The sequence below is a fragment of the Pogona vitticeps genome, chromosome 6 (assembly GCF_051106095.1).
Source record: "Pogona vitticeps strain Pit_001003342236 chromosome 6, PviZW2.1, whole genome shotgun sequence".
NCBI classification, from domain to species: domain Eukaryota; kingdom Metazoa; phylum Chordata; class Lepidosauria; order Squamata; family Agamidae; genus Pogona; species Pogona vitticeps.
Window position 1 is genome coordinate 17969928 of NC_135788.1, and position 288358 is coordinate 18258285.

Here is a 288358-nt window from a genome sequence, read left to right on the forward strand (position 1 = left end):
TTTTTATTCTACAGTGACTTCTATTGCATCTGACTTTTGTTTATCTGCCAGAATGATGACAACTCAAATTTCACAGAGCTACTAGCGTAAATGGGATAAAATTAAACACTGGAGATGAATTTGTATCTGTTCTAACTTGTATTTGTCAACCTAACGTCTCCATTTGCCCAAGTAGAAATAAACAGCACCACAAAGTGGAAACAACAACAAAGACATGTGTGTTGTTCTTTACACAGTTCAAATGTAGAAGAGATGATACCTTTATTTAGAATACTAAAATTCAATTTAAAAAACTAGAAACAGTTTTTCTGGATTTCAAACTAGTATGAAACTCAGCTTCACTTCTCTTTATTTTTAAAAACAAAATTTAGGACAGAAATTCAGTGTAAAGTTTGTCAGATCATCTTCATTTTCAATAATCTACCCCTCAACATTACATTCATTTAGCCAGAAAAGAAGAATGGCATAGAAAAATATGCAGTTCCCAAGAAAAAGCAGTGTTAGGAATAACTGCTCATAGTTATATACTGTACCATGTTTCCCTGAAAATAAGACAGGGTCTTATATTAATTTTTGCTTCAAAAATGCATCATTTATTTTATTTTATTTATTTATTTTATTGCATTTATATGCCGCCCATCTAGACGTAGTCTACTCCGGGCTTATTATTTTCAGGGGATGTTTTATTTTACAGTCATGTCATCTTCTGGTTGCTGCACAATGCTGCACCATGGTGGAGGGTGGGGTTTCACTTAACTAGAGGTTATTTTTTGGGTAGGGCTTATATTTCGAGCATCCTGAAAAAATCATACTTGGGTTTATTTTCAGGTTAGGTCTTATTTTCGGGGTAGAAGAACTCCACTTTCATTGTGTTCTATAATGCACTTTTATATCAGTACAATCTAGAGATGGCCCCGGACCACTGGTTCAGTGGTTTATACTGGTAAAGCAGACAGTTGAGCAGGTGTTCTGTGGTTCTATGTTCTGCCCCCTCTGGTGGGCAACCACTCTGAAAAGGGTTGCCATAAGCAGGGCGCTGAATCACTAAACACCTGTTTGGCTGTCTGCTGAAATAGCAGTTCATGTCCATCTCTAGTACAATCATAAGACACATATAGAATGCAGGTGTGGAATGCTGGGCAATTATACACACCAAATAGTACACCCTTTCTCAAACATCTTGCACTTCTGATTCAGTGCTATAGTACACATGTATGAATGCTGGAAATGAGCAGGTTCCTGTTCTCCAGAGGAACCATACAAACTAGTGCTACTGGAGCATGCTGCACATCTGGACTAGAGAAAATATTCAAAAAGTGAGCCACCTTTTTCATGCAAACTAAGACAAGCATAATGAATTTGCTGCAGAATTTGTTCCTGTTATTGTGAGTTCTTGGTAAGGTAAAGGTTCCCCTTGACATTTAGTCCAGTTGTGTCCGACTCTAGGGTGCGGGGCTCTTCCCCGTTTCCAAGCTATAGAACCAGCATTTGTTCGAAGACAGTTTCCGTGGTCACATGGCCAATGCAACTAGACACAGAACGCTGTTACCTTCCCACTGTTGTGGTACCTATTTATCTACTCGCATTTTTTAACATGCTTTCAAACTGCTAGGTTGGCAGGAGCTGGGACAAGTGACAGGAGCTCACTCTGTTGTGTGGATTCAATCTTACGACTGCAGGTCTTCTGACCTTGCAGTAAAGAGGCTTCTGCGGTTTAACCCGCAGCGCCACTCCATGTCCCCTTGGAGTTCTTGGTACCTAACAGCTATTCAGCTCTGAAAGCCCCTAATTAATCAGTCACAAGGAAATGGCAGCTAACTTCTTTCTGGTAATGTTCACTGCTGACTAATCTGGAAATATGCAACTAGGGTTTTGTAATACATTTGCTAATTTGTTCTCAGGCCACAAGTGCAGTTTGTGACTTTTCACTCTATAATAAAATATAATCTGTACCGCATATAAAAGGCATCTGGAAATAACTGTTCTTTGGAGGTCTTCAAAAAAAATGCCAAGTTGTTAATAATCCAAATACTATATCTACAACACTTGTGACTTGCCGAGTATGATATTTCAGAATGCCGCCTTGAGTTCCGTTATTGGGAGGAAGGTGACCTATAAATAAGACCAATAAATAAACACCCATTTTATATCTACTTAGCTGAAAGAACAGGCCAGGGATGGGGAGATAACCTTTCTATCTGAAACACTTTACAGTACATGAGAGTTCACCATTTCTGACCCACACACTGAATATCATTGGTAGACTAGTATTGTGGTTTGTTACCTGCTCCCCATCCTCCCCCCCCTACTCTTCTAACACAACCACTGTTTCCCTGTATAGTGGAAAGTATAACACCAGATGCAAAGTTAAGCACCAGCTGTACGCACCATAATACAGGACTTTAGCATTATGGAGTTGACCAAGCAAATGGTATGAAATTGAACCTCTGAATCACTTCTTCTTCTTCTTTTCTTCTTCTTCTTCTTCTTCTTCTTCTTCTTCTTCTTCTTCTTCTTCTTCTTCTTCTTCTCCTCCTCCTCCTCCTCCTCCTCCTCTCTCTCTCTCTCTTTTTTTAAAGGAAACAATGTGACAGCAGATCACGTGGAAGATCTGTGCCGAAGGCCCTGGAGAGCTGCTTCCAAGAATTGACAATCCTAGGCTACATGGACAACCAATCTGGTCTAGCAAATTCCTCTATTATTTCTTCCAAGTACCAGTTCAGGAAACCTTTATGCAGATCTCCCCATTAGCTTGATTCCAAAGAACCATAATGAGATTACAGTGATCAGGCCTCAAAATGTGACAGGATCATGTATACGGCTTCAGATTCTCCAGAAGCATTGCAATGATCTGGAGTACTCCGAAGCTGGCACAGGATCCTGTGGCAATGGAGTTAGCCTAATAAAGGAATTATATGGATTTTAGAATTTTTATTTTGCTCAACAGAGGCACCTTTGCTTTTTCTTTTTTTTGGGGGGGGGGATGCCTTCTAGTTGAGTGTGTTTCTATGCCATTAGGGCAGCCTTTTAAAAAATACCGCTTTACAATACTAATACCGACAACTTTTTTACACAGCTTTTAAAAATGCAGTGTCGGTTCTTCTCCCATATTGTGAAAGAGCTGCTGCGGTGGCTCCTGCTAGCTTTTGCAAATTCTGTGGCAGGATGTTTTGCAAGCCTGGCAAAACCACTCACAAAGAAGTGAGCGTACCAAAAAATCTTTTCAGAACGGCAAAAGGAGAGGATTGTTTTTCTCTCTCCATACATTGCCGCCTACACCACTTTCTAGTCAGATTCTTGGAGGAAGATTATAAAATATATTTATAAAGCAAGAGATACCGAAACCCAAACTATCCGCAAGCCGAGTTCATGAAAAGTGGGTTGCCAGCAAGCAGAAGCTGTGTAAGCATAGAGCATGCAGCATAGTTCTAGAAATTCTTTGTTTAAAACATTTTACATACTACTGTTGTGCTGCCCTGCTGTTAAACAAAACCATTTGCGACAGGTTCCAAATCAGTTAACGAAATTAGAGAACCCATTAAAAATAAACAGCAGAAGCAACAAGGCAAATAGTGGGGAAGGGGGCGGGGTTGCCCTTCATCATCATTATCTGTTAAGTCAATTCGGACTTATGGCAACCCTTTTCAGGGTTTTCCAAGTAGCAGAAGGTATTTTGAAGCGGTTTACCATTCCCTCCTTCTGAGGGGAGCCCTGGGGCTGTGAGGTTACCCAAGGCCACCGCAGGCTGGCTTACTGAGCTATCCAGCCAGCCCCTCATAAAATAAGATTTTTTTTTCCTTCCCCGTTTCTTCCTTTCCTCATTTCTCTTCCCTAGCCTTATATCCCGTGAGATACAGGGAGCAGAAGAAATGGTTCCCAAAAGCCGAGTTCTGCAGGTGAGTGCTGGAGGGTCCTTTGCCCAAACCCACCACTTTTTGCCACGTGTCTAGAAGAGTTTATGCCGCCTTTAAATTCTCCGCCACCCAAAACGGATCCCTCCCCATTTCCACTCACAGGTACATAGTTCCGTCCCCCACAAATACTGTCAGGCGCTCATTCCCCTCAGCCACCTGCCTGCCCCGAGGAGCCGGGACGCACGCGCGCCCAGCCCCGGGCTTACCTTGCCGGCTGGGCTCCGCCGGGCTCCGGGAGAGGCGGAGGCGCGGCGGCAGGCCGAGAGGGATCCGGGAGCGCGCACTCGCTGGCTGGCTGGCCGACGGCCCGGCTCGTGCCGCAGGCGGGCCAGGAAGCACCCGGGAGGCCTGAGGGTGTGAACGGGGCGGAGGCACGCCCCGCCGCTCGGAGCGAGGGTTTCCTTTCTCTGGGAGGAAGTGAAGGGTTGGCTTGGCCAGGAGAGGGGGAGATCTATGGCCCGTTAACGGCGCTGCTGAGGGCTTGCACGCAACTCTTTTATTTTTTAAAAACAATTATTTAAAAATTAAGCAAAACACACCGCGAAAACAGGCTCACGCTACTAAACAACCCATAGCATACGAGGCAAAATAGAACAATCAAGAATTAATAAACAGTATTTTTTTAAAAAAACATAATATTCATAATAAATCTGATTACCTAAAATAAAACTTCGTGCACGCCTCCACTGGGAGCAATAGGGACATTTCCAATATGATTTTTTATTCCTCAGCCTCTTATTCTCTCCAAAATTGCAATGCTTCTTGTGTAGGTAGTTGACCTCTCCCTTTTATTAATACACATTCTATAAAATCTGCCCCTATGTCCTTGGAATGTTCTTATTCAGCAACCCTTTCTTTATCTTAATCTGGGGGAGTGTTAGCCCGCAGCTCTCATGTCATGGAAATGCCCCAAAAAGTCTTGTAGCCCCTGGAAGGTTAACAAGATAGGCTTGATGCAAGTTTTCATGGCCTGCTGCATCCTTCATTAGATGGTAACCATCTACCAATACCTATAAAAAGTTAGAGACTTTTACAGTGTCCCGGGGACTGGTCTGGCAGCTTATTTTTGATCTATTTTGTTCTGGGTGTTTTCATCCAAAAAAAAGAATGTTTTCTAGCTCTGTATGAAACTGAATTAAAGGTTATAGTTAGGTAACAAACGTTGTGATGTTCTCCCTCATTGAGTAACCAGCAGGGTGTAATTGACAAAATACTTCATCTAAAAATAATCATGCTTGAACTGACAGTGGATGGCAACCAATGCACATAAAAACAGAATGTTCTTAGGCCATGAACTGACTGTCCACGTGCAAGTAATTTTGGTTAAGTGTGATATCCGTCTCAAATAGTCACATAGTGGAAAAGCCATAAATGGCTCCAGTGGCACCTTTAAGACTAAGAAACAATGTGTGCTCATTAACTGTAGCCCACTTCATAACATCTGATGAAATGATTTATGGTTCACAAAAGCAGGTGCCGAAGAAACATATCAGCTTTTAAGGTGCGTCAGTTTTCTTTGTTGTGTTTGTTACAAAAGGCTGATGGACAGGCAGCAGTTAATTTCTGAAAAGAGAAGTAGGGCACAACTTCAAGCTTGTCTGAAAACTCACATGCAAGTGAGAACCGGCTGTGGTTACACCAGGGTGAGAGGAAATATACTGTGACATACTCAAAGGAACACCCTCCTATATCACATATTCTTGATCTGAGCCATAGCGGATTTCAGACTTTATAAGGCCTTGCTTAGACCATGTTAAATCCAGTTTTTAACACGAGAGTAGATTACTCCAGACCCTACTCATTAAACAGCTTGACAATAAGATGCATGCAGGTAGATGTGTGCAGAAAGCGATAAGCGAAATACGTTCTAAGTTTGTGAAGAGAAAATCTTTTCAAAAAGAGATCGGAGCAGTAAGAAAATGTTGTTTTCCCTGTTACTATCAGCAGTAAATAACTTGTCCTTGTTCTGAATACCCTCATTTTCATTTCTTCCCCAGAAAGCTAAAAGTCTTCAAAGGAAGAATAATTAAAGGGAAGGGAAAAACCCACCCACACATTGAAGTAACAATTTTATATTCATGGTACATTTGTGGTTAAAGTCGTGTTTCTTTTCAAGTCTAATAACTTTTCTTATCAACAAAAATATACAAAAGGGAAAAAAGTGAGGGAATTTGTCAAATTATCTTATAAATTGATTTAGATTTATAGAATTATTTTCCCCATGTGTATCTAAAACTTCCTTTGGCATTTTCAGAATGAAATGTATTTTAGTTCTTACCTTAACAGTAATGGGCTCTCCAACTTTTAAGAGAGTACTGAAGACCGTACTTGTCCAAGAAGCATTTAAGGACACCCTCTCTTAAGTTAATTTCTACTTCTGTTCCCTGATTCTGACATCATTTCAGTTTTCATTTACTCTTGTTTGTTCTGTTTTCGGGGGTCAGTGTTGATTTTATGCTGGATGGATGTGTTATCTCTTTACTGTAAACCACCTAGATTAGTGGCTCGCACTAGTTTGGTGATATATAAATAAATAGCTACCTCACCAGAAACTCACAATGAAATAGCTTGGTATGTAATTCTATGTGCAGAAACCATGAGCTGTGATGTTGTCAGCAAGTACTGAGTTGCACAAGGCCACCTAAGTGAATATTATGGTTGCCCATGTATTTGGTACTGGGTGTAATCCAAAATCAATACTATCTTCTGCTCCACATTAGCCTCCCCCACAAGGCTTGGTTTCACTTAGCAGTTTGGAATCTCACAAGTCCTAAAAAGTAATTATTATACCACTTTCCAATGCACTAAAAGAACAAAAACTTGTATTCGATTCAATTTGTTCTTCCCCCACACAACAAATTTCTGAGTAATATAGCAAAGTGACATGTACAAGAATAGTTATAGTCTACTACTATACAGTGGTTCCCAACCATTTTTTATTGCACCCCATAACCTCTGACGAACACCCCACAATATTTCCATAAAAAGGCATTTTTAATGGGATAAAACCATCCTTTCTCAGAAAGTAGTCTTTTTTTCTCCCCTAAAGAGCCTGTGTCTCCTACATACACAGACACACTTAATCATAGGCATCCTTCAGTCTCGAGAGACTATGGTATCGTGCTCTGCATGGAGGACTTGGAACAGCGTCTAGTGTGGCTGAGAAGGCCAATTTGAGAGTGACAATCCCTTCCACACTTATGACAAATACAATCTGACACACTTAATATCCTGCTCTAAAAGGTCAAGGAAGAAATTATTTAACAAGGCTTGCAGTACATAAAACACTTTGCGACCCCCAGGTTGGGAAACACTGGTCTTGTGAAGGAGTTTTACCTCTGCTTCCCATCAGTCTTTGGGGGAAATACAGGCCTGTTTCATCTTAGCTTCCTAAGAATTATTCATCTTCGCTGTGCCTCCATCTCTGTTCCCCTTTTTATTCTCAAGAATAATGGAGTAAGACACCAATTCACTCCAAGTAGTTCATACAAAAGAAATAATCATTCTGCAGAATTAAGGTGCAGAAAACTGTGGTGGGTTTTTTCCCCTATGGCGCTCTTTACAAAATATTTTTCAGGTAGATTCTCCCCACACACGTGACTGTAAATAGAAAACATCACCCAATCCAGGAGTACAAAATTGCACTTACCAGAAGTGTCTGTCTGTACTGACAGATATATATGACGTCAAAAATACTGACCTGCTCACAAATAATGCAATAGAGTTCTGCATGTATTATAAATGCATTTCTAAAGCTATACATAGAAGTTTATATATATATATATATGTATATACATACAGTACTACAATGGCATGCGATGAGGAACACAAGCAGCAATTTGTTAACTAGTGACAACTCACTCCTGTGATTTATGCCATTGCACTTACATCAGTGTAAATAACCATTAGGAATCCAGGCATTGTTTTTCATTAAGCAGATGAGGATGTACATATATTTTCTGCCCCTTTAGATTGCGATTGAGTTTTGTGTATCTCTTACTTGGAATCAATATGTGACCAGAATCATATGAGTGTTTGCATAAGGTTTACATATCTTGCTACTGTATGGCTAATTGTAACTAATTGACAGTGTGTGTCACCAGGCACATGACTAAGATACAGTATGTCCTTAGCTGAAATTAGACACAGGAAATTACGCAAATGAACAGTAACTTGTGACATGACATACTGTATGGGGGAACTCAGTTTGCAATATAGCTGCGTAACACATCATTTGGAAATAAAAGAGTGTTTGTGAAACATAAAAATAGAATTGCAGCAAATTCTTGATATAATTGCTATTGTTTCTTAAACATTTTCATATATATAGGTGGATGTCCAATAAATGTGGTTATTCCAGCAGCTATTATTATAAAACTTAAATCAGTTGCCTAGAAACACAATAGATGATCATCATGGGTTCGTAGTCTTCAGAGGACTTTGGAAATGGAGGAATGGCAAGTCTTAATTGTCTTGACATGCATCTTTCTTGAACTGATTGACAGGGTTTTCAACATGTGACCCTATACATTACAAACCGAGTTCCCCTACATGTCATGTCACATGTTACTGTTCATTTGCAGAACTTGCTGATCCAGCTTGCTCCAGTTTGGCCATTTAGTACTCTCAGTTAATGCAGATTAAATAATTTACTACAGTTTTAGCAATGTTTTTCTTATTTGTTTGCAGACTGGATTCTTCAGTCATTTCCAATTCCATCCTGGCTTTGACATCAATGCTGAGAATACTGCTAGAAGACTGCAACATTTAACCAAAAAGAGATTATATTAATTGGGTACAACAAAGGATGGGCAGGGGGAGGAGAATGTGTGAGGAAGGCCTTACTAGCCCTGAGAACAGGTATGATTCCACCTACATTTTTAAAAAAGCACAGTAGCCCTACCAGTGACCCCAAAGGTGCAGGTAGGCATGCATCAGGGATAGGCAGATGTGCAATGACACGTACGTGGTCTACTCGCCAGGAAAAGGAGCGAACCAACCTGTCCCCAGACTGGGCCCAACAACAACACAAATCCCCACCTAGTCGCACCCTGAATTAACTGGATTATGCAAACAAATAATGTAAATATATATTTGGGGGCATAGTCTATCTGTCTATCTGTCTATCTATCCATTCATCCATCCATCCAGCCAGCCAGCCAGCTAGCTAGCTACCTAGCTATCTACCTACCTAGCTATCTGAATGATTGATTGAATGATTGATTGATTGATTGATTGATTGTGGGGACTCAGTGTTTGAAGTGGAAGTAATAACAATATACTTTGCAAGAGATGGATAAATTTCCCCTATTGTAAAATAGTTCCTGCCAGCCTATTCTGTCTTCTGTCTTCAGAGTCCAAAACAACGTCTTTGGATCATCTAATGAAAATCACTCTTGAAGATAAGAGCTTTTAGAAATGTTATAGACAGCATCTGGCTCATTTGCAGTGAACTCTCTCCCCCCTTCTTTCTATCTCCGTCTGTCTATCTATCTACACAACATGTTAGGCTTTGTAAAATAAATATATCACTGAACATAAATTATTTAAATTTTAATTTGTTTTTAGCATGGATAGAATAATGTCTGGAGTGCCAGTCTAGAAAGAAAACCACACGGAGGACATAAAGCTCCTGCCCCATAAATACCACACAGCTTGAAGCAAATACTGTATCAGTTTACAGAATGTGTTTGAGAGCTCTGCAGATTTTAAACATACAGAACCTTACTGTCTAATACAGGAGAATAGCCAGAGAGTCAGGGCTGATCCTCTTATTAGACTGAGTGAGATGTGGCCTTTTGGAAATTGGTATCTGGGGGTGGAGGAAGTATCCAAGCTTCACTTTCCCTCTGTGTGTGAAAAATTGGCTTAGGAAAGATAATGTAGATCCGAACAATAAATAAAACAGACTCAATCGATTGTGAGGGATTCACCTCAGGAGCCTCCAGCAGGCCATCTAGTCCTGCCCCTCAGGTCCAGGGGAGCCTGAGAGAGAGAGAGAGACTCTTCTGGGTTTGTAGCTGATGGAGATGCACTCCCACAGGTGGGGGGCATGGCTGTTGCCTGATATGGGGCAGCTGGGCAAAGATGTGAGAGCTGCAGACGTTGCAGGGCTCAGGGCTGTTATCATCAACCACACTAGAGGAAGGGGAGACATTGGAGGAGGCAGCTGAGCATTGGGACCTTATCTTCTGCACCTACATGAGGGTGCAAACAGGGACAGAGGACAAGGGGAACCACCTCCCAGCCTGTTTGGCTAGGGAAGAAGTTGGGGACCTGAGGCTCTGGCAATGCATCCCCCAGCTTTAGCATCTTCACCATCCAGCAGAGCCTACACCCCCCACCCCCAGCTCTGGTGCTGGAGATGCAAGCAGAAATGGGTGCAGCCAAGGAGGCTCCAGGAAAAGCAACACCAGGGAGACCGGTCCCTATCACTCATCTTGACCAGTCTTCTCTAAAAGGATTGCACTTTGAATTAGGACTTATATACTTCCTGCTCACTTCTCCAGACTTGGACTTTCAGGGACCCCAGTGAAGTCAATTGGGGGCCCCAGTTGGACTGATTGTGCCCAACCCCCTGGGAATGGGGGGGGGGGGTAACAGAAGCTGATTCTGTGCCTTTAATAAAAACTGCCATCAGTGACCAAACCAGGCTGGTGCCTGTGGAATTTTGGCCTGGGGGCTCCTCGGCTGCTGAACCCCCTGGGAGAAGGGACTGGTGGGATCCACATCCACCCCAACCAGTTAGGATTGATGCTGCTTTTTAAACAACATAGAAGAGAGGTGGGGGGAAGCATCTCTCAGTGTATAGTATGATTAGCCTTATCAGCAGATAGGGACGAAAATTCCAACTCCTGTTTAAAATAAATCTACATTAGTGTCACAACAACACATTCGCTTTGTGTATGTGAGATCTAAGATCAGATTCCTCTCCTCTAGATGATATCTACCATGAAAAGATATCTGGTATCTGAGTCCAGATTATGTAATAACAGCTGAAAAAAATGAGAGGTTCTTCAGCAACTTTTGCATCTAAAAGATCTGTAAACCCCTAATGGTGAATCCATACTACCTGTGTTTATGCAAGAGAATATGTGCCTGATAAAATTCTGCAAACAGTTCCAGTGACCATCATGCAGAAGCATATCCCTCTGGAGCATATGAAATATGAAATGTCAGGATTTCCACATGGAAAGGACCCAAAGGACACCAAAACAGAGGGAGTGCTATTTTGAGAGAGAGAGAGAAAAAAAATGTGTGCGGTGAGGTGCAGAATTCTTGCCCAATTGGAAAACACTGTAATCCTTTCAAACACATCTTATAATGTGTTTTAAACCCAACTCCAGGGTTTTATTATCCATCTCTTGGATCCTTTGTTGTTGTTGTTGTTGCTTGCTTTTGTTATTTTCCTGTTAACTTTGTATGTAATAAAAAGTTTCTGATTGGGAAAACTAACCATCCAATGAACTTACACCCAGCTCTAATTTGGCTGCTTGTATATGTGTGTGTGTGTGTGTGTGTGTGTGTGTGTGTGTGTGTGTGTGTGTGTGTGTGTGTGTGTGTGTGTGTGTGTGTGTGTGTGTGTGTGTGTTTACCCCACTTTTCTCTTTAACAGGACTCAAAGCAGCTTACATCCTTAAAAATACCATAGTTAAAAGCTAAAAACAATATATACAAATATTTTAAAAAGAATTAAACAAGTATGATATTAAAAACAGGAAAAATCAATACTAAAAACATATTTAACAGCAACAGAGCACAACATCCAAATAGAAAAACTTGGATTGTAACAGCAATATCTTGAACTGTTTTTGTTTGCTTTTCATTTTGTTTTTAATTTATGAATAAGCAGTTGCTCACTAGGAAGAGTCCTGGAGATGTTTGGTGTTTTTGTTTGTTTGTTTGTTGTGCACTTTAAATATAGACTTCGAAGCCTTCCAAGCAGGAAGCTGCCATATCTGTAAATCCTGCCCCCATAGCAAGCTGGGACAAAAAGAACCATGCTCCACAGTGAGACATTTTGCCATGGAAAGCCTTCGTTCGTGTCAAGAGTTTGTCACTGATTCACACTAGTTCAAGCCTGACATTGTCTGGACAGCAGGGGAAAAACAACACAGGAACTTAGGAAAAAACTCAGGTACAATTTGTGAAACAAATGCACCATCTAGAGGAGCCTTCTCTTCTTATCTAGTGCAGTGGTCCCCAACTTTGGGTCTCCAGAAGCCTTCAACACCACGTCTGCCAGCCAGGATTTCTGGGAGCTGAAGTCCAAGAACATCTGGACGCTCAAGGTTGGGGACTACTGATCTAGTGGACCCTTTCCCTTTCTGGATGCAAGGGACAGGGGATTCACATATTGACGCACAGGTTTACTATAGTATCTGGTTTGAACCTCTGTGTCTGTGTGGTAGAGATAGAGATAGGTTGCTATATAAAAATCCCAAGAAACAATAAGCATTTCAGATGTATGCAGATAGTCCATCAGAAGAACTATACATGTTCTGCTTCACCACCATACATTTCTACTTTATAATGGTGAGTTTATCCAAACCAATCTAAGGCCACCTGGGCCTTGATCCTCCTTTACATATTTTAAGATAATAACCAAAGAGCTGATGTCATTATACTCTATGTGTGTTGTGGCTGTCGCCATCTGTTTAGAAGTTCTGAGTTAACTGAAGGGGAATGATGGACTACATTTCTGACATTAACTTGAATATATTGGCTACCTGTTGGAATGACCTAGGAATGAAGCATATTTACCTGTTTAAAGAACTGAAACCCTATGGCATTTTCTCTGCATTCTGTATTTTTTTTCCTAGTCAAAGAAACCAGATTGTCCATATACTGTATTGCTTCAGAACTGTCAAGTTTTTTTTTTGATAAACTGAGAGCTTAGTCCAGAGTCTGTAACTCACATGGAGTCAATATATTTCCATGTATTTGGGACTAAGTTCAAAAATGATTCTTTTATGTGTAGGAAAATGATTTCACAAAGCCATATGGGGACAAGATGAGCAGCAAAATGTACAGAGGGGAGAAAAGTCTACAGAGATTTCTGCCATTTCATCCAGAAGGAAGATATCTGCATTCCGATGTCCAGGACATCAAGGAATATTTAACCATAGCTTGAATCCTGTAGGATTCTTGCTGGGTGTGTACATGTGAGCATGCTGGCATCCGCGAATGTGTTCCAAAGGTAACAGTGATATTAGAATGGATCCAATATGTATCAGAGACATCTCGTGTTCTTGGCTGGGATTTAAGAGGTTACACACTTCTTAAATATAATTGAGGTGTGTAACCATCTCGAGGCAAATATTATACCAGCCTGTGGAAAGACACAGCCCCTTCAAGGAAGGGAGCCTGTCTTCATGCAGGTACTGAGTGATGATGCCTGGTTAGTCACAGCATTCACTCCCTTTTAAGGCAATGCAGGAAGCTGCTTTCTACTACATCAGACCATTTCTCCATTCAAGCCTAGTTTTGCCATGTGAGATGGTCATTGCCTTGCCAAGGCCTCCAGCACAGAAAACCCTCTTCAGACTATACTCCTGAAAGTACAAAGGGCAGAAATCAAGAGTGTTTCTGAGCATGCCACTTCCTCACCAGCCATTCAGCCTTCATACTTCCAGGTATAATACCTGAAGAAAGCTATGGTCTTTTCCATAAGCGACCCCTCGAAGGTCTGAGAAGCAGAGCGGGTTGGGTTGGAAGAAGAGAGCTCTTTCCCTTCAAATATGGAGCGTTTGGGTGGTCTCTTTAAGACCTTTTGTACACAGAACATGTACACTGTTCCAGCAAGCTCAGCTTTATCACAGGGCACTGTGAGGTGACAACCTCAAGCATCATAAAAGTCAGCAAATTATTACTGAACGTGTTGCTGTTTTGCTTTGCCTCAGGCAGCAAAAGATCTTGGACCACCCTGGGTCTCAGTAAGAAGCACTTGAAACACTGGTTCTTATTAGTGTTGTTGCCTTGTGCTTTTAGGTTGCTTCCGATGTATGGCCACCTTGTGAACTACTGGCTTCCAAAAGGTCTACTCATGAACAGCTCAGCTCTCCCAAACCCACAGCCCCGAGTTCCTTAAACGAGCCAATCCATCTCAGATTCGGTCTTCCTCATTTCTTTCTTTCTTCCCCAAGCTGTTAGGGTTGAACTTTTTGAGTCCAGCTTTGGCCTTCGCGCGTTGGCGAGCGTGCCCGACTCTCTCTGAGCCAGGAGATTTCAGCTGTGCTCGGGAAAAGCCCTTAGGTGTCCTTCCCCCCCCCCCTTTTCAGGATCGTGGAGCCTGCATGGCCATTATTGGGATCCTGGGATCCGCAGCCCCATAAAAGTAACTTCCCCAAACTTTGCGGATCCGTTCTCTCCTGGCAACTCCTCCCCTGAAGGATCTTTTAGCTGCTGCTTCTTTTTAACCCTTTGGCTGCCTTTTGCCTCTGCGGGAGTTTCAAGCGTTGAAAAGAGGTGCTTGGGAAATCGGATACCAAGGATGGCTCCAGAGAAGCTCCACGTTCATATTCCCGGCCAGGTTTTCAGAAGAGGCGCCGGCAAAGGCGATCCGTTCCCGGCTGGAGGGCCAGCCCTTCCCCTGCCCCGCTTCTCCGCCCCCTCTCCATTCTTTGATTCATCCGGCGACTAACCCCCGGATCCAAGACGCGATAGATCTTCTATTTTTTGTTTTGTGTTGTTTTCCCCCTCCCCAGCTTCATCGGCACCTTATCTTTAGGTAAGGCGCTCGGTGGCTTCCTTAAGACTTGGCCGCTTTTTGCTTTTGTTCATTTTAAATGTGGTTTGAAAGTAAAAGTTTGTGGTGGGGCAAGACCGCACCTTCCGGGGGGGGGGGGGGAGACGGACGGAGCCAGATCGCTTATAAACTCCACTGACAAAAGAAGAGACAAAGGATTATTTGAATCCGAATATATATTTGACAGTTGTGTGTTTTTTAAATGACTTTTGACTTAATACCTAGATAACTACCAAAGGGGTATTTATTTGTCTTCTGATGTCTTTTCAGAAAGTGGGTGCTGGGTGGGCCAGATCAATAGTCTAGAATAACAGCCTCAATCAAGATTAGGTGTGTATACAGTACGTGTAAACTGGCTATATCTTATTCAGGTGACACGCCAGTGTAAAAAATATCTGTGCGTTGGGTCTCCCGAGTATCTAGCAGTTCCAACCGTGGGGTGGTCTCCAGTTTGTTGAATCTGACCTTATCTGTCCTAATAAGGGTGAATGAAGAAAATATTTGTGGCAAAAAAGAGAGATTTTTTTTTTTTTAGGAAGGGTTGCTTTCAAATCTTGTTTTCACTCCAACAGGCCAGTCCTACCAAGCATTTAAAAGTGAATTCTCATGAAATCGATGGACTGCTTTTCCAAAGAGCACGGTTTTGGAGAAAGAAGTTGTTACTTCTTAGTCGCCATGAGGAAATGTTGTTGAAGCATGTCACTATTTACTGTTCTGTATGTTGGCTGTATTACTTTCTATCTGTTAGTTCCCTAAACAATCAAACAGGCATGCTTCACAATCCAAAAGGTAGTTGCTATAATGTGCTATGAAGTTGCTTCTGACTTGTAGTGTACCTAAAAGGGTTTTTGATGTATGAGAGGTTTTTAAAATCCCATATATGAGCAGGGTCAAAAAAATTCTCTTTCACTGGCTTGCTGACTCCTGAGCTTTCTCTTTCCTTTTCCATCCTCTTCCCTTTCTCTTTGTCTGTCTTGTCTTTTTAAATTCTAAACCCAAGGGGTGGCGAGTGTCATGTCTTGATTTCACTGATAAACTGTAGAGAGAGCGTAAGAATGGAGGCATAAACACCATTCATTCATTCATTCATTCATTCATTCATTCATTCATTCATTCATTCATTCATTCATTCATTCATTCATATTTATGCCATCTTGATAATGTATTGTTCAGAATTAATCGCTATAATTGTATCCTTTAGGATTTTATATACTGTATGTTATATTGATGTGTTTTTATCTATGTAAGCCGCCCCAAGTAGACATTGTCTAGAGGGGCGGGGTAAAAATCTAATAAATAAACAAACAAATAGATAAATAAATAAATAAATAACTTCATTCATTCATTCATTCATTCATTCATTCTTGCAGCTGTGACTTGAGATGCTGGTGAGACCGCCCTACTGGACTTGCTCTTGCTGGCTAGGAGTTTGTTTCTGGCTTCTGACAGGCGAAGGAGGATGTGTTAGCGCTCAGCTCTGCAGAAGCCCCCCGTGCAGCAGGAACAGCAACAATGAGCATCCGCCCAGCAAACAGCAGTGCCAGGGGCCTCACTGCTCAGGCAGGGTTGGGCATACATCCCGTGCCTTTCTTCACCCCACCAGCCCTGTGCAAGGGCAGACACAGAGCAAGCAGCCGCCACCACCACCTCTCTTTTCCCTCCAGCAACAGCAGAGGCAGCGGCAGCAACAGCAACCCTTTGTGGGTGGAAGACTTGAACACAGCTCTCTGTCCACAAGGCACACAGCAGAGAGTTGCTTTGGAGGAGGAGGAGGAGGAGACTGTGCCATTAGGGCTCCCAATGGTACCCTACGGAACTGCAAAGGCATCGAGTGTCGGTTGCCCCCACGTCTTCGCCAGAAGCCGAGGCTAGCTATCCAGGCTGTCCCTTGTCCCCCAAACCAGGAGGGAAGCTGTCCTGAGCCCTCCCTGGTCAGAGAAACTGAGAGGGCAGCCCAGTTTGTTGGAGAAGATCTTGCCTACACAGCTTCTGAAATTGGGAGTGCCACTCTGGGCGTCCAACTGACTTGCGATGTTAAGCCAGGTAGGTGCTAAGCCAGGTATGAAAGGCTGTGGGAAGGTTCTGTGCTCCTGAGGTGCTTTTCTCATGGCTTCCAGCAGGGTTGACACGTGGGCAGAGGAAAGCCCTATTCAGATGTTTCTTGCCACGTACAAGAGAAATGCAAGAAGGGGGAGCATATGAGTGACAGTGAAGGTTCACCATGCGATGCTCAACCTTGATTTCTGAGGGTTGCAACTTCAGTGGGAGATCCCCAACAGAGAGCAGAAACTCTCTGCAACTCCAACTCATCACTCTTGATGCCTAAGAAGGTGTCATAAGTGGGGGAGTTAATGAGGGACACTGTACTCCTTCTTTCCACATGCTTATTTTACACTAAAAGGAATTTATTTAAAATATTTTTATCCTGCCTTTCTCCTCAAAAGGACCCAAGGCAGCTTAAATCATAAAAAGGACAATATTTAAAAGCTAAAAACAGTTAAGTATGCAAATACTAAAAAAGAATTAAACAAGCATTTTATTAAAAATGGGAAAAAATCAATACTAAAAACACATTTAAAAGCAACAAAGCACAACAATCCAATTTGGAAATAACTGAGTAGCCCTTAGGTCTCAACTAACTGGATGTCCTGTTTAAAAAAGTGTGCACACTGACACACAAATACCCAATAAGCCAATTAAAAAAAATTGGGTCCAAGATTAGGAACCCATGATTTCAAGAGTATGATACCATCCAGAGATGGGGATCTGTTTTGGGGGAGGCAGGTGTGCCATGCAGTGCTCCCAGGGCCAAATAAAGGATGCAGCCATATTTAGTGGTGTCATCCTGGTCATGCCAGCAGGCCAATTAAGAGTGTAGTTGCAGGGCCCACCCTTTCCCTAAATGGTTTGAAGCCTTCTCAGCTGTTATTTTTCAATGTTTACTGAGGGCTCTGGTTTCACTTTTGTTGCCCCATTTCTATGTAGGGAATAGGATTAAAATGAGGAAAGCACATTATCCAGTAAATTCTTCAAAGCTCCACCTGAGAGTGACAAAGAGAATCGCCGTTATCTCCAGTCACTGATCAGAGACAGAAAAGTTTTCTTTACATATCCAAGACTGAGAACAGTTTTTAGAGAGGCAGATCAGAGGTTCTCCACTTCATTGTAAACAATTATTGTATATTCAAATATCATATCATATATCTCATCTCCTATTTATTTATCTATCTCTCTGTCTGTCATGTTGCAATTTGTATTTAAGGGGAAAATGAAGTCCCATCTGAAGATGCCCTTGTACTCCAGCTTCAGCTCATGAAAGGACAAGAGAAGTTTGTTGAAGCTCTCAAAAGCCAGCAGACCTTAATCATGGATTTACAGCAAAAGTTGGCAGAGCAACAGAATACATTGGTTACCCAGCAGCGAGAAATTATTGAGCAACAGAGGAAAATGTATGAACAGATGGATCTGATAAAAGTCCAGTATGGCATGCTTTTTGACACTGTGAAGCAGATGTCATTGAAGGGTTTGCAAGAGGATCTCCAGCACTATTTTGAAGGCAATCTACAAGGCCTTCGGAACCAACTCAGGAGCCACCTTCAGAAGTCCTACTCTGGCCATAAAATTGAGTTTGATGCCAAAGTGATTGGGGAGCCTCTGATGGGCTGTGGCCTTTGTGAAAGTGGTGAATTTTGCAATTTCCAGAAGACACCCTCTCGGTGTGAAAGATGCACTTTGTGCCCTGCCGGCTTTTTCCAGCTGTCTGAATGTTCTGCAAATGCCGATCGGATCTGCCAGGTGATGCTATCCTCCTGCTCTAAACTTTAAGAGTTTTCATTTAATGTCTTGATATCAGGGGAGGCCAAAGTTTGCCACACAGGTTACATGCAGCCTCCAGGAGCATGTTTGCGGCCCTCAGAGCTACGCCTGAGCCCTGATTTATTTTCGACTCTCCTTTTTTGGCCAAAATAGATCTGTTTTGGCCAAAAAAAAAAGTGTCTACAAATGTCCTCCCCCCCCCCCCGGATCTTGGAGGTTCCCCCAAGACTTCCAGCCAAAAGATTCTAGAAGTGGTTGACCACTTCCTATTTGATTATTTTGAAGTGGCCATTGGGGGGGGGGGCACTTTTGGGCCTGTGCCATCTGCATTGGGCAACAAGCCCCCAGAATTTGCCCACTCTGACATTATACAACGAAATGCTCCAAAAAGATTAAAATACAAACAAAACCTTCATCGTGTTTTGATGCTATATGCTTTTGGATGTCATTAAATGTTGATATAGGCATATGCAGTTGGGTCAGCAAAGTGGATTTCCTTGTGCTAGTTGAAGGGAAACTCTGAAAACTGGGCCAAGATGCTGTGTGCGTTGTCTTGGGAACGGAACCTCTGTGCTTCTCTTTCACTAAGTGTGTATCAGCGTTTCAGAACAAGTGTGAGACATCCCCTCTAGATATCTTTGGACTGCAGCTACCATAACCTCTCATCATTGGCTGTGCTAAGTAGGACTGATGGGAGTTGTAAGCAAAAATACACATAAAAATCTATAGGCCACACATTCCTCACCAATGCTATAGGGATAAAAGCTGATGGCATGTGCTCTTCTTTTCTGTCTGTCATTTTCTTTAAACATCTCACACTGCAAGATCAATAAAACAGGAGACAATCATGCTTACTAGATCATATTTCTTCTAGGTCAGGGATATCCTTTGTTTCTGGCTTATAAATCTCATCAGCCATAGCCAGCAGAGCTAACATTGAGAGACTGTAGAAGATGCAACCTCAGTTGCTCATACTTGATCAAAGCAACATTTCTGAGTATTTGAAATGTTGAATGACAGTCAAATAGTAGCAGGGTGGTTGGTTCATAAATGGTTAGAACAGCAAAGATTGAAAACAAATACAGCTTCTACAGCTGTTGAGGCCATAGACTAGTGATTCTCAACCATGAGTCTCCAGATGTTCTTGGTCTGCAACTTCCAGAAATCCTGGCCAGCACAGCTAGTGGGGAAGTCTTCTGAGAGTTTAGACCCAAGGTTGGGAACCACTGTCCTAGAGGCTCCCATGTGAATGCAGTGTATGAGCAGGGCAGAGGGGAATGCCTCTCCCCAAAATTTGGGGGTGAGGTACACTCTTTCCAGGTACCCATGCTGTCCGTGGTTCCAGCGATCTCCTGGGTTTGTTGCTATCTAATATATCTGTATATCAAGGCTGGAAATGTCTGGTCCTCACATTGAACTGCAATTCCCATCCGCCCTAAGCCAGCATAGTCAATGCTGGGAGATGATGGGAACTGTAGTCCAATAATAGGTGGTGGGCCACACATTACTGATTCTTTTCTATACTTTTGTAGTCAAAGAATAGAACAGGATTTGGAGTATTCCTTCTGGATAAAGGCAGTTAATTACTATTTCAGTATAAAGTAGGAACCCCTTATCTGTGGGATCAGAATCCACTGATTCACTTATCCACAGTCTGAAAATATAAAAAATATTAAAAGAAACATTCCACAATTCCAGTATATATATATATATATTTTTAACGATGACGTTACCAGAACTGGCTACTAGAGGGAACCAGAGACCATGCTATGTATAGCATTAATTATTAAAATAACATTCTGCATTTTTCAGCATCCTTGGGTGGGGGCTTGGAACTGATCCACTGAAGATATGGGGGTCAAATGGTATAACTTTGGGCAAAAATGCTTATCAAAAAGGAAATCTTCCCCAAATGTATGATTTCTGAACAGGTAAGTTTAGAGCTGAAGAAAAATGGCAGAAGTTTTTTTGTGTATGTGTGTGTTTTGAAAATGGTATGTTTCAGTGGCATAGCCACTGGCTGAAATCCAGTAGTAAGTTGCAACTAGAGTAGGCCCATTGAATCAGTGGAACTCCTCTAAGTTTTATTGATTCAATGAGCCTACTCTAGTTGAGACTTACTGTGGATAAATACTATTTCAGTATTTTCTGAAATCTGGTATTCAAGTCTGTGTAACTGGTGTACTAATTTCTAGTTGGGGATATAACAATTTCCTTAGGAAACAATGAGTTTTGTTTGAACATGCCTTTGTTGTTTTTTAGGATAGAGATGAATGCGTTGAGTCACCAAGCATCTGTGGGGAAAGAATAAAATGCCTAAACACTCCAGGTAAATGACTGCCTTGCTGGGAATAACAAAAAATGGTACTATTTGCTCACAGCACAGTGCGAAGCACCTAAAATTATGTTAGGTTGGATCCCGATGAAGCAGTTGTTCTTGAGTCCCTTTGAAGGCAAAGGGAAGAAACGAGCTTATCATGTTAGCCTGTTTGCACATAATGTTAGAAACACATAAACCTTCCCCAACTTGGTAACCTCCAGAAGTGTTTGACTACTAATTTCATTGTCCCTACTTGATGGGGATGATGTATGTTGTAGTCAAAACATATGTATGTGTAATTGATTGTTCTATCTGCTGAGCTCAACTAATAGTTTAATTAGTAGATTTCTGCAGCAGGTGACATCTACTTTGGAAGTACATATTGATGCTATGGTTTAAAATTTTTACCACAAGTCTTCCAAAATATTATGCTCTAAACCCTAAGTTGGTGGTTTAGTCATTCATGGATCTATTATTTTGTGGCTAAAATACAGGAGTTAGTCACAATCAGACGAATAAATTGAATTTAGAAATTTACTCATGAAATCCATACTGATTCAATGAGCCTACTCTAGTTGCAACTTGGTACTGGATTGCAACCAGTGCCTCTGCTCCCTGGGCAACTGTGTCACTCTGCCTGATGGTAGGGTTGGCTCTGTTGGGGTATGGAAAGACAGGATATAAACGCTGTAACAAAGGACTAAAATATGGGCCTGTAACAGAAAATGTCTTTTCCTCCTATGAACAGGAGGTTTCCGATGTCTGGGTGTTGCTGAAAAAGAGGCTGCATTGCGATTGTGTGGAGAGGAATATTTCTTCAACAAAGAGGTGCTGGAGTGCCAAGCTTGCCTGACGTGTGAAGACGGGGTAGTTGCTTTCCCCTGTACTCTTGTTAGTGATACCATTTGTTCAACCGCCAGTGAAAACAAGCTTTCGGAGTCATGGGCGGCACACCTTGTTTTCCCTTTGGCAACGTCTAGCGCTTCTCAAGTTTATCCAGGCTTTGACTTGACGATAAAGGGAGAAGAGGAGTGCAATATAGTGACGGTGGAGGGCAACAGGGTGCTGTTCAAACAGCATGGCTTAATGTGGGCTGACTTCAATTTTGCGGTGAAACACAACTGTAGGAATTTCCTCCACCTTTCTTTGAAATTCAACAACAGTGAAGAAGACTACGAGTTGAGCGGAGTTCGTGTTGAACAGCCAGAAGGCAAAATTTTGCAGAGCGTAACTCTGAGTAGCGCTACGGAGGTAGAACCAGGCCATGTTCTTTCTGTTTTTTTGAAAAGCCCTAATCAATTCTGCAACCAAAGCAAAGACTTAAACATTTATGACCTCCATGCACCTCTCAGTTTGTTTTGGTTGTCCCATGACACCGGGGCAGTGGCGATGACAGCCCAAACATCAACTGCTGTGCACTACCAAACTAACTATCGGCCAGCCTTTAAATTGGTTTCTCTTTCCGACCCTTACATGCTGGCTTTGTCCCACGATGGCAGAGCCATCAGGTTTACTGAAACGGGTGTTGTGAAGTTTGTTTTCCACCAAGCATTATACTCCATGGGTCATACCTGCATTCGCGAAGGGTTTTCCCTGGCGTCTTACCTCAACAGAAATGGCACCAATACAGAACTAATGACTGTGCATAAGTCTGGTGTCAATTACAGAGACACAACAATATCTGCCTCTGGGGCCACCAGAGTTGAAGCTGGGGATCTGCTCAGCTTTGAAATCCTGTCCCCAGCACAATGCAGTGTTCGTTATTTTGGAGACAGTTCTGGGATTAGCATGCTTAGCCTCATCTGGATCCCATCCGCGGTTTCCACCGAACTTTCAGCCTTGGTCTCCATAAGGGGGCTGCCAACAGGTGCTGTCAGAAACAGATTATTGGATTTTACTCAGGTCTCACCAAGTGAAGAACAAATCCATCTCATTTCTGCTGGACAATATGCTCACAAATATTTTGTATTCAACGAAAGGGGAGTTGCTAGTGTTGCATTTACCTTAAAGTTGATTCATTCCTGTAATATGCTCCAAGTGACTCTGAATCAGCTTATCAGTGATCGTGGACAACCTAAAGCAGTTGCACAGCAGGTCGGTGGTCAAATGCCAGAAGGAGCCATTTGGACCAGTGTTAGCCTGCGTTCTTCTTTCAAAGTTCATAATGGTACGATGATTTCTATTTCTCTCAACTGTGTACGTGGTAGGGTCAACCACATTGCTCATGAACGTGGAACTAGCTTATCTATCTTATGGATTTCATCATAGCTATCCTGGAACAAAACAAAAATGTAACCAAAGTAACAGAGGAAATGAGTAAAGATGATATCTAGCATCCATTAGTATTTTACTTTTCTCGCTTTGCATTGGAGTGGTGCAGAAATTACCACCGAGAAAACAGACAAAGCTGAACAAAAGGGTATGATGGTTATATAAAATGGAAGTTGACATATTCATGACTAATTGCCCTAAGATGGAGTCAACTCATTGATTTTCAGTAGGATTTTGTTCTCTAATGGTGATGTTGGCACTGAGGATGATGGGAGTTCTGATCCAACACACCTGGCAGACATGAGGTCAGGGTTGACTGGTGTGGTTTTTCAAGGAGAATAGAGTTTTCACTTTTTACGAGAGGACAATATTCTAGATGTCAGTCCTGACAAAAGATTCAAAGCATACTTTTGGATTTAAAAAATAGATTCAAGAAAGAAAGAAAAGGAACCTTTTAAGATCGTGGTAGTTTTAAGCTGAGTCTGCTTTTCAAGGCCAGTATGAATGGCGGGAGGACAACTTGTTCAGGTCTGAAGAAGTTGCCATGGAAAACCTTTGCCTGGAGGTCTGGTAATAATGACCTTCAACCCCAAAAGGACAGAGTAGTAATGAAAATATTTGTTCATGGGTATTTGTACTTCCAAAAGCAAAAGTTAGAAGTCTAATCCTATTAAAACAAACTGGTATTCAGTGGTAGACCCACCATTAAAGGCATCAAAGGAACTTTAAAGTACTTAACCAAAATCGTGCCTTATAATTTCAGTACATACAGTATTGCATCAACCTCACTTCTGTAATTCCTTCAAAATACTATATATTTATCACCTTTGTAAAGAATATTTATTGGGAAAAGATAGCCTCATAAGGTGAGGTTCAAACAATTGTGTGCAAAGTTTCTAAGCTCCCACCTGACCCCCTGAAATAATTCCTCTTTAAAAGCAGATTATGTGAAACAGAAGTTTTCCTGTTTTTTCCAGAAGAGGTTTAGTTTATATAATCAGCTGCTATTTTATAAAAGGCTAAATATTAATCTTCAATGTGTTCTAAACATCTGTTATTTTTCAACAGAAATTGTCTGGAGATATTTCATTCTATCAAATTCTGTGTATTTTCAAATGTGTACAGAGATGGGAAAGAAAGTAAGACTCTAGGGCTAAATTCATTTACCTGGAATTATTTCTCGCTGAACTCAGTGGGGCTTTCTTCACTCCAGCATGAATAGAACTCCAGTGTATAGGCATTTATAGGATTATACTGTAAGTATGTTCACTTAAATTACACAAATTGTTGTTGATGTTGTGGCTTCTGCTGGTGTTTATGCAGAATACAATGCATTATGAAAACTATATTAGTTTATACTATTTTTTATCTCTAAATATCATTGTACTCTTTCTAATGTGCACTGCATCAGGACAGTTGAACATGAATAAAAATATTTAATTTACCTGCCACCTGATGGTTTAACATGGCAGTTTGTACAAAGTTGCTCCATAAAATTGGAGTGATTTTACATTGATGTGTTAATTTTTTAAGTGATGGTTGTGGTAAGATCTGAACTTGTGGCAGGATAACACTATGTAGAAGATCAACAAATGATTGTCCTTGGTGGGAAGACCTTATTGTAGTTGAATGCTAATGCGCATCATGATAGTCCATACGCTCATGACTACAAGGATGGTCCCAACATGTAGGCGGTTTTGCTGATCCTTACATTTTTTTTATCTTGTTCATTGTTATTTTTATTCTGGAGAACCTCTGTAGTGTAGTAGGTAGAGGTTCGACTAGGACTCAGGAGACCTGGGTTTGAATCCCTGGTTGGCCATGGGGGTTGGCTTTGGTAAAATCACTTGTTGCATGTCTTAGGGGTCACCATGAGTCAAAAATGACTTGATGGAACATCACACACATTTTTACTTTTGGAATGTTTTCTTAATCTTGATGTTTGTTTTAAGATGATTGTATTCTACCTTTGTATAAGCTCTTGCTACCACCACAGTTTGGAGCTTAGAACAATTAACGTTTTGGCAATCCTGTCAGCTGTAGCTGGCAGGTCTTTGTTTGTCCAGAAGTGGGCTTACTTCAAACATTGAGAACGCCTATACATTTGCATATGAGGAAACACAGAAAAGACGCATTTTAATGCACATTTAAAAAAAATCTATATCCTGCCATATGTACAACATGCAAGGCAGTTAAAAAACAAAAAAATACAAATATATTCAAAACACTCATTTAAAACACACTCTTTTTTAAAAAAGAAAGCATCAATAATAAAAACAGACAAGCAGCTGTTAACTTAAAAATAAGAAGAGTTCTTAAAAACAGCCAAACAGACCTTGCTAAAAAAGAAAATCATGAATATGTACCCCAGTGTTTCCCTCACTGTTGTGCACCAGAGAAGAGCCAAAGGATTATATGGTCCTGATCCTTCCTTTCGCCTGCTAGCTTTGTTCTTTCTAACTGGCCTTGGTAATGATACTGCTTGACACCAGGAAGAGGAGCTTTCATCTTATCACTTCAAAGCAAATGTGACCTAAGGAGTTATTTAAACTGATAATCGCATCTGAATTGCATGACTAGGGCCCTCCCTTGGTTGAGAAAAACATAGGAGACTTCTAAGAACATTCTTAGATGGAAAACAGGTGGCTTTAGAAGAGGGCCACAGATGCTTTTCATCAGCCACCAATAAGCTCATGTTAGTTTTGGAAGGCCAAAACAGAACAAAGATCTAGTATACAGTGCAAAATATTTTATTTGGTCAAGGAAAGGGTTTTTCTTGTTTTGTTTTGTTTTTGTTTTGTTTATTAAGAAAGCAGCAAAGACGTTTATCTTGGTCCAAGTGGATAAAAGGTACCTGAAGCAACGTGTTTTATTTTCATGCTTGGGAAAGCATTTCCAACTTCCTAGGAGGCCTTTTGATTCAGACTTCTGAATCATTTAATTCAGAGGATTTTGCTTATTATGCAGTGCCAATGTTTTAATATTTGTGCAAAAGCAATTACGTTTATATAAGGCTAGAAGGCAAAAATTAAAGGGCATAAGAGCATGTTATGACACCATTAAGCTGAGAATAAAAAACATTAACCAAGGTTGCCAATCAATAGTTTATTTTCAACATTTGTTTATGCCACTGTGTTCAGCCCATGAACTACAGAGCAAGCCCGCTGAATAACTAAGACTAGAGATGGGCATGTTCCATTTTTCACCACTGCAACAGGTGCGTGGCAGTTCAGCGCCACGCCCCCTCCAGTGAGCATCCACTCAGAAGTGGTGTCCTGGCTTCTCTGCTCCGCCTCCTCCAGGTGCTGCTTCTGAGTGGGTGCCCCTTGGAGGGGGTGGGACACTGAACAGCCAAATAGCTGTTGTGACAGTAAACAAACTGGGATGAATCGCCAAAATGGTGGTTCGTACCCATTTCTAACTAGGGCTTAATTCTGAGAAAACAAGCAGGAAATCACACTGTAAGGGTGTGATCACATGGCCATATAGCTCACATTTTGGACTGCTTGTGGTGTGGTCTAGTTTAAGCTATTTCCTGGCCATCATGCAAGATGTGCACAATAGTGCTCCAACTGTTTCCTGGAGATGATCGTTTGCAAGGGTGCCATGTGGAAGCAAAGTGGTGCCTCGCTTGACGACGTTAATTCGTTCCAGCAAAATCGCTGTAGAGTGAAAACGTAAAGCGAAATAAAAAAGCCCATTGAAACACATTGAAAACCATTCAATGCGTTCCAATGGGCTGAAAAAACTCAACATCCAGCGAAGATCCTCCATAGGGATGGCCCTTTTCGGTGCCTGTAGAGCGAGGAATCCATCCAAAAACAGCGGGGAGCCATTTTGAGCACCCAGCGGCCATTTTGAAAACCCGACGATCAGCTGTTTTGATCGCCGTAATGCGAAGAATCAGTTCCCAAAGCAAGAAACGATCTTCGTAAGCAAAAAACAAAAAAACACAAAAACCCATATAAAACATCATTTTGCGATCGCAGTTGTGATCGCAAAAACATCATCGTGAAGCGAATTCATTGTTATACGGGTAATCGTTAAGCGGGGCACGACTGTACATGGAATTTGTAATAAGAATGGACAGTGGGTGGTCAGCTCAGACAACAGGTTTTGGAGGCCATGAAAGTGCAGGAAAATGTTAGCTACTTGATTTTTTTACTGGGTTTCCCCCCCACTGCCAGGGTTGGATGGAAGTTCTTGTGCTGATTTCTCTGCCACATGTACTAAAACAACTACAGTATGTTGGATTTGGGTGTTGTACCTACTGGCGTAGGTAACGGAAGGGCATCATTTGCTGCTTTAGCTTAGGCAGCACCTCTTGGCCTAATCCAAACTGTCTTAACAGAGCAAGTCTGAGGTCCCCTGGCCCTTTGCTGCATTTACTTCTAATCAATGAACAATCATAAATTTATTTCTTGCTAATCTGCAGCTTCTTTCTGGCTGGTACTAAAATGTGGTATTAGGGGAAAGCACATGTTTATTTCCCTCGTCTGTCCTTAGGAAAATCACAACAACATGAATTCCTCCACCAACTGTTTGCTCTGCCATCTGTTCCTGCCAGCTGGTGGACATGATAGTCTTCTGATCTCCGCCCCGGGAGCACTGGATGACACTGCTTTTATGCTCATAAAAGTATGTCTGCTTCTTTCAACAAGACCGTATTGTTTAGCGTAATATTACAATGGCAGAAATTGTTGGCATTTTCCTACTCGAAAGGAGTAGCATAGGAATGAGATTCCATTGCTTTGACACCAACCTTAGAGTGTTTCTGCAAGAAGTACCATTAGAGAGGATAGAAATACTCTTACACTATGCACACACTGGCCAGAATCCTACTGGAGTTCGCACAAGGTTTGCATAACCTGCTGCAGCTAATTGTGGCTAATTGAGGGTCTCACTTGTGCAATCAGGCACATGAACAGGTTGTCTGTTATTCCGGTTTGAAACCCATGAAACAGTGGGATTTGCACATGTATATTTCTGCTATTCTTGGCTGCCACAAATTCTGCTTTGCTCTGTTCAGATGTTAAACATTTGCAAACATCTCCCAGCACTAGAAGAATTGCTGATGCTTGGCCCAAAATCTATGGTCTGGAGATATGGCTTGGTCTCTCACAGATGTTGCATTTGAAAAATTTACCAAGGCCAGCCCATCTTTTCAATACATGCCAACAACATTAGTGCTAACGGCAGCGTTAATGTACCTGAGGGTACTTAATGGTACATTATTGGGGGAAGCTGGAATAGTGCATCATGCCATTTCTGTGGAGAGGTCACTATTGCCCACCTTTTACTGTACCTAAATACTTTTATGTTCCATTGGGCAACGATTTAGTGGGATTAAATCACATATTTTCGAAGCTTTCACTTCTGTGTGTCCCAGCAGACTTGAGGAGGCTGAATGAATAGGAACCAATTTATTTGCTCTGCTAGAAGACTACATTCTTTGCCTTTATCAAAGATGGGATCTTCTACAGTTTCTTGAGCTTTCTGTAGTAGTCGGATGAGTAATACAATTAAGGTCAACGTCTAGAGATTGGGGTCAGTTCTTCAAATGTCATGTATTGGCTGTTTTGAGCTTGTTTGGAGTTTTTTTTTGGCAGCATCCAAAGCTTCAGCTGCATTCTGACCAAGACCATTCTATTTATCAAAATTCAGAACTCCTGTGGCTGTTCTTAACAGAGGACCTCTCAATCTGAGACTTTTTAAAAACCCTCTATGCTATAGAATTCCCACTGTTTAGGTGTTGAGAAATGGTGGTGGCAGAAGATGAGAACTTCCTTGCAGATCCTTGTCTCTTCCTGTATCTAAACAGAGGAGAATAAATGGTGCAAAATAAGTAATGCAAAATTAACATATTCATATAATTGTTCCTTTTTGTGCATTCTGGTCCCTGATGCACCTGGATCAGGGATGAGCATTGCGAATGTACATTTGCAGCCACGTTGGAAAAAGAGCATGGGGAAACTACTTTTTGAGATGATACCTCCCAGAGAATCCTAGCCACCCTGTGATCCATCTTCTCTTGGCAGATTAGGGTGAGGCATTTTCTCTTCTTAGTATAGACATTCATGTTTTGGATGCTAGACAGGATCAGTACAAAGTACGGCATGGCTTAAAATGCAGCTTTGCTTACAATGGAATTTCAAAGGACATCCAACAGACCAGTGGTTCCCAACCTTGGGTCCCCAGACATGTTTGGACAATGACTGCCAGAAATCTTGGGCAGCACAGCAAATGGTGAAGGCTTCTGGGAACTGCAGTCCAAGAACATCTGAGGACCCAAAGTTTGGAAACACTGCAAAGCATGATGCTTATATACCGGCCCATAGTGCTTAAATAACTCTCTGGGTGCTTTACAAGTTAACTATGCAGGCTACACATTGCCCCCCCAACAAGTTGGGTATTCATTTTATTGACCTCGGAAGGATGGAAGGCTGAGTTAACCTTGAGCCGGCTACCTGGGATTGAACCCTGGGTCGTGAGCACAATTTTGGCTGCAGCACAGCAGTTTAACCACTGCGCCATGAGGCTCAGTAGACATAGACCTTTGTAGAAAGAAAAAATTGAGCAGATCCTGGAAAAGTGACTTTTTAAACTACAAACCTCCAGAATCTTCCAGCCAGCATGATCATTGTCCAAAAGTAACTTTTCCAGACATTGCACAGATATTTTCCTCCCTATTGGTCAGTGAGAGAACCCCATTATCTTTGGAAAAGCTTAACATTGGACTGGAAATAATAATTCTTTTTTTTTTAAAAAGTGTCTAGTTTAGTGCTGATTTAATAGGACAGCTACCAAAAACTAGTTAGTAGAGAATTATAAAGAACAAACACCCCCTTACCTCTTATGACTAGGAGGAATAGCATTAAAAGCCTATTAGTTCATTCTCATTAAATGTAGCAGGTTTATTAGAATGGCTGTGGCAGGCTTCACACAGGATGACTGGCAACTGCAGCTAGCAGATGGGTTTCTGCAAGGAATGTTAAAATGGCCCTTCTTAAGAGAGTTGACCTAGCTTGGGAGGTCAGATCAGCTAATTTAGAGGAAAGAAAAGCCAAGACTTGCTGAGCTCAACAGAATCTTCTCCGTCTTTGTATCTCGGAGTGACATTCCGGATAGACCGTTCCTCTCACAAATCACCTAAAGGCATTGGGCAGCTCTTCTTTCTTTTGCTTCCTTAATGGATTTTTTATGGTGTGAAAAAAGAAGAGTCTGGAAGAGTTAATCACTTGGATTACCAATCCCAGAATCCACTGGGGACTGTAGGAGTCGTAATCTAAACAAAGCATGCTTTCAGACTCTGGAAAAAGATGGCAGAATGATGGGAAAACACATTTTTGTCTTTTTAAAGTCTCTAAAAAAATTAATTGTTTAAATTGGTTATTATTTAATTTAAATTTAGATGTCTATTCCTATGATATGGATTAATTTGATTATTATTGTATTTTTGTTTCTATTAATTTGTAATTTTCTTTTTTTTTTTCCTATTTCTTTTCCTTTCTTATTTTTTCTTTGTTTGACATGGAGTGGAGGGCCTGCCTCCCCAGCGGGGGTCCTTTGAAAATCCAAGTGTAGAGGAAGATATCGCGATGGCACAGTTCCTGCTCATTGCAGAAGAACAGTGAACAGATGTTTGAAGGCTGCTCACTGTTCTGGCACTGTGACCAACTGTTAGACTCAAGGTAGTCAGACCAGCCATCCCTCCACTCTAAATCTGGTGCTGTTGAATGCCAGGTCTGCACCCAACAAATCCTAGATTATCCGAGACCTTATCCTGGAGGAGGATGCAGACCTGGCATGCATAACCAAAACTTGGATGGGCAGGGAAGGGGTATGTTCCCTTGACTTTTGCCTGCCCTCCAGGTTATGCAATCCAACACCAGGGTAGACTGGAGGGGTGGGGGTGGGGAGTAGCCATTGTGTATGAAAACACTCTAGAGGTTGTTATGCGCTCCGTGGTGGTGACGCCTGGTCTTGAGGCCCTACATGTGGCAATTGGGGCCAGGGATGGTATTGGGATCTTGCTGGGTTACCGCACTCCCTGCAATCCAGCCATTTCCTTACCAGAGCTGGCAGAGTTTGTCTCCACAGCATTGTTGGAATCTCCAAGGCTTTTAGTCTTGGGTGATTTCAACATCCATGCGGAAGCAGAGGTTTCTGGTCCGGCTCTCAAGTTATTGGAAACCATGGTTTCCTTGGACATGCCCTAACATGTCAACGGCCCCACCCACATGGGCGGTCACATGTTAGACCTGTGTTTTCCTCCAAGTGGAATGAGTGTGGCCTGATGGTGACTGACCTTGTGTCAGTCCCTTTGTCATGGTCGGATCACCACCTAATTAAATGGAACCTCTCAGTGGCTCTCCCCCTCTGCAAGGAGCAAGGACCTATTTTAATGGTCCACCCTTGAAGGTTACTGGATCCTATAGGATTCCAGGACTCCATGAGAGGGATTCTGGCTGATCTGACTGGTGCTCCTGTTGAGGCTCTGGTTGATGGCTGGTTCGCCACAGCTACCAGGGCTGTTGACACCATCGCTCCTAAACACCCTCTCTGTTGCAGAGCTCGTTCAGCACCCTGGTTTAACCAGCAACTGCAAGCTATGAAGCAGAATAGGAGAAGGCTAGAGTGCAATTGGAGATGAAACCTGAAAGACTATAATTGGAAAGCTGTTAGGATCGTGACTAACCTTTACCTTATCAGGGTAAGGGCTGCCAGTCGAGCTTACTTCACTGTCCAGATAAGTGAAGCTTCAAATCAGCAGGCAGAACCTTTCCATATAGTTCGTGATCTATCTGGAATTGGTCTCAGTGATAGGCCTCCTACTAGTATCTCACCTGACCAATTTTGCAGCATTTTTAAAATCTGAAGTGGAGGCCATCCGCTGGGATCTTTCTCCAACCAATGCCCTGGATCCATTTCAGTTGGGCTTCAGGCTGCGCCACAGTATGGAAACGGCATTGGTTGATGACATGTTGAGGGAGGTTGATGACCTGTTGATGACCTGTTGAGGGAGGACGACAGGGGCGAAATGTCTCTGTTGGTCCTCCTTGATATCTCAGCAGCATTTGATACCGTCGACCACAGCGTCTGCCTGGGGAGGCTCTCCGAGTTGGGAATTGGTGGTCTGGTGCTTGCCTGGCTCCGATCCCTCTTGGAGGACTGTCCCCAGAGAGTACAGCTTGGGGACAGTGTATCAGCTCTGTGGAATCTCAATTGTGAGGTTCCACAGGGCTCAATTAACTCCCCAATCCTGTTTAATATCTACATGAGGCCGTTGGATCAGGTTATAGGGGGTGTGGGCCTTCATGTCACCAGTATGCTGATGACACCCAGCTCTACATCTCCTTTTCCCCAACAACAGTGGATGCCGTTTCGTCCCTTCAGCGCTGTCTGGAGGCTGTATTGCAGTGGGTGCAGGTGAATGGTCCGAGGCTGAACCCGGACAAGATGGAGATCTTGAGGGTGGGTGGCCCCTCCATTTTTGGGGGCGGTGACTCTCACCATGAATAGTGAGGTTTGCAGCTTGGGGTCTATTTGGGTATGGCGCTTACTGTGGAAACCCAGGTAGCATCAGTAGTCCACACCACCTACTTCCATCTTTGGTGGATTGCCCAGCTGCATTCCTATCATGATGTCAGGGCGCTCACCGCTCTGGTTCATGCACTTGTAGTCTTGAGATTAGACTACTGTAATGTGCTCTACATGGGGCTACCTCTGAGATTGGTGTGGAAGCTTCAAATGGTGCAGAATGCGGTGGCCAGACTTCTTACTGGGGTGAGAAAACATCATACTCTTTCCCCCACTCTGGCTGCCCTGCATTAGCTGCCCGTTCGTTTCCACATTGATTTCAAAGTGTTAATGACGACATATAAAGCCCTAAATGGTTTAGGATCTCAATATCTAGCAGAACACCTCCTCCCACCTAGATCTACCCGAACCACGCGCTCTAGCCAGGAGGGGCGGCTGAGGGCCTAACGCCGAGGGAGACCCGGAGAGAAAGAACAAGAAACCAGGCCTTCTTGGCAGTGGCCCCTCGCCTTTGGAACAATCTTCCCCCGGAAATTCACCTGGCCCCCTCGCTGGTGTTTTTAAGAGCAAACTTAAGACCTGGATCTTTAAGCAGGCCTTTCCTCCTTTCAATACCTAACTTACTTCATTGCCATCTCTTGTATTATCGTTGTTGTTTTATTTGATATTGTCATTAGTTGTTAGCCGCCCAGAGTAGACATCAGTCTAGATGGGCAGGGTATAAGTTAAATAAATAAATACAGTAATTAAATAAATACAGTAAATAAATAAATAAATAAATAAATAAATAAATAAATAAAGAAAGAAAGAAAGAAAGAAAGAAAGAAAGAAAGAAAGAAAGAAAGAAAGAAAGAAAGATGGTTACAAATGGGGTATACCATTGTCTTGATGCCACTTCACCTGTTGAGCTCACATGTCTGTGTATCATGTTGTGCTTATGTGTATTCCCTCCCCCCTTTAAAAAACATCTGCTGGCATTTAGTAGTTATGTTGTTAGTGCTGTTTGAATGTAGCCTGCAGGAGTTTGCTAGAAGCAGGGCCTGTTGTTATAAGTAGTCATTTTTGTACAGTATGCTGTTTTTGATCTGTTCAGCTGTGAGTAATGATGAGTAAAATAGGCATGGTCTACTCTGAGGAGATTTGAGGCTAATTCTGCTGCTGCATCCCAGCACCTCTGCTGTGCAACTAGAGATTTTTAGCCAAAATTCAGAACTCTGCAACATAATGTACCTAGTAATAATTTGGAAAGCCAGCTTTAATATATGTTTCATTTATTTTGTTTCATTTATTTTGTCAAGCCAATTACTTGCATAAAATAACTTGCTTCTGTATGTGCCAATTTCATTTTCTTGTATTTTCCTTTTGCAGCATGTTTGGAACACAGATTAATGCGGTCAGTGTCAGAAACTGTGGGAGGAGTCATGAATCAAAGGAGAATTTTCTTCCAGCTGCTCCCCAACCTTGTCTCTGGCAGGAAGAAACATTAAGAGACATAAGGACTGGAGACATACATTAATGGATGTTAATAGCTTTGGTGGAGTTGTAAATGGCTTTTAACAGGGCTTTACAGTGTCTGCACTGAACACTGTTATATGCTCTAGAGCAGTGATTCTCAATCTGGGGTCCCCAGAAGCCTTCACCACTTGCTCTGCTGGCCAGGATTTCTGGGAGTTGCAGTCCAAGAACATCTGGGGGCTCCAGTTTGAGAACTATTGTTCTAGAGCAGCCATTCTTAACAGGGTCCATATAGCCCCCTGAGGGCCCCTAGCATATTTGAAGGGGGCGCCACAGACTGAAAAATGTGAGAAATTTGGTATATGTTTCTCTAGTATCCTTGATTGGCAGAGGATTGTGGGATTTGAGAAGAGCTCCTTAAAAGGGCCGTGGCCAAAAATATGTTGAGAATGACTGCAGTAGAACATTTACATTTATTCTATATGAAGTTAACATCTGTCTCTTACCATCTCTCCTGTACTCTTCACCCTGGACTACATTTCCCATTAGCCCCCTCCAGAACAAGTAAAAGTTATGTGAGGTCCAGCCCACACCCGGATGGCCATTGGTTCCCTGCCCAACCTCTGCACCCTGAATTAGCTCGCACACAAGTCAAAGACAAAAAGAGATGCTTGCTCCAGCATTTAGATACACAGTGAGAGGGAAACATCACGGGCTGGAGTTTCGCTTGTGATTTATTTGTTACTGCTACAGAAACCCTGACAGTGTAAAGCAGCAAACTGACAGTGAAGTAGAAATTTCCAAGGAGGTCGGCACATTAGTGGCAGGGAAAATAACAAAACATTTGGTAGCAACTTTCGGGCCAACAAGTTCTATTTGGCATTAGGTTTTTCTGAAGTATAACCCCACTTCTTCAGATGCAACTGAACAAGTGGTTTACAGCCTGCAAAAGATTATGCCAAAGAAAGCTTGTTAGTCTGAAAGGCACCGTAAGACTTTTTTTTTTTTTTTTTTTTTGGTTTAGGAATAAAACAGGAGGCATCTAAGCCAGAGCATATACGTAGCTTGCGTACTTCTGTCACAAAATGTGCCATTCAAAGACGGGGGAAAGCCCTCTCAGGAATTCATCGCCTCATTATAATGGGAAACTGAACACTCTCCAGAGACATGGGGGGGGGGAAGGCTCAAACAAATAGTAAATGCCACTAAAGAAGTGGTAGAGTGATTAATTATCCTTTCTAATGCTTTATCTTCAAGTTTTTCATAAAATGGGGTGAGTGTGAAACAATTCTTCTTCTGACAGCTTATCTCCTCAGATGTAATCTGAGAGAAAGGGGGGACGTATGCCAACTGTGGGTAGGGCCAAATTCAGCAACAGCTGGAGCCAAAATCAAAATATATGGGGCACCTTCTCCCTCTCCCCCTATTTTCTAACCACTTTGCTCTCTCAGGATGCCACAACACAATTAAATACTACAGGATAGCATCTGATTATAAAACAGATGAATTAAACATACACACACAACACAAACACAAGTTCAAATCAGACTTCCCATATCCCCCCCCCCAAAATGTGGACCTTTTCCTGTGCTACTGGGGGTTTTTCAAGCCAGAATGATTTAAACATGTGATCAGTTGTTTCTTTCTGCAAAAGGATGGGGGAACATGTCTGTGGGTGGTGTTGTGGTGATGCAGGCAGTTGGGGCATGTTGTTTAGAAATTGTGGGAATACTCACCCTTGCGATTTGTCCTGAGTGTCCATGGATTTTTAGTTTAAAAAAAAAACAAATGAGGCTAATTCTGCTAGATCGCCTCTGCACAAGAAAAAAAATGCTTTGAAAGATTGGTAGAGGTGGGAAGGAAGAAAGGGACAGAGGAGTTCTGTGGGCTGAAATGCAGATCACATGGAAGAGCTGGTATGGACACCGACTCTGAATCAATTCATGGTCCCTGTGTGATCACTAAAAGCAATTTGAACCATAAGATAGATTGCAAATCAAACCACTGGCAAGAACCTTGTCCATGTAGTCACAGCTTCAGCATCAGCCTCACCCCAGCTTCTCTCAGCTGACTGTCAGGAGAAGGATGACCTGCTGTCTCTATAGGTTTAAAATAATTGCTTGCAGAGGACTTTTGATATTAGGCTGAAGATTAGACAGGTTGACCATCCTTGTCTTAGCAGCCCTTTTAACTGCTGGCAAGCAACCTGGAAAGAAACAGGTAAAGGCGGTATCCTGTTGCATAGCTCCTAGCGAGAATGACAACGGTGGCAAATTGGCACTAATCTAAGAGTTCACTTCAGTTAATGGCAATCAGCTGCTGGAGCACAGGCAGGGCTCTGAAAAGGACGACACCTAAACATTGCTGAACAATGGACGACACCTAAAGAGTAAAATGCTTATTCTTCACCACTGCCTGAGATGCCGTACAAGGACAGAGTGAGACATGGAAGTCACTTGCCACGTTTCATAAGTGCTATGATTTATTATCTACCTGTCAGGCAATAATTTGTGAGGCTGTTTAGCTCTTATATGCGCCAGACTCATCCCATCAATCAATAAATCTATCCATTCACTTCCCGTTCAGTGGCATCTCCCATTCAAAATTATTGTGAAAACTATCAGCAACATCGTCGTTCTCTCTTAATCGTTTTGTGCTATTTCATTTCTGAAATTCATGTAACGGTTAAGGAAGGATGGAGAGGGATGTTTTAAATTCTGTGTTGCTGGGAGCAGGGAAGGTTTTTCCTTACCAGATGGCCTTGGAAGTTGTTGTTGTTTTACACTTTCTAGCTAAACATTATGGGATGGTGTACAAAACGCACAGAGAATGTACCCCTAAATAGCCTCTGTTGCAGCTAACAATCTGAAGCTTCTTGTCCTACTTCAAGGGTGACCTAAAGCATTTTAGTTACTGAGGGAGAAGATACAAAAGATACAAAAGGTTGACAATTGAAACTTATTTCAGTGTTAATGATGGGACAACGATCCAGGGACAGTTTGTATGGGATACAAAACCCTTTCTTTCAACAGAAAGAAATGGTCCTGCTGGACTTGGGGGAATTTTGGGAGTTGTGGTTTAGAAAAAGTAGCTTTTTCCAAGATCTGGCTTTGATCAGACTTTTCCAGCTAAACCTTTCCTGGAATGCTTTGAAGATCTGTGATTCATCCATATTGATATTATCTCCACAGAGGCAGATTTCAACACTGTTCCATAACAGTGTTGTAACTGTGGCAGCCAATTCTTTGCCCAATGTTTGTCTTTAAGTTGGTTCATTGTCAGCAAGCATGTTGTCCACCATTGGATCTGTATTGAAAAGTCCCTGGTTTGGTAAAATATGCCAGAGTTTGTGAATATTAGAAATATTAGGGTCACTTTTGGGGTTGCCAGGTCAGTAGCATTCCATTTTCTGAGATTTTAGGATCAAAGCCTAAGACAGGGATAGGCCCTTATGATGTCATGGGGTGAACTCTTTAGCAACAATTGCAACATGTTGTATGTCTGACAAACTATCTAGTTTCTATGATGAATTCACAGGCTGATGTGTAAATTCCAGCACCAGCAGCAGCTCCAGTGTATGCAATATAATGAAAAAGAAAGGGGTACCTCTGAGCATGTCTAAAGGATGTGTCCTGAAGCCATAAGAACAAACCCAAAATTCCTTTTGCTGAGATTCTAGGTACAAAACGTGAATGGACCTGAAAAAGTGGGTCTTGGGTCCAAAATCTTGAGATCTGACAACCCTAGACGCCTACATGACAGCAGCGATTGGAATGAGTAGCAAAAGAGCCAGCTAAAATACCATAGCGCAAATATAGCCAAAATGGTGAAGCCCTGTTTAGAAGAGATTCAACAGGCGGCTCCATCTGCTCTGTTAGCCTTCTTTCTGCCTTTTTTGGTCAATGTCATTTTGTTTTCTTTCCTCTTCATTGTATTCGGCAGCTGGAGAATTTTGAGAGAAAGGAGAGTAAACAGATGGCAATACCAAATGCTATGAGATATTGCTCAGTTCAGTTGTGTACTTCTCAAGCTCCCCTCCCTTCATAGCCACTTCAAAGCAGCTGTAATGTTTCCTACCAATTTGTGCTGAAAGGTGCTAATTAAAGCTGGGCACTGGCTTTTAGATAATAGCACTGGAACTGGCTAAATTTGTACCCAGGCTCCAAACCTTTCCATCTGTTTAAGAAGTCAGCACAGGCAATTGCTAGTAAGGTGGGGGCAGTTGGCATTCAAGTATTGCAATACTTGAATGCCAACTGCCCCCACCTTACTAGCAATTGCCCAGCCATGTACTTTATACCCACAGCATCCTGGAAAGTCAAAGCAGCTAACAGTCAATGCAGCTTGGCAAAGCTATTTAACACAGAAAGGGCAATCAATTTACTGATAACTCAGTGATTTGGCTATCTGGTTGCAGAGCAGGAGTTTTGATTCTTCACCATATCTGCCGGGATAATATTTTAATTTATTTTTATTTATTTATTATTAGATTTCTATCCTGCCCTTTTAGACAAAGTCTACTCCGGGCGGATTCCATTAAACGTTGTAAACTAAAACAGTTAAAAACAATTCAAAACAATAGTGGTTAGTAATGCTTAGTAATGCTCAAGATGGAAAAACAGAAAATTATAATAAAAATAAAGCCAAGTATTGACAGGAGGGAAGGCCTACCTAAAGAGCCAAGTTTTTAATTGGCTCTTAAAAACACCCAGCGAGGGGGCCAGGCGGATCACTGATGGGAGGTTATTCCAGAGCTGAGGGGCCACTGCCGAGAAGGCCTGGTTTCTTGTTCTTTCTTTCCGGGCCTCTCTCGGCATTAGGTCCCTCAACTGTCCCTCCTGGCTATGGCGAGTGATTCAGGTAGATCTAGGTGGGAGAAGGCGATCTGCCAGGTATCGAGGTCCTAAACCATCTAGGGCTTTATATGTCATCATCAAAACTTTGAAGTCAATGTGGAAGCGAATGGGCAGCCAGTGCAAGGCAGCCAGAGTGGGAGAGATATGCTGGTATTTTCTCACCCCACTAAGTAGTCTGGCTGATGCATTCTGCACCATTTGAAGCTTCCACATCAATCTCAAAGTGAATAAATAAATAAATAAATAAATAAATAAATAAATAAATAAATAAATAAAGAAAGAAAGAAAGAAAGAAAGAAAGAAAGAAAGAAAGAAAGAAAGAAAGAAAGAAAGAAAGAAAGAAAGAAAGAAAGAAAGAATAGCTAGCTGGTGGGGTCTAAGGCAATCTGCACAGTCCCAAAGCATCCTCAAAAGAAAGGAACGGTAAGCCACTTCCGAGTATAGTGTACCTAGAAAACTATGGAAAGGGTAGCCCTAAATCAGAATCAGCTTGACAATATGTAATCATTATGATACTTGCATTTGCTAAGGAGTTAGAGGCAGCCTTGGATTATAGAGGGTTCCAGGATGTTATCTTGTTCACTTTTCTTAACAATTTTCCAAGCTCTGGTTAAAGGAGGAATAGGAGGGTATTCTATCATCGCAACAACCCTGAAACGTAGAGATTGGTCAAAGAAGAGAAAAGAAACTGGGCAAGTCATGCCATGAAGGCTTATAGAAGACTAAAATTAAGATTATTCCAGTCCAATTTCAGAGTATACATAATATTTAGAGAAAGGACCACAACTCCTCACAAGCTTAGTTAGCATAGCTAATAGTAAGAGATGGTGGAATGATTCAGTGTGGTACCATTTATTCTAAAAGGACAGAAGTTGCCTCCTCCTGCGATATGAGATTTTTCTGCTGTATTTGAATCTGAGCCCTGTCAGTGCAGAGACTTTAGTGGAAGGACTGGACCTGGGTTGATTTGAGAAACTAGGCCAGTGGCACAGCCTATGCTTTCCACATTGAAGGTCTCAAGTGCTGGAGAAAAACTCTGCCCCAGGAACCTGCTGAGCTGCTGTCGTTCAGAGGAGACAAGAAGGGCCGAGTGGCTACACAACCTGACCAGGCAGTTTTTTTTATGTATCATTTAGCACAGTAGAACAATAGCTGTGGAACTGCAGGTTTTAGCATTATACCTCCTGTCCTTGATGACCACAGAACAGGGTCATGGCCTGCAGAGAAGTATTTCCACATTTGTGGAACGGCAGCACTACAGGTTCATTCATTGATCGGATGTCCAACCGTATCAGATACTTTTTAGTGAAAGATACATCAATGTGGCAAATTGTCTGGAAAGCTCAGTACTGTAGTTTAGATACCTGCTTGCAGATCCAGAGGTTCCCTACTGTGCCTCCTATGAGTAGAGCCAGGTTGTGGGCCCTTGGGTAAGCTGCGCAGCCCCAGGAAGCCCCCAGAAGGGAATGATAGACCACTTCTGAGTATTCTCCACCTGGAAAATCCTGAAAAGGGTCACCATAAGTCAGAACTGACTTGGTGGCACATGATTATTATCATATCAGTGTAGCAGGGAGATATGGAGGACAGAAAAGACAGAACTTGAAAAGTTACTTTGGGACTAGAGTCTCCTGGTCAAGATGGTCATGGCCAAGCTCTTGGTGGCAGTAAAGGAAGTCACAAATAAGAGAAAATGTCTTTTTGTAAAGCAGAGGCAAACGGCTGAAAAGTAAAATGTAGATTTACTTTGGAAAATGGTCAGACACAGAAAAAGCTCGACACTTTATATGTGTATAAGAAGGGCTTCATGAGGCTGTAACAGTAGAATGCCATTGTGTGCTTCTCGCATATAATAGAGGATGCCTTATCAATGTGAGTGCCAAAGCAAGAACATGACATCTGTGACAGCTGGAATAGAATTCTTAGTCTTCATGACCTTTGTGAAAGATGGTATAACATATGTTCCTGGTGGTTGTGACCTTTCAGGCCAGAAATGGGAAAGGGGGCAGAAGATGTGTATTAGGAGGCTCTGCAAAGACACAACAAATCACATTTCACACTTTTATTGGGGTTCTGAGTGACACCACAGATAAAATATTTAATCAAATACAAGAAGAACAGGTTGCCATTTAGTTCTTTTCCCTAGATGCAACATAGTTAACATAGTTAACATGGAAAAAAGAATGCCCAGCTGGTGTTTATCCACATGACAACACCAGGTGGAGATCTTGGATTGGCACACAGAAGTAAGCTTTATTAATTTTAAAAAAATCTCATGCAAGATGGAACCCATACCTATAGATCACCATTGCTATTTTCACAGCACTGCCCTCCCCCCTGTGGCAACAGGGACATTTGGGCTGCATATGAGCCATTTTATAGCCATATTTATCTCCAGTACACAATTTTCCATTCATTTCAATGGAGATTGTGTTATCACCACTTGAGTGGAGATTGGAGACATGCAATGTTTGGTGGATGGTACTTAAACATCCTAATCCACTGAGATATTATGACCATCCTTATACTGCAAGCACAGAACTCTTCTCCACTGCCATTAAAGTGAATGGGGAAAGTTCTATGTAGGAAGCTCTGCATTGCCTGCTGATTTATGGGCAGGCACCGCAGCTTAGATTAAGCCGCTTTAAACCTAATTGGCATTGCTGTCAAGCTTTCTGGCACTTACATTTCAAAGTGAAGAATTAAACATTGCGCATGGGAGTCAGCTGTGGGAAAGTTCTGTGATCTAGAGCAGTGAGCAATAGAGAAAATAGAATGGAAGCGGTTCTTACAATATCAACATTCAATACTGCTACCACACAGATAAAGACATCTCAGCAATAATATTGTACAAGCTTATATAGCAATATGTGTCAACTGGCAACACTGTACAGATTTTAAAATCTAAAGTGCACAGCCCTCAGTCTGAGGTGACAAAAAAACCCATACTATTAATATAATTAAAAGGCAACACAATTACAGACACATTTTTATCTCCTTATTCCAACTTTGCAATGTCACAATGAGCTGGTACCCAAACTTAAGTATTTTCAAATCAAATTGTTACGACACTTGTTTGCTTCAAGTATTGGAGAGACTGTAAAACAATATTGTTTTACAAACCCAGGTGGCTGTGTTCATCCAAGTTAAAGCTAAAACCCAAAACTTAGCCAGGCTTGTAAGTGGAGACAACTCAAAGATAAGAGAGTGGAGAGTGACCACTTTCCCTTACCCTGAAAAAGACTTCTGCAACCTAGTGGCGTTCTGATGTTTTAGGTTACAATTTCTGGAGTTGTGTTTGTGAGACTGCTCCATTCTGCATCTATATAGCATAGGCTCAGGTTGAGGAGCATGTGGTCCTCCAGAGGTTGGGGAATCACCTTCTAGTAGACTTTGCAAGCATATAGCCCATGGTTTGAAAGCCAATGGGAGTTACGGCCCAACAACATCCAGAGGCCCTCATTGTCCCTATCCCTTGTCTAGGTGGATTTTCAGCCATAACAATATTCCTGCTAATGAGAAAAGGGCTTCCATAAGAAAGATGCAGAAACAGTTGTTACCTGTCCTAATAACGAATCAGCATTTATACAGCACTTCTAATTACCCTACCTTGTAATTATTGCAACATCCTTCTAATCAACATTATCATCTCATGTTAGACATAGAAGCTAAGCCTGAGAGACAGTAGTTTCAGCTAACCAGTAAGCACACAGCTGAAGATAGAGCCTAACCAGGGATTTCCTGATTTGTAATTATGCCATGACAGCACTGACACCCAAGAGAGAAGAAAATAGTGGCTAGGGCCTGGGTGCTTGGATGTGGGAAATCAGGATCAAATACAGTGTTTCCCCCCAAATAGGACAGGGTCTTATATTAATTTTTGCTCCAAAAAACCCGCATTAGAGCTTATTTTCAGGGGATGCTTTACTTTTTTCATGTACACCATCAACGTTTATTCAAATACAGTCATGTCTTCTTCTTCTGGTTGCTGCACAAGGGTGAAGGGCGGGGTTTCACTTAACTGGGACTTATTTTTTGGGGTAGGGCTTATATTACAAGCATCCTGAAAAATCATACTAGGGCTTATTTTCAGGTTAGGTCTTATTTTCAGGGAAACAAGGTACCACTTGAGCCACAATACCTCAGGTATGAGAAAAGTTACTTTTTTTGGCCTTCTGTTCACAGAATGGATCAGCCAGCAGAGCCACGGGCTGCAAAGCTTCTTTCCAGCTTTGGGCATGGCTTTCTCTCTTTGGCTGGGGAGAAGGGGGGGAAAACCATCCCGTGCTTCTGGAAGAAGTCATATTAAAGGGAGTAAGAGAGAAGATACAAATATCAAACTGCAACCCAAGACTGGTGTCCAAAAAGCATGTGGACCATCTACTGAGACCTGTGCTACAACTAGAGTAGAGCAACTTGGAGATTTGCCCAGGGCACTAGAATTTACAGAGCACCAAAATCTGGAGGTACCATATATTCCAAGTTATATCCTATATAGTAGACATCCATCAGCCCTCTCTTTCTACATAAGTTTAGTCAGTGGTTTGTAAAAGGAAAGTGAACAGTGAACCTGTGGCCCTCCAGATTCTGTGACATTCCAATTCCCGTCTGCCCCATCCAACTGGACCACTGGTGATGGATCAAGGAGATAGCAGTTCTTCAACATCTGAAGGGCCACAGCTTTTCTAGCCCTGGCTAAGAAAAATGAAGCTTGGGTGATAGCTTAACAGGGTGATTCAACAACTCAAGCACCCTCGAATGAGTCTATGCTTTGGCATTAGCATTCCTTGGATTGGGAGCATCAGGAAGCCAGGAAGATTCTACATGGAAGGCTTCAAGAGGTTTCCTGGTGCTATCAACCAGAACTCAGTGTGCAGGTCTTTCATCTTTTGCCTTGTAGCTGATCAACTATTCATTGATTGAGAAAAGCAAAACACTCAGAAGGAGTGGCAGGAAAACCCAGGATGGTTGCAAGTGGAAGACAACAACTTCTGGACCCCTCTGTATAATACTATGGAAAAGGCATGACAATTGTGTAAAGAAAGCCTTCTCTAAAAGCACCCAAGGACTTGTGGCTGGCTCCTATGGCAGATGTGCTGGTAAACTTTGGTTCTACCAATCCAGTACATGTGGCTCTGTCTCCCCAACCCCCAGTTTTAAGGTGGTTTTCCCAGCAAATTTATTAGTCAGTGATAAGGCTGGTTGTTGTGGGTTTTTTGGGCTTCTTGGCCGTGTTCTGAAAGTGGTTCTTCCTAACGTTTCGCCAGTCTCAGTCTCTTCAGATGCCGGCCACAGAGACTGGCGAAACGTTAGGAAGAACCACTTTCAGAACACGGCCAAGAAGCCCGAAAAACCCACAACAACCTTTAGATCCCGGCCGTGAAAGCCTTCGCAAATACACAGATAAGGCTGGTTGATCAATTTGTTTAGAAGCTGCTACACTAAAACATTTCTGGTTCTTCTCAAGTGGAGCTCAAATAGACAGTTGTAGCACAAGCAATTAATCCCACGTTTCACCTTTTTGGGACAAGCCTCCACATACAACTCTTAAGTTTTGGCTTGGGTAGCACTGTGTTATGCTTGTGCGTCTGCTTAGCTAAGCCACACGGGAAGGATATTTCGGAATAATACCAGCAATTTGTAATATCCTTACCATTGGTTTGTTTGCTTGCACTGCAGTAATCTTTTAAAGTTTTACTATACTGTACTAAACTCTGAAGAAATAAGAGATAAAGTCACATGTTGAACTGAGAGAGATTTCTTGCTAAGAACTGATGTGGGGTTTTAGAGTCAAAACAAGCACTGTTAAATATTGATCCATCTCTTCTAGAAGAAAATTAAGGATCTTATTTCTTTTTCTATAATTTTTGTATTATTATTATTTGCCCCTGCAGTCTTTATAACCCATATAAAATAAAAAAATCTATATTTTACAAAATAGGATCTTTTTAATATATATATATATATTTATATATTTCTTTTGTAAAATTATATGTATTTAAATACATCTGTAATGTCTGCATGTAAATTAGAAATTCTGTTCTAATAGACTAAGAACAAAAAGGCAAAGTTTCTTCATTTAAAGCATATTTTTGTGTTACACTGTACATTGCCCCTCATTTTATTGTGTAATTATCTGGGAGCAAGTCTATTTTATTTGACTACTTTTAGCATAAACTATCACATTTTACTAACTGTACTAAATTTGGAGAGTGACTCTGTGAACATGTCTTTTTCTGATTCATATGAATGCAGCCTTTTGTATATTACCTTCATGGGAAAGAGGTATTCACAAACTCAAGGGAAGGAAAAGACTTTGGAAGAGGAGCAACATTCTCCCTTTTAAATTGCACTCTACTTTGACGCCACAATATAGAAATAGATTCACTTTGGAACAAACTACAAATACATTCACCACAGTTTGTGACAACTTAATTGTCTACCTAGAGACATTTCAGAAGGGTCTGGCAGACCACATGACTATAAATCTTGCCCAAGGCGCTCTATTTCCTCAATCAGAAAATCGATGTCTTGGTGAGCTGCTGCTGGATTGGAGATAACCATGCGGAAGAAGTTAACCTTGTCTCCCAGGGGCTGATAGCTGACCATAGTGCTACCGCACTCCATCATCCGGGCTTTAATTACAGGGGCCACCTTCACAGAGTATGAAAAGCAAATAAACATTGTACTGTCTCTTCTCAGATAATTCTTTAAGACAAAGTAAACAAGTAACCAATGATGTCACTAGGGTAAGACTTCTGGACAAACATTTCAGGACTTCACTCGCCATGATGGGCAGAAACACCCTCAAGCTTAGCAGGGCTGGCAGATTTACTGCATTTGGAAGAAAATGAAGTCATACCAAGGTAAATCTGGAGGTGCAGCTGCCCATCATGATAGTCCCATGTTCAGATCAAGAGTTAATGGCTCTTAATTGCTGGGTCAGGAACAAAGCATGCTCCAATATGTTGCATTAAAACTAGGATAGCTTGCAATAAGACACTGTTCCCAGGAAAATCGATTCTTCTCTCAGTTATTGTGAATAACAACAACAACAACAACAACAACAACAACATTCATAACAAATTATTATTAGTATTAGTATTAGTATTTTATACTCTATACCAAAGTGCATTCCAAAAGTCAAAAACAGTTAAAATACAACCATAAATATAATTACAATGATAAAAACATACAGTAAGCAATTATCATTCAATAAGGTAATAAACAATCAAAATAGCTATAATAACAATATAATAATTTAAGTACAGTAATTCTATCCCAATAATTGCCTATTTTAGTCTCTTGGGGGGGTGTCATTAAATGCTATGTACATTATTCAGAGTTTGAAAGGGTTGCTTCTACGAATGACAGCTCCCTGAAACCCTAGAGGTTGTGGCTAAGTTGAGAGCACAGGGAAGATTTAAGTGAGGAGACAAAGGGTGCCAGCCCTTCCAGCCTCAGCTCCATTGCACCACTGGGCATAGCGGAGCTTGGAAAAGGTACTTTGGATTAGAGTTCTCAGAACTCCCCAGCCAACGTGAGCAGAAACCATGTCGTGTAGGGTTTCAAGGAGTTGTCATTCATAGAAGCAACCCTTTCAAACTCTGAATAATGTACGTAGCATTTAATGACACCCCCCAAGAGACTAAAATTAAGCCGATCTAAAATTTCCTACAACCCTTTCATACTTTCTAGAAGGTTTTAGCCTTGTCCTGGGGTCATAATATTATATGGTTCTGCCCTCCCACTCCATATAATTGACTGCCACTGAAGGCAGAAATCAGCAACCAACCCAGTTCTCATAATCTGTGTAGGCTTGTAAAACAAATGGGCAGACCTACCCTCCAGTTTCAAGGATGGATACTGAGGATCATCAAAGCAAAGGCACCTTTTTATTACCGGTACTTATTCGTATTAGAAATGGGCATATCTGCTACTCTCTGTCTTCTTCTCTTTTAAGTTTTACCTTTGAGAGGCGATTCATTCTTTCTTCATTATCCTCCATAATCCGTAAACTGGGTGGCACGTACCAAAAGCAAACATTTGTGTGCTGAGGCTAATAAAAGAAGAAAAACAACATATATTTTATTGTATGATTCTATGATATAAGGGCAGCTCAAACTGTAATAAAATGCAAAACAAAAAAAGTGTACTGCTCAACTAATAAAGAGAGACATGACAGTTCAGTGATAGATTACCTGCATAGATTAAATGGTCTAGAAGAAGAAAAAGAAGACTAAACTGAGTTGATACGTTGATACGTATGGATACGTTGGACGCATGAAGAGAAGGCAAGACTGCCCATCCACAGTCAACACATAAACAACAGACAAAGCAGGCCTCTTGGCCAGCTGATCCTAGTCCTCCCCATTATGGGAAGAAATATTGTATTTCTATGTAAATTGGAGTAATCATTTTCATATGTGTATATATTCACATAAATTAGGAAACGGAAACATACGAAGACTTGTGTTACATTTACGTATCTCCTTTTGGGGCAAAAGGATGATTACACCTTTTTGATGAGGTGTAAAAGATCATTCAGATTGGACTAAATGGGCAAAAGTTATAAGATAATTTCCCATGTTCCAGTTCATGTTTGGATAAGCTGATTTGTTAGATTACTTCTCCCAGAATCATCAATCCACCTGTCCTTGTTGGCTGGTAGTTTATAAGACCTGTAGTCTAGAAAGCAGCTTCCCAAAGCATTGGATTCTTCCTGCATGATGGGCAGCAGAACTAGCTAAAGAAACAATCTTTTGGTACCAAAGCTGACTTCATTATTAATAAACTCCAAGGGTGGTCAATGGTTACTCATATAGTTCTTTAGCAATTAAATCCTGTGCATGTTAATCAGAAGGAAGCTTTTCTCCATTCAATGGTGCTTTTCCTTTAAGGCAACTGTGCCTATGACATAAGCTTGAGCTGCTACCTCCTATTCAAAGCTAAAACAATGACCTACCTTTCCATCAAACACCATTTCAAAGCCTTCTCGGTTCTTTATTTTATTATACAAGTACTCGGCAAGTTCCAAACACTTGTCGATGTGTGCTTCAAATCCTATAGTGCCCTTTGGAACAAGAAAAAAAAAAGAGATGGACTGGAGTAAATAGAAGCGAAAAAAACCAAACAAACAAATGCAAAATACATCTATACCTCAAAGCAATCATTCTGAAGGAGAGAAAAGGAAATACTTCCTTGTTTTGGAACAATGGATGAAACATCAGTCACTGAAGGGTCACAGATTTTTTTGGCCTGTTACTGTACATAGCTTCACAGGCACAGTGGGAGTGACATCAGCTGCAATAGCAGACTGCTGATTAAGAGATCCTGCTTCCATTGTGGGTTGTGCATGACTCGTGTACAATGAGACTAAAAGTCACAATCTAAAATAGAAGCAGGAAATTTTTTATTTAGCAACCATCTGCTCATAGCATCACTTCCACTGCACCAACAGAGTGAAATCCGAGATGATTTGGGGCACTATTTTGAAGACCAAATTGCACAGTCATGGTAAGAATGGAATTATACTCTCTCTCTCTCTCGCTCTCTCTCGCTCTCTCTGTGTGTGTGAGAGTTTGTTTGTATACACACACACAGAGAGAGATCCATTACATAGAAGATGATGTGTATATTTAATGGTTCACACAAAGAACAGAGGTTTAACCATTTCCTCCCTTCCTGTAGTTATAATTACATGGCATCATTAGCCCCAGGAACATTTCACCTGCATCATTAGATGTATTCACCTTCCAGGAACTAATACCAACTCTCTCTCTCTTTTTCTGTGAGAATTTCATCCAGATTGCAGTGGAGAGAAAAAAATCTAATTTATCTCCCTGCCTGCTATTCATTATTTAAGAATTTAAAAGGTTTTTAAAAAAACAAAAAACAACAACAATACTTCCAACCAAAAAAAGCCCAATTAAGTGACGACACAAGGATTGATAAGTATTAATTAACTGGATGATTCTATGGGGATTCACAATAAATCATTGGAAAGGGTTGAAAAAAACTATATATAAGTTTTCAATGGTGTTATTTTACAAAGGGCCACGCCTAATTGATGTCATTCCATTTCTGTTTCCCATTTTTCCCTGGGGTGATTTTGGGCATAGGATTCTGGGAGCTGTCATCCAAAAATAAATTTCCTAAGTGTTGATCCTGTCCAGGTTTGCTTTAAAGATGGGAAACTATGAAAAACAAGTGGGGAAATTGACCAACAACACTGAACTGCAGCACATGTTAACCTGGTCACAGCCTTCTCCTTGATGGTGTATTGTTTTGTATATCTGTTGTGTGGCAAATTGTATGGAAATCTGTGTCCCTTTGTTGGAGATACTCCTCTTCCTGTTTTGGTTTTTACTCTTCTTCTTTAATGTGAAAGAAGATGACTTACCAACAGTGTTTTCTGGGCTGCCAGGTTGTCTGATAACACCCCCCAAAACACCCATCTAGTTGCACAATAAAGACTCATAAAGACTCCGATTTAGGCCTCCCTATGCATTTGATGGGCTGCATTTGACGGTGTGGATCAAAAGTCAGACATAAAATAGGGGCAATCTGATTCAAGGTTACCAGTAGGATGATAATGCTAATAAAGATAATGAAAATAAAATGAAACATGGACTGTGTTTTTTTAAGGCTGTTTTAATATGCATGGTTCCATGCATTGCTAAAGAGATTCTGGAAGAGAAATATAAAATCATTAAGCAGGAAGCATTTATTTGGCTAAGGTCCTCAATTGCAGCTAACCTAGTCCTTTGAGATTCCTGACAAATATGCTCAGAAAGGAACAGATTTTTAATTAGTTTACCCACATCAATAATATGCCTCTTTCTAATTGCTGCATAAAATGCACACAGGTGCTCTAGTCACAGTTTTGCCCTGTCTAGTTTTAAGAATTCCTACAACGAAATCCTCTTGTGTTTCTTGAAAGCTTTTAGCCTGATCACGTTAAATCGTGACAGTTAAGCTGCCAAATTGGCTTGAGCTGAAGTGCAGTGATTGTTCCATGAGATTATAGGACCTCAGCTCAAAAGAAACAACCAATTTCTTACACATAAAAATGTGGCCTGGCTATGTTTTTATCTGTGTGACACACAGAAAGCTTGCATTAGAGTGGCTTTCTCCTTATAGGCCTGTAGCAGCCATCAGCAGCTGTTGCCTAGCAACTGATTTATGACTCTTCCTCCTTCAGAGCCTAGTATAATGGCTGGATTGAGGTTGGAGTATTATTATTGACTTAAATGAGGCATGGGCAAGTAGCAGAGGCTGGTGGCACTTTGCTATCTCCTGACCTAGATCCAGTTTTGCCCTTGAAAAGGGACTTGACTCTTGAAACATGTCGCATGGGGATAACACATTTTGTTTGAGAGGGAGGCACCAGGGAGTGCTACAGTACTTGGTTCCCAAGCAAGGTAGCATATAACTTTGCATATAACTTAGAACAGTTACTTTTCTAAAACCGACAGTGGAGCTTTTTCTTGCCATTGCTGCACTGCGGCATACCAAAATTCAGTGGTGGAGTGGCTGGAACAACAAGCGTGATTTCTTGGGGTCCTGCGGTGAGCGCTGCAAAATTACAAGGGTGTGTGTGTTGAGTTTATGTAAACACCTCCACTTGCTTTCTTGGAGGCAGAAAGGAGAGGGGCAGAACCTGCTGCAAACAGGACCTGCATGTACTTATGCTTTCACCCATGGAGTGTCCATCATCACAGTGGTGACTGGTGCCCACTGGTAGGATGGAACTGAGTGGGTAGGGCAAAACAGTGCATTTATACATGTATGTATACACACAGGGAGAGGCAGGCAACCAAACAACCACATATACTGTATAGTAGGAAGGGAATCCTGGTGGAACCCTGACCTTCCACCGCTGATAAAGAGGTAGGTAGGAATGAGCTGGCTGGGGAGAACCTCAGCCTCAGGGTCGGGTAGTGCACTCTTCATTCTAATGGAACTGGCCTCCTCACTACATCATTACCTCTTCCCACCTTTCCCTTGCCCTCCCCAAAACCTAGCTTAGGATAGGGACTGTTGTGGTCAGAGAAAGAACAAGAAGTTCATTCTTTTGGTGAGGATTCTGGAGGCCAAGAGGGACAGGGGTGAATTCTGCAGCACAACTTATCAAAATGGCAGCCCCCCCCCATAGCCGGACACCCAAGGAGAACCCATAGGAGCAGGTAGCTGGTTCCAGCAGCTTTCAGCTCTTATCAGGAGCAGGTCTCATATAAAGCTTTCTATTCAAGGCCAAACCACCATAATCTCTTTGCATTACATTCACCATGACTCACATAAGTACATTGCTCCTGGGAAAATCACTTTTCTCCCCCTACTCTGAGGACTGCATGTAAGCTCAGCAGGAAAAAAAATAACCCGAGAGTGCTTGGGAGATGCTAACACCAGTTCTGTTAATCAAAATCCCGGTGGTATTTCAAACCTTCAAGAGCTGGCTCCTATATGACACTGCTGGGGAAAGCTAAGAAGGAGTTTGGGTCTATAGGTGTTCAGCCTTAGGATCCTGGGAGAAAATAGTTTTGGTTGGACTCCCCATACTTATAACTTCCAGTGGGAGTGGAGAGATGAAAAAGCAGCAGAATTCCTTTTTTTTTCACTGCAGCTCCCAGAATCACTCAGCCAGCATCAGTTGCCATACTGACTAGGGGATATTGGGAAATGCAGTTTAAAAAAAATCATTTCTAGGCTCTGAAGAGGAGGAGAAGGTTGCATTGTCAGGGGCTCATGCTTTTGAGTGGAACAGCATGGCAGTCAACCATGCCTGCTTGAGCAAGCAAAGGAGGTAAATGAAGACTACCACCATGAAATTGAAATAGTCTAGCTTTAATCCCAAAGTTCAGTATTCTTCTTATGTTTTTGAATTAAAAAAGATTACTCACTTTGGTGAGGTTTACATCCCCTACACATCATGTAAAGGCTTACCTTTGCCCTCCACATCAGCCATAGTTTGAAGACATCAACGTGGCGGCCGCATTGCAAGGCCTTGTCTCCAGTGTCATACGACAGGTCGTAGTGCTTGTCTTGTTGAAAGAGGTAGGAAGCATGCATTTGATTGCAGCTTTGCATCAGTCCCTTTAAGAGAAACGGACATACTATAAAGGGCGGATGGAACACTGCACCACTTTACTGCGACAAGAACCATGTGTGCTTGGCAACTCCCCATCCTTGACTGAGGTATGTGTGGCAGCCAAGACCCATGATCTTGAAAGATTGCCTAAGACATGGAACTTGGAAAATGTACTGTTTTGGACTGAAGCTCCCAGAAACAGTAGCTTTTGTGAGTTCTGTTAAGGACAGGATATAGATTCAAGTGCTGGCATAAGCAGCAAGAGCAGTACCTTTGAACTACATTATGAATTTGTGCCATGGCTATCACTAACATACATTCTGACCTACATAGCTATCGATCCGTTACCACAAATCCTCCAAATATTACATGAAAATGCACAATTACCAGCAGCATCTCCTCCCAAAAAACTTTGCAATCTCCAGCTAATTGTAAAGGTGGGAGTGCCTAGCAGCAGACATGTTCTTCTAACATGAACTGTTGGTGAAATATGGTGCAGAAATATACAAATGTGTCACACTAGTTGCATGTCAATAGCTAAGCTCCTTCCAGGGTTTTTCTTTATTTAGGGCATAGGTAGACAAATTCAGAGGGCTGCATTTTTGCAGTCACTCTAACCTGGGATAGAAACACATCCTTCTTTCCCAGGAAATAGTTACTACTGACATTTCTCTGATCTGCGGACTACAGATTCATTTTTTTGTTTCATTTATATATGAACTGGGTAACAAGTACACTTGTCAAGTCAGCAAGTATCCATACCTTGATATTCTCCAATCTTGATACACAAAGGTATAGCCTTTTTAGTATCACAGAGGTAGACCCTTGAGATATTTCAGGCAGCAGATCCTTGTTTAACAATTGCAAAATTATTTGTGTCTGACTAACAGACAATGTAGAGATCGTATGATGAATTTAAAGGCCAGTGTGTAAATACTACCGGAAGCAGATCTAGAGTATATAAGGTAACGAAAAAATCAAGGATATTTAAGAGCAGCCATTCTCAATAGGGGGCCCTATGGCCCCCAGTGGGCTCCTGGTATACTTGAAGGGGGCCACAAATGGAAAACCTTTCTATCCTATTTTTCTGTTCATATTGTAGCCTTGTTTGACAGTGAGCCCTAGAACCTGAGAAGAGCTCCTAAAAAGGTTGTGGCCAAAAAAGGTTGGGAATGGCTAGTTTGGAGTGTCTTTAATTGAGTAGACCCCATAGTCTAGGGACTTTGGATGGCAACATTCCATTCCCTGACATTCTGAGTCCAAAACCTGAGAATGGATTGCTTATTCAGAGTCTCAGGGACAAAGCCTTAGAGGAGGTGATCCTAGCCAGAATTACGACAAAGTATTCAGGCAAGTGGCGAGAGTCAAACTGATGGAAACATACCTCTTCTCGAACAAGCAACGCAGAGCATTGCAGAGGGACCCCCATCATCTTATGTGGATTCCATGTCACAGAATTGGCCCTAGAAAAGCAGCCAGACTTTAAAAGGAGACATTACAATGTGGGACTGCAAAGGCAGGAAATGCAAATGGCAAAATAAAATAAAAATGAGGTTTTGTAAGGTTAAAGCAGTAAGGCTGAAAATAAGTTGTGTGTGAGAGAGGTGGAGCCCCACCCAGAGGGACTGAAAATTAGAGGGTACATTGGTAGCAAGTCTTAAGTTTGCATATTCTTCTTTCTTCCTCTTTTGTACCTGTGAGGAAGAGGTCAGAAGCATTTACTTCTGATGTTAAGCAAAGCAAAGACCCCTGTGATTTACTTCCAGACTTCAGCACCATGACATCTAAACTCCACCTAGTGAAAAACAATTCAGGGTCTGGAAGCATGGCTTGGCTAGGATAGTTTGTTTTAGCTTGTCCAATATAAGAAGCCACAGTTACCTGAATATCAATATTATAGGAAACCGTGGTTATTTTAAAACTAGAAAGTGATGCCTCTGATCTCCTTCTCTAGCATGTGAGACAGGAGAATGTATGAGCTGCTAGTGCATGAAACCAAGGCTCATGGTAGCTTCTTACAAAACCATCGCTTCTCTTTATGTCTCAACTAGTTAACCTTATTGAAAACACTAACGAGCATCAGAGAAGGAAGAAATACTGGACAATGATTATTAACCTTTACTATCTGTGCAAGTAGCTTTATGATATATCTTGTTAGTGTAAACCTTTCCACAGTAATATATGTGTACAATGCTATTAAAATTATTTCACTGTAACATAATAACTGCATCCTCCCAGAGGAGTCCCAGAATGAATAATGAAAATAGCAACAATGGCTGCCGCAGCACAACAGTATAAAATAATCAATTCACAAGAAAGGTTTAAGCAGCAATCCTATAAATGCTTAATTGCAATTAGTCATTACAGGCACGTGTCTAATTGTGTTTTGCAGCAACATGCACATAAATTGTTCTTTACTCAAATTGTAAAATAAAAGAATTCTCAAGCAGCTTTAAAACCAATAACAAACTAAAATAAGAAAATGGGAGGAGGGGATATTTACACTATATAAATATGGCAATGATGGTTTGTATCTGATGTCAATGAATACAGGTATTTGCTTCACAGTTCACAGTCTATTGGCTCATCCAGACAGGACATTTATTCCCCTACATATACAGGATTGTGTTGGCAAGATCAGGTTTTTTTCCTGCTGCCTAGATGATGGAAGGCTTAAATTAGTATCACAAGTGACCAAGCCTCAAAGATTTCTAGGTTTGTTTGTTTGTTTGTTTTTTTGGTAAAACTCCTGTAGGTATTATTTTCTTTTGTTTCACTTTGTACCTGGGGCAGATTCCAGACAGCAAAAGCTTCTCCAGTTGAAAGCTGTCAATTTAGTTTACTAAAACAACAACAGCAATCCAGCAGAGAAGATCATTTCTCAACAGTTTCCTCAAGGTTTTTGAAACAGATATTTTTTAAAGAGATCAGACCTCTGAAGTAAATGAGCAGCAGATATTCCCTGCCAAGGACAAATATTGGAGGCTTTTACTTCAGTGTTAATAAACTAAAATGACAACAACCAAAAATCCAGCAGAGAATATAACTTTTAAAGCATTTGTTCAGTAGTCTTCAGTTCAATTACTGAGATATTTTTGATATTTGATAGGGGCTGATTTTCCTAGAAAGAAAAGAAGTAGAATTGTAAGAATTTTTTTTTCTAGCTGGCAAGATCAGTGTTCACTAAGCTCTACATGACCTAACAAATTTGTCTAGGTCTATGTCTTTCTCTATGACTATGTGGTTTGCATTTAACTTTGAAATGCAGGTTTTTAATATGAGTTGCGACTTAGATCTTAGTTAATTAATCTTTTATTTTGCTTTCATTTCTATAAATAAGGAGACACGGCTACATCATGTGTAATACCAAATGGTAGTAAAAAGCACTGATAGGGAAGACCATCGGACTGTCAATGCTAACAGTGAATACTCAAAACTACATCCAGAAGGCTCTCATTTTGACTTCTAGGTGTGCAGCTTTGGTACAGCTGATTTCCACAATGAAAACATGCATTTTAATCAGCTCATGTTAATCCTGTGAGTCCACATCACTGAAAGAAACTGAAGCAGAACCAAAACAATCTGTTCAGCCCATATGAACAGATTTCCATGGAAACTGCAAGGATGGGATTCTTTCCTTAGCAAAATCTAGAATTAACATTGCTACTATCCAAGTACAGTATGGATTTGCTCCTTTCCTGTATTCCCTATCACTGCCCTTTCAAAACACTACTTGTAATTAAAAAAATACACAAACATAAATAAATCATGTAGTTCCTTCAGGTTTTTCTGATAAAGGGTGATAAGAAGATGCACTGAAACACTAACATAGATAAGATAAAAGGAACTGTACCAGATTCTGTCCTAGATGAAGAAATAGCCAATTATTTCAGAACAGATCAGAATTTGAAAGTAGTTGCTAGTGATACATTTGATAGCAACATACTGATTTATTTTAATTGATTTTAATTTTCAGGAATTTAGGTGACAGTGGACAGGGTCTAGCAGTGGACTTCCACTGATGAAATTCTGGAGTCCAGCAAGGACAGGAAGTGGTATAGCTCTCCTCCACACTATGTCCCCTACCACCCACCCCAAAGTAGCTCTGGTGATCTGTGAAATCCTTCAGAGCCAGCTTCTGAACTGCACATAAGGCTATAGAAGGAGGGAAAGGGGAAGAAAATGTCATCACAATTTGCTAGTGCAATTGCAATTAGCTCAGCCACTGAAGTACGTAGTAATAAGTAATACTTCTGTAAGCCCTACCTTTCAACACCATTTAATTTCCATCTATGTTTCCTTGACATCAGGAGCCCACCGCCCCATGCTCCCTGGAAAAGAAGACAATAATCATTCACTATGCTAATGCATATTGATGCGTGGGGAGTGTGTGAATGGCTTCTGGGTCTCTAATTTGTGTCACTGAAGGAGCAACTAAAATGTGGGAAATTGTAGGACGCAGAAGTTGATGGATCAGCAGCCAAACTCCAACTGGAGGAAAGCTATGCACATAACTGCTTCTCCTTCCAGCTTGCTGTACAGTTGGTTATGTGGACTGGTCATGCCCTTGGTTTGCAAAATGTTATGTGCAAAGAGGATCCTGAGGGGGGAAGAGCAAATGTGATCATGCTTATGTGATAGCACAAGCAAACAGAAACCAATCACATATGTGGAGTTTGTGACCATGAGACATGTGCTAACCTGGGTGGCTTTAAAAGAAATACTTAAAAAAAAAAGCTTTATCAAGGCAAAGAAATGTCTTTTTGTACTTGGTAAGGCAACCTCCATGTGGCTGGATGGTGCTATATAAATAGGCAAATGCATGCAGGATTGGCCTTTAGATTGTGATTAACCAATACATGACAATTAAATGAAACCTGAAAGTATGGGGTAGTGCACATCTGAATGCTGGGAACAAAGAAAAGGGGGCATTCTTTCACTTTTCTATCCTCTTTGCCCTTCTTCTCAACCATTCTTGACAGATCCTTAAAGTCTTCCAGCAATAAATCTGCATGCACCTGAAGAAGTAGGCTGTCACTTGTGAAAGTTTAAGCCCCATAAAGGTTGCCACAAGAAATTTTGTTGCTTTTCCTGTAGGATATTAACACAGCTTAGGTCTTAGAATCTTCCATAAACTCTGCCAGAAAGCTTATTTTCGTATTAAACAGTATGCTTGGAGTAATGCTGGCTTCTTGTTAGAATGTTATAATTAGATAATCTGGTATTAATGACTCAGAGCTTAAAGACAGCAATTTCATACTTACATCAACATGCATCCAGATTTTGTACTTTTTGCAGATATCGGCAATGGCTATCAGTGGATCAAATGCCCCATATACTGTGGTTCCTGCTGTGGCACTTACTAGGAAAGGAACAAATCCCTAAGGAGTGGGGTGGGTGGGAAGAAATTAAATGTTAGAATGGAGATAATATCCTTTAGACATAAAGCCTGTTGTCTACCATCACCACTCACCCTTCAAGTCCCCTTGGAAAGTAGCCTATAGCATAGAAACTTCACATAATTAGTTCATGGTACACTAATGAGAACAGAACGATCCTACAACTATCAACAGATGAACTTTGCTACTGTGTCTCAGGAGTGGGCAATGTATGGCCTGTAGGCCACATAACTATCACCCCTGGCCATTCTAGACCCCCTAACTTCCCAAACACAGTGAAATATTGGGTTGTTTGTCGTTTGCCATTTTTATGTAATTTTCCCCAGACCTATTTTAGACCACCAAAAAAGCCTTTAAAAAGAAATAGAAATGTCATTGAGGTTATGAACATGTTGGACTGGTGCCTGAAATGGTAATAGACTGGGTGGGTGGGGGTGTCAATAAATTAAATGCGAAATCCTGGCAAGAAAGAGGTTCTGCAGGTAGGCAGAATTAAGTGTTCAACAACCTATTTTGGGTAGAGCTGCTTTCCTTATGAAAGTGTGTGTGTGTGTAGCTTTGGAATGCTCCAAGACTTCAGGTCTGGAATTAAGATTAGTATTAAATATGTATTAGATTAACAATTTGTCTAATCCATGTCTTGGGAGAAATTCTTAAATCTGAGATTTGTCATTGGTGTTCAGATGATCTCAATCTCAGTGGTACAGAGTACTTTCTGCTAGCTTCAAGCTGTTTCACTAATCATGGTCATTCCTGAGCAGGGATAGGGCTACCCTTGAGGATGAACTGGGAAATTCAATTGGTAAACAACACTGCTGCCAACATTTTAATTAGTACAACTAGGTTGGATCATGTCAGTAGTTTAGGAACTGTATCTGGGTTCAGAGATAGAAGTTGGAATTCCCCACTATGCCTTCTTGACAAGGGCTAGACTCAATAACCCATAGGGTTCCTTCCAGCTTTGAACTTCTAAGATGATGATAATGCTTTTACATTGATTGTGAAGAATTACATTGGTTATTTATTCACTTTTAAGACCAATTCAATATGTCAGGCTTTAGAGCCTTAACCTTCTCATATGATCTGATTTATATCTTTTCCCCTCAAAAAACTGAGACTCAAAGAATCTCACAGCAATATTTGCCCCCCAAAAGATATATATATAAGAAAACATTTATAGATTTGTATACATGTATAGATTTTTTATTATTACTGTATTATTATTATTTAAAATCATTCCTAGGTTATGATAAGGTAGCTATTTGGCCTTCCAGACCATTATCCCCTGTTTGAAGGCATCATCTTCAAAAAGCTGTCCAGAGATAAAGAACCATGTAGAAATATTGCTTCTGCTACTTAAATTATGGAAATTATTGCTATTTTTATATAAATCACATAATGCAAATATTTTGCAAATAGGTGGAAATTGTTGCTTTTTTTGTATAAACCAGGTAAAGCAAATATTTTGCAAATAGATGTCCCTTGTTGGTGCTGCATGTGGTCACTTTATAATATCAAGCAGGATATTTTATTCTCATTCTAGCTTTATAGGACTTGATATTGCTACTTGTTTACTTCCTGTCTTTACCCTTTCATTTGCCAGCATTATTAGAGTTTTTACCTGTAGATGGCAGCAAACTGCCAAAGGCAAAAAAGACCAAATCAATGGAATTAAGAGCTTAGCTCTTATAAATGCAATTGTATACAAAAATATAATTTTTTTTGCACTATCTATGAAGGGCTGGTGAAGTGGGATTTTATCCATGGAAGCTTACAATTAGTTCGATTTTAGTGGATCAATAAAAGTATCACCCTACTCTTGTATTTGTGTAAACTTGAACTATGTGAACTTCCCTAATTCTTTCTAGGTCGTATAAAGCTCTTCTGGTTGATGCACAATAAAACAGCCACCTAAAAAAATAATGTTTGCTTTTCCATTGTGATCTCTGCTGAATGAGTAATCTATTGATGTTATTATGATGGCTTTAATTGGATAAGGGAAGAATCAATTAGTGGAAACCAAGTAATTATTTACATATAGTTACTTGCATCAATTTCCTTCTGAGGGATAGATGAGTAACATTATGATTATAATAACAAGAAGCTTCACTCTTTTTATGGTATAACAAGTTTTTTTAATTTTTTAGTTACAGGGTTGCATCTTTACTAAATGGTGGAAGAGGAATATTGCATGGCTCAAGGGTTGGGTTATGGAATGTCTCATGAGGTTGTCTTCTGGTCTGCTACAGGTATTGAGGTGACCATCAGATAGATGTCAGGGACACTGTTTTGCACTGCAGGCTAGCTGCTGCACTATTCAGATTATCTAGACACAGTCTAAAAATAACTGTTTTAAGCCAAGACAAATACTGTACAGTTCAAAAACAAGAAAAATCTGAACAATGCTAAAATGTTAACAAATGTACAAATTTAAAATCTCAGAAAGGACTTAGAGAACCAGCATTAACATACATATGATGGGCACAAAAATATCTTACCTTCTTTCTCTGTGACAACCTTCCAGATGTGTTGAGTGATAACACCCATTGTCAACAGCTGGATAGCATGTTGGATGGGGATGATGAGTATAGTAGACCAACACATCTGGAAGGCACCAAGTTTGGAAGAGTTGCCCTAAGAATGGAAACTGTAGGCAAGAATCTACTTGCCTTCTGCTTTGCCTCAATGATTCTCCTTTCAAGATCAGATGGGATCATTTTCCCTCTGGAATACAAAAATCAAAATATGGCAGATATCAGTTGGCACCAGCCCTTTCCAAGCCATTTGATAAGATATTGGGTTAGATAATATACTATTATAGAAGAAATTCTGTTTGCCACTTAGGAGCTATTAGAAATATAAACTCAAAAATGATGTGCTGTGCATTGCTATATATGTAACCTGCCTACCTAGGTAAATAACTATATAACTTATCTACCTACCTGGGTGAGTGAGTAGGTGATAACAGATGAATTGCTTAAAAGCATATAGCTAATTGGTTAAACCAATTTGTAAGCGGTGGACAGTCTCTGGTTGGTCCTCCAAGGTTTTCTCCACTGCAGATAATGTGGTCTTATAACAATAATTGTGTGTCATCAAGCCAGTTCTAATTCATAATAACCCTCCCATAGTTTTCTAGTTATAAATTAAATGATTTTCATGTTCTTCCTTTCGATGGTGCTCTGGGGCTGTGTAACCCCAAGTATTGCACAGATGGCATGTAACCTCATCAGCCATGCATGCTCCAAGTGATCTCGGCTGGCCCCTCTCCTAGGAGGTGCAGTGGGGATTCGAATTCCAGGCTCCTGGCTTTCCATTCCAACTCACTGAACTGTACAACAAGGTACTGATACAACAATGAGTTCTGTCCTTCTTGAATGAGTCTGGTTTATGATTTATTTCAATGTTCTATTTACAACCAATGCTGTCAATTTTTTTTGTAAAGCACTTGTTTCATATCACAGCCCACTGATGTTGCCCATGAAGTGACTGATCCCCTACTCACACCATCACAATTCAAAGACTGGTCAAGAATCTTGCAGACCATAAAACATATAGTATAAGATTGACTGAACAAGCCTTGCAACACAGGAACTGCCTGTTCTGGTGTGTATGTGGGAGAGAAAATTTAGAATGCAATGGCAAGTATCATGTTGCATACCTACAGTGACATAGTGCGAATGCCATGAATTAAAGAGTCCCTTCTCAGTTTCTGGTTGCGTGCAACTCACACATAATAAGACAAAAACCACATGCAACCTGAAATTGAAGCAGTCAGTCTCTCACTGCTGGTAACATCATTCTTGCTGTGCTGGGGTAACTATGCTACAGGATTTTCATTTCTGAGTTGTAAAGTCAGAAGAATCACAGTGTGCAGCCTTCCTGGGACTGTACCATTCATATTGGGGGTGGCGAATCACATAATGGAATGATCCTACTGCCTCTGGAAAATTAGCATATCAAGAAGCACATAGTCTTGAATCCTTGTGTGCCAGAGGCTAGCATCCGGTATTCAGGAATTTGCATCATGGAGCAACATTCTATCAAGAGTTTTGCATTCAATCAAGAGATTTGTTCCCCTGTAGGCTGTAATGATATAGCCCTAGGAGGAACATACACATTATTCTACTTAATATGTATAACAGTCTCAAGGCTAAACTCCATGGTTTGCTTAGACTAGTAATGTTGTTCCATCATCTAATTCAGATAGTGTTCCACCCAAGCTTGGAGATTGTACAATTTTAAACATCTGTGTATCAGCTTGAGAAGTAATTTAGAACTGAACCTTAGCTTTATGTGAGCATTGTTTAGTGGCCACCTTCTTGCTGTCATTAGCTTTTATAATGGAACACAATACTTTTATGTCAGTAACATTCTTTTTTAATCCAATGATCACCCACATAAAACACAGATTTGAAAGTTCTTCAGTGAGATCTGCTGAAAACAAGACTTAAAACCATTCCATACAAGCTCTTTCTCCATTTTTTCCCTCCCCCCTTGCTTTTATAGATTAATTCTTCCCATGGTGATAAAGGATTGGCTTACCTTTCATCACACCTGATTAAAATCACACTGTCAGTACCAATTCCTAAGGCTGCTGCTCCTTTCTTCACAGAAAAATGACTCTGAAAAAGCACATTGAAAGTACAAACATAATGGCTATTATGCTGTTAACAAGGGCTGGTTCCAAGACATCCTGATCAGGATAGAGTGCAATGAAATGTAAAACCAGGCTTATCCAATTCCATGTCTTTTTGGTCTCACCATTTCCATTTTCCACCCTTCCCCACCACCATAGAAACAGATATCATAGATAACCCATCATTACAGCTAAAAGCACATCAGATTTCAAAAGAACCCTGTGCTTAAGGACTGTCCTTCCCCAAAAATTTGCCACCTCCTGAGGAAGAGATAGCTCTTGCTATAACACTCCTATAGAATCAGCTCCTAAGGATTTTCTCCTATTATTAGGGGTTATCCACAAGAACTATTTCCACCCTATGTGTATACACACATACGGCACAAAATAACACTTCATGCAAATATTAAAGTGGAAATCTTATGTTTTAATAAGTCTTTGAAGTACCAAGTAAGACTCAGGCTGGGGCCCGGGATACATACTTAATCACTGCTCTTACTTATTTTTCCCCATCCTGTTGATCTGATTGTGTTACTGTTTTTCAAACGATGAGATGACATTTAATATTTTCTGAATGGAAGAAGAGAAAATACTACTATGAACTGGTAGCAAAACCCTTAAAAGCTATGTGAACCAAGAAGTCTTAGAGCGTTTTTCTGTACTGCATAAGTTAAGGAAAGGATATTGAATACTATTTTAACTGTTGTAGCTCCATCTTACAGAACCTTGGAATTATAGTTTTGTCAGGTACTTAGAATTATTTGCTAGAAAACTCTAGAACTATAAGGCAAAAGAATGTGCCAAGGCAATTGTAAGTACTTCACAAAACTGTAAATCCCTGACACTTGGAGTGATATTAAACTGCTGTAACTATATAGCGTAGACAAACTGTTATGTTCAAATGTCATATTTCATGTGACTAAATCAGATGCCTTTTAGAAGCAACTTCTATTATGCCCGAAACCCATATCTGCAATACTCAGCTATAATACCAAACTACCTTACAGATCTATTCAGTCTAAAATTCTAAGTATTGTTCTGATGGTCTGATGTTATGGGATTGCCAATTTTACTGGAATTAAATTGACATTGGATTTAGATTTGTGGTCCAAATCCCCATTAGACCACAAAGCTCACTGGGCTATCCTTATTCAGGCACTATCTCTCAGTCTAACCTATCTTGGATTTTTGCAGCAAGGATAAAGCATGATGTGGGGATGGGAAAAACAATGGACACTGAGGTACGGATAGGAAGGCAGAGGTATCCCAGGAGGAAGCAGAATTAATATCTCTTAACTAGTGCTGGGAAACACAGCTGATCACAAACTACTTTGGTCCTCTTTCCCCTTTCCTTTGTGGAGAAGGTGATCTTCATAATTAGTGATAGGAGACTGCAAAGATTCCCTTCAATGTGAGAATAATAGAACGCCTTAAAGGAGGGACAGGAGTTGCCTGCATGAACAACCTCCACTGGGAAGTTTAGGCCAATGGGCCAGAAGTTCTTCTCCCCTGATGTACACTGTCCTACACTCCTTGGAGGAAGGGCAGGATAAATATATTAACAATAAAAACCTGCAAAGATTACCAAAAGTTTGAAATACATACATGAATCAGCAAGGAAGTTTGTCCGATACTGGAAAAAAAGTGACTTTATATTCCCCCTAAATGGAAACCTTATTAGTTAACAAAAATTGAGAGAATAATCATAACAAGAGGAACACCTACATGCTCCGATGTGAAGGCAACCAGTCTTGGAATAGCTGCCATTCCTTTCTCCTTAACTTCTGGGAACATCTTGAAACGTGCAATCAACATAGCATACATGTTAGATATGGCACCACCTGGAGTCCACAGTAACACACTGTTACTTCTTCTGTTCACAATTGCATTGCTTTAAGTACAAATAACATTTGTCATACTTTCTTTGCAAGATGGGTTTTTCTTTTTTATTTAGAAGACACTGTCTAATCTTTGAGGAAGAAAGTCCTTCTTGCATTAATAGTAATGATTGTGTGCTGTCAAGTCAATTCTGACTTATGGTGACCCTTTCCAGGGTTTTTAAGGTAGAGAATACATAGAAATGGTTTACAATTCCCTTCTTCTGGGGGTATCCGGGAACTGTGCAGCTTGCCCATGGCCACATAGGCTGGCTCTGTTCCAGCCAACATCTTGCATTATTACAGTGGTTTAGGTATTTGGCTGCAAAGCTAGAGGTTGGGAGTTTGAGTCCCCATTGTGCATCCTGGAAAAGTCAGCCTGTGTGGCCTTGGGCAAGCTGCACAGTCAAAGGGCAACCCCAGAAGAAGGGAATGGTAAACCGCTTCTAAGTAGTCTACCTGGAAAACCTGGGAAAGGATTGCCACATAGTAAATCCGAATTGACTGATGGCACATAATTATATTATCCTGCATTATTACCCCACTCATAATTGAATGTATGTTCCCAATGAATGTTTTCACGTTAAAAAACATCAACAGTTTAGACATGTCAGAAATGGGAAGATTCTGTTGCATCAGCCATTCCTTCCTCTCCTTTTTAAATCTCACAATTCTCTTTGTTTTAGATATTCCCCTCCTGAATTATGCTGTTAGCATCCTTAACCTGCAGTAAGTGAGGCACAGATTTCTACTTATAAACATGGACCATCCCACTGTGTATTCAAATCTTTCTCAAAGAGAAGCCCTCAAGATGTGTTGAGCTAGAACTCTCATTATTTTAGCATGACCATACCTTCTGGAGGTCACCAGAATGGGGAGTCTAGAATAGAGTACTGTATGGGAAACTATGGTCTTCCAGATGCATTTGGTCTACAACTTCCAGTAGTCTTCACAATTGTCTACGCAAGCTAGGTCTGATGGCTACTGTAGGCCAAATACACCTGGAAGGTCACAATTTGCAAACCCTGCTTAATATTTATGCCTGATCACCGAATTTTCAGGTTCTAATACAAAATTAACCTGAGTTTTGTACACTTACACATGATTTTCTCCTTCTAATAATCTCTCTTCTTATTTGCTGGGCTGATTAAATAAGACAGCAGCTTCACAAACAGAAGCTGATAAAAAGTTACTCTATTATTCAGTGCTGCTGTGTTTATGCTATCCATATGCAAACAAAACTTGTTGTCTACTGCCCAGTGATGAATTAAAGAAGAAGGATATACTCTTTTCCTTGATATTTTCAGTCCTCTCCCCATTTTGCAAGGTTCCTTTATTAAACAGATTTCTTCATTTCATACAATTCTACTGAGCAAACCTAAAGGGCAAATGACTCTTCTGATTACATTTTCTCAGCCTGTCACTTTGGCTTGTTATAAGCAGTACAATTTGCTTGAAGGAAGCAGGGGCAGACATTAATGTCTTTAATAATCATGTATCTGGACAGTCATAAATATGCAACATTTCAACATCCAAGAGGTTAGCTGCATAATTAGGAGCAAGCACCCAATTGAACATGTATGTTGCTTTTCTCCCATTAGAACAGCTACAACAGACATCAGGTGTAAATATGTAAAGAAATATCACGCACCAGGAGAAAATATTCCATCGCCAGCACCCCCTGGCCAGCCAACAATTTCCCTCATTTTTCTTAATGTGACATACTCCAAAAGTACAAACACTGGAGCAATTTCATAGGTGAACCTGGAACAAAGCAATATACACATTTTATTGAAGAAATTAAATCACGGATGGAATTTCCCAGTTCTTGCCTTCCACCTTTAAAGGTTCCACATATGTGACAAGTTGGTAAAAAAAAAAAAAAAAAACAGTGGCCAGAAACCTGTTCACCTATTTCACACACACACACAACCATTTGTTCTGTAGGTAGCCGAGCTTTTCTGATCTGGTGAAAAGAGACATCTAGTAACTCTTTTGCACAAACATATGCTGCATTGCCTGCCCTGCAAGGTAACTCCAGCTTGCCAGAAATCTTGTGGAACACTCATCTGTTGGCAATTCATACAGAATACTAAGCCATTTTTTAGTGTATACCTGTGGTTATTGTATGAGCTTGGAATCTGGATTGATTTTAGACCAGTTGGTCCAACAAAAAGTATGATTTCAAATAACTGCTCCTCATGGAGTGGGCAGCTTTGAGTCAGGGCCAGAATGGACCCTCTGGAAATCATGTGTGTTGGGGGGCAGGGTTTACACTGATGCCAGCATAAAAACTTCTTAGCAGCTGTGGTTTCTCCCTGTGTTACATAAAGGTTCCAAAGAGCCTTCTGACACCATAGAGCTTTGCCAGTGTGGATAGCAGAATGTCTCCTTTCCTTTCCAAGACATAAGCAAATGGAGAATATGATGCCTGTTTTTGTTTCTGAGTCGCTCCATCAGTTTGTGGTGGTGTGGCTTGGTATGCATGAGGTGGTGTGGCAGCATATGGGAGGGCCAGCAGGGTCCATGATCTGTTCTATTCCCTTCTTCTGCTCATAAGGGAGAGAACATATCTCAGAATTGGAGCATCTGCCTATAGGCAGAAGGTCCCAGGTTCAGCCCTCAGTTGAAGAATCTTAGTTGACAGGGCTGAGAAAGATCAGCCCTGAACTTGGAAGGCTATTGCTAGTTAAAGTTGACAGTATTGACCTACATGCCATGGCAAAGTACAAGGTAGATTCCTATTTGTTAAAGGCAGAAACCTTCTCAGCACAGATTCCAAATCTTGATGTAAATGTAATGGGCTTGATCCAGAGTCCAAAATCCAATACAATACCTGCAGTAGTGTTGAGAGGTTTCCAAAGGATTTTCCAGCCTCTGGAAACCAACATAACACTGATGGCAGCAACAGAGGGTTTTCCAAGTGCCTGGAGCAGGATTTGGGGTTACTTAGCACGTTGCAGATGTGGTGGCGCTGCGGGCTAAACCGCAGAAGCCTTTGCGTGCTGCAGGGTCAGAAGACCAGCAGTCGTAAGATCGAATCCACGTGATGGAGTGAGCTCCCGTCGCTTTATCCCAGCTCCTCGCCAACCTAGCAGTTCGAAAGCATGTAAATACGAGTAGATAAATAGGTACCACCTCGGTGGGAAGGTAAAACGGCGTTCCCTAGTCACGCTGGCCATCTGACAATGGAAACTGTCTTCGGACAAGCGCTGGCTCTATGGCTTGAAAACGGGATGAGCACTGTGCCCTAAAGTCAGACATGACTGGACTAAAAATGTCAAGGGGAACCTTTACCTTTACCTTAGCACATTGCAGAAGGGTGGAAGGGCTGTGTCTTCCATTATGTGCAAATATAAGCCAGAGATTGCATGGTGTGCTAAGACCAGAGGACATCATGCTCTGTATTTCCTAATAGGATTTTGTCCAACCAGTGGGGCTAACAGTTGGACATGATGGATGTGTCTCATTGGTTTCAGTGCATCTGCTGTAAGCAAGGACTAGGTTTGGATGCAACCCAGAAATTAAACTTATACAGGTTAAAACAAATAAATATACAGCACACAACAAAGGAGAAGATCATCTCAAATTTAGATTCAAATTAAAACATTTTCTACTTCCTTTTTGAGGAGGTCTTGCATGGTTGTTACTTTGCAGTTGTATTTATTCTGAATGTGAAGCAGCATGAAAAACTCTCAAAAGGAGCTCTGTTTTAAAGGACTGTTTAGGGTAGCCTTAATACTCCGTTACCCAATGTGGAGTAGTGGATAGGATGATGGACTAGGACTCTGGAGAACAGGGTTTGAATCCTTACTTTGCCATGGAAACACACTTGGGGAATGGAAATATCTTACATACCTTGAAACTATAAATCCGTTCTGACTTGACAGCATATAACTAATATTGGGTTAACTAAACTTAAAGGTACCCACTCAAAATGATAAGCAAATTTATTTACTTACATGTTAGTGTTGGCTGTAGAAGTTAGCCAGTCTGCAGCTAATCCAACCATATCCAATCCAGTTGATAGTTGATTGAAATACCTGGGATGTCCTGCATAATATTAAAAATGTTTATTCAAAAATCATTGGGTTTTAGTCTCACATAAGGGCCAGCAGAAGATTTCATGTCATCATACCTATCATATGTCAACATTCTGTTAGTACCAAACAAAATCCTATTGTAATTAGAACTTGAATAAGACATGTTGTCTAGGGAAACTGCTGCCTGGATCTCCCCCTAAGAGTCCTACAGACCTTTATAAATCTCTATTGGGGGGGGGGGAGGGAAACCAGTAGCATGTGTTTGTCACAGTCAGCATTTATCCCAATTAAGGGTTAATTCCAGAATGAAACCAGACAATCATTTCTAATCTTATCAAAATTCATCTGAGTATCAAGATATAAGCCTTTCAAATGATTCCAAGCAACATCAGCTTGGCTAATTTTATAAGCTTTATTTATCTACATTGCTTCTACATTTCATAAGCACAAAAATACTTCACAGTTGTTGAAAAAATACAAAAGTTTTACAGCTATGGACAGCACAAATACTTGAAAAATACATAAAAACTAAACTTACTCAATCCAAAACACAGCAGGGTAAAAAGTAAAAAATGTTTTAGTTACATTCTAAAAATGCAGAAGCTTATATCCTAAAAAGCCACATTTTTTAAAAAAAGGCAGATAATAATATCTTAAAATATGAACATTTTTTAGAATAAAAAATTTATAGAAAATTACCTCGCCTCTAAGCATATTAAGAACACACAAAATAATTGTAAGTGTTCATCCAACAAGGCCAGTTTTAATCTATGGAGGAAAATCCATGTTGATTGTGTTGTTGTCTTCTGGAAATGAAACCTACTGCTATGCTGCTACACAACAATTGTCGGTGTCCGGTGTGTGTGTGGCATAGCGTGAAGGGTTGCCTTGTTAGGACAAGATGCTCATCCCTGTCTGAGCACAAAGGACCACATACAAAAGCCGACTGACTTGTTAGTGGAAAGCTACTTCAACACTGGTGATGAGACAATGTCCTTTGAATCTGAGGGCAGCACCCTTGCTTAGAGGGCTTTGGACAGTATATGTCCTCCAGGAAAAAAACAAAAACAACTTGTGTAGTGGGACTCAAGAGGAATAGCCCAGATACTCTGCCACCTAAAGCAGCTACCAAAATTTGCCTGATGCTGGAGCTGGCCCTGGTATGTCCATAGAAGGGCAGAGAACTATATCTGATATTAAAGAAACACTGACCTAATGGATACTAAAAAAGGCAGGTATCTGAGACTCCTGTGTCCACTTGGACCAACCAGACATAAATTCCCTGAGTAGAGCTGCAACATCTTCCTAACACTCCATGTTATATATACTGAGTCACATGATAATTGTGTTAACCGGTAGTTTTGGACCAGCTAGAAGCCCAATGAGCTTATGTTCTTGGAGTCCTGATGAAAAAAAAAAATCACTGTGCCTTAAAACATTTGTTGTACAGCTAGTTATTATGTACAGCATTATAGAATATAGCAAAAAGAAACTGCAGTTCCTGTTGCATGCTAAGTAGTGTCACCTGCCCTGAATCCAGACGGATTTGGTCCCTATTGAAGTGTGGTGCAGCACAAATGACCAGTCTTCCCTCCTATATCAGAGGAGCTAAAATGACCTCTACACACCAAAGAGATATTTTATCCCCTAGCCTCCCTAGATTAAAATGGGAAGAGAAGATTTACTGTTGTCACAAGGTAGGACTAGTAATGTTTTTGTTCCAACCATGATTTGAGATACAGTCCTAGCCATGTTGCTGGTCTATCAAAGTATTAAAACAATAACCAATCTGACATAATAGATCCATCCATTCTGGAACCTGACTCAACCTCCTCAGTAGGAGTAGCCTAATTTTTGGTCTGAGATAGTCAAAATGTTTCTCCCCTCTGATATTGTATATTCAGACATGAACTGGAGAGTTGTCTCAGATTTACCATTAAAAACAAGGCAGTGGTTTCTACCAGGACCATTCAGGGGCACATGAAAGTCTGTGTAGCACACCCAGCTCAGAGCTTGGAGAAATTATTTCTTTGAATGAACATTTCCAGAATCTCCAAGTCAGAGAATTGTTGTTAAAAAAAAACTTTTCCAAGCTCATTGTTCTTACTCCAGACAAATCCAGACAAAGTCCTGGAAATCATTTACTCATCATGAAAGAAGAAATCACATCTTAGGCATCATTTGCTGTAGTGTTTTAAACTGTCGCAGCATGAACATCGGCTGCTTGTCTAAGTATTTCTAGCACTAGAATCATGTGCAGTAACTCCTTGTCTTATCCTGGCTGGAGGATTCTGAGAGTTGTCATCCAACATATTTGGAGGGTACCAGATTAGGGAAGGCTAATTCCTACTGTTCCAGATGCTTACATTTAATGAGTAACTGTATGTGAACCAGCTTCTCCATGGCCTTATGTGTTACTAAAGGAGAGAGCTTGTTCTCTCGCACTTGGTGGCCTGGCTAACGATGAATTGTAACAGTGTAAGTTGATCTTTAGATTGCTGCATTGCTTTTCTCACAGTACGTGACATACATGTTCTTTCTTGCTTCCCTGAACAACAAAACAACAGTGATGACAACAAAACCAACTGTGTATACCCTGCTGGCAGATAACAAACAATTCACATTTCCATGCTTGTGTTTCTAATCAAACAAATGGTTGATGATGCTGTGTTGGAAGAATTATATGCTGGTATTAAATATCTACCTTGGAAATATCCCTTGATCTTCTGTGGGCTACAGCTGAATTACTGGAAATAGCATGCTGTTTTGCTATATAAAGTGATATGCCCTTAGGTCTTGTCATTAATGAAGAATGTTAATTGGTCAGTTAGGCTGGTCTTTTGTACAAGACACTTTCCAAGGTAGTTGAAAAACAAATATCGGAATTTATAACCAGAATTTATAACCCAGAAAATAGGGGTGGGAGGGGAAAAGGAGAGAGGGAGGGAGAAGAGGAAGAGGAAGAACTGACTGATGTCGCTATAAAACATAAATTGCCCGTGCTTGTATTTGCATCCATAAAACATCTGTTGGTTCTGTACAATTGTGTACAGACCAATTGCTGCAAAACTTTGGTCAGTACCCTATTATCAAAATGCAGAATGGAAGGACAATTGTGTAGGTGTTCCCCCTGTTCCAGCGTATTTTCCATTGCACAATCTGTTGTGTGACCAGTCTTGCAACTAGTCCAAGAACTAGCCCATGACTGAGACGTGCCGGAATGGTGGTGGCAAAGCTTACCTGATTGCCCTTCCATTCTTTAGACAACAGAATACTAACCCTTATGTGCACAATCCACAGGAAGTTAGCAACAATTTTCTTACTAATCATTGGAACTTGATCCTAACTAATTTCTGCTGCCTTAGCACTTACAAGTTCTCAGGATGTCCTCCTATAATTAACATTTTTAAACAGAGCTGATGAATGTCTGACCCACAGGAGGCTATTGAACCACAACTCCCACCATCCTTTGCTGCCGACTATGTTTGCTAGGGCTGGTAGGAATTCCAATAACATCTGGAGGGCCACCCATTTGCCAGTGTTATTGCAAAGGTCCCGTCCCCCCTCCCCCCCGTGGCTCAGGAAAAGACAAAGTGTGCAAAGCTTGAGGGGTTTAACAAAGGGAAATGGCAAGTTACACAATATAAAAATGTGTCTTATTACCAGAAGTGAGTCTACAGTTGTGGTGCTTCAAACAGGAGGCACAACTGTCTTGGGATTCAGGTCTATTGGGCAATGGTTAATCCAGACCTGCACAAGGACTGTATAGCTCAATGGCTTAGATACCTGGCTGTGGAGTCAGAGGTTAAGAGTTTGATTCCCCACTCTGCCTCCTTGTCAAGGGCTGGATTTGATGATCCAGAGGGACCCTTCCAGCTCTGCAATCCTAAGATTATTATTTCTAGGGAAAGTTTTCTGTTTAATTGCAGCCTAAGGAAACTGAAATAATGAAACAACATATTGTTTCCAACTGCATTTTCTCCTTCCCTTTAAAATGAAGTCAGTGGTGCCTTTTAGCAGCAGCTCTTTGAAGCTCTTTGTTCACATGCCACATGTTGTCAATAAATGCTATATTTCAAAGCCAGAAGCGGGCGTACCAGCTGAGAAGCTTGCCGTGGCTTGTAATAACCTCCATGATGAATAGCTAAAGATTATAAGCGACAGGATGAAATGAGGAAATGGAACCCTTTGCAGACCGCTTTGCAGAAGAGTCAGAGAGTGAGAATTGCCCGGGCGTCAGAAATACATATCATTTCTCCATTGTCAGGACATGTCCAATTAGAAATAGCTGAATTTCCTGGTAATTGTGATTTTAAATAAGCTTGATTGAAGTCAACGTCATTGTTGTGTCAAAATGATTCATGAGGAAATATTCTATGGACTGATTAGTCCATTTACATTGAGTGTGGGTTGCAAAGTGTGGGTTGCCAGATGTGGTTGCTGGACTGCTACTCTCATCAGCCCTTGCCAGGATAGCCAACTGTGAGGAATGCTGGGATATGAAGTTCAACAACATCTGGAAGGCTGCTGTTTGCCCACCCTAGACTGATGGGGTCAGTTTTATTGCCTTCTGGGCTGTTTCAGAACCTTTTTGAAAATTTGCTTCTGAAATGGTTTCTGAAGCTATTAGAACAATCATGAAACATGAAAAACTGCATACAAAGTCACTTCTGATACCAATAAGGAGAAAGATAAGTGACTGATTTAGATGCATTTATTAAAAAAAACCAAAAAAAGAAAGAAACCAGCTTTAACTTAGGGATTTTGAACATGACTACCTGCAAGAGAAGTAGGACACATGGCAGTGCTATTAAGAAAAGACATGCAAAAACATAAAGAGAAATTATCATCCTCTAAGAATCTTACATGAGTCATACAGGCACACACACACGCACAGTAACAGTAAATTCATTACTGAATATTAAAATCTGTTTTCCAAGTACAATGTACAAATAATAAGCTCTAAGTATATTGTGTGGGTGAAGCTAATGAACAGGACAGGGTATGGCAATAAACCCCATTATTCTTTTATAAATGAAGTCAAAACCTAACCCTTCTACCTTTCCTACTTTACCCAAAGTTATATTGATTGTTCTGGATATAGGCTCTTTGTAATAGTCAGAGAAGCTAAAGAAATAAAAATATACACATCTTCCTTTCCAGTATCAGGCAGGACTTCCCTTAGTTCTCCTACCTGATCTTCCTTTGTTTTGAATTCATCCTGTCCTTCCGCTACAGTGCTCAAGGTGACCTAAAATAGTTTGTCACCCATGTGTTTTACCCCCAGATAAAGAAGACAGAAAGGTAGATTAGGCTAAGTGATGGAGAGTAGCTGGTGGTCACTGAGTGGGCTTTGAGGCTGAGTGATGTCCAAGTTCAAAGCTGGGTCCTAGTTCAACATTTTACTCAGAGATGGGGGAGGCTTTTTCATCTGAAGGGCCTACATTCTCTTGCTGGTAAGCTTCAAAGGACTATGGGATAGTGGTGACCAAGGCCAATTTTAAAAAAAAGGACAGGGCTAATGCTGCTCTAGACGCACTCATCCATTCACACACTGTCTACTTTATACTGTATTGACTTCCTCTCTAATCAAATGTATTGAGATAGGATTTCATTTGGATGGCATGCATGCACATTAGTTGTTCTTCCCTTCCTCACTTCCACCTACTTTTCAAGGTAGACTAACCCCCTGCTTTCTAAGGCTTGACAAGACCAATCAGGAAGTCAAAGGATTGGCTTCCACATGTTACAGAGGAGAAGTGAGACAATACCATATAGAAGATATGTAAGCGGCAGGACAGTTCAAAGAAACAAATACGTCAAGTTGTGCAGTAGTAAATGAGGAGACGGGATGTTCATTATGACAGTTCTCATAGCCAGAGGCTAAAAGTGCAGGCAGCTGCATCAGTGCACATCAACACATAAGGAACAGGTCTTTTGTAAAGTGAATGGTTCGTAATTGCCCATTTAGAGCTAATTACTCTCCGATACTTTGCATCATAACAGGGGTAGTTTGCAAGAATATACTATTCTATTTTTCTCGCATCTCCGGTGAGAACTGCAGGTAAGATCAAGGGCAACAGGGAAGTCTGGAAGAGATTACTGTATATCATAGTATTTCTACTCAGAAAGTCCAAGTTTTGACCCTGCAAGCCTTGGCTCCAAGCAAACCACTGAATATGAATGTCTCAGGGACAAGCCAGGTGTTAAAGGAAATATATGTTCCCTAAATATATGTTCCCTACAGCCAACCTCTCTTTCCTCTTTGGCCATAATTTCCTGGAATTTACATGCTCTGCCAATCAGACTTGCAAATTAAGCCTGTGTTTATTTTCTAGTGATCACACTAAATGCAAGATACATAAGTAATGAAAAATCATGTTCTATAATAAGCAAGTATTCTTTACCACTTGGGAGAGCTCATCTGAAGAAAACATAGTACATTTATCCCCAGGTTGACCCTTAAGTGTCTCAAGCCCAGAAAAGACTTGTTTTTGAATTGTACCCAATCCCACAGAGAGTGCGGCCAATCCATGCTGCCTGTGGGATTCTGGAAGATGAAGCTCGCACCTCCCGGATTTCCTAGATCTGGTCAGGCCCCGTGTATGTCCATGTTTTCAATAGAAATACAGCCTATTCTCAAGCAAAAACCAAAGAGGAACACAGTATACAAAGAAAACTGTTGCTATTAAGGCACACTCTGCACCAAGTTTGTGGGGCCCTCCACCAAGTGAGCCCACGGATTCCTCAAACTTGAGATCCTACTGGGTGTTTCCCCAGACGGCAAAGTCACTGGAATTTCCCAAGTACCATCTCATTGGGGCATGTTAGAACACTCAACATCATGGTGCTTTATGTGGGTGGATAGAGAGGAGATGTTATATTTTCCCACAATGTCCAGGTGCAATGCTACATAGAAGGTTACAGGAAATTTAGTTTGCTTCCAGGTAACACCCCACAGCCCATGGGTGCTCCCCAAATACTCGGTGCCAGTGATGGTCCTACTTAGAAAGGATGTGCATGTGCCTAAGCCTCACAGACCTTTGCTAATAACAGGATGAGGGAGGTTACTTTGGGGGACTACCCAGAATCCCACGGCCAGACCAGCTGAGGGATTCTGGGAGTTTTAGTTTCCCCAGCTTTCAGATAAGCCACACTACAACAACCTCTAGAAGCTATAGATTCTCTGCCTCTGCAAGAGCTGAACAGGACATGTGCTTTCCCCCATCCAATGACGGTCAAATAGGCCATCCCTGACATCATCGGGACTAGAGTGGTGGGAATGTTTCACAGGCTGCTTGGCGCAATGGAACGCAAGCTGCAGGAAAGGGACAAGAGGAAGCCTTTGAAAGAATGAGTGCAGGAGAAGGTCAATGGGAAACACTGGAAGTGGTGAATGACCAATGACATGATGGGGTGCTGCGGAAATAAATAATAAAACAGAGAAACCATTATTTTCAACCATTTCAAGCCCTGTGGCCAGAGGGAGCTCAAAAACTCTAAAGCAAACAGCAAAACTGGTATTTAAGATAATAACACAAGAAGATCAATAAATGGCATTTCTGTTTCTGCCACCTACTGCAGTGCCTCTAGGAATGTTTTCCTAGCTTTTCTACAGCTCTCATTGATGTCAATGGGCCCAGTCATTCAAACTACAATGTACAGCTCCCATTACTTCAGTTGCCTCCCCCTCCAATAGACAGCTTTCTTTGCTTTTGTTTTATGTGAATTCTCCCATGAGATCCCACCGTCCATTGGAAGTTGAACTTCTCTAGGTTTCTAACACATATTCCAGTGGTTCTTGGAAATAAAGCGCAAAAAAGGCCTTAACCCTAGAGGTACCTCCCCCTGAGTAAAAGCCCCACCGAACCCAGTAAGACTCGCTTTTCAATACAAGCTCAAAAGGTTGAGTAGAGCACCACCCCATGTGTGCCTAGTGAGTCTGGCCGAAGGGCCTTAGGGGCAGCATTGCAGTTTCGTCAAAAAGAAACCGCTGAACTGAAACACTTGTCCTTAAACAGACCGACTGAACACAACGGGGCTTACATCGGAGTAGACAGAGAAGGCCTCGAACTGCCGCGCTCACAGATGCGGGCATCTAAATCCCCCGATTTCATATTTATTGTCTGTCCTTTCATAAATCCTGTGATGAAGGAGCTTCAAGCTTCTCCTCCAGAAAATCTGGAACAAAGCAACTATTGGTTTCCATCAATTGGGCAAACAGCAGACCTGGAAGTTTTCCCCACTGAAATCGATGGGTCTTGTATTGTCTCCTGTCCAGCGGGCTGTTGTCCTGCCCTTTAATACCCGTAGGCGGACTGCGATCCTATTTATACTTACTCCGAATTCCCAGCCTGTAAATTTTATAGTGAAGAATAGTCAAGTGTGCTGATATCACCCTTGAGTGATTGTATTAAACACGACTAGAATTTTAATCCCAAATAAATAGCCCTTATACTATTACAATGGAGTAATATATTTGGGCTCAAATCAATCAGAGTCCAAATAAGCAAATATGAAGTCAACTGAATTCCAACTAATCCGTGATAAAGAATGCAGTCCAGCATATCATAGCAGTATATCCTGTTTCCCGGCGTCCTGGTTTTGGGGATTTACTCCATTTCTCAACCTTTCCAGACTGATTTCAAGAACCTAGCTGCTCATAAACCAGAAAAAGGTCAGACACGCCTCGATTCTAAGCAAAATAAAGAGGTGCTTTCAGTCGATTTAAGCACACTTAATTTCTCAGAGTTTGGTAAAGTCATTTTGGACTACAAGTCTCGGAATCCCCAACCAATGAGATTGGAAGCCATGCTAGTTGGGGATTATGGAAGTTATAGTCCAAACTGGGAATTTTTGAGTGTGCTACTTCCTACGGAGGGTTTCTTGTAAGCGCTTTCCCCCTAAACGCAAAATAACAACCTTTAGGATTCAGCAAAAGAGAAAGACGAAGCAGAGTTCTTCCCCTAGTTGGCTACATCTTTTGCAAGATGTTTATACGAGGCAGATTTTTTTAAAAAAAAATGGTCCTGAGTGGTGTAGAGCGGTGTAATCCGGAATGCGACTCAGTACTCGAACCTTGTACGGTGCAAAATGACAGTCAGCCAGCCACGCACGCGCCTTATGCTGGGCGCGCGCCCAGGCGCGCCCCCGCCCCCACATGCAACAAGCAGAGCATGCTTATCCGCGCCAACCCGTCTCCATCCTCCTCTGGCGGAGGCCTCGGCTGCAGCCAGGCCATGCATCCTCCCTTCCCGTGCCTCATTGCCCAACAACATCATTACACAGGACGATTGACTCCAGGGATTGTTGGGCGACAGCCGAGAAGTCCTGGCACAGAGAGCGCCCTCCAGGTTTCCACAGCTCGCGGAGGCCTTTGCCATTCGTCTTGCTTTCCTCCCCGGGCACCTTCTCCAACATCGCCCTCCTTCTCTGCTTCCCCCCCTCGCGCCCCCGCTCCGCGTCTCAGCCCCTGCGCTCCCCAGAATAACAAGTCTCCGCCGAAATGCTCCCCGCAGGTGCGGTCCGGCTGCACGAAAGGAGAGAGAATCGTTGGCTCTAAGCGGGATCCTAAATGGAATAGCCCTTTTGGGAGCGACGGGGAAAACACCCGGGAAAGGAAATGGCCCAACTGGATAACACCCCAGGGTGCTTTTGCCCGCGTCCCTCCTTTTTGCCTCTCCCCCCCCCCCAGTCGGTTAAGGAGTGTGTTGTCACAACGATTCATAAGGTCGCCGTCACTCGGAAGCGAGTTGTTGGCACACATAAAAGCGACACATTCCCAAACTGCGCACCTGTAATGGTGAACGATCTGCAGTCGTGGTTAAATCAGACTATCGGAATTTGCAAAATTGAGATGAGGGCAACAGCGAAGGAGAAAGAAGGCAGGGCCACCACCATCCAATTCTCCCTCCCTCTGTCTGCGCAACCCTGTCTGCGTAATCCAGATCGGCCTCCTCCTAACTGATTGCAGTGAAACCTGAGCCCCCCCCCCACCTCGCCTAAAGGGTGCTCTGTCTGGACCCACTGTGGCTGGAAACACAGCACACAGCAGCCTTCTCAGATATTAGAAAGACATGGCAGCCCCTTTCAATGGCAACCAATTCTAGACCAGTGGTTCTTGAACCCCTTTTGGGTTACCATTCTCTACGAGGATTCGTCTAGGAGCATCTGACCAAAGCTATCTCCCACTCTTCAGAAAAACAGGTATCAATACATACACAGCTGGGGTTTTTATCTCCTTTTTCCTTTTGCTCCCTGCTCTCGGGTCCCTGAAGCTACAGGTTACCACTGGTTAAGAACCGCTCTTCAAGACTTACGGCTGTGCCTGTTTGGGAAGGCGAACCCCTGGGTTTCGAAGAGGAACTGGGAAGCTTAGGACTGGAGTGTTTCGCTCTTTATCAATGTGGCTGATAGAGAACATTTGAACAGACGAGGCTTCATTGTGGCCAGAAGGACACAGACATTGGGTCTCTTAAAGTATTCACATCATAAATAAATGTTCCTAAATTGTAAAAATTCGTAATTTTTTTTAAACAGCCGGATCTTCTACATGTTTATTCCTAAGAAACGCCCATTGCTTCAAACCCAACGGATTTCATCGCGCGTGTTTAGGATATTCGTCCAAGCCAGTTAAAGCACGAGGCTGAAATAAACATCCGTCTCTCTGCAGTCACGGTCTCTATATTTTTGGTACTGAAGGAGTGCGCAACAGGTTTATCACTGCTAAAGGACACAGACAACTGCAAAAAACACAGTCTGGTTTTAGGGCGGGGAACATTCACGATTAACTGTGTAACCATTGGCCATAAAAACCTTCCAGAAGCAACAGCTACTACTGAAAATAATTTAATATTTCATATTTTAAAATGAGAAATGTGTAAATCTACGAATCCAGTGAAAGTGTGTGTGTGTTGTTTGTGTTTATTCATGAGAGAGAAAATACACAAATACAGGAATGGACTAAATCCTGTCCATAAAAAATGCTATATCTATATGCTATTATGAGAAAGCATTATATATGGGTGCAAATTTAATCCTTTTATTATTATGATAATGCTAATAATAATAAGAATTAAATTTGCACCTATAAATAGTGCTTTCTTATAGATAATATATATCATGCCAGATATAAAATGTTTTACAGGAAGAATTTCTGTCATTTGGTACAGTAGTAATCTGGAAAAGGAGGGATCCTCCTGCCGAAATACACCTTTGGGAAGGATTTTTACGGGCTTAAGGAATCGAAACAATATAAGGAAGGCGTAATGGAAACGTTCCGTAACGTCTAACAAATCATTTTGATAGCGAGGAATCAGCTCTAATTCGTTACAATCCCTACAGACGGGTGGAGGTGGGAGGGGGGGGGGCGTTGAAAGATTTCTCGGGCATGTTGCGTCCTTATGATCCACTCGGGGGCCGGATCGCTATAAATGACACTAATTTTTGTTGGCAGGGCGCAACGGCTCTTTCTTCCTAGTACGGCTTGGTTATTAGAGTGTGAACACTAATGTCCCGCCTCGTTCCCATCGCTGCCCTGCTCGGGCGACCGCTCGGGCCGGCTCTTTCATTAGGTATTCTGCAGCTAGAACTGTAACTGCGTCAGTCTCTGTCTGCCGTCCCTAAAAACCACACACCTTTCGGTTTGCTCACGTTGTTACATCCATTATTTGCATTTCTCTTCGCTGTAACCCACCCCCCTAAAACCACAGTAACACAGTCCTAGCGGTGGGACACATTTCCTGCAACGGAGGTTCGGGGCCCCTTCTTGAATGCTTTCATCGCCCTAACTCGGAGGAAGGAAGGAAGATTTACATTAAATCTTTAGGCTTCCAGACTCTGCGTATGTCTGCCTTTCTGGCTAGATCTCCCAAACCGTTCATAAGCGAAAGCCCTAATGGCTCTCTTTTCAAACAGCACCCCCCCCCAAGTATATATCGGAAGCCGATGATCAAGATACACGCTAATTCGACCCTAGACACGTCTACTCAAAGGGAATTCTACTGAGCGCTACGATGCTTTATGCTAGAAAAACACACAGAGGATTGCAGCCTTAGAGAATATACCTCTATTCAGAAGCCAGTGCTCCTGGTTTTAAGGAGACTTACTCCAAAGAAAGTGGAGCACAGAAATGTAGGTTATTCCCCCCCCCCTTTTTTTCTCTCCAGTGGCTGGAAAACTGAAAGCAATTCCCCTATATCCGCTTTGGATGTCAGTCCTATAGGAACCAGTGATATTGTTTTCCAGCAGGAACGTGGTTAGGATCGGGTTGTAAAAGACGAAGCACCACTTCCTTGAAATCAGCCTCACATGGTGAGCCGCTGCTTTTTTATCTGGACCGCGTCCAAAATGAGGTATTATGGGCCATTCGATAAATTCATCCTGTGATAGATTGCCCGGTCGTAAATCAGCACGTCGAAACAATAAGGCAACCAATCCTGGCCTTTGTATCGGGACTTGAAAGGGATATTCTTAAAAGCCAGCCAGTCTAACAAAACAAGGGAAGGAAGGAAGGAAGGAAGGAAGGAAGGAAGGAAGGAAGGAAGGAAGGAAGGAAGGAAGCCGAACATCGAACCGAACATGGAACAAGAAACAGAAATAAGACCAAGAAGGAAACTCCCCAAAGCAAAATCGTCGCCAAGCACAAATTAAAATACATCTTTGACCCCCCTAACATCTTAACTGTTATTAGTTTATCATTTTTTGTAGTTTAGATAGCAGCAAAATTATTATTATTATTATTATTATTATTATTATTATTATTATTATTATTATTATTATTATTATTATTATTATTATTATTATTATTATTATTATTATTATTAATAATAATAATAATAATAATAATAATAATAATAATAATAATAATAATAATAATAATAATAATAATAATAATAATAATAATAATAATAATAATAATAATAATAATAATAATAATAATAATAATAATAGGATTTAGGCTGCAAAGCCGTTAACACGTATTACCTAGGGAAATACGTGTTGAACTTCTTTCATAGAACTTACTTCCAAAGAAATAACACGCACTGTAAGACTGAAATCCAAATGGCAATTCTAGGTAGAAAGAACTATCCTATTATAGTTACAGAATGTAGAAAGAAATGCATGTGTTCACTTGGAAATGCTCCTTTTGAGCTCAGTGGGGCTTACTCCCGTGTAAACATGGGTAGAAACAAAGCCTATGGCTTCGTATCATTTCATTAGGCAGAAAACAAATTGTATGTACTGTAATCCCTTTGCTCTCACATGGAAATGATTTTTGCTGTTTGCATTTTTTTTTTTGCATTGCACAGAAAATATTTCTTGAAACTTGGGCAGCCAAGCAAAATTTAAAGGCAATTTGCCTTTTAATTCCTCTCCGTGCCCTTCATTTGGCACCCACCATAGCGCTGGGCTTTTGAGTCCCTAGAAAGAAACGAGGAAGGATCTGTTTTTATATCTCCAGATTTGCCTTCAGGAATCCAAAATTCGAAATCCGAAGCCAGAGGGATTCTTTGCTCTTATAACGGGTCTAAGACGGTGGTGGAGGTGGGTGGGGGGAAGGGCAGGACAAATCTTCAAGCTCCAGAGCTCACTTTATGGGTTGTTCCTTGCACCACTGCTTCTACTCCACCCCCAAAGCTGCCTTCCCGCCCCCAACGACCCTCGCAGTGCCTCCCATTGCTGGAGAAGACTCAAAGTCATTTCTATGCAAATCATTGCTCCTTATGGTCAAAGACTCCAGTTCCGAGCGTGCCAATTCGATTTGCCTCCGGATTTGCCTCCGGATACACCTGCTATGCACTGAGGGAGTTCTAGGATATTCTGTGGTGTAGGGAAGCAGAATCAGGACCTCCGTTACGGGAACAGATGTAGGTATACAGAGTGCTCTCGACATCGATTTATATATACGCGAATTCTATCTACAGAAAAGAAACAACCACCTAGTCTGGTAGCGACGTGGGCAAGAAACCAATTCCTTCATTTCAAAATAGGCGGTACTTTCTCCATATAATGCAGCCTGCATATTCTATGCTACGGACGTGTATATTCAATTAAGGAAAATGCGTAGGTTTCAATGATTACGACCGCCACAAGCCATTACAACATGAACCTATGAAATAAATAGTTATCCTAACCTGCCCACATATTTTAAATCCGAGAAACCAAGAGCTTTTCTCTCTTTCACATCGGGAATTACTGCTGTTTGCTCCAGACGTCAGACCCTGCGACGTTACTTCAGTACCAAACAATAAATTCAAAAAACCAGCCCGGTTTTCTTTCTGAGTCTGCAAAGCACAAAGAGGTCCCGCAGGTGCGCGTGCGCGCCCACCGGCGCGACTTTATCTAGCTTTTCACTCAGCCCCGAAGATGGGTGAGCTCCCTTACCTGTTTTAATGGCGTATTTTAACGCGGTCCTGCAATGTAGGAGAATTTCTTCCATAGTCTGGGGTTGATCAGACAATTCCCAGTTATATTCCTGAAGAAGCTCGTTTGGATAATGGAAATCAATCACTTTGGTTGAGCGATCAAAATTTGTCACCAGGTACTGGAGCAAAATGTCCACAACATCTTGTAGGAAAGACAACGTAGCTGCTTCTCCCTCAGAGTTTGGCAGGAGATCTGGAAGGAGGGAGAGAGGAATGAAATATGACATTGGTTTTGGAAAGTGTAAAAAACAACAAACCGCTGCGATGTAAAAGCGAAATCTGTTGTGTGTCTCCCCTTTTAAATGTTCTTCATTCAGGTTTGGGAAGAATTCACTGGAGTTGAAAGATTTATATCCCATAAACAAAATAGCCCCCCAGGAAATATAAAATCCATGTTTCCCATGGAAATGTAAAATCGTTCTTTCTGTTATTAAATGAATCTCTAATAATAATTTAATCTGTGTTGCTGGAAAATATACTCACGCTGTATATCTGAAGGTTTTTTAAACTAGTTTTTCCACAAAAAGAGGAAATGTGAAATGTTATAAAACCATTATCATCATGATAATGCCTTGTGTCTGTAATAATGTGAGATTCCCCTTAACATAATCTTGACACTTATGTCGTCTATTGACAATATGCCTGTCCGCAGATTTAAATCACTCTTGTCTGCTGTCCCTCCTTGTGGTGCTGAAACCAGGACGACTTTGAGAATGAACCTAGAGTACTATCCTTCAGCGTTGGTAGCTGGCACCGTGGGCCAGAAGGCCATTTGTTGGTTATTGCCATTCACGGCTGAAGGTTTGGGAGGGATTTACTGGAGTAGAATGATTTATATGCCATAAACATACTTGTTGGTAAGAACCTATCGAATTAATAGTCTGATTCCGATTCCTGCAAAACAAAGAAAACCAAACACGCTTCTTAAAAGGTCTTTTGTGCATATCACTCCTTCCTCAAGGACAGCTATAGCGGGATTTCAGATGTTCAATCTGGAAGGTTCCTAAAATAAATGACTATTTTTTTAAAAAAATAATTGTGTCCAAAGGGTCAGAGCAAGGCACAGATTTCATGTAGGACCTCCGTGTACTTCCCTTGCACGGCGTCACGATTATTAAAAAAAAAAAAAAAACACCTCCATTCTTCCAAATGGATGCAAGATTGAAATATCATCGCCTATATAGTTTCAGCGTATATGTATGTCTATATGTGTTGTCTCCAACCCTTTCCAGAGGGATACCAGGGGGTTTCAGGCAGACCTGCTTACCCTGAAAAGAATTGTGCATCCCTTTCAAGGAAGTCAAGGGAAATGTTGCAGCTGACTTTAATGAACCAGGTGCAGAGCCTGGAAATGTTGTACTTTGGAAGCTCTGTGCTGGTGGGGGATTCTGGGAGTTGTAGTCCAAAAAAGTAACATTTCCTAGCTCTAACCACGGCTGTTTTGCATTCCACTGCAAGAGTTTACTTGCAGAGTAGGAGGGATGTGTGTGCTTGGACAAATGGGTCGTTTGGAAAACATATACTCAGCTTGACCCTCGCCTTCCCACCCCGACTCCATCTAGACGGCTGTTACCTGAGGCGTGTAAAAAAGCATAATTAATGTCTTCTTTCTGGCAGCCGCAAGGCTTTTTATTGCAGCTGCAAGCCGCCTTTCTCAACGTCGGTTCCTCCTTAGTAGCTCCGGTTTCCATGGGTTTGTCCCCATCTCCGTACAGCAGCGCTAACAAAGACACAAAGGGCGAAGCCTAAATTGCCCAGCGGAGGTTAAAAGAGGCTCACAGTTATACACACGCACGCACACACAGACAGAGCGCCTTCTCCATTCCGAGCAGCTTTGAGTTCTGACACTCAAAGATAAACCGAATCATCTTTCAATTTACTTTGACAATCCTTGGATTCTTACGAATTTTTGCGGCCAGATAGTTGTTTTCCTGATTAAACACCCGTTCCGATTTTTAATGATAATACGTGATTTGGAGAACCCGAGGTGTTCTTCTCGCTTACCACAGAGTTTGGTAGAAATGCCTCCTGTAAACTTCTGGGCAGCCTGACACCAAGCTTTTGCTGAAGGATGAGGGCGGGAAGAAAAAAAACAACAACACAAAAATATAGGATCAGAAGCGTCACGTTTTGAGCGGCATCTAGCAGAGCTGTGCTTCTCCCCCGCCTCTGCCCCTCTCCAACCCCGAGAAAGTCATTCTAGAGCAGACAGATGCTTTGTTCTCTGGCTCTCTCTACTGTCCGAGCTTTGCTTAGGATTTGGCGCATATGTTCGTGTTCTACCGTAATTGCCATTCAATTGAAATCCTATGGTCGCTGAGATTGGAATAAGTCCCCTCGAAATCGGGGGGGGGGGGTTATTCCCAACTCAACACGTTTAGGATTGCATCTGCGCGCGTGTGGCTATAAGTACGCACAGTCTTTTGCATCCAAAAGGATCAATCAGTCTCCAGTCCAGGAGGAAAGGCAAACAATATCCTAAATCCTCGGATGGGGTGGGAGAAGGATTGTTTTTCCTTTTCGGACCCTGTGTCCGCGCTTTCCTCCCGCCTCTTGCTACCCTCCCTAAAGCCCTCTGTGTTTTGGCGCCGCTCTTCCTTTTCCCAGCCAGGGTCGGATCCAGTTAGCCATTAAAAACCTCCCACTGAACTGCCTTGCCCTAAGTGGCCCTCCCGCCCTCCCTTCCCCTCCTCGGCCGCCGCCACCCGCCGTGGCGCGCAAGTGAAGCCGGCCGTCTGCGCCTCCCGAAGGTCGTGCCCAGGCGGGTCCTCTTGGCTGCCTCTCCGAGGGATCCGTGCCGAAGGGACGCCGTCTCCGGAGGAGGAGGAGGAACAGGTAGCAGCGGCTCCCTCGTCCTTTCCAGGGCGGACAAAAGGTCGGCGCTGCCGGGCGAGGTGGCCACGGAAGAAGCCCGCCAAGTCCGCTCCGGCGGAGGTGACCCGGTCTTGGGGGAAGCGGCGGGGAACTTGGCGGAGGCAGAGACGTCGTCGCCGTCCTCCTCGTCCTCCTTCTCGGTGCCGGGCGGAGTGGCGGGAAGCGGAGGAGGGGGGAGCGCCCTACCTGGACCGGGGTTGTCCGGGTCTCCGGAACCCTCTTCGGACCCGAAGGACCAAAAGCCCGCGCCGGGAGCTGCCATCTGCCGAGCTGGTTGAGGGGCTGGGGAAGTGCAGCGAGCGCGCCTCAGACCGACCGAGCCCGGGTGAGTGAGCGCACGCGTGTGTGAGTGAGTGTGAGTGTACGTGTGTGACAGAGGCGGCGCGTGTGCGAAAGTGCGGGAGCCAGCCAGCCAGGGAAGGGGAGGAGGGGGAGGAGGAAGGAGGAGGAGGGCGCGGGCGAGAGGAGCGCGGGTCCCGAAGTGCGTGCGTGCGTGCGCGTGTGAATGCAAGTGTGACCGGGCTGCGGCTGGCTGGGCGAAGCCGAGGACGAAGCAGCCGAGCGTGGCTGGACGCGCCAGACACACCGGAGCGGGCGAGGGCGGGAAAGGGCAGGAGAGAGGGAGGAAAGGCTCTCAGCGCACCTCAGGGTGTCGGCCAGCTCCCTTTTCCCTCCTCCGAGTCCACAGGACTGAGGCGAGGGCGCTGGAAGTGGAGACGCGGGGACAGGGCTTGACCCCTCGGGGACCTCAGGCGCGCAGTGGGGGCGGGGCGCGCTCCTGCCACTGGGTCTGGAGAGCCACGACTCCCCCGGAGGCGGCCAAGGCTGTCCTCCACAGGAGCCGTCGTGGGGGCCCTGGCGAGGACCTCGGAGGAGCCCTTGAACCCACGCGGGGGTGGGTGGGGGTGGGGAGCGGAGGGCGGGAAAATTGCCTTCAGGGGACAGAGCGCGCCCGTGCGTGAGGCGACGTGGAGGGAAAAAGAGGCCGGGGAGAAGCCTGGTGTCGTCAGACCTGTTGGCACGTAAGAAAAGAGAGGGGTCTTCCAGGGTCGGTTGGGAGCCAGAAGGCTCCTTTTTGCATTTCTCAGGCATTTACGAATCTGTCAAGTGACCTTGTCCACCAGGAGAAATAGTATGGTCGATTCCACAAGTGAATGAAGGTCTCTAGCCATCCTGACTGGTCGCGACAGCTCTTTCCACAAGAAAAACACACATATCCAACTTATTTGCAGGTTCATAAGGTACTACTGTTAAATCTGCTCAGGAGAAGTTAGGAACTCAGGTTTAACAATCCACAAGGAAAGGCAGCTGTCAAAAGGTGGAGATAAGGGACTACATTCAAAGGGCTTTAAAAAAAACCTGCAGCACAAGAATATGCCACTGGCCTTTAGGGAATATAAATGGACAGGTGTATCTGATGCTATAGCTTCTGAAATGTAAAAGAAGGAGCAACACCCCTGCCCAACTATAGATTGTCTGTGCAGGAAGCAAATTTGAGTGGTCCAGACTGGATGCTTCAATGGTTTAGGTGTGGCTGCAGAGCCAGGGGCTGGGAGTTTGATTCCACACTGTGCTTCTGGGAGAAGAGCCAGCCTGTGTGGCCTTGGGCAAGCTGCACAGTCCCAGGGCACCCTCCCAGAAGAAGGGAATGTTGAACTACTGAATATTCCCCAGCTGGAAAACCCTGGAAAGGATCGCCATAAGTCAGAATCGACTTGACATCACACAACTATTATTATTATTATTATTATTATTATTATTATTATTATTATTATTATTATTATTATTATTATTATTATTATTATTATTATTATTATTATTATTATTCAGAAACACCAGGCACAGTCAACATTATAAAAACATTGACTGGTATTAAATGACAGATACAAGTTTTAACCAAAAACCTAAGTATGTGTTAAATGTCGGCACGGTATTATACTGTTCCTAATATTGCCGTTTTTTGTAACTCTGATGGTGCGATTTCTGAGATCTGCAACTGCTTATAGGACTGGGTGAAGTTTCTTGATTTTGTTCCCACAGCCCCAATGACAATCATCATAATCATCACCATCATCATCTCTGAAGTCAAAGGCAGTGTCACAACCTTTCAGCCCCTTTCAAGGCTTGTTGGCATAAATGATCGGTATAACTCTGTGCATCCCGGTGATCACTGTGGTGACCGTTGCCACTATGGAATGTAGGAAACAGCCTTGTACCTTGTCAGGCCATGGGCCATCTGAGTCAATATTGTCTATATTTTGAGGCAAGTAAAGAGCGTAACCTTTCCCTGCTGTGCCTAGAGATGCTGATGATTGAACTTGGGACATTCTACATAGAAAACATGTGCTCCACCCTTCTACCCTACTCCTTAAAACCATTTTGCTTTCAGAGAACAGGTGTGGTTCTCAAGGACAAAGGGACAGGCCTCTCTCTGAGTTAAATGTTAACCTAGATTTGAAAATATGTTTATAAAAAATACTAGCCTTGGCCCCCACTGCAGTAAACCTTTCTGTATAATGATGTTTTACCTGCTGGAAGAACACATGCCATGAGTTCCTGTCAGAAAAAGTGTGGAGCAGTTCATCACAAAGACTGACCTTCCAGTTAGATAAGAGTCTTTTCCTTTGCAGATTGCTGATAAACTACTTCCAGGAGAATCTAGTGGTGATGTTGTAACAAGTTCGCACTGCCCTGGGAGCAGTCTGTGTAGAGAGACACATTATGAGACATTTGCTGCTTCCTGTGTGCAGAATGACTCACATATTATTTGGGAAACAGCAGTGTTAGGGGGGTGAGCGGTGGAAATATATCACGACACCAGTGGTTTTCAACCTTGGGTCCCCAGGACAACTCCCCAAAATCCTGGCCAGCACAGCTACTGGCAAATGCTTCTAGGAGTTTTAGTCCAGGACCATCTGGAGACCCAAGGTTAGGAACCACTGCCCTACATTACTGCTGCCATGAAGAGACTCCATAAGGAGGAAGGTTTCATGTAAAACCATATGGGTGGCTTTCAACATGTAGACTAATATTTAAAACTCCCGACTCCTAATTCAGGTTTGGAGACGTTGTGGCTCTCCAAATGTTTCTGTAGTGCAAGTTGCTTCAGCTCTTGCCAGCATAGCCAGTAGTAAGAATATGGAAGATGCAGTCCAATAACACTTAGGGGATTGCATATTCCCCATCACCATCTTAATCCATGCAAGATCTCTGGTTCATCCCCGTATAATACAGAAACAGGAAGCACTGTCTTAGATTGCAAGCACCCCAGACCATCCAGTTGTTTCTTGACTGCAGCATCAACTATTCCACCCCATTGGCTATGATGACTAGAGCTGATATAAACTGCAGTCCAGCCATATCTGAAAGGCCATGGATTCTCAAATTGGTGAAAGCTGAGGAACCTTTACCTTCTGGTCTGCTGCTTTCTTTCTACTCTGTTCAAAAAGCAGCTTCAGGGCTGGCTCATCATGTCAGTAAACAGGTGGTAGAACAGGAGACCTCAGTTGGCTGGTTGAAGAACACATTTGTGAGTTAATGAACTGCAGAGACAAATGTATTAGTCTCTCCATCAAGCAGTGATGGAAGCATTAAGGGCCAACTCTGGAGTGACTAGAAACCAGAAAAATACTTGCAGCAGACTTAAGCGTTCCTAGATCTCAGGTATTCTTCTTTTAGATTCTCAGAGTTGAATGGAAGGGTGGGATATGTTTTGCCATACTATTTTTAAAAATGACAGAATCATGTGTTCTACAGAATTAATGGCTATTTAAGGTATGAGCTTATTCTTTTAAAATTAAGGGTTGTCCTAACTGGACCTCCCCACAGCCCTACACAGAACAGATAGTGGTTGAAAATACTGGGAGGTGCAGTCCACAATGTAAGGACCATGAACTGCCTACCCCTGCTCTAATGGTTAGCAACTTATTTTCTCCTTATTTTCACTGGGAGAGCAATGTGTAGGGCAGGAAAATCATCCCGCTCTCTCTAGCTGGGATCCTAATGAAAATAATTGCTCATGTGCCCAGGCTAATTGCAGAACACTCTCTTGTGTGCATTATATCAGGAGAGAGAAGGGTTAAATCTTCCAGTGACAATCTGCCCCCTCCATTTTAAATGGAAAAAAATAAACCAAGAGGTGCTTGCTAAGCACACAGTTAACAGGAAGGTCTAGTTTTACTCTCACACATCTCAAGAGTTGGTGGCTTCATAGTGAAGAGTTTTTGTATAATGTCCTTACGGAAGTCATGGGGATTACATGTGGGTTATCATAGGAAGTCAAAATAGATACAGAAAGAGAGTATGAATGAAATAGAGGCACTTATTCAAGGCTCCAGAATGAATGGATGCTAAGGTTTAATCACAGCAGGCCAGTCTGGCTGGGGATTTGAGGAGCTGTAGTCCAAAGAAGTGGTATTCTCAAACTTTGATCTTGACTGCATCTGAACATGAAACAAACAAAACAAACTGTTGGTTGTGTATATGAAACAGAAGAGGTTCCTCCCCTATTCCTGCCTACCATGGGACAGGTTATATTTTCTGTGAAAGATATCAAACTGCAAATGTTCACCTTTTGTTCTTGGACGGCACATCTAGTTCTTTGAACAGCATCAATAGCCCACATTCAACCTGTGTGTATCCCGCAGCTACTTCACATCTTGAGTTCATTAGGCAGTCCCTTGCTCTCCTTTTAAAATTGTAAAATTGAAGGGAAAACAAGACTCTTTTCATGAAAGGGCACGACTGGCTTTGGATTGGCTTCTAGCACACAGTTGACAAGCATATAAAAGTAAAATTGGAGCATGTGTTCAGTGCAAAAGAATCTTAGACATTCTGTTCTCACCAACAAAGTTTATCCATAACTGGGATGAAATTAAAAATGTTCTACATGTGCCCACCTCCTCTTCATTTACCCATCATTTCTATAGTGCTTCTAGTACTACAATGTGCTTTCATCTCACTCCCACAATAAGCCTGTAATCTAGAGAGACCATTAATCACATCCCCATTTTAGAGATACGGGCTGAGAGAGATGGGCCCAAACTATACATTACAGAGAACCTAGCACTGAAAGAAGGGATTCTTTCTATGCTGAAATTATAGAACTTTTCACATATCTCATACTTTGCCAATTAGTTTGCTTTGTTTTTAAAAGTAGTAGCTTCCCAACTCTGAAATTTGTCTCCATCTATGGTCCTGTTTTTCTCTATTATCTCAATTTTTCAATTAAAAAGGCAGAAAGTATGCTAATAAAAGCCAAAGGTGGTAAGTATCTTTCAATTTCAGTTGCATGAAACGCCTCTAAACATTCACGGTACGTTGGGATGTGTGTAGCTCTCAGTTATGGAGAGCATACTAAGAGATTCTTTCAAAACTGTGTATTTTCTCTTTCTGCCACTCATTAAAAAATGATGTGCTGTAGAATATTTCACTAGTCATTTCAGCTGGCAGCTGAGGGGCACCTGGTTTGAAAATGGGAGGAAATCTCTCTTCCCTGCTGTGCAGAGAACCTACCAGTCAATTATAAATCGCTCATGCAGAAACTGGAATGTTAGCAACATTCAGTATCTCCATTTGTTTCAGAAAATGGGAAATTATTGAAGAATTTATTTGTTTCCGTTCTCCTCAGTGAAACTGGGGGGAGGGGGAACAAACTAATCCATATATTCTTAACCATGGTGTACCCTTAAGGAAATGAAACAGTTAATAAGATGGGGATCCAAATACACAATGATATGATCGTTAAGTTCTAAGGGAGGAAACCCACCTCTAGCTACAAAGGATGTAAATTATTGCTGATGCGAAATATCCATTCCTTTTCCCCAAGAACTTCCACAGGATTTTAGTACTGCTCTTTTCAAAATGGATGGTAGTTGTGTATTGTTCCAAAAAAAATATAAATCTGATAGAATTTATCGTGTTTCTCTGAAAATAAGACAGGGTCTTCTATTAATTTTTGCTCCAGAAAACGCAGGAGGGGTTTATTTTCAGGGAATGTTTTACTTTTTCCATGTACAACTACAGTGGTGCCTGGCTTGATGAGGATAATTCGTTTTGTTCAAATTGCCGTTAAGCCAAATCCTCATCAAGCGAAATGAAAAAGCCCATTGAAATGCATTGAAACCAGTTCAATGCGTTCCAATGAGCTAAATACCTCAGTATCTAGCAAAGATCCTCCATAGGGGTGGCCATTTTCGGTGCCTGTAAAGCGAGGAATCCATCCTAAATCACAGCAGGGAGCCATTTTGCACAGCGGGTGGCCATTTTAGAGCTGCCGATCAGCTGTTTTAAAATTGTTGTCTAGCGAAAAATTGGTTCCTGAAGCAGGGAGCCGATCATCATTAAGCAATTTTTCCCTATTAGAACATTGTTTTGTGATTGCAAAAACTTCATCGTCAAGCGGTTTCGTCATTTAAAGAGGTAATCGTTAAGCCAGGCACCACTGTATCTACATTTGTTCAAATAAAGTCATGCCATCTTTTTCTGGTTGCTGCACAATGGTGGAGGACGGGGTTTCACTTAACTAGGACTTATTTGGGGGGTTGGGCTTATATTACGAGCATCCTAAAAAATCTTAGGTCATTTTCAGAGAAACAGGGTACTACTCGTATCACACATTAAAGATCTGTGTTGGTTTTTCCCCCCTTTCTCTCTTTTCTGTACATACTGGGTAATCAGTGTGCCAAACATTGATTCAAAACACAGTTCCTTATTAAACTGTATAATCTGCCTCAATACAATTTCCAGATGTTTCCATTTTGTTGTTTATTTGTTTACATTAATCTTGTGCATGGAGGTTTCATAGGTCAAAGCAGACTGGAAAACAAACTGACACAAAACAAAGACCCATTTTAGAAATCAAATTTGCTGGGAAAGTATAGAAAAATGGGGAGACAAGGAGAAAACGGATTTGTTTCTTCACATTATCTAGGCTTTTAATAAGTTATTGCATACTAAGAAAATAATTTGCACATGTGTGTCCATTTTCTTTAAAAACAACAAATTGCTATTTAAATCATGACATATTTCCCTGCAAGTCTCTTCTATAGTAATTGTATGTTGAAATGTCATATGCAAAACCACACAGTTGAATTAAAATGCTGAAGAGAGAATGACAAAGAGACACATTAAAAAGAGAAAGACACAGTACAAAACCATATAAAAAAGGAGAGATTACGCTGGAGAAAGCCAAACAGCAGCAGTAGCTAATGCTGTTGGATAAGGCGCCGGCGTTGTGAGGTTTTCCGTAGCAGTTTTCGGTAGTCATAAGGATTCTCTTTGCTTTTGTTCTCTTCCACTGGGTTCACTGTGACTCTTGGCCTAGGGATTAAAGTACAAGAGAAACCAGAGGTTGAACATACTTACTTTGGTAAGTATTGCTGATGAACTGCTTAAGCCCTGTCCTCAGCAAAAAGCAAAACAAAAGTAAGTCAGCTGTTTCACTCCACTCCCCATCATCTTGTAACAACAGGTGGAGAGAAGCAGATGAGAGAGACACATCAATTCAGCATTCTCTGAATTCTCTGCTTAAGAGGCATGCATTTGGAAACTAAGAGGAGATAATAAACATGTTGGGTTGATAGGAAAGGACTCTTTACATACTGCCCAGTCACTGAGCTTCAGAAAGGGAGTGAGTACACAGCGAGGGAAATGCGAAATGACTTGCATTCTCTTGCTGTGAAGTCACATTGGGGGGGATTCAGTTATCTTAAGTGGCCACATAGGCAAAGGAGTAAAAAGCCTTCTAATTGCAGTTCTATTGTACTTCTATGGAAGCACCTACAGGTGGTGTGGTTCAAAGGAACTGCCTTAAGAAGGCTTTTCCTGCCTGGATTACTATTTATTTATTTGGCTTCTAGACCCCCGACTTAGTAAAGTACTACTCAGGGCGGTTTACATAATTTCCTCATCTTTCCAACTGGATATCTTGTTAAACTGTACACAAACAAACAAACAAACATAGCTCAGGAGAAACACTTTAAAAAGTGTCTTGGGAAAGAGGCTTTGCAGAGAAAGGTGAAAGCTCGTTCTGATTGTGTGTACATGCATGTGTACATGTGCGTCTGCACTCTCCTTGTGCTCCTTTGTGAGGATCACATGCTTTTGAACCAAAGCAAAAGGATTCAACTTGCTAAAAAGTAGAAAGGTCTCTGGCGAGGGGGAAATGCGAACCAGCCTGCCTCAAACATCCTACATTTGTTTCTGTAGTCACATTTTGTTAAAATGCAAACTCAAGGCTGGATAAGCATCCTCCAGGAATATTTGAGAAATAACAATAACAATAACAACAACAGCTGACAAGTTGATTTCAGTTATGGCAACCCTTTCCAGGGTTTTCTAGTTACAGAGTAGTGAGAAATGGTTTACTATTGCTCCCTTCTGGGGGCACTCTGGGATTCTGCAGCTTATCCAAGACTACCCTATTTTAGAACAGGGGGTCAAACTAAATGTCTTCATAACCCTATATGCTGTCTAAATGAAAAAGAAAGATGGAATGCTGTTGCACAAAAGAATTTACATCTCGAGATTTAAACCTCCTGAACATTTGGTTGGATCTCATTGGAAAGTATATTTGGGATGATAAGCATGTTTTGATGTCTATATCATCACAGTTATCAGTGAGGCATTCTCGCTTTGAGGTTGGCTCATTGATTATGAGAAGCTGGACTTTTTCATGTAATACTTCCATGAAGATGCATTTATATTCTTTTCATTGACGAGTTCCAAACAAAGAGTGTAAGACCTGTTACTTGACCTGTTACTTTACAAAGGCTATTGAACAGGCTGGAAATCTTAATTAGTGGTGTGAACCTGGTGGTTTTGGACTGCAATTCCCATTAGTCCTAACCAGCAGTAGCAAATAGTGAGCAATGATAGGAACTGTAGTTTAGCAGCATCCAAGAGCCACACTTTCCCTATCCCTGATTTATGGCCTGTGCCACTGTGAGCTCCGATTATGCCATCTGATCCTATGCATGTTCACTTGGAAGCAAGACTCACTCTGTTGAAACTGTGTATAGGCATGCAGCCTTAGGGTCAAGCTAGATATTAAAGGAAAAGTTTTCCCTCCCTATTAATTCACTCCCTTCCCCTGCTGTAGCAATGGAATTTCCCGAATGTTATGCTGTCTAGGTGATTGTGCTTGAAATATAACTTTACTTGTATTAGATTTTTACCCACCCCCCTAGACAAGGTACATGTTTACATTCCAGTATTTGGCTGGATAGCTCAGTGAGTTGGTATCTGGCTGCAGAGCCAAAGGTTGGGAGTTTGATTTCCCCACGGTGATTCCTGGGAGTCGAGCCAGATTCTGTAGCCTCGGGCAACCTGCACCAGAAGAAGGAAATGGCAAACCACCTCCGAGTACTCTATCTAGAAGCCCTGGAAAGAGTTGCCGTAAGTCAGAATTTACTTGACCTCTCTCTCTCTCTCTCTCTCACACACACACACACACCCCATCCTAAATATAGGATGTGTCTTTCATATCTTAAGGGTGCACCTCTTCTAAAAATACATGCTAAGTGTACTGTCTGACTTTAAGTCTGTTTTCTACTGCCCTTTTTATTGGGGTGGTGCTCGAATGAACTTGGTTTTCATTGAAATCAATGGGACTAGTCAGTCCTAGTGATATCAATGGGAACTACAGTGGTGCCTCGCTTAGCGAGTGCTTCACTATGCGATGAATTCGCATAGCGAGGGGGTCCGGGCCATCGCTGGAGCGTTCGCTCAGCGATGGCCTATGGCGATTTTTTGCTTTGCGATGATCGCTAAGCGATTCGCTTAGCAATCTTCGCAAAACGAAGCGGGGGAGAACAGCTGATTGGCGGTTCCAAAATGGCCGCCGGAAGGTCCGCGCCGCATTTTCGCGCCCTGCCCTCGCTTACCGAGGGCGCGAAAATGGCGGCGCTATGGAGAAACATCGCTTAACGGTGAGTTTTCAAGCCATAGGAACGCATTGAACAAAGTTCAATGCGTTTCTATGGCTTTTTTAGTCCCATTTAGCGATGTTTTCGCATAGCGAAGGTTAATCCGGAATGGATTAACCTCGCTATGCGAGGCACCACTGTATTTCACGGCAGACAACAGAACCTAGTTCCAACTCTAAGTGGTTCTGAATTGCAGTTTCATGAGTGAGCATCATGCCCCTATTGTGCAAAATGGCAGCAGAAACCTGTGTAAACAAACTCTAACATTCATAAATGTAGCTGGTTATAATTTTGCCTTCTTGATAAATTTCATCATTCAGCTGTTAAGTAGCCAGCTTCTGATTTTAGAGGAAGAGTTCAGGATCGGTACAATATTCTTCCATTTAATTCAGCGGAACATTAAAACACCAGTTTGATATTACTCACCCTTCACTGATCCTTAATGTTACTGTTCTAGGCTCTTGTGGAGGTTTCTTTTGCCTTGTGGTGGCGTTATTATCATTTGAGATGAAATTAGTGGAGGAAAATTCTTGGTAATATACATCTTCTACATCCAGTATCTTACCCAGACTATCAAAAAAACAAAACAAAACAAAACAAAAAACAAACAAAAACACAAGACAATCTTACCTGCCTTAAAAGATTCAGAATTACATGTTGTACCTTTATTAGAACATTGCAATACAAGTGTGTGGCCACAAAGATACACAATGGAAGATGTGAGAAAAAAGCATGCGGATTGGGAACCAAGTCTCAAACTCCTCCCCAAAGTGTGGCCCACTCCTATGCATGTTTACTGAGAACTCAGGAATTGCAACAAGGACTAGAAACATGTAGCATTACAGATGTTGTTGAGTGGGAGCTCCAGTAATCTCTCATCATCAGTCATGCTGGCTAAGAGCCATAGTCCAACAATACCGGTAGCCCCATGTATTATCCACACCTGCTTAAAGTTATCCTTATCATTTTTACTCAGACGTAACACCCCTCTGAATGCAACAGAGATCCTTTTCAAGGCAATGGGGACAGGACGATAGTTTTACTTGCATCTTAAAAAGAACCAAGATGTGCCAATGACTAATAGGAATGGCAGAGAATTCAGAGTGAGCTACAACAGCCAGCAACATGTCTGCGAGACGTCCAAGACATTTTGTTGCCTGAGGCAAAGCAACACGCAATGACTCCATCATTCTAAATCAAGCTGTATGGCATCCAAGACCAGCCGAGTTATTTTGGTGCATAAGGTAGACAATGCTCAAGGTGCTTCTCCCCATCTGTGGCAGTAAAAATACGATTACAAAGTAAATAACAATCTGTTGGCCTTTCTTAAGCTCCCAGATCTGTTGCCTAAGGTAGAGGCCTCATTCTGGCAAAAGAAGAGCTGGCTCCTAATGTGTCATACAAACAAAAGATCCATCTGTTTGTTCCAAAGATCTATCTCATTTTAAACTCATATGCCTTGAGGAAGCCCTGTAGTAGAGTGTGCAAAACAGTCTTCCCCATTATTATCTCCCAACATCTGGTGGCACACTCTTTTAAAATGTGGAGGTTCTACATGGGCTGTATACGGCTTGATTGGTTAAAACGGGATCATGTTAATATACTTGCTCTTTATGAGTCCCAATTTTCTGAGACCAACCACAGCAACAGGCTATGAAAAGGTGCTGTATTTTAAGGATCATAACTGGAAAGTACTCTAAATATTTTATCAGTCTCTGAAAACATTGTCCTTGAGTGTCCCACACATGAGGAGGTGCACAAGCTTGAATAGAAGCTATGTAGCCTCAAGTCTTATTCCTGGAAAAGAAAGCAAAACACTAATGTTCTGAAATGTCCCTTACAGTTCCCAGTGATGAACCTTTTGGAAACTGTACAGCAAAACGTGCACCCGTTGTACTTCAGAGCTGCGCCAAGCCTGAAAGACTTTAAAATTGCAGGGCAATTTCCACCAAACCATTCTTACTTATATAATTAGAACAGTATTAGGACTCCCTTCATAAGCCCCTGTTTATGCATTTAACACCAATACACATTTTATATGGCGGTTTTGTATGGATTAAACAAGGTTTCTGTTAAAACCACAGCTGCAAGACATTTACATTCAGACTCCAGTGTTTTGCGATATCACTGAAAATGTGACATTATCAGGGTATGTCAGGCTTCAAAATGAATGAATGGCTTAGTCTGATCAATAAGGAACAAAGAGATAACTGCCATCTGCATGCTTAACTGTTTTGGTGCTGGAGTAGAGACCAGTTAACAAAAGAAATGGGAACTGGTTGCAATAACGTGCTATCCATAACCTACAGCCCCGATGTTTCTGTTCTATAGACTATTAGGAGAGATCAGAGAAGGAAGGTGTGCCGGGGCTGGTATAAGGAGGCTTAAGCCTGCAATGGGTTCATTCGAAGGGATGCAACTTCCAGCAGCAAGCTGATTGAAGAACAGAATTGTATAAATCCAACTGTTAGCTCCAACCTGAATAGACTCCCTGAACACACAGGACTGGTTACATCAATACTTATGTCAGTTCCATCGACACAGTGGATCTACTGTAGCTGAAACTTAATGACTGGATTTAGCTTAGTGTCTTTATATTACGCAGTGCATTAAATCTGAACCACGGGAACTCCAAACATAACTTTATTTGTCAAAAAGCAGCTACCAGTGAGGGTGTCAGGGATGTGGTATAGGGAGGGAAGAAAGGTAGAAGGCCCAACACTTTTCTCTGCATCAGCATTGTGTTCCAACCCAGCTATGCTATATGCCATGCAAGAGATACGTACAACTGATGCTTATTTTCTCTGAAGTGGAAATATAAGGCTCACTGTTGTTTTTGACTGAGTTTACTTATTTATTTGCTTGTTTTATTGATAGGCTGCCTTTCTCCTGATAAGGCGACCCAATATTATTTAATTAAAAAAAGAGTATGAGCCATAAAAAAGATTATTGATATGTATGTGATGCAACTAAGAACCCTGATGTAAGAATAAACTGACAGTTCAGGACTCAGCAATAAGTCCCTGTCTTTCAAAAGAACAACCCATTTTACCTTGCATACAGTGGTGCCCCGCTTGACGATTACCCCATTTTATGATGAAATCGCTTGACGATGAGGTTTTCGCGATCACTATAGCAATCGCAAAATGATGATTCAGTGGGTTTTTCCCATTTTACGACGATCGGTTCCCTGCTTTGGGAACCGGTTTTTCGCATTACGATGATTAAAAACAGCTGATCGTCGGGTTTTCAAAATAGCCGCCCGCTGTTTTCCGGACCTATTTCCGGAAGACAGCGATGCAAAATGGCTTCCCCTATGGAGGATCTTCGCTGGACGAGCAGGTATTTCCCCCATTGGAACGCATTGACCGGTTTTCAGTGCATTTCAGTGGGGTTTTTTTTTCCGCTTGATGAATATTTCGCTTAACAGCAATTTGCCTGGAATGCATTATAGTCATCAAGCGGGGCACCAGTGTATATTGCTTTCCAGTAACGACAGAGCAACAATACTAATTTCCTTAAATATATGTGAACAGCATACAGTATCACATTTCACCTTACTTTAAGGCAAAGAAAATACTGCTGGATAGCCCAGTGGTTTAGGTATCTGGCTGTGGAGCTACAGGTTGGGAATTTGATTCCCCACTATGCCTCCTTGACATGGGTTGACTCTATGATCCCTTCCAGTTCTGCACTTCTAAAATGATGATGATGATGATGATTACCTGCTTTTTCTTGGTTTCCGCTTTTCATCTTGAACTGATTTCTGAAAGCATAATTTTTGGAGTGGTTACAATTGTGGCCAACACAGTACACATTCCTTATAAATGTTAGTTTACAATCCTTTCCTATGATGCACAGATAAGGGATGGATGGATCTGTTACCTGTGTATCGCAGAAAAGAACGCAGCCCATTTCGGTTTCACACATGATTTGGATACACATCTATTTAGTTCTGTTTCCAAATTATTTAATTATTTCAATAATTCTAATCATTCAATGAAAAACACAGGAAAATCCACAAATACTTAGATCCACGGGCCAAGCTTGTATGCCCCAATCAGCAATTTTTTCCTCTTTGGTAGTTCCCTGTGCACCATAACAAATCACCTGTTTTAGAGAAACCCTCTCCTGCAGTTTTTTGGCGATACCTTTTACACATTGGTCCTCAAAACCAGAATCTGGCCATTCTCACACACCCCTGCCACAGATGTGCATCAAATCAAGGTCTGATTACCTTCCTTTCTTGACACAAAAGTGAGCAGAGTTTTCCACCCAACGAAATGGCTGAAATGTGCAGCTCTATATGATCAAGAACCTTGTTTCATTGTCAGCGCAAGTGACTTGACAGTACATAATAATTCAGTATTCCATTTTCTGTACTATTTATTTCAAAGATGCCATTTCCCCCCTTTCTTCTCAACCTTAACCTCCACAGAATGAAACTATGCACCCTACATATGCAAACTGATCTTAAAGATGACATACATCATAAAACAATCCTTAGACAGTTCTATTGCTTTCTTATCTCCAATGACGTTTTCAATTTCTCCATATAAAGCAATGCTGGACTTTCGGAAATTATATTTCAGAGCATTAAATGGGTTTGATCTGCATCTGTGTTGCATCAATTTGAGCCACAAGTTCACTTCATTAAAACCTGGTTTTTAAACCAGTTTATACTGGACAAAGTAACAATTGTGCATGCAATCTAAGATTGAGTTTTAGTGGGAAGGGGACTACACAGCCTATTATAACTACACCTTGCCACTAACCTATTTGTAAAGTCCCTTTTCCTGGGCTTCAAGTAACTCCCACTCTCCCCAGGCTATGGAACATTCTCCCTCGGGAGATCAGGATGGCTCCTTCCCTTTTATCCTTCCAAAAAATGCTAAAGACCTATCTCTACAGGGAGGCTTTTAGCAATTACAACTGAATCCCTGAACCCCATTTTAATCTTTTCCATGTTTTAATCTTTTAATTTTATTTTAAATCATATACTGTATTGTTATTTTGTCTTTTAATATTTGACTTATTGTGTTTTTAATTGAGTGAATTTTAATGTTCTGAGCCGCTTTGGGTCCCTTGTTGGAAGAAATGCAGCATATAAATAAAGCTAACAAAAATAATAATACTAATAATAAAACTAAAAGTACTACTACTATACACTTTTTCTGATCCTGACCTTTGGCCAGCATGGTGGATTTCAGTCTCCCAAGGTGGTTGAAACTGTAACATCTTTATTTCTTTTAGTCTTCTGATTGTAACTGAAGTTCCAAAACTGTAAGTAAAGATGCTTTTCTTTTCTGCTTATGCTACTTGTAGAGCGATTTTTATATACAAAGGGCTAATCACAGGGTAGAAGCTGTGACTTTTAGCTATTATCCTGTGCTGCAGTTTTTTCTTTTTCTTTTTCTTACTTTATGTTCTGCCAACTAAAAGGAATCTACCAATAATTCCTCAAATGCTGTGGGAGTATGAAAACAACTTGCTGGATTATACAGCAGATTGGCCGACGTGCATCCCAAGCTCATTTTTATTGTCCCTATTTTCCTGCTCTATAGCTGTACCACTGACAAAATGGTGCTACCCATCCTCAGAAACAGGAAGAAAAGAAAGAAAAAGAACGAAGAAGTCAAAATCCAAGGTTTTTTGCTTTCTCTTTCGCAAGGCAAGGACAGAGCTCTTGGCATTTTTGTGGCAATAGGAGTGATGGCAGAAGATCTGGCAGTTGCGTTACCAGTGCAGCCCTCTGATCTTAGGAAATTCCAGACTCCCCTTCCTGCCACACAGTGCAAAAATATAGGACAGAGACCAAGATGGACACTGCAGATTGCAGTGGCTAAGAAGAATTTTGTGCCCAGTAGCCCAATGATTCATTTTCCAGTAAGCTGTGGCACTAACCAGCATAACAGACACTTCAGTCAAAAAACATCTGAAGGGCCACATGTTCCCCAACCTAGCTCTTGATTATGACCCACTTGATGTGCTGGTAGAACGATAGGGGACAGAATGAATTGAAGGGTGGAGTATAAGGAGCATGTGGGCTGCATGAACTCATCTACTGGCCTGACAAAAGGCCCAGATACTGTCTAAAAGTGCAGGTTACAATTTACCAACCTCGGAAAGGTGAAAGGCTGAGTGAATCTTAAGCTAGCTATCTGGGATTGAACCCAGATTGTGAGCAGAGTTTTGGCTGCAGCACTGCAGTTTAACCACTGTGCCAGGAGGCTCATATGAAGTCCAAATGCAAAAGAAAGTGAAACTGGCAAATATTCCCATCCCTTTCTATGGCCAGTCCTGAATAGCTCAATAATCTGGGGGCAGTGGCTAAAGAGTGAAGGGTTGGGGGTGGCTCCTGGGAGAAGAGCTAGCCTTGGGGGAGTTACATGGTCAAAGAGCAGTCCTAGAAAAATGGAAAAACCACTTATTAGTACAGTGGTGCCCAGCATAGTGATGATAATCCGTTCCAAAAAATTTGTTGCTATGTGGATTTGTCGCTATGCGGGGGAAAAAAGCCCATAAGAACGCATTAAAACACATTTAATGCGTTCTTATGGGGACAAAACTCACCGCTATGCGGAAATCCTCCATGCGGCCACCATTTTCGCTGCCCGGTAAGCAAGGAATCCAGGCAGAAATACAGCGGGCGGCCATTTTCTTTACCCGGCGGCCATTTTGGAACCGCCTATCAGCTGTTAAAAAAAACATCGCAATGCGAAAATCGGTAAGCGAAATGCTTACCAATCCTCGCAATGTGATGTTTTACCATTAAAAACATCGCAATGTGATTGCATTAGCAATCGCAAAAACGTCGCTATGCGGATTCGTCGTTAAACAGTGCGCTCATTAAGCGAGGCACCACTGTATATTATAGCTACTTATGAGTATATTATAGCTAGGAACCCCTGGAAAGGGTCATGACTGGAATCAACTGGACTGCATGCAATTATTCCTATTATATCTATGACCAGTGACAGTTCCACAGATTATTATGCACCTCTCTGCACATTTAAATCTGCAATTCTGCTTTAACCTCCTTAGCATTTAGGGCAAACAATACAGTGTGACCTGCCTGGGCATGCCAAACAGCATGGAAAAGAGGAGCCTATTTAGATGATCAGGCACATTTGGAGGGAGCTGAAGATTTTCATGTGGACTTCATTCACCACACTAGCACCCGTTACATCAAGGTAGTACTTGGGATTAGAAAAGGCATTGCAGCGTGATCATGGTGTTTCTCTATTGCTTTTGCTCTTGGACACTCTATTACAGCACAAGATACTGTGTGACATCACAGTGGGAAAGGGGAACATACAATGTAAAGATGGTACATCATATTTATTGCAGCAGAGGTTGCAAAAAACAAGAAGCGAAAATACCTGAAATGGCTGCTGGTTCATGTCTGTTAGTTGAGGGGCCCAATTCTGCTCTCCCCCTCTCCTTTAAATCCTTTGCTATAATTTTGTTTGAGTGCCAGCAGTCTGACTAAGCAAATGCATTCTGTCACCTGCTGCTAAGTAGGTCAATAGTATGCAAATGCCTCTAGCAAGTGGGCTTAATTGCTCTTAAGAGGAACCTAGGGAAACAGCTTCTTCAATTTCCTTTTGACACAGCAGATCACACTTTCCCCTCCTTTTAGCAGCACTGGGTGCCAGATTCAAAATGCTGTTTGACCTTGGAACCAGGGATGACTTTGATGGGTGAGAACTTTCATTTCTTCCTTGCAGTTTTTTCTGAATACTAACAAAGGATGCTGCAGAATACAGCTTTTGCTCAGATGCTCAAAAAGAATGGGATTCTAGTTCAGGAACTGGAATACATTTGAGCACAGATCAGATTCATTGAAAGCAACAGCTCTGCTTTATTGATTTCAGGGAATACAGTCATGCCCTGCTTGACGATTACCCCATTTTACGATGAATCCGCGTCATGATTATGTTTTTGCGATTGCAAAATGATGTTTTAATGGGTTTTTTTCGCTTAGCGATGATCGGTTCCCTGCTTTGGGAACAGATTTTTCGCTAAACGATGTTTTTTCAACAGCTGATCGGCGGTTTTCAAAATGGCAGCCAGCTCTCAAAATGTCCCCCCGCTGTTTTTAGGAGGCATTTTTCGCAAGACAGGCACTGGAAAATGGCCACCCTATGGAGGATCTTCGCTTTATGATGAGGTATTTTGCCCATTAGAACGCATTAGCCGGTTTCTAATGCATTCTAATGGGCTTTTTAATTTCGCTTGACGAGGATTTCGCTTAACAGTGACTTCAACGGCACGGATTATCCTCGTCAAGCGAGGCACCACTGTATATATATAGCATCAAAAGCCAAGATCATCTTTACCTAGGCGCAAATGCAGTAGACCTGAATAAGAAGTGCCTGCTATAAATTAAGAAAGTAAAGTGGTGCCTCGCTTAGCGAGCGCTCCGTTTAGCGACGAAATCGTTTTGCGATGAACTTTTTGCGATCACAAAAGCAATTGCTTTGCGATGTTCCCTACGGGGGAATTTTGCTTTGCAATGATCGGTTCCCTGCTTTGGGAACCGATCATCGCAAAGCGACCATTTTCGCACAGCTGATTGGCAGTTTCAAAATGGCCGCCGGGTAAACAAAATGGCCGCCCACCGTTTTCTGGGATGGATTCCTCGCTTAAAAGGCACCGAAAATGGCCGTGCTATGGAGGATCTTCCCTGAACGGTGAGTTTTAAGCTCCTAGGAATGCATTAGGTTTTAATGCATTTCTATGGGCTTTTTAATATCGCATAGCGACGTTTTCGTTGAACAGTGATTTTTGCAGAACAAATTAACATCGCAATGCGAGGCACCACTGTACATTAAAGTGACTAAGTAACACTAGCTAAGGTTTGGCATGGAATGAGTTGTGCTCTGCAGCCTGCCCCAAGGAATTCTTTTCCATCTGACAAACAAATGCACTGAAATTTACTCTGGGCCAGAGATGCATGGAACAGAGCTGTTACTGTTATTCTTGAAAGCTGTCACACAGGGCCTTACAGCCAAACAGACATTCACAAAACTAAGTGGTGCTCTGCATGCAAGGTGAGAAAACGGGTGAGAATCACCTGTGGCCCAATCTACTTTACTTTGGTCTCATCCTGTGCCTCAGTCTTGGCCAGGGTCCCAAATATATTTCAGAGGTCCCTATGCCTGACTTACATGTATAAGACTGTAATATGTAGAATCCTCGGGATTGTTTAGTGTCTTGGGTTTCTGAGGTCTCCTTGGGCTTCTCTGTGCGGGATGACTGTCCTCTGTTTTGGAGGCAGCTGCAAAAAAATATTAACAGACAAGCAAGGATTGTTAATAGAGGCAGCATTTCCTTTACACAAGAGACACACTTTGACATACAATACGTCTGTTGGAAAAAAATAACTGCATATCCAGTTCCAAGATCTAAAGTGCCATCAAAACCTTCGATTCTCTGGATCTATAAAGACACATGTATAATGGGGATGTGGAGGAATCCCCAAGAGATTGCAAAGTAATTGGCTGGTAATAAACATTACTTTAAAACTCTTCTCAGTTCTCCTGTAGCAAAGCCAACCTCCATCACAGCTCATGTATGCCATAATACTACCTACAGCCAGATACCTGTCTGGCTACTGCAAGGTAAACACGAATTGCTGGTGAGGTTGTGAAGACGGAAGACTGCTCCATAGACTTTTATCAATAGCAGGGAATGTGAAAACATCTGTCATGGTACCATAATAATTGATGGGCCCTCCTTGATCTGACTGTGGCTACTGTAAAATGTCTTTGCAAGATTTACATTTCTAAATTAAAAATCTAAAGGGTGTCTTTTTAGCTGGCCTATGAGCTTTCCTTAAAGTTTGTTGTGTTTTATGAGCTGAGTTTATACCGTCAAGAGGAAGTGCAATTAAGCTTAATGAGGCTTACTCCCAGGTAAGTACCTCTAAGAACGCACTCATGTTCTGCAGACCTGACTGTGAGAATTTGTTAGTGGTCAGCTTATTCTGAATGCCCATGTAGGAATACAGTTTTTAGCCAAAACATCAGTCCTCTTAAGTACAGTATATATAATACATATTAATCTGAAGTGTTTTGACTCCTGTGTGTATTTTTTTTTAATATTTTCACTTGTAAAGTGCCCTGAGAACATTGGCAAAAAGATGGCATATCAATGTTATCAAGTGATAATTCAGAAAATACTTGGGGAAATATGTTTAAAAAGGATTTCTCTCATTCAGTCTTCCAGTGCTAATTGCAGACTGACAGATCAGTCTACTTGTGTTATATATCAGTTTCACAAGTGTTCATTCATAAGTTCAGACCTTCCTGTCTCTGCAGATATATGTGAATTATTATTTTTTTAAAATACAGAAAAAGTTGAATATATTTCTTCATACAGTATTTCTATGCATATTTTATCCTTAAAACAACACATTTTGAAGCATAGCGGTACATTTCTAGCCAAGAATTATGTTGCAGTATTTGGAAAAGTGTGAAAATGGAAGGTTAACGGTGATCCAGTGCACATATTAGTCTGGAAAATGTGAATCAAGTTGGATCTCTTAAAGATGCAGATTGAACCAAGTCTCAAGAATCCCTAGCCCTACTTCACATTCTAATACATTTATTAATCATTCTGTCTGTAAGTATGCTGTGGTTTTAGCCACCACAGGACCTTATAATCCAAATGGCACTGCAGAGAAACAATACGGATACGTTCTTTAATTATATATGCCCATGTCTAGGACATGTTACCAGTTCTGCCCTATACTTTGATAGTACTGTAGATGATTTAAAAAGGAATATTTGAGCTTTTCAGAAATTTCTTCAAAAAATGTAATAGGTGAGAGAAATAAAAAGAATGGATTTAAACCTAACTGCTATTCCCAAATGGAGCAGTCTAAGAGAAGAATAATAATTGTTTGCGGTCAAGTCAATTTTGACTTAGGGCAACCCATTTTCGGGGTTTTCCAGGTAGAGAATACTCCAAAATGGCTTATCATTCTCTTCTTCTGGGGGTTTCCTAGGACTCTGCAGCTTTTCTAAAGTGCCATAGTCTGGCTCTACTTGCAGGAGGCACAGTGGGGAATTGAACTCCCAACCTCCAGCTCCGCGGCCAGATACCTAAACCACTGAGCTACAAATACATAAATCCTATTGATTTAATAGACCTACTCTAGTTGGAATTAAGAATTAAATTTATACTACTAAACTGAATGGATGCCTAAGAAGTACAGTGGTGCCTTGACTTATGAACGTCCCAACATACGACCATTTCGAGTTACGACCAGCTCGGTCTACGAAATTTTGCTTCAACTTGCGAATGGAGCTTCGAGTTAAAGGCAGGGAAAAAGGCAGGGAAAAAAGGTGGGGAATTCAAATTGCTAACAGTTGGTGGCGAAGAGGCTGCTTCTTTGTAGCTCTTTCACCCTAGCAGTCAGAGTGTGCAATTGGAGGAGGCTTCGGACTGCGTGGCAAGATGCTGCTTTCTACTTTTTAAAAACTGTTCTGGGTGGGTTTTGCAGCATGGTTTTGGGCTGGGTGGTGGGATTATGTTTCTGTGCTGTGATGGGTCTTGCAGGGTTTGTTTTTCCCCCCATTTCCGATGGGTGTTGCAGGGTTTGTTCCCCCCCCCCGATTTCCAATGGGCCTTGCAGGGTTTGTTTGCTTTTTGCTTTGCTTTTTTTTTTTTTGCATTTCCGAAGGGTCTTGCACGGTTTGTTTGCTTTCTGCTTTGCTTTTTTGCATTTCCAAAGGGCCTTGCATGATTTGTTTGCTTTTCTTTTTCCCCCCCCTTCAGCCGGAATGGATTAATCGCATTTCTAATGGGTCTTCCAGTGGTTTTGTGGTGGGTTTTTCTGGTGATTTTTTCCCCCTTCGGCCGGAACAGATTAATTGCATTTCAATGCATTCCTATGGCAAATGGTGCTTCGACTTACGACCATTTCAAGTTACGACCGGAGTTCCGGAACCAATTAAGTTTGTAAGTCAAGGCACTACTGTACAACAGGGAACATCTGAAAGGGATAAGACGTTTATTGATATAAGAAGTATGGTCCAAAAACCTGGCTTGCTTCGGGTCCTCAGTTAAGAACCTGAAAAACAGGATTTTTTTGCTACAACTCCCAGGTTCCCAGTCAACACGGCCAGCAGTTATGCTTGTTTGGGGATTCTGGGAGGTGTAGTCAAAAATAAAATTTAAAAGCTCTTTGCCAATCAGATATCTGAAGCAGTGTTCATCACAGTTTTTCAATAGCGGGGAAGTCTTTTTCTGCTGGCCAACGAGAAACTCCAGTGATGTCATTCCACTGGTCTACCCAAATAAAGCATCCTGGAGGTCTGATGTTTAGCTTTTTACTTACCATCTTAAGAATGAAATTACATACTGTAATATGAAAATAAAACATTACAGAAATCAGCATCATTTTAAAATGACAAATATAAAGCTGTGGGGTGAGTCTCTGTTTGCACTATGCAATGCACCCAGGACCAAAACATTCCTACACACACAACATACACAACACCCCCCCCCCCGACAAAACAACTACAGAAGGATGAAGGAAACTGGACCAGGACTTTGCACCTCCAACTCTAGTTTTCTGTACAGACACACAAAGAACAGTTTTACAGAGAAATATCAATCCATTCAAGCACAGCATTTGAAGTTTTGTAGGTCATTTGGTCTATCCCTCTGAGCCATTTTAAGCTCTGCAGTGCAAAATGCAATTGTGGCATCCCTGAAAGGTAAGCTGTCCAACCTCCACCAATGAAGCACCCATCACTTCCTGTAGCAGTCTGTTCCTATGTCCAACAGCTTTGACTGTTGGGTGGTTTCTCCTAATGTTCAGCCACAACCTGTTTCCCATCAATCACCATCCATCAGTTCCAGCCTCGCTCTCTGCAGCAACAGGAAACTAGTTTGCACCAACTTCTGTGGGACACCCCTCCAGATATCTGAAGAAGGCACTCATATTTCTCCTTAATCTTCCCTTCTCTAGTCTAAACCTAGGTAAAGGTAAAGGTTCCCCTTGACAATTTTTGTCCAGTCGTGTTCGACTCTAGGGGGTGGTGCTCATCCCCATTTCCAAGCCATAGAGCCAGCGTTTGTCCGAAGACAATCTTCCGTGGTCACATGGCCAGTGCGACTTAGACACGGAACGCTGTTACCTTCCCACCGAGGTGGCCCCTATTTATCTACTTGCATTTGCATGCTTTCGAACTGCTAGGTTGGCGGGAGCTGGGACAAGCGACGGGAGCTCACTCCATTGCGTGGATTTGATCTTACGATTGCTTGGTCTTCTGACCCTGCAGCACAGGCTTCTGCGGTTTAGCCCACAGCGCCACCGCATCCCAAGAGTCTAAACCTACCCGGGTTTTAAAACCATTATTCCCAGGACAATTTGTGGCAGGGAACCTCCACCTGTAACCTAAAAGCAGGCAGCTGTGATATGACTGATGCAAAACTTAGAATGATTACTTTTTAGGACAAAAATTCCAAGGCTTTACCAATGAGTCAGTGGTGGTGGTGACTAGTGACAAACTCCCTCTCTGAAGTTCTTTTTGTGCTCTGTCTGGGTTGCACCTGGGATAAGTGGTGCCTTTGTCCAATTCATTTCACTACTAACAAGTTGCTACATGTTAAAGAACCTGATAGTTGGAAGGGACTCTTCCATCCACCAGATATTCACTGCATTCACCTTGACACGACCTATAATAGGAAAAGAAAATTTGCTCTCAGATGTCTCAAAAAGCTTGTTATCCCTGGTGGTAAAGGAAAATGCTATTCTGCCACCCTCATAATACCATTTTAATTAAGAAAGTGGCACAAGCATTTATAATCAGAAACAATCAGCAATACATCAGCGTAAGTACCAGCACAATTAGCTGTGTAACTTTTGCTTTGTTATACGTGATAAATAATGCTTTGGAAAGGTCACTGATATATTGGAGGACAAGAAATAATCTTAATTTATAATATAGCTAAATAATGAATAGATTTATTGTTCTAGTTTCTTATCTGGAATGCAGATGGGTCCTAATTTAATGAATGGGCAATTATCTTTCACCATTTTGTATTTTGAAGAACAATGGTGCTTTTTCTTATGCAAGGGGCAGTCAATTTGCTAGAGACAATGAAATTTCAGTGCACTTAATTTATTTTACCATACCGAAAGCAAATATGAACCAGAGTCTTTCACTTAAAAGCAGATATGCAGAACAAGATTATAATGTCATTTAACACTGTTTCACTGTGTTAAAACTATATACATACTCTCTAACTCGCTCTTATAGGAACTGATGTAGTGTAATGGCTCACATTACATTCAGAAACCATGGTTTGTCCTGATATGAGCAAGTTGTGGTTCAGTGGTTTAACTCTTTCCTCCTCCTCCTCCCTTACTTGAGGGAACAGCATAAGAAGCTTCAATTCATGGTTCCAAAACCACGCCCCACTGTTTCCTCTGTCATATTAATATGTGAAACTGAGAGTTGAATAAACCATGGTCAGTTAATAAACCAGGATATTATCATATGTTTTAATAACCTGGCATATTAACTATGGTTTATTGAGATCAGTTTTCTTATACTGAGATGCAATGAAAAACCATGGCTTGTTCCAAAGTGCAAATGGAAGTTTTAGAAGGTGGGGTCTTAAGTCACTAGGAAAAAATAAGTTTACATACAAAATCAGAATTCTTCAAACTAAATTCATGTGCTGAGAGAGATATAACTGACTATAGCAGATAGAAGGATAGCACCCTAAGCCTTCCTTGTCTTTAAGATGGCTATTTAAAAGATCGGACTCTTGGTCATAACACATCATCCTGTTTTTCTGCTGTTCTTTCACCTTGGGTGGCCAACAAAAATAATCCAGAAGAAATATAGCTAGAATCAAAAGCTAACTGCTAGAAGCACTGTGGCCTGTCAAAAAATGAATAATGTTGGTCTATTCATAGCTAAAGGCAGCCATGCATGCCTGTTTGGCATACAAAGTACTATTTTTGGATTCCTGTACCACAGCTGTAAGATGAGACATTGAACAAGTTAAAGGAAACATGTACTATTATCATTTGAACTATTACAGTAATTATGGACATCAAAATACCAATGAATTTAAAGGGAAACAAAAGATCTGTAATCGTAGCCCCTGAAAACAGGGACTCCAGGGAAGCGAGTGAGTAGGAAATGTTCTCTCACAAAACATTCTTTCCTAACGGAAAGGTAAAAGATGTGCACAATTAAAATTAACACACTACTTTGAGACCTATCTTTACCTCTGATACATGGCTGCCTGAAAAAGCAGAAATATTTCTGGGGGTGTGCTATTTTTCAAAAAGCTTTATTAACGAAGAAAAGCAAACAATGTCTTTATATTTACTTATAGTTTAAAATCAATGCTTCTCACTGATATGTTAAATCCATCACTAAGCAGGATCGCAACACTAACAGGCACACATCCAAATATGCAAAGATACACTTGTGTCCAGCTGCTACATGTTACGATGTTTCATATGCAACCTTTGGGAATTATTACATTTGTGCCAATATCCTATTCAGATTACTCATGTGCAAGGGAAAACATTGAAGCAGTGGTAGCTCTGTGGCAATGCCTGGCTATGTTCTTTGTGGCACAGCTGGACCTCCTCATCACACAGCCACAGCTGTCCTTGCAATGGCTTTGGCATGCATTGTACTGTAATTTGAAAAGGATACTGGTCCGGATATATTATTAGATGGGAATCCTTTGAACCTCTGAACTGCAGAGCTGGAAGGAATCCTATTGATCATCGAGTCCAGCCTCTCTTAAGGAGGCACCGTGGGGAACTGAACTCCCAACCTCTAGCTCTGCAGTCAGGGATCTCAGACATTGAGCTATCCAGCAGTGTCATGACGACAATAAAAAAGTTAAGCACTTTGGAAGACATGTAAGGTTTTGTTGATGAGCAGCATGCCTACCTATGCCCTGTCCAGTTGCTCCCCTCTGATGCCTCCTATAAATGACAAGGTCAGCACTGCTATTAGGCTTGTTTAGGCCCTTGCTCGAGGGAGCAGGGGGATAGGGGCAGAAAGCCTGCCACCCCCACCCCCAGACTCTGGCGGCTCTCTACAGCAGAGTAGATACAGCAGGTGAGCTATCACTGCCATCTGCCTTCAGCCTCTGTGCCACCTCTCTTGGCATGAGCCCCACAGGGTGGTCTCATCTTCTGCCTCCTCCTTTATACACAGAAATAACAGAGGGTGCAGACACTGCATTTAGCTGTGGATGTCTTTCTTTTGTGGGCAGAGGTTAGCAGAGGGCATTGTCACATCCGTTGTTTTTTTCTTCTTCTTCTTTGGATAGCGATCATCCTGTCTTTCTCTCTTATAATAATAATTATGTGTGATCAAATTAATTCTGACTCACAGTGACCCTTTTCAGGGTTTTCCAGTTACAGAAGACTCAGAAGTGGTTTGCCATTCTCTTCTTCCAGGGGTGCTCTGGGATTGTGCAGTTTGCCCAAGGGCACACAGGCTGGCTCTACCCACAAGAGGCACCGTGTGGAACCGAACTCCCAACCTCTGGCTTCACAGCTGGATACCTAAACCACAGAGCTATCTAGTCAGCTCACAAATGAAGAATGTAAGCGCTCTTATGATTACTCGGCTGCTGCCTCTTCCTCTTCTGTGTGGCAAGACGACGGGCACCAAGGACTGATGGGGTGGGCATAATTTTCCCTCAAATAAGAGGAGAACTTGGGAACACTTGGTTAGAGGGAATGACTGAACAATCCACAGACATTCTGTTCATGGTTTTTAAAAATCATTATGTGGGAACCGGTAACTCTGGGCTCTCTCTCTCCTAAGACACAAGCTAAACACAGGTTAATCAAACTTCTTTCAAAAATGTATGTAGCTTCTTAAAGGGGCATCCATAGCAATTGACTGTGCCTATGATTATCAGCTTCTATGGGCTTTTATGCTGTTTTTGTTTGCTAAGGAGTGGATGTTTGAAAGGTATTATTACGAATTATATTGTCATTGTTGTTTCTGGTCCCACTCCAAAAAAAAAAATATATATATAAATGTTCTTTGTTCTGATAAAGAATGTTTTATAAATATATATATAATTATCACTTATAATGGCTACCCCTGAGATGCATAAAGAAAATTAAAAGATTGAATTTCATAAAGTTAAATACAAGTAAATAACAATGCTGTCTTGGGAAAAGTGCTTTAAAAAGGGCATCTAGATCTTATAATTGCTACAGGAGAATTTCTCCTAATTTCCTTTAAATTACTTATGGATCTTTAGTTACTTGTCATATTGTTTACATGTACTTTGGAATGGGATGAGGAGAACAAGTTTTATTCACCACACGTTCACTATAATTTATGCTTATTGTATAGCTTGTGGGTTTATTTTCCACGCATTGAAATGTCAGATGTGTTTGTTTGTTTTTTTGCTGGGGGGGGCGAGGAGGAGGGTGTGCCAATACATAGGGTGGAGATATTTATCCTTTCACTATGCCCCCAACTACAAAAGCTCTCCCTGGATGAAGTAGATAATATTAGCCAAAAATATTAGCCACAAAATATTAGACACTGCCTATTAATGTTCTGGGCCATGTGGTTCCCCCAGATTGGAGATACAGGTGCAGATGGGTGGTGAAGGAATAAATCCACCCTACCCATGCACTTTACTCTAGCTCCCATCATTCTCCCATATCTGTAATTACATTTAAAAAAAAAGACACACTGGTAGATGTATGCTACTATGTTAAATGTAACCAGAGCTTGGAGGTAAGTATTACTAGTAACAATGTTGCACATAATCTGTCAGTTTTTGCTTCAGTGCTGGCTTAACGTCAACATAATCAGTCACCACTATTTAAATAAAGTAACGACTCTTAATGCAGTTTTAAAAGGTAATTTATTTGTAAGTCTTAAAATGGGAAGTCATTGAGGGAATTTTGATCCATTTTTGTAATTATTACTTTTATTGTATTTTTTAAAAAACTAAAATTTACATTTTAAATAGCAAGTAATGCATATCACCAATTAGTAAAAATAATGAGAATTTCTAAAAATTTGGGGGAGGAGGCAATACATTACCGTATTTATTCGCGTATAAAATGACAATTTTTACTTAAATAATTAGACAAGAAATTGAGGGTCGTTTCGTACACGGAAGGCAGCCGTTTTTCCCTGCCTCGCGGGTCTTAGGAAATAGGTAACGCAGCCGTGAAAGGGCAACACGCTTGCACCCCTCTGATCCTGGCACCCTTTCACGGCTGCTTCAGGATCAAAGGGGTGCGTGTGTGCCACCTTTTCACAGCTGTGTTACCCATTTCCTACGCCCCGCGGGGCATAGGAAATGGGTAACGCAGCCGTGAAAGGGCGCCAGGATCAAAGGGGTGCAATCGTGCAAATTTGGGGGTTAGAAAAGGGGAGTCATCTTATACATTGGGTCATCTTATAAACAGAAAAATACGGTACATTTTTCTTTAAAAAAATTAAAAGGCTAAGCTCTGAGTGTGTTTTGGTTTTCAGGCTGAGTCAGAAGTCACACAGGTCAAGCTGGTTAAAGGGGATAAATCTTATTCTTTCTTATATGCCTTCGCAGTTCCAAGAATTTAAATCTCACTGAATGCAATGGAACTTACTTTCTAGTCAGTAGGTTTACCTCCGAAGGCCAAGGCTTCAGTCATAAACCCACTTAGCAGGAAGGACACTCCAATGAATTCTGTAGATTGAAAGGTTATAATCCAAGCCAACATGAGCATGGGGTCATGAAGGGAGCTTATTGAATCATCAGTACACCTGCTTTAGCTGTAATCTAGATTGATACTTTGAAAAAGTTGCCTTGGACATGCAGAGCACTTTAATGTATGCGTTTATTTATTAGATTTACATCTTATCTCTCTCCCCCCCTCAGCACTCACAGTGACTATAATAATACAATTAGAGATGGGGATATTCATATTTGTAAATGAATATGAATATCCCCGTCCCAGCTGGACCTAATGAGGGTCCAAACTCCGGGACTGGACTCTTCACTTACACATCCCAGCACCGTGAAAGTCCCGCTCTTCCCGCCAATGGTGCCTGGAGCACCACTGTCTTCCTGCTCGGCTGGCCACTCCAGGCAGAGGGCGGGAGGGTGAATCTCCCTGCACAGCCGCTGAGTAGCCAGCCAAGCAGGAAGATAGCAGAGCGCCGGGCACCATTGATTAGCAGAACCTTCATGGCACTGAGATGCATGAGTGGATGGTCCAGTCCTGGAGGGGTGGACCTTAACTGGGCCAACTGGGACAGGGATATTTGTGTTCATTTACAAATACGAATATCCCCATCTCTAAATAGAGTCAAATCAATCTATATTTGGGTGATATGATTCACATACTTACAATACTCTGAAGAAGAAATAGACATCAATGAATGCATCAAATTTAAAATATTTCATATAAAATATTTAAAAATCAGCATTTCGTTACATTCAGTATTTTATTAATTTTTAAGAATGCATGAACTGATGGCCATTTGTTGCTTAGAATAAAATTGCATCAAAGAAGCATAATTAAAACAGAAAAAAAGGTTTACTTAAAACATAAGATAGATTGAAATGTAATGTAATTAAGAACCTCCAACTGGTTAAAAGCAGCACCCAGTTTAATTGCCAAACACTCATACAGTATGAGTAAAAATATATTTGTCTGCTGGCATTCAAGTATCAGAGAATAAACCCATCCTACCCAGTCTCTCCTGATTGGAAGTTGTATGGCCTGAAAACTCCAATCAAGATGGCTCTATCTTGAGCTCCTATCAAATGTGTCTCTAAGAGTCATGGAACTGAGAAAAATTCCTCCCTTTTTAATCAATATTTGAAAGTGAGCGATGGAATTGGACAAAGAAAGAACTGATCGGAAAGCTAGTAACAGTGGCTAAACTAATCATAGCAAAGAATTAGAAAGTTAAATGTGATCTCCAATTAAATGAACGGTATAAAGAAGTATGGAATACAGCTATTAATGATAAATTGACATGCAATGTTAAAGTAAGAAAAGGGGTGACAAATAAGAATATGTTTATATTAAATTATATATATATAATTTTTATTTATATCCCACCTATCTAGCCGGTTAAGACCACTCTATATGAGGAGAATGTATTGATTTTGTACTAACAAATGTATTCCTGGAAAGGGAATGGGGCTTTGTAAAAAGGGAAGGAAATAGAGTATCTCCAGTGGTCTTGGTGGAAGGAGCACATTGAGTTGTACATGTTGTGTTTCTTTAGTAAGGCACAACCATCTTGTCTCACTCACACGTGTTCAGAGAAGACAGGTGTTTGCTACTTTCCAAAATCATCTTTGAGTGCTTAATCCATCTCAGCTAAGAGTCATTACTCATGCTGTCAGGCCTCACTTAAACTTATACCGAAATCCAACCTAAGGTTTTTGTCTTATTAACATGAGCAAGTGAGAAGACTAAAGTGAAGGGTCCTGTCAAAATAACAGAGGCATGCTTTCCATCCATTATTTTCTCTCAGGGATTTTGCTTTCAGAAACCCAGAGCTGAAGGGAGTCGTTAAGAGGAAACACACATAAAGTACTAGCGAAGTCTGTTGATATTCTCCACTAGAGTCTGTAATGTTTCAGTGTGTCACCTAAGCTTGTAAAAGTTACTGTTTGAAATGCAACACCCAGAATCTCTTTGCCAAAATCACCCTGACTGCCTTCGCAGAGGGAATCTGGGAGCTTTTATTCCAAATCATTTTATTTTATTTATATACCGCCAGAAGTGGTGTGTGTGTACACCCCCCCCCAGACACACCCACCCACTTTGGGTGGCATATAAATAATAAAATAAAATAAAATTTTAAAAAACCAGTGGCACCCACAAATTATCACAGAAAAGTGGCAAGTTTTACAAGTTCTGATCCTTATTACAATTTCTATTACTTCTGAACCTAAATGAATTTTAATACCACTGTATTTATTATATTTATCTGTTCTCAGCTCCTGATTTTTTCATGCAGCAATGTGTTTGTTCTGACCGTTCTCCATTATTGTACCTCTGGGTAGAGTGGGTGCATATAAATTCAATAAATAAATAAATAAATAAATTCAATAAATAAATGTTTTAATGTTATTGAAAGTGGCCCAGACAGCAGTGCTTCATTGACTGAATTTCTTCACAGTCATAAAAAATTGGTCCTCTATCCAGGTGGCCCCATTTTACTTGATAATTCTTTCATCTTCCTAATAGGGCAGCATATGGGTACATGATTGCCTCAACAAAACTATCAACTTGTATTTTCTTCCATTTTTTCAAGATTTGAAGTATAACATATAACACCAATTTTTCTTCCTACTGTCTGAGTAGGTTCTGATCTTTTGGCTCTAACATAATTTTTGTGGCATTACCAATGCCAATGTATATGCATTAGAGATGGGGGTATTCATATTCGTATATGAATATCCCCCCACAGGTGCAGATAACGAGGGTTAACCAATCACTCACAATTCTGCCGCTGCTGTGAGCTCCACACGCCGTTCCTATCGTTCCGGAGCTCGCGATGGATTAGACAGTCCAGGTAGTAGGCGAGATGACGAGCCTCTCTGTCAGGTCAAAGAGTGGCTAATCCATCGCGAGCAACGGAGAGATACATAGGAAGGGACTGCGAAGGTCATGGCAGCGGCGGAATTGTGGGTGGACGGTCTGGCCCCAGGGGGCCGGACCCTTGTTATCTGCACCTGTGGGGGGAAATTCATATTCGTGTACACTATATTTCTTCTCCTTAAAAATAATAAATCCAGGGGAAAAAAAGGGAAAAATTAAAGTGCCACTGATGCAACCCATCTTGTGTGCTCCCAACCCACATGCTGAATGAAAAATGATTTATTATTTTATTTCCTTCCGTCATTCAGAGCTTAAGTTACTTTAAAAAAAAAAATAATTAGGTATATTTCTAAAGCTCCTTGATGATGAGTTTCAGCCATAACTCCAAAAGCTGGGAAGTAAATGTTCCCTTTCTTTTATTACAGTTGTAACTTTAAATGGTACTTATTAAAAAATACAAATCTTGGATTGCCACCAGCTCCTGGCCTGTGGCAGAAAAAGTAGTGAGGCCATGCCCCCATTACTATCAAACTAAAATCAGTTACTAATTACACTTCAAAAAGTGACATTATCCCTTTATTATGTTACTGTAATATCACTTAGCTATGTCTCAGGTATAAAGAAGAAAACTTATTTCTAATGTATTATTCCCAAGCTGTAGCAAATGTTTCCTTTGGTTAAAATGTAATAGAAACAATTCTATTGGCAAAATGACAGAGGATGAGGCTGGGCAGGAAGAAGTTGCCACGAAGATCCAGTTAACTTCCTGTAGTAACTAGAGTTTACTTATGAAACTGCTAGAGTCATCTGAGGTTATTTGCGTGGCAGATATTCAGCTGTGCAGTTCACCTACCTCCCAAGGTGCACTAAGGTCTATGTTTTATATAAGGGGGAAATAAGGTGGAGGAAAATCCTGCCTTCTGAATAAAGAGTCTGGACTAGGTGGTTTTTTGGATTCCTTTCATGCTAATGATTTTTTGATCCACAGCTGTATTGATTCAAAAATATAGGGGCCTGCTTGCTCTTTCAGGTATGGAATTCTCTGCCTATTAATCCTGTGGTACAATCCTGTACCACAGAACTGGGCAATTTTAGCTGTCCACATCACAGGACTGCAACTCCCATTAGCCCTACCAGCAAAGCAAAGAGCAAGTGATGATGGGATATGTAGTCTAACAATATCTAAAGGACACAAGCTGTCATCTCATGCTGTACAACGTTTATTGTCAAGGCAGCTGTGGTTGCCCAGCATTGCATTAAATTAATTTTCAAAGTGCCTTCAAATAATAATTTTTTTTTACCAGGCTGACACACACGGGGAGAAAGGTGGCCATTTGTCTGTCTGTCTTTGGAGAGCATCACAGGTCTCAGCTGATGTGAGAGAATCATTTCATTCAATTTCTGCTGGAGCACCAAATAGTCTTCTGATAATTTTGAGATCTAGAGTCAAGATAATACAAGAAAAACACATGTCAAGGCCAATCAAGGGGGAAAGGGAAGGTAAATAGAGAATGGGACCCCCTTCCCCTTGTTACAGAGAATTTTCATAGGTATACAGAAAAAAAAATCATACTGAACCATAGAACACTTACTGAACCATAGAAGTAATAAAAAAGAGTCTTAACACTGTTGGAAGAATATTCTGGAACACTACCTTTCATGCACCTATCCCCACAGGTGCCCAACAGGGTCATTCTGGAAGTGAGAGTAAGCTGTACCTGTCCTTTTCATTGGTGGTCTTTCGCTGTCCTACTCACCCCCTGAAGAAATAAAGATTACCCATATTCTGTTTCCTTACCCTTAGTCCTTTCAAATTTGCAAGCAGTTAACATCTGTTTTTTGAGGGTGGCCTACACTTCCCTTCCCTGGGCTATGCGCTCAGGCTTTGGATCATGGTCCTCTATCTAGTTAGGATAGGTTTTTAAGTCAAATGTGTTTTCTAAACAAAGTGAGTAACTTTTGTTTTTAAGTGCAACCTCTGCCTTACAGCTCCAGATCAATAAGGTAGGTTTAAAGGCTCATAAGAACTCTGTTGCTGTTTATTCTCCTAATAAAGTTCTCCCAAATAGATTTAATAATCTGCATTAAAATTTACAACAAAGGCTAACCAATATGCTGAGCCCAGTATAGTATCTAGTGGGTAAGTGATGGAAATGAATATTATTGTTGTTGCTGTTATGGTTGTCTCCTAAAACCACATTCGTTTTCAGCAAGTGACTGTTCAATGTGAATTTTGCATCTGCTCTAAGCCAGCCTTTGCCAACTTAGATATTCTCTAGCTGGGTGGACCATAACCTTCATCTTCCCCTCCCAGTCAGCTGCAGTAGCAGAGATGATGACAGTTGTAGTTTAGTACAAATGGAGATGAGCCGATGTGGAATGGGCTGCTCTAAGCACCTTACCTGTCTGGAGAAAGCTGCCAAGTCCGACTTTTCTTTCACTGGGCCATCTTTTAGAATGTCCTTTGAGCCCTCAGCTTGAGCACCAGAACTCTGCCTCTCTTTTGTTGCATTAGAAATGAGATTTTGACTGGGCCCACCACCTTTCAGCTCACTGTGGGCTTTTGCTTGGTGTTCACAAGGCAATTTCCCTTCTTTTCTGAGCTGTCCCCGTCTCCGGTACCCTCGGTAATTACTCTGAATGACTAGCGCTGCTTTTTCTTTGTCTCCTGAGGCCAGCTTGCTAGATTCAATATGTTTCAGAGAGCCTCTTAGGGAGCCTTTCCTTAGATTCGCTTTGTGTTCACAGGGAATTGGCTGGCCTTGTTTCAGAGACTCTTTTTCCTGGTGACTATCACAGAGAATGGCAGGACTTTTATTTTTCTCATTTGCAGTACCTCTTTCCTGAGGACCCTGCCGGCTAGCTTCGCTTGCCTTTTTGATAGATCCTCTCTTAGAGGAGCGACTGGAGCTGGTCTGTTTTTTCCCTTCCTCTGGAGGCTTTTGTTGTGCTGAAGGGCCTCCTCCTCTAAGAAGCATCTCTTTGTTCCCATCTGGTGCCTTCTGATCCAAGTAGGAGATGCTCCGAGTAAGTGCAGTAGCTGTATCTTTTTGGTCCATTCCAGCTTCTGTTTCCAGTGCCGTATTTTGAACTGTTTTTTCATCCCGTTTGAAACTTTGTTTTGAAGAGGGCCCTCTCTCTACCATTTTCTGTTCCTTGATCCTTTTACGTTCTTTGTAGCCCCGGTAGGTATTCTGAAGGATAATGGCAGCTTCCTCTTCAGTTTGAGGAGAGGACTTTTGTACAATTGCAACACCACCCACAAACTGTGGAGATAAGTTGTGCTTCTCTTCTGAACATCCCATCTTCTTGTGCTGGTCTTTGAACTTCTTACGTTCTCGGTAACCCCGGTAGCTACTCTGAAGGATTACAGCAGCTTCCTCTTCAGTATGAGAAGAATTCTGTCTAACATCTGCGCCATCCTCTGAAAGCAAACTCTGTGCAACTTCTGAAGCTCCTTTTTTCTCAAGCTGCTCCTTGAATTTTTTACGTTCCAGGTAACCCCGATAGTTACTCTGTAGGATAACAGCAGCTTCCTCTTCAGTACGAGGAGCAGAGTTTTGCACAATAGCTGTCCTATCCTCAGACTCTGGAGTTTGTTCACCTTCTCCTTTTTCAACTGGCTTAGCTGTCATGTCAGCCTGGTCTTTCCTGAGAAGTGATTCCCTGAAACAGACATACTATATTTAGGAGATATTAAGGAAACTAATTCCATAATCTTACAAACCTCCTCAGGGCAGCATATATGCATTCAAATGTCAATACGACAAATGTTAAAATATGAAATGTTGTTGTTGCTGCTGCTTAGAGCAGGAAATAGGATCTAAAAAACAGAATTTTGAAAAGCAGTGTTTTTAGTATCTCAAATACCAGCAACTTTATATATTTCATAAGGTAGTTATCATCATTCATAAATTGCTAAAGATAGCACAGCTCCTGTTGAAGTCAAGAAGGTTCACTAACATATATGCTACTATGATAATAATAATAATAATATATTACCATTATTGATCACTGTGAGATCTAAGAGTCAAATGACAATCACTGCGCCAGTGAAATTTGCAGCACTCACTCAGCGTCCACTTTTGCATTTCAAAGCCACCACACTAGTTGGATCCTGCTTTTACTCTGTATGGGTTCATAAGCTAAGCAGAACCTGGCCCAGTTAATACTTAATACAAAAGGTTCAGGCTCAACTCACAGCATCTTTAACGCACAAAGAGAAAAGAATCCTGTATAAAAGTTAATACTTCATACAAAAGGTTCAGGCTCAACTCACAGCATCCTTAAGGCACAAAGAGAAAAGAATCTTGTATAAAAGCCTGGAGAACCACTGCCAATGAATGTCGACAATATCAGGCTAGATAGACCAAAGGTCTGAGTAAATATGAGGTGGTTTCCCCATGTTCGTATGTTCTTCAACCCAATAAAGAAAAAAATGGACAGCTTCATAAACATGTATAGGTCTGGACCCCATTGGATGCAGGTTCTATTTTCTAGGTCATGGGCAGGAATCAAGTAGGACAGGCTGTATGCAGTGCCTCTGGACCCTGGAAGGTCTCCCCAGAGACCAAGTTTCAACATGCTAACAACAACAACAACAACAACAACAACAACAACAACAACAACAACAACAATGATAATGATAATGATAGTGATGGTGATGGTGATGGTGATGAGAGAGAGAGAGCTATTTTTGCTCCTGGAAGCCTCTAGCACTTTTCACTTTGCGATCCCTGAATGCTTCTCCTGAAGCCCCCCCCCCAATAAAAAACAAAACAAAACTGGAAGTATGCCTGAATTTTCATTTCCTGTTTACATGTTTTCTGGAGGGAGGCTGCCATTTTGGCCCCTAGTGGGGGCAAAGGATGAGTCACCAGCCCCCCCCCAGAAGATTACCCACTTCTGCTATAGATAGCAGCAGTAGCAGCTTTCCTACAACAATTTAAGAACTGGTTCTGGTAAACTTCAGTCCAGATTGCTTGCCAGCTATTTTCTTTACTTCAGGCAAAATGTACTTAGCTCTATATCAAATATTGAATTCTTTGATTCCATATTTGATTATATTCCTGATCTGGTTCCAACATACAGACACAGAGGCAAGAAAGCTCTTTCCAAATCAAACAATAGTGAAATGCTATTTCCACCCATTATTTTAAGTGGAAATTGTACACACTTTTATCAAATGTAGAATGAAAACAAAATATAAGATCCTTCTCACTCTCGCTGCTTGGAAGATTGCAGTTTGTCATGATGTACAATATACTGCTGCTTTCTTGCTTCTTTTTTTAATTCACAGAAAAAGATGGCATTTAATGGAACCATGATACAGTATTAATACAAACAATACCTTTTCCTTCTGAAACTCTTTCGCTCCCTGTATCCCTTGTAGTGAGATTGAATTGTTGTTGCCGCTTTATTATTTGCATCCTTTTGCTCTTTAATCTTCTTCCTGATTAAGTATCCTCTTGCAGCTGGCGTAAATGACAGTAAGAACAAAACTTTCTTTTAAAAACAGTAACCTAGAGGTATGAAGTGCGCTGCTTATATAAATAGCCATACTATAGACTGAGGATGAGTAGCCTGTTTCCAAATGGGTGTGCTGTAGATACACTGGGAGACAAACCAGCACATGCAATTGCTGAGATAGAACCAAAATGGAGCATGTGGCTTTGAATTTTACCTTGTGATTTGAATTTCCCAATATAGTTAAGTGGCTGAAAATAAAAAAAACAGCTTAGCCACATCATAATATTGGGAAATTAAACATTGTTTCTACTCCTGTTCTTTTTAAAAACTTACTAGGACAGCACTGATGGTCCATTCCACTTAGATTTTTTTTAAAATGAAAACTTTCAGAAGGAGGAGGAGAGAAGAGGGGGGCAAGGGGGTGATTTTTCCCCCTTAAGTGAGGCAGGCCAAGAAGAGTCACTTGACATTTGGATGCAAAGACCCTATTTAGCTGCTTCAGCCCGCTCCAACTGAGCCATGTAGACAAGCCCATATGACTGGACATGAAGGAAGCATGCTGGCTTAAGAGGCACAGGATAAGGTGATAATGGTTTGCTTCTCCAACTCTTTGCCTTCACTCCCTGTCCCTCAATGTTCTGCTGCCAAAGCTGGCTGCCACACCCTGCCTAACATCAAGACCACTCCTGTTTCTAGAAATGGAGTACAATTTTTTTTCTGAGATCCTTGCACACAGTCCCCTCACCCCAACAAATCTATTCTGCCTTTCCCCTCCAGGTTTGAATAGTTCATCTCCGCCAGTGTCACCTTGCCTTCAAAGAAGCAAAATGAAACAGAAGAATCCCGAAGTGGTTGATTGGAATGTACTACTTCAGACTGCACATGGGGGGGGGATGCCGTTTTTTTTTTTTAGTGCTCCCCTTTATAAATACTTCCTGTGAATAAACAGCTCATTTGGCGGAGATGATGATGATGATGTGCTGCCAGCCCATCCCCTGACATGCTTATTAAAAACTTGCAGGAAAACTTTTCATATCGGAGCATTCAAAAAGCGGCCCGCTCCCAAGTCTGAAATGATACGGTCCATTCCTACGCTTGTCACCTTCTTTTGAAGTATCTGCTGACATCATCAAACTCCCAAAGAAGAAAGAAAATGGCCGGGATGGACTGGAGTCAGAACGTTCTGCTCACTGTGTAGTGGTGCCCCTTGTGGCGAACCACTGGGACTACAGGTTGAAGCCTTTCTTTGACAGTGAAGGGTTTCTGGGTATGAGAGTGGCCTTGCCCATTTACATTCACCATTGCTTCTCCTCCATAAGAATTTTTCCTGAGCAACATTAGTCTATTTTCTGACTCTAGACTTCTGGGTCCAATATGACTCACAGATGCAGCTACAGCTCAACTGTTACCTATGGCTTAGCTCTAATGGAAGCGGCATTAAGCAAAAACAGAAGGTGCAGATGCTTCCTTTCTTATCCAGAGAGGTAGGTATGCATACTGATTGCATCAACCTGCCTTTGGTAACAGTGGAAGGAATCAAAACATTAATTCTCACCTGCCTGAAGCCTGGTAATGCACATTTCCATTTTGTATGCATTCCTTACACTTGTATATTCTTTACGAGCAATATATCCCCTGTAAGCTAAAGACAGATGGTAAGAATTTTGTAAGTATGGAGTTACAATACTTTTGCTAAACTACAGCTTGCGTGTGTGTGTGTGAAAAAAATGGGGAATGTCTTGTTTGCAAGTAAATTCATGTCCCTAAAAGAACTCTCAAAGTTCAAAACTAAAAGGGAAGAAAGTGCACAGGAATGATCAACCTTGTTTAAAGGAAAACTAACATTTTTGGCTCCAGCCGATTCAACAGCTCCCCCCCCTCTCTGTGAGAGGTCTGAGAGGTGACAAAGCAGGTTCTCAACCCCTGGGAATTTGATTAATCTGTACTTTAACACAAAATATGTAAATGAGATATTCTGTAGGGTTTCCAATCACATGGAGCAAATAGCGAATTAGGTGCAAAGAGAAATGAAAGGCTGGATTTCTCCAACTATAAATTCAAGGCCAAACTACTGAAATTACTGCACTGGAAGAAGCCCTAGTCAGCTGCACAGGGATCAAATCTGAAGCATCATTATGGGATAGACCTGGGATTCACTGTATTAAAAATATGTGCTTCGTATGTTGAGCAGAACATAGATTGTCATTCTTCATCATCATCATAGGCATCCTTCAGTCTCGAGAGAATATGGTAACATGCTCTGTATCGAGAAGTGTCCTCTCCAGATCATGTAGCCTCAGTAAAGTAATATGGAGGATAGGCTGTTACCCAAGCAGCAAATCCCCCCTCTCCACGTTGCTGAAATGGTCCAGTGGAAAAGCAAGAGCCAATACAACTGGTTCCAGCAATGTCGCAGGAGTTGGCAGAATGACACAAACTGCCTTCGGGACTCCAGATCCGGATTTTGCCTCTAGGTCAACTCCTGAAGCCTTTTCCATGAATGGATATAGCCACAAGGCTTTCCCACTATGTAATCCTAATTCAATCTTGTAAATAATGCCACAAAATCTACTGGACTGCTTTAAAAAATCAAATAAAAAAAGACTAGCCCACTAAGAGTGTAGAAGACAACTCAATGTATGAGTGTATTTTTTTGTTTTTTGTTTTTTTGGTTTCTTGGCTAAATAAATGAGCTTGATCACTTTGGACCTTTCATGTTTTACATTTTATTGATCTGTTTTGCCTGACAGCAGGGGATCTCTCCTAGAAGAAAGAATGCAGTATTCAACTGTTATATTTTAGCAGGAAAAATTCTGCCTTCAGTCATGGTGAACTCAAATATCTTTGATTTCATTCCATCTATTTGAATTATGACTAAATCAAGATTAAAGTCATTTTATTTACATATTGTTACCCATGCTATTATTTATATTCCATATTTCTAGGCAAAATGTTCACTGATGCTAGCTTGCAGTATCATAAAATAACACAACGAGATAAAATATAATGAACCAAATAAAAAGCCAATGATAAGCACAGCAAAAAGTCTGATATATGATGCCTGGATTACATACTCCACCAATCCTGCCAAAAATCACATTTTCAAAGTTGCAAGCCAAATCAAACTTGTACCTGATTGTATTTTAACTGCATTTTCTTCCCTTTTCTCCTTTAGTTTTCTGTATCTCTTTGAACCAAGCCATCCCCTAACATAAGCTTGAATCAAAACAATCCTGTTGATCATCTCCTTCCGCATTAGGTTTAGCTGCTCAACATGGTAGTATTTGAGAAACACCTAAAAAGAAAACAAAACAGGTTGGAGATGCCTCTACATTATAAATTTTCTTTTACAGGAGATATCTATAATATTATGCCCTCTGCAATTACAAAGGAAAAGAAGATGAAGACCTGGCACTGTAACAAGTATTCAGCACCTCTTTCCTATCTTTTGGTGACTGTGGACTACTGATTAGGAGCGGGGACCATGCAGGATCTGTCCTTGATTATCCCAGAATGCAGGACACCTAATAATGACCTAAATCTGTAGGAAGCCAGATTTAGGATGAGTATCAGGAAAAAACCTCTTAGCTGTTAGAGCAGTATGGCAATGGAACCAACTACTTAGGGAGGTGGTGAGCGCTCCAACACTGGAGGCATTCAAGAGAAAATTAGACAACCATCTGTCAGACCTGTTTTGATTTGGATTCCTGTGTTGAGCAGGGAGATAGATTCAATGGCCTTATTATTCTATGAAACTACCAGGTTTTATAAGAATTTTAATTCCAAGGAGACTGAATTGCAGACTATTGGAAGCTGGTATTCTTTTCTCAGTAATATATATAAAGTATACTATCATTTTTGGATCTGACTAGAAGGGTACAGCAAGCAGCGGTTGTGCACAAATGGCCAAAATTCTCTAGAATTCTGGTTTATCCTGAATGAGCTAACTACTAGTGTGTTTATTTAAGAGTATTTTTATCCTGTTTTTCATTTAAACATTCAGTACCCTGGCCCCTACTTCTCATACTGGTTCTCCCCATTCCAACAACTGCTAAGCAAACTAGGATTGTGCGTGCGTGTAAGCAAAGTCTAAACTGGATTTTCACTGGGATATGAGCTGGAGCTGATCCTTGTGTACGAAATTGTTACCTTAGTTTTCCCAAGTATCCAGTTATCGAGCTGGGCTTTTTCCAAGATGGCAGCACAAGTTTCGGGACTTACAGGGGGGTTGTCATTTGATTTGTAACAAAGGAGATAATATCTAAGAGAGAGTGAAAACAAAACCCTTGATCTTTAAGTATCTCAATTGCAGAAGACATTTTAGACTCATCATTTCATGTTTATCTGATTTTTTTTGTACAAACAGATGTGTAATACTGTCACAGCCACTCTGAATTTGTATGCATGACATTTAAACACCAAGCTAAAAGGCTAACCACAGGCATATCTGTGTACATAAGCAGCTGAAATTTTGAAAATGCCACAACACATCAAAACTTTTAATTTATGTTTGATTTCATTTATTTATATTAACCTACACAATCAGAAAAAAATATTTGGAACTGTTCCATTCTCCTTGGGACCATACCACTTCAAAACGTAGATGAACAACATGTCTAGATGCTTCTGAGGCCCAAATCAAACAACAGCTTTTTGTTTAGTTTTGTTTATTATTTACTTTATTGCTGTATAATTTGTATTTATTATATTTGTTTGTTAACTGCCCAGTATAGTGATTTGCACTAATTGGGAAGTAAAAAAAATGGAATAAATAACAGCATACAAAGAAAACTAAATATACCCACAGAGACAACAAATCAGATAGTAGTTTTGCGCTGGAAGGAAATTTTCAGTGTAGGAGCACATTCAAACATGTAATGCTCCTGCTGTTTTCTTGAGTGATACTGAGTGTGTACACTATTTCTGAATTATTTATTAGACCTGTACTCCACCTTTCTCCCGCACAAAAAATGGGGTTAATAATGAATTCAATTACAAATAATTTATTGTCATTGTAAGTATATACATGGTATACTCAAATGGAATACTAAAAATTAAATGCAAAACAGATTAATTAAAATACATCAATTAAAATCAATTAAAGCATGTCAATAAGGGATTCCCTATTCACCCTCTATATCCCCTGTATTCTGAAGGCCTGCCACAATCAATTTATCTTTGCTCATCAGCTGGAAGACAATTAGGAGGGGGGGTAACTTAAATCAACAAAATCCTGTGACAAGTTAGAATCTGACAAGTTTTATTTCACATAAGCTTTCATGGCAGTCCAGAAATAATATGCTCAACAAAATATCTTAAGGCACCAAAATACCTTTTGGTGTTTCTGCTGCAACAGGCTAATGCAGCTGTTCTTCTGGAATTTCTTTGGTCGGGAGCTTCCACAGCTTGGGACCAGCTACTGAGAATGTCCTTCAACTGAGGAGACTGAATCTTATCTCTAACAGATGTGTTGTGCAGGCAGTGACACTGAGCAAGGACTCTGATGACCTCCATGAAGAAAACCCATCTTCCAACATGATCTTGTGCTATTATTGCACAGGAATTCAATAGGCCTACATAGGGTATAGGATGCTGCATTGATGCCTCTGATAGCAGAGAGTGGGCACCATACTGTGGTGAAGACTCTTGCTATATATAGAAGGTAGAAGGGGGAAGCGCCAAAGTGGGCATTCTTTTGGCAAGACAGGAGACAAGCCATCACTGGATCTGCTGGATTCAAAGTCACTCTATTCCTTCACCTGGACCTGATTCCAGGTGATCCACCCTAATTTTCTTCCCCACTTTTTCTCTGGGCTCATCACCTACTGCTGTAAGTAGGACAATATGTACATAGTTTTATTGGCCTGCAAAATCCGCTCCCAAGGCCTTCTATTTCTGTGCCCATGAATTCTGCATGAAGGTTCCTGAATCAAGACCTCATGTGGGTCTGAGGGTTTCCATGCATTAGCAAATCCAGAAAGATTTCCAAGCTCAAGGGATAATTCTCACATGCAGGACAACTCCCTGATGACTTCAATGTCAAGTAAGGATGTGCATGTTTGGATGGGCCCTCAGAGTTCTAGCATCAACAGGCATCGCATCTCTCCCTCACTTTACATCACCCGAAGAGGAGTACAGTACTTTTCAATGGAATTAATTTAAACATTGAGCTGGGAGTGGTCAAAGGGACACTAATCCAGTGCAGGGAAAATAAGCATTGCATATGCTTGTGTGGATCAGAGTATTTTGGTGACACAATGAGAACGGAGAGAAACATATCTTAAAGCAGTGGTTCCTGACCTTAGGTAAACCAGGTGTTCTTGGACTGCAACTCCCAGAAACCCCAGTCAGCACAACTAGTGGAGAAGGCTTCTGGAAGTTGCAGTCCAAAAACATATGGGGACCCAAGGTTGGGAACCAGTATGGCCTACGCAAAACAACAATGGTAGAAGGCGTACCGCTTTATGAAGTTAGCAAACAGAATACGATGAGAGTAACCCTGCCTCCGAATCCGTGCTGTTTCCAGAATTCCAGTGTAGCGTAGCTGTACCAATACTTTTTCCTTGTCGTACTTGTTTGCCTGCCGATCATTGTTTGGCTTAATGCAGCGAACAAAGTGAGGCTGGCCAACCACCATTTTAGACAATAAATCCATTAGTGAATACTGAAAAGAAACATGAGAATAAATGTCCGGCATTCTCTCACATACTAATTAATTTGTCAGTAAGAGGTTTTTTTTTTCAAATGTAAATTATTTAAAAGCTATATTTCTTGCACTGATCTAATGGGATCTTGGATCTGCCGACAACTATTACAAAAGAATTCCACAGCCTGTGAGGGGCGTGCATATGTGATCACACAGAAATGTAGCTCGTAGTTTGCACCGCCTGTAGCACAGTCTGATGCAAGCTATTTCCTGGTGATTGCGTAATGTAAATGAAATAACATTCCAGCCCAAACCTGATCCCTGTCCATGCTGGACTGTTTTTGGTCAAAATGTAGGGCTACTATGTTTTGGGCCAGTCTGGAACAATTCCCCTAGATGGAACAGCCACTTTATGGAAGATCACTTACAACAAAGTTGAACCTTTCAGCTGTTCACTTTTCTTGCCATCTTGTTGCATCCTCAAAGTATGTGCCCAGGTCTCATTTACAACATACCTGTAGTGTTCTCACACTGTAAACAGTTATCTTTACTGAATCTATCAGGCAGAAGAGCATTTAATTGCCAGATAATAACACTTTAGTGCTGCAACAGTGGGACAATACTCACATTACATCAAATCAGACGGCTGGAGTTGTGAAAGTAAATTGTTTTAGAAATTTCTCAATGTTTACATAAAATATGTCCTGTAGATTACAGCTTTGATATTTTATGGGTATGTGTATCATTTTCTGGTTACTTTGCAAAATGTCACTTTCAATATAATTTTTTTTAACCACACTCTTATGATCAAAATTGTATATATCATGCTATGGCTTTTAATACCCAGCAGAGTTGACAATATTTTATCACAGTCTATGGCTTAACATAACACATGGGAAAAGGTGCCTACTGTATGCCCTCTGCCAATTCTGCACCCTTTATGAGCAGATGGAGACGTAATTGCCCTGTTGGCATAAAACTGTTAATGGCAACAGTAGTATAAAACAATGCGCTGATAGGACCACTACAGAGTGTCTCTAAAGCAGATTCTTATTCAGAACAGAGATGCTAATTGTGCCAGCATCAGGGTGACTCAAAGGAAAATAACAGCAATAATGTAACATCATTTGATGGTGCATTATTCAAATGTAAATTCAAAAAGCATCTTCAGGCGCTCCTTGAATGTCCAATTACAATTTCACAGGGTACCACAGAACAAAGACTATCAGTGACAATAATGAGACCCAACTAGCTTGGATGAAGTGACTGATAAATCATTTGGAGGGAACCCTTTAAGAACCCTTAAACGTTAATATCAAAAAATTGCTTGACTCTCTCTCTAACTGGTATTCCCTCTACACAGATGTCTGAAAATCATAAAAAGAAGGGTCGGTTTCTGCTTCACTCTATTTTGCTTGCAGCCCCCAGGCCTCTGATTTCCAATTCACTAAACTGGTACAGTGGCACAGCATGTTGCGTTACTCAGAATTCAAAACGATTTTCAGTCTTGTTTCTGTGTGTTGAAGGGAAAGTTGTCAATTTAGAAGCAACTGAAACCTCACAATGTGGCACAGTAGGCATGGGAAGAGAGGCTAAAGACTGCCTATGGATTCTGTCCTTGGCTAGACAAAAATTAATTTCACATTTCAAACACAGGAATTGCTGCAACTGACAACACAAAGAAAAGCTGCCACAGTTCAGTGGGGCCTGCCAGAGGGTCCCCAGTTCAGTTCTTGGAAATGCTAGTTTGTACATTAATTTTGACTCCGTTTATTCAACTTTCCCCCCTACCTCTTCGAAGGACAAACAAAACAACATAAAGAATAAGAGGAAACAGAACAAAGCAAAAAAGAAAGAAAATGGAAAAGACAAAGTTATAGAACACACTCATGTTTTGCCCTTTAAAAAACAATTCTCAGGTACTTGCTTTGGCTCACAATAATTTAGACTACTTAAAGTACATCTGGGAGGAAGGTCATCTTTCACACATCTCAGAGATCCTGCGCTATCAAACCTAGTGCTATCAAACTAGTTCTGTATGGACAGGCCTGACTCTTCACGTGAGGCCTAGTGAGGCAGCTAATTCAGGCAGCAGAGCATAGACAGGTAGGACCACCAATGGCTCCCTGCAGCTAGCTAGCATCACTGCGGGGCCTGTGTAGCATCGCCAGTTTCCCTGGCCAGCCCTTGGCTCTGAGGTCCCTGCAAGAGACCTCAAAGCTGAACTGGCCTCAGAAGAACAGTGTGCCACCTCCCCCTCCTCTTCTGGCAGTGTGCTGCCAGCTCCTTTCCCACAAACCTTTATCCACTCATAGGAGAGAGAGAGAGAGAGGCCAGGGGATGCATGTGGGCCAATGATCTAGGGGCTTTGGCCTCATGCGTTGTCTTGGGCTGCCGTTCAGCTCCCTGCTTCAAGCAGTGGGAGACTTTGGGCTGCCTGTGCCAAGGAACCAATAGTGTGGCTCCATGTTGTGCTATGAGCAGTGGCTTCTTTTTTGTTCACATGCTGAACAGGACAAGGTACGTCCAGACCAGTTGCATTACTGTCTGCTTGCAGTGTCTTCTACCTCCGCCAGGGCCAACCACATCTCCAGCCCTTGGCAGTGTCTGCTGTGAGGCCAGGGATTCCAAAATTAAAGGTACTGGGACTTTTGGAAAAGCATCTGCTAACTCTACTCAGGCTTTCCTGAGACTTACCTACATTCCTCACTGTGTCTGCCAAACAACGAATGGATTTCCACAGCAACTATAGTATTCTTGTAAGTTACAGTATATGGTGATATTAAGTGTTTGGGTGATAGCCTGGTTTTTAAAAGCAATTAAGGTCCTTTAGCTTTACAAAAGACCTGTTCCTGGTAGAGTAAAACTACTTATGTAGCCTGAAGTATTGACTTTCCACAATCTATAAAATCTTTAGGTCTCCTACCTAAAGGATCTCTGAATGTTTTAAGTGAAATGGCCTTTTCCTAAGAAGCAACAGAAGAAGAGAGTCTGGAGGGAGGAGTCAGGAGTTAACACCTAATGCATAAATAAAATACATGAAAACATGAAGAAGAGTGAAGGTCTTACTCTGAAATATGAAGCTACTGTTTGCGTTTTCATACTGGTTGTTTCTCTTGGATGATGCATGGAATCTTCTGGCTCACTCTATATGTATGAAGAAAGAAAAGGGCATTTCTTATGTGTACAGTGTTTGAAGCTCACTACACCTGCTCAATAAAATGACACTTTAAAGCATACTATTTATGAACAGAACATTCCCATTCTAAGCTGCAGATGCTACTAAGTAATTGCTAAGGAAGCCAGAAATCATTACGCCAGCTACATTACATTATCACATCGTACATATATGAAGACAAACACATACTGAACAGTTTGTGATATGTCACAAATAATATTGCAAAAATGTTTATCTAGATTTCTCTTTCCCCCTCATTTAAAAATCATGACTAAATAATAATAATAATAATAATAATAATAATAATAATAATAATAATAATAATAATAATAATAATAATAATAATAATAATAATAATAATAATAATAATAATAATAATAATAATAATAATGAAATGGCACGAAAGTGCCATTTCACCCAAAAATTTATAGGATTTTACTTGTAATGTTTAGACTTGACACTTTAGTTTGCCCACAGGCACCAGCAATGATGAGAAACTATTAATTAATTAAAATAATAATAGTAATAATAACAAAAACTGCAGCCCAGTTGTTATGTTTTCAAATAACAGAGCTTGTCACAGCAGTTCCACATTTGAAGTATTGTATTCTTTCCTATTCAAGCTGAGATACCAATCCAGAACATATTTACTTGGAAGTAAGACTCTTTGAATTCGCCAAAACATACTTACAAGTAAGCATGCTTAGGGGATGAGAATTAAGGACAGTGACAGTCGAGAGTGAAGTTTATTTTGCCTGAAATAGTTATAAAACTACAGTCAGAAAGAAGGGAAATGTAGGTGTTTTTTTACCTCACGGAAGGAATACGTATTGCACAACACAAAGATATCCAGCTAAACAGAAAAGAAAATAGGAGAGAGGGAGAGAAACCAAGGAAGGGGTTACTTGCTTACTTTTCAGTAGCAACAACAATATTGCCTTTGTCTACTTTAACAGGTGGTGGGGTTGGCAGCTGCCGTTTAGGTCCTTACCTTACTTTGGCTGATTGATTTCTGTGGAGTCCACGTCTGATAGTTGATGGCAGTCTTACTTTTAGAGTGTGCCAAATTACCTAAGGAAAAGAGAAGAACAGCATCCTGCTAAAAATATTGGGCAAGACGGTTCTTTAAAGCAGTGGTCCCCAACCTTTTTGGGACCGCGGACTGGTTGGGGGTGGTGGGCTCTGTTCGTGGGGGGGCATGTTGCACTTGTGCACATGTGACCCCTCCCCGCGAGAGCGTGACACGCCCACCGCGGGGGGGGGAGATCCGTCTCTGTGGCCCAGTTTTGGGAAGCCCACAGACAAGCACCGGGCCACAGACCAGGGGTTGTGGACCCTTGCTTTAAAAGACCGTGACACCAAATGTAAAGTACAAAAATTACTGCAGCTGATTATGAGTGTACTTATATGTAAATGTCGCCCAGAAATGGCCCAAGACAGTTTCTTGTCTGAAGCGGAACAACAAATAAAGTAAAGAATACTCAGAAATGATTTCCCATTCCCTGGGACTGTGCAATTTGCCCAAGACTACACAGGCTGGCCCTACTTGCAGGATAGAAAGTGGGGAATCCAACTCCCAACCTCTAGATACCTAAATCATTGAGCCCCCCAAGCCAGTTACATTTTTAAGTTTACACTAATAAATCTTAGCTTTACTGAGCTCCCTCATTCGAGAAGTATGATTCTCGAAGCTGTTTCTCCGTTGTATTGCAAGCAGTTTCTAAAACATATTTCAGGTTGCTGTTTATTGCAGCTACCATTTACAGCTTATTGAAACAGAGTGAAATGGATTCTTATTGTATTGTTTCCCTGTTCATCACTGAATTTTTTTAAACAGAGGGCTGTTCTAGATGTAGAATTTGTTCTGTGTTGTTTTGCTTCCTTTTCTACTGCTTGATATTCAATTGGATTAGCATCCTACCTCTTAGCTATCTAGCACTAAAGCACTTCCAGCATATCACTACCACCTCATTCCATCTTCTGCATCAAAGATTATAATATATAAGAATTATTTTTACTATGATTGTGGTGGTAAGGGTATCTCCTCACTACAACAGAAGAAAAGTGTGAGGGGACGCCTGACAAAAGGGCAGCACCGGCGAGGAACCACTTCAAGGAGCATGTGTGTGTTTGTGTGCCTGTTCTTGTGTAATGCTGATTTTGAGGCTGAAGAGATGAAATTGTAAGGAACGTTTGCCTGAAGTATGGATTTCAGAGAGGCAATAACCTGAAATTGCAGAGGAGCCTAGGACTTCCTTAATTCAGTGCTAAAATGTCTTAGTGTCATAGCGCTTAATGGCACTTACCCAAAACAAAGAAACACAAAAAATAAAGAGAGGAAAAAAATATTCTACGAACTCAAGAAAATTGAGATAGGACAAATATCTGGGCATGAAGAAAATTCTGGTAAATGCTGTGTAGAACCTGGTATATACGCAGAACAAATATTGCATCTGGAAGTCTCTGAGTGAAAGACATTTGAAAATCTTTGACACAGTGCATGCTTCTGGAGAAGTATCACATACCAGATCCAGTGCTGCATTTCTGTTATTCTTCTATGTTGGCTAATAATACTGTAGGTGAGACTTCACTGTAATTCCCCAGTAAGTTTTTGGATGGAAGAGAACACAAACCCCACTTTCATAGAGATGAAAGCCAGCACAAAATAGTGGACTGTACAAGTGTAGCAGGAAAAAAAATGTAAAACCATTACCTGTTTTTGTAAGAGGGTGGATTACTAGCTGTCTAGTTAAGTAGTTTTCGGAGGATCGCAGGAGCAGTATAATATCAGCTGGTAAGGTATCCCTGTTTTTGGCTAAGAATCCACTTGCATTATAAAGAACCTGTTTTAAAAACCAAGAACAGACAGACAAACAAAACCCAAGGACAGTAACGGTTACACAACATTTATTCTCATGTTTATTAAAGCCTATACCTTCAGCTCTCAAGAAACTTATTAGTGGGAGATCAAGCCCAATGATTCTTTGTAATGCGGAATAAACAAGGGAGCAAAGAAGCTGGTGCTTAACTGGTTAATTCGATTAATGGTTCACTTGGAAAATACCTGGAGGAAGCCTGATTACTGGCTTGCCATTCAGCGACCACTCTAGCATGAACTCTAGGGTTCCCCTCACATGCCTAAAGGCATACAGCAGCACATAATATAGAGCTTGCCTTCAGACTGGAAAACCCAGATTGGTCCCATGTTTCCAACAGCAATAAGAAGCATCATTCAGTTCTTTTACCTTCCCTGCATAATGGTAAATCCCAAATGTTAAATCGATTCTTTTTGGTCTCCAGAAATATTTTGACTTCAGGTTGTCTTCAAATTTTTCTGTGAAGTAAAGACACAAGTTTACTTACAAAGTGAATAAGCCACATAGACACACTGGCCTTTGTCTAAAACAGGTCTGCATTCTTTATGCCAGTGGTCCCCAACCTTGGGCCTCCAGATGTTCTTGGACTTCCACTCCCAGAAATCCTGGCCAACAGAGATGGTGGTGAAGGCTTCTGGGAGATGTAGTCCAAGAACATGTGGAGGCCCAAGGTTGGGGACCACTGCTTTATGCCAACCACCGCTTCTTCCCACTTCTTGCCTCCAAATGTGCAAAATCATACAGATGCTTCTGTAAAAGCTTTAAAATTTGTATAAGCTTTTGGTGCTCTGATGGTAAATGGCTCTAGAAAAGGTGTCCTAAATTCCCTATTGCTTTTAATTAAGGAGAGCATGACAGATCCATCTCCTGTGGACTACCTGATCTTGTTTAATTATTTTCTACAGGTAGCACTTCAAGATATTCTAATGGCCAAGACATTTTACTGACTGACACAGAGCAGTAAATAGTACCCATCTAGTAAAATTACATCATCATAAAAACAGCTAAATTATTTTGACCCATAAGACAGAAAACCCCGAAAGCAACTCTTCCCTATTTCTTGGCAATAAAAACAAAAACAAAATCCTAATTAAATAACTAAAAAAAACTACTGCTGATTCATTATACCCACAAATCTAACTGAGTTGGCTGCTTTTCTCTGTCTAGAAATAAATATGGCCCCGATATATTGAAGATATCAGCTAGAATCCTACTAGATTTTTTACATTGTCATAAATGTTAATGGTGAACTGCCACAAGCTAAGAAGTTAGTACAGTATGTGGATCGAGAACTCCTGGAAATACAAGCTGGATTTCAAAGGGGCAGAGGAACTAGAGACCAAATTGCTAACATTCATTGGATTATGGAGAAAGCCAGAGAGTTCCAGAAAAACATCTATAGTGGTGCCTTGCTTAATGATTTTAATTGGTTAAAAAAAAAACATCGCTATGGGAAAATATCGCTAAGTGAAACACGTTTTCCCATAAAGATGCATGGAAAACCGGATAATCTGTTCCAATAGGAACGGATTGCTGTCCTTAAGCGAAAATCGCCATAGGAAACATCGCTAAACGATACAATGATTCCCCCATTGGAATGCATTGAAGCCTATTCAATGCATTTCAATGGTTTTGCGATGTCCGTTTTCGCTATTTTTAAAGTGTCTTAAAATGTTCAAAAACTGTTTTAAATGCTTGGAATCGTTAGTGCACCTTCTAAAATGTGTGCAAACTTAATTTGGCTTTGTTCTGACTCTTCGTTAATTTTTGGTGAATTCCCCCCCCCCACTGAAATGCATTGAACCCAAGTTTGACAGCTGTCAAACGGGCACTTCAATGCATTCCAATGGGGGAGAAAAAAATTCACCAAAAATTAATGAAGACTCAAAAAATGTTTTAAATGCTTGGATTTGTTAGAGCACCTTGTAAAATGTGTGTGAATTTTTTTCTCCTCCATTGGAATGCATTGAAGTGCCCATTTGAAAGCTGTCAAACTTAGGTTCAAAGCATTTCAATGGGGGAAAAAAATTCACCAAAAATTAACGAAGAGTCAGAACAAAGCCAAATTAAGTTTGCACACATTTTAGAAGGTGCACTAACGATCCCAAATATTTAAAACAGGTTTCAAACACTCTAAGACACTTTATGGTGTCTTTAAGGCCGGACTGGAGGAATCCCAAACTGGAATTAAGATTACCGGAAGAAATATCAGCAACCTCAGATACGCAGATAATACCACTCTGATGGCAGAAAGTGAGGAGGAATTAAAGAACCTCTTAATGAGGGTGAAAGAGGAGAGTGCAAAAATGATCTGAAGCTCAATATCAAAAAAACTAAGATCATGGCCACTGGTCCCATCATCTCCTGGCAAATAGAAGGGGAAGATATGGAGGCAGTGACAGATTTTACTTTCTTGGGCTCCATGATCACTGCAGATAGTGACAGCAGTCACAAAATTAAAAGACACCTGCTTCTTGGGAGGAAAAAAATGACAAGCCTAGGCCGCATCTTAAAAAGCAGAGACATCACCTTGCCGACAAAGGTCCGCATAGTCAAAGCTATGGTTTTTCCAGTAGCGATGTATGGAAGTGAGAGCTGGACCATAAAGAAGGTTGACCGCCAAAGAACTGATGCTTTTGAATTGTGGTGTTGGAGGAGACTCTTGAGAGTTCCCTGGACTGCAAGGAGAACAAACCTATCCGTTCTAAAGGAAAACAACCCTGAGTGCTCACTGGAAGGACAGATCCTGAAGTTGAGGCTCCAACACTTTGGCCATCTGATGAGAAGTGAAGACTCCCTGGAAAAGACGCTGATGTTGGGAAAGTGTGAAGGCAAGAGGAGAAGGGGACCACAGAGGACGAGATGGTTGGACAATGTCATCGACATTACCAACATAAAGTTGACCCAACTCCAGGAGGCAGCAGAAGACAGGAGGACCTGGTGTGCTCTGGTCCATGGGGTCATGAAGAGTCCGACATGACTTAACGACTAAACAACAACAAGTAGTGCAGGCATTTGCTGTTGTGTTCAGAGTATTAAAAAAGCATGCCAATGCTGACTACTTGCTGCTGAGACTTACACCATTTGAATTACACTGGCTTATGTAACAAAAAGGATTTTGGCCATCAACTAAAGTTGTGCCAATTGGACCCTTAAATAATTTTATTCCATTACACTAAATAGAGAAGCCAGATGCTAGTGCACCTTTAAATATATTATCAACTTACCCACAAGCGTCTGATCAGTGGCTCGAGGAAACCGGCTTTCCTCATCAAGAAGAGATAATAATCCCATTGGTTTTTGCAGGAACATATCTAACAGGGGCCTGTTGTCCTCATACTCAATGACTCGGGCATCCACTCCTTCATATAAGTATTCATTCTGGAACAGATGACAGAAGCGTATCACGCTGTGCAACCTCGCAAAGAAAGATACTTTGGGGCATGTGACCTTTGGCCTAATTTTCATGCTGGTGAGGTAGATACGCTGGGAGAGAAAGGAATTAAAAATGGAAGGAGAGCACTAAAACAAAGAGAGAGATGCAAGCGTGTGAGACAAATCAGTTCCGTCTGAGTATCGCATTCTGCAGAACTCATCATTTATCATCCTAAGAATTCTTGCACATACATTTGGACAAATCAAGATTTAAACTGGCTACCTTTTAGCTCACTTGATGTTTCAGTTTCTAACCCTAGGAACTGAAAACAGTTAAAGTAGCCTGACATAGAGAACCTTGAAGTGGTTTACCATTCTCTTCTTTTGGGGTTGTGCAGCTTTCCCAAGACTACACAGCCTGGCTTTTCTCCTGGGAGACACAATGGGGAACTGAACTCACAGTGAAATCCTTGAACAATCTTGCCAGCTTCGCCCTACTTTAGGGGCCTGCAGTTCGCCAGGAAATGGCTCAATTCATTTCCACCCCATGCAGGACTGGAGCTTCTTGGTTGGAGCTATTCAGAGGGTTGCAACTCCCGGTCCATTTTGCTGTCCTGTGGCCTCTTTGTAAGTATTACAGGCCAGCAGAAGGATATAGATAAGGATTGCTGTAACTTGGCACAATCACATTACATCCCATGTTTTAGATTCAGCTACAGGCACCATTAAAGAAGTATATGTAGCTACACTGGGAACAATCTGTCAGACAACTCAGAAACAACTAAATTAAGCTAGATCAACAATCCACTCAGTCTAATAACTGCTGGCCATAACACTGGCTTTCTTCTGGACAAACAACTCCTTACTGTACACATACAGTAGGCATAAGAGATAAAAGATTAATTCTACTGGAGCTAGGTAATATCTGATTATTTGTGCTTTCCCAGTTCCAAGAACACAGAGGTTGCATGATTCACATGTTCACAAAGATGGTGTCCTATCTGTCTGTATTGTTTCTAGGACTGAGTTCTCCCTAAAATAATGAGTTCATAATCTAGGCATGCTTCGAGATTAATCTTTCTCACTGAAAATTCAGCTAGCGTCTTCGACAATGACCAGCTTTTAACAGTTTGGGTTGCAAGAGTGCAAGTAGGATCATTGTCTTCAATGATACCTTGACTTATGAATTCAGACTAGGGACTCTATGTGTGGGGTGGCACATCATCACAAAATCTGGAAATGAGTGCTCCCCCTACTTGGACCATGAACTGTCCTTGAAATGGGCATTACTTCCTAACTCAGCACCTGCCTTGATAAGAATATGCTGCAATATAAATAGATTCTTTATTCAGAAGGAACTACACAGAAATATCAACATATTCCCACCACTTCCCCTGGACCAGAAAAGAGTTCCTTATGATTTCTAAGGGAAATGGCAGCAAGGAAGTGGAAAGGACTGTTACGCAGCAATGTTCATGTCCCACTTTCTTCCTGTTCCTTCCTTTTCAGGCAAACTTTGAGCAATAAATTGGGGGGCTGTATCAGGAATGCTACATTTATTAGTCTTTGTGATTTCAAACGGTTCTTAAAATTGTTTTAAATTTTATTTGAAATCTTGGTTTTAATAATGACATACAGGTATGTTTAATTGGTTCTTCAATATATAATTTCTATGGCATTTTAAATCTATTTATTATTGTATTGCTTTAATTGTTGTGAGCCACTTTGGGTCCTCCATGGGGAGAAAGGCAGGGTATAAATAATATAAAATGAAATGAAAAGACATGGAGAGGTCCAGCCTAGCTTTACTCAAAAGGGAGCTCCATAACCTGATAGCAGTTACCACAAAGGGTCTGTCTCATGTCCTCACCAAACGTACTGTGAAGGTGCAGGACAGAAGGAAAGGTTTCCCTTTAAGATCTTAACATCTCAGTAGGCTTATATGCGAAGCTATGGTCTTGCAAGGATGCAAGCCACATAGGGCTGTAGAGGTCACACACCAGCACTCTGAATTGTGCCTGGAAATGAACAGGTAGCAAGTGAAGCATTGCAGCGAAGAATTTCCATTTTCCTTTTAATAGGCTGCAGGCCACCGTTTGGCCACAGCGTTTTGGACCTGCTGGAGATGCTCAATGAATCAGACGTAATCTGGGTCTAGATGGTGGAGAAAAGCTGACTGGCTGATAGGACAGCACAGTCTTCAAAACAAATTTGCAAAAATTGTATTGGACACCACTGCCACATCAATTTGTCAGGTGAAGATAACATGCAAAGATAAATAGCATCAACCAATGAATGTAAAAACCACTCTAGCAACTTGTAACTTGCATCCAAACCTTCTGAGTTGATTCTTCCCTTTTATTTTATTTACAAGATTTTTTTAGCTGCGCCATTACATGGGTGAAGTATAGTTGTCTTTCCCACCAGCACTAACAGCAAAATGCACATTTCACATCAAGGCGGTGGCCCTTAAAACTTTTGTTCATACTACATTTAGTTTAGAATATAGCGGAGTCAGAGAGGGAAAGCACAGTGTTTAACTTAATTGACTAAGTAAAATCAGTTCATCAGGTGAGAAACACTCCTCTCATTTCCCGATGCAGGAAGAACTACTGCCCCCCCCGCCTCCCCGCTACAGTGTGGGCATTCACCATCTTTCTACAGCCAATATAGAAGGATGCTGGGCTTTAAAGTCCATGATATATGGAAGGCCTCACTTTCCTTATCCTACCAGAAATTGTCAGGCATCACACTGTAGAATCCTTAGAAAGAAAACACCACCCTCTTTTTTAGCTATACAGACAGAGTGGGAAAGGGAAACTGTTTCCTCCTATATGGAGGTGAAGCATTTGAATTTGAAACTTATAGCTATTCCTGAATCTGAGTCTTTACATAGCACAATGTGTGAAGCTTTCAGGAAGGTTGGAAAAGAAACAAAGGTGTTCTTCTCCTCTGTCCTGAAATATCAATCTACTAACCTCCAATTTCAGACTAGCTGAAGCCATCATCAGCTATATGCCTCTTGGTGAGTAGGGAACCACTGCAACCTTTTTTTGCAGCTACTTCTATAAATGAAAGAGGCCTATTTGCTCAGGGCTTGTAGCCATAGGCTTTTTTTCCTGCAACACTGGTCTTTCCATCCATCGAGGAACACCTAAACAGATACGCCATTGCCAATTTAAAACACTAAACATTCATTTTCAGGCTTCTTTAAGGTCCTGAACTTTACCTAATGACTTTTCAGGTTCATTACCTTTTGCTAAGTGCACCCCTCCTTAAAATATAATGATCAAATGACATTGTTCCCTCAGACATTGTTTCATCAGACTACACTCTAACCTGGGCAGCAAATTTCCTAGAGAAAATTAAAGGGGGCATTTCCTAACTTCACTGAGAATTCCCAATTAATAAATTAGTTAAGTTACTAAGAAAGTTATTGTCCTTTAAACTACTCTTGACTATATTCACTGAATCATATTTTTCTTTCTTTTTCCTTCTATTAAACCATAAATTATACAGCACATCTTATTCCTCATCAAAACAACATTTGCATCAAACCTATTATCAATGTGTTCTGTTGCCTGGATACCGAAAATGGAAAGGCTAATGTATTTTCAGTTAGACATTTAAACTGCAGCAAGCAATCAAACAACTGGGCACAGAACAGACAGAAACAAAATATCTTATTCTCCTTCACTATATTCTGTCTCTTCAAGAGATGTAGAATTTTGTCAAAGACGTGCCGCGGCACATGATCAGAATTAAACAGGATTGATCTTGCACTCTTTTGTTAACATACATCTGTACCGCTGCATCCCCATTAGATGCTCTTATATAGAGAGTTATTTTCCACATAATATTATACCTGAGTGAACAGTGTTCACATGTTGAATGGACAAATGAGACCTTTCTTGTACTTGCTAAAAACATGGCCGACAGGTACACTGGTTTTGTGACAGGGCCCTGTTTCATAGATGGAAAATGTGCGGCTTTCCAGATGTTCTAGGACTACATGTCCCACTATCCCTTTCTACTAGGGCTAGGGCTGATGGGAGTTGTAGTTCAACTATTTCTAGACGGCTGCATCTTCCTCACTCCTGGGCTACTGGGTGCAATCTTGCCTCCCCACAGCCCTTTTAAGCACAGGACGGTTGTTCATTTGAACATCATCATCATCATCATCATGACAGGGCTGCAGAGAAGGGACCCTATGGATCATGAAATCCAGCTCCTGTCAAGGAGGCACTCCCAACCTCTGGCCCTGCAGCCAGATGCCTAAACCACAGAGCTAGCCAACATAACTAATAAGAATGCCATTTCCTTACTCACATCTTGAAAGGGTTGAATTGTGCATCTTTCCACCCAGCTTTTGAAGTGATAGATTAGGTACAAGCTAATTTAACAGGCAATTTGATGGTGCTATTAAACAGTTTTGTGTTTTTTATGGTAGGCTCTTCTGAGCTGTGGTAAAGTGATGTAGAAACATTTTAAAAATAAAGATAAAGAAACTGCACACATACAAGCGGGATTACCTGTTCCCAGGCAAAGACATGCTGATTGAAATAGAACTGGATCTGCTCATTGGCGATATTGATGCAAAGCTGTTCAAATGAGTTTTTCTTGAAGTTTTCAAATCCAAAAATATCAAGAATTCCAATGTTAAGCCCTTCATCGCTTTCACTGAAAAGACAAAATGCTTATTTTATTTTATTTCTGGCCTTACTTCCAGAACTGGGATCCAACACATAACAAGATTAAAAAGAAATAAAAGCAAGCATAGATGAAAACACAGACAAAGCTATCACGTTACATGATAGGATTTCCCTCATAGCTGTGTCCACATCAGTTCAACTTCACAATTATTTGTGAAAGCATGACTAATATGCCTGTTAACAAAGTCCAGAGTTATATCAAACAGCTTGGGAGTCTTAACAGATCACAACATCGTAGATATCCTCTAAGCAGAATTCATCAGACTCTGAGCATCTGAACTGGAAAACGTTGCTTCTCAACAGCAAGTGGCCACAGGATAATTTGTCCTTGGCAAAGAGTCTTCTTATAGCCCTCAAATATTTACATATCACATGGATTCATTTGCATTGCAAATTTGAATTGACACAAATATATTACCCTACAGGAACACGTTCCAAATGCATCAGAACCGAAGGCCCCTAGAGGTGCAGGACTGGCCTAGAAAGCAAAGATTAGCTTGAAACTCTGACAGTTCAGCACTCAGGTGAGAGAGTTCTTAATGAGAGGGAATCAACACAGCAATTGCAAGGTGTTAGAACAAATAAGAGCCATGAAAACATAGGGTATGGCATCCTTATATAGCCATATATATTTACAATATAACCATCTCTATCAGTTTATTATAGACAGTAATGTTTATCTTTTGCTTTGAACTCTTACTTGTTTATATTGTTTTAGTTGTATATATGCTACTCTTATGCAAAACTCACTGGTGCATTTTTGGGTAATAAAATAATTAAAAAAACAAACCAGAGTTTCAATGAGAAACCAAGGCAATGAGTTTGTTGTCGCACAATGACAACATTGTTTCCTTTTCTTCCCAAATATAAAAGTTCTCTGATAGGAAGACGCTCTATAGATCTGTGAGGAGGAAGAAGAAAAAAAAAAGAGCAGAAAGCCACGGGATGTTTGAATTTTGAGTCACAACTGAGTCACACAAGCACTTCTTACATGGCTGAATCAACCCCAGTTTTCTTTTGAGTGTTTTTGAGAACTTTGATTGCAACACTCAAATCTTTCCAAAGCTGAGGAATCGAAAGGCCTAATAGTGACAATTCAAGCCGCTCACAAAAATAGTTCAACATATTCAAGTCCTCTGGTGTGTGTGTGTTGTGCAATATGGAAGGACTTGGCTTGGAATATTGTAAAGATGGTCTGTGAAGTAACTATCATACTCCACTAAAACATTTCTTTAATCATTATTGGATTCCCAGCACATGAACAACACTCTTCGCATCAGGACAACTTGCTGTTCCCCATGCAAAAAAAAGCTCTTTACCTTAAAATTTTATCTGGCTTGAGGAGCACATTGATGCGGTTGACTATCCAACTAAAGAGCCGCCCATACAATGCTTTGGCCGTGGCATCTCTTACATCCGTCGCCTTTTCCATCGTGTTGGGCCGTATAATGGTTTCTCCTCGGGTCACCACGCAATGAGATGTTAGAGCTTCTTGCAACTCATCTGCCTGAATACACAGCAAGGAAGCAGCTGGGAAGCAAAGAAATGCATTATATCCGAATCTGTCAAGAAATGATCTTCTGCGGAATGTTTGTTTTTTAACCAAATGGAAATTCAAGGGCTGAATTTAAAATATTCTGTGGTGGAGGGGCACATCTTCAAAGGAAATAGATATGGCCTACAGAAAGTGTAAAAAAATGTTTATTCATCAATATTCAGACTAGTTCCAAGATCACTATACATATAAAATGGAACACATCTCTGTTCATGCTGGCCCTTACATAGCTATTTTTAACCACTAATGGAAATGTCAAATCTCTTGAGGAATAAACACCCTTCATGATCGGGGGGAGATACCACAGAAAGGACCCTGCATTGTGTTCTCACAAACCCATGGTCTATAACCGTCTAATATGATTGTGAGTGCTAACACCCATCCCAGCTGTCAGGCCAGCAGGCGATTGCAACCCTTGGCGGACATCCATAGCCTCCAAACCAGAAAGGTGATGCAATGACAACTTTAATTAGGAAGGAAGGAGAATTTACAATCCTGGTTCCTTCACCAGCACTCCCCCCACCCCAAATTTTATCTTCAGAGTGCCCATTTCCAGCACTGCCCCCCTAGGCAAGCTTGGTCTCCTCTGCGTCCCCAGTTGGCTTCACCGGGGATGAATAGAAGAACCGGGGAGCTGTAAACAGTTCCTGCTCCAGATCCTGCCCCTCTGGCCTCTTTCAATGAGGGTTTACTCCATGCTCTGGACCCTCGCCTGATTGCTTGGATGCCTTTGCCTGCAGCCGCTGCAACAGCTCTTGCAAACTCTGGCATCTTCAGGGCCTTTTTCATGTGGATGTGGGGGTTGGCAGTGACAGTGGTGGTGGCGGTGGACAATCCTACTGGCTGCAGTTGGAATGCCTTGATCAGGGTCCACAAGAATGTCACAGAAAGTCTTGGCTTTCTTTCTGGGCACACGGAGCTCTACCTAGACCCCTGGAAATGGTGTCCTTCAGCAAATACTCAAAGACCTTCTTCACAATATAGTGCCTTTTCCTCTGCACTGACCCAGTATTCTTCCTGTCCTACTGTCCCAGACTCTTCAGACTCCTGCTCTTCCTCCTCTTCCCCAGTCTCTATTCTTATAGTTTCCACCTGCTCACAATGCCTTGCCATGCTCAGGCCCCCTCTGCTTGGCTCAGGTGTGCAACTGCCCTGCTGCCTCTCCCAGGCAGGCCAACCACTCCCAGCACTGGCCTGAAGATCCAGTGGTCTCCAGGTTCAGTGCACCAACTCGGGGGGGGGGGTGGCTGGGTGAGCTCAGACAACCAACTCAAGGTGCTGGCTACGGCAAATGAAGTATTATCTATTAACACTCACAGAAGAGAGCAATTTGGCTGTGGCGGTATACCCAAACTGCGGTTCCTGAAACATTTCAAAGATGGCCCCACATAGAACAGATTGCAATAACCTGTATCTAGATCATCATAGGCGAAAATCAGTCCACAACTTTAAACAAAGAATGGGATACATACTAAAGCAGGCATACTGAAATCAATAGTCTAATTGCATTTTGAAACTAATTAAGTTAGCCATGCCTAATTTAACTTCCATTGATTTCAATAGGCCAAAGAATGACTAAGCCCAGATCCAACCCGATAGTTAGAATTCTGTTGGTGCTTACAATAAAATTTGCACTAACTTGATATGGCTAATTGCAACTAATTGTCTTTGCGGTTGGGTTATCCTGGTTCTGCAAATGGAAACGTGAACAAGCATGCAACCAAGAGGCATCCTCAGATCTCATCAAGCAGTCACAAATCATATGTGAACAACAATCTTGTTCTGGGAAATGTGACTATTGATAGGACTGCATAAAATATTTCACACACAAACAGCTTAAACAAAATTATTTGATAGCACAATTCTATGCATGCTTACTAAAAAGTAAGCATCACTGAGTTCTGTGGGACTCCCCCCTCCCGCCACCCATAAGTTATATAGCACAGTGAGGAGAATTAGAAGCAATGGTATGAGATCTCTGTGATGTGCAGATAATTCCATGGTTTGTAATTAACAAAGTAAGTCAATTAGGCTGCAACCCAATACATGGTTCCCTGGAAGCAACTTCCAATGAACTTTAAGAATCTTGCTTCGAAACAGACATGCCTTTGGCTACACCATCAATCATAAAACAAATACAAAGGAAGAGAAAACTATTTAATATAAAAAAGGAAAGAAAACGCACAGTTCTCAAGAGACGTTGGATTGGAAATGATGCTCTTGTCAATCATGTACTCTGTTACCACTGATGAAAATTCAATGTTGCCCATATTTAAAATGGCAGTAAGAACGCTGTATACGCTCCCTAGTTCCTGAAAGACAGGTGCACAAAAACATTCCAATTTATAGTCTCATAATTGACACTTCACGTCACAATCACCATACCGATTTCCTTCAGTTTACTATTGACTCTGACCCCTGAAAATTTGCATTTCGACAGCGGTCACACTCTCTTCAATTTGTTTTAATTGATACTAAAGCCGCTGTGCTAAAAATAATGATTGCCATATTTTTCAATTTATAAGACAATACTTTTTGTCTAAAACCTTTAGACTAAAAATTGAGGGTAGTATTATATACGGATGTAAGCTGAGGAGAGAACAAAACGGCCTATACCTTGCCTCTGTAAACAGGCTCCCTCTAATCGGGAGGCTTAGCTTCCTACAGTCAGGAAACTTAGCTTCCTCCAATCACGAGCCTTATGTAACTGATGTCAACTGATACTGAACAAACCAATAGGAACACACCTCGTTGGAGCATGTAGGCACTTCTCAGATGCAACAGGGACTCATAATGTCTGAGCGTTCTGAGCCCAGAGGCTGAATACTCAAAGCTAAGTAAAGATTTCTTAATTTTGGGTTAGAATAGTGGGGTGTGTGTGTGTCTTATACATGGAAAAATACGGTCTGTCATGCAGGGGTAATTCGACTTCTAGGTAAACTGGGCTACTGCCAGGATCACCTGATTCTACTGTTTCAACTCTTCCTCTTTTAAATAATCACATTCTGAAGTTCCAGGTGCTTTACAAACTTTGTTCTTTTGACTAACAACCACCCTGCTGTACCATGATGCACTGTTTTTCTATCCACTTGAGGAATCGCAGCAAGGGCAAAAAGCTTAGGACAAGCCATAGTTTGAGATTCATGGTTTAAAGCAGTAGTTTTTGAATAATGGTATGTGTATCACTAGGGACGTGGTGGCGCTGCGGGCTAAACCGCAGAAGCCTTTGCGTGCTGCAAGGTCAGAAGACCAGCAGTCGTAAGATCGAATCCATGCAACGGAGTGAGCTCCTGTCGCTTTGTCCCAGCTCCTCGCCAACCTAGCAGTTCGAAAGCATGTAAATGCGAGTAGATAAATAGGTACCACCTCGGTGGGAAGGTAACAGTGTTCCGTGTCTAAGTCGCACTGGCCATGTGACCACGGAAGATTGTCTTTGGACAAACGCTGGCTCTACGGCTTGGAAACGGGGATGAACACCGCCCCCTGGAGTCGGACACGACTGACTAAATGTCAAGGGGAACCTTTACCTTTACCTATGTGCATCACTGGTGTGACACAGATGTAGTCTATGGTGAAACCACAGGTCCTTTGGGAAATGTGATGCGCTATCTCCTATTGACCAACTCCATACCACAGATTCTCTCACTGTAATCATTTGACATGGCAGCAGTAGTAATCTGTTACCTCTCCCGGTCCCCATTCCTTCTGCCCAATCCACTCACTGATAAATGGAACAACAGAATGAAATGTCCTTTTTGGGGAAAGGGGGGCAGTATGTTGTTTTTATCATGGTGGGACTCCAGATCTTTGACAGAGTAGTTGGTGAAATGCAAGATAACAAGCTTTCGAGCCCAACACCAAACCATGGGTGTGGATGACACTTCATGCCTGATGACTAAAACCATGGCTTGTTATCAGAGGTGGGTTTACACATCACAACAAGCCAGATTTCATACCATGACTTGTGGTGATGCATGAACATGTTACAGATGTCTGAACTGAGCCACAGAAAAAGCCACAAAGACAGCTGTTGTGTGTGCTCACTGATCTTTTGGATGCATGTTTCAGGAACAGCAAGCCTGTTGTCAGACCTCAGAATGGAAAACTTCTGAAGCACAGCAAAGCTTTCAGAAGTCGTTGCATTGGCCTCTGGTTAATAAAAAAAAAAGTAGTTTAAAAACACAATCTTGTTCAAGACATCAGCTCTTTTGTCTTTTGGCTAGATTCCAGCATTTGTTTTTCTTCTTCTCCTTCTCCTATTGGCCTCTACATGTATTTCTAAAATTATTCTGTTGATGACTGAAATGACTACACTGACTTCTGTCATTATGTTATGTTGCAACTGACATCTTGGTGCCCTTTTCCTGTAAGCCTTAAATGTGGCTTGATCTGTGTTTTGTACAGCAAGATTGCTGTTTATTCCCAGCAGCCCCCTTTCCTTATATATTTTTTAAAATTTTTCCATGTGACCTTTAGTTTGACTTTAAGGCACGATGTAATATATAAGCTATGAGTGAGTACATCATGGGAACATGCTGTTTTTCTAATTTAAAAAGAGAGAGAGAGACTCCCTGAAATGCTCTGGGGGTTATTTTGATCATATTGCAATAACATTCAGCCTTGGATGTTCTCTGAACATAGTTGAATTTGTAGGATACTTTTCTGTAGAATTTCTCTTCCATGGATAAAGACTACCAAGTAATAATCTCTCACTGACCAAGATGGGAATTTTTTAAAGAACTACATAATCCCATATCCAATACAGCTGGTAGCTTTCGGAAACTGTCCGAAAATAAACATTTCTCATCTCTGTTACTATTCACCCTCTGAAAGCTAAAAAATATATGCATCAAGGAAACAGTGTGCAGTTATTTTAAGATGATAAGCCTTCTAATCTGTCTAAAAATACCTTCCCTAAGGGCTAAAGGTGAAAAAGAAGCAGACCAGTTAGTCTGTCACATGTGGAAACACCATAGTTGGAAATGTCAAAGCGGCACATATATTACAACACATACTTACAATTTCAGTATTAATTTTGCCTGACACAAAGTTTCTTAAAATTACAGGAGTTGTGTATTTGCTAGCTGTAGACAAAAGGTGATCCTGAATGGATTTCATCTACAATATACATTCCTATCAGTTTGATACTAGAACCCTGGGATTTATATTTTGATGAGGTGCTTAGCATTCTCTGCTAGAGAGCTTTAGCACGCTTCCTTGCATAGCAGAGAATGCTAACTGCCTCACCAAAATGCAAAAGATTCTGAAGGATGAAACTACTGTATGGAAGTTTAAATGTTATTAAACTGTTACATGAACAGGTACACAGCAACCCATGTAAGCCTCTATGTTCTAATGGCTGCCTAGAAGGGGGAAAAATCCTTGATAGCAGCCCTTCAGATAACAGGAGAGCTAGTGGGGCATATTTGCATTGGTGTGTAGGCCTCATTTAAGTAAAGAAGTAATACAGTGGTGCCTCGCATAACGAGCGCACCGTTTAACGACGAAATCGCATAGTGATTCGTTTTTTGGGATCGCTAATGTGATCGCATACCGATGCCTAGATAGGCAAAAACTCACTTTGCAACAATCGGCAAGCGTTTCGCTTACCGATCTTCACATAGCGTTTTTTAAAAAATCAGCTGTTCGGTGATTCCAAAATGGCCGCCGGAACACCCAAAATGGCCGCGCACAGCATTTTCGCGCCCTGCCCTCGCTTACTGAGGGCGCGAAAATGCCTGCGTTATGGAGGAACATCGCATAACGGTGAGTTTTGGGTCCATTTGGAACGCATTAAACGGAGCTTTTTTGTTCCGTATAGCGATGTATCCCCATAGCGATGGTTAATCCGGAATGGATTAACCTCCCTATGTGGGGCACCACTGTACACTGCCAAGGTTTGAAAAAGTTACTTTTGAGAGACCACTGTCCTCTTCAATGTTTACATATGAGATTCATGTGGGGTGCGCCAACTGTGGAAGCGGCTGCTGTGATGTGATAACATACTGGTTGCATTCTGTCACACAGCCAGTTATATGCAATCAACACCTTGTCTGATCACCACACCAGCTCCTGCTGCTATAAATAATGAACAGGACATTGGCCTTGGGACTATAACTCTCACAATGCCTGGAGGAGTCAGTGAGTTGTAGCTAAAAAACCCCCCAAGTTTTCTGCACTCTGGTTATAACCTTACGATCTCTTCACACTTTCAAAGCTAGCAGAAGTTCCTTTATTCCACTTCTTGCTTTAATTTGGACAATGTTTTAAAACAATCCTTAAAGAACCTCTACATGGCAGACTTTCAGGACTCACTTCCATTGTAAATCCAATCACTTTGAAGCACTGCTCAATCAGTTCAAATTGGGATTTGTAGAAGCTGTTATTCATGAAGTCCTGTACTGTCCTGAGATGTTCGTTTTGTAGATACCTAAGGAGGTGAAGGAATGAAAATGACTGTGAGAACTTTAATATCAAATGAAAGTTAATATTTTAAAAAATAAATCAAATGAGAGTCAACATAAAATGTCACTCTGCATATCTGAATACTTCACTCTAATAAAGACTATCCACTCATGTATTATCTGTCAATGTGGACATTTAAAGATAAACTGTCTCCATTCCAAGTTAAAGGGCTCAGTCGGCAATCAGGCTTGCAAATGAAGCCTATGTTTACCTTCAAAAGATCAAGCACGAAACAAAGCATGCTAAATGTGAAAGATGGAAGTGAGGAAAATAAAGTGCTATGAGAATTGAGAAATCTTTCACCTCTTTTGGGTGCACTTCTATAAAAAATGGAATAAAAACTATTTAGTTTGATTTTCACAGAAATAAGGAAAGGTAGAAAGAAGGAAGTGTGATACAAATGGAACATACCTGGGAGGCTTATTTTCTGGCAATTTATAATGAGCCAGTTTTTTCTTCTCTGCCAAGCCAGCATAGATATAATAGAAAATATGAAAATTCTTCTCTCCTCTGAAATTAGAAACAAAAAACCCATGACAGGGCATAATAGGGCAGCTGTCAAAATGAAATGAACATCAAGCCAAGAACAGCTAATTTTATGAAATTCATTATTTATCTTCTGCTTGCAAATGTTAACACTGATCTTACAGCTAGTTCTAAGTCTTTCTTGCACCAGCAAGGGAGTATTTAGGGAAAGATGCATGACTGCAGCAAGAAAACATAGCAACAGGCCAACAGTGGAAGCAGATTGCAAAGAAAAGCACACAGATATATTTAAATGAATGAATACTGCTTTCTCTCTAGCCATTCATCCATGCATTCAAAGAGAAGGAGTAGCAAATCCATACGCTTTAGATGTTTTTGAACTACAACTCTCATTAACCCTAGACTGCACAAAGTGGAGGATGGTGGGAGTTGCAATCTAACAATATCTGGAAGTATTACCCTTTGTTTCCCCTCTTACTTACACAGCTTGATGTATGACTCTAGATTTTTCTAGGAGATATTCTGAAATCTGAGCGCTTACAACAGTTCCAGAGGAAGTGAATTTCATTTCTAGGTACTTCCCAAATCTGCTGGAATTATCATTAATAATAGTGCCTGCATTTCCGAATGCTTCCAGCAGATTGTTGACTTGGAGAATCTTTTCTTGAAGAGTCCTGTTATTAGCCTAGGCACACATTAAAAAATAACAATCCACTGAGAACTTCTTCAAAATGCAATTTCTCAGTGTATTCATGCTAAAGTTTCCCCTCCCAATATGAGGTGATTCTGTTGTAACTAGAGATGGGCAGGAACTGAATCAGCTGAACAGGTGTTTGGTGCTTTCGAGCTCCACCTCCTCCAGTAGATGCCCATTTGGAGGCAGCAGCCTGGCTTCCCTGCCCCGCCTCCACCAGGCACTGTCTCTGAGTGGGTGCCCAGCAGAGGAGGTGGGGCTTTGAAGCACCATACACCTGTTTGGCCAATAAATGAACTGGCATGAACTGTCGATCGGGCAGTTTGCGCCTATCTCTAGTTGCAATCCTCTTAATTCAGCAATCACAGCAAAGTGTGCTGCATATATACTGCCCCATAGCATGTAAAGCATTCTCTGGGCAGTTTACAATCTCATTACGTAGGATACACATTGCATGCCATCTCCACCCCCCAGCAAGCTGGGTACTCAATTTACCAATCTAGGAAGGATGGAAGGCTGAGTCAACTTTGACCTGGCTACCTGAGCCCATTGAGATTAAACTCATCCATGAGCAGAGTCTTGTCTGCAGCAATGCAGTTTAACCACTATGCCACAAGGCTCCTTCTATCACTGTTCCCAATATGCAGTCCTTCTGTTATATTCCCCTCCCAATACCCTCTTTATTGGAGCAATCACTGTGTTAAAGCACACCATCAGTACTTAGAAGAAAGTCAAGTTCTTATCTATGGCAGTTTCTTAATGAAGGGGGTATAATTTTTTAAACCAGAGTTTGGAAACTCTGCTTTCCTGGGCCACAACTCTTAGAATCACCCAGGCAGCAGAGATACTGACCATGGTGGCTAGGGTAGTCTGGGACATGTAGTCTAAATATGTAAAAAAGGCAAGTTCTTATTTGACTCTTAGAGGTAACCTATACAGTGGACCCTCTACTTAAGGAATTAATCCGTATTAGAATGGTGGCTGCAAGTTGAAAAGTCTGTAAGTCGAATCTCCATTGACCTACAATGCACTGAAAACCGATTAATCCCATAACCAGTGGTTTTTATTCTATTTTTATTCCATTTTGGTTTTTTTCTGGTCTGTAAGTCGATTCTCTGGCTTCAAGTCAAATCTAAATTTTGCAGCCAGAGAAGTCTGTAACTCGAAAAGTCTGTAAGTCGAGCCGTCTGTAAGTCGAGGGTCCACTGTACACAAATCTCCAGGTATGACTGGAAACAGAATTTTTGGGGTTTCTTTCTTTTTTGCGTAAGATTAGAACTCAAGGGCTGTCCTTACCCGTCCAAGGACTGTCAACTGCTGGACCAGAAGATGTGCACTTTGGGTCTTCCCAGCTCCACTTTCTCCAGAAATGACAATACACTGGAGATGAGGAGACAAAGGCCACTTATGCTATGAACAACCCACAACTTTTTATACAATGCATTAAATTTGGCCTTGCAGACTACAGTATTATCATTACCTGATCTGAATTGTAGGTGACCATGGACTGGTAAGCAATATCAGCTACAGCAAAAATGTGAGGGGGATTGGCAGTCCTTTTGGCCCCAATGTACAGTTTGGAATGCTGAAAGGGGTGGGGGTAGGGAACAGAGAATGTTAGTTCTATGTATTCACATTAACAAGAGATATAAGAACTTGACTGAGGATTTTAATTTGGTTAGTTCATAACTTTCAGGCTAAAGAAAGGTGAAAAGTTTACTCAGTTACCATTTCAGTGCAAACTTACCCATCTGACATGTCCTGATAAAACTGAATCTATTTAGACCTCGAAATCCATACTTTTTCCAAGTTTGTATTGGGAGTTTTAAATAAAAAGCAAAAAAATACATAACTTCAAAAACACATCCACAAAAATGCTTTATTCAATCCGTTGAAAAATGTACATAGGGAAGTACACAGCCTGGTGGCCTTTAAACAACATCAAGCTGGACTACAACTGAGAACAGCATCTACTTGTAAAACTCATCAAGCAACATAATAATTTGGAATTAATTCACCTATGATGGGCTATTTACTATCTGGTGATCCAAATGGCATCAAGGGGTGAGGCACTTAAAAACACTCTCTCCCCAACTGGTTTCAGCTCTCAATGCACCATAAGCAAAGTGCCTGGTGGATCATCTCTGCCACGACCATCTTGGGACGTTCATTGGTAATTTTTCTACTTGAAGACTGAGAAATTCAATTTTATTCATGAAAGCTTGAGTTTAATATATGATTGATAGTGGTCTAAATAAAAGTATCACCTCTCCTACTTTTTGGATGACTTGGTCATTAGACCCTGAGTGAATCTGAACTTGACACATCTCCCTTTGTTCAGCAGAGATGCAGCACATTTCAATCATGATTGCTATCACAGAACTTTTTCAGATTCGGTGAGAAATTGGATTTTGCCCATGCGGAACTAATCAGTTCGCAATTGCTCTGGAGAACTTGTAGAGAATGGAGAGCCAGAAGGTTCAGCACCAAGAACAGCTCCCAGTGAGCACCTCACTCCAAGGATGGCTGGAGCTAGACTGAGGCCTCTTACAATGTTGGCTCACACTCTACTTTCCTTCCACCCAAGTACAAAACCTTAAAAGGGCATCTTCTCTAGACTCAATACAGGAACACGGTTGCACCTCCAGGAAATTCTGTACAGCACATTCTGAGGTCTGTGTACTGACTCTCTAGATTGTGCAGCTCCTGGAAGCAGGCAAGCAACCTCCCCTCCACTAGAGCCAAGGCCCAGAGATTTTATGATTGTTGTGGACGTGTTCAGACGTGTTGGGTTAGGCGAGATCTGGGGCCTCCTTCACTGGACTATGGGTTCAAAGTCTGTGTCCAAATTGCAGCTGAATGCCTGAGACATGGCAACTGTCCAGAAAATACTAGGGGAATTTTTTAAAGGCTCCAGCGACATGTGGACAACTCCAGTTTTGCTCCTGAATTTGAGAGTGAGGAGGAAAACCCCTGCGGCCCTGAACCTGCTTGAACAATCTCTATGATATTTTCTGTTCCAAACAGCCAAGAGCTTAAGTAAAGTCTTTTTTTAAAAAAGGCTCAGCCAGTCATTCCCCTAAGTCAATGTTTTCTTGACCTCTCTGTATTCAACAAAGCAAGGAAGCCTCTCTCTCACTTGCCTTGGTACTCAAAACAACTGTTGTGGTCATTAAAAAATTCACATCAAACACAAAGTTTTGTTTTCCCACCTGCGTGGTATAAATGTCTAAGTTCCGAAATGGATTGACGGCAATAAGAATGTCTCCCACATAGGTGTAAATCTGATCTCTGGCATAGCTCTTTTGCAGTTGCTCCGTTACCGTGTTCTGTGAAAAAACAAGGAAGAGGAGAGGTGGGAGCATTGCTTTTTTTCAACAGTACATGCTTTGAATAGACAGACTACAAGTTAGGCCTTTGAGGCATCTTGATTTTACAGATACCAGCCATCTTCTTAAATGTCATAGCTTTGCATGGTCTCCACATTACATGCTTCCTCATTTTCAGATCCATGTATTAATCTTTGTTGATCAGCAGCACACAAAACTATAATCAAACAGCTGATCCAGTTAGCTCAGTACTATGGACACTGACTGGCAGCTAGGGGCTACAAACTTTGAAAGGAAGTCTTTCCCAACCAAATGGGAGATGCAACCTTCTACGTGCAAAGCATGTGATCTACCAAGGTCTTAGAAATCCATCCTACCAAGTCAAACTACGAGTGTATCTAACCCTAGGATTCTGATGGGGAGGAGAACTATATTGGTTGGGCAGCAGTGGGTGGGACAAAAATAGGATATGCATGCGCATGCTCTCATGCATTGCCCACCTTTGATCTAACCCAACATTGTGTACTCTGATTCGCACAGGCTTTCTAAGACCATACACCTCTCCTAATTAGCTATCTGATATTAATTTATTTTGAGATACCAGAGACTAGCATGCAGTGCATTACGCATAAGCTGCTGCTATTTCCTTGCAGATTTCAACACACAGAGGACCTCCTAGGTTCTTATTTATTGCCTTTGCTGTTCCCCATCACTTTGTGATTTGTTCACAACAAAGAAATTAGAGATGGCTATCAGCCTAGTGTTCTTTCCTTCTTTCTTATTTAGAAATGATCTTAAGGTGATATACACAGTTCCCTTCCTCCCTACTCTTATCCTCACAACAGCCTTGTCAGGTAAATCAGGGTGAGGGTGTGTGATTGGCCCAAATTCACTCCTTGAGTTTCATTGCTCAGTTGAGAATTGAAACAGATCTCCCAAATTACCTGTGCTACAAAACAGGCAATTTCATTAGACCTTGGGCTCCTAGATGTTCTTAGAGTACAATTACAAGAAATCTTGGCCAGAACAGCTAGAGGTGAACGCTTCTGGGAGTTTTAATCCATGAATATCTGGGGACCCGAGGTTGGGAACTATTGCCTTAGACTTTCCTCCTGTATGCATTGCGGGGAGTTACCATTAGTAGTAGCTAGCGATGGGGAGATTCATATACGAATATCCCTGCACAGCTGGCGTTAACGAGATCCAGCCCCATGCGGCCGGACGGTTCACTCACCGATCAGCCACGGATGCGGACAGCATGCTTCTATGAATGGCTCCGCAGCATGCAATCTGCTCGCCACTCTTCGATCTTGCAGTGAGGCTTCTTCTCCCATCTCCTGCCAGGAATGGCAAGCGGATTGCGCACTGCAGAGCCATTTGTAGAATCGTGCTGTCCGCGGCCGATCAGTGAGTGGACCATCCAGCCTCATGGGGTTGGACCCTCGTTAATGCTACCTGTGCGGGGATATTCTTTACAAATACAAATGCCCCCATCTCTAGCAGTAGCTGAAATGTTTTCATCCTCCTCATTCTCTTTCTTTGGAGAGACTCACCCCAGGTCAAAGTCAGCATCACTGTTGCTATCAGTGATGGTTTATCTTCCTCTTCCTCCTGCACAGGGTGTGAGGGCAGGCGTTGTGGCTGCTCTGCATCTTTATTTATTTATTTATTTATTTATTTATTTATTTATTTATTTATTTATTTATTTATTTATTTATTTAATATGCCGCCCACTCTACCCAGAGGTCTCTGGGCGGCTTACAATAATTAAAATTCAATACAATAAAATGATTAAAATACAATTAAAATACAATTAAAATACAATTAGAATTGCCATCATCAGGACCCACAGTTGTTATTTCAATTAAAAGCCTTCTGGAACAGGAAGGTTTTGACCTGGCGCCGAAATGTCATCAACGTCGGCGCCAGACGAATTTCAGTTGGGAGGGCGTTCCATAGTCTAGGGGCAGCTGCCGAGAAGGCCCTTTGTCTACAAGCCATCCCTCTTACCTCCTTGAGGGATGGCTCTTTCAAAAGGGCCCCCTGGCTAGATCTTAACTGCCGGGTAGGCTCATATGGAAGGAGGCGGTTCTTCAAGTATCCAGGGCCCAAGCCGTTTAGGGCTTTATATGTCAAAACAAGCACTTTGAATTGGGCTCGGGCAGCAACTGGTAACCAATGTAAATTGAACAGAATCGGCTTGATGTGATCTCTAGCGGCTCCACCACTCACCAGCCGCGCAGCTCGATTCTGGACCAGATGCAGTCGCCGGACCGTCTTCAAAGGCAGCCCCACGTAGAGCGCATTGCAATAATCTATACGAGATGTTACCAGTGCATGTGTAACTGTCATGAGACTCCGCTCGTCCAGGTAGGGCCGCAGCTGGTATAATTTCCGCAGCTGAAGGAAGGCGCCTCTGGCCACCGAGTCCACCTGGGCTTCCAAAGTTAGACTGGGGTCCAGGAGCACCCCCAGGCTGCAGACCCTGTCCCTTAGGGGGCAAGTTATGGATACCACTGCCTTTTGCAGAGATCCTGCAAGGCCCTTGAGTGAAGAGCTACAGTACCCTGCTCTGGAGAGTAGCGTGGATCAGGAGCAACTCTTCAGAGCAGCTGAGACCCTGTTATGGCTGAGTGGGAAAAATGTGATTTTGCTACTCAACTGCAAGGCTGGGTCTGTTCACCATCTTCTTTTTACAGTAGACCTGCCAAGACAAATCTATGCAAAATATACGCAAGATAATTCTGCTACTTTCCTCTCTCCCATACCTGCTCTTACTTTTAATGCTTTTTGCCCTTTGACAAACAACTTTTAGCATATGGCTTATCATGGCATAAATAAATATTAGGTGCCTGGCCAAACAGTTTAGATTAATCACATTCATTAGTTCAGCTTCTGCACCATTAATTGATTAATATTGGCACAGTTGTACTGGAAGAATGACAAACTCTAGAAATCAACTAATCATGACATAGTCCTGACATAAAACTAAGTGGCAATTGATCTTTAGGCTGTATTCGCGAAGGTTGCTACGTCTTTTTTTTTTTTTTTGCTTTCTTTTTGTTTTGTGTTTCTTGCTGAAATGCTTGCACAGACTAACTTAGCTACAACTTCGAAAATCTAAATGGAAGGCAGCTAAGGTCTAGATCAGTGGTTCTTAACCTTTGTTACTCGGATGCTTTTGAACTGCAACTCCCAGAAGCCCCAGTCAGGACAGCTGGTGGTGAAAGCTTCTGGGAGTTGCAGTCCAAAACTCCTGAGTAACCCAAGGTTAAGAACCAGTGGTCTAGATGAGTCTAGATAAGGTCAAACTTTTTTGAGTTTTGACCTCCTTTTATAATAGCCGGTAAGCTGTGACCCTCTGCCATATTTACATAAAAAGCATTTGTAATGGGGTAAAGTCATCACCATGAAAGAAAGAAAGTAAAGGTTTCTTTCTCCTCTGAAGGGGCTGTTTCTCATACATACACAGACATGCTAACTTTAATAACCAGCTCCAAAAGGTCAAAGAGTAAGTTATTTAACAAAGGCTACAACACATATAAGGTGAAGCACAACTCCCTTGGGGTCATGACCCCCGGGTTAGGAAGTACTGGTCTAGGTACATATATGATGTGTGAGTCTATGTTTATTTTAATTTTATTGCAACAATTTCTAAGCCACTTTCTATAGCTTCTATAGCTGCCAACAAAACAATACAATAGAACAGTTTAAACCAGCAAATAAACATCAAATGCTAATTAAAAGTTCACAACACTCAAACTAAGAGGTTAAGAAGCAATAAATGAAGAAATAACGACCATTAAACCATTAAGAACCAAGAGGACAGAAACATCTTCATCTGCTGTTAGAAGGTGGTGCCAGCCAATGGGGAAAGGCCATAGCTCAATGGCAGGGCACATGACTTGGAAGCAAATGGTCCCGTGTTCAATTGCTGGCATCTCCAGCTAAGACCAGGCAAGAGTGCAGTTTGAAATCCCTGAGTGCTGCCTTTAGTCAGTACAGAACAGCCTCTCTTGGTCTTCATCTTTCAGGATTCAGTGAAGTAAAGGATGATGAGACACTGGCCAACACAGCTGGTGTGCTATCAAGCTGGCAAAGACTGTTGAAGGTAATACCAACCTAAAAGGACCAATGGTTTGTCCTGGTACAAGTACCAGCACTCAAAAGGTCCTTTCTCCAGTTGCCACCAACCTCAGTGCTGAAAGATGGCAGCATCTAAAGCAAGATCTTGGATGCACATCTTAATGAATGGATAGTTCCCAGGGAATGAAGTACTGTCACATACCTTGGGGCCCCAAACTATATAGGACTCTATATGTGAAAAGCAGCAATCTGTCTTGTACCAAACTTATTAAATACCAGTGAAAAAATCATGGTGGAGGGTGGTTCTGTCCCTATTCCCCTACTCTTTTTTATGGATGTGATGTCCAAATTAAGAACATGACATTTTTCATCACAGAATCCCACATGGGGAAGAGACGCACAATATGTCACCACACCTGCTGACTTACTGGCAGCTACTAAAAGCTTGTTATTTCTCCTGGCCTTTGGAAATGACTGACTATGGGCTACTGTCTTCTGCATTCTTCTATCACTTCAAAGCAACTGTGGGGTGCATGTGGCCTGCTAGTCATGGATTATGAGAGTTGTAGTTCCTCAGTATGTGAAAGGTCACAAGCTGTCTGCTGTCAACACCACCACCAACAAAAAAATCTTACCTCATCTAATACTTCCAGGGTTGCGAGATCATCTACCTCTTCTTGGTTTCCATTTGGAGACCTGTTGTAATTCCCTTTCTTAGTATGAATACGCTCAAATCTGTCCAAGAACAATCATTGAGGCAATGTAAGCACATGGAAAGAAAATATTTAAATGTAAGAGTGATTGAAATAGATATGAATACACACAAGTACCACCCTATGATGTTGTACTGTTGGACCCCCTAACTGTAATGACATCACTTAAGATGTGGACATACTGCTACCTTATATTATATTGGAGCCATACACTGGTGCACCACAGCCGTGCAATAGAGACTGGCTGAACTGTACCTATTATGACAGAGACGGAGAACCTTTGGCTCTCCAAACAAGATCAAGCTTCTTCAAAAACAATCAAATCTAGAAAATCAAGGTTCCAATTTGGATTCTCAGATTGAATGTGGCAGTCTCCAAATTGGTCTGAACCAAATAGTCAAAATGATGATCTGACCCAACTCTTGTGGTCAGTGTTTACCTTAATTACCCTGTTTCCCCAAAAATAATAACCTGAAAATAAGCCCTAGTATGATTTTGCAGGATGCTCGTAATATAAGCCCTACCCCCTAAAATAAGCCCCAGTTGTGAAACCCCGCCCTCCACCATTGTGCAGCAACCAGAAGAAGATGACACGGCTGTATTTGAATAAATGTAGATGGTTGTACATCAAAAACATAAAACATCCCCTGAAAATAAACCCTAATGTGTTTTTGGAGCGAAAATTAATATAAGACCCTGTCTTATTTTCAGGGAAACATGGTACTGTATTAGCAACAATAATTCCCCATTTGGAAGCTGGGAGTCAAAATAATATGTTGTAGCTACAGTAACACATTGTTAGAATCTGAAATTCCTGAAGAGCTGAAAGACATCCAATTGTCACAGCACAAATTCTTCTCACTATCCATAGCATGCAAATCAGCTTACTTTGTTTTGTGTTTCACCATCAAGAGGCAAACTTTAACTTCATTTGCAAGTCTAATTGCTCAGACATAAAACACAAGGAAATTGCATCACTGGGACATCAATGGGCTTCCAGGGTCTCATGTGCTATCTGTTATAATCTAGTCTGACCCTCAAACCTCTCTCTAAGCAGCATTCACAGCAGAAACAAGCCGGACCCTGCAGGCCAACTATTTCAATCGTACAACACTTTGTGTATTCCATCAGTTTTTTCATCCAGTGGATCAGCAATAATATTATGAAAGTGCTGTATTTAGAACCCTTGACCACAATTTTTCACACTGAATGGAAAAGCAATAAGACTAGTAGTGTACCCTTCCTGTAACAAGATCAAAATTACAAACTTCTTGTTTGATAAATTGTAACAGAATAATCTATTTTCCAAAGTGGGACATCAGAGAATGCAATGGAGCCAACAACTGTGGGATTTTTTAAATCAATCAATCAATCAATCAATCAATCAATCAATCAATCAATCAATCAATCAATCAATCAATCAATCAATCAATCAATCAATCAATCAATCAATCTATCAATCTATCAATCTATCTATCTAATCTATCCTATTTGTACACCACCTGTCTGGTCAAAACGACCACTCTAGGCAGCTTCCAGAGAGGTAAAATGTAGTAACATACACATATCACAAAAATAAAAATATACAAGAACATTAAACAATAGATATTAAACAATAAACAATGAGCAATAAAGAAAAACAATAAGCAAATTCTTCAAGATGGCAAAGATAACAAAGAATAGATAAAGAGAGAAAGATTAAGTGTCGTCTGGAGGGAAGGCCTGCTTAAACATCCACGTATTTAGATGGGTCTTAAAAATATCGAGCGACGGGGCCTCACAAATCTCTGGAGGCAAGTTGTTCCAGAGGCAAGGAGCCACCGCCGAGAAGGCCCGATTTCTTGTTTTTTCCTTTCGGGCCTCCCTTGGCGTCAAGCTCCTCAGCCTCACCTCCTGACTCGATCGAGTGATAAATCACTTTGCTTCTGTTGATGTTTCCTCATATGTTAAACTTAAATTGGATTGCACAAAAACACCAATTTTCCACTTTCTTTTCAACACTAACAGGTTACAGCCAGCCAGAACTCTAGTCCATTGAAACAGTGATCTGAGAAATGTCAGGTGGGAATCCAAAAAGTGCTGTGTCACAGGTCTGCAAGGTCAAAGGAGGGAACTGTACACTGGCAAATGATCAGAATGACATTGTATCGACATGTCTGGAATTGCTCCAAGTCTTTAGCATTGTATGGCTGAGTCCAAATGCTTGGATCAGGCTATTAGTGAGGACAAATTATGCTTGGTATTTAAGCAAATGTGTAATTTTGAAGCAATTTGCTTGGCAAAGCCATACTTGAAAGTTGTCCTCTTTCCCAGCCTGTCCTGCTGGCAGGGTGACTTTGACCAACTATCTACACAGATGCTGTCAGTGATGGTTGTAGGAACTGACAGCTTATCCTTCTCATTCTATTCTTTCACCCTCACCCAAGGAAATGGCACAGAGCTTGAGTCAACCTGTCATTTCCCATTCCTGATGTTAACCATGACATATTGTGAACTATTTTTACTGCACTGCCAAATATAGAGAAAAGCGTTGTTAGAGTAAGTCCAGCGTGGTATCACTTTCAGCCTATGGGAAGGATAAAATTAGCCAAGCCACTAGGAAAGCTTCCTCTTTCGTCTTCTGCATTTTCCCCTCACATGGATTTTCCAGAGCATCATCAGTTCCTTGCCTCAAAGAGTATTTTTCCAACATTTCTCTTAAGAGAGATTCAGCTGCACAACATACTTCTAGAGGGAAATCTAACAAGCCTGGATGCTGATTGTTTCATGGATTCCTCGATAAACGGTTTATATTTTTCAAAATGCAGAAGATTCCGATATGAGAGCACTGTTACATACAGCACTGATGTTACCTGTCTGTCATGGGTTTGGAGGGAAAGTTCCATCCTATGGGGAGTGGAAGGCGGGACATCAGGAGGGGCTGTACTGTATATATATGTGGAGCGTGTGTGGAGAAGCTTAGAAGCTGGAGAAGAGCTGAGAGAAGAAGCTTGAGTGGGAGTCTGTGTGTCAGACAGGGTACTACTGTGTGTCAGTCAGTACCAACCTGATAGGTTCAGGTGTCTGTAGGGTTAGCCAGAACTGATAGGTTCAGGGTCTGTGCTTTAGTTAAATGCGTTCTGTGTGAACCAAACTAGTGTATGTATGATTGAGACTAAGCCACGTTACTGTATCTTATTCATTTGATCATTTTATTTTCCCTGTGTGTTATGTAAATAAACCTTGTTCTTTTATTTGTTAAAAATCCATCCTTGGTCTGTGTGACTTCTTATAGGGAATGGTTGGTGGCAGCTTAGTGAGACTGTGGCATCCTCCAGTAGGTCTGGGGTTGTCACATTGATTGGTGTCCAGCGTGTGGGATACGACTGGTCCAGTTGTCCAGTGGTCCAGCAAAGCCTTGGCAAGTGTGCCCAGAGCAAGGGGGGTCTAGTCAGGGACAATCTGAGGGCGCGTAGGTAATCTTCTAGGCGTACCTCACGGGGAGGTGCGCTAGTGGAAGAATGTGCCAATTGGGGACTAGATTAGGGAGCTCTGAGGCAACCTGTTTTGGCGGGAAAAAGCTGAGGCAAAAACTGTGTGAAATAGCAGTGATCTAGCTTGTCTGCTGAGAGGCCTAGCAGAGGGGGGTTGGACTCCGGCTGGCAACAGTTGCAAGTTAGTGCTGAAGAACAGCAGCAGTCTATAGAAGGCTGGTTCTGAGGCAAAAGAGAGAGAGAGAAAAAAAAAGGTGGTCGCTTTATTTTGAGGCTTGACTTTTGAAAGCAGCCTGTTCTGGGGGGGGGGGGATTATGCCCTTGACTCGAAGCCAAATGGCAGAAATGGGTGAAGCGAGGGAACCCCAGGTAGACCAAGGTTCTGAGGAGGAATTTGGCTCAGTGCAGGAGGACAGCACGGGAGAACAGAACCCAGAACTCAGGAAAATGCTCATAGCCCAACAGCATGAACTGAGGATGAGGCAATTTGAAATGGAGGAAAGATTAGAGAGAGAAAAAATGCAGGAAAGGGAGAGGCAAAGACAATTTGAATTGGAATTGCAGAGAGAGAAAATGGCGTTTGAGTTACGAAAATTGGAACTGATGAACCAGAATAATAATAACAATAGGGATTCTGAGGGAGGCCAATTGTCTAAAGCTGACCTGAAGAAATTCCCTGTGTACCACAAGGGAGATTGTCCTGAGGTGTTCTTTTCCCTTGTGGAAAGAGCGTTTGTGGACTTCTCAGTAAGGGAAACTGAGAAGATGACCATCATGCGATCTTTAATCAGTGGCAGCCTGGCAGAAGTCTATGCAGAGATGCCAGAGGAACTGATGAAAGATTTTGCAGAGTTTAAAAAACTGGTGTTTGCCAGACATGGGATAAATGCGGAACAGCTGAGGCAGAGATTCAGGTCCCTCACAAAGAAACCAGAGCAGACTTTTACCCAAGTGGGGGCCCAACTGGTGAGGCTGCTAGAGAAATGGCTATCTCAGGAGGGGACAGAGACCTTTCAGCAGCTCAAAGACTTGATAGCGCTGGAACAGTTCTATTCAGTCCTGCATGGGGAACTGAAGTTCCAGGTGAGGGAAAGGAAACCGAAATCTGTGGCAGAAGCAGCCGAGATCACAGATTTTATTTACCAGATAAGAAAGCCCTTAGGTGAGGAGGAGAAATCTGTAGGAAAACCTAAAGACACCTACAGCAAGTACTCTCAGGGACCAGGGAAAAACCAGCAAGGGGGAGGGGCCCATGGTGAAGGGAAGCCCTCAGACATGAAACCAAGACCTCAGATTTTGGAGGGAAAACCAAAACAAGATGAGAAAGACTCAAAATATAGCAGAAAATGTTATTTCTGTCAGGGAAAGGGCCATCTAATCTCAGAGTGTGAGAAATTAAAGCAGCTAAAAGGAAATGTGCCTCATGATTCGAGTGGAACCAAGCCAAAAGCTGTGTTCTGTGTCCAGAAAGAGCAAAGCTCCTTGTCACTGAGGGAGCCTGTTGCCATGGCTACTCAATCTGGAACAGTGACATCTGCTGATCAGGCTGAGGAAAATGGTCCTCTTGTGGAGGTCAGGCGCTGCTTACTTGTGAGAACAGATTCTCAGTTGTTTGAAACAGCAGGGGTGGACGTAGGAATACTTGACCATCAGTATCGGGGGTTAAGGGATACTTGTTCCCAGGTGACCCTGTGCCATCCAGATATTATTCCTAGGGAGTATATAATCCCGAATGAGAGCATAAAGGTGGCAGGGATTGAGGGACAGGTGATCTCGCTGCCAGTAGCTGAGGTACCTATGAACTTTCAAGGCTGGAGGGGAGTTTGGCGGCTAGCGATTTCATCGACTCTGCCAGCAGCCGTGCTCGTGGGAAATGACCTGGCTGAACATGTGAAACGGGTGCTAGTGATTACACGTTCACAAGCCACCACGGGGACAGTTCAGGGGGGTAATGATGAGCCCGAGACGGAAGCAGGTGGGGGGAGTTCCGAAGCTGTGGTGGAAACCTTAACCACAGACAGCCGATTTGGCCAAGAGCAAAAGGCAGACGCCACTCTCCAAAAGTGTTTTGAACAGGTGACAGACGCCCAGCTAACACCTGAAACCCCAGTGAGATTTCTAGAGAAAAAAGGAATTTTATATAGGGAGACCCTGAGGAATATCTCAAAAGGGGGAGATGGGATCAGAAGTCAGCTAGTGGTACCTGAAAAGTATCGCCCCATGATCTTACAAAGGGGGCACGCTGACATGTTTGCTGCGCACTTAGGGGTGAACAAAACACAACAGAGAATTACACAGAATTTTTACTGGCCTGAAATAGGGAAGCAGATCAAAGAGTTCTGTAAACAATGTGATGTGTGTCAAAGGCAGGGGAATAGCCGCGACAGGACCAAAGCAAAGTTGTGCCCTTTGCCTGTGATTGACACTCCGTTCAAATGCATAGGGGTGGATATTGTGGGACCTTTGCCCAAGGCCACAAAGAGGGGGAACAGGTTCATTCTCACCATTGTGGACCATGCCACGAGGTACCCTGAAGCCATTCCCTTGACTAACATTGAAACTAACACAGTGGCAGATGCCTTGGTGGGGTATATGTCCAGGATGGGATTTGCCTCAGAAATAATCACAGATTTGGGCGCATCGTTCACATCGAAGCTCATGAAACGCTTATGGCAAATCTGTGGAATTAAGCACAAGGAAACCACTGCCTATCACCCTGAAAGTAATGGGTTAACTGAGAAGTTCAATGGGACTCTGATGCGCATGATTAGGGCTTACTTGGCAGAGAATCCAAACAAATGGGACCAGAAGCTGCAATCCCTTTTGTTTGCTTATCGATCAGTGCCACAAGCCAGTACCGGGTTCAGTCCGTTTGAACTTTTGTTTGGGAGAAGGGTGAAAGGGCCCCTTGATTTAATCAAACAAAATTGGGAGCAGATCACCCAGGATGACCCACAAGACGTTGTGACATACATAGACACCTTAAGGAATGACCTAAAGAGAAACCTAGAGCTAGCAGCAGAGACCCTGCAAGCTCAAAAGGTCAGAAAGAAAGCTTGGGATGACCAGGAAGGCAGGAAGAGGCACTTTAACCCAGGGGAGGGAGTGCTTTGGCCTAGGCTCTGCAAAGAGAACAAACTGCAGCTGGGTAGCCCAGAAATAAAATACTTGGGTCACATAGTAGGGGGAGGAGTGATAAAACCCCTCGAGGCCAAGATAGAAGCAGTTCGTGATTGGCCCAGACCCAACACCAAGAAAAAAGTCAAATCATTTCTTGGGTTGGTGGGCTACTACAGAAAGTTCATCCCGAGGTTTAGCGAGATTGCGGCTCCGCTGACCGATCTGACGAGGAAGAAGACTGATGACCGCATCCCGTGGACCAGCGACTGTGAGGAGGCGTTCCAGAGGTTGAAGGAGGCCCTCATCAACTATCCAGTGCTGCGTGCTCCAGACTTCGACCGGGAGTTTATCATCTACACCGATGCGTCTAACAGCGGGGTAGGAGCAGTTCTTTGCCAGGAGGATGAAAATGGTGACCAGCATCCAGTGTCCTACCTGAATAGGAAACTCCAGAAAGGTGAGAGACATTTGGCAACCGTGGGAAAAGAGTGCCTGGCCATAGTCTACGCGATCCAGAAGGCCAAGCCTTACATCTGGGGAAGACATTTTACTCTGTGCACTGACCATTCACCACTGCAATGGTTAAAGACAATGAAAACCCACAATAGTAAACTTATGAGGTGGGCTTTAAACCTGCAAGACTATGACTTTGAAGTGAAGGTGGTCAGAGGGTCAGTGAACTGTGTTGCTGACGCCTTGTCAAGAAGACCCGAAGAATGAAGACGGCGAAAGAAACATGGACTATGTATATTTTGGTGACAAAAAGTTAAATGTACCTGTTGTTTATTAAACATGCCTAGTTGTATGAATAAAGGTAACTTGATGTACTGTAAATGGTAAATGTTTAAATGCCTAGAGTGTAAGTATAAGTAAGTATGGTATTGTATGATTAATGTATAACTGTTTTGTGTGTTTTAACCAGGTTGTTTTTTGGTGAAAAGCACCTTAGCTTTCCCCCTACAAAACAACTTATAAAGAGGGGAGGTGTTACATACAGCACTGATGTTACCTGTCTGTCATGGGTTTGGAGGGAAAGTTCCATCCTATGGGGAGTGGAAGGCGGGACATCAGGAGGAAGGGCTGTACTGTATATATATGTGGAGCGTGTGTGGAGAAGCTTAGAAGCTGGAGAAGAGCTGAGAGAAGAAGCTTGAGTGGGAGTCTGTGTGTCAGACAGGGTACTACTGTGTGTCAGTCAGTACCAACCTGATAGGTTCAGGTGTCTGTAGGGTTAGCCAGAACTGATAGGTTCAGGGTCTGTGCTTTAGTTAAATGCGTTCTGTGTGAACCAAACTAGTGTATGTATGATTGAGACTAAGCCACGTTACTGTATCTTATTCATTTGATCATTTTATTTTCCCTGTGTGTTATGTAAATAAACCTTGTTCTTTTATTTGTTAAAAATCCATCCCTGGTCTGTGTGACTTCTTATAGGGAATGGTTGGTGGCAGCTTAGTGAGACTGTGGCATCCTCCAGTAGGTCTGGGGTTGTCACAAGCACATCACAGCACTTTGTCTGTTTACAGGTCAAAGGGCGCAGATCTCCTCAAGGGGAATGATGCTATTTTCAGTGCTTGTGCACCCAAAGCCTTGACAAAAATAATTCTCTCCTCTGATGTCAGTGATTGGGTGTTCTTTACCCTTTATGCTCAGACGGCATTGTAAACAGAAGGATCTTCACCCTTCAATCCCCATTTCAATCCATGAAACTATTATTCTTTGTACAGTATCTGGAACAAACCCTACCAATGCACAGGCACCGTCAACTGACTGACAGGCTGTTCCAAGGCTGTGCAGACAAGCAGAATGACTCAAGACAGTTATATTGTTTCTGCTCACTTTCTCCCCGCCCCGGGGCCGCCCACCTCATCATCTCCTGCCTTCCAGTCAAAGCAAAATGAGGTCACTGGAGCTCTTTTCGTCTCTTTTGTCAAAATGCACAAAAGTGATTTCTGATGGCTCTTGAAAGAACATGGGAAATGCCAACTCCACGGCAATTTCTTTGTCGTTGGTAAGATAACTAGAAGAACTTGATAAGAAAAATTCCAAGGTCAGCTGAGCAACTGTTCTTCCAAAGGATAAAAGCAACCTCTCTCCCCGAAAAAAGAGATATTTTTAAAAATCCAGAACAATAATTGTGAAACACTGTATTTAATACTTCATAGATTTATGCATTTTTAGGAAATACTGTAATTCTTGCATTGGTATTTAACTAGGGGCCTGGCTGGATAGCTTGGTGTTTAGGTATTTCGCTGTGGATCCAGAGGTCGAGAGTTTGATTCCTCACTGTGCCTCCTGAGAGTACAGCCAGCCTGTGCGGCCTTGGGTAAGCTGCAGAGTCCCAGGGTGATCCCAAATATAGGGAATGGTAAACCACTTCTGAGTATTCTCTATCTGGAAAACCCTGAAAAGGTTTGCTATAAGTCAAAATTGATTTGATTGCATATTATCATTATTTAAAAACACCAGGCACAGTCAAAATTCTAAAAATATTGACTGGTATTATATAAGAGATACAGGTTTTAACCAAAAACCTAAGTATCTGTTAAATATCGGCACAGTATGCATGCTGTTCCTAATACTGCTGGTTTTTTGATGGTGTGATTTCTGAGCTCTGCAACTGCTTATAGTACTGTGTGAAATATCTTGATATTGTTCCCAAAGCCCCAATAACGTCTACGGGACCAGTGAAGTTTGTTTCCTCCATGGGCGAGATGTTTAGATTGCCAAGACTGTATTTTGTTAGTTTTTCCGATTCTTTATTTTCAACTCTGGCATCCCCTGGACTTGCAATGTCAATGATCTGGACATTTCTTCGTTCTATTACTACTATGTCTGGTGTGTTATGTTCAAAGTCTCTATCAATTCTGATCTGGAAATCCCACGAGATCTTGACTTCCCCATTTTCTGACGCCTTCTCTACCTGATGTTCCTACTGGTTTTTGGAGGCTGGCAAGTTATTTTTTTTGCACCATGACCAGTGCATTAATTTTGTCACCCTATCATGCCTAATTTTGCAATTTGTTTGTGCAATCTTTGGACATTCGCAGATGAGGTGTGACACAATTTCGTATTTTTCTTGGCAGAGTATACATTTGCAGTTAGCACTAATTCCTTGGATCTTAGCTTTCATCATGTTGCTTTAAAGTGCTTGTTCTTCTGCAGTCAAAATCAAGCCTTCGGTTTCTTTCTTAAGGGTCCCCAGTTTTAGCCATGCCCATGCTGAATTATTACCATACTTTCCATCAATATTTCTCAGGTGATGTCTCTGTAGTGGTTCACTTTTCCAGTTGTTTAATTTATTTTCAAATTGTTGATTCTATTGTTTTCACAATATTTTCCATTTTCACCACCTTAAGTAATTTTTCTCTACTTGTACTAATATAATAATTTAGGCTTCTTTTTTCCTCCTCTACTATCTTTTGTATTTGCAGTAATCCATGGCCTCCAATGTTTTGTGGTAAATATAATTTGTCCACATCACTTTTTGGATGAAGTGCATGATGCACGTTCATTAGTTCCTGTATTTTTTGATCCAATTGTTCTAATTCATTTTAAGTCCAATCTATTATTCCAGCTGGGTATCTAATTACTGGAACAGCCCATGTTCCACCTTTGATTGTATTTTCCCAATTTAATTTAAGAATACTTTAACCTAGCAGAAAACCAAATGTGAGTATTTCCTTCTTCCATAAAGTCTATCCTGCACATGGTCTGTTAGGTTTAGATGGGAATACCAGAAGATCCTAGCTTCTCATCTTTAGAAGATCAAGTAACAAGGGACAGGAAAGTCTCTGATGAGACTCTAGAAAACCATTGCCAGCCAGAACACACACCAGGCTATGTATTCAAACGGTCTGACTGGTATAAGGCAGTTTCCTGTGTTCCTAAATGTCTCTAGCAGGTCATGCTTGCCTGAGGAATCTGGAAATTAAAGGCCCATAATTTGCTGCTTCTCTGCTTGCTCAGTACACATCTGTACTGAGCAAACCATGGTAAACCAGGTTTCCAGCCTCATCAGCCGCCCTGTTTCCCAGATTAGTAGGGCTTGTTGTGTCTGCACAAACCATCTGCAGGCATGACACTGGTGAAAATGTTAGAATATGTTTCCCTGTACAACTGGGTCTTAACCAGGATTTCAGATACAAACCAAGCATAATTTTAACCATAGCTATATCAGTTCTGAACCTCTGTTTTTGTGCGTTTTTTCCTTGGGGTTGGGGGGAAAAACCCAGCCATTTTTTCGGTCACATTCATCTTCTTTACCGTAAGGTTGACCAATATACTCTCAATGTCTTTCATTTCTAAAGGTCATCCTTATACATTCTGTCTATAGGGTTGGGGTGTGTGTGAAAAATCTTTATAGTAAAGCCTAATTGGCTCAGCCACACACAAAAAATGCTACAGCATCACTACAATTCTTCCTGGATTGGCAAATACAAATGGACAGATGAGGCAACAGAAGACAAGCTGATCTTGCCAGATAATGCTTGATGGAATAACCTCCTTGCTCAAGTGTCACTTTTAGTCATCTAATTGCTATGCACTGGAGCATGTTAGAAACAGGCCAAATTGTTTAATATAGCCAAGCTGTGGTGGAGGTGGAGAAAGAGAGCTGTAAAGCACACAGTAATCTTTTCCAATATTCTAAGTGTCAAAAAACTGGACTGATTAAGGTGAGTACTACCTGAACATGAAAGTAATGCATGAATAGCCCATACAATGGGGTTGACAGCGTCTTTAGGAACACAGGTCAAACCCCATTTCTCAGATCTTCCTAAGGTCAGCACTCAGCTGAGGCTGTCAAAATCACTGGAATTTCAGCACCAAGGTTGTGAGGAACCCTGAGGGGACGTTAAGGTCCCCATCCACTGGCAATGTGGCCCACACATTGAGGGGGTCAACTGTGATCCATGACCCATGTTTTCCATCCAGACTTGGTGACTAAGGTCTCAATTCAAATGTGTGAGAGAGGGTCAAAATATTGCCCTGTACCAGTGACAGTGAACCTTTTTGGGCCTGAGTGCCCAAACTGGGGGGGGGGGTACACTAGCGGGGCACCCCTGTGGTGGAACCGGAAGTGGCAATGGTGGAACTGGCAGTGGTAGAACCGGAAGTGGCGGTGGAAGGGGGAATCCCGGGCATGGAGGTACCTCGAGACCCCACTCCGGATCCACTGCCAGTGTCAGCTGCTCTGGATCCTGGTCTGCCACCTGTCGAAGCGCCAGCCCCGCAGCTACAGACGTTTCTGCAGTGCTAATCACACCCCCAGAAGTATTGGCAGTGCGACTGGCCATTTAAAGGTTATTTCTGGCTCTTCCTCAAGTCTATTTAGGCCTCAAATAGCCTTTTGAAAAAACAGGAAGTGACCTCCTGGGGATCCCTGAGGACAAATATCGGCTGTACTTTCCCTAGTCCTCTTTTTAAAATGGTTGTGTCTCCACAAAGGTTTGGTATCCCACCCCAAAGCGCTAAACTGCACAACATAGATCACTGGGCAGAAAATATAAATTGTTAGGCCCTGAGGCATTCTGGTTAGTCTTGAAACTGTATAATATCTAGTGAAGTTTCAGATGTTTGAAGAGAAATCCCAAGGTACAGGAACCTTGCCATACATATCTCTATATATCCTAGGCCTATCAGAATAATGTATATATGTAAAGATGAGACTTGCTGCATGGGAATAAACGTGTTTCTGTTTATTATGCCTCCTGTTGTTCTTTTTACGTGGGAGGATATATCCACTCCAATGTTGAAAAAAATTAATGGAAACTGCAAGCAATCCTGAGAGTGCAGTGGTAGCTGCAGTATTACAGTCAAGACTCTGCTTACAATGTGAGCTTGATCCTGACAGGCTCAGATACCCAGCCCAGGGTTGACTCAGCCTTCCATCCTTCTGAGGTCAGTAAATTAAATACCCAGTTCACTGGGGGTGGGCAGGGGGCCAATATGTAGCCCGTATAATTAAACTGTAAACCACCCAGAGTGCTTTAAACACTATGCGATGGTAGATAATAGCATACTTTGCTTTTGCAAATGATTGTGGCTGCCAAAAATCAATGCCCAAGAAATTCCACAAAAATATGTTAGCCATCACAGGTCTTTCCCCCCCATCCACGATGCCACAAAACAATGAATGGAACTTACAGGGTATCCCATTTTATGGTGAAAGCTGGCCACTGGGGGCCTGGAGCACAAGTTTCAGCAGATATGACTACCATCAGCAGAGGATCTTATCCCGTTGTGATATTAGGCTTGTGAATGTGTGCATCTAAAGAAGTGAAGGATTTACTGGTATTCATGGTTACATGTTTTTAAAGAGCTGTTTGAACAGAGACTATGGTAGTAATGGGAGAACATTTAGGCTAAATGTAGTTGTTAGTCCCAGTAGGACTAATCTCGCCGATTCTCACCGAATCGATGGAACTTTTCTAAATCAAGTCCTGGTTATTCAAAAGACCTCCTCATGTTAGAGGAAACAATAGTCTTTAGTGGTTGTTCTGGATTTTTCGGGCTCTTTGGCCGTGTTCTGAAGGTTGTTCTTCCTGACGTTTCGCCAGTCTCTGTGGCCGGCATCTTCAGAGGACAGCAACCTGTACTCCCGGCCAGAGAACAGGTTGCTGTCCTCTGAAGATGCCGGCCACAGAGACTGGTGAAACGTCAGGAAAAACAACCTTCAGAACACGGCCAAAGATCCCGAAAAACCCAGAACAACCATTAGATCCCGGCCATGAAAGCCTTCGCAAACAGTCTTTAGGCCTATGCCTTTCTATCTGTGGAGAGGGATTATGCATAAAATTGTACCAGCACTCCAAATGAAGGGAGGGCTACTGCCAAGTACAAAGGTGTTAAAACTAGCAATTTAGACAAGGTGTTTTTGGTGCAGAAAATGGCCATTTCTAGTCCCGTTGCCACAGGCTCCACTTTTGACATTGGGGCCATGAAGCAGAAACTCCCAGGTTCAGTCCCAGGCAAACAGGGCTAGAAAAAACTTACAAAAGCCCCTACAATCAAGAGCTAAATAGACAGTACTGAGCCAGTGGACTAAAGAAAGAAAGAGTTTTGTCTGCTCCCGCTATTACTATAGGCAACATTTTAGAGGTCTCAGCAGCACTTAAAAGAATTACCTTTTATAAAGCATTCATAATTACTAAACGGGGAAGAGAGAATACATGTTGTAATACATGCTGGAAAAATGGAACACTGCGCAACCTCAAGGAAGAATAGTCATTGAAATTCCCTGTGTTAAATAAGTAACTACATGACACTTAATGCCTGTCTGGGAGGGTGTTTAGAATTACTGCTTGTACCAAATTGTTCCTGTGTCTAGATTGAGCCCCTGGGTGTAGCTCCAGGCCCTCTCATTAGTATAAGGCATTGGACTTGTTCCCAGCTAGTGACCAAGGATGTTCTTATTCCTATAAATACTGGCCATGTTTCAGTCTTTTAGGGCTTTTTTTTCCCAAAATGATGGAAAGGAGAATTGTTTCCATTTCTTGGCAATGTGTCATCCTGTGATAAGTTGCAGGGTATAAAAAGGACAAATTAAATTGCTATGTCTCACTGGAGGATTGCAAAGAACCAAAACAAAACAATGAAAAAGAAATTAAATAGTCATAAAAAATCAATATAAAGGCAAATGATTTTAATAAGATTTCTCCATGTAGCTCATTTTGATACGAAGAAAAAGGCAGCAATAACAATTTATATGTGTCAAAAGTAAACTCTTTTATATACTATGTTCCCTTTAAAAATTGCATTTCATTTTATCCTGAAGCAGACTAGAAATACATAAATACTTGAACAGCTATAGTCCATATTCAATGCACTGTTTTAGTGAAGTTGTTTCAGAAAACTGGGGCTAAACTAACACATATCTGGCAATTTTGTAAAAAAAAGCTACAGGATACCAAGTGCTTTATGATGCATACACTACATTTAGATGCATGTGCTACATCCAGGGAACAAAAATGAAAACAATCTCCCCTGTAATTCAGAGTATCTCTGATAATGTGTCTTTTTCATGTGCAGAGTACAGGACCCTGTTTATCCCAATTAATTCATGCATAAAGGTTTTTGTAGTACTGAACTGATGGTTAACACTTATAGAATACTAGGATGGTTTACATCAGTCCCCAAAATAGTGAAAGAATGTGGATCATGAGATTGCACTCCCTTTTAGTATCCATGGGGGAATACTCCCCTATCACCTGGGTGCTCTACTGGCATGGGAAAGGACTCCACACATACTGAGATATGTGCACAGGTTTCTTCATTTGGAGGGGAGAGACGGATCAGTCAGGGTCTCCCTTTGAACAGAACAGTTCTAGGTGCTTATATTAGTATGATCTTTTCCCATGCTGGCTGAACCCATAGATGGCAGGAAAAGGTGACTGCAGACTATGGAGTTTTAGTGTGTATTAGCAGCAATGGAGTAAAGGTAGCTTAATACAGACCAGGTAAGGGACATAAGAACATAAGAAGAGCCCTGCTGGATCAGGCCAAGGGCCCATTTAGTCCAGCGTCCTGGATCTCACAGTGACCCCACCAGATGCCTCAGGGCGCACACGAGACAACTAGATCAGTGTCTCCTGAAACCCCTCGCCTGCATCTGGCATTTGGAGGTACCTTCCTTCTAAGCCTGGAGATTATACATCCCCATTGTGGCTTGTAACCTGTGATGGACTTTTCCTCCAGAAATCTGTCCAGTCCCCTTTTAAAGGGATCTAGGCCAGATGCCATCACCACATCTTGTGGCAAGGAGTTCCACAGACTAACAACACGCTGGGTAAAGAAATGTTTTATTTTGTCTGTTCTCACTCTTCCAACACTCAATTGGAGTGGGTGTCCCCTGGTTCTGGTATTGCGTGAGAGGGACAAGTATCCATCCCCTGAAAAAGGTAAGGTAAGGTGAGGTATACCTTGCTTTTTCTGTGACTCCCATTTGCTGATGAACATCAATGAACTCCATCAACTGCATCTGTAGCACGCTCTCCTTGCCCTCTACCTGCTTCACAAATTCGTGCTGCAGCAGATCAGACACAGTCGGACGTTTCTCATAATCTTTGGTCAAACACCTGGACTGACAGAAAAGAACAACTTTAGGCAGTACAATGATATAAATCAAGAGTGGCAGTAGCAGCAGAGGATGCTTAATCACGTGTTGTACATATGGGACATATCGCAGGCATATGGGGCTATCTCCCCTGCATCAAGCTTTAGCTCCGCAGCATTATACTTATCTGTACTCTATGCCTGGGACCTCTGTAGTTAGCTAGTGGTTCTTTGTACTATGACAAATTCACTTCAGGCTTCAGTCTGAATTTTACAGTTCTCTAAGGTCCTGAATCCTAGCTCCAGTGTTCATCCAGCACTTTGAATAGCTTCTGTAAGGCTCAGTCTAAAATCCACAGTGGGTTTCAAGCTATCAACTTTCTCATATCCAGAGTGAGACAAAAATGTCCCCCCACCCCAAGTCAGAATGGTCAAAAGAAGGAAATGAATGAGAAAGAGAGGAAGGAGGTCCTCAGCAATACATTTTGAAAGTCTGTGCTCAGAACTGGTGACCTTCCCTTTTAAGAAGCAAAGCACACACACATACAAAACAAGCAAAAAAACAATTGGCTGATTTAATGTATTCTTGAAGGCTTTCATGGCTGGGATCTAAAGGTTGTTGTGGGTTTTTTGGGCTCTTTGGCCATGTTCTGAAGGTTGTTCTTCCTAACGTTTCGCTAGTCTCTGTGGCCGGCATCTTCAGAGGACAGCACTCTGTGCTCTCAGCACGGAGTGCTGTCCTGTGAAGAGCACAGAGTGCTGTCCTGTGAAGAGCACAGAGTGCTGTCCTCTGAAGAGCACACAGTGCTGTCCTCTGAAGATGCCGGCCACAGAGACTGGCGAAACATCAGGAAGAACAAACTTCAGAACACGGCCAAAGAGCCCGAAAAACCCACAACAACCAATTGGCTGATTGTTCAAAAACCAATCCACTGGTGGTTCTAATCACTAGAAGTCCATCCAAACCAAGCAACAGCCACTGTAGTTTTATGCAGTTGCTTGATTTGTACAAAAGGTGATGTGACAACTGTTGCCAGGACTACCAGGAAGTATCTCATTGTCTCATAGGGCAAAAAGAAGCACCATCGTTATGAGTGAGGCCCCATCCATTTTAAATGCATTTTGGTGCCTTATTCAGCCATAACACATGAATTAGGCTAATGCCACAAGTGTTTCAGACAACCCTGGCACTGGAATGAATCATCCAGTCCCTCTCTCCTCCTTATACCCCTGCCAGATACAGTGGCCAGGTGCTCTCTAGAACTGGGCATGTGACCTTTCCCACGCGTCAACAGGAAGAACAAACACACATGAGCTACTAATTACTATGAAAAAAAACAGTGCTTGTAATATTTATTTATTTAATTTATTTATTAGATTTCTATCCTGCCCCTTTAGACAAAGTCTACTCCGGGCGGGTTCCATTAAACATTATTAAAAAAGTTAAAACAATTCAAACAATAATGTTAGTAATGCTCAAGATGGGAAAACAGAAAATTATAAATAAGAATAAAGTCAAGTATTGACGGGAGGGAAGGCCTGCCTGAAGAGCCAAGTTTTTAATTGGCTCTTAAAAACACCCAGTGAGGGGGCCAGGCGGATCACTAATGGGAGGCTATTCCAGAGCCGAGGGGCCACTGCCGAGAAGGCCTGGTTTCTTGTTCTTTCTTTCCGGGCCTCTCTCGGTGTTAGGTCCCTCAACCATCCCTCCTGGCTATGGCGAGTGATTCGGGTAGATCTAGGTGGGAGAAGGCTATCTGCCAGGTATCAAGGTCCTAAACCATTTAGGGCTTTATACGTCATCATCAACACTTTGAAGTAAATGAAATTAATAGTGAAATGTGTAGTCTGGAAGACTGCAGGGCTGTTTGAATGCAGAGGTATTTTTAACTGCACGGTGTACATTCATTTATTTTTTGATAGCCTTGTTGTCACTCACTTGCTGATAAAATCATTGAATTCGGGTGACCATAGCTCTGGCTGCCGTAATGTTGGAGGCGGATTCCTGCAGAAGACAATGTTGCAACAGGTTAATAATTATAATCTCCATTTATTCAATAGGTCTACTCCAGTTGCAGCTTACTACTGGATTTCAGCCAGCTTCCTAGGATCACTCTGACCCAAAGGTCTTTCAGGATAAAAAAAAGGACAAAAACAAATGCATAAGACCAAAATGAAGAAATGTGGGGTAGAAATAAAAAGTGGAGAAATGTGTTTTTTATTTCAGTCACACTCCTGCTTTTTTTATTATCATTTCAACTTAGTTATAATGTTGGGACTAGAAATGGGAAAGAATTGTGTGGGCATATCAGGCAAAAATAAAAGAGAAATAAAAAACAAAGAAGACAAAAATCACTGAGACATCTTAAAGACTGCTTTCTTTTAACGAGAGTTTTTGTTTTTGTGGCCGGCCATTATCCATTGAACTGAATACATGAAAAGTATTCTTTTGACACAACTTGAGGCTTGTTATGAATCAAATATCACTCTTTCTCTACATATTTGTGAGATATCCATTTCAGAGAATGGAATCCATTTCACCAACATGTGCACATTTTTACAAAGCGTGAACAGCTGAAGAATTCTATCACTGAAGAATACACATAAACATAATTTAATCAATGGGGAGAGGGGGTAAAAATGCATACATTAGGAAAATGTGCGTGGAATGGATTTTCAAGCAGAAAGGGGAAAAAACAGAAATTCTCGCAACCTGTTATGAAAAGGGATGGGGCAACAATATAAATAAGCACAACAAAACTGAGGTTCATATAGCACAGATAGTACAGAAATATATGTCAATTGAGTCACCAGAAAGATTCACAATGACAGTACCTTGGTATTTTGAACAGAGCTCTCATAGGATGCAAGTCAGCCAAAGGTGGATCTCCATCACCTAACTCTATAGCTGTGATTCCCAGTGACCATGCATCACATCTGGCATCATAGGAACTATCCAGCTGTTGTTCACATGCAATCACCTGTTAAGAGGGGGGAAAAAGATAATGAACCATATTTAGATTAGAAACTTCGGTGGACAAGAGTTTTACAAGTAACTTATTTATTAACTTATTTATTAATCATATGGTTCATTATCCATATGAACCTACCCGGCAGTTAAGATCTAGCCAGGGGGCCCTTTTGAAAGAGCCATCCCTTAAGGAGATAAGAGGGAGGGCTTGTAGAGAAAGGGCCTTTTCGGCAGCTGCTCCTAGACTATGGAATGCCCTCCCGACTGAGATTCGTCTGGCGCCGACGCTGATGACATTTCGGCGCCAGGTCAAAACCTCCCTGTTCCAAATGGCTTTTAACTGAAATAACATCAAATGTGGGTCTGACGGCAACTTTTAGAATATATATTTTAATTGCATTTTAATTATTTAGCCCTTTTATTTTGCCTTTTTATTGTATTTTAAATGCTGTAAGCCGCCCAGAGACCTTCGGGTAGTGTGGGCGGCATATAAGTTAAATAAATAAATAAATAAATAAATAAATAAATAAATAAATAAATAAATAAATAAATAAATAAATAAATAAATAAACAAACAAACAAACAAACCAACCAACCAACCAACCAACCAACCAAACCAACCAACCAACCAACCAACCAACCAACCAACCAACCAACCAACCAACCAACCAACCAACCAACCAACCAACCAACCAACCAACCAACCAACCAACCAACCAACCAACCAACCAACCAACCAACCAACCAACCAACCAACCAACCAACCAACCAACCAACCAACCAACCAACCAACCAACCAACCAACCAACCAACCAACCAACCAACCAACCAACCAACCAACCAACCAACCAACCAACCAACCAACCAACCAACCAACCAACCAACCAACCAACCAACCAACCAACCAACCAACCAACCAACCAACCAACCAACCAACCAACCAACCAACCAACCAACCAACCAACCAACCAACCAACCAACCAACCAACCAACCAACCAACCAACCAACCAACCAACCAACCAACCAACCAACCAACCAACCAACCAACCAACCAACCAACCAACCAACCAACCAACCAACCAACCAACCAACCAACCAACCAACCAACCAACCAACCAACCAACCAACCAACCAACCAACCAACCAACCAACCAACCAACCTCATCCAGGAAGTTTAAAAAAAAACACCACCTTGCACTTAATGACTTCTGGATATTATCTGAACCCCTGGAAATGCCAATGAATTGAAAGGAAGCAAAAAAAGTTAGGATGGGATAAGGGGAGCATTTTTTGAATCCACTAAGTGTTCCAAAGTCCTCTTCCATAGGGCTAACCTACTGATAATCAGAACATGCCACTCCTGTTTCCTGGCATCATGTCTGGCTGAAAAACAGCATAGGATGTTTTACATATATTACAATGACTAAGTGGGAAAAAAGATCCCTACTAACAAATTATAATGGATTTGTTGGGTCAATTTAAGAAAAAATTAACCAAGCAAAACATGATAAATTGCAGAAACCTAGGGCACTGCTTAAAGCTCTTCAACGGATGTCTTAAAATGCCCCCAATAGTAAATCTTATTCTGTATGAATTCTGCAACAAAGCATAATTCTGAGGTACTAAACTGTGTCATCTTCCTGTATGAGAGTTGTGTGCTAATCACAAAGAAAATGATATATATCTTCCAAGTTTACATAATAACCTATAATGGGATCTGCTAGGATAATTGATAATCACACGTATTACTTATATTGACATCTCAATTATATGATAATCCATGAATCATGGATATACATCTTGATATGTAACTTTTTTTTACAGTAATTGTCGACTACTGATTTGAAATGGTGTAATTCTTTTTCTTAGCCAATATAAAAACGTTCTTCAAAGAATAACTACAATTAGGGATGCCTAAGGATTTTGTCTGATATGCATTTTTAAGTGATATGATCTTATTCAAATTTTTCCTGAACAATGTAAGAATTGGGAAGCAGTTTTCCTTTATTATCCTCTCAGAAATTCATAAAGCAATTCCCCGCTCACAATCATGCTAAAATGCACACAAGAATATGCGTTTAAGTCTAAAATGCATTCAAAATGCATATTTTAAAATTAAATTCACTCAAACCCCCATAATTTTAGGATAAAAGACATAACAATGTGTATTTTGTGAAAAAGCAGTTGCATATGAATTTTTATGTGTTAATTCACAGACTAATGGGGAAACAGGATAGGACACATATATGAATGAGTACATGGTATGGTACTGGTATGGGTGACAAATGTATTTTTCATCCAAACACATGAAACTGTTCTTGAGCATTTCTGATGAAGCAATCAGAACAGCCATGATTTCAGGCACTTTGGACAACAATATCTGAACTGGAAATATTCAGAAACATTGAGTATTTAAGCTGTACTTTGATCTTCCATGCTGCTTGAGAATGATTGCCATACTGTATTGCAGAAAACAGCGGTGCCTCCTCTTCTATAATACAGAGGGTGGAGGAAAGTTTTCATCCAGGTTTCCAAAGCTATCACCATGGTAACAATGGATTTGCTTAAGCAATTGAAAGACATTCAGACAACTTGTTGGGGGGACTGGATTAAGACAAGCCAAACAGGGCTGCCCCAAGATGTACTGCTGTCTGAGGCAATAACAAATGCTACACACCCCATTCCATGTATAAAAACTAGTTAGACTATCAGCTGAGTCTTTCTTTAACCCTAACAACCAGGCAGAATTCTCCACCATACCTGGAGGAAGCATATGTGTGTGATTCACAAAGACCATAAAGAAGCCATGTGACACAAATCTCTTTCCTCCAACACTTTGCTGCTACTTCCCAAAATCCACCCCCTCAGGTGACTACCTAGAGCAGTGAGTGCAGTTGTAATTTTAGCAATGGGGGAGGACACATGGGGGGGGGAGATCCAGAGATGACCTTCCCAGGTGACCCATGCATCATTTGTTGTCTGCCCCATCTGAGCAAAATAAAGGGTTGCCACATTGAGCTTGAAAAAGCACATAAAACATGACAATCCAATGCAAAGTTACAACATAGAAAGCATGCTGAGCAGTTTCACATGTAGCATCCAGACAGTTTAGTACTGAAGAATGTGGGATTTTCCTTATCCCTCTTGCCTCTTGCACACTTTGCTTCAACTAGTCACTTTCTGGTTAGATCTCCTTGTTTTTACACCCATAATGATGAAGGGCAATTTAGTCTTTTGCAACTTACGTTTATAGGGCGGGCATAAATCTCATTTTGCCCATTCAGATGGAAAAGCAAAGTATAACTTGATATATGTGAGAAAAGTAACTAATTGAAGCAGACCGTGTAAAGGGGAACAGGAAGGGGACAAGAAAGCATGGGGCTCATTTTAAAAGTCCCCTGGCAATCTCTATATTTTGGGTAATGCAGTGATTTATTTTATTTTATTTCATGCAGAGGAATAAGTAACTTCAATGTGAGTTAGCTGTCTTGCTCTGCCTGAATGAATCCTGGCAAAATGTCACCTTGGCTATTTTTTATTTTAATAACATTAGCAGTGGTTAGAACATCATGGATTTCCCCAAAGGATTTTAAAAATCACAATAAAGAGAACTAGAAACTTGAGGGGAAAGGAAAGGATTAGAAAGTGTTGTATTTAAAACAAGATATAGAGAAATACGGATAAAAAAAATCTCATCAAACCTCAGGAGCCATCCAAAAGGGAGTTCCTACTGATGTATTCCGGCGGAGGCGACTGCTGGTTAACTGAGCCGATACACCTATAAGGAACAGGCAAAATGACACAAGAATGACGCCTATGCTTTCAGGAGTTCCATCTGGAGAGTACCATCACTCATCATTCTCTTCATTATGTTCCAATGTGCCATTTCTTGCTTCAGCAGCTTAGTAGCATTTCTGTAGCCTGCTGCCAGTCACCTAGCCAGCAATACTCTGTCAATGTAAGCTGGTAAATATTCCCCTTTGTCACTTTGCATTTCTTCTGCCACCAACTGCTTGGAAAGGACTTGAATCTGGTTCTAAATTAGGATATTCATAAGCAATCTTCCTGCACTTTTTTTCCCTTTTGGATGGATGATTATAGTGCTTCTGTCTCCTTTTCTTAGCTGCAGGAAACCACAAGGAGTAGCTGAGAATCAAACAACCTTCCTATTTAATGTATGGTGCACTTTTTGTAACACAAACGTCAAGACCTGTTTTTAAAGCGGCAGTGAAAGCATGAGAAAACCATCTCAGCTTACGAGCTACCTATTCTTTCATCCAGTTAATACTCAGTAAAGATTTGAACTGTATGCCATCTTTAGCAGATATACATCATGTTCTGTTCACTTACACCTTGAAAAAGGATGCACACTCTACTGTCCTATCCATAGTAAGGGCATTTCTAGTTATGATTTGGAGAGAAGATTTAACCTTTTCCTCACATGATACAGATCATGCTCCAGAATGTATCTAATTCACTCAGATTTGGCAAAAAGATGCCGGCTTCGGCCATTGTTTCAAACAAACAGACCAACAAATAAATGGCAGTGAGTGAAATCATTTATTCTGCTACGTTGTCAAATTCCAGAACTGTAATTGCTTCACAGTGAAAAGGGTAAACATAAAACCGATACAAAGGTGCAAGAGAAGCTAAGCTCAAATCGTTCTCTATTCTTTTAATCTGAAGGGCCAAAAATAATGAGAGCATACGAGGTTCTTGTTTATGTCCAACAGAAGGTATGTTTTAGATTTCATTAATAACAGCTTCTTAAGGCTGGTTGTTATTATTACTCTAGTTCTTGAGCTTAAGTTGGTATCTTCGGCTCAGTCTCTGGCTGAAAGTGATTTCTTTCTATCAAGAAAGATGATCAGCTAGTCAAGCATTCAGCTATACATTCTTCCAGGTTTTCTACCAATGACTTTTTTGACAGAGGGATGGAGATGTCTGTTACATTATTTCTGGAGGAAATCTACATAGATAGCATAGAGTCATACAGATTAAAACCACAGTACAAATCTTACACAGAGGGTATGTTACTGAACAAACACAAGAAAAAGGTCTAAGATTAAGCCTGGTAACATGAAATAGGGCCATCCCTGCTTGGCTTCGAAGCTGTGGATGCGAATTCATTCTGTGCTGTCAAGCTGGAATGGACTTACCACATTTTTTGCTCCATTAAGACACACTTCCCCCCCCCAAAAAAAGTGGGGGGGGCAGTCTGTGTGTCTTATGAAGCGAAGGTGGCAATTTCGCCCCCACTGGCCCCATGGGGAAGCCTCCCAATGGTCCGATTGAGTCTTCCAGGACCCTTGCGATGCTCCCCCACCCCCCACGGGGCCAGCGGGGGCGAAATTGTCACCTTCTGGGACTCTTTTGAGGCTTGGGAAGTTTCAGAAGAGTCCCTGAAGGTGGCGATTTTGCCCCCTCTGACACCGGGGGGGGGGGCTGGCTGAGCCTCCAAAGGGTCTTAGGGTGTGTTCCATACGACGGACCTCTCCATAAGGCTCACCAAATTTTTAGGAGAAGAAAACAGATTATTTTTTTCCTGTTTTCTTCTCCTAAAAATTTTGTGCGTCTTATGGAGAGGTGTGTCTTATGGAGTGAAAAATATGGTATAAAGACCATGAATTTCAAAGTCAAGTGAGATTTAAGGGGTGGTTTTACCATTTCCACCCGCCCGGTGAGCTTCCATGGCTGAGCAACAATTCAAACCCAGACCTCTTGAGTCCTAGTCCATCACTCTGTCCATATCACACTGGAATATTACTTAAGGGGTATTAATTCTGTTACTTCCCTATAGCTTTTTAAGTATCAGGTTAAGAGACTTCCCTTCAGGAAAGTTAGGTTAGGCATTCCTGATGCACTGTTTTAAACAACAACAACAGTAACAATACTATTATTAATAATTCTATCCCTTTTATGATTCCAAATAAACCAAGTGCATTACTCCATTAAAAGCAATGTATGATGAATGTAATATTATATGGTACGAATTGACAACAACACGCCATTTGTTGCATTCAGTGAAGCAGACAGCTTTATTTTCTTCGACATGCTGGCATGACTAAATGCAAATACAAAGCCCTTTTCTGACTCACAGCTGAATATCAGGCTAGGGCACAAAGAAAACTTATTTTCTTTTTGAAACATGTCAGATGAAATTGCTTTAACTAATGGCTCTCTTTTACAGAATGATTCATACCAAGTTTACAGCTCATGCAAGGTAACAAGATTCCAAATATAAATGGATCCTACCCTCAGTTTGGAAATGTGACCTTTAGGGTACACAATTCCTAGAATAAGGGGAATTCTGGAGACTGTAATCTGATACTGTCACTGCTTCATGACAGAAGGAAAAAAAAACTTTCAAAAGCCACCTTAAGCTTCTGATAAAGGATTAGGGTTTGTTCAGACATTATTTGCATATTTATTCTAAGGAAGTTTTTGCAAGGGACAAAAGCAGATATCCTAGAGGCACAACTCAGTTAACATCAAACTAAATACATATAAAGCAGAAGGTATGAAGTCCCTTAAGTAATATTCCAATGTGGTATGGACAGAGTGATGGACTAGGACTCAAGAGGCCTGGGTTTGTCAGGGACATGATGGTGCTGCAGGTTAAACTGCAGAAGCCACTGTGCTGTAAGGTCTGTAGATCTGCAGCTGTAAGATCGAATCCACATGACGGAGTGAGCGCCCGTCGCATGTCCCAGCTCCTGCCAACCTAGCAGTTCGAAAGCATGCAAATGCGAGTAGATAAATAGGGACCACCTCTGTGGGAAGGTAACAGTGTTCTGGGTCTAAGTTGATCTGGCCATGTGACCACGGAAAATTGTCTTTGGACAAAACGCTGGCTCTATGGCTTGGAAACGGGGATGAGCACCGCCCCCTAGAGTCGAACACGACTGGACAAGTTGTCAAGGGGAACCTTTACCTTTACGAAGTCCAAAGGAGCAGAAAAAGAACTCATTTTGTACAAATCCTGGGGTATTTTCTTAACTTGCTGGAACTGAATGTTAGCAGCCAACCTCATGACAACACCTCTCACTTCCACTGCTTTGCATCATGTTTGTTCAGAAATGGAATGGGGCAATTTGGTCCCAAAGAACTGTTTTTGTCCTTGGGGTAGGGCCTCTACACCTTAGGGAAAAAAATATATGCAAACAGCTAAAACCTTGGGACAGTGATCACAGTTCTTCAAATCTCACAGAACACCTTCACTGTAGTTCTAGTACTGTGTTGACGACGACAACAACAACAACAACAATAACAACTTAGAACTGCAGAGCTAGAAGGGACTCTATGGATCAACAAGTCCAGCCCCTGTCAAGGCAGCACAGAGGGGAAATGAACTCCCAACCTCTCACTTTGCAGCCAGAAACCTAAACCAATGAGCTATCCAGCAGTTCTGTAACACAGAGGTTGTCTGTAGCTCGGTGCCAGTCCCTGGCATGAGCCGGACCGGGCCGCGAAGACAGACCTCCCACCCCCACCCCCGCACACACTCACCTCCCCACAGGTGCTTTGCGCAAGTGCGCAGGTGCAAGCACTGCATGAGTGCTCCTTCAGTCCTTCACGCATGCACCCCTGCACGCAAAGCAGCTGTGGGGAGGGCAATGCGTGGGGGAGAGGGGGGAGGTCTGTGCGGCCTGGCGATGCTGGTGACGACCGGGGTGGCCCAGAGCCAGGAGGCTATGCATGGGGCTGGCGCTCCTCGCCATCCTCAGCAGGGCACTGGAGCCCCCCGCTCCAGAACCGGCACCAGCGGCTGCTCACCATTTGAATTTCTCACTGCGGAGGGTGGTGAGGAGCCCCGACCCCGGCCTCGTTGGAGCCCAACGTGAGGCAAGCGGCCGGAGGGAGCACCCCGGCCATGCTCAGACTCCCAGGCTTCCGCCTCTGGCGGCACATGCTCCCTCACCCCTTCAGGCATGCGTCCCCGTGCAGGGCGGGGTGGGCACACAGGTAGGCAGGCGCTCCTGCGCATGTGCAAAGCAGTGGGGGAGCGCACATGCACCCCTCTGGTGCACACAATCTCCCACCGCTTCGCACATGCGTCCGAGAGCGCGAGCGCAAGGGGGTGCCCCACCTCCCTCAGAGGCTCAGCCGGTCCGCGGTAAGAAAAAGGTTGACGACCTCTGCTGTAACACAATGTTATTGAGGGGGAGGGGAACTAAAATTAATCTAGGCCTGATGCATAAGGAGTCGACTGAATGGGTAATCAGCAGGAACGTTGAGAAGTCCCAAGTTCCAAGCCCCAAGTCTTGAGTCCCAATTAAAAACAAGCTTTTTCCCCCAGGAAAAAAAAGGAGGGGTGGGTGGGTTCTGAGTTGCAAGTTATGTCTGAGTCAGTGAGGGGAAAAAAAATCCAAGTTGAGCTGCCAGTGCAACTTAAGTCCAACGTGACTAGTGATTTTAGGTCCCATCCCTGGCAATCAGGAAAGGGAAGTTGAAGCACTCCCATTCTCTCTTTTCCTCCCGTAGGAAGACCTTGAGGACCCACAAGAGAAAATCAAACTGGGATGAAGGACTTCTCAAGGAGGAACGAGAGCTGAGCTCCACCTTTCCACACTCTTCTGCTGCATATAAATTTCAAAGTAGCACATTTCATACACCCAGGTTTGCTGCCTCAACGCCTAGCTTGGCTCAGAGCTCCACAAGCTGCTTAAATAAATGTTTACAGTTCAGTAGGTTCAGCTTGTTTTGGTACTTATGCCAAGCCAATGTCACATATTCTAAATAAAAAGCTAATTATCTCCTCTGTTCCTCAGAGATGACTAACAACCAGGTTTTGGCCTTTAGCTTATTAGTCATGCGGCTTCATGCTGCAAGCAAAGCCAGCCCTTTCCTGTCTGGTTGATTTCAGTTCATTCTTTAGCTAAAGGGTTGGCCAAAGATAGATCGGGATCTACTGATAGATCTCCGGGTGATTTACGTTAGATAACCAAGGATTTCAAACTGCCAGTGTCTAAAAGCAACAATAACGCCGTGCCACTGAAATTAGTTTGTTAGTGCTACCATCGCCAGTACAACAACTTCATGCACAACAGTGCTGTTGCACATGAGGAGAGGCCATGTTAAGACCGGGTTCCTAGTCCTCTTTAGGAGTTCTCCATGTGTACATCTGTATGCACAGAACACTCCTTCTGACTGGTGTTCCTTGTTGGAAAGGAGGGGGAATATTCTCAGCTACTAGACTCCTGTTGATTCTAGATCAGGGGCCCCTAACCCCCCGTCCGCAGCCCGGTGCCGGTCTGTGGCCTTTGCTGGACTGGGACACAGAGACCGATTTTCCACTGCCCCTGCATGCACTCCTCCCACAGCCCCTTCGTGCATGCACCTGCACCGTGAGAGCACCCTCGCCCCTTTGTGCATGCACATAAGTGTGTGCGCACATTGTGCAAGCACCCCCACCCCTTCGCACATGTGCACAAGTGTGTGTGCATGCTGCATGAGCACCCCACCCCTTCGTGCATGTGCACAAGGTGCCCTGCCCCCCTGCGCATGTACCCTGTCCCCCCCCCAACTGATCCACAGCGTCAAAAAGGCTGGGGACCACTGATCTAGATTATTTATTTTCTTTTTGCATTATTTCTTCTTCCAAAATTAGCCCAGCACAAGTTTTGTGCAGTTCCATGCATTTTTTACTAATGGCAAATATGGACGAATATTTGCCCAATGGTAACTTACCACAGGATTCCCAGTGTAGAGTACTGGATAGAGTGACGGACTAGGACTTTGGAGAACAGGGTTCAAATCCCTCCCTGTCCAGGGAAACTGACTGGGGGAGTATAACTGGTCAAACCACTCCTTAAATATTTCACTTACTTTGAAAGCCATTTTAGGGTTGCTAGAAGTCCGACATGATGGCACAGAACACACACACAACTTACCACAGAATGCAGGCAGCCATCTGGTAAACTGGTTTTTCAACTCCTCTTGCCAAGGAACGAATACAATTTTACCACTCCCTGCTCTCATTATGGTTTAATAGGACAATACAAATAACCTGTTTCACCCTTTAATTATGTATTCATAGTATTTGTTTATGATGTTTTCTATTCACAAAGACCCTCAAAGCAATACAAAACAAGAAGTTAGAAACTTCCTTGAAAAACAGATTAAAAACAAGGGCCACAAATATTCACCCTGGGAGATAAAATATCTGCCATAAGGGTATACAGGCATTCTACTTCTTACATTGCTTATTAGGGGATACATATATATTCCTTCACACACAGAATGAATGTATAGAGAGTCACACAGGACAGCCTGCTATATTTTTTTTATTTATCTATTTATTTAACTATCTATTTATTTAAAACATTTATAGCCCATCCTATATCACAGGATCTCAGAGTTTTATGCAGCTGTGTAACTGACAATTTAAAAATGTAAAATCCTTAAAGCAACTTAAAATCAAACAGTTTAAACAATTAATACATTAAAACCACTGTGTTAAAACTGGGGTGTGCCAATATCCTCAACCTCCAAAAGGCTCTCATACATAAGCATGTTCCGATTTGGTGCCAAAATGATGCCAATGGAGGTGACAGTCAAGCCTCCAAGGGAAGAGCGCTCCAGTCAGGATGCTACTGCCGAGAATTTCCCCCCAGCTTCCGAACAAGGAGTCCCAGTCTGAAGAACTGTAAGTTTCTTTTTAAACTTTTTAACGTTTGTAACAATTTAATGTATTTTTCACTACCATTGTAGCTGAATTGTTTTCAAAGTATAATTTATTGTTATTAATTTACTCGATTTAACATGTACTGTAAGCCACGCCGAGTCCACTCAGCGGGAGAAAGGTGGTTTATAAATGAGAAAACTTACTAACTAACCGACTAAGGAGTTTCCTGTGCACACAGATGTACACGTGGAGAACTCTATTAAGGAGTAATACAGAGTTCTTAGTATAGTCTCTCCCCATGTGCAAGAGTTCTCTTGTGCATACACAGGTATCAAATATCAGAAAAGTTACTTTATGAACTAATAATGTCCTTGCTGGCTGGTCAATTCTGGGTAGCAGTTTATAAAGATAACCTTTCCCAGCTTTGAGTTCGCATAATTAAATCTGTTCAACTAATACGTATCTCATTAAAATGTGCTGGTAAAGGTGAGAGAACAAGGCAACTGTTCTTCAATTGGAACATATTGTACTAAAACATCTGTGCAAACATACCGTCTCTGCAGCTTGGCACAGGATGAGAAACAGAGAAAATATGGTGGCCACCTGATGCGATTAATAAGACTGCCTCCTCTAAACCTATCATTCTGGAAGACAGCAGTTTCTCATGCAGAAGTGAAGAGACTGTACTGCCTGAAACTCCCTTTCTGTCCCAGCTGATAAAAGTTACGGAGACTCTGCTTTCCTGTGGATCTATTTCAGAGCTTAGGAAAGTCACTGTTCTGTATTCCTTTTGGTCTATTTAGTCTAACTGTGTTTTGTTTAGCCTAGATGCTACTCCAAGAATTAGCACAATCCAATATTCCTTCCTACAGTAAGTAAACCCCAGGTTATACCCACTGATAGCTTAGTGTTATGGCTAAACACATCTACTTGTGCAAGACAGACATTTAATTTTCATGGATCTCCCCATCCACTGCAGCCTTCCCATGGTCGTTCGTGAATCTGTGGGATCTACAGGAGCAGTTTCACACAGGGCATTTTTGGAAACTATCTTGCTTCTGGGGAGGAAAGCGAAGACAAACCTAGACTGCATCTTAAAAAGCAGAGACATCACATTGCTGACAAAGGTCTGCATAGTTCAAGCTATGTATGGAAGTGAGAGCTGGACCATAAAGAAGGCTGACCGCCGAAGAATTGATGCTTTTGAATTGTGGTGCTGGAGGAGGCTCTTGAGAGTCCCCTGGACTGCAAAGAGAACAAACCTATCCATTTTGAAGAAAATCAACCCTGAGTGCTCACTGGAAGGACAGATCCTGAAGCTGAGGCTCCAATACTTTGGCCATCTCACGAGAAGAGAAGACTCCCTGGAAAAGCCCCTGATGTTGGGAAAGTGTGAAGGCAAGAAGAGAAGGGGACGACAGGGGACTTAAGGATGAGATGATTGGACAGTGTCATCGAAGCTACCAACATGAATTTGACCAAACTCCGGGAGGCAGTGGAAGACAGAAGGGCCTGGCGTGCTCTGGTCCATGGGGTCACGAAGAGTCGGACACGACTTAATGACTAAATAACAACAAGAACGTGCTAGCTTGGATGAGTAGACAAGTAGAGAACTGAGGAAGGCGAGGTTGGAATAGCTCAACAGGACTCCATTCTGGAGACACAAGCCAAGCTTTTGCATATTTATCAAATGTAAATATATTCCTCCTACTCCTCTTGTCAAAATTCAGGATGCTACTCCACAAACTGTATCACAGGAATATATTAATATGGTATTTGCTTCTGACTACCTGAGAGAACATGGGACTTTATTTTTTAGGTGTGACTCTAAAAAAATAAAGGCCAAGAGTCACTTTCCACTCCTGCTATGTAATCCTAATTCAATCTTGTAAATAACCCCACAAAATCTACTAGCCTGTTTTTAAAAAATCAAATAAAAAAAGACTAGCCCACTAAGAGTGTAGAAGACAACTCATGTATGAGTGTTTTTTTGTTTTTGTATTGGTTTTTTATGGTTTTATTTGTTTACATCTCACTCCCCCCCCCCCATGAATACAATCTTCACGACAAGCCTGTGAAATGTGTCAGGCTTGGCGAAAGTGTATGTGGCTCTGTTTGGATTTCATGGCACAGTGGAACATCCTGAATGCTACTTTAGTAATTAAACAAAAAAATTGTCCTGGTCTTAAGTTGGAATGAATGTGATAGGTGCTGACACATGTAGACACACAAACATATACCCCTAGAAAACCGTAGCTTACCAAAATCCACAAGCTTAACACCTCCTTCAGTTGTTAGCAAGATATTATTTCCTTTGATGTCACGGTGGATGGTTTTGTTTTCATGCAAGTGCTCGAGGCCCTGAAAAAAAAGTATACCGTTATAAAAGTCATTCACCTTCACTAAAGAAAAAGAGAGAGAGAAGCACTAATACACATACAAAATCAAGTACAATTAAGATTACTTTCAATCTAATTTAAGGACAGAAGACACATTACAACTTCCCTGTAGTTCAGAATATATTGTCAGGATGTGAATTTCCACTATCATGGTAAATTTGAAACAATTACAAAAAACTGTTAATTGTCCATTAAATTTCCTCAAATCAGTGGAACTTACAAATATAACACTATGAACCACTGTGTTAAGATCTGGCAACTGATATATAATCAGGAGGACAGGGATGTAGAAACTGTACATACCAATGAATATTGCAGAACTAATTTACCTGTGAGGGAGACCAACTGAGCTGAAGGGGACTCATTCTGAATAGAAAAGTAGAGGATTCTTATGGAAATTTAACAGAACAGTGCATTGCAGACAAACATATTGGATCAGAAAAGCCAGATGTTTCAGAAGGCAGTTTGCTTTTCATACACAGGCATCTCAAGGGCTTCACTATGACATATGCAGACAAATTTTATCTGCATTTAGGTGAAGTGAGACCGAATGGGGATTTGAACGTTCTTCTGGGTCATACAGTGGTGCCCCGCTTGACGATTACCCTGCATTACGATGAATCCGCTTCATGGCGAAGGTTTTGCGATTGCAATTGCGAGTGCAAAACAATGGTCTAAATAGGGTTTTTTCGCTTTGTGATGATTGGTCCACTGCTTCGGAACCAATTCTTCAAAAAACGATGTTTTTTAAACAGCTGATTGGCAGCTTCAAAATGGCCGCCGGCTTTCAAAATGCCCCCCCCGCTGTTTTCTAGGGATAGATTCCTCGCTATACAGGCACCGAAAATGGCCGCCATATGGAGGATCTTCGCTGGACGGTGAGTTTTCAGCCCAATGGAACGCATTGAACGGGTTTCAATGCGTTTTAATGGGTTTTTAAAGTTCACATTACGGTGTTTTCGCTTAACAGCGATTTTCCTGGAACGGATTATTGTCGTTAAGCGAGGCACCACTGTAGTCCATCTTTCTGCTAAGTACACCATCCTGGGTCTGCCAGCAGCTAGAACAAGACAATGTGCCAGACTCGGGATGGTGCATTTGACAGAAAAATGGGCTAGGACTCAGGAAAACTTTCAAATCCCCATTCAACTTCACTCCTTAAACATCCGACATATCTTGAAAACAGTATTAGGGTTGCCATAAGTGAAATGTGACTTGATGGCACACAACACATAGAAGAGGACAAAAGTGTTTTATCTGAACAATTGTTAATAAAAGTTACATTTCAGACTTTCAGTCAGCACTGGTCAAACTACCTGAGGGATGTGGCAATTAAGGTCCAAAAAAGTAGTATTTTCACACGTGACGGAGGCACAATCTAATACACCTATAAGATAACTTAATCAGTTTTAAAATCAATGGATTTCAGTACAACAAACTTTGTAACAAAACAAAAAGACATTTCACCTGTTTTTACTTACCATAAGAGCTTCATGTAAAATGTAAGCAATAATAAGTTCGCTCATCCTTTCCCCTCTCTTCAAAAACCCTTTCACAAGGTCTGTTACAGATCCTCCATTGCATAGCTATACGTATTTTAAAAATAAAGGTATAATAGTTATCACATATTCTAGTTTTCAGTAGATAGATGTCTTACTTATTACAGGAATCAACTTACAATGCTATTTTTTTGAATTAGTTTGCCTGCTGCTTCTTTTGTCTCACACAGCCTCTCTCTCTCTCTCTCTCTCTCTCTCTCTCTCTCTGTGTGTGTGTGTGTGTGTGTGTGTGTGTATTGTGGAATATGTCACTTCCACCCAAATCTGATGTTTTCCCCCTTTTTATTAAAACAAACAAAAACCAAATTACTATCTTCTGATATAGTGGCCAGAATTCTGTTGGCACAGCTCTGCACAGGTAAGGCCGATGACAACATACGGTGCAGCTTTTTATCTTTAATTAAAAGTTACCTATGTTCTCTGCCCTCTGGCAGCAGTTCTTGTGGTGGCAATAATCAGACATAAACTCTTCCCCTCCCTGTCCCAAGGACTTCAGTGTATTCCCCATCCCAAATGGGATCCCTGGGAAGCCTTGGAATCTGAGATGGGCAGAGTAGGAAATGTTAAATTCAAGATTAATGCCCTGGATGTCATTACAGTGGTGCCTCACTTAATGATAATCCATTCCAGGAAAATCGCCATTAAGCGAAAACATTGTAAAGCGAAATTAAAAACCCCATTGAAACTAATTGAAAACCGTTCAATGCATGCCAGTGGGGTAAAAACTCACCGTCCAGCGAAGATCCTCCATTCGGCAGCCATTTTTACTGCCTGTATAGCGAGGAATCCGTCCCTAAGCACAGCGGGAAGCCATTTTAAGCACCCGGTGGCCATTTTGATAACCCAACGATCAGCTGTTTTTGATTGTCGTAAAGCGAAAATCGGTTCCCAAAGCAGGGAACTGATCATTGCTAAGCGAAATTCCCCCATTTAGACCATCGTTTTGCGATCGCAATTGCGATCGCAAAAAGATCGTCGTAAAGCAGATTCGTCGTAATGTGGGGCAATCGTAAAGTGGGGCACGACTGTAGTCTTACTTTGCACAGAGCTGCACCAACAGGATTTCAGCCATAAAATGTAGTGAAGATGCACTTGCTGGCCATCCTGAACCACTAAAAAACATTACAGCTGCATTTCCACAAAACTGCAAACTAGAAATGTAGCGAATTCAAGCCCATTGGGAAATAGCAAATAAACACACCAGTGCAGAATTGCCTTACTGCTTCTGCTTGATTTCACCTGCAAATGGAAGCTGCTACAGCAGGGATGCCACAATCCAAGACTCTTAGTCAATGGCAAGAAATTCAACACCATGAAGAAAATGGTAGCACTCCCACCATAACTAGCACAAAAACCTTGCTCCAGCAACTGAAAAATATACAGGACTGTTGGGTTTTTCATGATGTTGCCAAATGTAATACCCGGTGACATTCTCCCCAGACTCTCATCCTTTATCTTACTTAAAAAGCATCTATCCACTTGTAGAGAAAATGTTTTAGGATGGGGTGGGTGAAATACAGCTTCCAGGCTGCCCTGGAACCCCTTGATATTCCCATACTGGTTTTATCTGGAGGAATGTTCAAGTGGCCAATTCTATGCCTAGAAGCCTTGGTGGGCCATAACTATCCCATTTAATGTAAAACAAATGCCTCACCTACCTTTTTGAGGCTCAAAGAAGCTTTAAAATTATATCTAGTTCCTTCCATTTCTGAAAAATGGATGGGTGTAGTCCATGGAGGTCTCAGGTGAAATCGAGGATTGCACCTTGTAGAGCTGTCCACACCAGGAGCTACAGGGTTCACAGAGGTCTCATGGAGTGAGAACCAGGTCCTAGAAGACAATCTGGCCACTGTCAGAGAACTCCATTACTGTTTCCACTCTGCTGCAGTGGTAGTGGCTCCAGGAAGCTTAGAGGACTACACTCACTGATGTGAGGATATATTTCACTATGATATACTAAAGAAGGACTGTTTGAAGGAAAGGGAGCCCAATGTCACAAATGAAGTAAGCTACATAAATTAAATAAGCAAGGGGAGAAAGGGGACATCCAGTAAAATTATAGTGGTGGCTTTTTATTGCCTAATTGAGAAAATGGAGCCAGGTAGCTAGCTCAAGGTTGACCCAACTTTCCATCCTTCTGAGGTCAGTGGAGCATCCAAGCTCGCTGGGGAAAAATGGTTGTTTAAGTCGTTGTTTACATAATTATGTTTTCAATCATCCAGAAAGTGCTCTAGCACTAGGGAGTGGTATATAAGTTGAAACAACAACAAAATTGTGCAAGAGGTGCACATACACGTGGTTATGTAAATGCACACATATGCCACCTCAGGAGGTCTTGTTGTCATGCTATTCCATTCAGAAGGCTGAAAAGCTGAGCTACAGTAAGCAGGAATTTAGCCGCTATAGAATTCAACATTGCTCTTCCAAATTTCAAGTCATGGCTTCCCTTTTCTCTACAAACCGGAGTTTGAAGCCAAAGAAGCCAATCAGCTTCCAGATTTAGGCTTAAGGAAACAAGCCAAAGTCTAGGATCAGACATAATGCTAAGCCTTTTATCACTAGTAAATTCTTGAATACTGTAACAACACCAATTTGCAGGGGAAGCCAAGTAGAAGCTGTCAGGGAATATGCTTCCTTGTTACTGCTAATTCAGAATTTTCATAATTCTGTCTTAACATTTTGCACCAACAAAACCTACCATTTTTCTGTCACATTCCAAACTTTATCTGGGCATTGTTTTTTAGGGTAGGTAGAGTGAGCAACTAGCGTCTCATAACAGTTATGCATGCACTGGTAATATCCCGTATAGATTACTGCAATGCACTGTATATGGGGCTGCCTTTGAAGACTGCAACTGGTTCAGAATTGAGCTGATTGGTGGGGCTGCTAGGGAACATATCAGGCCGATTCTGTTCAAACTGCATTGGCTATCAGTTGCTGCCCAGGCCCAATTCAAAGTGCTTGTTTTGACATATAAAGACCTAAACGGCTTGGGCCCTGGATACCTGAAAGACCGCCTCCTTCTATATGAGCCTACTCGGCAATTAAGATCTAGCCAGGGGGCCCTTTTGAAAGAGACATCCCTCAAGGAGGTAAGAGGGACGGTAGACAAAGGGCCTTTTTGGCATCTGCCCCCAGACTATGGAACGCCATCCTGAGTGAGATTCGTCTGGCGCTGATGACATTTCGGCACCAGATCAAAACCATCCTGTTCCAGAAGTTTTTTTCGACTGAAATAGTATCAACTGTAGGTCCTGATGGCAAGTTTTAGAACACTGTATTTTTAATTGTATTTTAATTGCTTTTTATTGCATTTAAATTGTTGCATGTCACCCAGAGACCTTTGGGTAGTGTGGGTGGCATATATATAAGTTAGTTAGTTAGTTAGTTAGCTAGCTAGCTAGTTGAATAAATAAGTAAATAAGTAAATAAGTAAATAAATAAGTAAAGAAGTAAAGAAGTAAAGAAAGAAAGAAGTAAAGAAAGAAAGAAAGAAAGAAAGAAAGAAAGAAAGAAAGAAAGAAAGAAAGAAAGAAAGAAAGAAAGAAAGAAAGAAAGAAAGAAAGAAAGAAAGAAAGAAAGTTGCCTCCCCTCAAAAAAGTGTTAAACATACAAATATCATTCACACAACTAATTGTACATTTGGGTTTATTTTTTAAAGCTTTTTATGAATAAGCCCAGCAAAATTCTTCTCTTTTTCAGCCTTCTTGCTGAAAATCCAGTTTAAAAACTGCAGCTGTCCATTGAAGTAACGTAACTATTATCCTTGAGAAAGTGAAGAGTCAGGCCTGGGCAGGAAGAAAAACTAGGCCACATTGTTTTGATCCCATTAGCACACTTATTTTGTCCATTGACAAAATGGAGCCTGCTGTGGTAAAAAGGGTCTTTATAATGCATGTCGCAGAAAAGAGATTAGAAAGCATGTTTACCCCTGTGCTCTCCTCTGACCTGTGCAAATAACCCCCATCTTCCCTGGTTAATAATAGCCTTGTTCTATTTTCTTCACAGTTTAAGGTAATCCTTGTAGGCCATGTCTCCCCTCCAATTTAATTTTTCAAGCCCAGTGTCTATTTTTACTAATTGTGTCAGCACTCCTTTTATCATGACAATCTTTGCTGTCGCAGATGGAAGATGAGGTCCCTGCCTCCCACCCATCTATCCTGCCCCCCATTGAACCCACAGAACTAAAACGGTGCAGCTGAACATACAGGTTGGCAACAGTATTAATGAAAAACTTACAGAGAAGTAGAAGCCAAGGAAAATAATACAAATAGTTGTGTTACCACCATTAATTTAGCATAGTCCACTCTTTCTTTGAATTAGCTTTGACATGCTTTTTAGAATGAAAGACACGGCCTACACACTTATCCTAGAGTTAGCAGGAGAAATCTACACTGAACCATACCTGCACCGTATTGCAGTGCTAATCCAAATCCTGCTGAATTTAATGGATTAGTGTAGATGCTGTCTTTTTTTAATAGGCACCTCCAATTACATAACATTTTTTCCTATATACTAAAGCAGTATTGCTTTAGCATCTCATGAGTTGTTTTCACAATCTAAAAACAGGGTCCTTTTTGCTTCATTTTATTTTCCTGTTTTCATGGGCCCATCCGCCATCTTGTAAATCCAATATTATCTATTTTAAAAACCATTATTTTAGCTCATATTCCCACTTCATTTCTAAAACTCTCAGGAAAATCACATCATTGAGAATGAAAAACCAATATCCATCCATCCATGTACTGTATTATAAAACAAACAGCTGAAGGAGAAAAGTGCAGCAAACACAGATAATACCAAAATTATTGCGACAGGGCAGCTTAATAAATGCCAGGGATATATAATAAAGGAAATTAATATTTTAAATATCTCCTCAGTGAACTTTAGAATATACCCACATTTAAGAATCTCTATACCGTCTTTTAAGAGAAAAATCCTCTCAGGTTTGTTTCCACAACCTACTATAGTCATAATAACAAACCATTACAGATAAGGTTGCATTTAGAATAAGAGGGAGTAACAAGACATCTGTATGACAAGATGTCCAATGTCACTTGTCTACAGCATATTTTTAAATGGAGAAGCAATGATGTATTAGTATGGGAAACTATGAAGTCCTATTCAAGACCTATAATCACAAGTTCCAACTTTTGAGTGATTCCAACTTCTAAGCTTTTGAACATGACAGACCATAATTAGGAAGAATACAGTGTCCAGTTTGCCCCATTTCATAGGCAAAACCTTTTGTTTGATGACTCAAATACTGTAATGATCTCTCCTTGACCTCAGCTGACCGAAATCTGTATTTCATTTCAGCCCCAAATTACTCTAGCCGTGCCTAGTAATCACAAGACTTCATTGTGCTTCAAAAGCCCTTTTAAACAATAAAATAAAATCTTGAATCTAACAGAACACGCTCTAATGCTGTGCAGTCAAATTCCGATTAACTTCTGCCAATGAGTGTCACTATAAATAGAAAGGTTTTATAACACTTATCAATGGCGCTCAGCTTTGAGCTTTGCCAGATCTCTAGGGACAAAAGGGTCAGGGTAGCTGCGTTACCTACAATAATGCCCCTTTGTATGTCCTTTGTGTGTGAACATGGCACACAAACAATTGAATCAAGAGATTGTTGCTGCTGTTGTCCACTCTGTTAACTTGAAGGTCACTTTCATGCCTCAAGCAGCTCACAACACAAGAACAGAACCATCACATCAAGCGAAAAAGCAGTCTCTTGGGTCAGTTCTTCAAAACTCAGAACACAAAAATGGGTACTTTTTACAGGGTTTGCTGACAGTGTCAGCCAGCTTGCCTTAAGGTGTAATACAAAAGGGGGAAAAAAGTCAGAATTGCAGGAAACCAGAGAAAGGACTACATTTCCCAACTAGGGCAACTAAGTTTAGGAATGAGACAAATGCCCTTGAAAGATGGAGGTGGGAGGCAAAGCAAATGGAAGGACGAAAGAAGCTAGGAAACTTCGTACAGGATTGTTCAAAAGTGGTGACCTGGAGAATTTTAGGGCTTGTTAAGATCACCTTGGCTGCATTAGAAGTTTCATACAACAGGTCTAGGAAACCTGTGGTCTTCCAGATGTTTTGGACTGCAGCTCCCATAATGCTTTACTGTTGCCTATCCTCACTGGGGATTCTGGGAGTTAAAAGTACAATGTAATTGAGAGGAAGGTCAATGGTTCCAAACTACTGAATTATAAACTAAGTTTAAGAGAAGTTCACTAGCACTTCTAGCATACACCCCAAGCGATAAGCCACCACTTGGTACAGTACCTGGCTGCCAGTTTTCAACTTACATCTAATTCATAGTACCTGTTCCTCTTTTCACATTCCTCTGACATCAAGAAAAATGATGACTCTAAGGGTCACTTCTTAAATATGCCTCCCTTGCTTGTCCAGCATGACTCTCTGATGGACTAAATTAACAGAGGATTTACATATTATTTGAATAATGAGAGATATGTAATGGAGTGCTGGCTTCTGATGCACAATAAGTCATTTTTAATGGCACCCTTATCACTGTCAAAGTCCTCCTGCTCATCTTCCAGTTTAAGCTCATAGTTCATCTATAATACAGGTGACACATCTCTATTCATCCAGATCCATTAACAATGAATGTGAAGTGCTCTAACCCCAGGTTACCAATGACTCAACACTGGTATTGGGGAGCTGGTGTCCCCATAGCTTTGAGAGTCATTGACCCCATTCAGAACTAGGGATGTAAATTCTCTCCTCTCATCTTCAAATGCAAGGGTGAGGAGTCACAAAATTATTCTCCTCAACTCACAAGTGGGTAAAATATTTTATAGCAGCACTCTCTACAAGAGAAGCAGTAATAACTATTTTTGAGCAAATTAAGCACATTTGTGCAAATAAAGCTTAAACAAAAATAACACCGGTCTTTTCTAGCCTCTCTCCCCATGTGGTAAATCTGGCTGTTACAGAGTACTGTACTATGCAAAATGTGGGTTCTTTTAGAAATCTATCAAGATGCCAGGCCCTGCGACCTTACAGAGTGAAAATGTTGCAGATGTCATGTAATAGAAAACATTTGTTGGTGAATAAATGGGCCCTACTTGTCAATTAGAGGTCATGAGACCATGGCACTTAAACTCTTCGCATTACTACAGAGTTTGATCGAAGTAACATATTGTTGTTGCTGGGGAAGTCCACATATGCACTCAACTAAGGTGAAAACAACAGCTAGACTCAGAGGGAACAAAAACACTTGAGGGGACTGGCAAACATCATCATCATTCTTACTTATTAACAAGCCCCAGGGCTTTGATTCTGTGGCCTGGCTCCTATAAACCAGTGGTTATCAACCTTGAGTCTCCAGATGTTAAGTCCACAGATGTCCAAGAAATCCTGGCCAACACAGCTAATGGTGAAGGCTTCTGGGAGTTATAGCCCAAGAATATCTGGGAACCCAAGGTTGGGAATCACTGCTCTAAACCATTTGTCTTTCATCTTCCAGGGAAATATTTTATACAAGGGGAAAAAAATCCAAAGAATAAAGCTAAACTGGAACTTGATCGCTATATAACTACTCCATCCATTTTTGTGTGTTGTTCCACTGGGAAATTCTTGGAAGTAGAAACTAGCAGCTGGATTAGAAACACACACAAAAAAGAATCTACCTAATATACCAATTTTTCACTCCATAAGACGCACCAATTTTTTTAGGAGAATAAAACAGGAAAAAAAATCTGTTTTCTTCTCCTAAAAATTTGGTGAGCCTTATGGAGAGGTCCGTCTTATGGAACACACCCTACGACCCTTTGGAGGCTCACCCAGCCCCCCAGGGGCCAGAGGGGGCAAAATTACCACCTTCAGGGACTCTTCTGAAGCTTCCCAAGCCTCAAAAGAGTCCCAGAAGGTGGTGATCTCGCCCCCTCTGGCACCGTGGGGGGCAGGGTGAGCCTCCAAAGGGTCCTAGGGTGTGTTTCAGGACCCTTGGGAGGCTCCCCCCACCCCCCACGGGGCCAGTACGGGCGAAATCGCCAGCTTCCAGGACCTTTTCTGAGGCTTGGAAAGGCTCAAAAAGGTCCTGGAAGGTCACGATTTTGCCCCCGCTGGTCCCGTGGGGGTGGGGGAGCCTCCCAAAGGTCCTGGAAGGCAGACTCGGACCCTTGGGAGGCTCCCCCCCACCCCCCATGGGGCCGAAATTGCCAGCTTTGCTCCATAAGACGCACAGACTCCCCCCCATTTGGGGGGGAGTGCATCTTATAGAGCAAAAAATACAGTAGTTCAAGTCTCAGTTTTAAAAGGAGACCCAGAAATTCTAGACTAGGTAAGGTCAATGTTTCAGCTTAGATGACCTACTCTGGGGTTTTCTTGCCAGAATTTCAAGATCCATCAAGTGGACCCAAATGAAAAATAGTGCCTTGGCACAATCATATTTTTAAAGAAGTGTTCACATGCCCATCTCAAAGCTTTGTTTTGAATACCAGAAATGAGCTTACAGTTTACCTACCTCATTGACAAACCCACTCTTGGCTTGCCCAAAGACATTCCTCATTTCAGCAGCCTCTTAACTAGACCAAGGAATGTATTTCATTTGTTGTTATTGGTGGAAAGGAGAAAGTTTTGCTGTCCCTAGAATTCTACCTCTAGACAGAATTACATCATGGGGGCTGGTATAACTGTCAGGATTGGTAAAGTTAAAGGTTCCCCTTGACATGTAGTCCAGTCGTGTCTGCCTCTAGGGCACGGTGTTCATCCTCGTCTCCAAGCCATAGAGCCAGCATTTGTCTGAAGACAGTTTCTGTGGTCACGTGGCCAGCGCAACTAGACATGGAACACCATTACCCTCCCACCCGAGGTGTACCTATTTTTCTACTCACATTTACACATGCTTTCGAACTGCTAAGTTGGCAGGAGCTGGGACAAGTGGCGGGAGCTCACTCTGTTGCGTGGATTCGATCTTACGACTGCTGGTCTTCTGACCCTGCAGCACAGAGGCTTCTGCGGTTTAACCCGCAGCACCACCACATCCCTCGACTGTCAGGATTAGTAGTGGCTAAAAAGCTGTGATGAGGACTCAGACTTGGATTCAAATCCCCACCTAATCATGAAACTCATTGGGTGACTCTAGGGCAAATACACTGTCAGCTTAACCTATATCACACAGTTGTAAGAACAAAGTGGAGAGGTCGAGAGCCATATACATTAGCACAAGATTACAGAAGGAAAGGACATACAGTATGTATCAGTGTAACAAACAATATTTTGTACATGCAAAATGTCAAGATTGTAACTGAACTGCAGTACTCACAAATATTGTGCCTTCATCCATATTTACTGATATTTTATAGTTAAACTTCTCTCTGGCTTCTGCTTTGCTACATAATGATGAAAACAAGGTGCTAAGAAAGCTAGCCCTTATTCTGTAGGCAATGATTTATACCCTCTCTCTGCCAAAGCAAGGGGCTATAATATATAATTTCCCTCAGAAAATTACAACTATTTACCAGGCTTGGGTGTTCTAAAACCCACTTGTATTCACAAATCTTTGATCTTGGAAGGGGGGCGGGGGAAGGACATGATTTCTGAAGAGCAGAATTACTGTAATTGCAAAGTAAAGAAAAGGTAGTACTGGTCTGATTAACAGAAATGGCCTAATCAAGGCTGATTTTGAGCCATAATGGACCAAAAATGGTAGAGTGGGATTAAAAAGAATAATTACATGGAAAAATAGCCCAGACTGAAGAATGGGGAAAAAGCTCTCTGATTGGCTAGCATATTTATTTCCCATACATGGATTCTTTTCAAAAACAGTATGCAATGGAGCATAATTAGAGGACACAGACAAAAAGAAAGCAGCTCTGTTTTCAGGGCTATTGACATTTACCACAATAATAGCTCTATAGCAGACTATTTTGTCATCATTCACAAAATGGTTTCAAGTAACCTGCTTTTGTTCACAGTGTTACTGGACTGCTTCCACACATGTGGTAGGGAAATAAGATTAATATAGCAGGAAGGAGATGCACAAGTAATACAATATGGGTGTGCATGTGCGGGCACAAGGAATGAAAATGCAAACAAGCTTCCACAGAAGAGCCAGAAATGGTGAGTACGGAAGAGAGACTGTCCTTGTTTAAAATGAAGTATTTTTAACAGCAGAATCACCTGTTCTTATTTACTGGATATGAAGCAACCCCAGAACCATCTGAAGCCAAGCAGATGTTAATTCTGATACCATTATGGCTTCCCCTTCTTGGATCCACATGCTAACATGCTGAAGGGGTTCAAGTGTGTCAGTGAAGCTGAAAGCAATGTTGTTAGGAGGCAAGACTCCATTACCAGCTTAGACTCCTAGCAGGGCCACCTAAAGCAGAATGGTCACAGCTGAGATACTAGCCTAAGATGCATCCACCTTCTTAAAGGATAACAGCCACGTCAGTAGAAGAAAACAGATCGTTCCAGCAGTTTCTGGGCAGCAGTGGTAGCTGAAGGTGACACTAGTGGAATAGGGAACAGTGGTAACACTCAAACTAACTGCGCAGAAGGTGATAGTGATAAACCACTGCTGAATTTTCCTTACTATGAAAATCCTATGATGAGACTGTCCAAATTGAAACAAGAGATAGTGCTGGAAGATGAGATTCTTTGGTCACAGAGCACTCAATCAGCTACAGAGAAGAGCAAAGGAGAAGTACAAATTGTACTGCCACTAATGATGTGACTACAGTGAAGCTGATAGGATGTCTAGTGGCTGATGTGCACAGAAATGAAAGTCTGATGTTGTACAACATATGAAATTGGAAGATGAAACGTGAGAAGTATGAATCAAGATAAACTGGGAATTGTTAAGCAAGAAATAGAACGTTTACACATTACAGTGCTTAGTGTCAGTGAGCTAAAGTGGACTGGACCTTGATATTTTCAGTCAGACAACTGAAAACGACTTTATACTGGAAATGACAAACTCAAGAAATTGAGCAGCTCTAATAACTAAATCAAGATGCAGCACAAGCAGTTCGGGGCTATAATTGAGCTCTGACTCCATGGAAAACCTAGCAACATAACCATTATTCAAGTCTATGCTTCAACTACAGAGGCGGAATAGGATGCAATTGAAAACTTTTATACAAGAATCCAGGAGAAAATTAACCACACGTCAAAACAAGACATGCTCATAATCACAGGTAACTGGAATGCAAAATTAGGGAACAAAGCAAAACCTAACGTTGGGAAATCTGGTATAGGTATCAGAAATGAAGCACAGGAGAGACTCATAGAGGTCTGTGAAGCCAACAATCTGTTTACTGCAAATACATGCTTCGAGCAACTGAAAAGACAACTATACACGTGGACATCAGCAAATGGCCAATAAATAAATCAATTAGACTAAGTAACTGGAAACAGGAGATGGAGAAGCTGTATTCCCACTGCCAAAACAAGACCAGAAGCAGATCATGAACTTTTAATATCCAACATCAGAGTAAAACTGAAAAATAATGCTAAAAGAATCCTAGTGCCAAAATACAATTTAAACAACATTCCTGATAAAGTGCACATAAGGAACAGACTCACAGATTTGGTCTGCTCATTCACAGAGTCTCTACCCTGTTTTCCCCAAAATAAGACCTAACCTGAAAATAAGCCCTAGTATGAACTTTCAGGATGCTCGTAATATAAGCCCTACCCCCAAAATAAGCCCTCGTTAAGTGAAACCCCGCCCTCCACCACTGTGCAGCAACCAGAAGAAGATTACATGACTGTATTTTAATAAATGTAGATTGTTGTACATAAAAAAAAAAATAAACATCCCATGAAAATAAGCCCTAATGCGTTTTTTGGAGCAAAAATTAATATAAGACCCTTTTTTTTATTTTCGGGGAAACACGATATAAATTAGAGGCGACTTGAAGACATCTAAGAACAGTATTTTGGCTTGGTGCCAAATAAATTGTAAGGTACTCAGAAAATTTGACAGTCATGCTTAGAGATGGGCATGAACGAAAAAAACAAACCAGAAAGTTTGTTTAAAAGCACTGGTTAGTTGGTTTGGGCTCATCAAAACAGTGGGAAGGGGCAGCTGCGTGGCTGCAAATGGGAGATCCAGCACTGCGTCGCACCGGATCAGGGCAGGAAGGTTCCGGGTTGCCCATTTGCAGCAAAGGAGGAGGTGGCGGCAGGATCATGTAGGGAGGCAACGGGCACAGTGGGAAGGTCACGGGGCAGGCGGGGGGGTTAGTTCCCCCCCGCCCAGGCACGAGCTTCTTTTAAAAAACAAACCAGCTTATGGGTTGTTGTTGTTTTAAGTTCAGATGATTTGTGGATAGCCACGTTTTTGTGGTTTGTACCCATCTCTAGTCCTGGTTCCAGGTGACAGAACCTTTCTTTAAGGCAATACTGGCTGCCACACACGTAAAAGAGATGCATAGAAGAACTACTGAGACAAGACACTCCTCCAAGTCTCTTTATGAACAAAAATGACTGCCACCAACTCCCACTTCTCTGGAATTTGAAAGAAGTTTATTACTCACAGGGTCTACTTTCATTCTATTTCCAAGTGCCTAGAACCAACCTGATCTTGTAACTTACAGCAGGATTTATTTATTTATTTATTTTATTTCTATCCCGCCTATCTAATCAATTAAGATTACTCTAGGTGGCTTGTGGGAGACCATCTAGCAATACATAAGAAAACGCCTGCTGGATCAAACCATCGCCCTGCCTAGTCTAGCACTCTTGGCCCTGCAGTGGTCAACCAAATATTTACAGGAAGTCCGGAGGCACAACATGAGTACAACAGCAAACAAACACTGTAGACTCACTGTTTAGCGCACTGTTCAATGGCAGGGCACATGATTTACATACAGGAATGCTCAGTTCAGTCCCTGGCATCTACAGAAATGGCTGGAAGACAATCTTGCCTGAAAGCCCCAGCAGATGCTGCCAATCAGAGTTGATCTTACTGAGCTACAAGGATCAATATTCTGATTCAATATAAGGAACAATCCTATACTCTAAGGCTTCTATTTTTTTAAAAAAGAAAACCTGTTTCATTGTAGGCAACAACTGTGTATGTGCGCACACACGCAAAATCATGGCAAACATAAAAAGCAACATGCAAACATCCCTCCCAGGCCTTTCTTGCATCCTTCCAGATTCCAAAGTTACTTTTCTGGACTATGCTTTCCAGAATTCCAAAGTCAGCATGCAGGCAACTTAAATTTGGGAGTTGTTGTCCAGAAAGTAACTTTTCTCTTATTCGCCTAAGAGATCAGAATTGGCTGGTGATAGGGAAAAAGAATATCTAACAGAGTGACAGCTCCTCCCCATCCACTGTGAGTCTATAATCCTGAACATATTGCCTCTAAGGCCATTTAGAAAGGTTTCCCACTTCTGACCTACAACATAGTGGAAAAATGAGAAGCCGCTCATAGAATTCAACAACAAAAAACACCATCAAATACGGAGGAGATTGGGAGTCCCGCCTCCATCTGCCAGGGCCTGGTGGCTCAGGGGTCCCCCTGTAAAAATTCCACAAGTTCCAGCCTGGTTTGTCTGCACACTCCTATTAAAGTTATAGGCTTAGCCCCTACTGCCTCTTCCCCCGTGTTCCAAGAGGGTCAAGTTTCCAGCACTAACCTTCTGGGCAAAGTTAGTCCAGCTGAGAATCCAGTTGACTTCACTGGGGGCCCTGAAAGTCAAGGTCCAGAGAAGTAGGTGGAAAGTATGAGTCCCAAACCGGAGGCACAGTCCTTTTAGGGAGGGCTAGTGAAGGCAGATAGTGGGGACCGGGCTCTTGAGGGCGCTACCTCTCCCAGAGCCTCTTTTGCAGCACCTGCTGCCACTTGCATGTCCAGCGCTGGAGCTGGGTTGGAGTTGGCTCCTATTGGGTGGTCAGGACACCAAGGCAGTGGTGGCACTAGGTCAACCGGGGGCTGCACTGCCAGAGGCTCAGGTAACCAGGCCCCCAACCTCTTCCACGGTCAGGCTGGCTGACAGGAGGCGGCTCCTCTTGTTCTTGATCCCTGTTCATACCTCTGCAGCGGCATGGAAGATGGGATCCCAGGGCTGGACTGCCTCTTCCCCCATGTGGCACATTAAACACTACCCTATTTTAATGTGAGCTTTCATGAACAAGTCCACTTCCTCAGTCTTTGTCTTCCTTTTTTTAAAAGCACAGACTAAGACAGCTACCTCTTCTAAAACTCCTCTGTAGATTTCATTGATTCAAATGGGTCTACTTTCACAATAACTTGCTGTGTTGAAGTACCATATTTTTCAGTGTATAAGACTACACTTTTGTCTAAAATCTTTAGACTAAAAATTGAGGGTTGTCTTATACACAGATGTAAGCTGAGGAGAGAACAAAAACAAGTGAAGGGGAAAACAGGGATCAAAGCAATCCTGCAGCGCTTAGATCCCTTTCAACCTACACTTGCTAAATTATAGGCTTAGATCCCTTTCAACCTACACTTGCTAATTTTTGGTTAGAAAAGTGGGGGTGTCTTATACATGGGGGCATCTTATACCCAGAAAAATACAGTAAGTCACACTCTAATGCAATTTACCACAATATGGAGCAGGATTTTGGCCACTAGGTAGGCAATCTAAACATTTTCCAGATAACTATAAGGACTAGAAACTTGCTAGCAAAGGAAACTCTTGTAAGCAATGAACGGTCTTGTGAAATTCAAAGCACAGTTTTAGCCCTGCAGATTTCTGATGTCTCTCCATACTGAACAGTGTTCAAACACTGTTGCAGCTCTCTGCAGTCCACTGTTAAATCCTCTCAGAATCTTCTGCTCATTTATTTTGATAAAACAAAGCTTTCAACTTATAAAGACCAACCCAACTGAGAAATTTACAGTTGAATTTAAATATTTATACAGTTCTCTTCTGGAATTAAATGAGAACAAAACGGGAATGCTTGATGTTCATTTTTAAAAGATCAAAGGCAAATAATATAACTTAGTATCACTTCAGGCAGGCTTTAAATTAGCAGACACTGCTGCCAACTGGATCACAGTAATCCTCCATGATGATTATTCTTTGGGATTAGCAGTGTGCAGTTAGCATTACTAATTAACCCTCAAGACCTGCTGGAAGGAAAAAGACAGAAAGACACATTCTTAGGGCAGTCCTGCTGCATGACGAAGGTGAGTCAGCAAACATAATTTCTTTCAACCATACGCTTTGGACTGCAAATGCTACGGTTTGTGTACATAAAATGGCAACACACACACACACACACAAAATGGAAACCCTAGCCAGCTTGGGAGCAGTCCAGCAGTAAGTACAATAAAAAAAGGGGGGGGGAGAGTTCTAAAGGGAAAATTCCATCCAATTAGCCCAAGAAAGACCGGATGTGCTTGGCAGTCACCGAGTTTAAATTGACTGTTGACGTTAGATGGGTGGATGGAATGGAAAACTTTGGAAAAGAGGGAAGCTGGAATGGCATATCCTAAGACAGGACATGGCAGGCTGGCATCCAGAATAGGATCACACTATGTTGTACCATCCCAGCAATATCAATATATCCAGCCAAAGGGTCTCATGTTTTCTTGAAAAATCCAGCTTGCGATTGCAACTGGAGTGAGGATACAATCCAGGATACAGGGCTTCAAGCCATCTGTTACTCTACTCCCACTGTAGAGATTCCACAGGGATTTAAAGGAAGGCACCAAACACACAGGAAAAGGTACAAAAGAAAGACATTACAAGCCTGTTACATTTATGACCCACTAACTGCTGCACTCCTTCTCTCTATTTTTAAAAACATTTACTGAGAGTGGCCAGATCAACTATGAAACTAATTAAGCTTCAACTGCAGGGCTTCTAATCCCCGAGGGACTCCAGAAGTGACTTCAGTCCACATGTTAAAAACATTATGATGATTCGTCTTGGAACAACCCCGCTGAAGAAGGTAACAGTGGTCACCCAGACCTTATTGCTTGTTGCAAAGGGGCCTCCATCACCTTTCAAGCTTCAGAGCACAAAAATGTAGGTCTGCCCCTGCCAGATACAGATACAGTTACATTTTCATACTATTACTTCAAAATACATTATTCTCTTCTACCAAAAAAAAAGGGCACCTGTACCCAAGTAAACATGTAGCAGCACAGCAACAGGAGCAAATAATGATTATAATGGCACAATGATTTAAATCCCTGTAGTCAACTGCCGAATTGGAAAGGCATTGGATATATTTCAGCTCTCAGTCTGGTCAACAGCCGCCATAAGTATCGCCACAAAGATAAAACTCTTTAAGAGTATTGCTATACCTACTGCAATATATTTTTGTGAACATGGAAATGCACAACCAAGACGACTGAACGATTCAATGTTTTCCAACAACGTTGCCTTAGAAAAATCCTTTGCATTTCATATTATAACCATATCAGTAAAAAAGTAATAAGAAATATCAGTAAATAAGTAAATAAGAAATACTACAAAGATCACACTCATAACATCTATCGACAACCATGAATAAATGTTGAATGCAATTTGCCGGACACATCTTATGCATGCCCAAAGATTGACACTTGAAAAATGCACTACGGCAGATACCTCCTGGAGGAAAGAGAAAACGAGGCCGGCCTTGGAAAACTTGGTCTCAAACACTCCAAGAAAACCACTGCGATTTGAGACTGAACAATTTGAGACGTTTGGAGAAGACTTGCTCCCAGTGCAGTCTCTTACAAACCATAAGGAAAAATACCCACCTCCAGAACCAGCCAGAGTTGATCTCCATCCTTCACATCTTTTTTGTAATATAATCCATAGAACTTGACTACATTTGGATGATCAGAAAGAGCCATCAAAATGTTGTATTCAGCTTCAATTTCTTCATCAATATCCTAGGGTCACAATAATAATAATAATAATAATAATAATAATAATAATAATAATAATAATAATAATAATAATAATAATAATAATAATAATAATAATAATAAATAGATGATGATTGATGATGATGATGATGATGATGATGATGATGATGATGAAAGTTAAAAATGAAAGGCTTATGAAAAATAGATTTCATTCTTCTCTGTTGTGGATATTTTTCATTTGCTACTTCTTTTAAAAATGGCCAAATTTAAACAGATGAGATCACAGCACTAGGAAAGAAAATAACTGGTGTTGAATAAAATGTCCTGCATGATACAGATTTTGAAAAGTAATGTAACATTTGTAGTCTCCTGAGATAATAAAGTATACCTTGGAAGAGGCCCTTCTTTCAATCTTACTACTACTGCTGGAAGCACATCTGATGGGAATGTGAAACAGCATTCTCAGTGGCTGATCCCAGAATTGACAGAGCCCTACTGACAGAGGCCATGTTACCTTCATCTCTGTGGCCCTCATCTTGATGAGGAAGTATATTTTTATTTCACATTTAAGCTGACATGTTTGCTGGAGTACTTTCTACACAGCTGGTTATTTCTTTTTATGGGATATTCTTAAATTGATTTACCTTTATGCTTTTAATTATGAGTATACTGTGTTTCATTTTACTTAAGCACAATTTGCAGTGGAAAAACAGGATATAAACACTGTGCTTGTAAACGGAATCCATAAGTACTTAATTAAAGAAAAAACAAAGAAAAAAGGCTTCTGGCAAGAAGTGTTCTTGGAAGATCTGAGACCTCCTGCCTCAACGTTTAGAAGCCTGGATGGAAGTTTTTAATTTTCTTTTTACCCGAGATGTTGGCTAGTCCTTGGGCTCCAAGTCTCAAGTCCAAGTCTTTGGCACGAAATCCCTAGTACCAAGCTCAAGTCCTTAATCCCCAAAAAAACCAGAGGGGTGTGTGGGTTCTGAATGGCAAGTTGAGTCCAAGTCATTGAAAAATAAAACCCCAAATCAAGTCTGAGTCAAGTTACCAGTGCAATTTAATGAAGACTGGACAGGAAGTCCCATGACTTGAGTCCACACTCCTGCTTTTTACATCCCTGCTTTTTTTTTTTACTTATTCTTACCTATGCATGTAAGAATTCCAACCTACAAAACAGAACTTCATTTTACCTCTGAAGTTAAGTGTTAATAGTTTTAATCTACTATTGTGAAACAGAAAAATCACTTTTCTGGCCTAGAACTCTAACAAGTCAACCCCAGCTCTATAACTTTCCCAAGCTCTAACTATTCCATAATACAGTCAGATACAAAAAAGGGGCTCCTTAATTTGTCTCATTCACATGTTCCCAGCTTTATTATAAACTTATCACTATTAATTTACAAAAAGCAAAGCACAAGGAATCAGTCAGTGCTTCAGCAGTAACAACATGTATTCACAGTGTACTAATTATTCAAACTTGGATTAGTTTTTTCATTTCCCCTCTCCCAAATCTCTTTAGTTGAGCTGAAGAAAAAAGGAAATTTTCAAGTCCATTTTTTTAGTTTATTGCAATGGCTCCCTCTGCAGCCACTCAGAATTCCTTCAGTTTAAACAGGATGAAGTAGTTTAATGTATGCAAATAGTTGAAAATCCACACAAAAGGACATTATGGTGATTGTTGTTGTTTTTAGTCGTTAAGTCGTGTCCAACTCTTTGTGACCCCATGGACCAGAGCACGCCAGGCCCTCCTGTCTTCCACTGCCTCCCGGAATTTGGTCAAATTCATGTTAGTAGCTCTGATGACACTGTCCAACCATCTCGTCCTCTGACGTCCCCTTCTCCTCTCACCTTCACACTTTCCCAACATCAGGGGCTTTTCCAGGGAGTCTTCCCTTCTCATGAGATGGCCAAAGTGTTGGAACCTCAGCTTCAGGATCTGTCCTTCCAATGAGCACTCAGGGTTGATTTCCTTCAGAACTGATAGATTTGTTCTCTTTGCAGTCCAGGGGACTCTCAAAAGTCTCCTCCAGCACCACAATTCAAAAGCATCAATTATTTGGCAGGCAGCCTTCTTTATGGTCTCTCTAAGGCCCACTTGACTTCACTTTCCAAGACGTCTGGCTCCAGGTCAGCAACCACACTATCTGGGTTGTCCGGGACATCCAGATCTTTCTGGTCTAATTCCTCTGTGTATTCTTGCCACCTCTTCTTGAGGTCTTCTGCTTCTGTAAGGTCCCTAACATTTTTGTCCTTTATCATGTCCATCTTTGCACAAAATGTTCCTTTAATAGCTCCAATTTTCCTGAACAGATCTCTGGCTTTTCCCTTTCTATTATTTTCCTCTATATCTTTGCACTGTTCATTTAAGATGGCCCTCTTGTCTCTCCTTGCTATTCTTTGGAAGTCTGCATTCCATTTTCTGTAACTTTCTTTATCTCCGTTGCATTTTGTTTCCCTTCCCTTCTTTGCTATTTGTAAGGCCTCATTGGACAGCCACTTTGTTTTCTTGCATTTCCTTTTCTTTGGGATGGTTTTTGTTGCTGTGTTCTGTACAATGTTATAAGCCTCCGTCCAAAGTTCTTCAGGCACTGTGTCCACCAAATCTAGTTCCTTAAATCTATTCTTCCCTTCCACTGTGTATTCGTAAGGGATTTGGTTTAGATTATACCTGACTAGCCCAGTGTTAAGTCTTCATAGAATTGGTCAATTTCAGCCTCTTCAGTATTGGTGGTTGGTGCATTATTATGATTATTGTGATGTTGAAAGGTCTGCCTTGGATTCGTATTGAAATCATTCTATCATTTTTGAGATTGTATCCCAGTACAGCTTTTCCCACTCTTTTGTTGACTATCAGGGCTATTCTTTTTTTTTTTATGGGATTCTTGCCCACAATAGTTGATATGATAATAGTTTGAATCGAATTCACCCATTCCCCTCCATTTTGGTTCACTGACACCCAGGATGTCAATGTTTATTCTTGCCATCTCCTGTTTGACCACATCCAGCTCACCAAGGTTCATCCATCTTACATTCCAGGTTCCTATGCAGTATTTTTCTTTGCAGCATCAGACTTTCCTTTCACTTCCAGGCGCGTCGGCAGCTGAGCGTCCTTTTGGCTTTGGCCCAACCACTTCATTAGCTCTGAAGCTACCTGTACTTGTCCTCCGCTCTTCCTCAGTAGCATGTTGGACGCCTTCTGACCTGAGGGGCCCATCTTCCAGCATCATATCTTTTAGCCTTTTGTTTCTGTCCATGGAGTTTTCTTGGTAAAGATACTGCCAGTTCCTGCTCCAGGTGAATCACGTTTAGTCAGAACTCTCCACTATGACCTGTCTGTCTTGGGTGTCCCTGCACAGCATAGCTTCTCTGAATTACTCAAGCCCCTTCCCCATGACAAGGCAGCAATCCATGAAGGGGTTCTGGTGATTACTAATGCAAAAGTTATGGTGTTGTTGGCTATTTGATGTCTCCTTTCTCAATTGACTGACGGATCTCAAGGGCTCAGATTTCTATGAATATTTAGAATTTATGCATGCCTTTTCAAAATAAAGGAAAACTGGAGCAGCTGGTAAGGATAACAAAAACATTTTGAAAGCTATTTTATTTATTCCATTTATATCCCACTTTTCTTCCAGTGCCTCAAAGCCTCTTTTACTTTTGAAACAGACAGTGAAGTAGGTCAGGCTGAGAGATAAAGAGATTTAGCTGAAGGTCAGCAATGACCTTTAAAGGCTCTGTATGGACTGGCGCATGGACTTTTCAAGCCCCTGTCCAGCACTCTGATCATTGTACCACACTACCTCTAAATAGAAAAACAAGGCATTCACAATGCTGCTGCATTCTATCTCATGAAATTCTGTCCTTTCACATTAATCCTGCAAGCACCTCAAACAGTTGTACCCAAGTATGAAAACCAGTATGAAAATTACAGCTTGATTCACACAGAAGTTCTCATTTATTTATTTTTTCAATTTAAATATTTTATAAGTAAACTCCTGGCCCTGACCCCACTGGAACAGGCAATGTGGTAAATCGTAAATTTATATTATATTTTATATCATTTTGTTTTTTAATGTAAAACTGTATATTTTAAATTGTTTTTATCTTCTAAGTTGTGAGCCGCCCAGAATAGACTATGTCTAGATGGGCGGCATATAAATGCAATAAATAAATAAATAAATAAAATTCATATGCTTGAGAGACAAAAGGGATAGATAAAAGTTTTTCCCAGGATCTTATACCTGGAGCTCCTCTAAGAGACTCAGCTTGTTTGATTAATTTGCTTTTCTTTTGTGAGTTACCATTACAGAGCTAAGCATACTTTTTGTTTGCAATTGTGATTGCTCAGTCACAAAGGTCTGCAGAATCAATCTCTGAGCGAGAAACTTTATCACCTTTTGATTACAAAAAGCATTTTCTCTCCTACAAGGCCCATCATCCTCAAACGTTTATCAGATGGCCTGAAGTTGCAACCCAAAACATCTGAAGAATACCCATGTTATCACCGGGTTCCTGATAAGGACAATGGTGGGAATTGCATGAGCTCACAGTGGGACTCATCAGCTTTTAAGAATCCATGGAGAGATGTCCTTGGAGGACAGGACTAGTATCAATGACGCTTCTGTTTACTCCAGCCAAGGCCATGTGATAAACACTGGAAGCTCTTCCCTATTCCATACTGGTTGAAATCCTGTTGAGTAAACTGCATCTGCAAAAGGGAGATGACACCACTGGCAGGGGGGAAACTGCAGATAATTATTGCATTTCCACTTCAGTCTAGTGTGTCTTCCAACTCTCCTACAATCAGCTTCTCTGCGGGCAAATGACCTCTGAGATCACAGACTGGACTCAATAATTACCAGTAATTGGACATTGACATTTATGCTACGCCAGAAAGGAAAATTTCAGGTAATTAAAGAGTTCCTATTTCAGTCTGAACCACCCGCTGTGAGACTGGTTGTATGTTAATTGTAGGTAAAACAGATAAGCCCTTGGACCAAAGCATGAACTCTTCAGTGACCTGCAATCACCTTCTGCCAGTGACATCATTCTTATGCAGGTGTAATTTACTCAACAGGATTTTGGAAAGTATGTTTCTGTGATGGCTATGATGCTGGATACCAGCCCTCTGTTTGCTGCAAGCAACCTTTGCTCTTTCTGTAAGACTTTCTTGTCATCTTTCCTTTCCTTCTACTGCCTTTTGTTTTACTCACCTTCTTCTACAAGACAATATTGAGTGCACATATTTCTGTGGACTGAGAATTTCCCTCCTATAGAAAAGGATGGGAAGCTCTTGTACAGCTGAGAATCTAATGATATTTGATTTGCTCTTCTGGGACAGAGACTGTATAAGTTACTTTTGAGGACTTTAGCTTCCAGAATTCCTAAGTCAGCATGGTCAGTTATTGGGGATTATGGGAATGTTAATGCAAAACATCTCGAAAGCTCTACAATGATTGCCCCATCAGTTTTGTGGATGGGTAGAAGAAGGAGTCATATGGATTAAACCCACAATATTTTTTTATTTTGTGTAGATTAAAAGGACCAAATAGCTGTCAGTTTCTATACTGGCTGAGATGTTCTGATCATTGTGAGTACACAAAACTTTTCCAAATTTTTCCAATAAGAATAATCTCCCCCCCCTTTTCTAACATTTGAAGCGTTCAGAGAAACCTAGGTTAGATCTAAAAAGATTTTTAAACGCAACAGAGATGAGAGAAAAGCTCTTTCTACATAATGAGAATGCAAAGATATCCTAATGCATTTAAATTCATTTAATTAAGATAATAATCTCAGGGGCTGTGAATCAGCAACTCTTTTGATAAGAAATTCAAATGGATGAGGAAACAGAACAATTCTTTAGTAATAAGATAAAGCTGTTGCAGCTGGGTAAAAATCACAATTTTTTTAGAGCAGTGAGTTTGTAACATAAATCAGGTATTCCGAAGTGAACCTTTGATGATATTTCAAGCTTCTGGTTGTCCTACCATTACAGAAGCATGGATATTACAGCAAGCATCAAGTAGGTAACACTATTGCATTAAATGATGTTGAAAGTACAAACCCATGCAAACTTATCCAGAACCTCACTGTTTTCAGATAAAGAGTTGATAGCGAGCTAAGTAAGGATGCAACACTGAACTTGTTTACTAGGCAATTAAATTTTTTTTTTACTTAACACAGTGATGGGAAACCTGGCTCTTCAAGGTTCTGTTTGCAGTGGCCAATGGTGAGGGCTGGTGGAAGCTCCCAATAAAATCTGGAAAGCCACATATTCCTCACTCTTAGCTTGATATCGCAATCACGAGTGACTCTTCCATTTATTAACTCACAAAGAACCACTTTCACGACCCAGGCATGAGCATTCAAGTAGTGGGAGAAGTAAAACAGAGGGAGGACAATTCCATTGGCTTGTCCTAACAAACAGAACCTTTTTAAAAGCAGGTCTTTCCTTTTTTTCAGAGAAGCCCAGCAAACAAAAAATGTGGATATAAAGAGGTGGGACTGAATTCTCTATGCTTCAATTAGTGCTCATGTGCTTAATGGGAACAGAAAATGACCCCCCTGAGTTTGCCAGTGACCTGTCTTCTGATGATTCCAAGGCACAATATCTGTCCTGCACATGATCCTGACTCTTCGAAATCAGCACATTCAAAGTTGGTGACTCCACCTGGACAACTGTAATTATCCCTTCAACTATGCTGTCTAGGGATGGTTTTTAAATTGTTTTTAGAGCTATAAATCCCATAGTTTTCCATTCTGGGAGTTCCACCTGACTTACACCTTACAGACATCTAAATGTGGCTGACCTGGGAGAAACAGCCTAAATTGGAAGGCTCTGAGGGTTAGCTAGGCCTGGTTCCACCTAGCTTCCTGTTTAGAAAGAAGATTCCCAGCTTGCACCTGGGTGGAAACAGGAAACTTGGGTGAAATTAGGCCTAACCAAGCCTCAAAACCTTATAATTGTGGCCTCTTCTCTCATCACATTTAGATGTCTGTAAAGTGTGTGTAAGGGTGTGACTACATGATGAGGGAAATGTGAATTAATTTGCATTCTCTTGCTATGAAATCACACTGGGGCATTCAATTCTCTTCAGTGCAAGTGGCCACACAGGCAGAGGACAAAACTCTGCAGTTCTATTTGATGCACCTGTCAGTGGTACAGTTCAAAGGAAGTGCCTTAAGAATGCATTCCTTCCTCAGTCACTCAATTCCTCATCTTATCTTGTCAGCTGGTAGAACTTGTTAAGCCACAAATAAACAAACAAACAGGAGTTCTGTTCCCAGAGAAGCTGTTAAAAAGAAGTGTCTTGGAAAAGAGGCTTTGTGGAGAGAAGTCAGTATTGGTACTTTTGTGTGTGCGTATGCACACATTCTTTCTTTTCATCCTCTCTTGTGATGATGAGGCAAGGGGAATGTGCTTGGTCTTTCCTTTCTACATCACTTCAAAGTGATCACAAGCTTTGAACTGAAGCAAAAGGATGTGACTTGTAAAAAGTAGAAAGGTGGGTAGAAAAAACTACTTACTGGGGCACTGGGACTGATTCACATCTTCCACTGTATCATGCGATCTACAGGAAAACATACAAATCAGCCTGCCTCAAACTCATAGTGTTTCCTGCATTTTTTTTCCTGTGTAGTCAGGCTTTAAGTTAGGTATAACTCCCAGAATAGGAAATTATGGGATAAGGAATCTGAAATTCCCATCCCTAATGCTGATATGGGCAAAGACTGAACATTCAAACAAGAAAGTGGAAGATATAATTGCTGGATAGTATGGTGGTTTAGGTTATCTGGAAAGGGTCCCTTTCAGCTCTGTCATTCTAAGATTATTACACTCCATGGCACATGTCTTGCAAAACTGTTATTGTAGCATGGATATAATTTCCCATTTCATTTCAGAGCCTGTTCATATCAGATCATAACTAGAAATCTATAAAGACCATAGCTTTTGACTTAGGAAGTCTCTTACATGAACTGGATCCAGGATTTTGACTGCAGCTTTGCTCCCATTTTTCTTGTTGAACACCTTAAATACTTTGCCATATGTTCCTTTGCCAATTGTCTCTACGATTTCCCAGGTATCCGAGGGATCAGGAAAGCTTTCAAAAGTTGTTTTGCCAGTTAAGGGCAGCATCTCAAATCACAAATTCTGAAAATAAAAATAAAAATTTCCAACAATGGTTAACAAACATGCATCCTGATTGCTGATGAAATTCAACACCCAAGTGCATGCGTTTGTGGAATGTTAATAAGAACAACTGAGCGATGCAATGATTTGAAAAATGGGTTAAGGCAATCTACAACAATCAGGCATTCTCCAGATGTGCTGTATCTCCTACAGTATATCTACTGTTAGCAGCTTGTCTGGTAGGCACAGGTGACAAGGAATTCCATACAGTCAAGTGGAATACATCTCTTCCTGTCCATGCTGGCTATCAGAGTAGATATGATTTAAATCAAATTGATTTAAATAACAATTAAATCATTGTTTAATTTTTTTTAAATCAGATTTCTGATGATCTAAATGAAAAAAAATTCAACATTTAAAACATGATTTAACAACTTGATTTTTTAAAAATACAGTACAGTGGGGTCTTGACTTGAGAACTTAATCCATATTGGAAGGGAGTTCTCAAGTCAAAAAGTTCTCAGGTCAAATCTGCATTTCCCATAGGAATGCATTGAAAACCATTTGATCCGTATCTGCTGTTTTCCGTCCATAGAAATTAATGGGAAGCTGCTATTCCTCCTTCAACCACTAGAGGGGGATATTTTGTTTCTTTTTTTCTTAAGTCAAGAAAGGTTCAGGGAAGGCAGGGAAAATACAGTCCAGGCAGTACAGTGGACCCTTGACTTACAGAATTAATCCGTATTGGAACGGTGGCTGCAGGTCAAAAAGTCTGCAGGTCAAGTCTCCATTGAGCTACAGTGCATTGAAAACCGATTAATCCCGTAACAGGCCGTTTTTGTTCCATTTTGGTTTTTTTCTGGTCTGTAAGTCAAATCTCAGTCTGCAAGTCAAATCTAAATTTTGTGGCCAGAGAAGTCTGTAACTCAAAAAGTCTGTAAGTCAAGCCATCTGTAAGTCAAGGGTCCACTGTAATTGATTTTTGTTCATCATGCCTATGGAGGAAGTTCACTCCACCTCAGATGAAGATGATGACGGAATTCTCCACCCATTCCATAGGCAGTTGGAATGCCAGTTTAATGTAGTGAGCCCCATAGCACAGTGATAAAACTGCAATACTGCAGTCAAGCCTTTGCTCATGACCTGAGATTGATCCCAATGGATACAGGCAACTGGCTCAAGGCTGACTCAGCCTCCAATCCTTCTAAAATCAGTAAAGTGAGTACCCAGCCCATGGGGCGGGGAGTGGGAATGCAATGGGTAGCATGCACAACTATATTGTAAATCACCCAGAGAGTGCTCTAGCACTATGGGATGGTATATAAATCAAGACAATAAAATAAATTAAATTACAATAGTATTTTAATTAATCTTTCTTCCACACTGACAACGAGATAACATCCTCCATTGTATCTGAAGCCAACAGGTTAGCCTAAGGCTCACAGGTCAAGCCATGGCACCACACAGCTCCCTCTAAGGTCTTGCTACTACATCTTAGCATCTGCTGCGTGAGGCAATCACTCTGCTCCCCTTAATGTTAGGTTTGCCCTGCAAGTTATCAAAATAAGAAATAAAAAGGCAGGCTACTGATTTTAGTTGGCTTATTTCCAATATAGAAACCTTGCTGACATGAACAGACCCTTTGGTATAGGAAAGGATCCAGACCCCATTTGGTAAGTATATACACTGTCTGCATGTGTGAACAGCAACTCAGGCATTAGTAGTCAGTTTAATGAAAACCCTATTATCTTTTCATCATAGCAGCACTCAATTAAAATCAAATGTGGCAAGAGTCCTTTTTTGACAAGTAGATCCATAACTAGCATTTGTGAAGCGCAAGCTACATTCCAAAGTTCAAGCACAATTTAATTTTCCTATTACACACGTTGTCTAGAGGGGCGGGGTAGAAATTAAATAAATAAATAAATAAATAAATATTTACAATGTCATGAAAATCCATCCAGTGCTGCATTTGTTCAAGTTCATCTGTCAGAATGGTCAGCCATAACCCAAGAATCACTTTTTTTTAAATCTGTTGCCAATAACCAAAATAGAAATTAAGGTAGTATACCCAATAAAAGGGTCAGGGAAAGACCCCAAATTAAATAATTGTACACATCTCGCTGTACAAGCTCATTAAGAGATTGCTGAGAAAACTCTCTGGAGGGCGTCTAAAACTGGACAGATTAATATATTTGTACTAAACTTGTTCAAGGTAACATCAAGGTGGTCAATTATTTCTGGCCATGTTAAAATACATAAAGTTGAAGAAAGGCACTTGTAATTTCTGAATGTCTAGTGTACACAAGACCATAAAACAACCTTCTGCAACTCCCATCATCTCACTGGTTTGAGATGATGGCAGTTACAGTTTGGCACAGCTGGAGGGTTTGGAGAAACCTGTTGTAATGTATTAGGAGGGAATCATCTGTTGACCCTGTGGTGATTTGGGGATACAACCTCCACCAGTACTAGCCAGCACTGGCCATTGGCAAGGTCTGATGGGAGCTGCAAATCTACAAACATCTGGAAAACCACAGTTGCCCACTCAAGGCACAGAGATATGTGAGGTGCAGCTGCTGAAAAGACAGACATGGTTACTTGGACAAGTATGTAGATGACATCAACAGGAGTTTCCCAGAGAGACATCACTTCTCCAAGACGCACCAACCTTGACAGAGCCATTAGGTGGAGTGAGGTGGACACCTTCCAGCTGGACAGTGGTCGGGCTGTGCCATACAATCCTCTCTAAACACCTTATGAGGACCTCCTATCTTCAAGTATGGTGGAGAGCACTGTCCCATTATTAGTGCTAAAAAGTTCAGTTGCAAGTCTACTCAGTGTCTGTACAAGAATGGAAGGAGGAGCATTATCTAGGTTTCTGCCACAGGCAGCAAAATGTCCGAGATGACTGGAACCATTCACATAAGAGAAGAGGGGGAACTGCTTGGGTAATTTGCCCTTATTTCCTGTATAGTCATAACAGACTACATGACCATATTGTAAGAACTGTAGTCCAAAATACTGTAGTTAACTTCTCCACACCATGATTGATCATATTGTTTGTATAGTACCCTCCATGTATCCATAGCAGTTTACATCTCACAGCAAAACCCCTCCCCCAAAAATTATTTTATGAAAAGTGGCCTCAATACCTAAATAACATTGCTTGAAACCTGGTCTTAAACTCTGTCACAGAAGAAAAGCTCATATATTCTCCTCCAAGTTGTTTGGAAGAGCATGCTTTCCATGTGGTTTTACTCTGCTGATAAAACAAGCAACATGTATTTCCACAAGTACCCAAGCAAAAGGATAGGACACAACCTATTAAATAAGCAAGATATTCTAAGCAACACACTTTTGCGGAAAACAACAAAGCAATAAAACATATAATGTAAAATTTTAACATGATTCCCTCTTCCTAATAAAGGGGTTTGGAAATAAACACATTGGACATATAGTACAAGTAATAAATCCATGGTGGCAGCCAGTTACAACTAGTGGGTGATTTAAGATGTTAAGCAAAAGCTGGCTGTTAAAATAAGTCATAGGATGCTCTATACTGTAGAGCTGATTGAAAGGTCTTTGCTGCCACAAAACCACATGATGGAAGAAACAGATCAGTGTTAAAAGTTTAGCCTGTTTCCTTTTGGTTTGCTCGAAGGAAATAAGAGAACGGTCTTGTAAAGATATCCTTTAAATTGATCCTTCAGCCAGAACGCAACCATCACATAAAATTGCTACCAGTGCCAAACTTTTGTTAAAGGATCTCCCTATTTTTACCTTAAAATACATTAACTTAGAAACAAATCCCTGCTTATCTCTCCCTCGGCCTCTCTCTCTCACACACACGTGGCGCTTAACAGAGCGTTCGAGACCTGCTCCTGAGGCTACCATAACAATCCACGAGGGATTAAGTGTGCGGTCCCAATCGACCCCACAGCCTGATCAGCCCCGATGAGGCTTACTTCTAAGTAGAAATGCACAAAATCCAGCCGGACTACTCCCGACCACTATCAAACGCTTTCACCAACGTCTATGGGGCTTCGTCGCGCCCATCCCTGCGCGTGTCACCGCCCCTGATCCTACGCGTCCCTTTCAACCGGGCAAGTCCCCACGAGCAGAATAGGGCCCACTTCCACGTACGCCTGCAAAGATCGGGCGCGTCCCCGCAGGTTGAGAGGTCTCAGAAGGAAGGGGGAAGATAAACCACCGAGACAAGCCACCGGCCTCCTGTTGCCGCGACCAGACGTGCTCCCGGTGGCGCGTTTAATTCCCCAAACACGTTCCCATTCATCCCCTCCTTTCCTTTGCCGCTTTGCGTGCGATCCAGACGCTCCCTCTAAAGCGATCCCTCTCTTTTTCCACATCCTGTCCCTTTGCAGCTCGCCCTGTTGCATTTCCCCCCCGCGCCCCGACTTAGGAGCCAGCTCACCTTGTTTGACGGAGGGATGCAGCGGGTGTGTGTGTTTGTGTGTGTGTTGGCGGCAGCTCTATCTGCCTTGCCGGAGGGAAGCCGGGCCGCGCTCCGAAGAAGCCTTTTGCGGCTCCTGGTGCTGCTGCTGTCGCCGCCGCCGGGTCCCCTGCACGTGTTCGCGCCCAGCGCTGCGGCCCATCCGGTGACCCCCGGAGCACGTTTGCAGGCGAAAAAGTAATCCCCCTCCAAGGAGCGCTGGGGTGCACCTCCCTTAGGACTAAGACCGCGGGATCGAGGCGCCAGGCAGCCTTTCGGGGCTTCCGCTCTTGAGGATCTCGCCCCCCACCCTCTCCTTCAGGTCAAGTCCCGCAGCCGTCGCTTGACCTTGGGGTCAGGGAAAGGTCAGGTTAGCCGTCTTTACTCTCCCTCCCTCCACTTCCAAGACTCCCGAAGGAGGACACGCTCTCCCGTCCACCGGTTCCCGCCCTTTCCCATAAAAAGCATGCAACAGATGGGCGTCTCCCGCCCCGCCGCCGCCCCTCTCCCAGCTGGCCCGAGGGGAGAAGAGAGGCTTTGCCCATAAGGACAGCCGCGCCTCGGCTCCGCTCGGCTCCTCCCTGCGCGGCGGTTCTTTCCTCGGGGCCGCGAAAAGCAGGTGAAGCTGGGAATAGAGTAGTACTTCCCTTCCCCGTGAACACGGTGTGCATCTAGCTCGCCAGACGGAAATCAAGGCGAACGCTCTCAAAGTTACGCTCTTAGGCACCTCATTTTTTTCCCTTGGGGTTGGAATGTGCCATTAAGCCGCTGCGGGCGGCGTGGCGACTTTAAGACAGTGGCAGATGTTGAAGAAGTGGGTCTACCCTTCCCATCTTCTCAGATAGTACCCATGGGTGAGCAGGGATTTGAACCCAGAGCTCTTTGAGTCCTAATCTATCGCTCTGTTTGCTACCCTACGCTGGCTCACCATTTATTCATACCTTGGCTTTAATGGGAAAAAAGCAGTGAGGTGTAGTAGTAGTAGTAGTAGCATTAACAACAACAACAACAACAACAACTACTACTACTACTACTACTATTATTATTATTATTATTAAATAATAATAATAATAATAATAATAATAATAATAATAATAATAATAATAATAATAATAATAATAATAATAATATGCAAGGAATTAGTGCTAACAGCAAATGTTGACTCTGCCAAGAAAAAAATAAAAATGTGTCACACCTCATCTGCCAGTGTGCAAAGACTGCACAAACAGTTTACAAAATTAGACATGATAGAGTGGCAAAATTAGCGCACTGGTCGTTATGCAAAAAATATAACTTGCCAGTCTCCAAAAGCCCGTGGGAACCTCAGGTGGAGAGGGTGTCAGAAAATGAGGAAATCAAGATCTTGTGGGATTTCTAGATGCAAACTGATAGACACCTTGAACATAACACACCAGACATAGTAGTAATAGAACGAAGAAATGTCCAGGTCATTGACATTGCAATTCCAGGGGATGCCAGAGATGAAAATAAAGAATTGAAAAAAGTAACAAAATACAGTAGAGAGATCTGGCAATTGAAACATCTCGCCTCTGGAAGAAACACACTTCAGTGGTCCCCGTAGTCATTGGGGCTTTGGGGACAATATCAAGAAATTTCACACAGTACTGTAAGCAGTTGCAGATCTGAGAAATCACACCATCGGAGCTACAAATAACGGTAATACTGTATTAGGAATAGCATACTGTGCCAATACTTAACAGATACTTGGGTTTTTAGTTATAAAACTTGTTTTATAATACCAGTCAATATCCTTGTAGTTTTGATTGACTGTGCCTGGTATTTTTTACTACTACTACTAATACCAATACCAATACCAATATTAATACTTATACTACTAGTACTAGTACTACTAGTACTACTACTACTACTACTACTACTACTACTAATAATAATAATAATAATAATAATAATAATAATAATTAGTAATAATAAAAAATAATAAAAACCAATCATAATCATCATCATATCAAATTGATCCCAACTTATGCCCCTTTCCTTTTTTTCTGCTCAGAAGTGGTTTATCATTCCCTTCTGAAGGCACTTTCGGATCACGTGGGTTGTCCAAGGCCACTCAGACTGGCTCTTCACCCAACAGGCACAGTGGAGAATCGGACCTTGGACCCTTGTGGTCTTGACTCAAGATCTGTTTTAACTCCTCAAGGACTCCTCAAAGATGGGCGAGGCAGGGAGCCCTGCAACAGAGGTGGTAGATGGGTACCGCAAATCATGTGCCCACTGTGGTTTTTGCCTCCGGCTCCCCTGGGGTTGCCATGGGAGTGCATGGTGGTAGAGTGTTTGGGGACTCTGGGGTCATGTTTGGTCTCTCTTGGTCGGTGGATGGAGGGGCAGACACTGTTCCGTGGCTGTTGGTGGACATTCAGAATCCAGCACCAGCCAAGGCCTCTTTGGTTGCCTGACTGTCTCTCCTTTGTTTATGTTGGCAATGCCCCCTGCTCTCCCCAGTCGGAGAGCTTTCGGTTCCGTTGGGCACACTGAACCTGCTGGGCTTCCTCTGGAGGTACCATTAGCTGGCCCCATGTGCTAAGTCCAGGGATCTCATCTTTCTGTCACCTCCCAGCCAGCCACAGGTTCACTTCTAGTCTCTTGGGTGCCTCTGCCTGGGAGGCCTCCCAATGCACTGTCTGTTGCAGAGAGGACAACAGTGTACCCAACCTTGAGCTGATGGAGTAAAGACAAGATACACGTGCAACAAATTAATAATAGGAGAAGTTGGGAGTGTGACTTCCCACTGTGCCTCCTGTGAGTACAACCAGCCTGTGTGGCCTTGGGCAAGCTGCGCAGTCCCAGGGTGTTGTCAGAAAAAGGGAATACTGTAGTAACAGTAAACCATTTCAGAGTATTCTCTACCTAGAAAACCCTGAAAAGTGTCAGCCTAAGTCAGAAATGCCTTAATGACACATCATGATGATGATGATGATGATGATGACGACGACGACGACGACTACTACTACTACTACTACTACTACTACTACTACTACTACTACTACTACTACTACTACACATGTAACACATAAATAGGATATACAGTATAATCATTTCTGTTTAGGGCATGGCTTCAAATCCTTCTAAAGTATAACCATTCTTCAGTACCCAGCAGTCATTAGGCCTGCGTAGTATCTGGTGAATATATTTCTCCTCAGTTCCTGGACTTACACACATCTAGTTAACTAGAGACACAATGGATATAGAGAAACCCAGTCATGGGAAGAAATTTATAAATGAAATATTTCATTGGGTTTAGGTACTGTTTTATATTACTTGTCCTTAAAAAAAATAGAAAAGCTTATGCTCCAGTTTAATGGATGTTTAAAAAACCAGATTGTTGCCTTTCCAAAATAAAAGGCCAGATGGTGTGGCATGCTTTGAAGATCAACAGACAGCATGACAAGCAGCCATTAAGAGAGAGAGGGGGGGCTGGAAATTAAGAAGATGGTCTTTGGGTGGATTCTTCCTTTTTGCATCCTCTGTGTACTTAAATAGCTTTCCCTCCACAGACAAGTGGGACGGCGCTCTTCCTGTGGAAGGTAATGGTAAAGGTTCCCCTTGACAATTTTTGTCCAGTCGTGTTCGACTCTATGGGGCGGTGCTCATCCCCGTTTCCAAGCCATAGAGCCAGCGTTTGTCCGAAGACAATCTTCCGTGGTCACATGGCCAGTGCGACTTAGACACGGAACGCTGTTACCTTCCCACTGAGGTGGTCCCTATTGATCTACTTGCATTTGCATGCTTTCGAACCGCTAGTTTGGCGGGAGCTGGGACAAAGCAACGGGAGCTCATTCTGTTGCGTGGATTCGATCTTACGACTGCTTGGTCTTCTGACCCTGCAGCAGAGGCTTCTGTGGTTTAGCCCGCAGCGCCACCACGTCCCTTCCACGTCCTGTGGAAACCTGGCCCTAAATGTCAGAACCTTTATAGATCAGGAACGCTACACCTGGGATTGCATTTTAAACTTGTGCAGGCTGTCCAGAACAGGTGACTCATTTTCTCTGCCAGCTAAGAAACATTGAGGCAGAAATGGTGTATGGAGGGTTATTGACCTGATCTTCAACTAATTGAAAAGACTGTTTTTTTTAAAAAAAAAAATTCCCAACTGTTTAACTGTAGCAGTGATGAAATTACTTTCTTATCTCTCCCTCTGAATTGTATTACTGACATGAAGAATGTTTAGTATAATTAAGAGTGGGTTTTTGTGTGGAAGGAAGGTAAGTGGCATTTCATTCTGGTATCTGGAACAGATTCTTGGGTCCAGAGAGTTCTTTAGTTCAATGTATTTGTTTTGCAACAGGTTCTACTTAGTGGATCTCAGAGTTTTGCTAAAAGGAAGGGGGGGGAAGCAGATCTCACAAACCTGTGCCTCCCAGGCTTAGAAGAATTCTGCCTGTAGCTTGAACAACAGATTAACAAACAGAAAATAAGCAGATAGAGATTGCTTCTCTATCTTGGCTTTGAAAGGCAAGAGAAAAAGTTGACAAGCCTAATGCTGAATTAATTATATTAATACAGTTGACAGGAAGAGACTGAAATGCACTGTGGGCTACTAAATATTCTTCATTGCCGACCATTCAGCACACAAATCTGAAATCTACAGCTGGCATAAAGGTAAAGGTTCCCCTTGACATTTTTTTTTAGTCCAGTCGTGTCTGACTCCAGAAACCTACATTATTCCTGAGTCTTGCACTAATCTCTGAAGGATATACTAAATATAGTCATTGGGGGATTTGGGTTTATCTTTTCTATCCAATTAGGGAGTGCAACAAACAGAGGCACAAACAAGTTTATATTTTCTGGTGGGCCTCTGGTCACTATTGATAGAGTAAAAGTCCTTTCAATTCTGCCAACCTCACGGAGAAAGCATTCCTTTCATGGCCATTTTCTAAAGTTGTCAGATCCAAATTCTGAGATGACTTTTAAGAGTCACATAGCATTTTGAAAAACCCAACAATCAGGCGCTCTTCCTTCTCTTACGTGGCAACATTATTTCTGGACTATAAATATGGTAAACTAGCCATGCTAGCTGGGGAATTCTGGGAGTTGTAGTTTTCAGGCTCTGCATTGGTGTGTTCATGTAAAAAAGCATCCATGATGAAATTACCTCAGATAATCTATGAACTGGGGGATTGGGAGGGAACAATGTGTGTAAATTAGACTGGGGGTGAGTGAAAATCAACCCATGACAATGGGTGGAGAAGGACTGCCTCTAATGAGCCTATTCAGAACAGGGGGAAGTGAAACCAACATGGAGGATATATCAGGGGTCTCTTACCAACTCTCATCAGAATGAAGAAGTTACTGGCATGAATATTTATTTATTTATTTATTTATTTATTTATTTATTTATTTATTTATTTATTTATTTTATTTTATTTTATTTTATTTTATTTTATTTTATTTTATTTTATTTTATTTTATTTTATTTTATTTCTATCCCGCCTATCTGGTCATACTAGACCACTCTAGGCGGCTTACAATTGGAGCAACAATAAAATTATTAAAAACATTACAAATAGACAAAAATGGAAATCAAAGAATATAAAAGAAAAATCGTCAGGGATTATCTGTTGGGAAAGCCTGCCTATACATCAATGTTTTCAATTGTTTCTTTAAAATGCCCAGCGAGGGAGCCGCGCGAATCTCAGGAGGTAAGTTGTTCCAGAGGCGAGGAGCCACCACCGAGAAGGCCCGATTTCTGGTCTTTCCTTCCGGGCCTCTCTCGGCGTCAGGCTCCTCAGCCTCACCTCCTGGCTCGCACGGGTGACACGGGTAGATCTAGGTGGGAGAAGGCGTTCCACCAAATATTGAGGTCCTAAACCGTTTAGGGCTTTGTAAGTAAGCATCAACACTTTGAAGTCGATGCGGAATCAGATGGGCAGCCAATGCAATGCGGCCAGAGTGGGCGAGATATGTTGGTATCTTCTCACTCCACTGAGTAATCTGGCCGCAGCATTCTGCACCACCTGTAGTTTCCGCAGCAGCCTCAAAGGTAGCCCCACGTAGAGCGCATTGCAGTGGTCTAATCTTGAGATTACAAGCGCATGTACCAAAGTGTTGAGAGCCCCCACATCAAGGTAGGGTCGCAGCTGGGCTATCCGCCGAAGATGGAAAAATGTGGTGCGGACCACGGACGCCACCTGGGTTTCCATAGTGAGCACCGGGTCCAGATGAATCCCCAAGCTGCGAACCCCATCCCTGGCAGGCAGGGTCACTCCCCCAAAAATGAGGGAGTTTCCCAAATCCCCAACTGTGGGAGCGCCCACCCTCAGTACCTCTGTCTTGTCCGGGTTCAGCCTCAGCCCATTCTCCTGCATCCATTCCCGAACGGTCTCCAGGCAGCGCTGAAGGGACAGAACGGCATCTGTAGTTGGAGAAAAGGAGATGTAGAGCTGTGTGTCATCCGCATATTGATGGCACAGGGCTCCACACCCCCTGATGACCCCCCCCCCAGCGGCCTCATATAGATGTTAAACAGCATTGGGGAGATGATCGACCCCTGTGGAACCCCACAATTGAGGCTCCACGGGGCCGAGACATTCTCCCCAAGCTGTACTCTCTGGGGACGGTCCTCCAAGAAGGAACGGAGCCAGGCAAATGCCCGGCCACCTATTCCCAACTCGGTGAGCCTCCCCAGGAGGATACCGTGGTCAATGGTATCGAAGGCCGCTGAGATATCGAGGAGGACCAGCAGAGACATTTTGCCTCTGTCGGCCTCCCTCAACAGGTCATCACACAGGGCGACCAATGCCGTCTCTGTTCCATGGTGCAGCCTGAAACCCGATTGGAATGGATCCAGGGTATCTGTGTCATCCAGGAACGCCTGAAGCTGATCGGCCACCACCCTCTCGACTACCTTGCTTAAGAAAGAAACATTGGCGACGGGCCTATAATTGCCAATTTCGTCTGCCGCCAAACTAGGTTTCTTTCTTATGGGCCTAATGAGTGTATCCTTGAGGGCAGAGGGAAATCTGCCCTCAAGGAAAGACCCATTAATTATTACAGTAGCCCATTCCGTTGTTGAAGGCCTGGCTGCCTTGATTAGCCAGGCCGGGCAAGGGTCCAAAGAGGAGGTGGAGGCACGGCAGCGATCAAGCGTCCTGGCCACAGTGTCGGGCGAAACAGGCTGAAAGGAGTCAAAAATCACCGGACAAGACGGAGCGCTGGACATCTCAGCTCGACTCACTGTATTCAAAAAAGGGGAGAGGTCCCGGCGGGTGGCCTCCACTTTAGATTTAAAAAATGCTGCAAATTGGTCCGGTGTAAAACTAGCGGAACGTTTCAGCCTAATTGGAAAGAAGTCCAGTTGCCATGACTCACCTTCCAAAAAATAAATAGTGTCATCTAGTTTGACCCGGATTCCAAAGTAAACCAGAGCTTGAAAATGTAACTTTTGGGTGACTAACTTCCAAATCTCCCATCCAGTAAACTAGAAGGGGGTTCTGGAAATTGTAGTCGAAAAAATTAACATTTCCAACCTATGAGTCAGCAAAACAGCTGGATACTTTTGTTTTCTGTCATAGACCCCTTCCAGCTCTGAAGTTCTACTACTACTACTACTACTACTACTACTACTACTACTACTACTACTACTACTACTACTACTACTGTTGTTGTTGCTATTATTATTATTATTAGGCTCAAAGGATGAAACTGAAATACTGTACGTTGTGTTTTGCACCTTGTAGCAGTTTGCATGCTGCAAGGTTTACATGATACAATTTTAATTGTATGTTAATTGTTTTATCTTTTTTACTGTATTTTAATTGTTGTACGCTGCCCAAAGACCTTTGGGTAGTGTGGGCGGCATATAAGTTAAATAAATAAATAAGATGCAAAAGACCAGTTTTGGTCTTTGCATCAAAAACCAACTATGTCAATTAATTCAGAAGGTATTAAGAGGAACAAGATAACTTATCTTGGGTTCCCTGCTTTTAACATCTTAAATGATGGTCACCAAGGAAATCTAAAAATAACCTAATCAGTATGCAGAATGGTATTTTTGAGATCTATCAAATTCTGAACAAGCACATTGGTGATCTGAAGGCACAGGTTGCTGCTATGCTAACACAGTCTAAATAAACTGTTGTAAGAATTGCTCTTCAGCCTTAAAGCAATTATGATGCAAGCTGTTCAGTGCAAGCAAGAAGAAAGGACACCTGGTCTTCCTGTTATATTTACCATGAAATTATTCTGTCACCATGGTGGCAAAGAACAACCTGCTCCTCAGATAGCAATCAGCTGGACAAATTTACTCCCATTTTCCAGGGCATTGATCCCTGAAATGTTAAATTCCAGCTCCCATTTATTTATGTACGTTGGGTGTGTTGGATGATGCTTATGGGTGTTGCAATCCAACAATATGTGGAGGCCACAGCATACCATCCCTTTTTGGTGCCCTTTTTTGGGTGATATGCATTGAAAACAACAATCTAATACAATACTGGGGTTTCTCCATCCTTACTCTAGGTAACATTAGGGCCAGCCATGGAAGACAGGTTGTCGATGTTTTAATAAATAAACATCCCCTGTGATATCTATAGTGTCCATTAACAATGTTGTTCTTGGAGGCAGATGAAATAGGAATGGAGAAACAAGGAGAATCCCAGAAATTCTAAGAAGTACTGTGGGCAAAGCTGAAATATCGAATATGTAGCCAAAAGAAATCACAGTTCTCCAAGGACCAATCTGTAGCCACAATGGTACCTCCCTGTTACAAGAGAGACACTGCTTGCTAGGCTGGAAGAGGGAATGGAAAGAACTATTGACATATTCGGGGGGGTGGGACTTAGGTTCCATCATCACCAAAAGAGCCCAAAGAGTACTACACCTAAATAAAATTATTATTTCCAGTAGAGTTGACCCAATTTAATGAATAGAACAAGTCAACACTTGTAGTGGCCCGTTGGTATTTTCTATTTGGGAAAAACAATTAGATTTAGACTGGAATATGCTCAATGGGCAGGAACACTGATTGATTATTGGCTTTGAAAAATCGGAAGGGATGAAGTGGAGTATTCCAAAGTGTATGGCTGACAAATATTCTACATTGCAACATTTGTTTGCAGGACCCTTGTCTTCATATCTCCACCAGCTTCCACGTTAATACCATTATCACTTTCTGCAGTGACCAGTTCCAGACAGGTAGCCATTTTAGTTTGCTAATATAGGAACAAACTTATTTTCCTATTCAGAATTAGTAGCTATAATGATGATGAAGAAGAACATGTGCCACCAAGTCAGTTCCAACTTATTATGAGCCTTTTAAGGGTTTTTCAGGTAGAGAATACTCAGAAGCGATTTACCAGTCCCTCCTTTGGGGGTGCCCTGGGACTTTACAGCTTGCCCATGGCTATACAGGCTGGCTCTTTTCCCAGAAGGCACAGTGGAGAATTGTGAGGAGTGTGAGCCATCTCCACCAGTGCCCACCACACAGGGATATGAGACAGCGTATATACGCTGATACAGTGGCCCAACTGAAAGTAGAGAAGAAAAAGAGCAGGAAAGAAGAGCAAAAGGAGGGTGAGAAAGGGGATAAGCCAATAGAAGAGGGATATCTGGTGACAAAGGCTGAGGAGAAGGAAGAGGGGGAAAAGAGCTAGACCGGGAGACTGAGGAAGAAAAGGAGGAGAAAAAGAAAGGAAAGGGGGTGAAGGAAGAGGACATTCCTCTAGGATGGCGTTGGTTGAAATAGAAGAACCTCTGGACAGGAGAGCGTGTTAAAAGGAAACTGCCCTTAGAGGAAATAGAAAGGAGACAGAAATATTGTAACGCGAGACCTGAGGGGAGTAAGATAGGAAAAGAGGGAGAAAAGCTGAAAATGCAAAGAAAGGAAAGATTGGCAGTGCAGCTGGGGGAAGCAGAACCCACGGAATGGACGGTATATGTCTATCCGAAGAAGGAAGATCAATGGAAGAAGGGGGTGATGTCGCATCCAGAAACGCCCACGGAAGGAGAGTGGACTCAGCACCCCTGTTGCGGTATCATATGTCCCAGTCTGAGGAAGCCCACGAGGAAGCCCACTAATCACGAATGATTTGGATTGAACCCCCAATGGTGAACTGTCTTGCGACGCCCAAGTTAAGGGACTGTTATAGAAGCCTGTGCTGCAGGGTCAGAAGACCAAGCAGTCGTAAGATCAAATCCACGCGACGGAGTGACCTCCCGTCGCTTGTCCCAGCTCCCGCCAACCTAGCGGTTCGAAAGCATGCAAATGCAAGTAGATCAATAGGGACCACCTTGGTGGGAAGGTAACAGCGTTCCGTGTCTAAGTCGCACTGGCCATGTGACCACGGAAGATTGTCTTCGGACAAACGCTGGCTGTATGGCTTGGAAACGGGGATGAGCACCGCCCCCTAGAGTCGAACACGACTGGACAAAAATTGCCAAGGGGAACCTTTACCTTTATGTTGAATGCAGGGAAACTGTCCAACTGAAGTTGTTGTTTGTGGTTCTTTGGTGTTTGAAAATAAAATAAATATTTATGAAGAAGGCCTGTCTCCACTTTTGGGGGAACAAAAAGGGGAATGGGGTTTTCCCAAAGTTGAACCCACTCACAGGAATCAAACAAAGGTTTTTGTCGGGAGCCTGGAATGGATGAGTCTCAGTAGTTTGATGATGGAAAGACTCAGTTGGTTCTCTTGTTTGAAAACATGAAACCAAATTGACTTGGGGGTAACTTGACAGTGTGAACTTCCTTTGTCTATGTAACATCGTTAATAATAAATGCAGGAACAGGTAATACACAGGCAGGTGTTTGTGTGCCTCAAAGAATGCCTGGGAACGGCTCAGTTTCCCAGTAATAAATAAGCCAAACATTCCTTATTCATGAAGGTGTAAAGGCCACTTTTCTATTTCTGTTAGCTCTCTCACTACCTAAGGCAGTGGCAGAAGCAGTGCCATTCCCATAATCATCACCACCTCATCCTCCTTCCTTGCTCACCTCACAAGGTGCTCACCTGCCTCCCTTACTTTTACTCATTTCACTACCTGTCCCCCATGGAAAGCAATGGAATTTCCATAAATTAGCTAGAGCTTCTCTCCACAGACCTTGACCAGGCCCCAGAATTCGTGGGTTGGGTATTCTGAGATATTTCCTGTGGTGACATCACAAATAGCGTCCTAGGACAATTTCCCTCACTGTGCTCTGAGTCAAATGTTAAAGGCCCAGGTCTTTGTCTGCCAAACAAAACTCAGACGCATAAGCAGCAGTAGCAGGCATTCTGTATAGGTAATTTTTAAAGGTAATCTTAGGATTGCAGAGCTGGAAGGGACCCCTTGAATCATGAAGTCCAGCCCTTGTCAAGGAGACACAGTGGGGAATTAAACTCCCAAATCACTGAGCTATCCAGCAGTTGGAGGAGCAATTTGCTGCTCCTGCCATTCTGTTCCCTGAGGCAGCAGTATCACTGGTTTAATTGGTTGGGCCTGCCAATTAAACCAGGTGAAGCCAAGGACCTAGTCTCCAAGCCCAGAGAAATTCTTCTCTAAGTCATTGTACTATACAGGACCGAGCACAATTTCTCTTTCTTCCCCAGCCTTAAACAGTACAGGAACCCTTTTCTTAAAGCATCTTCCATCAACCTGATCTCTTCCAGATCTTTCGAACTATAGTTTGCATCAGCCTTACTCAGCCTGGCCAGTGTTCAAAAGGGATGGGAAGTGAAGTCTAGAATTTCTGGAAGGCACCAGGCTGGAGTAAGATGCTTGGAATGGTGGGGATACATTGCAACCTTTTCTTGAAAGCCTGACCCCCTGCTTAATTATGAATAATATTTTTTGTCTTCACATTAGTATCCAATGTAGATGCCCACTTACAGTAGAATCAATGACTCAACAATAGGTAGGACACATGACTTCCAATGCCATTGAAAACAAAACATGATTAGATTTTTAAATTGTTTACAGTTTTTTTGGATCTAGGCTTTGAAAAATTAGTCATACATATATGTATGTGTTCATGTATGTGATTTTTGGGGGTCAGGATTTAAGTCTCATTTCAGTATGCCTATTTACTCCATATATAACCCAGAATTTGCTTGTATTCTTATTTCCAGATCTGTAATGAGAAAGACAAGAGCAAGAAACACTTAAGGTGTGTGTAAGATGTTATGCTAATATTGCAACTATTTACAACCTAGTTCTTATGCATCCTTTGCTGCATAACATTTCTCCAATTTTAGAGTGAAGTGGCACAAGGACAAATGAAGTTTTGCCTGCCTGGAATGCTCAGTTTGGTTTGCATGTAAAGGGGTTAAAATACTGTACCTCTTTCCAGTAACTTTAATTCACTGCCAAAAGGCAGGTGCACATAGGAATATGTGAATTTCATACACTTAAGTGTCACCTATCCATGCAGTGGAATGTACCCCAGAGGAAGAAATGAAGGTAGATTTTGCACCTGGAAATCCATTCTGAGCTGAAGCTCATTGAAGTATTTATTTCTACTGTTTGGTTCATTTCCCTTTGGGCCAAAGGAATTTCTGGCCTTTGTAACATGAGGCTGCATGACATCACTGATTAACTGTCTATACCATAACAGCCATTTAGAGAGTCATTATTTCATTAATACACATGAGATTTCCACACATATGGCAGTTTATGATTGTAGAAGAGACTACATTGTTCCATAAATCTCCTAGGTATTCAAAGGTTAGACCCTGCAATCAGCACTTCTATGAATAACAGGGGGAAACTAAACAGCACAATCTGAGCGCTACACAATTTATAACCAGTATGACACTTATCATGTCTGTCGGCTGTAGATTTTACACCATTCATCAGCTTCTACCAGAACATGGAGATGGGGAGCATTATCTCGGTTGTTTACTGGAGCCACTATTTCTCTGTAAAATAAGCCCTGCCAACATTCAGTTGGTAATTTTAGATCAGTTATAAATATGGAAAAATAAAATATAAAAAGATCCAGCTGTTTCTGTATGAGCGCTGAGCAATTTTTAATTTAAAATAAAAATTTTAAAAATTCATTTATGCTTGACAGAAAAGTAAGACCAGGTTACTACATTATTGTATGCTTCCTAAATATGAGCTGCAACTATTTAATGTAGTTCAAAAATTATTCTTAAAATTCATACAGCCTCTTTATTTGGCTAATTGGAACAGGATAAACCCAGTCAATTTTTTTTAAAGAATGCAGGCTCCGCTCACTCTTTAAATGCACAGGGCTTGGAGAAGTTACTTTTCAAGTACCATTGCCCAAACCCCCAAACTAGCATAGCTAATGGATTCTGGTAATAGTCCAAAATTTAAATTATGCAGGCTATGAAAATGCACATTTGCAAGGAAAGGTCCATGCTGTTCTTGCTAATGGTATTCCAGTATTGGTGCCTTTGGTATTCCTGGTTTAATTTCTTGCTCCATTGATTTAGAAATGGTGGCAGTAGCAGGGGATGATCCCTGTGCTTGATGGAGAGAAAGACCCTAATCTCTCCACAGCTAGCAGGCAAAAAGGCCAAAGAGCACCTTATCTGAAAACAGCAGAATGACAGTTGAAAACACAGATGGTGGGAGATAATGGGGAAGCTGAAGAGTGAGGGAGAAACCCAGCAGGCTATTGGTGCTTAAATGTTTCACATCCTTCTTTGAGGAGTGAGAGCTTTGTGTCTGGATTGGAGCAGCTGGTGAAAATGATCATATGAGAAGCCTGCTTCTTGATCCACTATCCACTTGAACCCATGAAATAGGGAAAAACCATGAACTATGCATGATATAATAGTAAACTGCTTAGAATAGTGTTTATACAGATCAAATAACACATCTCAGTACAATGTGCAGGTATGATCAGTAAAAACAGGAATTCACACACACCTCCAGCATAAATAGTTCATACTGGGAACCTGGGAGTTTTGCTTTTATGGGTCCAGCCACATGCAATCAGAATAGATCCATCAAAACCACCACACTTGATTTAGCAAGGACTAATTTAATCATTTCAAAGGGTATTCTCTAACTGTGGCTAAATCCAGTCCAAATTATTAATTGTGATTGCCCGTTTGCTTTCAATGCCACTGGTTTCTTTTAAAAAAAATACACCCACAACTGTAACTATAACTTAATAATAATAATAATATGTCATGAAGTAAATTCTGTTTGATGAGACCCTAATGACTAGGTTTACTAGGCAGAAAGTATTCAGAAATGGTTTACTAATCCCTTCTTCTAAGGGCATCCTTGGACTGTGCAGCTTGCCCAAGGTCACACAGTCTGGCTTTTCTGGAATCCACAGTGGGGAATTGAACTCCCAACCTCTAGCTGTACAGTCAGAAACTCACTGAGCTATCCAGAGTTCCATTACTCTACCTTCCTTTCCCAACAATTATGTGAAAGTTCTTGGGCAGTGCTACCCTATATATTCAGATGCAAGTACCACTGAATACCATCAGACTTACTGTCAGGGCGGTGAGCATTGCAGGGTGGGGAAAAGTGTTAAATGTGTTGGTTGGATACTCCATCCAGCTTTTTGTGGGCCATATTGTTGGTTCTATGATCAGAGCATACATTAAAGGTTTTCCACCTGGCACTGCAGGAGGGAGGAAGCTTTCCCACTTGCCCATTACTCATGGGTCCCTTCATCCTCTGCAGGAAACTAAAGCTTACGCAGGGCAAGATATCTCTGCAGCTGAATTTGTTGTCCCCTTGCATATCTTGCATGGGGAACACTAGGGAATAATGTACCCAGGTGCACTTAGCTGGTACTTTGAGAAAGCTGAGTCCTGAAGTCAGGAGTCAGCCAGCTCCAGAAACACCATCTGAGTGTCCCTTATACACCATCCCAGGTAGGGAAAAGTGGAGCTGGTTGTATACATTATTACTAGCTCAGCTCAGAGGAGGTAAGGTTCTAAACATGGAAGGGGGAAACTGGGGACCTCCTTAGGCCAAACTAAGGAGTCCTGCCGGTCAAATTATGCTGATGGGTTGATGGTTCTCCCCTCCTGGTGTACAGCGAAGCCGTAGCATCATTGGCCTCAGTCCTTTTAGACAGCAATGGGAAGCTTTCTCTTTTCATGTAGACTGACCCAGCATGGATAATTTGCATCAACATGGAGAGTTTCAGGCTCATACTGGGACTGTTGTCCGGTGTGCAGGCAGACTAGTCACAGTGGCATGGTCTCAAAAGTCTGGCTTCAGTAGCATCAAGGCTGTACACAACAAGTTGACAAACCAGGCAAGTGGAATCCAGAAACAAAGTTACAGAAAAGTGCAAAAAAAAAAAAAAATCCAGCAAGTCATGCAAAACAGGTAAATGAGCACTGACGACAAAGTTAAACATCCATAGAGGTTTTAAACAGTCCAGGTCAGAACGCTAAGCAAGCAGGAATGTTCCAAAAGCCAAAGTGAAACACAGCCCAAAGTCAGGCAGCTGCAGACAAAGTCACAACAAAAAGCAAAGCACACAGGAATTGCTGGCCAGCCCTGGCACTCTGGATAGATGTTGTGCTCAAGAATGTGACAAAGCCAGAAAGGAGGCTTTTATTGTGGAGTTGCCTGATCTCTACACACAGATCAAGTGCAGGCGCTCCTGATCTAAGTCTTCCTGGGAAGAAGGACCTTAATTTGAGCAGAACATAGTCCCAAAGAGACCTCTGTTTCTGAGACGACCAGCTCTGCAACCACACACTTTCCCAGGTAGTCTCAAAATTCACTCATCTCTTTGTTCAGTGTTGTTCCTGTGGAGAGAGAGGGGGTCCAGATTCCTTGTCTGACCTTTGCCACTTCAAGAGCCCTCACAAGCTAGCCTTATGACCTCAGCTGCAGTGGACAATGCTGTCTGAATGCCGTTGTTGATGTATGATTCAGTTACTGGTCTAGTCAGCATCTCTTTGTGCAATTGGGGGTGATCACCTCAAACAGCAAAAACTATCTTTTCCATTTGGAAAGCAAAATGTCATTACAAACTCAAACCCACAGCAAGCACAGATTGATCCATAAGATGCAAACAACCCATCAGGTGCTTCTAATTTTAAATGTCTGTGTAATAAGACAGTCATTGTATTTTTGCACTATTTATGGTATTTACGGGTTAAACTACAGAAGCCTTTGTGCTGCAAGGTCAGAAGACCAGCAGTTGGAAGATCGAATCCACGTGACGGAGTGAGCTCCCGTCGCTTGTCCCTGCTCCTGCCAACCTAGCCATTTGAAAGCATGTAAAAAAGCAAGTAGATAAATAGGTACCACTGCGGTGGGAAGATAACGGCATTCTGTGTCTAGTCATGCTGGCCATGTGACCATAAAAACTGTCTTCAGACAAACACTGACTCTATGGCTTGGAAACAGGGATGAGCACCATGCCCTAGAGTCGGACACGACTGGACTAAATGTCAAGGGATCCTTTACCTTTACTTATGCTATTTATGATAGCATACTGTAGATAAAGAGATGGTTGGACAATATCATTGAAGCAACCAACATGAATTTGACCCAACCTCAGGAAGCAGTGGAAGACAGGAGGGCCTGGCGTGCTCTGCTCCATGGGGTCATGAAGAGTTGGACATGACTAAACGACTAAACAACAACAACAACATGCTATTTATGCAAATTTTACTGCAGTTATTCTTGCACATGCATGAATTAATGTCAAGAGTATCAGAAAATTTTCTGTCTGGTAAGCAAGGTAAAACATTTCCCAGTTTCTCATTCTTAAGAACAAGAAAAGCATAAATATATACCCCTGCATGGCACTCCTGTCTATGAAACTCCTACCCAGCCCAAACAATGCATATCTGTTGAAAAAAGAACTACACAAATGCTACACATGTACATATTATATCCCATACACATACTATATCAGTGGAGGATATGTATATGAGAGTGAACCATCACAGACTGTTCTAAATCTCCTTTTTTCATCTGAAGGGCACTGCTTTTCAACAGTTCACACACTCTGGTGTCAATCAACAGGTATGTAATAGTCAAATGCAGAAGAATCAAGTAATGGTGATGATGATGAGGCATGTACGTATGAACCAGGGCATAACCAATATGTTTCATATATCTTATGAACTTGGCTGTCTGAACATCAGTATAATGCATATCAATGAAAGCAGTCCTTAAGGGCTTGATTTAGCTATCCTTAAAAATGTTGGCCCAGTAGGGGGCAATCCTGCCAAAGAATGTAGACAAAGCACCTTTCATTTTACTGTTGTTCCCTCCTCCCTCCAAACTTGCTGAGAGATATATTTCTGAAACCAAGAGCATGGCTTGGGAATTTTTGTACTGAAAGTACAACTCTTCATTTCAGAGACTGATCTACCCCAGGAAAAGACACTCCTTGCTTCATCCACAAAGACCGTGAAGCTCCAATAGGTGGCCAGTAATTGGTAAAGACCGTGGCCATACGTCTGTCACCTTCAGCCTTCCTCTCATTGACCTGGGCTTTCAAATGGTTGGCTCTGCTACAGTTCAGTAATTGAAAGCAACAACTTTTGGAAAGAGAAGAGCCGGGTAAGAAAACAGAATGAGAAGTCTACCAAAAGGCTGTCTTGCATCAGTGCTTCCTTCTGCAATGTCCCTTGGTGCCTTTCCATTTACTGTGTAGGCTTTGTTTGGTGTGTGTGTGTGTCATTTAACATTGTTCTACAGGAACATTTGTAAATAGAAACAATTATTACTCCGGTAGATTCCCTCCCCCTCATTTCCTGTTGGAAGAAATTATTCCACTTCAGGATGAATCTGAAATTTCCAGCTCTTGTTTTCTATTTCAATGCATCTCCTTAAAATATTCATATTCCACTTTTCTGTTGCTTAGGACCTCCATGGCAGCTAACAGCATTCAGTGGTACCTACACTATTGTTATCTTGTAGACTGATAATAGACATTATTCAGAGCCTAATAGTCTATTCCTTTACTAATGAACCATTGTCACGTTGCCCAACTTCAGTATCCCCACCTGGTCATGGGGGTATCATGTGTATCCTGTCTGTTATACATACTGTTGTGTATAAATATGACAGCCATATAATCTCACACTTATAACTGAGGAAGTGGATTTGATGCAGGAAAACTCTCATTAAATTATAGCAGTTTGGCATTTCATTTCTCTCTCTCAGCAACGCCTTTGAAAACTGCAGCAGGAATCACTGGTGTTATAGAACACTTGGGGTATCAATTTAAGGCAGGAGGAAATAAAAATTTCTTTGTCCATAGCTAGTCTTAGATCAATAGCATTCCCAGTCCATAAAGACAGTGAGTATCAAAAGGCTTTAAAAGTATTGTAAAAGCTACAGCATGAGCCAAGTTGTTAATAGGATCTTTTAGAGGTCATTTATTCATAGGGACACCATAAGTTAGAAGTGACTGGAGGCACTCAATGGCAGCATTAGCAGTTGCAACAGCTATGGCCATTCTGCTTGTGCAGACTAGAGAGACACATTTTCTGCAAATGTCAAATTTTTCCAGGAAAACACACACATTTTTCTGGTTTTTTTTTCCAGAAAAATAAAATGGAAATTTCCAGAAATTTTACATCTCTAGAGAGAACTTAAATACATAAAGTTTCAGAAGTCTTTTATTGAGGTCTTCATGTTATCTAGTTTGAATACCATGTCACAGACATATTATTTTTTATTGTAAAAGAACATATTCCACTTTCAGTTTTTTCAAAATTATTCTGGGGGAAAACCCCCAAAACTGGCTTTGAAAAAAAAACTGTTTTTTCCCCAATTTTTCCTCCCAGGCCTTCCCATCTCTAGGGCAGACCTGAAACTTGTGGGATATTATCTTTTTGCCAATTGAATCTTGAGTACACCATGGTGGTTCAAAGGGTGGAGTCAGTGTCTGTTTTCACCCTGAGACATATACTGGAATAACCCATGTACATATGAACAAAGCTTCATGGTAAAGAACAGGTTGAAAAAACTCTGAACCTTTAAGCAACATTTCAGAGAGAGCTTTAAAAAAACACTGATCAATATATTTTAAAGGTGAAGATCACTGACTTAGGAAGCTAAAGCATAAGGACACGCATGGCAGAGTTACCTTAAATATTTGCACATTTACATGCCATTGTTTGCCTAAGAACATTAAAAAAAAACAAAGAGTGGTTTCCTTTAACACAAACTATAAAACCAATAGAAGGAATGAAGCAACAATGTTGAAAGATAATAAAACAATCCATTCAAAGCAATGCATTCGAAATCAAGGGATCATAATCAGAAAAACAGTTAGGAAAATGATTGGGCAAACAACTAGGTCTTGAGCTGAACTGATCGGAGACAGAACCCTTTGCTAATCCCCTACAAAATCCACATATATCCACCCATAACCTCATTCTACTCCACCACCTCTCCCTTGCTTGACTGTTTTATGGCATATGTTACTGGCTTGAGTTAAAGGGGCTCCACATAGTGCAAGTATTGACTGTAAATGAGTTCATTTACTTACCGTCTTAGGAAAGGTTACAGTCGACCCTCGACGGTAGTTCAGAAAGATTAGAAAGTGAACATTTTACAGCGACCAAGCTACTTTAGGAAATAATAGCTGCATTCTCTACGTGAGCCAAACACGATTAAAAGAAGCACAAGCTTTCGAGACGGATGGTTTGAATCTTTGAGCCTAAGAGGAATAACTAGGCAGGTGCGATAAGGTTACTGGATTTCTTTCAAGACATGCATATTCAACCTTTCCATCCATACTGGATGCGGAGGTGACTCACAACAAATAATTAAAAACTCCAATCTGTTACTTTAAGAACAGTTAGAAAACAGAAAAAACAGTCAGTAAAAGCAGATAAACAAGGCATGAAAAGAATGATGAATTAGAGCTGAACTACACATGGAGTTACAGTAAAAGCAAGAGGTTTTTTTTGCTTATGTAAACAAGCCTGGCTGAGGGAGTCTAAAAAAGTAACTTTATCAAGCCCTGAGGTAAATAGCATCCATGAAAATAGTTAGGGGGCAATTTAACTGTTTACTCTCCTTGCTATGATCCAGATTAAAACCTCTGAAGCTTCTATTACATTTCCAGAAAAGTTTCCATTGTCACCTTATGCCAGTTTCCTGAATAGTTTCTTAATGAAAATTGCCCTTCTCTGGTATTCAGTGTCTCTGAAGGTACTGTTGGCTGTAACCCTTTCCGGAACTGATTGCTGTAGGCAAATAGCATCTCTCAAAGAGGGCAAATTTCAGCAAGAAACGAATGCAGGGCCCTCATCTGACACTGAACTAAAACACAGGCTTACGTCTGACACAGGAAAGTGCCTTATGTTGTAACAGAACACCAGTCCGTGTAGCCCAGTATAGCTAATCTGACTGCTAGCAGCTTTCTGGAGTTCTAGACAGGAGTCTTTCCTGCCTAGAGATTGATAATGTTTCTTGATAGTCTCCCATCTAAGGCCTAACAGGTCTGGCCCTGCTTAGCAGCCAAAATCAGATGAGATCTGGTGTGTTCAAATTAAACCTGGTTTTGTGCCCTCGAGCTGAAATCAATTTGCACGCCTCCTTGACTTGCAATGGAAAGCCAAGATGGCTATAACTTACTGTATTTTGTTGTGCAATGAAGTACAGTACATAAAATGTGGGACAGAAGAGACTCAAAAAAGAGAGGAGTGAAGCTGGCAGATTGGAGACAGTCAGCTTCAGGGCTTCACATACTTGGTACTATGAAAGTCTGCTTTAAAGAAAGAAAAAGGAAAGTGATTTATAATGCATCAGACCTGATTTGTGCTTTGACCACAAACTGAGCTGTAAATTTGGTTTTGCTGCACTCTGGAACAGAATCTGGCCATTCCAGTTCGAGCCTCATCCAATTCTGTCTGAATCAGGCCAGTTTGGATAGTAATTTTGGATTTGTCTGAATCCACAGGTGTAATCTCCTCTCTGTTTCTGTGATGCTGGACACAATCTGTCTTTGTGGGAATTTTAGATCTTTTTTTTATCTATTTATGAACAAAATTTGCCTCCCCCAACACAACCACTTTCTTATTAAAGTTACTGCATATGTGAGACATGCCCCATCACACCTATAAAATCTAATTTGGGTAAGAAAAACTATGTGGTGTTTGTCCAGCTATCTACCTACGTGCCTATCTAGGCCCTCTTGACACTATGGTCAAAATCTCTCTCCCACCAACCACAGAACCACAGATATTGCAGCAGCAAATTGAGCCTAACTACTGGTTCTTTGCATGATCATGTGACCAGGCACATGACGGGCACCTTGTTTATTAGCTTTGATTAGTCCCCACAGTTCCCATGATTTCACTACATTGTGTATGTGCGTGGGTGATATTTGCTTCTCTGTTTCCACGTTGAACATCAGTATGGCCAAGGGCAACTTATAGCTGTATATCTGGATAAGCGCAAAAGCAAAGTATGCTGCTTATATGCCACCCCATAGCGCTTAAAACACTTTCTTGGAGAGACTACATATTCCCCCCCACCTTCCCCAAGTAAGCTGGGTACTCTTTTTATTGACCTCAGAAGGATGGGAAGCTGAGTGAACCTTGAACCGGCTACCTGGAATTGAACCCTGGGTCATGAGAACAGTTTTGAATGTAGTATAGCAGTTTAACCATTGCACCTCTCATTCATGATCAGAACAACCTTGGGGCTATTATTAAACTCCAGCAACCTATTGATTTACCTTACTTTTAAGGTCATTTTAAAACAAAACAGCCTTTTCAGTGAAGCCATTGGCTGGCCTCAAAATACCTCATTCTCATATACATGTTCATCCCAAATGAGAAAAGAGTGGGGAAAATATTGTCCACTTGTTCCATGTGAAGCCTTGCCTTTATGGTGGATATTATTTAAATTTTTAAAAAATCTTGCCCTTTTCTGATCATGCCGTAATCCTATAAGGGTTTGTCTCAGTGTGGTCTCTGGAGAAATATAACCTTGGCAAGAAGATGTTAAGCTATGAGAAATAGGTATCAGTTTTCAGATAGAAGACACAATGTACCAGTTCTAGAGAGTTGAGTCTATTGGGCCTAGAAAACTTGCTAGTGAGATTAAAGACACAAAATTAAAATTCTGAGGGCAGAAAAAAATAAATCAAATTTATAATCTGTTTCTCTAGTCAGCGTTGCTCTTTCTATGCAGCGACCCCCACTCCCATTTAGCCTAAGTAATTATAACCAAAACAGATCAATGTACTTATGAGAATGCCACAACGGGACAGAAGCAGAAAGATAAATATGTAGATGATGGTGAAGCAGATGTGGAAGATGGCTGAATTTGACAAGCTTTATCACACCAGCCTGTGTGCATCATAAAATGTGAAAAATGAGGAAAATAAAACAGTCAAGCACAAAACTATGGGGATCATTCATCAATGATAAGAGACAGAGAAGCACAAGACAAATATGGAAGGTCCAGGATAATGACTTCCTACTTCTTTATTGATATAGCCCATGTGTCTTATAAGGAAATATACTTTAAAGAAATGTCACAGGAGATAGCAGAGTTCGTGTGTCATCACATTTGAGAAAAGAACTCAAGAAAATCCTTTTTGTAGACCACAGTGCCCAGAAGCTTCCAATCAGCATAACCACAGGGAGATTCTGCAATCTGATTTCAGGAAAGGATTCTGAGTAGTTCTATGGACAGTAGAATGCCGGCTGAATAGCTCAGTGGTTTAGGTATCTGGCTGCAGAGACAGATGTTGGGAGTTCAATTCCCCACTATGCCACCAGTGAGTAGAGGCAGCCTGTGTAGCAAGGGGCAAGCTGCACACTCCCAGGATGCCCTTAGAAGAAGGGAGTGGTGAACCGCTTCTGAGTATTCTTCACCTGGAAAACCATGAAAAGGGTTACCATAAGTCAGAATTGACTTGACAGCATATTATGATGATGATGATGATGATGATGATGATGATTGATTGATTGATTGACTGATTGAAAGAAGGGAGGCTGTTTTCAATATCAGAGATATAGACTTGGGTTTTATAACTCCCCAGGCAGACATAAACAACAAAGAATCCCAGGGCCCATTAATGTGTGGGCTGGCTGAATTGGGCCAGAAAAATTTCACCTTTCAGAACTGATTATTTTGTGCATTTTCAGAGATGGGCCAAAATGAAAACTGTGATAATGACTACCTGGCTGCATAGATTATTAAAAATGGCAGCACTGCATGCGTTTTCTGTGTCTTTGTGAGCAACTCACCTGTTGTTTTGTGTTTGTTGTGCATATGCACTTAGTTCCATTTGTAAAGGGAAAAATAGCAGGAGCCATTATGCAAAATTGTACAACAACACAATGAGAAAAAGAGGGAAGTCCTACTTTTGTGCTGGATGTGGGAACTCTCATTGGGCTTGGAAATTCTTTGCTAAACTATCTCATTATATCAAGACAGCCAGGCTGGGCAGCTCATAGACTGTGTTACCTAATCCCCAGATCTGAGGGCTACTGCTTCCTCCATTCATAAGCCATCCACAACAGACTGCCTCTTGAAGAAGATTTTATTCTTCACACCTGCAGGAGAGGCTATCTTAAGGAATACTTTTGAATTTAATCTCGGAGTGAGCAATGGAACTGGTATTTATTTTTTATTTATTATTTATTTTTTGTGGTTGCTGAATCCCAGGAGAATAATAGAGTTCTGATTTAACAACAGACTTCCTGGTTCTTCCAGCTAAGATTCTTCCAGTTACACAAAGACTATACAGGAACAGTGTTGTATGTTTTTTGTGAGCACAACAATATAATTAGCTAGCAAGGAAAATGTGGTACAGCAACTGAACCGTTCCTTTCTATCAGGTGAGCAGAAGACAAAGCCCTTTCATTAAAGAGGAGTACTCCGATATGTAAATGCTGACTTGCAACTACTTATGAGCAGGTGGTATTCACCAGTGCTTTAAATGGCAGTGTACCATTTCAGTGACTAATCCTCTTTTTGTTCTTCCCTCAGCATGAATGCTCTGCTAATAACTGTCATTTGTTATAATGGGTTCAGTGTTGTAATGATGTGGCTCACCTCAGCAAGCTGTAAAAAGTTTCCCATCTTTTCCATTCAGACATCCCAACGGGTGCTGGTAATGACAAGTGGAGTATACAATTTATGGCAGAGATGCTTTGGGCTTGAGATGGAACCCGCCAAGTCAAGAGGAATGACAGCCTCAAAGAAAAGGTTGTGAGAAGTTTGAATTCATTTCCCGTTCAGTACCTGCCAGGCATTTATTAATTGCTGTTATAATCCTGCCTTTCCTACAGGGAATTCAAGGCGGTGTACAGAGTTCTCCTCCCCCAATTTAATCTCCACAACAACCCTGTGAAGCAGGTTCAACTGAGATATTATGAGTGGCTCAAGGTTCCTGAATCAACTTCATGGCCAAGTGGAAATGTGAGTCATCATCCAACTTCTAACCACTACTGTACATGACACTGGCAGTAGTGATACACCCAGATAGTGATACAGTGGGGTCTCGACTTACGAACGGCTCGACATACGAACGTTTAGACTTACGAACCGCTCTCATAGGAATATATGGACTCGACTTACGAACTTAGATTTGAGTTAGGAACTCTTTTTTTTCCTTTTTTTTAAAGCTAAGTCATCTTAGGTTAAAAGGAAAAAAGAAAAAAAATATCCCCCCCCCTAGTGGCAGAAAGCGGAATAGCAGCTTCCCATTCGTTTCTATGGACGAAAAGAGCAGATACAGATTAAATGGTTTTCAATGCATTCCTATGGGAAATGCAGATTCGACTTAAGAACTTTTCGACCTGAGAACTACCTTCCAATACGGATTAAGTTCGTAAGTCGAGACCCCACTTTACTGAGATTGGAACAAATGTAGTTTGTCTCCCCTTGACAAATGCTAACTGAGATGTAGTGGAATCCAGATTTGCAATTCAAAGCAGCATGGAGGGGCAATAATGTCATGTGTCCCTGGCATCTCAGTTGAAATCTGTAGAGATGAAAACTGCTATGACTGGTTAATTGATATAGGTCTACATAGTTGTCTGCAAAGTTGGGCTGTTCTTGGGGGAGCACGGCTGTGAGTGTTGTCATGGTGCACTCCTGCACCTGACCCTTTACTACTGCACCACCAATGCCCACCCAGTTGCTCACATGTAAATAAACTCAGCAAGTGATTACTTTTGCCGTATGCAAAACATGGTAGCATGATTTTTGCAATGTTTCCAATATAAAAGACAGAACACTGACTGTACTAGATTGTTAAGTATCTTTCCATTTTATTTTCTATAGGAAAGTTTTTTAGTAATCTGAAGCAACAAGAAATTGGTTTCACAATGAACCATAAGAGGATCTGCAGAGGCAGGAGGAGAGGAAGCAAGAATCAACTGATGTTGGACCAGAGGAAGGAAGGAAAGAAGGGAGGCTGCGGGCTGCGGTGCAATCTGCATAGCAAGCAGTACAAACAGTAAACTATTGAATCAATCTGCCTGTGTGAGAATTGACTGCAATTTCAAATGCAATGCAAGCTTCACAGCAATAATAAATAACAGTAAAGCTGAATTGCTCCAGTTTGGCTTTCTAGTGTAGTGACAAAGACTTTTTTTTGCATGCATTATGCATGCATTATTTTCTCCCTGATTTTGCATGCATTATTTTCTCCCTGATTTTGCATGCATTATTTTCTCCCTGATAAACCCTAGCATGCCCTCCAGCAATCATAAAAGTTACTTTTTTGACTACAACTCTCACAATCCTCTAACCAGCAATACCACTTGGCAGATTATGGAAGCTGTCCTCTAAAACTGTTACAGTTCCAAGTTCTTGATGCCTCTTAGAAATCAAACCGTGAGTGTTGCCAGTTATCATGCTCACTTTTCTAATATGCTGGGACAAGAGACCTAGAAATGTCCACAGAATTTTGATAAGTTACAATTCAAACTAATCTTTCACAGTAATCTACATCATTCAGTTTGATGCCAGGGCAAATGTAGAGTCATTTCTGGCCTCTAGCAATTTAGGAAGTGGCCTGAATTTTAAAGAAAACCTACATTTGTTGTATTGCATCAAAAGCATCAATAGTTATAATTCTCCCTTATAGGCGGTGAAACTGGCCACTTGAATCTTCACCAGTTAATGTAATAGTGTTTTTAAGCAGCAAACATACTATGTTATTGATTTTGTATAAAACTATCAATGTAGAATTTAATTGGTGGTTTTAAGAATCTTATGTTGGTTGACTTCATCACCGATCAGAGATTTTCAATTTAACGTTATCGAGAGCATGTGATATAGCCCTTTGCAGTTTGTTTCATGGAGTTGCTACTGTTTTTATTTATTTTATTTATTTATTTATTTGATTTATATCCCGCCCATCTGGTAGGTCGCTACCACTCTGAGCGGCTAACACAAAAAATATAAAATTATAATAACATAAGTACAAAATATCAATAACAGAACATAGCAATCATAAATAATAAATAGGAAAGAAGAAAGGAATAATTTAAATTAGCTTAGAAGCTGGCAGGGGGGAAGGCCAGCTTATTACTGTAATAAGTTGTTCTCAAATTGAATGGCAGATAAATTCTTACATTTTAAATCATGCTGCCACATTTCCTTGCTAGCTAAAACACATTGCCAGCATGCAGAACTAGGACGACACTGCCAGCTGTAGGAGCATAAGAATCAAAATGAGCGGAATTTGGAAATTTAGTTTTTAAAGATTAGCCTAAGGACTATTAGCTGCTATTTGTTGCAATTATCTAAAAGTAAACTCCTTGTTTGCAGGTTCCTCGTAAGTAACTAAATCTCTGGCGGATTGCCCAGCTGCGTCCCTATCTTGATGTTGGGGCAGTCAACACTCTGTTCCATACGCTTGCAATCTCGAGATTAGACTACTGTAATGTGCTCTACATGGGGCTACCTTTGAGACTGATGCAGAAGCTTCAAATGGTGCAGAATGTAGTGGCCAGACTTCTCACTGGGGTGAGAAAATATCAGCATATTTCCCCCACTCTGGCTGCCCTGCATCAGCTGCCCATTTGTTTCTGCATTGATTTCAAATGCAGAAATGAATAGGTAGCCAATACATGACATGAGAAGACCCTTATTGGCATAAAACATACAACACGCAGGGGTCCTCAGATAGATGGAGGGTATATACCCTGCATGAAGCAGATCAAAAAGCTTCAATGCGGGCAGAATAAAGCATTACATAGTTTCAAGGTATACAGTAGTTGTAGACCACTGCATCATGTAGATTAGGAATGCTTAATACAAAGCTTAAATCAATAAAAAAGCTGTAGAGAGTAATAGAGCCATGACCAGATTACGTTGGGAGAGTGATTCAATAGAGTTGTGGAAACTCTATGTTTTTCCTTTTATTATCACCGTTATTAATATAACTACTATTACTTGTATTCTTAACATTTTTTTTCTGCAAGGAGTTCAAGACAGTGAATATGGCTCTCCCCTATTTTATCCTCACCATAGCCTTGTGAGTTAGGTCAGGTTTAGACAGTGTAACCGCCCCAACATCATTCAGTGAATTTCATGGTCAAGTGAGAATTTGATCTCAAAGCTTTGTGTTCAAACAGGATTCCAAACATTATAACATTACCCTGTCTGTTTAATACTACTGCCTCTGCTAAATCAAATTTATGAGTTGCCTAATAGCCAAAAGTTTTTTGGATAACATATGTAATAATAAATATATGCAAAAATCAATAATGAAACTAGTACAGTACTATAATCAATGTCACTCAAACTTTTAAGGGAAAATTATTGTTTATATATTTAAAATAAACACCTTTCTCCCTAAGAAGGACCCAAGATGGCTCACATCATTCAAAGACAACATTTAACACTAAAAACAATAAGTAAACGAATACTAAAAAAGATCAAGCATATATTATAATAAAAGATGGTAAACACAAACAACACGAAAACACATTCAAGCAATAAGGCACAAAAATCTATTTAAGAAACCCACTCAATGAGCCAATAATTAAGGAAAAGCTTGCTTGAAGAGAAAGATGTGGCCTTGCGTTCCAGAAGAGATCAATAAATAATTGCGAATAGAAGGCATCTCTGTATAGTGATTTTCCCATATTCAAATCCACAAGTGATTGATTCAGCCCAAATTTGGCACATTTCTGACAAGAAACAGTGGTTGTGATTTAGGATATCTGTCTGTTGCCATGGAAATCACTGCTCCAATACAGATCAAAATGGAGAAGATAGGCAGGGAAATAGAAATGCCTTGTTTTTCAGTGACAAGCAAAAGCCATGGGAAAATGCCTCAGTTATCAATTAATCTCTCTCTGTGGTGGTGGTGGGGAATTACAGAAGAATTTGTGGTCCATTGCACAGATTAGAGCTTTTAGAAGGATTAGGCTGAGTTTATTGCTATTTTTCACCCTCACGGCTATACTGTAAAACTCTAAGAAAGAGAAGAAGGAAATCATACGGAAAATTATAACTGAGCCCAGCTATAGCATTTTACCTGTTGGGGAGTAATTGTCTGTGTATTGGGAAAATGAGCATTCTAAAAATCATTAAGAATAGGCCAGACCCTCATGGAAACAAGCATCTCTTACAACTTCATATATTAATTTGTCATCTCTCTTGCCTGAAAATAAACTTGGAAATTCACTTTGAATTTAATTTATTTGGAGTCCCCATCAAGCTCCACAGGAAGACAGGAGTCTATTTTATATGGAAATATATTTCTTTATATTTCTCAGTAATGTTCTTTTACAGTGAGTGGCAAAGGCTCTCTAGGGCAGCTGTTCTCAACAGAGGCCCTATAGCCCCCTTGGGGTCCCTGGCACATTTGAAGGGAGCTACAGATTGGAAACAATCACATGCCACCTTAGAAAGTTTGTTATATGACTTAAACAACCCCAGTTCAGCCTATACTTTATTTCTTTCATATTGTGTTTATGGCTGCAGCCCAAAACAGATTAAGAATGGCTGCTCCAGAGTTCCAGACAAAATTTATCTTGGTTTTATCTTGAACTGCCAGGAACTGAACCTGGGACCTTCTGGAAATATTATGTTCTTTTCTTCTAATAATGCCTGTTGTCATGTCAACTCAGGTCTTGCACAGTGGTTTCAGCCTCATGTAATACCATCACAGTAGTGTAGTGGAACCAGGGCTTGCAGGGACACAGTGCCAGGACTTTCTGATTAGCTGGGACTATGATGTCAGCTATTTCCCTGTTCCTTCTGAGATTTAGCTGCCATTCTCACAGTGGCTAAGGATGAAATGGACTTTTCACAAGAGCACTATATTAAAAGTTGACCAATCCCAGTCAGGCTGAATTGACCCCCAAAACCTATTGGGTTTAGCTTCCAACTAAAAACTTTAACGAAACAATAAAAGATCAAGTTTTCAACTTGAAGTCATGTCCTGCCATCTTTAGGATACAAACCCATTACGGTAAGTTTTTTGGGGGGTCACTTCAGTCTGTTTGAGTGGGATTGGTCAACTTTTATTATTCTCAAAGAAAGTAGAAACTTTTTGGAGCACGATATTGTTTCTAGCATTTCCTGTTGTAACACACAATATTTAAGGGTGATCTAGACAATTAAATGCCATCAATTTTATATATATATAATTGATGGCATTGCATTGGGGTGTTGTTGTTGTTTTTTTAATGTGGTGGAGGAAGGCTGTCAAGTAATACCTACCATAAATCAGCAAATGAACTTCCAAATTCACTAGTATAAAATTGCTCACATTTCCCTCCACTTACAATATATAGCAAGATTAGAAGGAGAAGGGCAATTTTGTCTGTTGTATGGCATACCTGCAGTCCACTTTATACCATACAGCTAGGGGACTGTGGTGTTTTAAGGGGTTGGAAGCAATCAGATGTTATGCACAAACTGGATTTTGCTCAATATGTCATTGACTCATATAAGGCAGCATGATAATTGGGAACTTAATTTTTCCATCACTTTTCTAATTATGACTGGCATAGAATACTACCTTTCTATACTGCATCTACAGACTTGGTCATTAAGGTTTCCTCCAGAGTTCCAGGACCTCTTCGTCAATCACTGCTACCTGAGATTTCATAGGTTGATTACATATGAAGCTGGGATTTCTTTCTTTGTTTCAATTTATCTGTCACTTTACATGAGCATAAACTGAACCACATTTGCCATTTCACTGATGATTCCCCCTCAAATCCTCTCAGAGCTCTGCACAATCTATTTTTGTTCCAACCATTTGAGGTAATTTGGTGTTGTCAGGAAATTGGGCCCTTTCACAGCTCACCCTTCACTCCAGATCAAGAAAGTCAACACATCTAAGAAGGCATCAGGCTGAGGAAATCAGAAATACAGGCCACAGTAAGCAGATCTGAGAGTATTAGAAATTATTTTAAGGGGTGTATTGAAATGAGGCACCGTACAGCCGGTCTTAGGTACAGTACTTTTAATGCCACCAGATTCAGTGAAAGAGTAGGAAAGTTAGTATTACAGCCCTCTAATTTTGGATTCAGGATTTGTGGGTTTGGGGTGGGCTGCTGAGTGTTTTGTTTTGTTTTTTGAATCATAGGCATAATTCAGTCAAATGTAAATGCACTTACTTACTTACTTACTTACTTACTTACTTACTTACTTACTTACTTACTTACTTACTTACTTATTTACTTACTTACTTACTTACTTACTTACTTACTTTATTTATTTATTTATTTATTTATTTATTTATTTATTTATTTATTTATTTATTTATTTATTTATTAGATTTTTACCCCACCCCTCTAGACCATGTCTACTCTACTTACACACATTATTATTTAGAATTATATATATAATTCTCAATATATATTATGTGTTTTATTAATTATTTGTTAATAGGTTTCAGTAGTTTTATTTTATTTCTCTTCTGTTTTTATTGTAAACTGCCAGAGTAGTGCCTTGACACTAATGGAAGTAGTATATAAATAAATTCAAATCAATAAATTACACGCACGCACGCACACACACACACACACACACACACACACACACACACACACACACACACAGAGTATATGTATATACCTATACATATACACACATACAGTGTATATGTGTGTGTGTATATATACATCTATTCTGTGCCTGTGTGTGTATGTAATTTATTGATTTGAATTGATTTGTATACTGGTCCCATTAGTGCGAAGGCACTAATATGTGTGTTTGTGTGTGTGTGTGTGTGGGTGGGTGGGTGGGTGGGTGTGCGCTAGCTAAATAACTTGCGTTCAGTGGGCTTTCCTTGTGGCTGAGTGTGCATGTGTTGCTGCTAAAAATGGGGGAATCCAAAATTAGTGCTTTTTCATATTCACATTTGCTTTGTTGCTTTGCCTGTGTGTTCTGAACTGTTAGATTTAACTTATTTTTCTCAAATTGCTGACGGGGATTGTTAGACAGATTATATGAAGGAACCAATCAAAGTCATTGGGGTTAAACACATGCACACACATGCCAGGAGTATGCCAACCCCTGTAAGAGGCTGTGTGAAATATCGCCCTCTTGTTTCCCTGGGAGACAGCTCTTCCCACCCCCCACCCTTCCATTTATCTAAATTATCTTGGTAATATGACAGAGTGATTGCTCACTAATGGTCAGTAACAGTTTCCTTTGTCATTTTCCTAGTCATTACCTCCTCCCAATGAACTCCTGAATAAGCTGCAGAGAAATCGTGACTGCAATACCAACCAAATCTTTTTAAAAGCGGAACAATTTTGATTAAGCTGGAGTACCTAGATATCAGCCTTGTGGTCATTTTCGTGTATGAAAAATAGTTTTTTTTCCATTATGGAACCTGATGAGCATAGAGATATTTAGTTTTAAGTCTGTTAGAGGCAACATTTATTCTTCACATCTGCTATCTCCTGTTTTGTTGCTGACACACAACACACAGTAGCTCTGCTGTTTGCAATCTTGCTGGGCAGAGATGTGGCCATTGCTGGTATTTGCCAGGGTTTTGCAGTATAGACAGCTGTGATTTTCTTCTTTGTTTGGTTTAGATATCTAAAATCCATTTGCCCTTTTTGTGGGCTATGGAGAATCACTGATTACACAGACAGATAGAATCTAATTTTCCCTGCTGGGTGTTGGAAAAGTCTGTGACTGAAAGCTGGCAGGCAGGCAGCATCTATCTTCTCAAAGGCTAGTGTTTTCCAGATATTCAGGTAAGCTTCCAATTTAATCACAATTTTAAAATGCAAAGGTTTCCTCTCCCTGCAAAAATGGTGTATTTTACGGTCTGAATTAAAATAAGAATGCCAACAATATGCTCCAAGAACAGCTTTACTGGAAACTATGTTAGACATTTGTCACTTCAGTAGCTACATTGTTGTCTTAATTCATGACACATTTGCACAATTATGTCTGACATGCATACTTCCTGAGGTCCAGTAAACAAGGATGCCAACTATCAAAAAACCTAGAAGTGAGTCCGTTGATATCAAACAACATCTGTAAAATTAATTGTTCTAATTTCAGCGTGTCTATGCAATAATCAGAGCTGGGGAAAGTGACTTCGAGTACTAAGATCCATATGTTCATCCTTCCTTCCTTTTTTACTGTGTGTGTGCAGTAAAAAAAAAAATCAGCATACACAACTCTATAATTTCAAGCAACTGTGAGTAAACAAAATGGTTTTTATTCTTTCTCCTGCAAATGTCTCAGAGTGAGTTATTGAGACGTTAAGTGCCATTTAATGAGGAAAGGGTGGATTCTGGAGAAATTGTGGATCTCTGTATTTATACAGTTAGCCAAAATGGAATTTTACTTGAAATTCAAAACTCTGTAAGAGTTTTAAAATGAACTGTGGATAAAACAATCTTGCATGCAAATGGCAATGAGACCTGCCCAGGTGTCCTATTGTATTCCATATTCATCATGGGGATAATCCCACTCTAAAACAATGGAGATCAGGTTTTACTATGAGGGGCCTTCATTCCATATGCTTGGACAGAGAGAGGTGCTTGTTATTTTGTTGTTTAGTCATGTCTGACTCTTTGTGACCCCCATGGACCAGAGCATGCCAGGGCCTCCTGTCTTCCACTGCCTCCCGGAGTTGGGTCAAATTCATGTTGGCAGTTTCAATGACACTGTCCAGCTATCTCATCCTCTGTCATGCCCTTCTCCTCTTGCCTTCACACTTTCCCAACATCTGAGTCTTTTCCAGGGAGTCTTCTCCTCTCATGAGATGGCTAAAGTATTGGAGCCTCAGCTTCAGGATCTGTCCTTCCAGTGAGCACTCAGGGTTGATTTCTTCCAAAATGGATAGGTTTGTTCTCTTTGCAGTCCAGGGGACTCTTAAGAGCCTCCTCCAGCACCACAATTCAAAAGCATCAATTCTTTGGCGGTCAGCTTCACTCTCCAGGATATCTGGCTCAAGGTCAAAGTCAGCAACCACACTATCTGTGTTGTCCGGGATATCCACATCTTTCTGGTATAATTCACATGTGTATTCTTGCCACCTCTTCTTGATGTAGTAGAGGTGCAGTCCTCTGCTAAATGTGCAAACTGAGGCTAGCCATGAAATAGCATGGAATGACGGTTGCTCCATAGATGTTATTACTCATAATTGCCTGTTGCTTTTTTTAAAGTTGTGGAGAGATACATCTAAAGAATATACGTGCCTTTTGAATTATTTAAACACAAGCAATATTCAAAGAAAAAAAACTAACAGCCTAGCAGTCTGAGCTCCTGCCAACCAGTCTAGTAGCTAAGGAGGATCGAAACTGTAGTCAAACGACATCTAAGGGCGCCTCAGTTCTTCACTCCTATTCTAGAATGTTCAAGCAGTTGTATTTGGGGACTGCAGGCTGTGCATGTGTGTATGTTTGCTTTCAATCTCCTCAGTCCTTAGAGTTCCAACTGGTTTGTTAGAAAAGGTGTGATTAAGTGACCAATGCTTTCTCCTTACAAGAAAACCGACATACACCTCATGGGTGCCAAAGAAATGAAGAATGTGAAAAATGGGATGCTTCTCAGCGACCTGTTACATTAGAAGACCCTTCATACCAGAGCAGACTATTTGTCCATCGGCCTCAGTCCTCTTGATCGGCTGCTGCTCACTTTTGCAAGACCTGCTACCAAATCCCTCCAACAGGAGACACTGGGAATTGAACTTCAGCCTCCATAGGTAAAGTTAAAGGTTCCCCTTGACAATTTTTGTCCAGTCGTGTTCGACTCAAGGGGGTGGTGCTCATCCCCGTTTCCAAGCCATAGAGCCAGCGTTTGTCCGAAGACAATCTTCCGTGGTCACATGGCCAGTGTGACTTAGACACGGAACGCTGTTACCTTCCCACCGAAGTGGTCCCTATTTATCTACTTGCATTTGCATGCTTTCGAACCACTAGGTTGGTGGGAGCTGGGACAAGCGATGGGAGCTCACTCCATCGCGTGGATTCGATCTTACGACTGCTTGGTCTTCTGACCCTGCAGCACAGGCTTCTGCGGTTTAGCCTTCAGCGCCACCACGTCCCTCTCTCACTCCACTACTAAAGGATTACCCTCTATTCTAAGTGTGGGGAATCTTTGGCCTTGGGGCCAAATACAGCCCTCAGAGATTTCCTGGGGGCCACTCCTCCTCCCCCATGATATCACTGCTTGACTATTTCCCCAACTTTTGAACAGGTTTTTCCCAGAGATTGAGAGAAAGCAGCACTTTCTTGGATTACAACTTCCAGAATTCCTCAAAAGCCATGGGCATAAGCCATGCTGGCTAGGGGATTCTGGGTCCTTTAGTCCCCAAAAGTAACATTTCTAAACTTCAGTTGTTCCTCCTTCTATAAAATACTGGAATATAAACTGCCAATAATTTATCTGAAATTGATTTCAGCCCTTATATATTAGGGTACATATTTTCATCTTAGTTGTATTTAAAAAAAGCACCAGCAGCCTTCACCGTACACAATACCAGTGTATTAAAGATTATTTTCTTGCATGACATTTTAGGAAACAGTCCACAATTTCACAGCCCAGCCTGTTGGAATTCAGAGGGCATAAGATTGGCATTAAACTGAAAGCATCTTAATCCCTCTGTAAGCATCAAAGCATGCTAAGAAAGAAACATTATGTCTTTGACTAGGTTTGAAAGAAATAACACAGGCAGCAGTCAGAAGAGCGACGTAATTAGGATAACTGGCTTGCAAATACTGCATTTCTTACATCCTGAATTCTGTTAGCCAGTGATTGTAAATGTTGTTGATGATAAAGAAACACAAGCACACAAGACTTTTGCAGTTTGCAAAATCACAGTTCAACTTACTGTACAAAATATATTTTCTGTAGACCTGTATATTCACTTAGCTCTATAAGGTTTGCTTCCTCCTGAAAGGTTGTTAAGGCTGAAGTTTCATAGTGCAATTTGAGGTATGTCTCCAAGACAATTTTTTTACAATCGGTAATCCTAAATATCTTGTGTGGTGTAGTGGGTAGAGTGATGGATTAGGACGCAGGAGGCTTTGGTTCCCTGCCATGGATACTCATTGGGGTTGTGGAACTCGTAAAACCATTCCTTAAATATCTCAGTTACTTTGAAAGTCTACTATACCCTGATTCTGACTTGATGGAACATAAAAACAACAATCCCAAAGATATTTGTTTATGCTTCCCCCCTCCCCCCGCTAGTTTTCCATTTCAGATTTTCACCTGAGTTGGCTATTTCTGTCTATTCAGTCAACAGGTTCTGGGTTAATGACCTTCAGCTCATGGCTCCAGCTGGCTAACCAGCCTCAAGAGGAGTCCTTAGATAACCTGAGGCAATGTTGACAAAGAGCCATTCTTGCATATTCTCACAGTCAGTAACTGCAGCAATTTTATAAAACACACATGCACACACCCAAATACGTCTGAGGTAGAAAGTACCAGTTTTGCAGCACGGCTGAGTCTTCTGGTTGCAAAGGCACATGTTGGCCTGGCTGTAGAGACTCAGACAGCAGTTAAGGGAAAACCACTCTGTACATGCTCAGAGGTGGTTTATTTTACTTGTGAACAATTCCATGAAAATAAGTTGCCATGGTTCTCTTCCTGCCCATAGGATTGTTATTATTCGGTATACAACAGTAGCCGAAATGCTGTTGTTAGCTGAGTAAATCACAGTAGAGTAGGCCCATTGAATCAATGAAGATTCAATGAATCAACTCCTCTATAAGCTCCATTGGTTCAAATTAGTGAAATTTACTACACTAAGCAAAAGTGCTTAGGCTAGGGTCTGTGTTCTTATCCTGTAACAGTGACTGCAAAAACAAAACAAAACGAAAACCAAACGAAAACTGAGACTGTGGGACCAAGGGAAAGAATGTGTACCTCTTGCCCTCCCAGTTACTTGAATTTCAAAGGACAGCCCCATTTGATCCTACAGTAGGGGCATCACTAGAAATGCAAACAGCAGAGAAAATTGGTTGGGGCTGTGGCAAGAAATGTGTCCTTCTTTGGGTCCATCATGAGAAGACAGGATTCTCTGGAAAAGACAATAATACTGGCTTGCAAGAGCTGAGCAGGGCAGTTGAGGGCACGATATTTTGGAGATGGCTCATTCATAGGACGCCATGTGTTGCAGGCAACTTGATAGCACATTAAAAACAATGACAAGAAAGGGAAGAGATAACCTCCCTTCCCACCCATCTACCCCATTTCAAAGCTGTTCAGCCTTGCCATTTAATAACATAATCATGCACGTGAATTGCATCCCACAATGAATGTCGCACCTACTCTGCCCAGCATTTATCAGTTCCACTGAGGGGGTGCTGTTATTCTTTGACCCTGTCAGTATGGCCTTTTTTTTTTTTTTTTTTTTTTTTGCTGTACCACATTTATCCTTTTGGAGGCCAGATCCGGCTTCATTGGATTTTGCTTGTTATTTACACACTGTAGTAATTTGCATTGCATTGATAATTGAAATTTGTGGACTCTTATAATCCCTTCCCTGATGGAGTTTGAAGCGGAGCAACGGGAAATGCAAACCTTTGGTTAATGCCATGACTGTTAACACAACACTGTTTAATTGCAATTCTTTTGCTTCATTATCAGAATCGGCAATGCTGGTGATGAAGGATATTTTCCTGTATTTAGACAGGGCTCTTCATAAAACATAGGGGTAAAATCATAGACCATGTGTTGGGGTGTGTGGGGGAGATGGCAATGTTACTTCCTCGTCCAATTTGTAATATTTTGCAGTTACTTTAAAAAAGTTGAAGGCATTTTTATAGGATAAGACAGGTTCCCCCCCTTTATTTCTTGCCATCTTATTAATTCTTAGTGGTGAGGGGTGTATTATTTGCTTCCACTTTTCCTATTTTTTTATTTTCAAGGTCATACTCCATTAGAGGACAAAAACACAAACATCAACAGCATAAAAACCTTTATCAGAACCCAAGATTTTGCGAGTCAGTCAAGAAGCTTTGTAAAACCCTTCCTCCTTCCAATATTACATGTTATATTAACCCCCCCACCTTCTTCCGAAAGCAAAATGGTCATTTGTATTTTGAGATGTGTTGTTGTAATTCACCTCAGTTCCTTTTGAGGAGAAAGGTGGGGCATAAATATTTTAAATAGTTAGATAGGTAAGTAAATAATATCCCTCATGTGGGCCAAGTTAAATTTCAGAGAATGTGGGAAATGTAATTCTAGAAGTAATGGAAACCTTCATTTCAAAACTTATGAGATGATTATGTCTGGGGTGGGATCTTTGTATGTTTGTGAGCAGGACATTAATTCAGCATTCACTTAAAAAACAGTTCTTGCATAACAAATAATAAGTTTTACTGTTATCTGGCTACGACTTATTTCCTATTGATTAGTAGGAAAGATGATGCCAACATGATAGAGATGAGCTATTTATTCTGGCGTCTGCTTCTCCATGTTTGGGGCCAGCTCCTTAGTTTCTGACTTCCAAAGGGCCTTTGCGTCCCTCCATATACCTCTGCCCCCCTTGAACTCTATTGCTGTGCTAATTCATTAAGAAAGGCTTGGCTTGCTGCCATTGTAAGCGTGTAACCAGAGAGAATGGTTCTCTGTACTTTGTTCTAAAGATACTTCTGTGATCTTATTAGGCTTTGAGACCTAATTGCTCAGCCAATTAAGGTCAACCAGGGCCTCTTTAGTCCATATGAAACCATCCAGAAACAGAGGCTGGAAAGAGAAAGATGCACAGCAGAAGGGTGCTCAAGAGTAAACACAATAATTTGTTTTGTTGCTTAGCCTCCTAAAGAGCATCCAGGAAGGAGAGCAGAGCCAGAATACTGACTGACATACAGCATCAGCTTTATTCCTACAGGTAGGTTTCACGAACCTGCAGTGTGAAGTGGTGGCGCATGATGACCACCTTGTCGTTAGCAAATTCCTTCTCATTTCACTTGAGTTATTCACTCGAGGCCTAGCGTACATTCTAACTAATGCTGCATTAGGAACATAAATAAAAATAAAAATATATTCTTTGAAAAAATAAGCAGGACTGGATCTATGTTGGCGTGGGTTCAGAAGATGGCCTTCTCATCATATCTGTGGGGGCCCCGTTACACTAGGTTACAGGTAGTCCCAACTCTTTCTACTTGCCTCTTCATCCTGTACAACTCTGGCAGGATCTTCTTCCACACAGCTGGGAAAGAGAAAAAGATGAGGAGACAAAAGTGGCTCAAGCATGTGGACAGAGCAAAACAGCCGATGAGGAGGACAAGTGACACTGGAGACCTGGTATGACAGTGGCAACTGCCACCTGATGCTTCTGGGTATTGTTTTCACACCTGCACACACAAGGTTTTGCTGTAATTCCACTGACATTTCTTGCTGCAACAACAGATTAAGGCAGCAGATTAACAATGGTGTGATAGTAAATTTAGAAATCCAGGAACTCAAAATGACAATCTGCATAAATGCATTTTGGGGATGCACTTTGGCACTTCAATGGCTTAGTTTTGATAGTCTGGATCAAAATCTGGAGTTGCTCTTTGGAAATCAGAGCCACCAGCTTCCACTGTGTACCCATAGGCAAACCTTTCATGAGCTCAGATGGAATGTGTCTGTGTTGTTATTTACCCTCATAGTAAATAAATATGAACTACAGTTATACTATGTACTACAACTCCCATAATTCTCCAGCCAGCTCAAGTAATACTGCCACACACCCAATGCCTTTTGGACTACAACTCCCAAAGTATAAACCAGGGAGTTGTACTCTGAAACATCTGGAAAGCAGCAGGCTGGGAGATGGCTGACCCATAATAATGAAATTGATTCTATCATCTACGTATTCATTTATTTTTCATTTATTGTACTTTTTTTGTTCCCTGTCCTGTACTGCAGCCAGTTCTCTCTGCTCAGCAGGGATGGGCAGGGGGAATCAATGTCAAGATAATTACTTCGAATGTCAGAAGATGAAAGAAACCCTATTCCAAGACAATTTAAAAATCAATAGATTTGAAGAATCTTCCAACAAGATGTTGCTGGTTTCTCTTTTGTTTTTTAATCTATGAAGTTATGGTGTGGCTTGCCATCTATTTTGCCATCCTAATTATACTTCCTCTTGAAATCTAGTTTTAATGACCACAGTAGTTATTAAGGACTGTAAGAGTCATCACAATTGCTGGGATGTCACCTGTGCTGTCAGGAGTACCCAGAGCTTAGAGGTAACTTGTTGTAAATAAGTTACTTGTAATTAATTCCTTTTTGTAATAGTAGTGGTATAACTGCATTACATTATTGTAACTCAATGGCCAGCACGAGGGCAATGAAGTCATTTACAGTAGCAGATTGTTGCCCATTAAAGAACTCCTGGTTTGATTCCTCACTGCTTAAATCCAATCTCTTTGTGTGCATGTTGGGAGGCTTTGTGCACAACCCCAAATCAAAGCACGAATTCTTTAATTCTCAGCCATATCTTTAATGCAAGAATCTCAAAGGATTGTGGACTCTTCACCTCTGTCACAATTAAAAATACAACAGCAATAAATTGCATAATTGTTATTTTCATGACATTCAAAATAAGCTACTTGAGGTAGCCACTTCACTTTGCCTAATGACTGGAATGGCCCTCTGACATACGCATGGACAGACCAGCGATTAAATGCTGAACTGGAGGGAGATGGCGCAATTATACAAATGAGACAAGTTTTTCAGACTGGTAGATCAGCCAAGACCAGCGCTCCCTGATCATGATGGGTGTTGCAGTTCTATAGTTCAGGAAACCACCAGCTTGTGGAAATCTGGCTGGGAGGAAAAGCTTTACAGGGACTGGCATTTCTCTGTGGTTTTGGGTAATCAGCTATAAAGCTCCAGGCTGAAGCATCAGCCAACAGCTTTAAGGTTAAGCAATCCGAGTTAGAGGGCATCTTTCCCCAGCACAGATGGCTTTGATCGGCTGGCTGAATGCTTGGACCAGTGGAGCCACAGAAAGCTTGGTGTGGAAGGATAGTGGGGGCCTTAAGTCGTGAACTTCTGCAGCAATTTGTGAAGCTCTCACTTGAAAATCCCATTCAGATGAGCAATCCATTTTCAAGGACCCAGCTGCAAATTTGATATGCTTAGTTCTGACAGCAAATCACGTCGGTTTGTGAGCTGAAAGGGCAGATGCGACCATTCATTCAGATGATTCTCTCTTTAGCTCCTGATTTATTCTTTTTCTAGAAAAGTCCCTTTTGGAAATCCTGGATATCTGCTGGGGGATCACTTCTGAAAATTTCAAGAGCGATGAACCAATGATCTGTGTTGTCATCAGACAACTTCTGATGTACCCCTCACCCTTTCAGCAACTTTTTGATCTTCTGCTAAGTTCCTTTTGGCTGCCTGTTGTCTCATCAATATTTTACCGCTGCTCTACCTATATGTGGGTTTGTGATTTTATGTTTAACCATTGGTGGATTAAAATAAAAGGGAACCATGTGATCAATACAAAATACAAATGAAAGAACAGGTGATACCTTTATAGACCACTAAATCATCAAACAATGTACGAGCTTTTGTGGATCAAGACCCTTTTGTCCGGCTTCCACTCGTATGAAGAACTTGAAGTCCAAAAGTTTTTGGCGAGATGGATTTCACCAGGCATGTCTTTCTTAGATATAATTCAGGAAGGATGCAGGCAGCATTTGAGTTGTTGTTTTAAAGTTATAGCTGAGGCAGCAGTGAATCGGATATCACACCCCAGTAAGTGGATTGCTCAATGTTCAACATCTTCAATGTTGTATTATTTATGGCAAGCCTAATATGGTTTCCAAGGTGTATTAGATGTTCAATGAGTGGTTTACCATTTGAAGCCCTCACTGGTGAGGTTCACGGCCAAGTAGGGATTTGAACTCAGGGCTCCTTTGGCTCTCATGTGCGAAAAAATAATAATCTACATGGAAATGGAAATGAACAGGCAACCTGAAAGAACACTCTCAACATGCCAAGGCTCTAAGCACCCACTTGGAACTGGTATTCAAGAAGGCAACCTGGCTCTGTAGACAACTCAATGTTTGCTTTAGGACACACCGCTTCCCTGCATGTATGTCTTGGCATGATTGTAGGAAATCAGAGAATCACAGAATAACTGAATTGAAAGGAATCTATAAGGCCATCGAGTCCAATCCCCTACTCAATGCAGGAGTCCACATCAAAGCAGGTCTGACAGATGATTGTCCAATTTTCTTTTGAATGCCTCCAGCATTCAGGAAATATGCCTCTCAGCACTGAGTTTGTTCGAGATCCTTAAGCAGGTGATAGCTCTTTTTTGCCTAACTTTTTCCACATCCTTTAAGGCCATTAAACCTGTCTTTTCTCGCAGGAATGCTTTCGTTTCTCCGTGGCCTTACTGAACCAACGTTTTTCATTGTTCTGTTCAAGGAAGAGCCCAACATTTGAACATGCAGGGGGATGGTTTTTGTTTTTGATTTTTTTAAAAAAAGCAGAAGTACTCCGTCAGACACCAACAGCACACAGACACACAATTTGCTCCTTGCTTAAAACCTTTATCAGTAACCATTCCTGCAGCCAGTAGTTTTTAACAGCAGTATAGCGATGTTTTTAAAACAGAATGAATTCGCCTAAGAACGTTAGGCGAATAAAAACGTTATCTTTCTGTTCCCGCTGCCTTATTAAACAACTGCTGCTAAATGTGGTGCATTTCAAATACTAGGAGCAGTAGCGTACTGAGGGGAAAGTCCCACGAGGATAGTAAGGTGGGATCACAATGCTTGCACATGTGTTACTAATATTGCACAAGCAGTGATCTCCATAAAAAAAGAGAAAAACCCACCACTGCTTGCACAGCTGCAATGCTTCCACAGGACAAATGATCCTGCATTATTAGAATGGCCGGACTTTCAAAACAGCAAAAACCCTGGGACACTGGCCTCTTTTTTCCCTATGTTGGATGTTTTTGAGGTTTTTACCTACACATGCTGTTGTCAGCCCCCTTTTAATGCCTGATTTATCTAATACATATAATATGTCTAATCGTTTCCATTTTTCCAAGTGCCCCATCAGCTTCCAACTGCACAGCCCTCCCCGGCTGTGCAAACAAAACACGGGCTAATGGGAATTGTAGTCTAACCTACTTACCATGCAGTAGGTTGGAAGATTATATAAAATATATAAATAATGGACCCAACTGCAAATACAGCTGACGTTCAAGCCTTCGTGCCGTTCATTCAAGAATGCCGAGAACTTTGTCATCTGATTTTAGTGCAGCAGTTTTGTGAATGAAAGATACTAAGGTACATTTCTTACCACGTCAGTCCCGAAGCTGACACCACCCTAACAAATAATTACCCAAAGCAGTTCCAGAAATGACAGATTTGACACTTACTGAGAGTCTGGCCAGTTTGTTTTTTAAAGTAATGACAAGAGATCGTGGCAATGCCAAAATGCAAAATCTAAAAGCTGTACAGGGAAGGGAACAATTTCATGAGTTCTTTCACCTGAGAGGATAACACTGATAGTACCACTGGATGTCGCTGTTGCACCACGGCTTAGGACTGGCAGTGTCAGGGTGTCACACAGCGATAAACGCATTTTCTAACAAATGACCTCATTCAAGATTTACTGGCTTGCTTGTTTTTGCTGGCTGCACACAGGCAATTGTTTCTATCCAGAATGTATTTTATGAGAGTGTGTCTGCGGATACATTCCTATCATTTCCCCACTCCACTGTTTCTCCCAACACTCGGACCAGAACAGTAGATTTCTCTGATTAAACCGGATACTCATGGCATCAATGTTTGTGCACCTTCTCCACTCCGCTCCCTTCTGGAATTGTTTGGAAAAACACTTCCAGTCACAATACTGGATGATTCCTAACACCATTCCCAGCACAGAGAAGTAGTAATGGACAATGATGGGCATCAGCAGACAGATTTATTTTCCTTTTAACTCAAAATAAATAACTGTCGTGTCAATATATTATAGCAGTTGATGTTAGCCTAGGACTTGGGAAGACTGAGTTCTGTTCTCTACTGAGACATAGAATACTGTGCTCTATCCTCTGTTGTTGAACTGCTAGACAGTTCAGTAGTTTAGGTCTCTGGCTGCGGAGTCGAAGTTTGGGAGTTCGATTCCCCACTATGCCTCCTTGACAGGGGCTAGACTTGGTGATCCATAAGGTCCCTTCCAGCTCTGTAGTTGGAAGATGATTGTAAAATTCATGGACGTCTTTTCTATCTCTTTGATAAAACCTGCCTCACAGGTTGTTGTGAGGATACAGTAGGGAGGAAACGAACCACGTACCTCAGGTCATTAAGGGAGAAGCAGGACATAACAGTAGTTGATAAACAAACAAAAGGCGAGATGTTTCTCCTCATTCGGGCAACTGTATCCTGGGGTAGGATGGGGAGAATTTGAATGTATTTATGGCTTGTCACAACACATTACATTTGTGAAGTCTTCAAAAAAAGCCTATGGGCACTTATCCTGGAAATAAGCTTTTCCTGATTCAAGGTGTGGCTACACCGCAAGGGAAATGCCGATTAACGTGGGCTCTTTTGATGTGAAGTCACACAGGGGCATTTAACTACCTGCCACATTTTATCTGCAGTCTTCCTTTCCTTAATGTATATGCCAGTTACCCACGAAGTTTCCCTTTTTGTTCATCTCCAGTGAACAAAAATAAATGTTGGTGTGTAAAAAGCATTTAAAAATTGACAAATAATAAGGGCATCCAATAAATATGTAATTGAAATTGTTAATCAGTGCAACTTCGTATAAAATAGAAATAAAGTGATCTAACCCAACAATGCAATACTAAGAGGAGAGCAAATACAGCAGCACATAAATAATAATGATAATAATACAGGATAATGAATTATATGCAAGGCCAAATAAATGTTCATTCCATCATGGAATAATAGTATACCTGGAGAGTGTCTGTTTTTTAATGTAAACAGTCAGTAATTAAAGCTATTTTCAGGTGGAGAGCAGGGAGATTTACATTCATGCTATGAAACAAACTGAGCGGGAACACAAAAGTCTCTGTGCCCCTAACAGTGCTTTCAAGGTAAGTGAAATATCTAAGGAGTGGCTTTACCAGTCCAATTCCTGCTCCCCATGAGTTTCCATGGCTGAGTGAGGATTCAAAGCCAGGTCTTCTGAGTCCTAGTCCACACTATCCAGTGTACACTTGGAGGCTGCTAAGACCTGTACACCCAATTGTGTGTCCTTGCTTCTGAGATGAGTGTGCTACAACTGTGACTAAGGACTGATAATGCTGGGCTTCACCCTAACTAGACTTTGTGATACGTTGTTGTATATTTAGCTACGGTTGTGTGTCTTAAGGGAAGACAATGGTACGCAGAAACCAGAATTGGTGATACTGAATCAAAACTGAATAATAGCATACTCCTAGACATCGAACTCTGCCCTGGGTGTGGGCCCAAGGGTGACACAAAGAAGAATAATTAGTGATTGAAGAGAAGCATGGGAATGCCCATCGCATATCACTGTCCTTTCCAATAAAAGAACAAAATGGAACATCTGAGCTGGTATTGGGAGGCACCAATTCAGTCCCTAATGCAAGGGAAAAGGGAGAAGGAACAAAGTTGGCTTCCCAACTAAAGCAGGTGGGGAAAGATCTCCTAAGTGCTTTGGCTAGGGACCTCAAGATGTCCCAGGTGTGGCCAAGCCTCTTGATAACATTTGATCTTTAAAGGGCTCAAGGTGGGTAGTCTGTCCCCTTCACATAGCTGAGTATTTTGGCTTCATGCTCTCCTTGAAAGCCCTAGAATTCTTGAGTTGGCTCATTTGGAAATATGGGTACTAAACTAGATAGAAACCTTTGATCTTCTAATGTAGCAAAGCAGTTCTTATATTAACAGTGCCCAAAAGCTAATCAAGATCTAGGGAAAACTGATGATCTGATATCTTAATAACAATAAATAGGTGTCAACAGTAGATATTAAAGGGAAATCTCCTAATTTTGTTTTCCTTTGTATTTCAAAGTGATCGGACCTCAAATTTCTTCCATCCTGAATAAGAAGAAATTTATTATTCGTGGTAAATTCTTAAAAAACGAACTAAAACCCTTCTGATACCTGTCCAAATCAAGTATGTACAATTTTGCCAGCATGTAGACTTCATACCCGCATGACAAAGTAACCTGATGCACTGTTTACGTACTAATATGTTTGAGTGTACAGGAGTTCCAAGCTTAAATTTAGGAATTAAATATTAAAAAACCTTGGCTTGGACAGATGAAATGAGCAGTCTAGTTTTCTTCTGTGCTCCTTTTATTTCCTTTTTTTAAAAAAAAAACACAACTCCTTCTATTCTGAATATTTAAAAAAATTAAGAATGCAGATAAACTTTTGGTTTTTTGTAAAAGAAAAAGGAACTGAAATGATACTTTCATTTACACTTGTATTCACCTTCAGAAAAACTCAAGGTCAGTACTATTGCTAAGTGTACCCTCAACACCTTGCTCAGCAGAGTTGTTCCTATTATCCATTAGAAATATCTGATATTATCGTCAATGGACTTACTGCTCTGAGCATTGTCTTCTCTTTGTGCATACAAAAATCTTTGTGTGGAGACAGAACCAGTTCCTTTGTAACACAAAACGGACTAGGAGATACAATTTTGTGCCCTGTTTTGCACATTCTCTCTCCACTGCCATCCTTGGTCATCTTTTCTATTTCAATTTATTTATTCCAAATGTTGCATGCACTGAGTCATTCTGCCTCCTCTCCGCCTTTCCTTGTAACATCTTTTTAAAAAACATTTCTATGCAATTAATTTTTTGTTGTTGTTGGCTTCTAGGAGATCAACAGGTGTGCAGTGATTGACACAACTCTGATAGGCACCATCTGCTTGCAGCTGATAACGTAATCCTAAAGGCTGCTGGGTAATATCTTTCCTTGCTTAAAAGGCAGCAGCTTAATCTATTTGGAAGACGTGAGAGGAGGGGGTTGAGGAGGGGGGAAAGAAAAGAAACCTTGACGCTAACATTGTGATTGTCAGGAATAACTCGACAGAAACAATGCTTGAATAGCACAGCGGGAGAGGGTTCAAAAAATCTGCTTTTTCCAGTTCGAAGGATGAGTCACCGAAATGCATAGTTTTTCCTTCTTGGAAAAATGAAAAGGATGGGAGATGTATTCACTGAACAAAAAGATACAAGCAGCAAAAGTAATGATAGCTCCTCCTTGCTTCTCTTCTTGTTTCTCGGCTGCCACATTTTGCAATCTTTGGGGTCCTTTTCAAGGAGAAAGGTGCAGTAAAAATATTTTCAACAAATAAACTAATCTTTAGCCATTGAAGGAAAATCCTAGCATGGGCAACGGGGTGGGGTGGGGATACGTAATTAATAATAATCGTGTGCTTTCAAGTCAATTTTGACTTATGTCAGCCTTTTCCAGGGTTTTCTAGTAGAGAAGATGACACAGAACTGGTTTACCATTCCATTATTCTGGGGGTGCTCTGAGACTGTGCAGTTTGCCCAAGGCCACACAGTCTGGCTTTACTCCTAGGAGGCACAGTGGGGAATTGAACTCCCAACATCTGACTCCACAACCAAATACCTAAACCACTAAGCTAGCTGGGGGATATGTACGGGTGCTTATAGTGTCTATAGGCTCGAGATATAGGTAAATATATGCTCAGATCCCAAACCACTGAGCATAAATGGAAGTCTCCGAACAGCCTCCTCGTGTTTAATTAGCAGAAGTGGCTTTAAGAGATCTGTTATTTCCTTAGGATTTTGGCTCTGGAGTGACAAGAAATAACACCACCGAGCAAAAAAGTTATGATTTTGCAGTCGTCTGCATCCAATGTGACCCTCCTCATTTTCCAAAGGATGAAAATTTTTACTGGTTCCCATTTTTTTCAACTATTATTGACTCACCTCACTCTGAATTGGCTTTGCTTGCTCTCAGTGAAATCAGCTGGTACTCATTCAGCACAACTGGCTTTATATTTTGCAATGCAGCAAGCTCTTGTTTACAATAATATTTTTCCCCTAAGAGAAGTGATTATAATTGTATGTGTATCTCCTTGCCTGATGTTGGCAAGCTAAATATATATATGATTCCTAAAACATGCTGCAGTCTTTGGATTAATAAGACTGGGTTGGTTTCTCATCTCAGGGGTTTTCAAATAGGGTGGAATGCCTGTATCGTATCCCATCCCTCTTTCTCAGATGCGTTCTTGCCAGGCCAGTTGCTGAGTGGCTAGAAATATCTCTGCTGTGGACATGGTTGCACACATGTGTTTGAAATGTACATGGGATTAAAGCTTTTACGTGCATCCCCTTTTCTGCTCCTGGATAATTTTCAAAGATAACTTTGCAGCTTTCTTGCCATTCTTGCAAGACTGACTTTCCAGCCCATCAGCTGTTTCTAGGAAGAGCATGAGGCTCATCCAGACTGATTTTAGTTTCCTGCCAGGAACCCATATGGTGCTGTGTGCTAAGAGGCACCTAGAAGATGGAAGCAGAGCAAGTAGACAAAACGTTGCTGTCTGTCTGTCTGTCTGTCTGTCTGTCTGTCTGTCTGTCTGTCTGTCTGTCTGTCTGTCTGTTTGTTTCGACTTACAGGCCACCCCGTAGAGCAAGCATTCTCTGGGCAGTGCACAAGGGGTGCAGCTGGCAATCAACGGAAGTTGATAAAAAGCACTCTTGGCCCCTGTAGAGATTTACACCCCCATAGAAAGAGCTGGGTCCAAGCGTACACCCAAACTGCAATCCTGATCCTTCAGAGGGGATGTATCCCCATCAAGACCAAGAAAATGTCCCTCTAACCACGCTGACAGTCCTCCCAACAATAGGATATCCATTTTATTTGGATTCAGTTTCAGTTCATAGGCCTTCGTCCAGTCCATTATCACCCCCATACTGTGCTCAAGGACCTGTACTGTCCTTTTAAGGAGAACAGTGAAATGAAAATATTTTAAGCAAGCAAGCAAGCAAGCAAGCAAACAAACAAACAAACAAACAAACAGGTCTGGGGCCTGGGCAGCTCACTCCTTTGGGCTGACACCTGTCAGGTCCAAAGAATCACATCTGTGTTAACTTAATTTGAGGTTCCAATCTTTGGATGCAGAATTTTTCATCTTCTTCCCTGTACTCCCAGCCTGTTAAAGTTACCTCTGACAGTTTGGCCCGTATGATGCTATTCAGAACACATCTATTGCTATCTGGTTGTTAGAATTCATAAGCATGCAGATACTGAAAGCAATGCTGCTACAATGATGGAAAATAATTAATGTAAAACCCATTTCTCCTATTTTGCCTGTTATTTCTAAACAGAAAAGAAAAGCTACCAAGAATAGCAGCCAGCCATTTAGCCCAGTCACCAGAATGAGCTATTCATTATTTGCAAGCCAGCATATTCTGTACATATGCGACGTTGGTGTGGTGTATGGACATATGTGGATGCAGTCAGCTCATACAGTAAATGCATTGGCTACCAGTCTTCCCTCTTTATGGCTTTAAGTGCAGTTACAGTGCCATCTTCTGGAAAACCGGAAATATTATTTTTACTGTGAATATTTCCATGAGCGCTACATTCTCCTTTGCTTGTTTGGAGACACAGTTATCCATTGTTTGGAACTGAGAGATGTAGAAAATTTCCTGAACACGTACGGCCGAATTTCACAGTTTCAGTGGCTCTGAAGTATGATTTGCTTCTGGAGCATCTTCTAGGCTCACGGAAATTTGCAAAAATGAAAATACAGTATGATACAGAACAGTGCAAGGCAATGTAAGCCCTAAACACACTGGAAGTGGCTAGTAGTCCCTTTGAAAAAAGGCCAGTGGGAAGATGGACAGTGTGAGATTGTGTATCTGACTGTCTTTCAAATTTTATTTACTTGATTCTTTATTGCATTTCTGTGACACTTTCCCCCCTGGTACCGAGTGACTTAAAGAGCGAATAGTTGTTCGTGCAGAGTTTCAGAAATGGCAGTTCATCAGTTTTTCTCTGGAAAAAGAAGCCAGAAAAGGAAAAAGGAAGAGAAAAGAGAGGGAGTGAGAGCAAGCCATGAAGATACAGTGGACCCTCTACTTAAGGAATTAATCTGTATTGGAATGGTGGCTGCAAGTCGAAAAGTCTGTAAGTCGAATCTCCATTGACCTACAATGCACTGAAAACCGATCCATAACCAGTGGTTTTTATTCTATTTTTATTCCATTTTGGTTTTTTTCTGGTCTGTAAGTCGATGCTCTGGCTGCAAGTCGAATCTAAATTTTGTGGCCAGAGAAGTCTGTAACTCGAAAAGTCTGTAAGTCGAGCCGTCTGTAAGTCGAGGGTCCACTGTAAATGGAGCCCCAAAAACAGCTGGGGGGGGGAGAGGGCATGTGGCCTCAAAGTATACCTAATGCACAAAGTGCTTTTTCTCACATAATTAAGCGGTTGGGTTTTGATTCCATAGGTTTTGCACCAAGAGGCAAAACATCTTGCTAGGGTAGACATCTCCATTCAGGAAGTGGTTCTGGCAGCAACCCCCTTCACAAATTAAGCCCTGCACGTGTTTGCTTTATATAATTCAGAGAACGATGGTTTTTTTGACATGCTAAGAAGATAGGGACAAATTGTACATTATAGATAGCCCACTTTTGGAAGAGGGAGTTCCTTAAATGCTGAGAAAATTTGAACGTCGCAAGAGGAAATTTTCACACTTTCTGTCATTTTCAAATCAGCTTTTTTTGTGATTGGGAGGAAAACACAGTCATTGCTGGCAAATATCACTGCAGGACTCCCTGAATCATGTCTCTGGAACACTAGAGGATTTTAGCTAAGAGCTATGATTTAACTTAGGGTGTGATCACACAGTGACATTTTTTCTCAGTGATGGTTAGCAAAGAATGCACCACGTTGAACCACATTCTCAACTTTCAAGCTTGGTCATTTAAGATTTGCTAACTGTCCTCACAATTTTAGCAGAGTCTCTTGTCCCCCACCTGCCATCTCTCAACGAGGTGTATGCTTTATCTTTGTAATTAACTACTCCAAGTTGCAAAACAAACTGTTGGGAGTAAGAAATTAATCTTGGAAGTTTGATACTGGAGTCGAGAAGCAAAAGTGAAAAGAGGGGAAAGAATCCTGCGGATTAAATGATAAAATTTCTTGGTCCTGAGAGAGATATATTCACACAGAAAGCAATTTGAGTAATTACATTATGAACAATTATGGCCAGATGGGAAGCTAAAAGGTAAAATTTCATAAAGGTCAATGAAGAATAATAATACAAGATGCTTGGGCTCTTATGGTTTATATAGAGAGCTTAAATATGACTGAATCTATAGTGATTATATAGATAAAATGAGATTTACAATGTTTCTTTACCTGTTAAAGTGGGGATCTTTTAGAAATATATTGAGCTGGCCTAGAGCTTCTATGTGGGGAGGTGTGCATGGCTAAGCTACCTTTATGATGAAATTAGAATTGCTTATGATGAGTACTGGTTAGAGGTGAATGCAGGTGAAAGAATATATCGAGACTATATAGATAGCACTTTAAAAGCCAGTAAAAGGAATGAAAGCAATGAATTCCTAGATTCACAAGGCTATAAATAATTAAAAATCCCTGATTTATACATGGAGCAAAGAAATATAATAAAAATGGGGAAGTTACTTGTTGAATGTCTTAAAAGGTAGATAAATATAGGTAATGCTCAAATTAGATTACATATTCTGATCACAACTGTTTAGAAGGTATTGAGGATGAGTTAGAAATATGAAGATACTAAGTAACTTGTGAACTATAGTTGATCTATGCAACTAAGAATGGCTTGAATATAAGATCAATACAGGCTTAAGATTATATATTAGACAATTTAAGTATGTTAATCTTTAGGGTTTATGTAGTCAGAATTATATATTAAATGGATATGGCCTAAAGATGCTTAGTAGGGCAATATGGTTTATGTAGTCAGGTTTATATGTTAGATGGATATATTCTCCCCGTATATATGTTTTTGTGTTTGTTTTTTATGTTTGTCTGTGTTTAATAAAAAAATAAAAAAGAGATAACCCCCACCCCCACCCCAAAAAAGAAGAAGACAAAACAAAAGCAAGACTTGGAACAATATGAACCCATTTTGGTCTTTTTTAATCGCTGTGATCCTTTACTGTTATACTTTGTTTATTGCGCTTTAATGTCATTGCTTTTAAACTCTGTGAGTTTAAGCTTTGAAACACTAGATACTGTGGGCCTCGGAATGGGAGAGAAAAAAAGACTGTAAAATATTTTCCAATGAATACAATAAACAAATCAGCTCCTTCCTTCCATTTTTTTTTCTTTTTGGGTGACTCAATGAACAGCCACACAGACCTCTAAACACTGCGTCATCTGCTTAAATGCTACTGCATATTCATTTATTCCCACATTAATGCAATAGGTTTTCTGGATGCTTCCAATTTTAATGCCAAATGATTTTTTTTTTACAACTTAAGCAAACAAGCAGGGAACTGCAAATAGTTCCCCCCCCTTTTTTAATGAACTCTGTAATATGAAGTCATTTGCTTTCTTCAAATTCTTTTACTTTCTTAAATCAAACCATGTGACCTTCTAATGATACATTGGATTTGCTGATCAGAATACAGATGAAAGGGACTGACTGGGGAGAGACAGACCCCCACAGTAGACAAGATGGGGTGCAGTTGCTAGAAAGTCATAGCAAGGTACTGAAAGACTACGTAAGTGGTGCATTAATCAGACTGTTCCGCTCATCTTTCTTACAGACAATCTCCAAATCTAAAATAGCTCTCTAGAAGTAACAAAAGTCTATCTAAACACAAACGCAGGGACTAGATCTGACAACAAACTCAGAACCTGTCCACACTGGCATATAGTTTTGATATAGGGTTCCCTGGTAGCACAGTTTGGCATTATCCACTTATGTTTCTACTTAAAGCGTTCCTTCCTTCCCCTCTAAGAGCCAGCCCATATCTTTGTGGCACAGAGCTAGGACATGTAGTCTTTTTGAGATGATTCATTGAGATGCAAAATAGCTCTTTGTTCTGCCTTCTTGGACAGGCACCAAGAGTTAAAACAGATTGCACTGAAGGTCAGGTCTTTTCAAGCACCGTCTGGATCAGACCAAATTTCACACTCTGGACAGGCCCTCAGATGTTAGTTCTGTCCCTTTTCCAGCATTGCTACAGGATCTAATGTCAGCTGTTCTATAAAGGACTGTCCCCATCTTTCTCTATATATCTCATGACAGCCAACAAAGCCCTAGTAGTCTGCAATAACAAGCAGGTCACTCTATGTGCAGAAACATAAATGGGTATAAGTCTGACATTAAAAAGGATAACACCAGAAAATCAAGGTGTCCCAGGGCACTCTACTATTGATCACATTTCAACAAGAAGTCAACAAAAGAAGGTTTCAGTGTGAAACTGTTGGACAAAAACTTACAGTATTAGCAAATTCAACTCCATGCAGTTCAGATTTAATTGAAATTCTAGGCTACCTTCTTAATTGATAAAGTAAAGCTGGAGAGACCATATTATTCCAATGACTGATGTTAGTTTAATTTGGGTGAGCTCAGGACAAAAATGTCACAGAGGCCTATGGCTAACCTCTTGCATTTGCTGGCCTTTCCCCCCTCACTGTTTACAAATGTTTCCCACTATCCCATCTCTACAGACAGAGGAGAGCACCAGGCAGCTGACAAAGGAGGCTCTAATCCAAGAAAGCCAGAGCCACAATAAAGCTGTTAGTCTGTAAAGCTGTTCCTAGATATAAAAAGTCTGACAAAGTTGGCTTCATAATTGAGCCTCCCAAGTGGATAATGCCTCTCTGAGGAAGCATGGCTTCCACTGCAGTGAAGGAGGCAGTGCTTAAGCGCCTACATATCATTTTAAAGAAACAAATTTAGATTCTTTGATTCTGGATAATTATTGTCCAATATCTAATGAATGATCATAGAGTCAGAAAAGTGGGGAGAGTAGTGTTTTTGTTACCATAGGTGGTCCTGGATGATACAAACAGAGCTTGATAAAGGTGCTTTTTTAAAACCACTGTATATTTTTTTTTAAAAGTTACTTTTCCAAGCACTGTCTACAAGCTGCATTTGTTGTTTATTCTAATCTACAATGACTGAAATCTGTTGCTTAGCATAATGTGTTAAAACTACAGTGGATCCACTAAATCAACAGTGCCTATAAAGGAATTGACTCACCAGCCTCCCTATGGTCGTACTCTAGTTGTGACATACTATGCTAACCAAGAGGATTTCACACAATATGTGTTGCTATTGTAAAACTATCTAGTTCTATGGGGCTGTCTATGGGTATGTCCTTCTTTTACCCAAGAAGGTATGCACTTGTAAAGGAAGCCTATGCTTATTTCTCAAAGATCAACCACAGAACAAAGCAAGGTAATTTGCAAAGTATGGGAGATGTGAAAAGTTCCTGCTGTGACAATTAGATGTCTTTGGAGCAATTAAGGAATCCTCTGTTCTGTTTGTGTGCTATTTGTAACATATAGTTTGGACCTTGTTTAACATACAGATGAGTTATGGGGTGGGGTTGGGGCTTAAAGGGTTGAGTCAAGTCTCAGATATGTAATAATGAAAGATTTTTGTATCTATAGATGCTTGAAGATGTCCTATATTTAGAGACATGTTCCATAAGGAAGAGGGGGGAAACTGGCTTTGTCAGACCCACCTGCACAAACATAGAGAGTTTCTCTAGGAAATGGAGCCCAAAGGAAAGGCTAGTTCTCTTTGGATTCCTCCTTCTCCACTTCCTCCTCCTCTGGTTCACTCTCTAGACAGAAGGTTTGGGTTTCCTGCATCCAGGGGAGAGAAACCACCCTCATGCCCCCTCCTTTTAATATTTTCAGACCATGGATGAGTGAATCGATGGATGCTGATCCCATGGATAAGGGGGTCCTTCTGTATATTTTTTAAATGATGAAGTTCTCAGAACTGGTCATTAGAGGGAGCCAAAGACGATGCTATGTATAGTATTTGCTACAGAAATATATTCCCAGGATATCATTACCAGGACTGTCCATCAGAGGGAGCCAGAGACCATGCTATGTATAGCATTCACTATCTTTACAAAGTACTTTATAACGTGTTTTTCGGGATCCATGGTGGGGGCTTGGAATGGGTCCTACTGTATTTTAAGCTTTCAAACTTGGCTTTTTTTAAAAAAAAATGTGTATTCAAATGATATTTTAATAATGTCATAAAAACAGTCACCCACACATGAGACACATTTGTCCGGACAGTCACTACAATGTTACATTAAACAATTGTTTCATTACATAAATAAATGTACCACTAGACATTTGCTATAGTAGAATAGAATTTTAATGGTATTTAGCTTTCTTCTGCAAATAGCCCTGTCTCTCTCTGGTGGATGAGGAGAAAAGGAAGTTACATTCCCATTTTAAAGGGTTATTTTATTTTGTATTATCTGCAGCCATTTAATCAGTTTTTAGAATTATCCCTAGATTCCAATATTCATCAAGGAAGGCATTAACACTGTGTTTAACATTCAAATGAGACATCTGCTACCTCTCAGATTTAGTTCAAAGTATGCCAAGAACTGTCTAATATTTGCATCTCAGAGGAACCAAAATCTATACAAATATAAAAAGAGTAAAATATGTGTTACTAGCCAAGTCAATCATATGTACTTTTCCCTTACTACAGAGGCCTCTTGAGAGCTACTATTTTTCAATGCAAACTGAGATAGGACAGATTCATAGGGCCATATTTTAAGAGATTAGAAAGGGAAGAAATTCATAGAAATAGTTTCTAACAACACTGTAACTTTGCGCCTTTCTCAGGATTGCAGTCCTATATCCAGTTTCCTGGAAGTAAGCTGCATTGTTCTTATAAATCTAGGAAACAGCTGACTTTTCAGTATGCATAGGTTTACTCCATTTGTTTCCAAGAAAGAGAGGCATCTTCTGGTAATTAAAACCACATTTTCAAATGAGATGTAAAATGAAGGCTATGAATGGCAATCTCCGGAATTTGCTTTCATTGCTGGCCCAGAGACAGAAAAGAAATTATCAGAGGTAAAACCTGAATTTTATGATGAAAATGTACATTGTCATGATGAAAATATGGTTTTCAGCATGACAACATTCATAGCCACACCTGAGAAGGGAGAAATTCTAAAAATATGCACAAATGTGTTTTTCCATATCCAGCAGTTCTAGCAGTTTTCAAATCCATCAGAAGCAGGGCTTTTTGTAAAGCTAATGGTTCTTTATTGCCTACTTATGTTCAAGTCAACTTCAAAGACTTTGCAAGCAAACAGGGATAGATCAGAATAATGTATTGTTGATAGGAAAAAAAAACCGTCCTTTCTCCATGTTCTGTGAGGACTGCAGCAAAGGGGAAAGTCTGAAGAGGATGGCAGATTACATCATTGCTTGCCTTAGTCTCACCAAGAGACAGATAAAAATATCTTACAGACTAGCCTATATGACAGAGTCAGTTCTGAAGCTGAGTCTGGAATAAATCTTAAACAGATGGGAGGAGCACATGACCCTCTTGACAGTGTGGTTTCTAACAAAAATATTTGCAATATATAATGCTGTTTTGAAAGCCACTGAATACATTGTTTTGGATCCAAGATTAATCATATTTAGAGCAGGCCCACTGAGGTTGATGAGAGTTAAATTAATTCACTGATTTCAAAGGTAATCTGCTCTAATCATGATTACATCTGGCTCCAACGCAACAATAATAAAAATTAACAACTAATAAGAATCAGCAGCTACAGACAGTAAAACAACAGACAGGCCTGTAAGGCCAGTAAAACCAAGTAAATAACCTGAGAAAATAAATTTCTATCCACATTTAGGGACGAATAAGAAGGTAGTAAAGGAGGAGTGGAGCAAAAGACATGTTTTCCTCCTCAAATGATGAATCAGCACACTGAAATCTTTTGTGTACTCAGTGATGTATTTTCAAAAGAAGGTAAGGAACAGGATGAAATTTAGATTACTGAAAGCACTGAATATCAGGTTCAGATACTGGAAGGGTTAAAGGCCAAACACCACCTTAGAAGCTTTGTAAGAAGGATAAAAACAGACATTAAAGACAGCCCGTGAACAGAAGTGGAAAATCCTTAACAAATGAAAGCATCTTAGTGTCTCAGCAGGAGCTTCTCTCCCCTCGGAATATAGGCAAATTAGCTTGCATTGTTTGGTGACTGGTTTCAGGCCTTAATCACAGGTTTCCTCATCAGCACCATCCCAAAGACTGCCTCAGTTATTGCTTTGCAACATTAATTTAATAGCTAATCTGCCCAGCTGTAATATAGTGAAGTCAGAACTTGCTGGGTTGAAGCACCTGGGTTATCTGAGTAACCAAGACTAGGACTTTTTAGACTTCCCTGTTTCTCTGAGTTTAGCTGTAATCCTTTGCTGGGACAAAAAATTAATTTCCCCAGGAACAATATCCTGTTACAGGGTATACCTGTGATAGTGGAAAGTATTTGAGTGCATGTTGGTCTTGAAAGGCACAATTAAGAGATGTTGACTTTACAAAAGATATGGATACAGTGGTGCCTCAATTTACGAACTTAATCTGTCCCAGAAGATGTTCGTAAGTCAAATCAGCATTTCCCATAGGAATGCATTGAAAACCGATTAATCCATCTGGTGATGTCCATGTGTAGAGTCGCCTCTTGTGTTGTTAGAAAAAAGTGTTTGTGATGACCAGTTTGTTCTCTTGACAAAACTCTATTAGCCTTTGCCCTGCTTCATTTTGAACTCCAAGGCCAAACTTACCTTTTGTTCCTTTTATCTCTCAACTCACTACTTTAGCATTCCAGCCCATCTTTCTTTGGTGTCAGTTCTAGATGGTGTGCCCATTCCCATCCATTTTAGTTCACTGACGCCCAGGAAGTCAATGTTTATTCTTGCCATCTCCTGCTTGACCACCTCCAGCTCACCAAGATTCATAGATCTTACATTCCAGGTTCTTATGCAGTAATTTTCTTTGCAGCATCAGACTTTCCTTTCACTTCCAGGCGCGTCTGCAGCTGATCGTCCTTTCAGCTTTGGCCCAACCACTTCATTAGCTCTGGAGCTACTTGTCCTCCACTCTTCCTCAGTAGCATGTTGGACGCCTTCCAACCTGAGGGTCCCATCTTTCAGCATCATATCTTTTAGCCTTTTGTTTCTGTTCATGGAGTTTTCTTGGCAAAGATACTGGAGTGGCTTGCCAGTTCCTGCTCCAGGTGGATCACGTTTAGTCAGAACTCTCCACTACGACCTGTCCATCTTGGGCGTCCCTGCACAGCATAGCCCATGTCTTCTCTGAATGACTCGAGCCCCTTCGCCATGACAAGGCAGCAATCCATGAAGGGGTCTGTACTTTTACTGCATAACAAAAAGGAATTTTACTAGAAATTCAAAACTCTGAAACACCCTGAAGGTCTGAAAAGCCAGGTGATATATATATGGGTCTTTCAATAGCTGGAAAGTCATATAAGGCTTTATAGGTCATAATTAGCACTTTGTCTTGGTGCTGGCAATGGACTGGTAGTCAGCGAAGCAGGTGTAACAACATGCATTTCCCATCATATGTGATTTAAAATTAATTAATTGGGGGATGTTTAGGTGCTGAGAAAAACCTAAATCTTGCTTCCTAGCTTTCTACAGCATCCTTGAGGTTTAGGCTTTATGTCTACTAACTAAAACAACATAAATGAATGCTCAATGAGCAACATCAGATTTCCTTCTTTTGCGTTAGAGGGAAAGCTTGGGTTATTAGCCCTGACACATAAGTTGGCATCCAAATTGCCTCAAATATAGCATTGCTGAGAATCTTGTTCAAGTCTGCTGCTATCTGGTAATGGGTCAGACAGAAAAGCTGGCACAGCCTGCGAAATCTCCATAGCAACTTGCACTATGGGGAAGAGGAGCTTTGATGAGCACATAGAGGCTAAATTGTCTTTCTCTTAAACAGTTCTTTAGCTTCATAGGCATGATTGGGCTTCAGAAAGTGCACTTGGAGGACTGATGAAAATCTGTTACACCAGTACTCTGTGCCCATTAATTCCAACTCAGACCCTTCTTTAATCCAAACTGCAAGCAGAGCTTAAAAACAACAACAACCACCCTGCATTTTATTCAGACTACTACGGTCAGAATCCCCCAGCCAGCATAGCCAGCATAGCTACTGGCCATGTTAGCTGGAGGTATGGAAAAAACAAACTTTTCCAAGCTCTGTTTGAAGGTTAGCCAATCCCTTGCAATCATTCTTGCATCTACTTCCTGCTTGTGTCTCACACCTTCTTTCACCAGATGCAAAAGAGGTGAAAGACAGGGAGCTAGGGCAGAGGTAGCACTTAAGGGCAGGCCTTTTGCTTTTGCACCAAAGACAAAAGGCACAGAAGAGGCTCTTTTTTGCATTTTCATGCTCTTTCATTGAAACAGAGGTCTTGAAACGTGAATGATTTGTATTAATGAAAGAGGAATACAGTATACAAAAGTTCGATGTCCTTAATGTGTTCCCTCTTTCCTTTCACCTTTCTTTCACCCTATGTAGGTCAATTTTCTTGTATATAACCTTCTTTCACCCTAGATATGTCAAATCATCCGATACGTTTTTCATCCAATAGTGTCGTGAGGACTATTGCAAAGACATGGTGGTGCGAACAGTGAGGGCTGTCAACAGCCAATCATAATGTCTAGAGGGAGAGGGAATGTGGAATCTGTAGAAGAGCCTAGAACCCAATGAGATGTTTTCTTTTTTGCTTCAGAGTCCTTCCCTGGAGATAGGATTACTGTGTGCTGCTGAGTTCCTGGTACCCTCCATCTTGGAATGTTTTTATTGCCTGCCTGTGCCTCCATCTTGGATCCATTCCTTGTGTACCTGTTTTTCTTGATATTTCAGGAGACTCCTCCACCTCTTGCCATTTGTTTGTTGCTGCCAAGCAGCCTGCTTATTTCAGCATGTTTCCCTGAGATTTTTTTTTAAATTTTCTTCTAATATCTTTAGGGATTTACCCCTCCCCTTCTGCTTTGGTTTCATTCATTCGTTTGTTCATTCATTTGTTTGTTCTTTCATTGCTCCTTTACTTTCTTGAATAAATTTTGCTGCTGCCTGGCCTGCCTGCTGGACTGAGAGAAGATAAGAGAAGACATCAACTAGTAAAGGTGAAAGGAAACCCCCAATTTTCAAGTAGTTTTGGTATGGTGATTGTACTTTTTTAAAAAACCCTTTATTTGCTTACTTTCCTTTTTGTTTTGTTTTTAGGAGGGGGTCTCTTCCTTCCTTTGCTGTTTTTCTCCCCCCCCTCTCTGTGCACTTTCCCTTTTAATTATTTTTTTAAAAAAACACTGTTTAATTTCATTCTGTTAAAGATTTATATTTTGGTGGGTTTTTAAAAAAATGATTTTTCTTTCTCATGTACTAAGAAAAATGTACTTGGAGCAGATGGATTCTCTGTTTACTTGCCTCTCTCCTGTTTTTGGAATAGCTTTGATTTAGCCTCGTGATTCCTCACTGATGCCCATCTCTGTCCTAGTCTGTTGGTATTTCTCTCATTCCTAAAGGTCTGATTCAGGTGGAAGTAATTCAACCCCCTTCGTTCTGATCTCCCCATCTGCTTTTCTTGGTCTGCTTAAGCACACCTTGACTGTTTCTTTCCAAATTCCCAGCTTCCTCTCCTAGATCTTCTGATGCAGCTTCTCTGTTTCCATTTTCCTAAAGGCTCAACACCCACTTTTTCTTTCATTTATTTGCTTGAAAGTTTGATGTGTCAAGGCCAGACTGCTGCTCAACCTTTCTTTGATATGAAAGCCATACATACAACAAATCACTGTCTGGTTATGCGTTATCACTGCCTGTAAATATAAGTTATACACTGTAATGGCCACCCTTTATACTTCATGGAAAGTACAACAGGCTCTGTTTTATGTACAGAGAAATAAATTGTAGCAGGGATCAAGTTTGGTGCAAGTAATTTTATGGCTTGAGGTGCATCAACCATCACTGGTCAATATCCCTCAAGGACCCAAAGCCAGTCAAGACATTTTAGGACAAGAGACAGAAAAACCCACAAGCCGTTCTTCTCATCCCAGACATAACAAACACAGAAGCAGCAAATTACAGTAGATCCTGATAATCTGCCGTCATTTCATGACGTCCAAAACCTGATGCCTGAGGCATCCTCTTTGGTCTGCCTTGTAGTAAGGCTTGCCTGACAGAGAATATGAAGCTTGTAGAAGAGCCCATTGCTTTTTCTAAGAGACAACACTGGAAAAGCAAAGATCTATCATCTTTAATGTGAAGAATACTGGCAGAGAATAATTTTGTTCTGCTAGTGTCATCTGTTAGCTTCTATAGTTGATAGTTGTTCTTTTTACTGCTTGATTTGCCAGAAGTATTATACTGTCTTATAAGAAATGTGTCAGGCTTGTAAGGCACAATTTCTGCTGTTTATGTAATCTGCAGCCATTTCCTAGTTCTCAGAGGCAACTATAGAAGTGATTGGCTAGAAAGTCATGCAGGGCCGTATGCCTTTCTTCCTTGCTACCCAGCTGCAGTCATGGATGTAACCTTAGAAAGGGAAGCTCACTCTCAGCAAGTCCCTTCGAATTACATTTGCTCAATAACCAGAGTACACTGCAAGATCAGAGCTAGTTCTATAGTAATAGCAAGGGGTGGGGAGCTATTCCATTACTTCAAAGGAATTACTCCAGCAGCACACAGCAACTATTGTGCGGCAGAAGGAAGCTTACAAGAGGTTGCCATCTTGTGGAGGGCAGATGGCATAAAGATAATTGATAACATAAAACCATTCTAAAGAAAGTTGTATGGAAACCCAGCAACTTCAGGTATTCAGGTGAAATAGAAATGCCAACGATGGGAAAAATTCCTTGTTTGGACTACAATTCTGGTTGAGAAGAAGCCCTAGGGGAAACAGCATGCATCAATGTGGTCAATGCTGTTTTCCCAGGGTCACATTGTTATTGATGCCTTCAATTTGATTCCTTTTGTCACTTATGTGGGCTTGCCAAGAGTGGCACTATCAATGTGTTTTGGGCTACAAATCCCACAGTTCTAGAGTTGGCAGGATTCATAGCAGGGCTGTGTACCAGATTTGGACAAATCATTAATTCCAGACAGAACTGGCCTGATTCAGGCTAATTTGTAGGAGGTCTAGAGCCAAACGGAATAGCTGGATTCAGTTCTCTAGAGAAGCGAAGCAAACCGGCAAATCAGTTTGTGTTCAGAGCAGAAACTTCTTTAGCCTCTTTTATTTTTCTTAAAAGTAAACTTTGAGGATGTCTTAGTATCAACCCCCTAAAATCAGATCTCTGAGATATGGAAATTTTTGTCCTCTGTTTAAGGTCTGTCAAAGTTTGTGTGCATCAGTTCAAAGCTGTTTTGGTTTTCCAGTGCACTGTTTTAGCAAGTTTTACAAGTCAGTTTTTATCTGGGCCACAAAATACTCTGGATCAAACTGGGATACATTCGGCATCTCTGAACTGGCCTCACGATTGGGGAGCCCTGCATTGTCCCAGTCTGTGTTCCAGTGCATCTGGAAAGCTATCAAGAAATGGGTCAGTATTAAGCTAACTAGACCTAATAAAGTCAAGCCACCTCATTGGGTTAAAACTGAATATATTCATCTAATTAGTTAAAAAAGTAATGAGGCTCTACTTTGTGAGTACAGTGTGTTAGATTCATTTAATCAATATCTCAAACATTGGATCAGCCACTTATGGATTGAAGGTGACAATGCAGTCGTTGGACTGAGATTTCCGGAGTCTTGACTGCTGGCCATATTGGTCTGGTCAACAACATTAAAGGACCCAAGATTAACACTGATGTACTCTATAATTCTTAAAGGCATAATTTAAAGATTCATCTCCATTGACTTCTCTATGTGAGTGATGTTGAGATCAGTGACAGGTTCACTAGCTCCCTTCAAGTGTTAACTGACCCATATCTTCTACACGCAAGCAAGACGAGACTAACCATTCGTTCTCTATCATCACTAGGTGTTTCCTTACTTGTCTACTGGAGAATGGGGTGAGCAATTCTTAAAGTGGTCTATTACCTGAGATTGAATCCTGATAAAATGGAAAACATATAGGAGAGTAGTTCTGTCCCAAAGATAGGGTTGTCACCTGTTCTAGATAGCTCTTCATTCTTCCTAAAAGAAATAGGGCCATAGTTTGGGGATACACCTAAATAGATTCCATCATGCTGGAGGTCCAAGAGATTTCTATAGCTTGAAGTATCTTTTTCCAGTTCCTTGGACCTAGTAGTGCAGGTTTTAGTAACCGAAGAACTGGATTATTGCAGTGCACTTCATCTAAGGTTACCCTTGAAGCCAGTCTGTAAGCAGCAGCTAATGAAGAATGTGACCGGTCAGCTGTTAAGATGGTAACATTCTTGCTAAAAGCTCTGTATTGGTCACATTTTTTGCTATCAGGACAACCTTTATGAGGTTGTTGTAATGTTGTTGTTAAGCTTTGTTATATGAATACTAGTGGTTGGCCATATTTTGAATCTCAGAATGTGACAGCAAAGAAGGCTATAAATACCTTTCAACAAATAAAATAGCAGTGCACTCCTAATGCAGAGACCTCCCAATGATCTTGTGCTGGTGAAAGAAAGAAAGAAAGAAAGAAAGAAAGAAAGAAAGAAAGAAAGAAAGAAAGAAAGAAAGAAAGAAAGAAAGAAAGAAAGAAAGAAAGAAAGAAAGAAAGAAAGAAAGAAAGAAAGAAGGAAAGGAAGGAAGGAAGGAAGGAAGGAAGAAAGGAAGGAAGAAAGAAAGAAAGAAAGAAAGAAAGAAAGAAAGAAAGAAAGAAAGAAAGAAAGAAAGAAAGAAAGAAAGAAAGAAAGAAAGAAAGAAAGAAAGAAAGAAAGAAGGAAGGAAGGAAGGAAGGAAGGAAGGAAGGAAGGAAGGAAGGAAGGAAGGAAGGAAGGAAGGAAGGAAGGAAGGAAGGAAGGAAGAAAGAAAGAAAGAAAGAAAGAAAGAAAGAAAGAAAGAAAGAAAGAAAGAAAGAAAGAAAGAAAGAAAGAAAGAAAGAAAGAAAGAAAGAAAGAAAGATCTAATACAAGCACACAAACTAGGATAACTTTGTTACGACTTCGTGGTTAAAAGGTATTCCCACGGCTAGTCTAAAGAATCCCCGCGCCTTGTGTACAATTCCCAACACTGTACACTGGGGGTCAGTAAAATACAGGATTTGAATTAGCACTTGTTAAAGTCATGTCAAAACCAATGATGTAATTTTCTCCACTCCCTTTATTTCCATTATGAGGAGTGGTTTGAACAGGTTCATTTGTTTTTTTGTTTAACTTGCAGGCAAAATCTTTACTTATGTACAACCCTCTTGTGCCTTAGCTTTGATAAAAGCTGCTGGAATAAACGACTTGAAGAAATGTGGCAGATGGGGAAAAGCTGGAAATGGGAGAGAGAATGTAAAACAGAAGCCAATTTTCATCAGTAATTATTGGCTAGTTTTTTTCTTAAATTGGCCCTTTTCCATTTGGATTTTTTCCCTTGGTCTCATTTGCTTTGATCTTCTATCGATCCACATATCTTGCCATTTTCTTATACATTTGAGCCCTAAGTACAGTTGTCTGTGAGGAGACTTGTGGCAGCAGACGTGGTTCTGTTTTCCTAATGCAAATATAATCAGCTCTGCTCCAGGTGGGGGTTCTCTTTGCTTCACTGCTAAAATCAAGATAGCCCAGATGGTCTGCATCTTCAAGTCCTGTCCCGCAGAGCTATCTCTGCCAACTCTTACCGGAAGCAGCTCTCCAGGGTTTCAAACAGGACCTCTCCTAAATCCCTGTGGAGATGTGTGGTGTTCCCAAATATTAACCAGGTCGAGCCCTGCTTAGCTTCTAAAATCAGAAAACATGGATGTGTGCAGGGTGGTTGAGATGGAAAGAGTTTCCTGTTCCAAGACGTCTTGTTGCATGAGATGAACGAAAAGAAGAAGGCTCTTTCCTAGTCCACCTACAGAAGCTGACTGGATAAATAGATGAACCCTACGTCCACTCTGGAGGGACGTGGTGGCGCTGCGGGTTAAACCGCAGAAGCCTCTGTGCTGCAACGTCAGAAGACCTGCAGTCGTAAGATCGAATCCACACGACGGAGTGAGCCCCTGTCGCTTGTCCCATCTCCCGCCAACCTAGCAGTTCGAAAGCATGCAAAATGCAAAATGTGGGTAGATAAATAGGTACCACCTTGGTCAGAAGGTAAACGGCGTTCCGTATCTAGTTGCGCTGGCCACGTGACCACGGAAGATTGTCTTCGGACAAATGCTGGCTCTATGGGTTGGAAACGGAGATGAGCACCGCCCCTTAGAGTCGGACACAACTGGACAAATTGTCATGGGGAACCTTTACCTTTACCTTTATATTCTTCCAGTCTGTAGTGAGGCGATGAAGCAGCAGGCTAAATTGGGAAGCGGGGATAGACAGGGATACTGTGAAACATCCCTGAGGCAGTTGCCTCACTCTTCCTAATGGTAAAGCCAATCCTACTGTCCCAGGTAGACTTGGACTACCATCAAGCAGAATAATGTGAGGAAGGGGAGTCCTGTCCTCCTGCCCCACAAATGTGTTTCTGCTCTGAAATCTCATTTTGGGCAGTTACTGCACAACCGGGGCTATATCAGATTCTACACCTGACATCTGTCCTGGGTTCCCCTTCACATTCTTCTTCTTTTTGTCAATTTATGCTCTAAAACAGCCATTCCCACCCTCTCTTTTTTGGCTGCAGCCCTTTTAGGAGCTCTTCTCAGGTCCCAGTCCCCCATTCCCTGAACAAGGATACAACATGGAGTGATGAATAGAAAAATAGAGTAGAAAGATTTTCAGTCTGTGGCTCCTACAAATGTGCCAGAGATCTCCCCAAGGGGTCATATAACTCCCACTGAGAATGGCCATGTCTCAATCATCAGGATTACTGTATTTTTCATACCATAAGATGCACTTTTCCCCCACAAAACAGGGGGGTGGAAAGTCTGTGCGTCTTATGGAGGGAAGAAAACAGATTATATTTTCCTGTTTTCTTCTCCTAAAAAATTGGTGCGTCTTATGGAAAGGTGC

General features: G+C 41.4%; 4 protein-coding genes and 4 long non-coding RNA genes across 22 annotated transcripts in view; 4 read left to right on the plus strand and 4 right to left on the minus strand.

The window, feature by feature from the left end:
• The window catches only part of APBB1IP (amyloid beta precursor protein binding family B member 1 interacting protein), a 44428-nt gene extending 40176 nt beyond the window's left edge, over window positions 1-4252 (minus strand). The window contains exon 1 of one of the 2 annotated variants that reach the window (XM_073003033.2): window positions 4121-4252. Coding sequence is in view for 1 of the 2 variants with exons in the window: in XM_078378623.1 (XP_078234749.1) it covers window positions 2389-2409 (21 nt within the window). In the remaining variant the exon portion in view is untranslated. Of the gene's footprint in view, window positions 1-2388; window positions 2568-4120 lie in introns of those variants that run through there. The other variant, XM_078378623.1, reaches the window with a different exon arrangement.
• Window positions 4253-10139: 5887 nt separating this feature from the next.
• LOC110083171 (uncharacterized) lies at window positions 10140-24519 on the plus strand. 3 transcript variants are annotated; one of them, XM_078378629.1, is made up of 6 exons: window positions 10140-14643; window positions 16032-16704; window positions 17924-18456; window positions 20740-20806; window positions 21546-22964; window positions 24137-24519. In XM_078378629.1, exons 2-6 carry the CDS (start codon window positions 16044-16046, stop codon window positions 24217-24219), a joined length of 2763 nt encoding a protein of 920 aa, XP_078234755.1. In that variant the 5' UTR covers window positions 10140-14643; window positions 16032-16043; the 3' UTR covers window positions 24220-24519. The 3 variants fall into 3 exon arrangements, with proteins under 3 accessions (XP_078234755.1, XP_020657071.3, XP_072859141.2); XM_020801412.3 differs by having other exon boundaries at window positions 21546-24519; XM_073003040.2 differs by lacking the exon at window positions 10140-14643 and adding an exon at window positions 14780-15377 and having other exon boundaries at window positions 21546-24519.
• Window positions 24520-44032: 19513 nt separating this feature from the next.
• On the plus strand, window positions 44033-44428 carry LOC144583809 (uncharacterized). Its single transcript, XR_013537768.1, has 2 exons — window positions 44033-44116; window positions 44328-44428. It is a non-coding gene; the product is annotated as an uncharacterized LOC144583809 (long non-coding RNA).
• Window positions 44429-44768: 340 nt separating this feature from the next.
• Window positions 44769-85668, minus strand: GAD2 (glutamate decarboxylase 2). The gene is made up of 16 exons (XM_020801451.3): window positions 85454-85668; window positions 84398-84457; window positions 83967-84113; window positions 82353-82586; window positions 67887-67977; window positions 65576-65688; window positions 63773-63888; window positions 61954-62033; window positions 60078-60132; window positions 57274-57390; window positions 56276-56340; window positions 53394-53472; window positions 51865-52014; window positions 47885-47992; window positions 46889-46978; window positions 44769-45573 (listed from the first exon to the last, which is right to left on the minus strand). The coding sequence occupies exons 1-16, from the start codon at window positions 85527-85529 to the stop codon at window positions 45400-45402; spliced, it is 1755 nt and encodes a 584-aa protein (XP_020657110.1). The 5' UTR covers window positions 85530-85668; the 3' UTR covers window positions 44769-45399.
• Window positions 85669-89588: 3920 nt separating this feature from the next.
• Window positions 89589-89957, minus strand: LOC144583811 (uncharacterized). The gene is made up of 2 exons (XR_013537771.1): window positions 89838-89957; window positions 89589-89709 (listed from the first exon to the last, which is right to left on the minus strand). It is a non-coding gene; the product is annotated as an uncharacterized LOC144583811 (long non-coding RNA).
• A 2060-nt stretch (window positions 89958-92017) lies between these two features.
• On the minus strand, window positions 92018-223071 carry MYO3A (myosin IIIA). 12 transcript variants are annotated; one of them, XM_020801462.3, is made up of 36 exons: window positions 222953-223071; window positions 218359-218538; window positions 210273-210407; window positions 193493-193597; window positions 191874-191973; window positions 182687-182763; window positions 178849-178994; window positions 177953-178018; window positions 175881-176036; window positions 160289-160388; window positions 155451-155567; window positions 153719-153823; window positions 153535-153618; window positions 152027-152229; window positions 151470-151568; window positions 150909-151023; window positions 146779-146905; window positions 144358-144568; window positions 142859-143006; window positions 138179-138332; window positions 135321-135409; window positions 134789-134918; window positions 133067-133146; window positions 132887-132928; window positions 131967-132044; window positions 128710-128915; window positions 126401-126512; window positions 125384-125546; window positions 123807-123893; window positions 122133-122256; window positions 119185-120448; window positions 118084-118222; window positions 104367-104476; window positions 98919-98959; window positions 95620-95763; window positions 92018-92587 (listed from the first exon to the last, which is right to left on the minus strand). In XM_020801462.3, exons 2-36 carry the CDS (start codon window positions 218521-218523, stop codon window positions 92473-92475), a joined length of 5337 nt encoding a protein of 1778 aa, XP_020657121.3. In that variant the 5' UTR covers window positions 218524-218538; window positions 222953-223071; the 3' UTR covers window positions 92018-92472. The 12 variants fall into 12 exon arrangements, 11 of the variants coding, with proteins under 11 accessions (XP_020657121.3, XP_072859143.2, XP_072859142.2 ...); XM_073003042.2 differs by having other exon boundaries at window positions 118099-118222; window positions 142847-143006; XM_073003041.2 differs by having other exon boundaries at window positions 142847-143006.
• Window positions 223072-240264: 17193 nt separating this feature from the next.
• LOC140707975 (uncharacterized) lies at window positions 240265-255351 on the plus strand. Its single transcript, XR_013537772.1, has 4 exons — window positions 240265-240460; window positions 246972-247084; window positions 247168-247297; window positions 248165-255351. It is a non-coding gene; the product is annotated as an uncharacterized LOC140707975 (long non-coding RNA).
• A 1278-nt stretch (window positions 255352-256629) lies between these two features.
• Window positions 256630-279661, plus strand: LOC144583812 (uncharacterized). Its single transcript, XR_013537773.1, has 2 exons — window positions 256630-269195; window positions 271596-279661. It is a non-coding gene; the product is annotated as an uncharacterized LOC144583812 (long non-coding RNA).
• The last annotated feature ends 8697 nt before the right edge of the window (window positions 279662-288358 follow it).

What these genes read in the sequence shown, in the direction of transcription:
- LOC110083171 (XM_020801412.3), top strand. Translation starts at nt 16,044, where the DNA reads ATGCTGGTGAGACCGCCCTACTGGACTTGCTCTTGCTGGCTAGGAGTT. An exon ending in ATGCCGATCGGATCTGCCAG is followed by an intron (nt 18,457 to 20,739) that starts GTGATGCTATCC and finishes GTTGTTTTTTAG; the next exon opens with GATAGAGATGAATGCGTTGA. An exon ending in AAAATGCCTAAACACTCCAG is followed by an intron (nt 20,807 to 21,545) that starts GTAAATGACTGC and finishes TCCTATGAACAG; the next exon opens with GAGGTTTCCGATGTCTGGGT.
- GAD2 (XM_020801451.3), bottom strand. Translation starts at nt 85,529, where the DNA reads ATGGCAGCTCCCGGCGCGGGCTTTTGGTCCTTCGGGTCCGAAGAGGGT. An exon ending in TCATTGAGGCAAAGCAGAAG is followed by an intron (nt 57,391 to 60,077) that starts GCAAGTAGATTC and finishes CCCACTCCTTAG; the next exon opens with GGATTTGTTCCTTTCCTAGT. An exon ending in GAATGAATCGCCTCTCAAAG is followed by an intron (nt 45,574 to 46,888) that starts GTAAAACTTAAA and finishes TACTCTGTGAAG; the next exon opens with GTGGCCCCTGTAATTAAAGC.
- MYO3A (XM_073003041.2), bottom strand. Translation starts at nt 218,523, where the DNA reads ATGCTGCCCTTAACTGGCAAAACAACTTTTGAAAGCTTTCCTGATCCC. An exon ending in TTCAATGATTTTATCAGCAA is followed by an intron (nt 176,037 to 177,952) that starts GTGAGTGACAAC and finishes CTGTCAGTCCAG; the next exon opens with GTGTTTGACCAAAGATTATG. An exon ending in TAGACATTTATACCACGCAG is followed by an intron (nt 153,824 to 155,450) that starts GTGGGAAAACAA and finishes CACCCCTTTCAG; the next exon opens with CATTCCAAACTGTACATTGG.